Genomic DNA, 288,358 nt, shown 5'->3' with positions numbered 1-288,358 from the left:
TCAAATTCCATTTAGTCTTGAGTCTTCCCTGGTGTTCCAGTGGTTAAGACTATACTTTCAACTAGGGGGCTGCAGGTTTGATCTCTGATCTGGGAACTAAGACACCATATGCCACGTAGCCAAAAAAAAGAAATTCCAGTCTGTTTTTTTTTTTTTTTTGGCCTCGCCGCATGTGGGATCTTAATTCCCCACCTGGGGATCCACTTCCCTGGAGTGGAAATGCTGTTAACCACTGGAACACTGAAGTCTCCTCTGCTTTCTTTTTGTTTGAATTTTCTTGATATCTTTTGCCTAGTCCCTTGTCAGTTCTATCAGTTTGATTATGCTTCTTTTAAACAGTTTTTTATCTTTTAACGTGAATGTTGTCTTTTTATTTATTCTTATTTATTTGGCTGCACCAATCTTAGTTCCGCCACTCAGGATTTTTAGATGGGTCTAGTTCCCCGACCAGGGATCAAGGCTACCTGCATTGGGAGTGTGCAGTCTTAGCTGCTGAACCACCAGGGAAGTCCCTGGGTGTTGTCTTTTTAAAGTTAGTGTAATGACTGGGCTTCCCAGGTGGTGCTAGTAGTAAAGAACCCACCTGCCAATGTGGCAGGCTTAAGAGAAGAGACTTGGATTTGACCCCTGGGTTGGGAAGATACCCTGGAGAAAGAAAGTGAAATTGCTCAGTCGTGTCCAACTCTTCGAGACCTCACGGACTATAACCTATCACGTTCCTCCATCCATGGGATTTTCCAGGTAAGAATACTAGAGTGGGTTGCCATTTCTTTCTCCAGAGGATCTTCCCAAACCAGGGATCAAACTCAGGTCTCCCATATTGGAGGCAGATGCTTTACCGTCTGAGCCAGCGTGGAAGTCGCCCTGGAGAAAGCCATGGCAACCCACTCCAGTTTTCTTCCTGGGAAATCAGAGGAGCCTGGCGGGCTACGGTCCACGGAGTTGCAGAGTCGGCCTCGATGGAGTTGGCACCTTATATTCCTTCCCTCATACTTTGTATGTAATACTTATGTTTTAGTTTTCTACATACACTTTTCCATATTTCAGCCGTTACAGTCATGGTAATGTTTCATTTTCCCCTCTCTTCAACAGTTCTATTAAAACCTTCCGTTACATTTCTTAATCAGACACACATTTTTCTACTATTATTTGAAAACAAAACACAAAAGATTGCCCTATCTAGGCACACAATTTCCTCCACTGAGGAACTCTGTTTCTCCTCCACTTCTCGTTACCAATATGTTAAGATCTTTAGAAGAATTTTGCTTGCCTCCTTCGCCCCTCTATCCATGAGGTCTTAGAAACGTTTAAGTCCTCTCTTCTTATACTGTCCCTCTGGGTTTCACACTCTCAGTCCTAGACACTTAGATTTTCCTTTCAAGTTTTCCTGTTTATATTATACACGTATTGTCCACAGGCCCAGTCTATCCCCATCTATTTGCCTAGCAATGTGTATTGTTCATTCTGTTTCCTCCGCTTCTGTTTTGAAGTATTTGTGCACCATAATTTGTTGTCTTTTCTTTAATATTTTTCTAGTCAAGGTAGGGGAATGATCTTAGCGATAGTGAAGTCGCTCAGTCATGTCCGACTCTTTGCAACCCCATGGACTGTAGCCTACCAGGCTCCTCTGTCCATGGGATTTTCCAGGCAATAGTCCTGGAGTGGATTGCCATTTCCTTCTCCAGGGGATCTTCCCAACCCAGGGGTCAAACCCGGGTCTCCCGCATTGTAGACAGACACTTTACCGTCTGAGCCTCCAGGGAAGTCGGGAATGATCTTAGCTCTGAGTTATTGCACATTCTCAGATTAATTAGATCATAGCTAACTTGCTTTCTCTCTCTCTAAAGATGCTAATCTACTGCCTTCAAGCTACTAGTGTTACAGAGGTAATGCAAAGGTGCTTCTTTTGTTTTCAGCAGCTTATTCTTCTAAATGGTAGCATTAATAATATTTGTTCTTTAGAATTCAAGAATTTTACCAGGTTGTGCATGTCAGTAATCTTTTTATGTATAACCACGGGTAACTAGCCAAAAAATTCACGTGTATACTGTCTCTTCCGCTACTTCTTTGGAGCAATTTCCTAGAACTTCTGAGAGAATGGGCTTCCCAGGTGCTGCTAGTGGTAAAGAAACTGCCTGCCAGCGCAGGTTAGATGTAGGGTCCGATCCCTGGTTCTGGGAGATCCCCTGGAGAAGGGAATGGCAATCCACTCCAGTATTCTTGCCTGGAGAATCCCATGAACAGAGGAGCCAGGAGGGCTACAGCTTATAATGTTGCACAGAGTCGGACACGCCTGAAGCAACTTAGCACAGCACTGAGAGAATATTTCCTGGGTTATAGTCCTCAGTATGATGTTGAATAAAACTTAACCCACTACTTTTATGTTGCGTGTTTTTCTTTCAGTTGACACTGGCAGTGTAGAAAGCATGCAAGCTGTCTCCTCTCTTCTGAATTCACAGAGGTCTTACAACAAAGCAGATAAGAATGTGTATTTTGCAGCCAGATGCCTCGGTTCAAATACTAGCTCTGCATTTACCAGTGATGTGACCTTAGGCAAATCATTCACACTCTGTGCTTCAATTTCCTTATTTAGCCAATGGGGAAATTGTATTCTTATGGGTTTATTGTGAGAGTTATGAGTCTATTTTGTGAAGTACTACTTTTTCAAAGTCTATGTTTGTGAGAACGGTGCCTGGCAAACATATGGGCTGTTTAAAAGAAAAAAAAAAAAAAAAACAACTTGTGCTGAAATTAGATGCATATGTGGTGAACACAAATTGCTAAAACTTTGAGCTTTCTAGGTTTCCCTCCAAATTGTTCTTAATTTTGGCTGCACATTAGAATCACAGAGAATCTTTTAAAAACTCTCTTGCTATGTACCTCAGGCTGCTGCTGCTAAGTTGCATTAGTCGTGTCTCTGTATGATCCCATAGACGGCAGCCCCCCAGGCTCCGCCGTCCCTGGGATTCTCCAGGCAAGAACACTGGAGTGGGTTGCCATTTCCTTCTCCAATGCATGAAAGTGAAAAGTGAAAGTGAAAAGTGAAAGTGAAGTCGCTCAGTCGTGTCCAACTCTTAGCGACTCCATGGCTAATTAGATCAAATTTCCCCAAAGGAGATACAAAGCAATGGGAATTATCAAAACTTCCCGGGTGATTTCATTCTGTAGCCAACACTGAAAACATTGCCTTAATTCCTTCGTACACCAAAAAAAAAACTGAGTGTTTGTAGATTAAGCTTCTTTTGTATTAGTCACTGCAGATGAGTTTCCTCAAAAAGATTCTTTTGCTTTGCAGAATGCAGATATTACAGAGAGGAATAGAGTGAGGCTAAATCTCAGATTCAAGGAAATTTGGAAAAACTTGGCAGTTGTTCTCTGTGGCACTGAGAACCCAGAGTCTGAGAAGGCAAAGCTCTGTCAGGGTTCAGTCCTGTCGTCTGGGGCTCCGTCCATGCTCTTTGAATGACTCTCGCCCCTGTTCACTATGCTCCAGTCTGACAGCCACCTCTGCCTTCCTTTAACGGGCCAAGCTCTTTTCTGCTTCAAGGCTTTTCTGCTGGCTCTTTCTTATTCCAGGAATGCTCTCTACTCCCTACCCACCCACTCCCTTTTTTAAAAACAAACAAACAAAACTTGGCCATTGCCTACTATTGTTTCCTCAGAAAAATATTTCTTGACTTTCCAACACAATTAGCCCTTCGAGGTCCCACTATTGTAATCATCCACCAACATTATATTTCCTTCACAACTCCTATCACGTCCTTCACAATGTGTCATTATGTGTTCAGTCGTGGGATTATTGGCTTAATGCCTAACTCCTGGCTAGAGTATAAGATTTATGTTTATTTTGTCTGACTCCCAGTGCTTCATGCCTAATACTATATACTACAGATAGTCCCTACTTTTAGTGGTTCGGCTTATGATTTTTTGACTTTACAATGGTAAAAAGTAGAAATCATACTTCAGATTTTGAGTTTTGATTCAGTAGAAATCATACTTCAGATTTTGAGTTTTGATCTTTTCCCAGCCTAGTGATATTCACTAGGATGCTCTTTCATGTCGCCAGGCAGTAGCAGGGAGCTGGATTTCCCAGAGAGCTACGTGACTGTGAGGGTAACAACTGATACACTTACAACCATCCTGCACCCAGATAACTATTCTGCTTTCACTCTCAGTATACTTGGAGAAGGCAATGGCACCCCACTCCAGTACTCTTGCCTGGAAAGTTCCATGGACGGAGGAGCCTGGTAGGCTGCAGTCCATGGGGTCGCTAAGAGTCGGACACGACTGAGCGACTTCACTTTCACTGTTCACTTTCATGCATTGGAGAAGGAAATGGCAACCCACTCCAGTATTCTTGCCTGGAGAATCCCAGGGATGGGGGAGCCTGGTGGGCTGCCGTCTGTGGGGTCGCACAGAGTCAGACACGACTGAAGCGACTTAGCAGCATCAGTAGCAGCAGCATACTACTCAATAAATTACATGAACTATTCAATATTTTATTATAAAATAGGCTTTGTGTTATATGATTTCGCCCAACTATAGGCAATGTTAGTGTTCTGAGACCTTTTAAGCTAGGCTAGGCTAAGCTATGATATTCAGTAGGTGTATTAAATGCATTTTAACTTAGGGTATTTTCAGTTTTCAATGGGTTTATCAGGATGAACACCATCATAAATCAGAGAAGATCTGTATATCCAATAGATCATGAATAAATATTGAAGAAATGAATAAATGAAATTTAGCCCTGAAAGGGGGTTTTGATTGTCTAGTTCAAATAGGTTGTGGTTTGGATGAAGAAACTGATACTCAAGTATTACTGTGATTTGCCCAAAATCATTCAGCTAATTAATGCTAGAATTAGGACTCAGTCTCATTTTTCCCATCTCTCAGTCCAGTGAACTTTCTAGTGTAAATGATTTGCTGTACTGATATAAAACAAGAGGATCAAGAAAGTAATTTACATATATGGAATGAATGAAAGTTTATCACAGTCATTACTCAGAAAAGCAATTTTTACTGTACAATCATGTAAGGTCAGTACTAGAAACACAGGCAACTGAACCGAGCTTCAGTTTCCAACTGAAAGCAGAGGTGAATAAAGGCTTAGTTTAACTTTTTTTGAAAGTTAATGTTTAGTTCAGACTGGATTACTATTTGGAACATACCCAGTTCCTTAGAAAGTGTGCTATCAATCAATAATAAACCTACCAGTCATTAAGTTCCCCTACAAGTGATTTGCATATATGAACTCCAAATCTCTCTGCAACTTTGCAAAGTATATATGACTATTCCCTGATAAGAAAATTAGGCTTATTATTGCACAGTTTATAATCAGTTAACATAAGGATTAAAATCACATTGGTGAATTCAAGTTTCTCATCTGACAACAAGGCAAAAGCTGAACACACAAAGTCAATGACTTTTTGCTTTCCCAGAGAAGTGAGGTCACAGAGCAAACTGCTTCCCCCTAGACTGGAGAGAGACAGATGGATACAGAGAATCACAGCTATTATAACAGGGAGCAGAAGCCCAGGAGCAAAATCCAGCAGCTGGAACCAGTATGGAGCCAGTATCAGTAGAAAGACTTTTAACTATAATTGAGGAATTGCTGGAAGCTCAGTGTAGACCATCTTGAGAGTTAAAAACCACTACAGGTCCCCAGATTAGAGAGGTTCTACAATTTCCTGAATTTTACCTCCAAGAGTCATACCACAGAGAAGTCTCCCTCCAGGAGAAGAAGAAAAATAATCATTTATAATGTGCCCAGAGGGCTTCCCTCTGGGTTCCCTTGGGTCAGTGGTAAAGAATCAACCTGCCAATGCAGGAGACACAGGAAACTCAGGCTCAATTCTTGGGTCAGGAAGATCCCCTGGAGGAGAAAACAGCAACCCAATCTAGTATTCTTGCATGGAAAATTCCATGAACAGAGGAGCCTGACAGGCTACAGTCCATGGGTCACAAAAGAGTCGGACATGACTAAGCATGCATGCACGCACTCAAGGAGAGGTCATCTTAGCAACCCTGATTATAAGTGGGGAAACAAAAACCTGGTGGTGGGAGGTGAGGAGATCTTCCAGGAGCACCCACTAACCTGCCACTATGTAAAAACGGGTGAGACTCATTCAGCTCCTAGGGAGAGTGGGACAGTGAGCGTGACACAGAGACGGCTCAAAGACATGTCCTCTCAAGCCAGATGATTTTTCTCTTCTTCCACCAGGCAGAAACCCAGTAGGGACCATGGTGATCGGGATATTTAGATAGCACTTCCTACTTTTTGTAATGTCTCTTGTTTCTTCCCTCAAAGGCTCTAAAGATAGAGGTTTTGGGGGTAGGAATATGGGGTGGAAATTAAGTAAAAGAGTAAAGGAATTTGGAAAGTGGACACAGAAATTATTTTACCATATTCCTACCACTCTAGTATTTAATCTATCATGTGCAAGTACATACATGTTCTCATAGATGCCAGTCAACTTCCTGCCAGAATAGAAGCAAAAGCCTTCTAGTAAGAATGTATGGAATAACATGGAGATATCTGAAAGCACAGGAGATACCCTGAGAGTATTAATAGTCCAGATGGCCCAGATATGTGCAGCACGAGTAAGGAAATAACTGTTGATGAGTTTAAAGAGCATAGGGAGCCCTGTGATTACTATTCAGTTCAGTTGCTCAGTTGTGTCTGTTTGTGACCGCATGGATTGCAGCATGCCAGGCTTCCCTGTCCATCAGCAATTCCGGGAGCTTGCTCAAACTCATGTCCATTGAGTTGGTGGTGCCATCCAACCATCCATCCTCTGTTGTCCCCTTCAAATCAGTGTTGTTTTAAGCCATTAAGTTTGTGATCATTTTTTCATTTTTCAGCAGCCACAGAAAACGAATAGACCATGTGAGCTTTGAAAGGCAGCCGGATGCAGCACAATAGAGCTAGACTGCCTGGGTTCCAAGCCTAGCTCTGCCACTCACTAGCTGCATGACCCTGTTTACTTAGCCTCTCTGGCCTCAGGTTCTTTATCTGTAAAATGGGGCTATTAATAGCACCTAGCTCACGATGTTGCTGTGAGGATCACGTGAGTTCACCCTTCTAACCTACTTAGCACAGTCTCTAGCATTATAATATGCAGATAGTTAATGTTATCATTGGACTTCCCAGGTGGCTCAGGGTAAAGAATCTGCTAGCCAGTGTGGGAGACACGGAGACTCAGATTCAATTTGGGTTGGGAAGATGCCTTGGAGGAGGAAGTGGCAACCTACTCCACTATTCTTGCCTGGAGAATGCCATGGACAGAGGAAGAGTCAGACACAACTGGGAAAATAAGCATGCACACATGCAAATGTTATCATTGCTATTTGACACATCCAAAGTGTCATGCGAAAGCAAGTTATTTCGACTTTTTCTGAATTTTTATTTATTTATTTTCAGCTGTGCAAGGTCTCCGATGTTGCTCTCAGGCTTTCTCTAGTTTCCTCAAGCAGGGGCTCAGAGTGGTGGCTTCCCTTGTTGCAGACATGGGCTCTAGGTGCACAGGCTTCAGTAGTTGTGGCAGCCAGGCTTAGCTGCCCCGCATCATGTGGAATCTTCATGGACCTGATATCAAACCTCAGGGAAGTCACTGTTTTGACATTATTGTTATTATTCTGTGAAAAAGATAACCTCCAATGTTATATGAATTAACTAGGTTTGTGTAATTTATTTTTCAAGAGGGAAGAAAAATATATATTTTTTTATATCAAACTATATTAACCAAGGGCTTCCCAGGTAGTACAGCAGTGGCCACAGGACTGGAAAAGGTCAATTTTTATTCCAATCACAAAAAAAGGCACTTCTGAAGAATGTTCAAACTATCATACAATTGCACTCATCTCACACACTAGCAAAGTAATGCTCAAAATTCTCCAAGCCAGGCTTCAACAGTTTGTGAACCAAGAACTTCCAGATGTTCAAGCTGGATTTAGAAATGGCAGAGGAACCAGAGATCAAATTGCAAACATCCGTTGGATCATCGAAAAAGCAAGAGAATTCCAGAAAAAACATCTATTTCTGCTTTATTGACTATGCCAAAGCCTTTGACTGTGTGGATCACAACAAACTGTGGAAAATTCTTCACGAGATGGGAATACCAGACCACCTGACCTGCCTTCTGAGAAATCTGTATGCAGATCAAGAAGCAACAGTGAGAACCGGACATGGAACAACAGATTGGTTCCAAATAGGAAAAGGAGTATGTCAAGGCTGTATATTGTCACCTTGCTTATTTAACTTATATGCAGAGTACATCATGAGAAACCCTGGGCTGGATGAAACACAAGCTGGAATCAAGATTGCCAGGAGAAATATCAATAACCTCAGGTATGCAGACGACACCACCCTTATGGCAGAAAGTGAAGAGGAACTAAAGAGCCTCTTGATGAAAGTGAAAGAGGAGAGTGAAAAAGTTGACTTAAAACTCAACATTCAGAAAACTGAGATCATGGCATCTGGTCCCATCACTTCATGGCAAATAGATGGGGAAGCAGTGGAAGCAGTGACAGACTTTATTTTCTTGGACTCCAAAATCATGGCAGGTCAAAAGTCTTGAAGTCAAGGAATCGGCAGGGCTGCATTCTTGTGCAGACCACAGGGAAGAATGCGTTTCCTCACTTCACCAACTTCTAGAAGCTGCCCATATTCCTTGGCTCATGGCCCCCTTCATCCATCTGCAAAACCAGCATCTCTCTGACTCTTCTTCTGTTGTCACATCTCTTTCTTTGATCACAGCCTGGAAAAGTTTTCCATTTTAAGGGATGCCTGTGAGGAAGTTGAATTCACCTGGGTACTTCAGGCTAATCTCCCCACCTCAGAGTTCTTAACCTTAATCTGTAAGTCTCCTTTCCCAAGTCTGGTTGTCAAAGACTCCAAATACTGAGACATGGACAGCTTCTGGGGCCAATTATTCTGCCTAGAGCACATGGTTTTCCCAGAGGCTTTTTACTTATATTGACACTGGTCATAGCAAACACCCTCTTCCAACAACACAAGAGAAGACTCTACACATGGACATCACCAGATGGTCAACACCAAAATCAGATTGATTATATTCTCTGCAGCAAAAGATGGAGAAGCTGTATACAGTCAACAAAAACAAGACCAGGAGCTGACTGTGGCTCAGATCATGAATTCCTTATTACCAAATTCAAACTTAAACTGAAGAAAGCAGGGAAAACCGCTAGACCATTCAGGTATGACCTAAATCAAATCCCTTATGATTATACAGTGGAAGTGAGAAATAGATTTAAGGGCCTAGATCTGATAGATAGAGTGCCCGATGAACTATGGAATGAGGTTCATGACATTGTGCAGGAGACAGGGATCAAGACCATCCCCATGGAAAAGAAATGCAAAAAAGCAAAATGGCTGTCTGGGGAAGCCTTACAAATAGCTGTGAAAGAAGAGAAGTGAAAAACCAAGGAGAAAAGAAAGATATAAGCATCTGAATGCAGAGTTCCAAAGAATAGCAAGAAGAGATAAGAAAGCCTTCTTCAGCGATCAATGCAAAGAAATAGAGGTAAACAACAGAATGGGAAAGACTAGAGATCTCTTCAAGACAATTAGAGATATCAAGGGAACATTTCATGCAAAGATGGGCTCGATAAAGGACAGAAATGGTATGGACCTAACAGAGCAGAAGATATTAAGAAGAGATGGCAAGAATACACAGAAGAACTGTACAAAAAGGATCTTCAAGACCCGGATAATCACGATGGTGTGATCACTCATCTAGAGTCAGACAACTTGGAATGTGAAGTCAAGTGGGCCTTAGAAAGCATCACTATGAACAAAGCTAGTGAAGGTGATGGAATTCCAGTAGAGTTATTTCAAATCCTGAAAGATGATGCTGTGAAAGTGCTGCACTCAATATGCCAGCACATTTGGAAAACTCAGCAGTGGCCACAGGACTAGAAAAGGTCAGTTTTCATTCCCATCCCAAAGAAAGGCAATGCCAAAGAATGCTCAAACTATTGCACAAGTGCACTCATCTCACATGCTAGTAAAGTGATGCTCAAAATTCCAAGCCAGGCTTCAGCAATACAAGAACCATGAACTTCCTGATGTTCAGGCTGGTTTTAGAAAAGGCAGAGGAACCAGAGATCAAATTGCCAACATCCGCTGGATCATGGAAAAAGCAAGAGAGTTCCAGAAAAACATCTATTTCTGCTTTATTGACTATGCCAAAGCCTTTGACTGTGTGGATCACAAGAAACTGTGGAAAATTTTGAAAGAGATGGGAATACCAGACCACCTGACCTGCCTCTTGAGAAATCTGTATGCAGGTCAGGAAGCAACAGTTAGAACTGGACGTGGAACAACAGACTGGTTCCAAATAGGAAAAGGAGTACGTCAAGGCTGTATATTGTCACCCTGCTTATTTAACTTATATGCAGAGTACATCATGAGAAACGCTGGACTGGAAGAAGCGCAAGCTGAAATCAAGATTGCGGGGAGAAATATCAATAACCTCAGATATGCAGATGACTCCACCCCTATGGCAGAAAGTGAAGAGGAACTAAAGAGCCTCTTGATGAAAGTGAAAGAAGAGAGTGAAAAAGTTGGCTTAAAGCTCAACATTCAGAAAATGAAGATCATGGCATCCGGTCCCATCACTCCATGGGAAATAGATGGAGAAACAGTGGAAACACTGTCAGACTTTATTTCTTTGGGCTCCAAAATCACTGCAGATGGTAACTGCAGCCATGAAATTAAAAGACGCTTACTCCTTGGAAGAAAAGTTATGACCAACCTAGATAGCATATTCAAAAGCAGAGACATTACTTTGCCGACTAAGGTCCGTCTACTCAAGCCTATGGTTTTTCCAGTGGTCATGTATGGATGTGAGAGTACGACTGTGAAGAAGGCTGAGTGCTGAAGAATTGATGCTTTTGAACTGTGGTGTTGGAGAAGACTCTTGAGAGTCCCTTGGACTGCAAGGAGATCCAACCAGTCCATTCTAAAGGAGATCAGCCCTGGGATTTCTTTGGAAGGACTGATGCTAAAGCTGAAACTCCGGTACTTTGGCCACCTCATGCGAAGAGTTGACTTATGGGAAAAGACTGATGCTGGGAGGGATTGTGGGCAGGAGAAGAAGGGAACGACAGAGGATGAGATGGATGGATGGCATCACTGACTCGATGGACGTGAGTCTGAGTGAACTCCGGGAGTTGGTGATGGACAGGGAGGCCTGGCGTGCTGCAATTCACGGGGTTGCAAAGAGTCGGACACAACTAAGTGACTGAACTGAACTGAACTGAACTGAACTGACTGATTTGATATCAATGATATGTGAAACTAAACTACGCATATTAACACCACATAGAAAGACTATATTTTGCTCTAAGGTCACAGGGTTAGTATTAGGGTTCTTTACAGATTCCAAACTACCAGGGCTTCCCTGATGGCTGAGACGGTAAAGAATCTGTCAATGCAAGAGACCTGGGTTCCATCACTGGGTCGGAAAGACACCCTGGAGAAGAGAATGGCTACTCACTCCAGTATTCTTGCCTGGAGAATCCCAGAGACAGAGGAGCCTGACAGGCTACAGTCCATGGGGTCACAAAGAGTTGGACATGACTGAGTGACTAACGCCTTCACTTTCAGTCTTTCGTTTCAGTTCAGTTCAGTTTAGTAGCTCAGTCGTATCCGACTCTTTGTGACCCTATGAACTGCAGCACGCCAGGCATCCCTGTCCATCACCAACTCCCGGAGTTCACTCAAACTCATGTCCATTGAGTTGGTGATGCCATCCATCCATCTCATCCTCTGTCATCCCCTTCTCCTCCTGCCCCCAATCCCTCCCAGCATCAGGGTCTTTTCCAATGTGTCAACTGTTCGCATGAAGTGGCCAAAGTATTGGAGTTTCAGCTTTAGCATCAGTCCTTCCAAAGAACACCCAGGACTGATCTCCTTTAGAATGGACTGGTTGGATCTCCTTGTAGTCAATGGGACTCTCAAGAGTCTTCTCCAACACCACTGTTCAATAGCATCAATTCTTCTTCGCTCAGTTTTCTTCACAGTCCAACTCTCAAATCCATACATAACCACTGAAAAACCCATGGGCTTGACTAGACGGAACTTTGTTGGCAAAGTAATGTCTCTGCTTTTGAATATACTATCTAGGTTGGTCATAACTTTTCTTCCAAGGAGTAAGTGTCTTTTAATTTCATGGCTGCAGTCACCATCTGCAGTGATTTTGGAGCCCCCTAAAATAACGTCTGACACTGTTTCCACTGTTTCCCCATCTATTTTCCGTGAAGTGATGGGGCCAGATGCCATGATCTTAGTTTTCTGAATATTGAGCTTTACTCCAACTTTTTCACTCTCCTCTTTCACTTTCATCAAGAGGCTCTTTAGTTCCTCTTCACTTTCTGCCATAAGGGTGGTGTCATCTGCATATCTGAGGTTATTGATATTTCACCCAGCAATCTTGATTCCAGCTTGTGCTTCTTCCAGCCCAGCGTTTCTCATGATGTACTCTGCATATAAGTTAAATAAGCAGAGTGACAATATACAGCCTTGATGTTCTCTTTTTCCTATTTGGAACCAGTCTGTTGTTCCATGTCCGGTTCTCACTGTTGCTTCCTGACCTGCATATAGGTTTCTCAAGAGGCAGGTCAGGTGGTCTGGTATTCCCATCTCTTGAAGAATTTTCCAGTTTATTGGGATCCACACAGTCAAAGGCTTTGGCATAGTCAATAAAGCAGAAATAGATGTTTTTCTGGAACTCTCTTGCTTTTTCCATGATCCAGCGGATGTTGGCAATTTGATCTCTGGTTCCTCTGCCTTTTCTAAAACCAGCCTGAACATCAGGAAGTTCATGGTTCTTGTATTGCTGAAGCCTGGCTTGGAATTTTGAGCATCACTTTACTAGCATGTGAGATGCGGGCAATTGTGTGGTAGTTCGAGCATTCTTTGGCATTGCCTTTCTTTGGGATGGGAATGAAAACTGACCTTTTCCAGTCCTGTGGCCACTGCTGAGTTTTCCAAATGTGCTGGCATATTGAGTGCAGCACTTTCACAGCATCATCTTTCAGGATTTGAAATAGCTCAACTGGAATTTCATCACTTCTACTAGCTTTGTTCATAGTGATGCTTTCTAAGGCCCACTTGACTTCACATTCAGGAGGTCTGGTTCTAGATGAGTGATCGCACCATCATGATTATCTTGGTCATGAAGCTCTTTTTGGTACAGTTCTTCTGTGTATTCTTGCCACCTCTTCTTAATATCTTCTGGTTCTGTTAGGTCCATGGCATTTCTGTCCTTTATTGAGCCCATCTTTGCATGAAATGTTCCCTTGGTGTCTCTAATTGTCTTGAAGAGATCTCTAGTCTTTCCCATTCTGTTGTTTTCCTCTATTTCTTTGCATTGATTGCTGAAGAAGTCTTTCTTATCTCTCCATGTTATTCTTTGGAACTCTGCATTCAGATGCTTATATCTTTAGTCAGTACCAAATCTCTAGCCACAGTCCCTTCAAAATGTTATACCGTTTGCAACTCAGTACTTGGATGTGTCGTCATACCCTCTGGGAGGGAGTTCCCCACCGTCTTGACTTGACAAATTTTACTCATCTTTTAGTGTCCCACTTAATGTTTTCTGCCGGGTGTTCTCAGATCACCAAGCAGCTAGTGGCAGGGTTCTCACTTGCCTTTGTCTTACGCTTGTATCCTGGTAAAATATAATGTATGTGAACACACAGTGTTAGGATGCCAGTGACTCTAACTGCCTCGTTGTGATGGAGATGCAAGTATGACTGACATCTGGAGGCTGAATTGAAGATAACGCACACACCCTTCCACAGAGAACCTGAAACCTGCTGGAGAACTCCTGGACTCCTCAGCCGGACCAGAGTTATAAAATGCAGCCAGAGAGGAGAAAGCTTCTGTGTGGAGAGTGAACAGTTTCTTTAGAGGGAGTGGTAGCCAGGCTGTGAATCCTCAACCCAGGGAGGAACCTTCAAGTGCACCCTGAGAGAGTTTTTCCTTTAGTTCAGAGAGAGAGGGAAGGCCAGTGCCCAAGTCATACCTGAGAAAGTTAATGCCAATGTTCATCCTGAGGACTGAGCCCTGCCTGGGATTCCAGAGGGCAAGACAGTGTCCAACCCCCTGTTAGATGCTGGAGACAGGATTTCACTGAATTTGGCTAGCACTTCCAGGGGTTGTCAAAGCAACCCACGGATTTTACTCACAGAGCAGATGAAGTTCACCTGTGAAACCTTATCACGAGGTTGTCTTGAATCGTGTCCAGTAGGGTTACCCGAGAGGTAAGATGACCTCAGCAGAAGGAGGCTAGATGCCCAGAAATCGAGAAGTAATAGAGTGCGAGATTGTTAGAATAATGCCGCCGCGTTATCACAGGCCTCCATCACCTTTCCCCTTTAGTACGGCTTCCCTGGTGGCTCAGATGGTGAAGAATCCACCTGCAATGCAGGAGACCTAGGTTTGATCCCTGGGTCAGGAAGATTCCCCTGGAGAAGGGAATGGCAACCCACTCCAGTATTCTTGCCTGAGAAATCCCATGGACAGAGGAGCCTGGAAGGGTACCTTAGGAGCCTGGAGTTGCAAAGAGTTGGACATGACTGAGTGATTAACACACGTAACTCTAGTATTCCTTCCACGAAGGGTGGAGTACATTTTTCCACCCCTTGAATCTAAGTAGCCTTTTAACTTTTTGGACTGATAATTGTGGCAGAAATGACATCATGAGACTTCTAAGGCGAGGCCTTAAGAGAACTTGCAGCTCCTACTTTTGGTTTCTTGAAATGCCTGTGTCTGAAGGATGACAGACAGGTCATGTAGAGAAGCCTAGTCAAGGGGCAGCACCAAGGTGCCAGTCATACAGCAGAGCCCGTCCAGCCCCCCGCTGACCTGTCACCTGACTGCAGACACAGCTGAGCGAGCCCAGTGACGTTACTTAAAACAGAACTGCCCAGCTGAGCTCAACCCCAGTATCCAGCCACAAACTGAGCAAATGAATGGTTTTTGCTGTTATCCACTAAGTTCTGGGGTAGTTTGCTTTAACAGATAACTGATGGAACAAACCACTTGGACTACAGATGCAGCTGCTGGTGTTAAGAACTGTGAAGGAGAGGAGAAGAGCAAGCCAGTACTCGAGTCATGCCTGAGAAAGTTAGACCCCCAGGGGACTAATCCCTGCCTGGGATCCCAGAGGGCAAGAAAGTGCTTGACTCACTCTTTGACAGTGAAGCCAGAGATTGCACAGAGACTGGCTAGCACTTCCAGAGGAAGTGCTAGGAAACCTCCAAGTAGCCCACAAAAGCACCCTGCGAGGTAATACCAAATTTAACCTCCTATACGAGACTCATCCAGTAACACCAGCTTTTGCCATCTGCCATACCTCAGTTCAGTTGCTCAGTCGTGTCCGACTCTTTGCGACCCCATGAATCGCAGCACACCAGGCCTCCCTGTCCAGCACCAACTTCCGGAGTTTACTCAGACTCATGTCCATTGAGTCAGTGATGCCATCCAACCATCTCATCCTCTATCATCCCCTTCTCCCGCCTTCAATCTTTCCCAGCATCAGGGTCTTTTCAAATGAGTCTGTTCTTCACATCAGGTGGCCAAAGTATTGGAGTTTCAGCTTCAGCATCAATCCTTCCAATGAATATTCAGGACTGATTTCCTTTAGGATGGACTGGTTGGATCTCCTTGCAGTCCAAGGGACTCTCAAGAGTCTTCTCCAACACCACAGTTCAAAAGCATCAGTTCTTCGGAGCTCAGCTATCTTTATAGTCCAACTCTCACATTCATACGTGACCACAGGAAAAACCATAGCCTTGACTAGATGGACCTTTGTTGGCAAAGTAACGTCTCTATTTTTTAATATGCTGTTGAGGTTGGTCATAACTTTCCTCCCAAGGAGTAAGTGTCTTTTAATTTCATGGCTGCAGTCACCATCTGCCATGCCTAGACAACCAAAACTATCATTACAGACTTATTTCTTCCTGCCTCTATCTCCCTTCCCGCTTCTACACCAGTGTCTCAGTCTGTTCCAATGGCCGTAACAAAAGTACCAGAGACTGGGTGACCTACAAGCAACCGAAATTTACTTTTCACAGTTCTGGAGGCTAGAAGTCCAAGGTCAGGGTGGCAGCAAGGTCGGATTTTGTGAGGGCCCCCTTCTGGGTTGCAGATGGCCGTTTTCTCAAGTGTCCTCACATGGTGGAGAGGACAAGAGAGCTCTCTGGCGTATGTTTTATAAGGCACCGATCCCACTCAGGAGGATCAATGATCCAATCACCTCCCAAAGCCCCATCTCCTACCACCATCACACTGGAGGTTACGATTTCAACATCTGAGGCCATACAAACATTCAGTCAACCAGAATCAGCAAAACTTGAGTTTATCAGCAGTTTCAGTTCAGCATTTAGAACAGACACACCTGGGTTAAAAAATAAAAGCCAAACATAAAAACAAATCTTCCCCCACCAAATCCCCACTCTCAGCTTGAACCTGCTTCAGCTGGAAGCCTGCAGTGGGGAAGGGGAATGTGGTTTTCTGCTGAGAGTTCACCCATTCTCTCACCTGTTTCTAGGAATAATAAGGAATGATCACAGCTTGCTATTCACATGGCAAATGTCCATGTTTCTATATAAGGTTATGGGAAGTTTGAAGGGCCAATAGAAGACAAAAAGTGGACTGTGATTAACAAAGTCCACGTGTCACATTTATTCAACATGCTAGTTACACACATCTGTCTTCCCCACTCTTATCAGACCCGGAGGGCACAGTCCTTATCAGTCATCTTTGATTCACTAGATCCAGAACACAGTAGCTGAAGCATAAAGACATCAGGTGAACACTGGGTGACTGGATTTATGTTGCTTGAAACCCTATTTTACTTTTCAAATTCATTGCTAATAAGGCTGTTTATAAAGAGAGGGAATACCATTTAAAATAACAATGGGGAAGGGTGGTAGGGAAGAGAGGTTATTCCCAGAGATTATTTTGGTTACTCTAAGCATTTTTTCATTTGCAGAAGAAATTTATTTGATTGCAGACTTTTAGAAAAGTATTTAGGGAATTCCCTGGCTGTTCAGTGATTAGAATTTGGTGCTTTCACTGCTGAGGCCCGAGTTCAATCCCTGGCCAGGGAACTGAAATCCCACGAGAAGCACAAACAGCCAAAAACAAAAACCTCATAGATTTGCATAAGTATTTTAACAGTAGCTTTATTGGCAAATAATTAATAGATCATAAGCTTAAAAATTATTTCAGAAATAAACATAATCTATAATCATAACAGGTAACACATTAATATTTTTGTATATATCCTTCTGATCATTTTTCCTAAATAGGTTTTTCTTGGGTATAAGTACCTGACCTAAAGCAGCAAAATGACAGTGCAAATGATAAGAAAATCTGACTGATTTATATATATTAAAAGACATTCAAAACAAGTAATATCTAGAAAGTATCTCAAATTTCTAGCAGTTGTTATCTTGAAGGTGGGAGAAAGCTAGATTTGTTGAGGAGACAGTAGAGGCAAAGGATATTTTAGTTGACCTCTAGTGTTACAATTTTTTAAAAAGAAGGATAGATTCAGAGTATGAATTGCACATAAAAAAAATTCAAACATTAAAAAAAAGAGTTGCCACATGTATAAAATAAGTTTTGAAGGATGCAGTTATGATAAATGAAAGGGAATTAACATGTATTGTCAGGAAAAATAAATTCAGGAGCTTTGCCATTTTAACCCACCTCAACCCTACCCCTTCTACAATCACTTCCTGATCCATTAGTTCCAAAGCCATTAGAACTGTGTCACACGATTGAGAAACACTGGCATCACGGCAGTCCTGTAAAGTTCAGGTAACCAAACTAGTTTTTAAATTTTCTTACAGAAATATGTTCCTGATCATCAACTTTTAGTGACTCTTAAACAGGAAAGCTGATTAGGCTCAAACAACTTAATTAACATATACTGAATGCTTATTTTTTAAATGTTCAGAACCATTTGAAGTTATAGCAACAATACTCCATGGTGCAGTTGCACATTTGTGCACTCATGCTGAAAGCTCTTGCAAGTCACCTGGGATCTGCTGGCTAAGCAGTCTCCTCTCACTGTGGTGGCATCAGGAACACCAGGGGGTGGGGCTCCAGGATGCCCAGGTGCAGACAGGCAGCAGCTGTCTGCACTGCAGGCACGTGGCAACGTCTACAACATGTCACCTCACGTGACTGTTCTTTATACTAAGTCTATGCCTAATTGGGATGAGGTTGGCATTTCTGGACTCAGCATCCTACAGGTAAAGCAGCTAGAAAAAAGAAAGAGATACTGATTCCTGGGTCGGGAAGATCCCCTGGAGAAGGAAATGGCAACCCACTCCAGTATTCTTGCCTGGAGAATCCCATGGACAGAGGAGCCTGGCAGGTTACAGTCCATGGGGTCACAAGAGCTGGACATGACTTAGTGACTAAACTACCACCATCCGCACGTGGGCCAAGGCATAGATAACTTAAGTGATGAGAAAAGCTACGAATGGAATGCCTTATCAGTTCACTGTTCTCTTAATGGCTCCCTTTGATGAGTCTTCAAATAATACTCCTTGAAGTCTTCAGATCTCCTTTAGGAGCTGCCCTGAGCCAGATATACCTTGCTCTTTTCTACTGTGTGAGAGTATGGCAAGAAATAGAATGTATGCCTTTAGGCTGCCTAGGTAGGCAGCAGTACACGTATTACTTAGTAAATGCCTCCATGGAGCTCTTTCTATGAAAAGCATTTTTTACATAAACTGTTTATGGTTATAGTAAAATATCTAATACATGGAAAATTGTTTTTTAAAAAAGCACATTTTTAAAAAGTCTACAATTATCATATCCAAACATGCTCTGCAAACAGAGAGTTTCTTCCTAAATTCTGTGACAAAAACTGATCTGACCTGATCTGAGGCTCTCGGCATCTTTAGTTATCACATTTATTAGTGGTATTCATATATCCACCACAGAAATATCAGTGTATTTGGTAATGGGGGTCCTTCTAGACTCTTTGCACAGTTTTACATAAAATATTTTATATTTACCCTATCACTTGTCTAAAATCTGAAAAATTTTGATTCCAAAACACAAGTAGCCCTTGGTTTTCAAATAAAGGATTGTAAAGCATATGTCCCCAAACTGTTACCAATGTGGTGATTCCTCCAAACCCCAAAATGGTTCCAATGAGTATGTCTTCCCCAAAGAATGTCATGAGGTTAAATCTCCAGGAGAAGAGAAAAGAGGAATGTTAGAACAGCTGTAGGAACACACAAGCTGCATACAAAAAACGACAGAGAAATGATCTGGGCAGTCATGTAAGACTCCGTATTAGCAGAAGCTACCCATCCATAAAGACAGCACCCAGTACTGTTGCTAATAGCTGTCTGCATAAAAATGAAAAGCCCCATTCTTTTGAGACTTTTAGGTATGGGGTATTCTTTTTTAATTTATTTTTATTGAACTATAATGATATACAACATTAACTTCAGGTATACAACATTAATTTTAGGTGTACAGCATAATGATTTGACATTTGTATAAAGATATTCTTAATTTGGGGCTTCCCTAGTGGCTCAGTGGTAAAGAATCTGCCTGCTAATGCAGGAGACACAGGAGAAGTGGGTTCGATCCCCACGTTGGGAAGATCTTCTGGAGGAGGAAATGGCAACCCACTCCAATATTCTTGCCTGGAAAAATCCCATGGACAGAGGAGGCTGGCAGGCTACAGTCCATCCATAGGGCTGTAAAGAGTCAAGCATGACTAAGGACAGCATATTCTTATTTCATAGTTCTCAAACTGTTTAAACACTGGACTCTCCTAGGGAGTTTTCTAAAAATAACCCATGCATGGATCTCACTTTCAGACATTCTGATTTACTTAGTCTAAAGAGCAGCCTTTACAACAGTGTTTTTAAAAACTCCCTATTAAAATTGTGTTTAAAAACACAATTTTAAGGTGCAGCCAGAGCTTTAAAAAGTCCCAATACTCAGTCTGTGTCCCAGACCACATAAATCAGAATTTTTGGAGGAAGCGCAGATGTAAGTATTTCTTTAAAAAGATGCTCAGGTGATGTCAATGTATACACAAAGCAGATAGGTTGAGACCCACTGAGTTGTTTGTCTTAAGGCTTAAGTATGTCAACTGTTTTTTAAAAAAGTCTTCTTGAACCAAGTCATTTCTAGATAATCACTGAAGCAGTTACCAATAAAGAATTCTAAGCTTTCTCCACTCTGATAGTGGCTTATTCATGAATCTCTCCTCAATTTTTCTATGAGTGAACAAGGGGCAGGGGAAGAAAGATATTGAAATCACATGAGAGATATTTCAAAATACTTTTAGCACAATAATCCATGTTATATTAAACTCCTTTAGCACTTCCATCAAACTGAAGAATGTAACTGAAAGTAGCATTCACTTTGGTTGAGGCTGTAATAGAGGAGAGCATACCTTAATAGGAAATCACAGCATCTTCCAGTGAATTCTAGGACAGCGAATGAAACAATAATTGCACAAATTTTCCAGTGACTCTCACTGGTCAAGATGCTAATGTAAACCACATTCATAGACAAATTTCAAAGAAAGCTACAAAACACCTTAAAGGTATTAAATTTAAGATAACTTCTGCTCAGAGACCAACTGAAATACATAGAAAGGTGCACACTGTTTAGATCTCAGGTATCTCTTTTGCTTTTACTTAAAAATAATCTTTTTTGTGTGCATTCTAATGGTCACAGGAAAAAGACATTTACTTTTTTTTCCATCACTAACTCTGGGGAAGGAAGAATAAACGTGGAGAAGGCCTTGCAGCTCACCAGGAACCAAGCTCCACACTTTTTACAGTAGTAAGTGGCAGGTAACGGGAGAAGTCCAGGATACTACACTTACGCAGGCTTCCACACACATTCGTTTAAATACTTAAAATGGGTATGACATCTGGGTAACTGGCAGGGAGGCATTTCTCCATCACAACTCAATCATTTAAGAATGTTATCACTTTTAGTCCCTTTGCTGATTTAAATAAACAAAATTTATATCTACCATGTAGGAACTTTCAGTTCAATATATTGGGACATTATAACTTCACTGTTCAAGTTCTACTCAGCAGAAGAAAAATAGCTAAATTGAGTCGTGTCTTGCACTGGGAAGATATGAGCTGTTAGAAACACACACAGAGAGGAAGACTGTGGCATGCCGTCATAATGGACTAGAGGAGAAACTGGCACTTCTGCTTTGTCATTACAGTTATTCTTCTCAGGATAAAACTTGGAATTGCAAGCTTAGCTAAATTCATCATAGTTTTAACTTTGGTAAATGAAATAAAGTTCACTGTCTAGGCCAAAAACCCCAAGCAGCAGTTGGGAGCAAGAGGGCTACGAGGACAGAAGTAAACAGATTCACAGCATTGTTGTCGAGAATGGGTTTCCCGGCTATGTACTTCACCTCCTTCCTTGGGCTGCTGACCACCATGCCAGTGCTTTCATCCAAACCTGGAATGAAAAAGAAGTCAATGAAGTGGAAAATCCAAATGACTTGATTTAAAAAAAAACAACAGCCAAAAACCAAATTAGCTTTCCCCTCTAAAGAAGCTAAACTTGTAAAGATTCTTAGCCATTCAAAGAATGACTTTAGTGGATACCTACATGGTGAGTGACCTGGAACCCATGGTTACAAAAGGCCTCCTTGAAGAAGTGGGTCTCAGTACGCCTCAATACTGGCCTCTCAAGAATGCTGGAGTTCTTTCAGAAGGAGAAGGGAGGCCTTGAAAAGCAGAGGTGGCATGAAACTGGCAGATTGGGCTTGCCTTCCCAGGGGCTCCCCTCTAAGACCACATGGAAGGCTCCTGAAAGCAGGGGTCACCTTTGCAACCTCTACAATAGACACTAAGGCCCAGCAAGGTGCTCACACAAAGGAGGCACACAGAGATGAATCCAATCTGCCCCCCAGCCCACATTTTTTTCCCAACCCACTCAATATGATCAGAAATTTCCAAGTAAGAACTCAGTTTAGAATAAAACCTAGGCTCTGCGTAATGTGTTGTATGTATGGTTACTGACCCTTTAGTATAAATTAAAATCCGACTGCTTCCTCCCAGCATCTAGATAAGACTAATGAAGCTGAGAGAGCAGATGTTTTGTTGGTGGAACCAGATTATACGGGGGTGTGAAGAGAGACTGGGAGCACTGTATTTGGGGAACTGTCTGGAGACTTCCAGCCTCTTCACTGTATGAATCAAAGGAGAAGATGTGGTTGGTCAGAGGCTGGAGCAAAGACACACCAAAGAGAACCAGTTGGTACACTGACATGACAGACAAGCCTTAGGTGCAAAGCACAGAAAATGTTGGAGAAAACGCTTATGTATCTTGACGCAGGACTAGCAGACATGACGTCACAGTAGAAAAGTACATCATCTGTGTAGCATCAGGTTAGCAGAAGAATTATTTCTCAAATGGATTTGGAAAACCAATGGAAAGAGGGGCATAAGATTGGTCTGACTCCCAAATTCTGCTTCCCTGGGATTAAAATCCCATAAACAAATGCCATCTGTCTCCTGCATGATCATTCCCTGGATAGCTTCTACTCATTGCTCTGCAGGAATAATTCTCTTTCAGTCAGTTTATCACAAAAGAATAAGAAATTCAAAACTGTATGACCGACTTTTTGCCCTATTACTCTGGCTCCCTTAACAACCTGTGTCTTTGGGATTGTTTTTATTATCTTATCTCTCTGTTTTCCTTTTGTGTATTTCTTCCCCATTTCTTTCTCTTTTTTTTAACACATTTATTTTGTCTTTGGCTGCACTGGGTGTCACTGTTTTGCCTGGGCTCTCTCTAGCTGTGGAGAGTGAGAGCGTCCCTTTGTTGCAGCGTGCGGGCTCCTCCTGCCGCGGAGCACGGGCTCCCGCACGGCGGGTTTCAGTGTGCTGGCACACAGGCCCAGCTGCTGCATGGCACACGGAATCCTCCTAATCAGGGATCGAACCTGTGTTTCCTGCACTGATGGGCAGACTCCTATCCATCGCACCCCCACGGAAGCCCCTGTCCCTCTTCTTTCGGTTTTAAGGACACACTTATTCAGTGTCATGATCAGACTACTACCTTTAGCGATCAACCAGCAGCGTAGGTGAAAAAAACAGTCCTACATGAAGAATCTCTGTTGTGATGCTTTCCACTTTCCACAGAAAAGAAACTAAGATAACTTGTTTACAATTAGTCAAAATACAGTCCTAGAATTTTTTGTCCATAAACATGACATATCTGAGATATGTCTAAAACATATCTTCTCTGAAACGGCTAGGCACTACTACCACTTCGTGTGGCTGAGACCTCATTTCTTTAATACACCAAGAAGTTGCAATAATAAGGTTATGTTCTTACCACTAAATTGCATGGTAGCTCCTAAATATGAATCCACAATTGATCCTAGTAATCCAGCCAGACCTCCAAATGCAATAATTGGCCACTGGGGAGCAGAGATATCTAAATCGTTAACAAAAACCAACTGTGTGAGGAAGTAAGTGATGCCCACAAAGGTTCCACCAAGAAGACTGGAGGCAAGGCCCACCATCGTCACTCCTCCGTTGGTCCCTAAAGAAGAACATGATAAAATCAGCTGGTGAACAATCAGCCAACACATGCAGTCAAAAGAAGCAAAGCATCTGGTACCCGTCTAATCAAAACCAACTCAAAGAAAGGATTCACTCTGATGCAATCCAAAGACCCTCCTACTTAGAGTGGCTTTTCTCCTCAATAATTCCTGACATTTTCAGCAGTGAGTTTAGGAGAGCCAGGCTGCCTGGTTTCATTCTCAGTTCCGTCATTTCCAAGCTTGGTGACTGTGATAAAGTTATGTAACTTCTCTATGCCTTAGTTTACTTGTTTGTGAGATATAAACAATAAAAGGACCAAGTCACATGATTATTAAGAGTAAACAGTAATAATGGAGAGCAGTCAGAACACTGCTTTGCACATAGCAGGTACTCAAATATATTAATTGTTATGTTGCAGCTGCTGCTGATGATGAAGGGGACAAAAGGAAGGAAAAAGGAGAAGAAAGAGAGGAGGAGATGATGATAAAGCAGCAGTAGTAGTACTATTAACAGCAGGAGCAATAGTTGGTAACAATAATGGGGAAATGAGATACACATCAAAGCACTAACCAGGTAACAAGCTCCCAAGAGATCCTCTACCATTTCTTTCCTTTTCCCTTCCTACTGAGAAGCCTGCAGGTCAATCTCTATGTTTGCATACAATTTATCTAGGAGTTCCTAACGCTTCCTGCAAATATTACTTATTATCACCAGTTTAATAGCCTATAGTCATTTTCCAATTAAGGGGGAAAATTGAAGTTCTCTCTTTAAAAAAAAATGATTTATTTATTTGGCTGCACTGGGTTTCAGTTTTGGCATGTGAGGTCCTCACTCTTCCTTGTGGCATGCAGGATCTAATTCCTTGACCAGGAATGGAACTCAGACCTCCTACACTGGGAGCATGGAGCTTTAGCCACTGGACCACTAGGGGAGACCCCAAACTCAAATTCTTAAAAGGCTTTTAAATAAGAAACACAATAAATCAAGAGGCTTTTTTTTGGCTACACTGTGTGTCATGAGGGATCTCAGATCCTGATCATGGCTGGAACCCGGATCCCCTGCAGTGGAACCTCGGAGTCTTAACTACTGGATTGCCAGGGAAGTCCCTGTTCACTTTTTTTTTTTTTTTTAAAGAAACTTAAAGACTTACCAACTGGAACTTTCTCCCAGGTTGTTATCAGCCTTGGCGCGCTTTTACTCAGAACAGGGGCAACTTCTGAAGCCCATGTGTCTCCAGCAGAGGAGGCCAGTGCAGCCAAGAGAGACAGACACATCCAGGAAGCAGTGTGCTGTTTGGAAAAGTCTATTGGGATTTCCCCAGGGCCACTTTCTATCATGTACAGCAGGGCCAGCTCTGTGGGCACAGCGCCATTACAGAACACCTGAATCCAGTTTCTCTGCCCACCTAGGATCCAACAAGAAAAGAAAAGCACAAGGATGTTTCCTCCTCAGGAGGAAAATCATGCAGTTACCTATAACTGCTCCTAATTTACATTGTAAAATTTAAGAAAAGAAAAATGACTGTAATTTTTAAAATGACTAAAAGTGGGATGACAACGCTGCCCACATTCTATACTGTTTCAGAATAATTAATGATAGACTTTAGTACTTCTAAAATTCTGCTGTTCTTACTATCATGGTAAAGTAATAATAAACTATATCAGGCCACTACTTTAAGTAACTCTCATATAAAATTTATGTTTCATGAGTCTAAACAGGTTCTGATTAAATGCTTATGGTATGTTAAGATGAATAAAAGTTACTAATTTAAGTGACATTAAATATAATTCACTTTACCTTCCTTGTATTCTGAATCTAGACGCTTCTTTGCTTTTCCCTTCCATTTAGTAAGTTTTGAGGAAGAAAGAAAAAACATCAGCAAAGAGGTAAAAAAGCTGAAATTTGCAATGGTTAGGATAAATCCAACCACGAGCCCTGAAAGAAACACATATATACAAAATTACACTTAGTCCATACACTAATACTGTGAAAAAAAGAATGAATTTTTTCAGTTATTTTCATATTAAAACTGGAAATGTTCATTTCTAATATATTTACATTTTTACCAACTAAGACATTACCAAACAGTATGCAACGGCACCCCACTCCAGTACTCTTGCCTGGAAAATCCCATGGACGGCAGTGCCTGGTAGGCTACAGTCCATGGGGTTGCTAGGAGTCGGACACGACTGATTTCACTTTCACTTCTCATTTTCATGCACTGGAGGAGGAAATGGCAACCCATTCCAGTGTTCTTGCCTGGAGAATCCCAGGGACGGGGGAGCCTGGTGGGCTGCCGTCTACGCGGTTGCACAGAGTCGGACACGACTGAAGTGACTTAGCAGCAGCATAGGCTTTCAAGTTTCTATTTTTTACATTTCCCCTCCATACCTGGGATTTTTTTTCCACTTTACAAGAAATTCAGTAAATAGACCATCCAAGAGTGAATCTGGGAGAAAAGACGCACACAGAAAACAAATTCCAACATGACAGAAATAAGTCTCTACTTATTAATAATTATTTTAAATGTAAATGGGTTAAGTGATCAAATCAAAAAAACAGAGGCTGCAAAATGGATAAAAATACTGGTCCAACTATATGCTGACTACAAGCGACTTGCTTTAAATCTAAAAACACAATGGGCTGAAAGTGAAAGAACTAAAAAAGATAATCCATGCAAATAAGTGACCAAAAGAGAGCACGGGTGGCTACACCAATATCAGACAAAACACACAAAATGGATAAGCTCAAAACTGGATTCATACGGCATGATCTTTCTCTGTATCTATTTTTAAGCATTTCTTTTCTTCCTGGCATAACAGAATGCTTGAGGCTCATCTTAAACCTACTTTGCCCCAGCCCTGAAAGCAGCCATTTCTCTAAGGAGCTCTGTCTGGTTCATTCCAGTGGGGAATGGATATTAGAGGTCAAAATCTAGGCTCATGGTCTGTCCATGTCTACTGAGATATATTTGCTTTTTGTGGACAAAGCAAGGGAATACACACATACAAAAATACACTCATGCATATATATTCATGCATATAGATGAGTACTTCCAGCCTTGCATTTTTCGAGAATGTGATGAGCACGTTCAGGCACAGCTATCTTCTATGGCCCTATCCAGGCTACCTGCTAGTATAATTACTAACTACAACCTCTTCCACCCCTAACTGCATGGTGGACAATCTCTGCTCTCTGTAACTCTTAAATATATTCAGTTTTACTATATGAAGATTTTTATTAAATAATACAACAAAAGTCTACTAAGTAACAGAATAGATATTAAACAATTAAGTATGCTACTATGTATTTAATAAATTAAGTATTAAATAACAGAACAAGGGCCCAGATTCCTATTTCTGAAGTAATTCCTTCCATTGGTTAGCTCAATCTAGACTGATTCATCAGTCACTGAATTACTTGATTATTGGCATTTTACTTAAGTTCAGTACATTTTAATTGAGAGTGCAAGAAACAGGATAACGCTGTATAAAGTACTAATAAAGTAATAAAGTGCTCCACCTCTGGAGCTGAACATTCTGAAGTTAAAACCTCAACTGCTGCACTTACTATTGAATAACTAGATGTTATCTAACTTTAAGCTTCAGTTTCTCATTAGTGTATTGATAATAACTCCTACCTCATTGGCTTACTGTGAAAAGTTAAATGAGATAATTTTAATAATATGCTTATTATATAAGCCAGCACATAGGAGGTCCTTAATAAATGTTAATGAGGATCATTAGCAATAATATTAAATAGCAGTTACAGTGGCAAAATTTCAACAATCACCTTATTATTGCAATTATGATTATTATTGTAATAATAATAATGTTATTATGTTATCCAACTTTTAATTCTTTTCAATTGTTTTTTAATATATTACACAAGTAGTACACAAGTGGGTTTCCCTGGTGGCTCAGTGATAAAAGAATCCAGCTGCCAATGCAGGTAACATGGCTTTGATTCCTAAGTCAGGAAGATCCCCTGGAGAAAAGTGAAAGTCGCTCAGTCCTGTCCAACCCAGGCTACCCACTCCATGGCATTCTCCAGGCTAGAATACTGGAGTGGGTAGCGTTTCCCTTCTCCAGGGGATCTCCCCAACCCAGGGATCAAACCCAGGTATCCCCCATTGCAAGTGGATTCTTTACCAATTGAGCTATCAAGGAAGGCCCACCCCCACAGGAGAAGGAAATGATAACCCATTCCAGTATTCTTGCCTGGAAAATCCCACTGATAGAGGAGCCTGGCAGGCTATAGTCCACGGGATCGCAAAGAGCTGGGCACAGCTGAGCAAATGCGCACACATGCTCGCAGTACACAAGCACCGGAGAGGAAAGCTAAAACATACGGATGTATATGAAGTAACAGTCAGTGTCTTTCTCCCTCAAGAACACCATGCCCCGCCCTTCTCCAGGGGGCTGCCCTTTACTTCAGCCACCGCAAAATACCACGTGAAGCAATCAATGTTCAAGTTGAGGATAGGTTCAGAATGTGGAATAAATTGAAGGCAACATGCTTCAAAGGAATGATTTATTTGATGTAGTCTAAAAATCTTAGAATTTTTTGTATCTCCCAGTTATGTCTGAACTTTTAGATTAGTAACTGCTGTCTCCAGGACATGTCTATTCCACCTCTTCAACCCACCTCTAACATCTCTAATGGTTCCTCAGTGCTAAGGACTTAATACGTGTAACAATGGGAAGCTTTCAAAGAATGTGAAGACTCAAGGATTATGGCTATCTTCTGAGTTTAAAACATGTTAATTCTGAAACTGGCGGATGTGATCTGGGGAAGTGAGACAACACTGTCTATAAATAGCTCTGATAGTGGGAATCAGTCAGTTCAGTCGCTCAGTTGTGTCCTACTCTTTGCCATCCCATGGACTGCAGCACACCAGGCCTCCCTGTCCATCACCAATTCCTGGAGTTTACTCAAACCCATGTCCATTGAGTCTGTGATGCCATCTAACCATCTCATCCTCTGTTGTCCCTTCTCCTCTGGCTTTGAATCTTTCCCAGCATCAGGGTCTTTTCAAATGAGTCAGCTCTTTGCATCAAGTGGTCAAAGTATTGGAGTTTCAGCTTCAGCATCGGTCCTTCCAATGAATATTCAAGACTGATTTCTTTTAGGATGCACTGGTTGGATATCCTTGCAGTCCAAGGGACTCTCAAGAGTCTTCTCCAACACCACAGTTCAAAAGCATCAATTCTTTGGTGCTCAGCTTTCTTTATAGTCCAACTCTCACATCCATACATGACTACTGGAAAAACCATACCTTTGACTAGATGAAACTTTGTTGGCAAAGTAATGTCTCTGCTTTTTAATAAGCTGTCTCAGTTGGTCATAACTTTTCTTCCAAGGAGTAAGCGTCTTTTAATTTCATGGCTGCAGTCACCATCTGCAGTGATTTTGGAGCACAAAAAAAGAAAGTCTGACACTGTTTCCACTGTCTGTTTCCCCATCTATTTGCCATGAAGTGATGGGATCAGATGCCATGATCTTAGTTTTCTGAATGTTGAGCTTTAAGCCAACTTTTTCACTCTCCTCTTTCACTTTCATCAAGAGGCTCTTTAGCTCTTCTTTGCTTTCTGCCATAGGGGTGGTGTCATCTGCATATCTGAGGTTATTGAGATTTCTCCCAGCAATCTTGATCCCAGCTTGTGCTTCATCCAGCCCGGCATTTCGAATGATGTACTCTGCATATAAGTTAAATAAGCAGGGTGACAATATACAGTCTTTATGTACTCCTTTCATAATTTGGAACCAGTCTGCTGTTCCATGTCCAGTTCTAAGTGAAGCTTCTTGACCTGCATACAGATTTCTCAGGAGGTAGGTCAGGTGGTCTGGTATTCCCATCTCTTGAAGAATTTTCCACAGTTTGTTGTGATCCACACAGTCAAAAGCTTTGGCATAGTCAATAAAGCAGAAATAGATGTTTTTCTGGAACTCTCTTGCTTTTTGATGATCCAACGGATGTTGGCAATTTGATCTCTGGTTCCTCTGCCTTTTCTAAAACCAGCTTGAACAGCTGGAAGTTCTCGGTTCACAAACTGCTGAAGCCTGGCTTGGAGAATTTTGAGCATTATTTTGCTAGCGTGTGAGATGAATGCAACTGTGTGGTTGTTTGAGCATTTTTTGGCTTTGCCTTTCTTTGGGATTGGAATGAAAACTGACTTTTCTAGTCCTGTGGCCACTGCTGAGTTTTTCAAATTTGCTGACATATTGAGTGCAGCACTTTCACAGCATCATCTTTTAGGATTTGAAATAGCTCAACTGGAATGCCATCCTCTGCAATAACTGTCTGTGGTGATGCTTCCTAAGGCCCACTTGACTTCACATTCCATCATGTCTGGCTCCAGGTGAGTGATCACACCATCGTGATTATCTGGGTTGTGAAGATCTTTTTTTGTACAGTTTTTCTGTGTATTCTTGCCACTTCTTCTTAGTATCTTCTGCTTCTGTTAGGTCCATGCCATTTCTGTCCTTCACTGTGCCCATCTTTGCATGAAAAGTTACTTTGGTATCTCCAATTTTCTTGAAGAGATCTCTAGGCTGAAAGTTACCTAGAATTGCAACCAAAGGGGCCTGGGAATAATCTCTGGGAGGCAGAAAAGGGAAAGGTATGATTGGAATTTTTTAATCTAATAAACTCAAATCTAATCAATTATATCCTATATACTATTGCTTAGTGAAAGACTGAGAATCAAAAGAAGGCTGGTTAGCCCAAAATATAGAATACGAAGGCCAAGAGGACCAGAGGTTGGCAGACTTGAATACTACACCAAGGTCAGGACACTCTGAACTATGCATTTGCATTACTGACTGTTTCTCAGTAAGGTGTGTCTGCACTGTTGTGTCCGACTCTTTCTGACCCCACGGAGCACAGCCTGCCAGGCTCCTCCGTCTGTGGGATTTTTCCTGACAAGAATACTGGAGTGGGTTGCCATTTCCTCCTCCAGGGGATCTTCCTCACCCAGGGATTGAACCCATGTCTGCTAATTCTCCTGCACTGGCGGGCAGATTCTTTGCCACTGAGCCACCTGAAAAGCAACCTTCTAAATACAAGCTGACTTCTCAACTGGCCTGACCTGAATAGTGATGGTTGCATCCAGTTGGCCCAGGAGTTCTATATTTAATCAGATTAATAAAGTATCACTCTGGCTCACTGATTAGTCCCTTGTGGCAGTAGGCCACATAAACCAGTTTTCCTTGGCTCTGATCAATTCTGGGTACCTGACTGAATGAGATTTCTATTTGAAAAGACTGAAAACCATACCTGAACTATGATAACCAAAGAGGTAAGGACACTTTTGTGAGACCACGTGAAGCACAACCACTGGCCTTTTCTGACAACACCCCACTGGCTGTGCACTCCCATCACCCTTACAGCATCTTCCTGGGCTTAAATGCCTCAAACACCTCCTACTTCTCATCTGCTTCCCCTGACTAGAAATGTAAGCTCTTTGACAGTGGAATTTTTACCTATTTTCTTCACTTCTTAGTCTTCAGTGCCCAAAACAGTGTCTGGCAAACTAAATATTTATTGCAAGAATGAATTAAAAAAAGCAAAAATCAATAAACCCGAGAGTCTTGACAAGTGAAATTAAATTTAAACTTATCAAGAGATTGATGACAAATTATTTACACAGACATGTTCAAAGGAACACACTGAATAACTAGACTGGAGCAGATCACTTGCACAGCGCTTTATAGGCCCTATGTGATCCTCTCCTTATTCTAGAAGTATTCTTTCTCTCGAGGGGACGAGAGCACTCCAAATACCCAGATCCTGAGGATGTTCTGAAACTCTTCTCAGTTCAAAGCACACTAAAGACATGTTATGGCAAAACTGAATAAAATCCCTATGACTATAATAGTAATTGTGGAAGGAAAACAATACTAACATTTATAATATACATATTTTAAGTGCCAGGTCCTATGCTAATCATTTCATATGTATGACTCCTCACAATGAGTCAGTGCTATAGACATTATTATTCCTTCTCATTTTACAGGTGGGAATAGTCATTAAGATGAAGTTTAAGTGACTTGCAGTCACACGTTAGGACAGATTTCCCAAGTACGATGATATACTTTGAATCAACAGTACAGTTTTTTATTCTTAAGGGGAAAAGAAGCTCCAAACAAAAAAGATACCAACTTTCTATAGAATGAGTGATTAGGTAGAGAGTGGAGGTTTTAAAATCCATCCACATGTATTTCCTAAGCACTGCTACAACAGTGTGCAGCACCATTCAAACAGCGTGGGGAACAGAAGCGTATGGTACGGTCTGTCTGTGGGGAGTTTACTGTGTAAGACTTCACAGACTAAAGAGATATGGTGTCCCACACATTTCCTTGTTTGAGCCTCACCAAGAAGCCCATAAGGATCTATTTCAGGAAGAAAGTGAGGCTCGGAGGAGATAGGTGCCACAGCCAAGTTCACAGAGAGAGAGGTGGCAATGCCAGGATTTAAATGTTTATCTTCTAATTCTAAATCAAGCCAAGTAGGAGAGGAATAGAGGCCCAAGGGCTAGAACGCAGAAAAGGAAATGGTAGCAGGAAAGAAAAGAAAGTGGAGATCAGAAAAGTAAGAGGAAAAAAAAAAAGAAAACTAAGAGGAGAAAACAGGATAATAAACAGCATGGAAGTCAAAGGAAGACAGCACTTCAAGACCTTAATGCTTCTTCCCACAGGTCAAGAACAATGAAAACCAAGGCAAGGCTGCCCAAGAAAAAACACTTTTAGCGAAGCATAACTCTATATTATTATTATATTTAATCAGAGATTGTTCAAATTGTTTGCTAAGTGCTAATGATAGATTTCTCAATTCCTCAACAGAACTTGAAGAGTGTGTCTCAGTTTTGAAGAACGAGAATGAGCATGCTTCCCCGAGGTCCTGTGCCTAATAATGGTAATCACCCTATACATGCCGGCTATGTGTCTAGGCACTGAGCTAAAAACTTCACAGAAATTATTTCATTCTTGCTGCAACTCTAAGAATGAAATGAGGGGTAGATCAGAATTTTGTGGGTCTTGAAACTTACAAATTGGGAGCCTGCTTTTTTTTTTTAAATCTTTTACCTCTGAAAAATGTACAAAACCAGAGGACCATGGAAGCACTCTGCTAGGGCCCTTCCTGGACTTTGAAAGGCACTACTGGAAATGAGCTGCCATGGAGTTTAAGCTGTTACTTTCATGGTGTTGTCCTTCTCTAGGCTGGATATTTTTAATGCACAGGAAGCATTTATTCATCTTCTGAATCCTTAAAAAGTTGAAGTATAGTTGATTTACAATGGCATGTTAATTTCTAGGTTAGATGTTAAAAAGCCTCTTCTCTGAACAGAAAACTGAGGTACAGGGAGGTTAAGTCCCACGACTTTCCAGCCATTATTCAAACTCTTTCTTGCCTGATTCTAGTGCTTGTTCTTTCACCTATCAGACTATCTAGCCTCCATGAAGGCCCACTCTAGTTCATAAACTTTATAAAAATTCTGCTGTATGTGAACACAGAGGAGAGCACGTTTACAATACATTAGCTCTAATGATGAGCAGCCTCTTGAAGGCTGGGTAGGCAGCTTTGAGACCTGCCAGTTCTAAATATCAGCATTGTGTAGTGATCCCAGCCTATAGGACGTATTTGAGGGGAATCCTCATGTCCTGGGGCTTATACCATTGGCAGGATATAAAAATCCCAAAGTCATATCAGATCCCATCACTCCTCTGGTTTGAGACCAGGGGATTCTAGCTTGGGATAAAATCTTTTTTGTGCTTCGCAGCTCTGTATTATCTGGCCATTGCATCTTTCTTTAATGTTTACCTCTCATGACTTTTCCAGTCGAATGAGTCTTATTCTCACTCCCAAACAAACCAGGCTTGAACATGTCAGGGCCTTTCTGCTTGTTTTGTCAAGCCTGGAACATGCTTCTTGCAGTTCTCATTTCTGACATTTTTAGGTCCCAGTTCAAAACTACCTCTTTTAACACAAAGGTTAATCCTGAGCCTACTCACAGAACAATGTCCCACATTCCCCAATATTCACACTTTATTATCTTTAATTTTTCTCATAAACTTTATCATTATATGAAAAGGTTTATGTATTTTATTATCTATCTGTACTAAAGAATAGAAGTTCCATACAATCTGAAACCTTGCCCTTGTTCACAGCTATTCCCCCAGTTTCTAGCAGAGTGGCACACAGTAAATGCTTAATAAATATCTGCCAGAAGAATAAATGGCCTGTCCTCATTGCAATTCTGAAGACTTGAGAATACTCAGTTGGGTCTACTCTGCCTGAGGCTGCTAATAGTAATTTCCAAGTGCTATTCTTCCCAAAATGGGCTTAGGTGGCTCAGTGGAAAGTAATCTGCCTGCAGTGCAGGAGATGCAAGAGACCTGGGTTCAATCCCTGGATAGGGAAGATCCCCTGGAGCAGGAAATGGCAACCGGCTCTAGTACTCTTGCCTGGAGAATCCCATGGACAGAGGAGCCTGGCAGGCTACAATCCCTGGGGTCCCAAAAAGCTGGACATGACCGAGCACATTCTTCCCAATGGCTCCTCCATTTTACCTTGAGGTAAAATGCTCCAATGTGTCTGCCTGCAGAAAATTTAATCCAACTCAGCAGCTGAGTAATCAAGGTCCTCAAAAGTCTATCCCACTAATTTACTTGTTATCAACTACAAAGTTCAATTTGTATGTCACACTGAAAGAATATGTTAGCATCCGAAATTCTGGCAGAATAGGAATGGTGAACAATGCATAACTTTATCATTGTCTACACTAAGTAACATTGTGATTTATAGTCTCATATGTTCAGAATTTAGAAGCCACATGTTTAAATTACATAAGCAAGCAATTATTATACGCCAAACGTTCAAAAGAAAAACATACCTCCTAAAGCCCCACTGTGATCTAGACTTTTCTTCTTAAAGCCATTAGAGACGATCAAAACAGGAACAACAACAGAAAACAGCCAACGCCAGGGAGAAACAGGCTGAAAGTTACCTGAAAAATTATAGAAGTAGAGCATAAATTGTGTCAAGCCTACACAGGTTAGTCTTGGGTGCAAGCTTTGATAACTGCATTCTGGATTAAAATACTGTTGTAAGTAGAGAAACTGAGATGAAGCCACCAAAGTAAAATATTTACGTTGAAACTTGTTTAAGAGAGACAATCCTACTGGTGAGTGACAAAGTAAGTCCTAAGTTTTAAGACCATTTACACTATTTATAATAATGGGTATTTGATACATATTTGAAGATGTGAAATGCATTTCTGGTTCTTTCTTTGGAAAGGAGGCACGTATTCAACCTCAAGAACTGCATAGAACAAACAGGATCCAATTTTTTTTAACACAATCCAATTATTCCTCTCTCTGCCTTTCACAGAGATTTCTTAAAAAGGTAACATTCCCACAGGCTACATACACACCTCAGGATTCAAAGGTTAGCAATTGATTTTACCAAAGGTGGCATGCTTTGCTTTGTTTCAGCTAGCATAATTTTTTTCAGATAATTATCAATAAAGATTAGGAAATTTAGTATAAAAAATCCAGACTCTTGTTTCCTGTTTCAAAACCTGGATGTTCAGGCTCACATGGCAGAACTGACCACAGGGGAAGAGAAACCACCTCCTTTCAACCATTCATGGTGTTACCATTTAAAGTCCCCCCTTTAATATAAAGTGATTATAAATGTGAACTATTGCTTGTGCCCACATTTCTACCAAAACTTGGAAAATGTTATAGTAACGATAAATGGAGCATAACTTTTAAAAATTATGACTCACTTTATTGTACACCTGTAACATATAATATTGTACATCAACTAAAACAATAAATATTAAAAAAAATAAAAAAAAGGAAAATGCAAGACAAAGAGGGTGAAACATTACAAAAAAAACTGGGAAAATCCTATTTCTAGAAGTGCAAACTATTCTCATGTGCTTAACATGCAAAGAAAAGCCTTGGACAGCTTCACTTACCTGCATTAGGTGCCTGGTCCCAAGGGGTCACTTACATTTACAAATCCTGGCTTACTCTATTTAGTTCCAGTCATAGTTAACACTGCCCCAAGTAGGGGCAGTGTTACTTACTTACCTCCCTCCCCAAGCCCTCATCCCCTACTGGGAACCATCAATGAACAGCCAGAAATCTGTATCTTGGAAAACATTCACTAGATTATTCAAACATTTCTTTGCAAAACGACTAAGGTCTAAAATGGCAATCACTTATCACCATTTATAAGAGTTCACTTTCTCACTCTATTTTTTACTTTTCCTTTCAACTGAACAGTGTTCTGTTTGTATAAAGGGGCATCAAGGAATCTGTACAGAAGCATACTTGTACTCTACAGCAGCTTCAAAACCTTCAAGTTCTGAGTTCAGAGTGCCTCACATTTATGCAAATTGGCTTCAGGCTTTAAAACAATTTTGCTCTTCGGCAGTGACCAGACAGCAGACAAATCTTCCAAATCTCCAAATGTGAACACTGTCGTTTATTTTCATTTTTTTTACAGGCCACATGAAACTGATGAACTTTATAAATATTCTTATTAAAAGTATCACTGCAATTGCTTTGCAAAATTATGTTTCACTTCACTTGTTTTTCATCAAGATAGATGTAACAATTACATAAAATATAAAACATATTTTGAAACAGGTATAACTAGTATGACAAACAATATTTATTAAAAGCTTTAAAATGTTCAAGGCACTGTATATTTCCATGTTAGTAAATCCAAGTCAGGCCACAGAAGTTAAATAAACAGTTTATAACCCTTCAGAGGATACGAGTTTTGACCTTCAAAATGGGACGATTTTTTTTTTTTTTTACTTTATTTTACTTTATAATACTGTACTGGTTTTGCCATACATAGACATGACTCCACCACGGGTGTACATGCATTCCCAAACATGAACCCCCCTCCCTCTTTCACCGATTAAAGACAAATTAGAACATTCATACTCACCATAATAGGTGCTTGCAGTCATAGACATAATCCAGAAAGCTGAAGAAATGCAAATGATCAGGCTCAATATAACTATATTAGTCATCATCTTTATGTATTTTTTGTATGTATTGTCAAGATCTTGCATGAAAAATAAGGATATAAACACCTGGGGAAGAACCTATCTCGCGTTTCGGAGAAAAATAAAGTCAGCTAAGTGGCCAGCAAAACATTCGTGTAGAGGCGAACATAAATGCTAACATTTGTCACCAGTCGAGAAAACAGTACAAACCGACACTGTTTCTAGATACTGGGTTGAGCACTGCCGCGGGAGCTTAGGCGAGGAAATCAAGCCGCACCAGTGCTGGGCGCCTGCTCGAAGAGCTCGGTTACTTCACACCAGAACTTCACCGCCGCGAACGGGAAAGGGAAGAGGAGGCAGCCAACCAGAGGCCTGGGGCGGCGAGCTCCGCCTTCCCCGCCGGCCCGTGCGCCGAGGCCGGGCGCCCGCGGCGCGAAGGGGCGGGACGCGGGACTTGGATGCGGGGTGTCCCGGCGGCGAGTCCCGCCCGACCGCGCGTGGTCGCTCCGTACGGCCGGCCGCGCGGCTCCCGAGGCCTGGTCCAGCCGGCCGGGCGCAGAGCCCCGGATCTCCGCCCGCGCCTGCCCTCTGTTCTGCGCCCGAGACGCGCCTCCTGCGCGCATGCCCCGCGGTTACCGCGGGCGTGGCCTCGCTCAAGGGAGCGTTTAATGGGCGGCTCCAAGGGCAGGGAGGCCTGGAGGATCCCGCGAGCGAGTGCCGACGTTAGTGCCCTGTGCGTCTGTAGTGCTTCTTAGAATCTAGGCAACTGGAACACCATATAAAGGTCTTGAGTTTGAGGTCATCCCCAAGAGCGGAAAAGTGAAACCGCCACCATGAGAGTAAGAGGAATGAAAGCAAGTGGATTGAGATCCAGTTAAGTCCATGTCAAGCATCAAATTCGGATGAATTGGTCATGCCATACAATATTAACGGACTTTTTAGGGGAAAAGGACGTATTGGGCTGTAGAAAGGGAATTTTGACTGAGAACGTCGTTTAAAAACAACGTCGTTCTGTAAGGTTCTGGACACTGTTGACCACTAGAGATATACAGATAGCTCCACAAAGCTCATGTTATTGAACTCTCAAACAGTTACTATCTGGAACTGTGGAAAATCTGTTCCCGCACCTCTCCTATTTGAAGTCTGAATTCAGTCAGTTCACTTAAAAAGCAGAACAGCTTGTCATCATTAAAAATCTGAATCTTGTGACTTCACATTTTATTTGAAATTAATTTTTGTTTGCTGAGTCATCAGCAATTGATAATGACATTATATTCTGAACTTTTCCCGCTAATTGCTGACAGTGTAAGCAGCAGCAGCAACTTTCAGACGTAGTATCCAAATGTGTTTTAACCTGTTAAAAGAGTAATTACTTTTTGAAAACACAGTGTTACATGCAAAGACTATTTAAAACGCTTTCCTTTCGTAAGTAAGTAAAAGTCGCTCAGTCGTCTCCTACTGTTGCGACCCCATGGACTATAAAGTCCATGGAATTCTCCAGGTCAGAATACTGGAGTGGGGTAACCTTTCCCTTCTCCAGGGGATCTTCCCGACCCAGGTCTCCCGCATTGCAGGCGGATTCTTTACCAGATGAGCCATCAGGGAAGCCCAAGAGTATTGGAGTGGGTAGCCTATCCCTTCTCCAGTGGATATTCCTGACCCAGGAATCCAAGCAGTCTCCTGAATTGTAGGCGGATTATTTGCCAGCTGAGCCGCCAGGGAAGCATTTGATTAATTGCCAGGGAAGCATTTGATTAATTACCTGAAAACCACATTTGTCAAGTAGGACTAAACAGTAAGGGACTTCTTTTTTTTTTTCTTTTTTTTAGTAAGGGACTTCTTTCACTACATGCATATATACTCTTTATGCAGAGATTATGTACCCACTTTAGTCTGGGTCTGTTCAGGGCAGGTAAACAATTGGATTACTTCAGAAAGCATATTGGCCAATTGTAGCGATACTAGACTACTGGGTAGAGTTATTATTAATAAGTGACCTTGTTTTTGTCTTTGCTTAGACAAAGTTATGAACTGGTATTGCTTATTTATCCCCTTCACATCATCATGGTTGCAGGGTCTTCTTGCCTGATCCTGTTCTATGAGATTTTTATGTCCAATAGGAAACCTGTGTCTGGCCATCTTCTGACAACACTCAAGTCCAGCTGTGTCAGGCTAGTTCCTGACTGTCAGGGATGATTTTCTCTCTCACGAATATGTTAGCTAAATTTGCAGATTAAATAATAACAGTATCCATGATTGACTCTTCAAATGAATAGTGCTCTTCCATTTATTCCGGATGTCCAATTACTGCCGTTGTTCTTCATAAAATAAGTTATTCTCTCTTAGAGCTGAAACAATTGGGGGGAATTGACATAACTAAAATATTCTTTAAAAAGAAACATCATTCTACAATCTGATAATGTTTATAGACTTTGATAATCTGAAAATATTTCAACAAAGTCTTTTTCTATTTGCTTTAAAAGCCATTTCTAGCAGAATTTCTGGGTAAGCATTTTCTAAATTATGCTATTATTACATATGTGACCCTCCCCCACTCCCACCTTCCCTCCAAAATAGTCTTAGTGTTAGTTGCTCAGCTGTGTCTGACTCTTTGCCCCATGGACTGCAGCCTGCCAGGCTTCTCTGTCCATGGAATTCTCCAGGGAAGAATACTGGAATGGGTAGTCTTTCCCTTCTCTGGGGGAATCTTCTCAACCCAGGGATCAACTGGTCTCCTGCATTGCAGGCAGATTCTTTACTATCTGAGCCAGGAGGAAAGCCTTCCAAAATACCTCCAATAAAATTTAAGGTTCAGATATGAGGTTTGTTTCCTCAAAGGACTGGGAGAGTGCAGTAAAGGCTCTGAGAAGTTAAGAAACTGAACACTTTTACATAAATGTTTCCAACAGAGTTGTTTTACCACAGATTTCATTCCCTCATAAAACTTCAGTTTGATAATTGTTATTATAATCAGAGCAACAGCCTGAAAGTTCATTGTTGGACTAATAATCTTTAAATTTCACAATGTAAATACCTACTTATGTGGTTTTTGACATAAACACTTTCTGGGGTAAACATTTGATACTTAGTATCTAGTATTCTTGCCTGGGAAATCCCATGGACTTAGCAACTACACAACCACCACCAATTGTAAAAATCATCAACTGGCAAAAACCACCTAACTGATGCTAGGAAAATATCAGTGTGTTCTGTGTACAATCACTTTGAATCTAGGCCAAAGGAATGTTTTACATTTTGTGAAATCTAAATGTGCTAATGGCTAAAATATACATGTCAGATCCCTGAGGCCCAAACCATCACACACATACACATTTGACTGCAGTGCAGGAGACCTGGGTTCAATCCCTGGGAATGGCTACCCACTCCAGTATTCTTGCCTGGAGAATTCCACAGACAGAGGAACTTGGCGAGATAGTCCATGAGGTCGCAGAGAGTTGGCCAGGACTGCGCAACTAACACTTTCACTTTCACATATACATGTCAGACCCTGAAGCCTAAAACAAAACACACACACAGCCTTGAAGAAACACAGAAAATGAAAATATATGTGTAGACAATAATAATGAGATGATGACTTTATCCACGTTATGCATAAAACAGGATTTAAGGAGAGAAGTGCTTATGTTACTTTGATATGTTATAGGAAAGTGTCAGAGTGGGAGCATCAGAGCTAATACTTAAAAAGATGATAGCGAGTTTGCTAAATGACAAAGCTAAAGTACTGGCAATATATAAAGATTTAGTGGTTAAAAGCATGAAAACACACGTTCATGAGAATGGAGTATTTTGAGATAACAAGGTCTGAAATAACTAAAGAGCCTCTTGATGAAAGTGAAAGAGGAGAGTGAAAAAGCTGGCTTAAAGCTCAATATTCAAAAAACTAAGATCATGGGATCTGGTCCCATCACTTCATGGCAAATAGATAGGGAAACAACGGAAACAGTGACAGACTTTATTTTTTGGGGCTCTAAAATCACTGCAGACAGTGACTGCAGCCATGAAATTAAAAGACGCTTATTCCTTGGAAGAAAAGTTATGACCAACAAGGCATCATATTAAAAAGCAGAGACATTACTTTGCCAACAAAGGTCCTTCTAGTCAAAGCTATGGCTTTTCCAGTAGTCATCTATGGATGTGAGAGTGGACTATAAAGAAAGCTGAGCACTGAAGAATTGATGCTTTTGAACTGTGGTGCTGGAGAGACTCTTGAGTCCCTTGGACTGCAAGAGGATCCAACCAGTCCATCAAGAGGAAATCAGTCCTGAATATTCATTGGAAGGACTGATGCTGAAACTGAAAATCCAATACTTTGGCCACCTGATGCGAAGAGCTGACTCATTTGAAAAGACCCTAATGCTGGGAAAGATTGAAAGTGGGAGGAGAAGGGGACAACAGAGGATGAGGTGGTTGGATGGAATCACCGACTCAATGGATATGAGTCTGAGTAAACGCCGGGAGTTGGTGATGGACAGGGAGGCCTGGCGTGCTGCAGTCCATGGGGTGGCAAAGAGTCGGACACTACTGAGTGACTGAACTGAACTGAACTACTTAAATAACTAAACAGAAAAAGACAAGCACATATCTGCTTTCTTGAAGTTGAACCCAAAGTTTCTTTCTTTCTTTCTTTTTTTTTTTTACTTTTGGAGCACAAATTTTAAAAGCCTAGGCAGCTAAGGCTGATATGTTGTTTTAGATTCAACTTATTGTAAAAGGGCGATAGGGAGATGGTAAGGCAGGAATAAACAAATAAAATATTCTTTTCCCTACAGACTTGAGGATAGGAATCATGTTCATTATCGTTTGCTTAATGTCTTTTAGTGAATGTTTAAGATAGTGTTTTTAAAATTAAAGTACTAAATAATATTTAATACTCAGAAAAATTAATAAAATATCTTATTTCCTTGTTATTCAAATAATGCTATAGTAAGCATATCAATTGTGATCCACACAGTCAAAGGCTTTGGCATTGTTAATAAAGCAGAAATAGATGTTTTTCTGGAACTCTCTTCCTTTTTCCATGATCCAGCAGATGTTGGCAATTTGATCTCTGGTTCCTCTGCTTTTTCTAAAACCAGCTTGAACATCTGGAAGTTCACGGATCATGTATTGCTGAAGACTGGCTTGGAGAATTTTGAGCATTATTTTACTAGCGTGAGACGAGGGCAATTGTCCGGTAGTTTGAGCATTCTTTGGCATTGCCTTTCTTTGGGATTGGAATGAAAACTGACCTTTTCTAGTCCTGTGGCCACTGCTGAGTTTTCCAAATGTGCTGGCATATTGAGTGCAGCACTTTCACAGCATTATCTTTCAGGATTTGAAATAGCTCAACTGGAATTCCATCACCTCCACTAGCTTTGTTCGTAGTGATGCTTTCTAAGGCCCACTTGACTTCACATTCCAGGATGTCTGGCTCTAGGTGAGTGATCACACCATCGTGAATATCTTGGTCGTGAAGATCTTTTTTGTATAGTTCTTCTGTGTATTCTTGCCACCTCTTCTTAATATCTTCTGCTTCTCTTAGGTCCATACCATTTCTGTCCTTTATCGAGCCCATCTTTGCATGAAATGTTTCTTTTGTATCTCTAATTGTCTTGAGGAGATCTCTAGTCTTTCCCATTCTGTTGTTTACCTCTATTTCTTCGCATTGATTGCTGAGGAAGGCTTTCTTATCTCTCCTTGCTATTCTTTGGAACTCTTCATTCAAATGGGTATAGCTTTCCTTTTCTCCTTTGCTTTTCACCTCTCTTCTTTTCACAGCTATTTGTAAGGCCTTCTCAGACAGCCATTTTGCTTTTTTGCATTTCTTTTCCACGGGGATGGTCTTGATCCCTGTCTGCTGTACAATGTCACGAACCTCCATCCATAGTTCATGAGGCACTCTATCTATCAGATCTAGTCCCTTAAATCTATTTCTCACTTCCACTGTATAACCATAAGGGATTTGATTTAGGTCATACCTGAATGGTCTAGCGGTTTTCCCTACTTTCTTCAATTTAAGTCTGAATTTGGTAATAAGGAATTCATGATCTGAGCCACAGTCAGCTCCCAGTCTTGTTTTTGTTGACTGTATAGTGCTTCTGCATCTTTGGCTGCAAGGAATATAATCGATCTGATTTTGGTGTTGACCATCTGGTGATGTCCATGTGTAGGCTTCTCTTGTGTTGTTGGAAGAGGGTGTTTGCTATGACGAGTGCGTTCTCTTGGCAAAACTATTAGCCTTTGCCCTGCTTCTTTCCGTATTCCATGGCCAAATTGCCTGTTACTCCAGGTGTTTCTTGACTTCCTACTTTTGCATTCCAGTCCCCTATAATGAAAAGGACATCTTTTTTGGGTGTTAGTTCTAAAAGGTCTTGTAGGTCTTCATAGAACTGTTCAACTTCAGCTTCTTCAGTGTTACTGGTTGGGGCACAGGCTTGGATTGCTGTGATATTGAATGGTTTGCCTTGAAAACAAACAGAGATCATTCTGTCGTTTTTGAGATTGCATCCAAGTACTGCATTTCGGGCTCTTTTGTTGACCATGATGGCTACTCTATTTCTTCTAAGGGATTCCTGCCCACAGTAGTAGATACAATGGTCATCTGAGTTAAATTCACCCATTCCAGTCCATTTTAGTTTGCTGATTCCTAGAATGTCTACGTTCAGTCTTGCCATCTCTTGTTTGACCACTTCCAATTTGCCTTGAATCATGGACCTAACATTCCAGGTTCCTATGCAATATTGCTCTTTACAGCATCAGACCTTGCTTCTATCAACAGTCACATCCACAACTGAGTATTGTTTTTGCTTTGGCTCCATCCCTTCATTCTTTCTGGAGTTATTTCTCCACTGATCTCCAGTAGCATATTGGGCACCTACCGACCTGGGGAGTTCCTCTTTCAGTATCCTGTCATTTTGCCTTTTCATACTGCTCATAGGGTTCTCAAGGCAAGACTACTGAAGTGGTTTGCCCTTCCCTTCTCCAGTGAACCATATTCTGTCAGACCTCTCCACCATGACCTGTCCATCTTGGGTGGCCCCACACGGCATGACTTAGCTTCATTGAGTTAGACAAGGCTGTGGTCCGTGTGATCAGATTGGTAGTTTTCCGTGATTATGGTTTCAGTGTGTCGGCCCTCTGATGTCCTCTCACAACACCTATCATCTTACTTGGGTTTCTCTTACCTTGGACGTGGAGTATCTCTTCACGGCTGCTCCAGCAAAGCGCAGCTGCTGCTCCTTACCTTGGACGAGGGGTATCTCTCCACGGCTGCCCCTCCTGACCTCGAACGTGGAGTAGCTCCTCTCAGCCCTCCTGTGCAGTCGCAGGCACCACTACTTGGATGTGTGGGGTAGCTCCTCCTGGCTGCTGCCCCTGACCTTGGGGATGGGGTAGCTCCTATTGGCTGCTGCCCCGACCTTGGGAGATGGGTAGCTCCTCTTGGCCACACTTCTGCGGGGTCTGTCGCAGTTGCGGCGCTTCTGTGGAAAATTCTGAAAGAGATGGGAATACCCGACCACCTGACCTGCCTTTGAGAAACCTGTATGCAGGTCAGGAAGCAACAGTTACGGCTGGACATGGAACAACAAACAGACTGATTCCAAATAGGAAAAGGAGTACGTCAAGGCTGTATATTGTCACCCTGCTTATTTAACTTATATGCAGAGTACATCATGAGAAATGCTGGGCTGGAAGAAGCACAAGTTAGAATCAAGATTGCTGGGAGAAATATCAATAACCTCAGATATGCAGATGACACCACCCTTATGGCAGAAAGTGAAGAGGAACTAAAAAGCCTCTTGAGGAAAATGAAAGAGGAGAGTAAAAAGTTGGCATAAAGCTCAACATTCAGAAAGCGAAGATCATGGCATCTGGTCCCATCACTTCATGCGAAATAGATGGGGAAACAGTGGGTGACTTTATTTATGGGGGTTTGAAGCACTGCAGATGGTGACTGTAGCCATGAAATTAAAAGACGCTTACTCCTTGGAAGGAAAGTTATGACCAACCTAGATTAGCATATTCAAAAGCAGACATTACTTTGCCAACAAAGGTCCACCTAGTCAAGGCTATGGTTTTCCCAGTGGTCATGTATGGATGTGAGAGTTGGACTGTGATGAAAGGTGAGCAATGAAGAATTGATGCTTTTGAACTGTGGTGTTGGAGAAGACTCTTGAGAGTCCCTTGGACTGCAAGGTGCTCCAACCAGTCCATTCTAAAGATCAGTCCTGGGTGTCTTTGGAAGGAATGATGCTAAAGCTGAAACTCCAGTACTTTGGCCACCTCATACGAAGAGCTGACTCACTGGGAAAGACTCTGATGCTGGGAAGGATTGGGAGCAGGAGGAGAAGGGGACGACAGAGGATGAGTTGGCTGGATGGCGTCTCTGACTTGATGGACATGAGTTTGAGTGAACTCTGGGAGCTGGTGATGGACAGGGAGGCCTGGTGTGCTGCAGTTCATGGGGTTGCAAAGAGTCAGACACGACTGAGCGACTGAACTGAACTGAAGCATATCTATGGTCTTCCCTGGTTGCTGCAATGGTAAAGAATCTGCCTGCAATGCAGGAGACTTAGGTTCAATCCCTGGGTTGTGAAGATACCCTGGAGAAGGGAATGGCTACTCACTCCAGTATTCTTGACTGGAGAATTCTACAGACAGAGGAGCCTGGCAGACTCCAGTCCATGGGGTCACAAAGAGTCGGACACTACTGAGCAACTTTCACCTTCAAGTTTATCTACAATCTGTGTGTGAGCCTCAAATTATTGAGGAGAGACATAAATTTTTATAGCCCTTCATATTTCTGGTGTAGATTGTATAACCAGTATTTAAAACAGTGAAAATAAACTATAATGTGTTTAGATATAATTTGAGCCATAAAATGAAATGATAATTCCTCTTCTAGGCTTTACATATCTTTATTTTGCTTACAGTTTGCTTCAATTTAAGGAGAGGGACTTCTATTAGTATTTCAGGGGTTCAATTTAAAGGAACAATTTCCACAGAAATGTTTATGTACATATTTTAGAAATATTAGGCATGACAGTAATTTCCTTAGAAAAGCTTTTAGTATCAACATACTCAGAATACATTTTTTTTGGTGAAAACAATATGCAGCTGTTTAATATATTATAAATTCCTTAATTTTATAGTTTTCAACTGTCTAAATACTAAAAGAATCCCATAATCTGACATAAAGAGGAACCATTTTCCTTATTATACCAAAATTACAATTTACCCGTATTCTAACATTGAGAAGTGAGATTAAAAAAAAACCCAGCATTATAAAGTCTACCTAGAAGAGATCAACAATGACTTCATAGACTGTCTTTAGTGTATATCTACGTATCTATCTATATTTATACACACAATATTTTTTTAGTTTTTTGAGACACATGACCCGCCCTATTTTAATGATGTATTTAACAGAGGGTTATAATGTAGAGGTCAGAGAATAGGATTTGGAGGCTGAAGACCAGTGTTCAACCTAGAACTTTCTTGATCACTGCATTTCTACCCTTTGTGCCAGATACATTATAAATGTCTGAATAATTACATTAACAAAGATTTCTTCATCTATAAATTAGAGATAACACCGCCTACCACACAGAATATTTGTAAAGAACAAGTAAGAGAACTAATTGTTGCTATAGTGCGTTGTTAACTTGAAGACTCTGAGTTAAAACTATTTTTTAAAAAATTTGTGATAGTAGGGCTTGTTGTTTAGTAAAAATATCAAACATCAAATAAACTCCAATCTTGTCTTTGATATAATAATCACTTAGTTATGTTTTCCTTCTAACAAGATATAAACAACAAATTTGTTCAGTGTTCATTTTAAAAGGAGGAAAGTCTTACAATTCATTAAGTAAACACTATGTAATTCACAGCCATGTTCTACAAAATCTCCTTTGGTAAATCATTATAAGAAGAAATCCATTTATTTCAAAACTATTATAAAAAGATCTAAAGTTTACATGTTCTCATTAAATTCCAATTTAGTGGCATTTACCAAAGCACTTCACACACACCTCTTTCATAGCATTTATCATATTGTATTATAAATAATATTTGTTTCTCTCAAAAGACTTTGAGCTACTTAAGGGCAGAAAAATCATGTCATATTCATCTTTATATCAAATTCCTAGACTTTGGCTGGTTCTCTGTAAAGGTTAGTGCCTACCAGACACAGCATGAATGATGAACATAAAACAGGATATATGTGTACAGCAGAGGACAAAGAGCGACTATAATTTTGATGAGTTTCATGATATACAGGCTAAGTGATAAGTTTATCAACAAACTGAAAACAGGATTTTAAAAGATTCCTTTAACTTTTAAAGTAAAACTAAATTCCTTGGATTTTCTCTATGAATGCAAGTAGTTTTAAGGCAGACAGATATATGTTAACGTAACTTGATGCAGACAGAGTTTGTAGCATGTTATCAGAACAGTGACATGAAAATAACACGGGGAAAAAACAGCAAAAAATGTACTGAGTGGTAGTTTATTCAGTGCTCTCCAATAATAATGAAGTAAAGTTAATGTGCCAAAAGTTTGTTGTATTTTATAATTGTTCATTTTTGTGATTTACAAAATGTTATATTAAGATATTAAGGTACTATTGTAAGTGGGAATCAGCCTGCATTGGTGTTTTGTTTTATATTGGGGAGGGGTGGTGAACCACGTGAGAGTTTATATTTGGAAAACATAGTTTATGTTTAAATGATTATTTGCCCAACTTGTTTTGAAGTATAGAAATGGTCAGTAAGTGTTGATGATTATGTTTGAAACCATATAAAGACAGTTGAAAACATGAAAGGACAATTCCAAGAAGTGACATCCAGTATTAAAGATAACATGACTAATACGGTTTACACTATACACAAAAGGATTTTCTTAAATATTTACTTTAAGTGCCTGATGAAAACTAAAAGGGATCCTTCCTACCACTGCTTTTGTAACTCTAGTAGGCACTCCTTATTAAAAGAAAGAGTGCAAATAATGTAAAAAGACTGTTGCTAGGATTTAAGCAAATATTATAAAAATTTTTTTATCATCAAGGAGCCATGACCTTATGGGAAAGATTTACAGTAATATGTGATTATATATATTGTATTTTCATATGGTGTTGTCAGAAACTCAAGTTAGGCCTGGTTAACCTGATTGTACATTAATAAATTTTTATATGATTTGACCAAAGCTGTTTGAAGGGCTCTTACTAAATATTTATCTGGCAAAATAAGGCAAACCCTTTAATTGTTCAAGTGGAAACTATAAGAAGAGTTCTGATATTCTGTTGTAAAATAATTAGCACCTGAATAGCTTTATCACAGACACATGTATTTTTATAGAGATCTACACTTCATTTCCCTTATGCAGTATGGTTACTATACTTTACTCTTACTAAAAGAGATAAAAAGCAAACTGATATGTAAGATAAATTGATTCCATTTTAGGTTATAAGCTGTGGAGATACAATCTGGTAAGTATTTTTCCATAATTCAATTCTATTATGGGTTTAAGGAAAAAAAGAAAGCTTAAGAATTTTGGTATCAATACACGTGGAGACAGAGAGAGTATTTCTAACATGAAACTTTGTAGCATGTTTGCCTATCAATGCATCAACTTAGAAATTGAAAATGTATTTTTATGTATGAGAAAAACATGGTATACATTTATCTTTGTGTTCAATTAAAGTAAAAGCTAGATCTCATTCTCCGTGTTATTTCATAGTATATTTTCTCAGAAGGTGACTATAACCAGCTACCAGTTTTTAGTAGTCTGAGGTACTCGGATAACTCAAAGGTACTTCACATTTGAAAATACTATTTTCAAAATATTTTACAAGATATTGCAAAAGCTAATTTTGTTATGATGGAGGCCGTGATTATTTTATTTTACTGATAAGAAGATATAGAAAGTTTAAATAAAATAATTTGCCCTGTATTTCAGGGGGTTTTTCCCTATAATTTTTCCCACAGTGCCAATAACAATAATTCAATAAAAAACTGAACAGTTTTACAGTTACATGTCGGTTAATCCCTACTAGGCAAATTACTTAGAATGTACTATCCCAACTTTGGTACAGGAAAAAATTTTTTTATAATATAAATTAAAAACATTACTTGTAATAGATTGTTCTTTAAAGAGGTTAAAAAAACAAAAACACAAAACATTCTACAAACATTAAGTTTTCTAGCAAAAATTTTAAGTACATAATTCTCACAATAAGGCACTTCTATTCTCATTTAAATGTTTCATAGAAAGTTCTCCATTTTTTTGTAATCAAGTCTTCATAAATTATACAGTAATGTTGTTATTTCAAGTAAAACTTTATTAACTACTCAATTTGGGAATAATTTCTTTAAATGTTTTTACTTGTGAATAGAATGGAGTTTGAGTAACAAATCCTAAATGAACGTACTCTTGGTCTGTTTCAGATTTAGAGAACTGATAATGTTTTACCCTGTTGATCTTGTTCAAGAATCTTGAAATCTTCCAAAGCAAGACTGTTTAAGGCTGCTGGTAAAATGTATTCTGATGTGCCCTTAGGTAATACATTATTTGTTTCCAGATTCTTCACCAAGCATGCGGCTTTAATCCATCTTCGAGTCGCTCTGCGTTCTTTCTGTAGGCAAGTTTTCATTTTCCTTCTTAAGCTTGCTATCTCCTTTTCCAGTTTAATTATCCTCTTTTTTGCTTCCATAGGATTCCTGAAGGCATAACTGTGTTCAAGTAGTACTTGCTGACTACTAATGCTTGATTTTAAATTAGATGGTCCGGTTGGTGTACAACTGTTGTTTTTCTTCAAAAGATTCCTTGACTTGAGTTTCTGAGCCAAATAAAATTAGAGGGTTGAGCATAAATTATGGAATATCACAAATAAGCAAATTCTGTCCAATTTTGGGTAACAGTACTTAAACTGCTCTTTTTGGAACCAGACAATGCACTTCTCAGGTTTCTTTCAAATAACTGAATATGATTCTGTAGACTTAAAAAATTTATTTGCAATATTCTCACTAAGGCCAATATAGAATTCATTTAGACATTTATTTGTGATACTGATTTGATCTTTTTAAAGTAAATACTATTCTCTCAATTTGATTAATATTTTAGACCTGTGATCCTACTTAATAAAAACATTCCCAAGAATCAAGCTCCTGAATAGGTTTACTTATTAATTATGCACAGTTTTATCATACTATCAAGGATTTAAGATGTGGATAGAAAACTTCTGTCCAGATAAGAAATCTGAGGTCCCTTTTTCCCCTTTAATTTCTTTCATTCAGGTAGTCATCAAGTCCTATTAATTCTACCTCCTAAATATCTCATCAGGATGTTTAGGATCCTCCCATCATTCTTAATGCTACTACCCACATCAGGCCCATTTCATTCATGTCTAGCTTGAATATATTAAAAACTTTATTGATCTCTGGGCTCATTTTATCCTCATTAATCTATTTCCCCGACCAATAACACTGAAGAGCTGAATTTGAATAGCTCTATGAAGACCTACAAGACCTTTTAGAACTAACACCCAAAAAAGATGTCCTTTTCATTATAGGGGACTGGAATGCAAAAGTAGGACGTCAAGAAACACCTGGAGTAACAGGCAATTTGGCCTTGGAATACGGAAAGAAGCAGGGCAAAGGCTAATAGTTTTGCCAAGAGAACGCACTGGTTATAGCAAACACCCTCTTCCAACAACACAAGAGAAGTCTCTACACATGGACATCACCAGATGGTCAACACCAAAATCAGATCGATTATATTCTTTGCAGCCAAAGATGCAGAAGCACTATACAATCAGCAAAAACAAGACTGGGAGCTGACTGTGGCTCAGATCATGAACTCCTTATTGCCAAATTCAGACTTAAATTGAATAAAGTAGGGAAAACCGCTAGACCATTCAGGTATGACCTAAATCAAATCCCTTATGGTTATACAGTGGAAGTGAGAAATAGATTTAAGGGACTAGATCTGATAGATAGAGTGCCTCATGAACTATGGACGGAGGTTCGTGACATTGTACAGCAGACAGGGATCAAGACCATCCCCGTGGAAAAGAAATGCAAAAAAGCAAAATGGCTGTCTGAGAAGGCCTTACAAATAGCTGTGAAAAGAAGAGAGGTGAAAAGCAAAGGAGAAAAGGAAAGCTATACCCATTTGAATGAAGAGTTCCAAAGAAGAGCAAGGAGAGATAAGAAAGCCTTCCTCAGCAATCAATGCGAAGAAATAGAGGAAAACAGTAGAATGGAAAGACTAGAGAGCTCTTCAAGAAAATTAGAGATACCAAAGAAACATTTCATGCAAAGATGGGCTCGATAAAGGACAGAAATGGTATGGACCTAAGAGAAGCAGAAGATATTAAGAAGAGGTGGCAAGAATACACAGAGGAACTATACAAAAAAGATCTTCACGACCTGGATAATCACAAATATGGTGTGATCACTCACCTAGAGCCAGACATCCTGGAATGTGAAGTCAAGTGGGCCTTAGAAAGCATCACTACGAACAAAGCTAGTGGAGGTGATGGAATTCCAGTTGAGCTATTTCAAATCCTGAAAGATGATGCTGTCAAAGTGCTGCACTCAATATGCCAGCACATTTGGAAAACTCAGCAGTGGCCACAGGACTGGAAAAGGTCAGTTTTCATTTCAATCCCAAAGAAAGGCAATGCCAAAGAATGTTCAAACTACCGCACAATTGCACTCATCTCACATGCTAGTAAAGTAATGCTCAAAATTCTCCAAGCCAGGCTTCAGCAATACATGATCCATGAACTTCTAGATGTTCAAGGCGGTTTTAGAAAAGGCAGAGGAACCAGAAATCAAATTGCCAACATCTGCTGGATCATGGAAAAAGGAAGAGAGTTCCAGAAAAACATCTATTTCTGCTTTATTGACTATGCCAAAGCCTTGGACTAGGTGGATCACAATAAACTGTGGAAAATTCTAAAAGAGATGGGAATATTAGACCACCTGACCTGCCTCTTGAGAAATCTGTATGCAGGTTGGGAAGCAATAGTTAGAACTGGACATGGAACAACAGACAGGTTACAAATAGGAAAAGGAGTATGTCAAGGCTGTATATTGTCACCCTGCTCATTTAACTTATATGCAGAGTACATCATAAAAAAGGCTGGGCTGGGAGAAGCACAAGTTAGAATCAAGATTGCTGGGAGAAATATCAATAATCTCAGATATGCAGATGACACCACCCTTATGGCAGAAAGTGAAGAGGAACTAAAGAGCCTCTTGATGAAAGTGAAAGAGGAGAATGAAAAAGTTGGCTTAAAGTTCAACATTCAGAAAATGAAGATCATGGCATCTGGTCCCATCACTTCATGGCAAATACATGGGGAAACTGTGGAAACAGTGGGTGACTGGGGGGCTCTAAAGCACTGCAGATGGTGACTGCAGCCATGAAATTAAAAGATGCTTACTCCTTGGAAGGAACGTTATGACCAATCTAGACAGCATATTAAAAAGTAGAGATGTTACTTTGTCAACAAAGGTCCATTCAGTCAAGGCTATCGTTTTTCCAGTAGTCATATATGGATGTGAGAGTTAGACTATAAAGAAAGCTGAGTGTAGAAGAATTGATGCTTTTGAACTATGGTGTTGGAGAAGACTCTTGAGAGTCCCTTGGACTGCAAGGAGATCCAACCAGTCCATTGAAAGGGAGATTAGTTCTGCGTGTTCATTGGAAGGACTGATGTTGAAGCTGAAACTCCAATTCTTTGGCCACCTGATGCGAAGGGTTGACTCATTTGAAAAGACCCTGATGCTGGGAAAGACTGAGGGCAGGATGAGAAGGGGACGACAGAGAATGAGATGGATGGATGGCATCACTGACTCAATGGACATGAGTTTGAGTGAACTCTGGGAGTTGGTGATGGACAGGGAGGCCTGGTGTGCTACGGTTCATGGGGTTGCAGAGTTGGACACGACTGAGCGACTGAACAGAATCTATTTTGTGCCACTAGAATAATTTTCTAACAGATGATGTTTGAATACTGACTACATTCTTCTTTGCCTCCCTATTTTCTAAAGAACAAAAAAATCTTTACATGGCATACTATACCATTTAGGATCTCACCCCATTCTGCCATTCACCATCCTAATTTTCATTCCAAAAATATTAAAACACTTTTAGTTCCCACATTATCTCATCAATTTCATAACTTTGTGTCTTTCATTCATTCAACAAACATTTATTGAGACAACACAACAGTGAATAAGTAAGATAAATATGGTTCCTGTTGTCATGAAATCTAAAACTGGCATTCTTTCTGCCTAGAGCAATTGGCAGGAGCTCCTTTTCGATCTTTATATTCCCAGCAACTAACTTGGATTTCAACATATGTAAAGCTCAGTAAGTATCTGTTGAAAGAATAAATGATCAGTGTCAAAACCAAGGTATACTTCAAATTCAACAAACATCTGAGTGTGAACTATGTACCAGGCACTATTTGAGGTTCTGAGGATTCAGAAGTGAAATGCTTGCCATCCTGGAGCTTTTCTAATATCTGTGATGTTAATATTAATAATTAGTTTACCACAATCTCCTCTCTCTTCTCTCCCATTCAGATATTAACCATGTAGATTTGCAAATTTACCCATCAAAAATAACTCAAGAAAGCAGTGGGTTTTTTCCTCTCTCAGAGGAAAAGATATCTGTCGTTTTCAAAGCTAAATTTTTTACTTTTTTTTTGTTGTTGTTCATTCTACCCCTTAACATTTCAGTGATCCTGCCTTCGCAGCTAGCTTTTCTCTTTCTGGTCAGATCTTCCTTGAGTAGATAAAACATTGCTTTAACACATTCATACTATACCTTAAATTTCTCCTTCTTTTTAAATATCACTTACTAATACTTATTTTCCACTCATCCCCCAACTCATTAGTTTTTGTTCTCATCGTACTACTGCAGCTGCCCTGTGCAAGGTTAAGAACTCTCTCCTAAGTCCCAAACTCCAAGCTCAAACCCAGTCTAAATGCCGGAGTTCTACCAAGTTTTCTGTTACGCCTCCCTCTGACCTTATATTCTTTGGTCTGACTCTGGTATTCTTTGGATGTGCTGCCATGAAAGCACTTATCACACATTATTTGTATGTCATCCTAAAACCAGGGCAGAATGATGCTAGAGGGTTTCATTAAGATTTTTCAGTAACCAATGGGTTAGTTATTGATAATTAACAATAATGTAGAATTCCAATATGGTAAAACAGTTTGGATTGGGAAAAGAATAATAGAATCAGGAGATCTGAGCACTAATTCTAGCCTGCATCTTTACTGTAATTTTCCAGTTTCCTTGAGGTACAGTATTATATTTGAATTTCAATATATTCTGAATCATTCCATTTTACAAACAAAAAAGGATGGATTCTAAAAATGGAGTTAAAGAAAAGTAGCATTACCTACCATGGACTTTATATGGGTACAAAAATCAAAAATGGTTGGAACAGCATCCATTTTAAGTCGTCTAGTTTGTCCTGTTAGGTCAAAACAGGAAGCTTCAAAGTGCTTTGAACAAAGAAAAGTATGTTTTCCTGGCACAAAATTTTTGCGCCTAACCAGGCGAACCCATTCTTTTCTTCTTTTAGGATCCAAAGGAAACCTTAAAAAAAAAAAAAAAAAGGGCAACTCAAATTCCAACTATCACACACTCTGGTTGCACTAAATAGTCAAAAGAAATTTTGAAAAATGACAATTTTAAATGTCTTCCATTTATATAACAAATTGAAAATTTCTAATATCCAAACACTGGAACAGAAACCAATTCATGTTCATTTTTGTAAGTTCTTAAACTTAGTAAGAAACTAATTTAAGTGGATCAGTTTTTCAAGGTCTTAAAAAGAGACATCTCTTCCCAAACTAGTCCTTAACAAGGGAGAAAAAATAAGTAAAACTATCTATATCAAATTTATGTGGAACCACTGTAAGCAGGAATAGTTTCACAATGATTTGATCTGCTGTTGACATACATGCTCAAGACAAGTCAGATAATCCACAGATTGAATTTTATCAAGATAGACTCTGGTATTCCTTCCTCTGTGTTCATTATGATACTTACCACATGCTTTGTAATTTTTTGTTTTAAAAAATTTCCAGTGAAATGAATGATGATCAGTTTCTTGAGGACACGGATCATTGTATCTTTTTATCTATCTTTACCACTTAGGTATTGCCTTGCAAATAGTTGGGACTCAACAAAAATGTGCTTAGTTACTATAAATATAGAATATATAAATTAATACTATACTATACTACTTTCATGAAGTTAAACTGGATATATTTTTGAAAAATGAATTCATAAGCTATGTAGTACAGTTGAAAGCATAATTACTACAAGAAGTAAAACGCTGATGACAAGCCAGTTGGAATGTTTTTCCTGTTTATTTCAAACATAAAATACAGTGATACCATCCAGTGTACGGCCATTAAGGAAGAGAAAAATATAAGGGGCTTCTAAAAATTCTGACAGTAGCTGTGCTGTGAAGTGAAAGTTGCTTGATTGTGTCCCACTCTTTGTGACCCCATCGACTATAGAGTCCATGGCACTCTCCAGGCCAGAATACTGGAGTGGATAGCTGTTCCCTTCTCCAGTGGATCTTCCCAACCCAGGGATTGAACCCAGGTCTCCTGCACTGCAGGTGGATTCTTTACCAGCTGAGCCACCAGGGAAGCCCAAAAATACTGGTGTGGGTGGCCTATCACTTCTCCAGCACATCTTCCCAATCCAGGAATTGAACCAGGGTCTCCTGCACAGCAGCAGATTCCTTAGCAGCTGAGCTATCAGGGAAGCCCCTGTGATGACTGACTTGGAAATAGAAGAATCAAACTTTTACACTCAATAAGTTTGAACTGAACTCGTTAGTTTGACTACCTTATCCTTTAAGTATTAATTATGAACTCACTAGTGCCTAAAAAGAGCCCTTAAATTTATGTTAGAAGATCCTGTGGCTCTGAAGCCTCCAGCTGAAGATTCACTAGAACAGCTTTGGCTATATTAGATATACTAGGGTTGCTCAAATTACCAGCAGGGAGGGGCACAGAGATGAAACCTCAGGTTTACTTATACACCCTGCCATCTCATGTCCCCATTCCCCACAACCTCAAATACACCCTGATCTGAAGACAACATTTGTATGTTACTCTGCTGCTGCTAAGTCGCTTCAGTCGTGTCCGACTCTGTGTGACCCCATAGATGGAAGTCCACCAGGCTCCCCTGTCCCTGGGATTCTCCAGGCAAGAACACTGGAGTGGGTTGCCATTTCCTTCTCCAATGCGTGAAAGTGAAAAGTGAAAGTGAAGTCGTTCAGTCGTGTCTGACTGTTAGCTACCCCATGGACTGCAGCCTACCAGGCTCCTCCATCCATGGGATTTTCCAGGCAAGAGTACTGGAGTGGGTTGCCATTGCCTTCTCCAATGTCACTCTACAGTCCCTGTATTTTCATAAAGTACTTTTATTCTATTTCACTAGACACTTCTGATGGAGAATTAATCTACTCTGTTACCTCTCAGTTCTTAACAATAATGTATTCTCACTTCAAAGCTCTGTTCCAATATTTAATGATTTGAAAATTCTCCAGAGGACTGAGCTAAAAATTAAGCTAATTAATTCATAAGCACACTTCTTGTTGGGACCTCAATAAAGGCTCAGAATAAATAAGTACTATCAGTACTATTATATTACCATTTGTATAAGACTCTTCAGATATATGAAGACTGTCAGATATTATTTTTCATACCCACCTTTAGCTCTTTTTTAAATAATGAAATCAATGCCTGCAACTGGACCTTAACTTCATCAAATTCTTAAGACTCAGTTTAGGAATCCCATTTTCCTAACAAGTTTTTCATGATCAGAAGACTTGGTTAGATGTTTCTGTATCATATAGTGCTAATATAACTGTATTCTAATGGTTTACTTTTGTATCTCCACCACTAGATCACAGGTTTCTCCTGGTTAGAAGCTGTTTATTTCACTACTTTATCCTGTTAAGTAAGCATTCAATAAATTTTGAGTTAGTTTGGCATTACTAAATAATCTTCAGATTATCTGTGTTGAAATAAAATAAGAATAATCAACACTTTTATATTTTATTTTGGATAATGTTTTATAAAGTTAACTCTAATTATGTTTTTCACATGTTGTTTGGATTTTTCCCAGCAAATCCAAAGGGTGAGTGAAATAGCCTGTAAGCTGAATTTAATAATAAATCCTGTAAATATTAGTTTTAAATAAGTGAAGTAGTGTTACTAGATGGATATATTCTTGCCTACACAAAAATAGAAGCATGCTTTCAGAAGCATTAGATGTTCTGGAAAATCACTCAGTATTTTAAACAGTGCTACTTTGCTAGGGTATTTAATAAATAACTGAATGTCTCTAACATTCCAAGCACTGTCCTAGGCACTGAAGACATGGTGGTAAATAAAACTGACCTACCTTTATGATATCCCCCTTTTTTGAGGGTATACTGTAATGAGGAAGGTACAGAATCAAGCACCTTGAAGTAGCAGAAAAGAGTGGCCGAGAACAGTTTCTCTGGAGTCAAACCAGGTATCAATCCTGGATCCTTCACAGAATAGCTGGGTGACTTTAAGAATGTTGTTTAACCTTTTTAGGCCTCAGTTTTAATGGAACCTAGTGGGGTTCTAGGAATTAAACGAGACAATGTGAGTAAATGCTTAGCTCAGTGCATGTATGCGCGCGCGCGCATGCGTGCGTGTGTTAGTTGCTCAGTCCTACCCGACTCTGTGACCCCATGGACTACAGCTTTCCAGGCTCCTCTGTCCATGGGATTCTCCAGGCAAGAATACCGGAGTGGGTTGCCATTCCCTTTTCCAGGGAATCTTCCCAACCAAGGGATTGAACCCAAGCTTCTTGCACTGCGGGCAGTCTCTTTACCATCTGGGCCACCAGAGAAGCCCAGCCCAGTGCACAGTACATGGTAAATGTTCAATAAATAGTTTTTATTATTGGGTTGACCCAAAAAGTTCATTCGAGCTTTTCCATAGCATCTTATGGAAAAACCTGAAAAAACTTATGAAAAACTTTTTGGGCCAACCCAATATTATGAATGTAATTACAAGTGTAATTATATGAACTTAGAAAAGGGTTAAGTACAGGATTGCATGGAACCATAATAGGAAGAGCTAATCTCATCAGGAGGCCTTAAGAGAGTATGGGAATTAGCTAGGGAAATGGTAGTAGTGAAGAATGTTAAACAGTATCTTGGGTACAGGGAAGTGTTATAACATGACATGATGATGGAGGGCTTGCTAAGATAAACAATGATTTTGAATTTTATCCAAAATGGTATTGGTAAGTCATCAAGGGCCTAATTTAGAAGTGACTGTTAACAGAAAATATTTTAACTAGTTGTTAAACACAGACATGATTAAAAATTATGTAAGTTTGCATTTAAGTAGATTAAAAAAAGGTAATACATATTAAAAACCCACCACCTAGTTATTTTACTATTATCTGCATTTAAGGTTACTTATATGTATGAAACCTGTATGAAATAAGTGATACAGAATAGGGTAGTATTGTACATTTCTTCCCAACTCCAGGATCAGTGATGTCACGTTGGTAGCTTAAAACCAGTTATGGTTGGGAATACTTTTATCCTGCAAATTGGACGAACACTACAAATCAGGGTTTTTGCCCTTCCCCGGAGATCCTGTTGTTAAACATTTAGCAACACACCATTTACTACAAAAGAGCAGTTAGATGGACATGAATGGAAGCAGTGAACCACTTAAGTTGTTGTTTTAATACTTCAATTGAGAGGGAATGGTGAGAAGTCAAGGGAGGATAACCTCCCAGCTTCTGGGTGGCTGGTGTTTCCTTTTATGAGAAAGGAAATATGGGAAATGTAGTTTTTGGGGAAGGACAAGTTCAAGAGTACAGTTTCAGTATGCTGAATGTGAGGAACTGAAGAGATGGGGGAAATAATTGAGACACTTCATCTAAATGTCTAAAACCCATTGGAGATTTGGACTGGAAGTACTGACTTAGGAGGCATCAACAGGTAAATGTTAACCAAGACCGTAGGAACAGCTGCAATCCTTTTGATGAGAATGGGCTAGGTGATAGAGTGGTGGAGACTGAAGTTAGACCAAGGAAGTAAGATGAAAATCACAAAATTAGTGTCAAATAATTCAAAGTAGAGAGTATTTCAGGGAGGAAATGATCACATGCCATGAAAAAAGATGTAAGTGTGACAATTCATGTTAGCAAGAACAGTTTCAAAAGATTACTGGGGAGACTCAGTCTGGAATGGGCTGAGGAAGAGAGAAGAAAAATAGGGACAATAAGTGTAAGCAATGTAAGTTGTATATGGGGATAAAGAAGTCTACCAATGTCCTACGAAAGGAGTGAATTAAATGTTAGTTAGGAAATAGGAATTAATTTCATTATGAATAATGCTATTTTAAGGCCTAAACTTCTGAGGTTACACATGAATATGTTAATTTCATAGCAAGCAAATGGTCAAACATGGAAAGGAGGTATGTATGTTCGTGTACCACCACACATCTCCTAAACATTCATTGTTGGTGCTGTGACTCCACCCTCTTCCTCATCTTCCAAATCAAATTACCATATACGATAATTTCTCCTCAAACATTTCTCAAATCTGTCTACTTCTTCGCATCCCTACTCTCAGTACTACTCTAGTCTAGACCACTGAGTCTCCCTTATTTTATTACAGGGTCCTAACTTTTTCCTTTATCAATCTAGGGCTGATTGTGTCAGCATCAGAAGTACACTGTTTAGTTTCACTGAGCTGCATCAGGATTTCCTTGTGAAATAGTAGGTATGTTAACATTCTGTAATAAGCTCCTTTCTTGTCAAATTCATCTCATGATGATGATTAAGCAGCACTTTAGGTAACACTGTAATTCTCCACACTGCAGCCTGAGGGCTTTTTAGTATGGAAATCTAATGACTCCATTCTTTGTAAGCCTACTCAAGAACTCACTGGATAAAACAGAAAATCCTTATAAGTATTGTACAGGACCAGATATATGTCATCTTTTGGTCTCATTTTAAATTTCACATCCTTTGAGAAGTGTTATTTGACTTTTCAAGGCTAAATTAGGACTCCCTGAAAGTCTTCTGTGGCATTTAACCATAATTATTTATGTCGGTCTTTCTCATTCCAAGTCCAGGAATTTTCTGGATCCTTAGCACCATGTCAGGTGCTAAGAGCTTGGCACACATTCAGTTCAGTTCAGTCATTCAGTTGTGTCCGACTCTTTGCAGCCCCATGGTGCCACCATGGACTGCAGCATGCTGGGCTTCCCTGTGCGTCATCAACTCCCCAAGCTTGCTCAAACTCATGTCCATGAGTTGGTAATGCCATCTAACCATCTCATTCTCTGTCCTCCCCTTCTCCTCCTACCTTCAGTCTTTCCCAGCATCAGGGTCTTTTTCAGTGAATCTGCTTCGCATCAGGTGACCAAAGTATTGGAGCTTCAGCTTCAGCATTAGTCCTTCCAATGAATATTCAGAACTGATTTCCTTTAGGATTGATTGGTTTGATCTTGTAGTCCAAGGAACTCTCAAGAGTCTTCTCCAAAGCCCTGATGCTCCAACAGTTCAAAAGCATCAATTCTTCAGTGCTCAGCTTTCTTTATAGTCCAACTCTCACATCCATACATGACTACTGGAAAAACCATAGCTCTGACTAGACGGACCTTTGTTGGCAAAGTAATATCTCTGCTTTTTAATACATTAGATGGATCAATGAATAAAGCACTACATTTGCATGACATACATGAAAAACATAAACACCACAAGGATTTTGTTTTTTAGGTGGTAACTTTTAATAGGGAGTACATTTAGTCATAATGAGGTGGGAAGAAAGGTCAAGGATTTCATTTTCTGAATTCTAAGATCTTATTAAGTTGCAAAGTATATAAATGGGGAGCTGTTTGCACTTAACTTTTTGAATGCTTCTTTTCTTCAAGCATACGGCAGGCACTTGCAGAGAAGTCAAATGTTTACCAAGTCATTATTTCATGTAGTATTCAACGTGCTTTCCAGAGTTCTGATTTGACCGCATTCAAGACAATTGACGGCTTTTCGGCAAACGAAAGAAGAACGTAACCTGGGTTCTTTGTATACTACTTTGTTCTAGTAAGAATAGAAAGCTGATCTTTTCCATTTTCATTCACATATTTTAATTCTACTGCTCTTAATGACAATTTCTCCGCAGTTACCGTATGTGACTATCAGAAATCTTAAACGCTTCCCATGTCAATATAGCTAGTGAGAACTGACTAATTATAACGGGAACGTAGTCGTCTTTTTAGGTGATTGCTGACTTGAAAAGGAAGATCTCGCTTCCTCTTATGGCGTCATTAACATCAAGACCTGGTCGAATACATAGGAAATAAAAGAGCAGAAAATTAAGGTATCCTCCTGTCGCTTTCTAGAGAAGGACTAATCACTGCACATAACTTGAGTAAACCTTCCCCGAAGGGAGAGAAAAAGTGGACAGATTTGAGAAACACAAAAGGCAAAAATGCGTTCCTGCTACTTAATAGCTAAGTTAGAACTAGTAGAATCCTCTTGTTCTTTTCACACAAGTGATACCCAGTGTAGGAACTCCCGTTTCCGTCAGCCCCACTCCCGGCCCAGGTTACCTGTGGAAGCTGATGTTAATGTGCTTGTTGTAGGTAGTAGCACAGCCCGCCGCGGCGCAATTGGTCGGCATTTCCCTTTCCACCTCATTCGGCGCTGTCTTAAGCCTGATTTGAGGCGCGGGATGCTACGCTTCCTTCGGGCGGACCCTAGGCAAAAAAGGCTGGGGAAGGGCCCACCGAGCTGAGTTGCCAGAGATGGCTGGGAAGACGGGGTATGTGTGTGTATGCGTGTGTGCGTGTGTAGCAGGTGGGGGGTGGGAGGGGTCAACCTGCCCTTTCTCTTTATTAATATGGCGGACTTGAGCCAGCAAAGCCGACGGTCCTGGAGCTCCAGTCGCCCTCGTTTGTCTTCACCAACATGGCGGACGCAACCCGCCCTCTCCCCGGCTCCCGAAAGGGAGTGGGACTATACAGCGTCTCTTTGGCTACGGGCCACCGAGCAATTAGACGACGTGTGCCCCCCTATCCCCTCTCTTACTATGAAACTCTCTCGAGGCCAAGATTACAAACAGGCCCGCCTACCCTGCCACGCTCCCCAAACCCCCAAAGGCCAGTCAGGAATAGGTACGAGCCTCAGACTGGAAGGATAACCTCAAAGCGAGCGGCAATTAAAAAAAAACACTACAACTCCCAGGGAGCCATCGCGCTGTCCTAATTATTATCGCGTGAACTGGGACTCTTGTTTCCGGCGTGCCGCAGGAAGTGACGGCCGAACTGAGCCACTTCCAGAGCCACTTTCTCGCGAGGCGGAAGAGCTCCGATCGCGGAGGAGCAAGGGGGCGCTAGGGTAGGGAAGTGGGTTGCGACGGTCCGGCGAGAAAGAGCTGGGGTGCGGGGAAGTTGGGGAGCAGAGCCCGTTAGGTCTCCAAACAGGATAAGGCCGCACCGACCGGGTCCGTTAGAAAAGAAGGAAACCGGAGAGGAGGGCAGTAGTCGGGCGGATCCCCGGATAGAGGGCTAAGGTTGTGTGGAAAGCGCTGCCCCCGGGATGGCGACCGCAGATACTCCGGCCCTGGCTTCCAGTGGCCTCTCGCCTAAGGAAGAAGGGGAGCTTGAAGATGGGGAGATCAGCGACGACGATAATAACAGTCAGATACGGAGCCGGAGCAGCAGCAGCAGCAGTGGCGGCGGGCTGTTACCGTACCCGCGGCGAAGGCCTCTTCACCCGGCCCGGGGCGGTGGATCCGGCGGAGGCGGTGGCTCCTCCTTGTCGTCGTCCTCTTCTCAGCTGCAGCTGAGGAATTTCTCACGCTCGCGGCACGCGTCAGAGCGGGGCCACCTCAGGGGACACAGCAGCTACCGACCCAAAGAGCCGTTCCGGTCTCACCCGCCCTCCGTGAGGATGCCTTCCAGCTCACTGTCCGAAAGCAGCCCCCGGCCGTCGTTTTGGGAACGGAGCCACATCGCCTTGGACCGTTTCCGTTTTCGAGGAAGGCCTTACCGGGGTGGGAGTCGCTGGAGTCGGGGACGAGGAGGGGGTGAGCGAGGAGGCAAGCCGGGGGGCAGACCTCTGGGAGGAGGAGCGGGATCCGGATTCGGCAGCAGTCAGAGCTGGCGAGAGCCCTCTCCACCTCGGAAGAGTTGTATCCTTAACGTGGCGGTCTGCCCTGGGTGTGTCACTAAAGTTCCCTTTAGCGTCATTACTAGGTGTGAGATGAGTAACTTTTCTGAACCGTCAGAACCGCTTATTTGTCATTGTGTCAAAATACTTAACGTAGGTGGTTCGTTGGTAAACCCCGTGTGTCAAACTCGCCTTGTGTCTTAAAATTACTTGATTGGGTATATTGCTTTTTTTAACAGTAACTTGTTTTTGGATGGGGGCCAAACTAGTGGAATCTAAGTGTAAAATCAGATTTGAAATACTACATCACAAGCCCAGGTTTCATTAGCCTTTGTTTTTGTTAGTAAACTTTGTTATGTGAAGTTGCTTTAGATTGTTAGAGGGAGAAAAAAGTATTAGCCATAAAAAGTTTGAGGAATACTGTTGCTTATATCATATTGCACTGTCACATTGAAGATTATGAAGTTTCATTACACCGAATCCTACTGTTTTTATTTGTGATGATTTTTTTTTTAACCTTTCTTGATTTATTCTTATACATTGCTGCGTTTTAAAGTTGGGGGGGGAAAAAGTCCTAGTGTCACCAACTATTAATTCGGAGGTTTGAGATTCATGGATCTTTGGCACAAGCTTTACCTCCTTAACTTCTCTATTTCTTATGTTCATATTTTGGGCATTTTATAACTCTTGGTGCTGACAGTTGTGGACTAGAGAGAGAATGAAACTTACCAGCATTTTAATTTTAATACATTGGAAACCGTGGGGGTTTATGGGGAGGTGGAGCTAATGGCGAGGTTAAGGAGGAAAATAGCAAATATCTGATTCTTGTCCCCTCTAATCTTATTCTTAGTTATCTTAAACATTCCTGAGTTTATTCATCTGAAGATTTGCTATTTTAAGATGTGTTTGTAGAACTATCCTTTAAAACAATTTTTTTTTAAGTTATATGTATGTGTTTCAAGATACAGCAAAGTGATGCAGATGTATATATTATAGTAATTATATTAATTTTCTTTTTCAGATTATTTGTAGAACTATGTCTTGACATACTCCATGATAACTGCCTAAAAATAGTTTATTGAGAATACTTACTGCTGATTGTAACTTCCATGCTGTAATGAGTTTTTAATATATTCACTATATATGAAACCTACATGTAATGACATTTGTTGGGGAGACACTCAACGTTATTTTCACAGAATACTTAAGACCAAATGGTCTTTGCCAGATGTCAGGATAGAAAGAGGACCAGAAATGTAGTTTAGATAAGGAGGAGGAGCTTCTGATGCTAGTGCTCTGAAAAAACTTATGCAACCACAAGTTGGGTCAGGAGCACACAGGATTGTTTCAGGAAAAAAATCACATAGGTATTTAACTTTTAAAAAGAAAATGTTCTTTGAATATCTTAGCCCAAGATATTTTTTTTAACCAAGGATTTGTTAGTTGTCAGTTCTGAGCCTAAGAACAGAAGGGCTGTTTAATTACAGACATGTAAATTATTTAAGAATACAAAAATGAGGTTTGACAGAAGACAACAAAATTCTGTAAAACAATCATCCTTCAATAAAAAATTTTAAAAAGCATAAAAAAGGAATATAAACATGAAACTTGTGTGTTGAAGAGACAAATGTTAATTATATTCAGTGTAAAAAGTTCAAATTGAGGTATGTAAAAAGTACTATGGGAGCTTAAAGTTTTTTCTTAGTTTATTTTATGTTAGAGAAGGAGGTGATGCCATGAACTTGCCTACTTCCTGCTTTTGCCTTCTTTCTGTCCATGCATTCGATATCATTTGGCTTCTGCCATATACCTTTATTCGGAGAAGGTAACGGCAACCCACTCCAGTACTCTTGCCTGGAAAATCCCATGGATGGAGGAGCCTGGTAGGCTGCAGTTCATGGGGTCTCGAATTCGGACATGACTGAGCGACTTCACTTTCACTTTTCACTTTCATGCATTGGAGAAGGAAATGGCAACCCACTCCAGTATTCTTGCCTGGAGAATCTTAGGGACGGGGGAGCCTGGTGGGCTGCCCTCTGTGGGGTCCCACAGAGTTGGACACGACTGAAGCGACTTAGCAGCAGCAGCAGCAGCAGCATATACCTTTATTAATTGTTAACCTTAGATGTTTTTATTAATGAACAGGCATATGGTGTTGTGAAACAAGTATGGAAAGTATCCAGTCTGATTTCTATAGTAACTTATCAGAAATGAGCTGTCTTGCTGTTTTTCTTTTCACACATCCTCTACAAGGATGATTGTTTTCTCATTGTTTTCCTTGAGGTGTATCAGTAATCCATCCTAGAGGTGGAATTCTTTATAAGAATTTGTGAAGAGAAACATAGTTCCCAGCCACTTATGTAACCTGAGCAAATAAATTTTGTAATAAAAGATTTTGTTACTTTAAATTCCTTTAATACCATGGTTATACTAAGTTTAATTTTTATTTCCACTGTGTGATTGTAACATTTTTATGTTACAAGAATTGCATTACGAAAGAATAAGAGTTATTCTGTGACTTATTTCCATAATGTAGAAGTGAAGTAGCATGAATACAGGTGGGTATTTTTTTAAACTTTTTCAGTAATAATTAAAATATGCTAGATGCAGCTTTAAAGAAATAGAATAAACCATATTCTGTTGGAGGTAGTTATTTTCATTCTTGTTCATTTTTAATTTTCCTTATTAATAAGCACTTTGGCAGTTAGTCTTAGCATATGTCTCCTTTGGATGGCTGCTGCTTAAACTTTCAAATCTGGTCATAGCTAACATAAACCAGGTTTCAGTTAGAAACTCCTTGTTGATGAATTTTATATTAAATCATTTAAGTGTTGGTTTCATTCTAACTGTTCTGTATAGGTAGGACACTTCATTTAGCCTTGAAGGAGATTAATTAGTCATAGCTCAATTGATTTTCCTTTTTTTCTGTCCTTTAGTTATTTTATTTTTTGTTAGTGTATTGAATATTTTCTCTTTCTTAATGTTTCCAAAGACTCTGGTCTTATTTTTTTAGTTGCTGTGACTCCATTGAAAAAGTGAGATTTAAATGTAGATAATTACCCAAGTTTATGTACAGAGTATGTAATGGTGGGGTCGGGGAGCAAGTAATTATCTAGCTTCACATAGCGAGGGAGCTTTTGAATTGGGGTAAATTTGAAGACCAGAAAAACCTAGACAAAGCTATGCATAAATTGTGATAAACATGGAAGAGGTGAGATTGGAAGGGAATCATGAAAGCATTATATACCATTGTAAGGATTTTGAACTCTATTCTTAGTGAGATTAAAACAAGGGATAAGATTTGTGTTCTAGAAAGATTAACAATAGGATGGAAGATGGCTTGTGGGAGATAGAACCCCAAATATCACCAGGCAGAACTATGGGAGTGCATTAGAATGCTCAAAATGAAAAGAGAGACTAAGTAGGACTCACTGGAGAGCACTAGTGTTGCAGCTGTTGGGAGAGAAAGGTGTCATTAAAGACCAAAAAAAAAAAAAACCACCCCAAAACCTAGAGAAACAAAGAAAGTGAAGTTACAGAAGCCATGAGAGAGAAGTATTTACAGTGTTTAATGTTGCAAAGAAATCAGATCGAATAAGGTTTGAAAACATGATGGATAAACTCAGCCAGCAGAAGCCAGATTCCATTTGGTTGAGGAGAAAGACAGGTAATGAGAAACTAGTATTATTTCAAGAAACCTAGCTGTAAAAAGGAGATAAGAAAACCAAAGACTTGCTAGAACAATTTTGCTGCAGAACTTTTAAAGATTTTCAGTTGTAGTGACCATTTAGTTTCTAAAATACTTGGTGTTAATTCCCATTCTTAAATTGGTCATTGGAGAAGTTTAAAAATCTTTGCAGATTTTTTGTCTAGTAAGTTGTTACACAGAAGAAACTATATTTAGGGAAATGTAATGTTATGTCCTAGCCAATTTAATGATCTATTAATGCCTTATTGTGTTAAAACCAAATAAAATACTTGTCTTTTATTAATTTCTAAACTGGAGAAGTGAGGTGGAAGGTTTTACATGTGTAAATTATTTTGAATAAAAATTTTAGTTTGGAACTTTGTAGCCACTTCCAACCATGAAGTTATGTTTTATGTATCACTATGTTAAAGAAAAGAAAGACCAAAAATAACAGATTTTAGATATCCTTATCTTCAAGGAAAAATTAGGAGATAGATCTTGAATGCAACTTAAGGTTTTTTGTTTTTTTTTAGCTGGTTTCATTGTCTTAGTTGTACCTATTTTGGATGTTAGTATGCTTGATGAGTTCTAAGATTGCTATGTGTTAGGTTTTCAATATAGTGTTTCTTATTCATAACTTAGTCTTAAGTATTAACTATCAGTGTTCATTTTTTATCTCTTTTTAAAAATTTGAGATACAAGAAGAAACTAAAAGAAACGTCTTGTGATTATTTGAAGTGTAAATTATCAACATCTGTGACAAACCATTTAGTTTCTCCCCTCTTCCTTCAGAAACACATATTTAACAACCAGCTTATTATGGGCTTTCTTGACACCTGCAGAAAGATACTGTAAACTAACTAGGTGCTGTATCTGTGGATACTGTGGGTAATAAGTGACACTGGTGATCTTGTAAGTGGACTCTTCATATGAATACTTGTTAAATTTGAAATATGGGCACATAATGAACATGCTTAACACATAACAGCACATGTATTAAATGGAATTTAGTAATTTTAAAATATCAGTTCATCTTTGAAAAACACAAAAAAGGGGGACAATTCATCTATAACTTAATGTGTTTTTGTTAAATTAATGGGAAAATTTTTGGCACTGGTTTCCTTAATACGCTGTTCAGCCAAAAGTTTTGGAAGATCTCCATCAAGAAAACAGAATTATTCATCAAAAAGTGAAAACTGTGGGGAAGAAACTTTTGAAGATTTACTTTTGAAGTATAAGCAAATACAGTTGGAACTAGAGTGCATCAGTAAGGATGAAAAACTGGCTTTGAGTAGCAAAGAGGAGAATGTGCAAGAAGATCCTAAAACGTTGAACTTTGAGGACCAAACAAGCACTGATAATGTCAGTATTATAAAAGACTCAAGTAAAGAAGTAGCTCCTGAGGAGAAAACACAGGTCAAAACTTTTCAGGCATTTGAATTAAAACCACTCAGGCAAAAATTGACTTTACCAGGAGATAAGAACCGATTGAAAAAAGTTAAAGATGGAACGAAACAGCTTTCTCTGAAATCTGACACTACTGAATCTAGTCCAGGTAATGGAATTTAAAATTTCAGTTAATGATGAGATTTCCTTTGAGGGGGTAACTTGTTATTTTGGTAGTATACTTCATTGAAATGATTCTAATATTTTGTCTGAATTCTTTTTGCACTGTCTACATAGACAGTCATTTTGTTGGATGATGACAAATTCTGTTTCATTTTGGCTTTAAGTGCTGATCGAGGCTAATAATACAATTTTAACATAAGTGGTAATGGGCACTTTTGTTCCCTAACTTACAGGGGATACTTTTGCCATTTACTTTTTTTTTGATTGGAGTTTAGTTGCTTTACAGTGTTGCTTTTCTGCTGTACAGCAGAGTGAGTCCGCCATACATATATATATCCCTTCTTTGCTGTTTACTTTTAAACATAGTGTTAGTTAAGTTTATTGTAAGAATTCAGACCTCGATACCATTTCTTGTTGAAATTTTCAGCATGAATGGATGTTGAAGTTTATCAGATATTTTTTCATTATGGAGAAGAGCATCTAATTTTTCTTGTTTGTTAATGTAATGGATTATATTAACTGATTTTTATAGAGTTAAACCACTCTTATATGATTGGGATAAATCCAGCTAGTTCATGATACATTATACATCATGGATTTGGTTTGTTAATTTTTCTTTTCTCCTTTTATGTGAGTGTATATTTAGATACAGTAAAAATTTATCCATTTAACTGTGTAGTTCTTTGAGTTTTGACAGATGCAAGCAGTTGGGTAATCGTTGCCAGCCATCGCTATTCAGATATAGAACAGTTCCATTAACTCCTGCCAGTTCCCTCATGCCACCAACCCAACTTGGTAACCGCTGTTTTTCTGACCCTATACTTTTGCCATTTCCAGAATGTCATATGAATAGTCATGTAGAACATTGTTTTTTAATCCTAGCTTCTTTGATTAGTGTGTTTGAAATTGATCCATGTGGTTACATGTATCAGTAGTTCATTCGGTTTTACTGCTGAATGTCCTATTGTATGGCTTTGCTGCAGTTTTTTTATCCATTTCCCACTTGAGGGACATTTGGTTCTTTCAGTTTGGGGCAGTCATGAAACCTTCATAAATAAAGGTTTGCTAATATTTGTTTAGAAATTTTCATCTACGTTCATAGCCTGTAGCTTTGTTCCTTGTTTTTCCTTACAAGTTTTAGTATAAGGTTGGTAGTGTGTCCAACTCTTTGTGACTCTTAAGAATTGTAGCCCGCCAGGCTCCTCTGTCTATGGGATTTTTCAGTCAAGAATACTGGAGTGGGTTGCCGTTTTTTCCTCCCAGGAATCTTCGCAACCCAGGGATTGAACCTGCCCCTCTTTTATCTCCTGCATTGCAGGCTAATTCTCTACTGGGTGGGGGGAGGGGGAGCCTAGTATAAAATTATGCTGCTCATAATGAGTTAAGGAGTGGTTTTTCCTCTTTCCAATAGGTTTAAGGTTGTATTCATTCCTGGGATATTTGGTAGATCTTGCAGGTAAAATTATCTGGGGCAGGATGGAGTTTTCCTGGGGAGGTTTTAAACTACTATTTTCTATTTTCTATTTCTGGGTAAAGCAGTTTAGGTAAACTGTTTTCTGTTTCTGGGTAAAGCAGTTTAGGTAAACTGTATTTTTCTAGTAATGTGTTAATTTCCCGTGTTGAACAGTTTATACTAAGTTATTCTTAAATGTCTCACCTTTTTATTAACTTTGGCATTTATAAATTTTATCTCCCCATACCTTTTAAAATTTCCTCAAAAATAAGTTCCCTGCTTGTTAACTCACTAATTCTTAGCCTCTCTCTCTACTGTTGACATCATTTTGTGATATAAAATTCTATTAACCTCATTTTGGGCTATAAATTTTGCTTCTCTGATAGCTCAGTTGGTAAAGAATCCACCTGCAATGCAGGAGACCCCACTTCCATTCCTGGTTGGGAAGATCCCCTGGAGAAGGGAATGGCTACCCACTCCAGTATTCTGGCCTGGAGAATTCCATGGACTGTAGAGTCCATGGGGTTGCAAAGACTGAGAAACTTTCACTTGGGCTATAAAATTTCTATTTTAGTTGCATCTCAGCTTGTGATATGTACATTTTTTTCATTTGTTTCTGAGTATTTTCTAATTTTTGTAGTTCTTTGGCCTGTAGGCTATTTGGAACTATTTCTTAGCTTCCGAGCATGTAGGTTTTTTAGCAGTTTTTCTGTTATCCACTGTAAGTCAGTCACATTATCAGAGACCTATGTGGTACCAATCTTGTGAAATATTTCTAGACACTTGCATTATTGTCTAGCATGTGATCAACTTTTGTAACTTCCTGTGTCTTTGAAAGGAATGTTTAGGTTGTTAGATCAGGCTTTTATGTTCACATCTTAGAAGGAAGATGTAAAGTTTTTTGACCTGCTTCATCTATCAGTTAGTGAGAGGCTTGCTCAAATCTGCCAGTGGTGGTGGTGAATTTCTGGTTTTCAGTTTTTACTTTAAATACATTGAGGCTGGGGAATTATTATTCTTACTACTATGTAGTGACCTCTATGTCTAGTAGTAATTTTGCCTAAAAGATTATTTTGTCTCATATTAATAGCCAGCCACACCATCTTTCTCTTCATAGCAGTGTATGTTTTTTGTATGTTAGTGCCTATCCTTTTAGTCTTTCTGTATCTTCTTATTCCGGAGGTTATTTGCACATTATATGGAGCCAATTTCATTTGTAATTTAACCTGATAATCTTTGTCTTTTAACAAGAACATGTAATTTGTTCACACTTTTTCATGATTACTGATCTTTGTATTTTCTTTTTTTCTTTCTTGCCTCTTTCGTTTTTTTGTTAAAAAAATTTTTTTTTCTTTTACTGGTTTGAAAGTTAGATATTAAGTTTTTGGTTTCATTTTGATTCCTTTAAGAATTGTAACATGAATTCTTACCAATGTTTAAAGTTAGTCAAATTATTTACCCTCCTCCTGATACACAAGGACAGTTTTTGCCTACCTTTGGCCGTGTATTTAACTCTTTCTTGACTCACTCTTCTATGTCTAGAATCTCTTATGCTTAAAATATGTTTTTAAGAATTTCCATGTAGTAGTTTGTGTCTACCATATGAAAAAGTTATTTCTGTTTACCCCCCTTTAAAGACACTTTTCCCAGGTTTAGAATTCTAGATTAGTTAATTATATTATCAATATGTTGAAGATACTTTCTGGCTTCCATTGTTAACTTTGGAAAGTCATCTTAACAGTTTTGTCCATCTTAACAGTTTCTTATTTGAAGGTAATCTATCATTTTTCTTTAGTTGCTTTGAAGAACTTGTTTTTGTCTTAATACTCCACAGTTTAACTGTGATGTGTTAATTGTAATTTTTATTTTTATTCAGCTTGGCACCTGTTTTGCTTCTAGTTTTCATTGATTCTGAAAATTGTCATTATCTCTTATATTGTCCCATTCTCTTTTTTTGAACTCTATATTGTATCAGTATGTTTTATTAAATCATCTCACTTTACCTTTCATTTCTCTTAAATTTCCATCTGTAACTGTGTGATACATTCTGGAAAATTTCCTCTGATGTATCTTTCAGTCCACCTAGTTCTCAAATTCTTTATCTCTTGTCTGATTGGCCTTAGGCCCACTTATTGAATTTTAAATTTCAGTTACAGTTTTTGTTTTAGTGTTTCATTTTTATTTTGTTCTTTGGTCACTTTTTAAAAATTTTCTTCTGTTCTTCAAATTTATCTTTATGTCTTTAAACATTTTAATTATGGGCTTGTTTTGATTTTCCTCTTTGCCTACTAGTTTCTGGTATCTAGGTCTAATTTCTAATTTTTGCTATCCCTGCTGGTTCTCATTGTTTGGTACCTTCTTTTCTTGCATGTTTAATTTTTTTTTTTTAAAGTAAGGTATTCATTTTCCTCTGAATTATTTTGGTGGGGAGTTTTGGTGGCCTGTACAAAGGTGAATTTCCTAGAGAGGATTTGCTTTTGCTGCTGCCAAGGAGCTAAGTAGACTTTTGATTTGGGAGTGTGTTATATTTGACATCTTCAGGCAACTCATGTGATGTAAATTTGATTGCAAACCTGAATGGTGACTGATTCCGGTTACACATTTTTAGGGACATGTTTATTCCTTCTCAGTTTAGCACCATGATTCCAGACAGGCACTTTCGAAGATTATGTATACCCCAGTGAGACAGAGAAGACACATAGACAAATAGGGAATATAATGAGTTATGGATGAAAGCCTGCAGTAATGCAAAGGAAGGATCAAATACCTTCATTTGGATTTAGAAAGTTTGCATTGTGATGGTAATGTGTAATGGTAATGTCTTGGAGGATGTATCTTTTCCACTTGGGAATTCCCATCAGAAGGAACCAAATGAGCAGTTGAAAGCATAAAGAACTTTTAAAGGATATTGAGATTCACAGGTGCAATGTGAAATATATGTATGTTTGTTGAGTGGTTGGATATAAATTTATAAAAGTACAGGTTGAGATTGGAATGCAAAGGGCACTGAATATCTTGCTTAAGGGATTTAGATTTTCTTTAAACCTCAGGTGAGCCATCAAATATTTTTAAACAGAAAAATGATGTGATCAGACGTCTGCTTTAGAAAAGTAACAGGCAGCAGTGTAAAAGAGGGATTGGAAGAAAACCGAAAAAGCTAAAATTTATCCGAATCAAGAAATTATATTGATTCGTGTTAAAACACGTACCCCTTCTCCAGTCTTCAGCAAAACTTGCTGCTCTGCCATTAAACCTTTTGATTGCTATGGGTCAGCTTTTCCCCGCCCCATTTCTCTCTTTTTCAGGCCATTTACTCAACCTTTATCCCTATTGTCAGCCTGTGAGCTTGCCTCCTATTTCAGATGATCTCACTCAACTTCTAACTTTTCACTTCCTAATTGTAAGCTTGTATGCATGTCAATTTTCATTTCAGTTCTCTACTCTGAGGAAGTGTTGACCCTCTTTTTGTTGATGACCATTTTGTTTTAACCTGATTCCTGGCTCTGATTTCTCCCACGTTCTCTGGGATCTTACTCCAAAGGTTTTTTATTCTGTTTCCTCTTTAACCACTTTTCTCTCTTAAAGAATACTTACTATAAACACTGTGGTGTTTTCCATCCCCAGATCTGAACAATCCCTCCTCCCCATTCTGCCTTGTTCCTTAATTTCTGTCTTTTCAACCAGACTTCCAGAAAGGCCAGTCTGCGCTGACTCTTTTCATTTTACCTCTCATTCCTTCTTAGCTCAATGCAGTTTGCTTTTCTGCCCCTACCAGAGTACTGAAACTACTCAGGGCAAGGTTACTTTAACCTAGTTGCAGATTTTACTGTCCGTTTTCTTTCATTTTTTATTTCATTCTTCCATTTATTCAAAAGTTAGTTGAGCACTTTGTTCCAGCTTCTTGGGAATACATCAATGAACAAAATAGACAATCATTTATTCCTTCGTGGGCTTTCATTTTAAGAAAAGGAAACAGTAATTATGATGACTAAATAACAGTTGTAGAGAGAGGAAAAGCATAGCAGTAAGTAAGTTAGAATGGAGGCAGTGGGTACAGGCTGCAGTATTAATGAGTGATCAGGAGAGGCCTGAATTTGAAGGTGAGATTTAAACAAAGGGTTTGAAGATGGTGGGGGAATAGCCAAATGTATACCTGTGGGAAAGAGGTTTCCTAGCAAAGAGAATAGATAGCTTAGAGTATTGATTTTTTTAACTGTGGTCCTTAGACCTTCTTTACTTGGAAACTTAATAGAAATACAAATTCTCAGGCCCTACGCCAGATCTCATTGGAAAAGACCCTGCTGGGAAAGACTGAAGGCAGGAGGAGAAGGGGACAACAAAGGATGAGATGGTTGGATGGCATCATCGACTCAATGGGCATGAGTTTGAGCAAGCTCTGGGAGATAGTGAAGGACAGAGAAGCCTGATACGCTGCAGTCCATGGGGTTGCAAAGAGCTGGACACAACTGAGTGACTGAACGACAGCAACCCTAGAGGAAACTCTGGAAATGGGGCCCAGCAGTCTGTATTTACCAAACCCTCCTGCTGATTCTGATGCCTGCTAAACTTTGAGACTCACTGAACTAGAGTAATGACCCTTAGGCAGAGGGGTACTGGCACATTTGAGGAATAACAGGGAAGCCAGTGCCACTAAAGAAGAGGGAGTGAGGGGGATGAATAGTGGGAGAGAAGAGGTCAGAGATACAGGGTGGGACAGATCATGCAGTATCTTACAAGAACTTTAGTTTTTATTCTGAGTGAAACAGGAGGTGTTACAGGATTTTGAGCAAAAGATTGGCATAATTGTATTCTCAAAGGCTCACCTTGGCTGCAATTTTGAGAATATTCTATAGGGAGTAGACACATCTGTTACATTCAATGATAATTTTCTCATTAATCTTGAAATTTCAGGGTTTCAAAGATACCATACACATCAGTAATTTCTTACAACTTCCTTCTGATTTTCCTGTTTTTTTTAAATAATACTTTTCCTTTATAACTTCTTATCTGTTGATATCTTTGGTGTTCTCTTCTCCTTGGTTGTTCTCATTTGCTACAGGTTTTTTTGTTTGTTTATTTTTGGCTGTGCAGCCTTTTCTCTGGTTGTGGTGAGTAGGGGCTGACTTTCCAGTTGGAGTGTGTGGGCCTCTCATTGTGGTGGCTTCTCTTGTTGCGGAGCATGGGCTGTCGGACACGCAGGCTTCAGCAGTTGTGGCTCACAGGCTCTAGAGCACAGCTCAGTAGTTGTGACGCATGAGGAATCTCCTGGGACCAGGAGTCAAACTCGTGTCCTCTGCATTGGCAGGTGGATTTGTAACCACCGAACCACCAGGAAAGTCCAGTTATTACGGTTTCAGCTACCCCCAAATCCTGACTATCTCTTGCTCAGTTTAAAATTTCAGGTAATAATTTAAAAAATACTACATGGCTGCATAAGACCCATTTTCATTTTGGAAGTATTGAGTAAGAATTGATATAGTAATATTGTAAAGACTGATGACAGTGGTAGGACAAAAGGACCAACGACATATTTGGTCAGTTAAACCGCAACCTGCTTTATTACTCTTTGTGTGAAGCTGAATTTATGGTCTGAAGTTGATGGTCTGTGCTTGTTTTTCAGGTGGCGTTGTGCTCATTAGGTATCCGCCAGCTTAGTAGATAGTTGCTTTTACTTCCCTGACAGGGAGGTGCTGCCACCTTTTTTTTTTTAATATAAATTTATTTATTTTAATTGGAGGTTAATTACAGTATTGTATTGGTTTTGCCATATATCAACATGAATCCGCCACAGGTATGCACGTGTTCCCCATCCTGAACCCCCCTCCCTCCTCCCTCCCCATACCATCCCTCTGGGTCATCCCAGTGCACCAGCCCCAAGCATACAGTGAGAGCCTCATCAACTAATAGACTTGGCCTAACTTAATGACTTCCTGTCCTGTATGAGGAAAGTTCAGTTCTTTTTATATTTATTATGGAGAGTCTGTCTTTTTTTTTTTTTTCCTTGTTAATTTTTGTATAATAGTTATTACTCTTCTGGTATTCTTTAAAGTACGGTCAGTTTTGCTATAAGGTGACATGCATTCCTGAAAATCACTACACTGTGGAATTACACAATAAAAACCACAGGGTTTATGGGCAGATCATGTTAGGGGGAAAAACACTCAAAAACCTTGTCAGTGGCACATAAAAAAAAAGATTGGAATCTAATAAAAATGGCATTGCAAGTTTACACATTAAATGGGTAAAAATGCCTGAAATACTATAATGTCACTTTACCTTGAAAAAGACCTAAAATGTGCTTTTGGAAGCAGCCTACAAATTACAAGTGGAAGCAGCTCTACTTACAAGTTACTGTGAGTAGAGCAAGGGAGGTTATTTGAAACTGGACAGTGAATTGTAACACCAGATGGGGCTGGGTGTGACTCATCACATATGTGCACATGTACAGTGAGCTGAAGAGCTGGTAGACAGTTCAGGGCCTGTGGGGTTTCTATGTTCCTACATGGCTCCTACTAGGATCAGCTGGGTGTGGCTTTCCGCATTCTTACAGTGCTTCTTGGACGCAAACTGTACGTAAGCAAATGTGAAGTTAGTATTGTCCTCAAATTATTTTCTGATATGGCAATCATGTTGCAACAAATTCGTATTTCCAAAACAAGTAATGTCGCCGAACTGACCTAACTCAAAGTTTGGTGGCTGCCTTCCGTTTACTTTTTTAGGGTAGTTGATTAATTCTACATATTGAATAAGTTGCCTATTCTTTTACCAGTAGCTCTTAAGCAGTCAAGTTAAGATATTTGAAATACTGGCAGTGGTATTACGGAAAAAAACCTAGGCTTGGAGTTTAGACTTCGTTTGAATCCTAGCTTTGCAAACCCAGTTGTGTCATCTTGAGAGATATTTTTAGTTTTTAGCTTAATCTGTTTTAGGTTATGAAAGAGTCTCACTACTGTTACGAAGGTACTATAACTTTATTGTGTGATTTGTAGAGCTGTCATAGAGGAGATAATATCGTTGTTTAGTTGCTAAGTCATCTCTGACTCTTTGCAACCCCAGACTGTAGCCCCCCAGGCTCCTCTGTCTATGGGTTTTCCCAGGTAAGAATAGTGGAGTGGGTTGCCATTTCCTTCTCAGGGGATCTTCCCAAGCCCTGGGAAGCCGAACCTGCATCTCCTGCATTGGCAGGTGGATTCTTTAGCACTGAGCCACCAGGGGAGCCCAGATTAGATAATATATAAGTAAGATTTTGTAATAACTTTATCAGAAATACGGGTCCAAGGCTAGAATCCTGGAAAATGTGTGGATGGACTTAATTTTGTTGTCATTTAATCTACTTCTGCAAATACTTTTCTGGATAAGTAGAGAACATTTCTTCTTCTGCCGCCCCCCCCCCCCGCCCCTTTGTTTTTTTTAGTACATTTTGGCCACCAGGGAAGTCCTGAGGACATTTCTTTAATAAATCAATACTATCTCTAAATATTTGAATTCATTTCAGCTTCAAAGGTCTGAATTAATCATCACATATTCTTTTTTTATGTATTATCTATTTAGTAAGGAAGCTTTGTTTTTTGCCTGTCTACTCTAAATTCTGTTCTTATTTGAAATAATTGCTTTTAATTCAGAAGTCATTTTTTTCATAGTGCAGTTTTAATTTATATTTTAATGTGTTGAATTATTTTTGCCTTTGTAGCTTTCAGAAATGAAGCTGATATGGGAAGTTTTTTCAGATTTTCATTCTGGCAACATTCTTTCCTTTTGGTTGAGAGATTGAGAAAATGAAACCCTTTATTGAGACCTTTAAAAATAATTACTAGTATAAATGTCACATAGCATTTTATTTTAAATTGATTGTAGCCATCTTTTAAAGCATTCAAAGTATGCTGTTTTATTTTAAAGGATTAGAAGATAAGGAACAAAATTTAACCAGAAGAATTAGTGCTTCAGATATTCTATCTGAAAAGGTAAGATAATGCTTTGTGGGATTGGATATCTCTGTAAGACTGATTCTTGTTTTGCTTTACTCTGTTCTCTTGAATGGAAAGTTCTGTCTTGTTTTTCACTTTTTTTTTTTTTTTTTCAATCATTGCTGTACCTCCATTTGGATATAAGCCTTAAAGATAAAATCTGGAGAGAGATCTTGGAATATCAATATCTCCACTGGATTTAATTAACATATTTAATTGAAATGCCATATGTATCTATAGATGAACTTTCTGCTTGTTTTTTGAAACTTTTAATTTTCTTCCAGACATTTTCTTTTCTTTATTTTGAAGGATTATGCTGTGTGAGAAAGCTTTGAAGTTATACCTTGACCTGGTGTCCAGTTGTAGTTCCTCTTAATAGCTGGGTGATCTTGTGTTAGCTGCTTAGGCTTTGCTTGCCTCTGTTTTCTTTCTACAAAATGAGTTTAATGTCATCTGTTCTCTGGATTGTTGTGAGGTTCAGAAGGGTAAAGTGCAAGAGCATCAAGCGTTGTGTGACATTTAATAAGTATTCACTGGGCCAAGCCTTTTGTTTGCTGAATTAGATATCTGAGATATCTTTGGTTTCTTCTTTTAAGATTTCAGTTTCTTTCTATGAGTAAATTGAAATGATGAAAACAGCTTAGAAGTTTTAGGAAAGAGATGGTCTTGAATTTAAGGATGATAAAATAACAGATATACCCACAGGCATGCATGCATATATGTATATATGGTTTTGAATATCCTAACAATAACTCTATAAGGTAGGTTGACATTATCTCTTACAGAAGAACTAAAGTTCAGATGTGTAGATTAACTGACTTGCTTCAAGTTTTATAAGAATTAGATATCAGAGCAAGGAGTTTGAATGAGCCTCAGTACTCTTCTTACTGATCAAGTAGCTGCTTTGAGTGACAGCATCAGTGGTCTGTTTCATTCCAAAAGGACAAGTAACAAAAGATAATCAGAGACTTTTAAGTCTCTGTGGGACAGTAATGATAGTTTTATTTTAGTTAAACTCTGGATCAGCACTGGCAAATAGAATTTTCTATAATAATGGAAATGTTCTGTATCTACACTGTATGGTAGCTATGAACCACATGTGCCTATTAAGTATTTGGAATGTGACTGCTGTGGCTGCGAAACTAAAGTTTTCATTGAAATTTAGTTAAATAGCCACACATGACTTACTGGTTCCATTTTTTTGGATAGCATGACTCTAGATCTTCAGTACCAAGCAGTAGAATTTGATGTTTAAATGGCTTAGAGTAAAAAAGACTCATGATAATTTTTCAGCTCCTTTTTTTACATATATTTCCCAAGAAAGCAAAGAGTAACTATATCCTGGTTTGGGTAAACTGAACTACCGAAATATGTGATGGTAGTACAGTTAGGGGTTTATGATAGTCTGTAGAAGGTTAAACCACTGGATAAGACTCTACTGTTTTATGTTTAAGAATTAAATAATTTAATTTGATTTTAAAAGTATAATTACAGTTCACTTACTAGATAAGTGAGCCTTAACTTTTTTGAGTCTTTGCCTCTTTTTAGTTTCCCCTCCTTTTCTATTTATACACATAAGGGAGAAATATGCACAGCTTTGTGCTGAATTCAAGGAGTGGGGATGCCAAAGGACCCCTTTATTGCCCTCCCTCCAAAGTCTCATGGACTTCAGTCTATCACTTTTGCTTAGGTTGCCTGACATTTTCTGTTACATTTTAGCTAAAATGTACAGAATAGATAATTTTTAAAACTAACCTAAAAAAGATACAGTGAAAAAATAAAGGTTATTTCAACTAGAAAAAAGTTCTCAAACATTTATTCCTAACCTGTTTCCCTGTTTTAGCTTCCCTGAAGAAGTCTTAGGTGTTAAAAATATTGTCAGTACCAGATAAATATCTGTACCTTTAGAACATGGAACGCTCAAATATAAGCAAATGTTTATGTATTTTTTCCTTCAAAACTGATTTGAAGAGTTATCAAATATATTTTTAAAAGTTTGCAAATTTGAATCTTGACATTTCTCTGTACCTGTTCTGTGTAGTACTTGTAAGGCTAGTAAACACCCATGATTATGGAACCACTTTGTTCTTTGGTCATTGCCTCCCCTGGGTTAATTTTTTCTTGCATTCACTGTCGTCAGATTTCTACTCTTGTTTGGGAAGCAGTTAAATTCCAATCTCAAACTTTTTTTCATCAGTTGTACCCTCCCCTTCTAACCCTTCTCATATATACATACACCTTCTACAGATTGATTTTCAGTTTGTATTATAGGAACTGAATTAGAGTATAGGGCTATGGTAACTTATTCAGTTTCCTTATTTTATTTGTATTTACCATTTAAGTATTTGTCTTAAAATTAACTTTAAATTGTGATCTTACAGCAGCTTTGACTTGGTAATATGTCTAAAGTCAAATAGATTTTTTAAATGGCAACTATTTCTTTTGTTAAAGAAGCTTGGTGAAGATGAAGAGGAGTTATCTGAACTGCAACTTCGTCTCTTGGCTCTTCAGTCAGCCAGTAAAAAATGGCAACAGAAAGAACAGCAGGTGATGAAAGAAAGTAAAGAAAAGTTGACTAAGACGAAAACTGTACAGCAAAAAGTTAAAACCAGTACAAAAACACATTCGGCCAAAAAAGTTAGCACTACAGGTGATCATTTCTATTAAACTCTTTTAATTGATTTCCTATATCAGTATAGTTTCTAGATTTTAATTCAGAAAGTTTTGAGTTGGGGAATAAAGGACAGTCCTGTATAAATAGAACTTAATAATTAAAATAGTTATTAAAGCTTTGTTTTCTCTATCTTCTTGAAAATTCTAACTCTGATGCTGATGTTTCTATATTTTTTAAAGCTAAACAAGCATTGAGGAAGCAGCAAACAAAGGCGTGGAAGAAACTACAACAGCAAAAAGAACAGGAAAGACAGAAAGAAGAGGATCAGCGTAAGCAAGCTGAAGAAGAAGAGAGAAGGAAAAGAGAAGAAGAAATTAGAAAAATTCGAGATCTCTCAAATCAGGAAGAACAGTACAATCGATTTATGAAATTGGTTGGTGGAAAGAGGAGATCAAGGAGTAAAGTAAGAGAGTTCAAAAATACAAAATCAAAGTATTACCTAAATTTGAATATCCTTGTATTAGCTCATAAATTCAGTCAACTAGGAAAAAGTATTAAGTTCTTTTGTTTGATAGAGCTCTTTATATATAAATAATTCCTTTGGGAAGAAGGGAAGGTAGGTTATAATTGAGAATGAATTGTTTTTATAGTTATAGATGCTAGAAATAGACTAAAATTATGTTTAGAAAGACTTCTCTTTGGCTTTTGTGTCCTTTTCTATTTAGAAGAAAGAAGCATTCCTGAGTTGCAGTGAGGACTTATTCTTAAAATTATTATTCCCTTTTAGTTTCCCATTGTTTAGTAATGTAGAATTAGAAATGTATCATAATTAGTCGATATGAACTGTTTATAAGAAAGTTAAATCATCAAGCATTTGTGAACCTTATTATTTATAAGTCATTGATAATGACTGGATGAGTCATTGCCTTTTATGGCTGGTGTCAGGAAGTAAACTGGAGATTTAATATTGATCTGGTGCTATTAGTAGTGACAAATTTCAGAATTCTGAGCTTTGAGACTATACTTGCAAGGGTATTATTGATATTAAAGAATAGAGGAATATTAAAGAGTAAGAGCTGTTTAATTGTAGGTAGTCAAGGGTTAGATTTGTTTAAGTAAGGAATTTATAACTATTCATACTGTGAGCTTCCGAAAAGTACTTTGATGAAATCTTTTTATAGAAAAGTATTGTACATTATTTGTGTCCATTTGGATAGGTTTTGCTAATTTTTAAATTCTTAGAAACTGTCTCTGAGTGGAGATTGTAAGAAGTGAAAAAAAAGAAAACATCATACAAGCATATGACCAAGAGTTTCTAGTTTTCAGTTATCATTAATTTATTTGTAACTGAAATGTTAATGGATTATTCGGGCAATATTCTAAATAAAGCTTGATTATGTAAAACTTGAATTCATTTATCTGATTTCTTAATTTGCAGAGAGAGGCCATTAGTATTTCTGATCTTGGTGTCATCTTACTTTCTAGAGGAATAGCTGATTATTTAGTGGCTCAGCTCACTGGGGGATTTCATCTGTACATGTAGTACTTTCTAGCTTCATTTTCTGTCTGACAGTTATAAAATGTCAGCCACAATGTACCTATCATGTATACTGAATTTCCCAAATCAGATGTGATAGTTCTAACTGGATCATCATGATTTTTGATACTGTTCTGTGTAAAAGATAACTATTAATTGTTTTATAATTTTGAGCCTAAGAATAGGCTAAGATAGAAAATGTTGTGAAACTAAAAATAAATCTTGTATAATTAGTCTTCAGATCCTGACCTGAGACGATCCTTAGATAAGCAAGCTACTGATAGTGGAGGAGGCATTTATCAATATGATAACTATGAAGAAGTTGCTATGGATACAGATAGTGAAACCAATTCTCCAGGTATGAGCTAAAACTTAAAATATTTGTACATTCACAGTTATTAAGTAGAAAATGGTCAAGAAGCTACCCAAAACATTGAAAGAAATGTATAATGAATTTGCTGGTAGGTTGTACAACCAAAGTGTTTAAATACTTCAAAAGCAAACCTCAAACTGTAGTATTAACCTTTATTTTCTAGTATTTCTTCCTGTATAGTATTTTAATAAAAAAGGCAGTATTCTGCTGTTAACTGTTTTGATCTAAGAAGTGAGTATTGTGGGAAAGGTGAGAACACTGCTTTAAAAAACAAACGAACAAATCTTTCTTTATTTTTAAGTATCTTTATGTCTAAGGCATTCTTCATTTTAGTCAAAAAAAGAAATCTTTCTTTTGTTCAGGCTTCTTTTCTCCTTTTGCTGATGATACTTCGTAGGAATGGAGAGATGGAAAGTGATACTAGTGGTGCCTTAGGATCAGCTGATTATAACTGTTAGGGCTATACCTCAGTCAGAGTGCACAGTTTAGGATGTGGCCATCCTTGAGAGTTAGAGACTTGATTTAGTTGGTTTTCAGGAGTAATGGACTGTGAGGGACCTATCCTCTTACTAATTAAAACACATAAGAATGGGGCAGACAACAAAATGCCGTTAGCGTTCTAGAAACTAGAATACTTACTTGCAAGGTCATATGATTAGTGTTTTTCTTCCAGTGGTTGTATTGTGAGACCTAATGAAACTAGAATTCTACTTTAGTGTGTCTAGAGAGAAGGCAGAATCTATATGATTTGATAATGTTTAGCAAAAGCTCATTTTCAGGTTATAATGTTTAGGTTCACATTTAATAATCTTGTATTTTCATGTCATAATTCTTTTTGGTCAGCCTTTAATTATTTCTAAGTTCTTGAAAATGATTCATTGTAGTTCTCAAATATTGACATTATTATTACTCTATAATAATTTTATGATTTACCCTTTAGAAGAATTTTGTAAAAAAATAATATAAAAAAATATAATCAAATGGCATCATTTGGGTCACAAATCGGCTCCATGTAAGTCATGTGGTTAATACTTATATTTACTTGAAAGACAACTGGGGTAAAGAAGAAATAAAGTTCTCCCAAAGGTTACATGGTTTAGAGGTAGCAAGAGTAATCTTCAAATCTGTCAGATTTCAGTGAGTCTAAAGAAACCACTGAAGGTAAAATAAGCAGTTATTTTTATCTGCTACCAAGGAAAAAATGCTAACAATTTAACTGAGATGCATCAGTAACTATTTCAAAATTACTAAATCTGGAAAAAAATGTATACTTTAATGATTAAATGCAATAGGTAATTATTTTCATTCCTAGTTCTTTTTGCTTTCTCTTCAATTTAGATAGTCCATTTCCTCACTATTCTTCACATTAAGGGAGGAATGGAGTCACATCACTGTTTTCCTTTGGTTATGATACTTTGAGAGATTCAGGGGAATTTTTTGTTTTATTATTTCTTAAAAAGTATGTTTTTTTTCCCCAAAAGTAATAAAAGCCTTTCCTGCTTTATTCCCTTTTACAACAAGTAGGTGAAAAGTAGAACAAGATAGAAAAGTTTTCGAGGGACTAAATATCAGCTTAAGTGGATGGCTAACTTTATAGTGATATAAGACTAATTATAAATAGGCAGAGGTAGTCTCATGGAGGTTAAGTATTTTATTGGAGATTAATACAGTCTCACTTGTACTTAGATGTAGTTGTATATCTTCAAAAATATTATAAATTTAATATATTCCTGTTGAATATATGTTATTAAACTCCTATAAAAATTTTTTTAACAGCTCCTTCACCAGTGCAACCACCATTCTTCTCTGAATGTTCATTGGGGTATTTTTCTCCAGCACCATCTATTTCTTTGCCACCACCACCTCAGGTTTCTGTAAGTGAGGATTGGTATGATTTCTAAGAAAGTTTTGTTGCCTTGTGTCTTTTCTAACTTGTTTTGAAAAGCTGGCATGTAGTTAATAGTTAGGTTTGAGAGCATAAAGTCTGCTTGCCAGAATTAATAGCTATGAAATCTATGGTATATTAGTTAATGGCAGGCTATTGATCTGGTAGATTTTTTCATAGCTAATTTTTAGTCTCATGTTGCACTTTCTTTCAATATTTAGCATTTTCCTTCTTTATTTTTGCTCCTCAGAAAATGTATTCTTAAGCAGAATAAGAATTATCTATTTGGATTTTTTTAGAGGGTAATTGGGATTTAAGTGTGAGTTTGAGTGAACTCCAGGAGTTGGTGATGGACAGGGAGGCCTGGCGTGTTGCAGTTCATGGGGTCGCAAAGAGTCAGACACAACTGAGAGATTGAACTGAAGGTGCTTCTAGAAGCTTTTTTGTTTTTCATCTTTTGATTATATAGTTGTTTTTAATTTGAAAATTCAGTAAAAGAAAAGCATTGACTAGTTAAAAGTTAATTTCTTTTCAACCTACTTTTGAAAGAACTGCCAGTCCCCTGTTGAAAAAAGGAAGTGGGGGAATCACAAAGTTATTTGTAAGTTTTCTCTAGATTGAGAGAACCTGGAGCTCACACTGGTTCTCTCTTAATGGTTAGTAGGAACTTTGCTGTTTTACAGGTGCTAGGCAGACACCTGGTGTCTTCCTGGGAGGTTTAAGATGAGGGGAATATTAGAGAAGAGAGTGAGAGAGAAATATTTTTCTTCCTTCCTTGAATCGTTTTAAGTGCCAAGAGAAATATTAGAAGGTCTTTGGAGCAAAAATGTGTGCAAATGCAGGGATTTGGGTAAAATTAACTATCTTTACAGATGCTCTCTAAGAAGCCATTTCACAAGGATTTTATGAGGGTAGTGGTGGTGATTTCTCACATTTAATTCTTGATATACTCAAGACTGTTCCCATCCAGAATCCCTTTGGTTCCTAATTTTTAATTTTTACTTAAATATCTGTTTTCAGGTAGTCATCTAGAGAGAGAGATCCTGTAAAATTCGATTTCTCTATCATGAAGTTCATAAATTAAATTATAGTTGATTTTAACTTTTTGTAAAAATTACAGTTTTTCTTGGCTGAATATTGAATTTGGGTTAGTTTTGAGATTTCCAGTATACGTAGTTCACTTATTCTTACAGTAAAGTAATAACCTGATGTTTACCTTTTTCTAATTTGATATTGCTATAGCAGTAAATGCTTGGAATGAGTAAAATTTGCGTGGTAATTATTCTTCTTTTTTTAAAAAATTGACTAGTCTGTACCACCTCTGAGCCAGCCTTATGTGGAAGGCGTGTGTGTTTCTCTTGACCCTCTACCTCCTCTACCACCTTTACCACCTCTTCCACCTGAAGATCCAGAACAACCTCCAAAGCCGCCTTTTGCAGATGAGGAAGAAGAGGAGGAAATGCTGCTTCGAGAAGAGCTACTTAAATCTCTAGCGAATAAAAGAGCTTTCAAGCCAGAGGTAATTTAGGTACCTGAACCTCTAGGTGGTGCTGTTGAGCTTAGTTTTAGGTAGGACTACTCTGCTAGTTTGGGATTTATTGGGCTTTTCAGTAAAGTAGGGATAAGTTGGTTAACTAATTTACTCAATACCTTTAAAGATGACAGGAATTTTATTTAAAATGGCTTCATATCTGTCTCTTCCTTCTTTAGGAAACATCCAGTAATAGTGACCCACCATCACCTCCAGTTCTAAACAATTCACAGCCTATGCCAAGAAGCAATCTGTCCATAGTCAGTATTAATACAGTGTCTCAGCCTAGGATACAAAACCCAAAGTTTCACAGAGGACCTCGTCTTCCACGAACTGTGATCTCGGTAAAAACAAAATAATTAGTCCCTACTCTTACTTAAATATCTTGTGAGAAAGTTTATGCAGTTTTGCTGTCCTTTTCCCTGCCTCTAGTTTATTATATACAAACATACTTATTTTTATTTATTAATAGTGAAATGGGAGCAGCTTTTTCACTTGAAAACTGGTGGAGTTTATGATAATATTTTTGGGAAAGCATTATTTTCATCTGAGGGGTATTCTTTGCCCTGCCATTTCCTCAACTTTTGTTTTATATAAATCGGTCCTTTTAGATTTTTCATCTATTCTAGAGTCAGTTTTAGTAAATTATATATATATATTGTTTTATCTATCTTTGCTCATATTTTTTCAGTTAATGACTGTACTATAATGGAAGAATTTGTAATGTTTTTCACTGTTTGTTAAGGAGCTTGAAATGACAGTTTCTTTCTACTTTGTTTTCTAATGACTGAAATAAATGTGGAGAAGGAAATGACAACCCACTCCAGTAGTCTTGCCTAGAGAATCCCTTGGACAGAGGAGCCTGGTGGGCTACTGTCCATGGGGTGGCACAGAGTCGGAGACGACTGATGCGACTTAGTATGCATGCGTGCATAAAATAAATGAAGCAAAGCCAAGTTGAAATCTTGCCTCTGTTATGTAAACATATCCTCTGTATGTCCTCTATATACACATGAAAGCCATAAAGTTTTATTAGTAATAATGTGGAATTACTATTTTTTCTCTGACTTTGAAAAGTTAGTCTAGATTGTGTTATGTTTCTTTATAGAAAGTTGGTTAAAATAAAACTTAATGAAAAAGATGATGATAATAGTATCTAGAATATTTCATTTTAGTATATAGAATGTAGACTATTTTAAGTTTTTGGTATATCAGTAAAATATAGAATCTTTTATGTTTTTGTGTATCTGTAGAGTGGGACAAAGTTGGTCAAGTAATGCTATATAAACAGAAGGAACCATAGACTGTCTGCTTGAAACCTATTATTTTTATGAATTTAAATTCATAGAGATAAAGTGACTTGTTCAGTGTTGTGAAGCTAATTGTGGTAGAGCTAAGAAAAGGATAATGATACATTTGTTGTCAAGAATAACAAATATATTGGCTTTGCAGCTTCCAAAGCATAAATCAGTGGTCGTAACACTAAATGATTCCGATGATAGTGAATCTGATGGAGAGGCATCCAAGTCAACTAATAGTGTTTTTGGTGGATTGGAGTCTATGATTAAAGAAGCAAGACGAACTGCTGAGGTAATTAAGTGCAGTAATGAAAGATGGAAAGATTTATTGACAATTACTAAAATTTGCTTATTTTTCCTAAAAACTAGACTTTGGAGGTTTAGATTTTTTAATATATTGAATTTATGAAAATATTTTTTGTACTTGTATTATTGAGTTTATATAATGAAGTGTGTATAAATTTAGATAGATTTAACTATTTAAAAACCCCTTTTGTCTCCACACTAATCCTTCTTTCAAAATAGTAAAATAGTGTGGATAATTGTCCTCTGTACTAAGGAAATTTATTGGTTTGCAGTTGTGTTATATTACCAGAAAATAGTTTTACTGAACTGTGTGATCTAAGTACAGCTCTTGTCCCTATTTGTAATAGCGGCGTTTGTTTAAACATGAAATAGTTCAGTTATTTTTAAACCATAGGTCTTGACTGCTTAGTGGATTGTACAGTTAATTGGTGGTTAAAGGCCAGCATTGTTTTTTTTTTTGAAAGGAATAGAAAATAATGACGAAGGTATTTATTTCTAAATATATAATGTGTACTGGATAATCTAAAATATAGATCTAAGTTGGGGTTGTGAAAGTTTTTGATATGGTTGACTTCAAATGTTTTTTAGCAAGCTTCGAAACCAAAAGTACCTCCAAAATCTGAAAAAGAGAATGATCCCATGCGAACACCTGAAGCTCTGCCTGAAGAAAAGAAGATTGAGTATCGATTATTAAAGGAAGAGATTGCCAAGTAAGCAGCATTTTATGTAGTTTGCTTTAAAGGTGTGTGCTGTTTGCAACACTTAATCTGGATAGAGTTTATTGGCATTGGGAAATGCAAATGATGTTTTTATCCAAGATGAAGAATTAATGTTTTTATAAGTTGCACAGAAGGGGGAGCCAGATGATTATCTATAAACTTGAATGCAGTCAGTAATGCACTGAGATACAGACAGCCTAGAAATAGATAAATGCCAACTAACTACACCATCAGCTTTGCGTGCATATTGGTCATCATTGTTATTAGTCAGTGTTAGTCACTTAATATTTTTACATTATTTTATGAAAAGGAATACACCTTTAAAAAATAATTTCAGTTTTTCAGGGAATAATTTATCAACCTTTATTGATTATTTTAGTCGTGAGAAACAGCGTTTGATTAAATCAGATCAACTGAAGACAAGCTCATCATCCCCAGCAAACTCTGATGTAGAAATTGACGGGATTGGCAGGATAGCATTGGTTACTAAGCAGGTTACAGATGCAGAAGCAAAGCTTAAAAAACATAGGTAAGTCTCATTATCTGGTTATACTGCATGTATCAAAATGTTCTATATCAGAAGGATGTATTTTTGTGCTGTGTGTCAGTAATAAGTACACTATATGATTACTCATCCTTTCATACTTGGTAGACCTAGAGAGGCTATCATTTTGTGGAATTGTCCATTTACAGTACATAAAGTAATAGTATTAATATTTAAACAAAAATACCAAGACTTCAAAAGAGTTTTCTTCAGATTTATGTATGGCCTATTCATTGCTAAAATGAAACTCTTTGTTTTGGAATTTTCTTTAAAACCTCTGGCATGTTTTTAGAAATACCTTTACTAGAAGCATATTTTTATTGTTAAAGGTAGACTTAATTGTTTGGAATAAGTCATTACTTAGTGTGTTCAGTAAGACACATAGTCAAATATTGTGTTATTATAAAAACCATGGTATGCAATAACCTTAAGACGTATCCAGAGTGTTATATGCAGTAATACTAAGACGTATTAAGGCTCATAAATGAAATACTGTGGTGACCATAAATCTTTAAGGAAATGGTATGGTGTGTATATTTTAAAGGAAATTAAAATAAATTCATTTAGATTCTGTTTCTTTAATAACTTTCATAACAAATGAAAAGATTTTAAAAAATTCTTTCTATTCCCCATCCTCTTTATTACTTATCACATATCCTCTGTCTTTATGATTCATTCTAGATGTCAGTTGTTGTGACTGTTTGAAATATGGTATCTTTCTGGGAAAGATGCTTTTTTTTTTTAGCATAATATTCAATAGTTGAAAAGATGGAAATCTGTATCCATAAATTGGTCTTTCTGTCCTGATTTATACTTCTTATGTTCACACTTGTAAGTTAATTAAATGTGCTTATTTATGTTTATTAGATGTTTATTTGTGTGTTTATTAGGAACATTATAAATGAAACCAAGGTGAGGATTTTCTGTCTTAAGTCCTGGTTTTTCAGGAGTTATTTAGGGCTATGTTGAAATTTACTGTTGATAGCTTTTCAGCTATAATTCACATTACTCAGACTTGTAAATTCTCTGGTGGTCCAGTGGTTAGAACTCTGTGCTTTCATTCCTGAGGGCCCAGGTTCAATATCTGCTGTGGATGTGGAACTAAGATCCCACAAACCAAATGGTGGAACCAGGAAAAGATTAACCCTTAGTTGCTTTCATAAAATATAGCAGTGTGTATCTGAATACTTTTGTGATTGATGAATATGAAAATATTTATCCTTTTAAATATTTAACCTCTCTGTATCATGAACATAATTTTAAAAATGAGGTATTACTTTGTAAGTTTTTTATTCTGATGATGTTAGTCCACTAGTTTAGAAAAACATTAATAATTTTGTTATTTCCCAATTAGGATTCTCTTGATGAAAGATGAATCTGTTTTAAAGAATCTAGTACAGCAAGAAGCTAAGAAGAAAGAATCTGTTCGAAATGCTGAAACAAAAATTACAAAACTTACAGAGCAGCTTCAGGCAACAGAGAAAATTCTCAGTGTCAACAGAATGTTTCTGAAGAAGCTTCAGGAACAGGTAGTGTTCTTTTTTAATTCAAATATTGTAGTTTCATGTTTACTACACATTTTTATGGGCCAAATTTTTAATAAACCCATAGACCAAAGCCATCAAAATATATAAACTATATATTGTTCTTCATTGAGACATAATGTTAGCACATTTTAATTTTCAGTTGAATATCCTAGAGCTATTATGTTTAAGAAGGTATTGCCTCTCCTAAGATTTACATTTTCAGAATTACCCTTTATTTCAGATTCACAGAGTTCAACAACGCATTACAATTAAGAAAGCTTTGACTCTGAAGTATGGAGAAGAACTTGCTAGGGCAAAGGCAGTGGCTAGTAAAGAAATAGGAAAACGTAAACTGGAACAAGATCGCCTTGGAGTAAGTTGTTGGTAGAAATATTTTATGTTTGAAAAGGAGGAGGTTTTAATAATTCTTTTGGGGGTAAGAGATGCATGAAAAATTCAAGGTTTTTCCCTGCATATTCAAAGAGAATAAGATTAAAGGTTTGTTTTTAAATGACATCCACACTTTTGGAAGCTTATTTTTTTATTTTTATTTTTTGTGTTTTATACACCACAAATTAACTAGCAAATCTGTTGGAGGCTTTTGTTAAACTGTTTTATTCTTGTTATTGACTTAGTTTTATAATGTTGGCATTGTTGGGATAGCACAATTATCTTAACAAAAATTGTTTATAAAATCATAGCAATATGAAGTATTGATATCATTTTCCCCCCAGCCAAACAAAGTGATGAGACTGGACAATTCTCCAATATCAAGTCCAAGAAGGCATTCAGCAGAACTAATTGCTATGGAAAAAAGACGGTTACAAAAGCTAGAATATGAATATGCCCTGAAAATTCAGAAACTAAAAGAAGCCAGGGCCCTAAAAGCAAAGGAACAACAAAATATTGCTCCACTTGTGGAAGAAGAACCTGAATTTTCTTTACCTCAACCCTCACTTCATGACCTGACTCAAGATAAATTAAGTCTGGACACTGAAGAAAATGATGTTGATGATGAGATTCTGTCTGGTTCAAACAGAGAAAGAAGAAGATCTTTCTTAGAATCTAATTCTTTTACTAAACCTAACCTTAAGCACACCGATACACCTAACAAAGAATGTATAAACAAACCTACTAAGAATACAGTAGAAAAACCAGAACTTTTTCTAGGGTTAAAAATTGGTGAATTGCAGAAATTATATTCAAAAGCTGACAGCTTAAAACAACTGATTTTAAAAACCACCACAGGCATTTCAGACAAGGTTTTGCATGGTCAGGTAACCGAACATTTCATATTCTTTATGAAATCTAGAATTCACCCTAGCCTTATTTGCCTTTTGAAATTGCTGTTTTCTTTTGCAGGAGATTTCTGTGGATGTGGATTTTGTGACAGCACAGAGTAAAACAACAGAAGTGAAGCCATGTCCATTTAGACCCTACCATAGTCCCCTTCTAGTTTTTAAATCTTACAGGTATAGAAAAAAGATTCAGTAAGCTTGAGTTTCAGGATTGCTCCTTGTTCTTAATAATATCTTAATCTTTAATGTTTGATGACAGCGAAAAAAATTGAATCACAGTCACTCAAAAAACAAGCTCGTCATTTTAGGAGATAAAAAGATTTAGGTGCTTTGTTGTAGGACTTGAACCAAACAGGAATTAAGAGTTAACTCACACTTGGGTTTATTAATTCTTATCAAATACTAATTTCTGGCTACTGATGGAATTGTGGAGAATTCTGAATTACTATCTGTTAAGGATTTTAGGAAAAGTAACTGAGAGAGATTCTTATGTGAATTTTTAATTTTGCTTTTTAATTATACTGTTACTTTAAGGAAGACATTAGCTAGCTTTCATAAAATTGATTTGACATTTTCAGATGATTAACTTTGGCAGGTTGTTTTTTTTTTTTGAGACTCTTTAGAAGTTGTTTAACTGTTAAATTGATGTAGTTTTATTAGAATCTGTGAAACTGTTAAATTGGTATGATATAATCATAAAATTGCAAAGCACCTACCAGGTAGTATAGATTTTTTTCTTTGTTTTTTTTTTGGTGGCTGGTAATATGTAGAAGAAATACCAATGTTATATAGCATTTTATTATGTGGTTAACAAAAAACAAAACACTACTTTAAAAACACTAGGATATTTTTGTTCTTTGTTTTCTATTTCAGGTATTTTATGTCCTGAGTGTAGAAGTAGTGTGTCCTTTTGACTTGACATTCTGGTTGTTTTCTAGAGTTAATTTTAGTATTAAGTAATTAAATAAATAGTAAACTCAAAGCATAGACACTTCAATTGAGAACGAAAAAAATGAAAAAGTTTAAAATTTGCTGAGGACTGTTTATGGAGCATCATAATGTGCCTCTTTTCTTAGATTTAGTCCATACTATCGAACCAAGGAAAAACTTCCCCTAAGCTCAGTATCATATAGTAATATGATCGAACCGGATCAGTGTTTCTGCCGTTTTGATTTAACAGGAACATGTAATGATGATGATTGTCAGTGGTGAGTAGTTTTTATTTGTGAATATTTTATAATTTAAAAACCAGTCTTGGTCATTTAGCTTTGATATATATGCATGATTATCTTTTCTGTGTTGTTATTTTATTTTAGGCAGCATACACAAGACTATACACTTAGCCGAAAACAGCTATTCCAGGATGTTCTGTCATATAATCTGTCTTTGATTGGTTGTTCAGAAGGAAGCACTGATGAAGAAATTGCTGCTGCAGCAGGTTTTAAAGACCTCTTGTTTCCCAAGTGAAAATTGAAATTAGGCAATTTAAATGTTTTATATTCAGTTGTTGATATCTTTAAACAGCTATAAAAATTCAGTATAGTTATCTGTGACACCTTATCTAGATCTGCTCTGTCCAGTACAGTAGTCACTGAAACAAAAATTCACTTTCTCAGTCACTCTAACCACATTTCAAGTGCTTAGTAGCCACTCTTGAGCTTAGTCTCGTGGTCAGTGGCTTACCAGTAAGACTGCAGATGTGGCACACTTCCATTAGTGTAGGAAATTCTTCACAGAGCTCATCTAACTATTTCAGTTTAAAAAGAGTATGTTAACATGGTGGTTAGAACTTTTACTGATGATTTTAAAAGTCTCTATTTTTATTCCTTTTAGAAATAGAGGGGATTGGAAGTTGAGATGACTGTAGGTTCAAATTCTACAATGAAGTAAAAAAGAAGTTTTTACAGTTTGACATTCTAGAAAGCGTAGATTACTGCCAGACATTGTGTGTAAATGTTGTTAAGCTTTTCCCCAGATGTAGTGCCAAATAAGTCTTTTGGAAGTAAGGAAATTGATATTTGTTAAATTCAGTATAATAACAATTCTTAGTGATTGTAACAAAACAATCTGTTTAATCATTCCTAATTAAGGACCTTAATTTTCACTTGTTTAGGTTGCTTACTTTTTTTTCAACCCAAATTGGGGTGCGTGATATGGTAGGGTTTGCTGTATTAGTTGAGATAATGTAGACCTTGCCCTTTAGAAGTCATAGATGTTTTTGACTAGTACCTTTAATTTTTAAACTGTTCTTTTCTTCATACTCTTTAATTAGCCTCATCTCCGTAATCTGTGTTTTTTATACTTTTTATGACGATAACATTGCTCTAATTTCAGAAAAATATGTTGAGAAACTTTTTGGAATAAACAAAGATCGAATGTCAATGGACCAGATGGCTGTTCTCCTTGTGAGCAATATCAATGAAAGTAAAGGCCATAGTGAGTATATATATCTTTCTCTCACACCAAAGGACCTTATAGTTTATGAGAACAAATTTTTGGCATTATATAAAAAATATATTTATCGTTTCTGAGTAACATGATGGAATAAATTTAGCTCTTTTTGAGCACTGTTTAGTTATTTTTCAGAACTGTAAAAGACCAGTTCTGTTAACTAACAGTTTTCTATCTACTTTAGCACCTCCATTTACAACCTACAAAGATAAAAGAAAGTGGAAGCCAAAGTTCTGGAGAAAACCTATTTCAGAGAACAATTTCAGTAGTGATGAGGAACAATCTACAGGACCAATTAAGTATGGTAAGAAGTAGTTTAAGATCCAGAATCATGAAATTGTGGTGTCATTTCTTTGTCTAACACTTTGCTAATCTTTTGGTATAATCTGTGGATGCACGCTCAATTGTTCAGCTGTGTCTGGCTCTTTGTGACCCCATGGACTATAGCCTGCCAGGCTCTTCTGTCCATGGAATTCTCCAGGCAAGAATACTAGAGTGGGATGCCATTTCCTCCTCCAGGGGATCTTTCTGACTCAGGGATCGAACCTGTGTTTCCTGCATCTCCTGCATTGGCAGGCGGGTTCTTTACCACTAGCTTCACCTGGGAAGCCCCTTGGTATAATCTACTAGCTTTTAAAAGTTTTTCATTTTTAAAAAGCAGTGATGCTGGTTGGTGTTTAAGGCAATTAGTTCTTCCTTATGCAAGACTACCCCTCATGTTGCAAGAATGTTGTTCCATGACCCATGTTCAGTAAGTGCAAGGATCACCCTTTGGTAAATGTGAAGGCTTTAAATATTGCTAAACCTACTTGAGTGGGGAGACTGCTCCCATTTGAGAACTACTGCCTGGCCTGTGTCCTTCTTGAGAACAGGCATCCTATTTTGTTTAATCTTTGAGTCTGTGTTTTCTGACATACAGTAGGCTCACAGAATGAATTAATTAAATGAGTGAACAAAGTAATGTATGAATGAGTGCTTTACTGTCAAGCACATCTTACATTATAATGTCAGGTTTTCATAATTACGTACTATTTGTAGATTAGAAGATGTGCTCCTTAGATCTGTGGATTAGAGAAATTATGAGGCTAACTTACTTTTCCTTATAGCTTTCCAGCCAGAGAACCGAATAAATGTTCCAGCTCTGGATACAGTTGTCACTCCGGATGATGTCAGATACTTTACCAATGAGACTGATGACATTGCGAATTTAGAAGCAAGTGTGCTAGAAAATCCTTCTCATGTACAACTTTGGCTCAAGCTTGCATACAAGTACTTGAACCAAAATGAGGGGTAGGTCTCCTTCTAATCTTTGTGTAAGCTGTTGCACTTTTATATTTTTATGTTTGAGGTTTATTTCATCTCTGGTAATCAGGTTTCCCTCCTAGTATCAGTGGAGCCTTTGTTTTTTGACAAAGCGAAAAGTCCTTAATTGTGTAAAAGCTGTTAGAAAAAGTTTAAGATTATATCTTGAGTTATGTGCATGGCTCAGTGTATGGGTAATAATTTAGCTACAATCTTTAACTTAAGTAGGCCACTTCAAAGTAGTATCAGTTAAAACAGTAAATTCTGAGCAGTCCAAGAATTAATCATTGCATTTTTTAATATGTCAGGTAGTCATGGTCTCTTAATAAAATTTTGATAAAGTCACAGTGTAACAGGTTAAATTTTATGTTAATTATCATTTAGAGATTTAAAGGTTGTCTAAGAACCTCTAAATTCTGGTGGACTGAGTTTCTGTGTCAGTGTTACATTATGTGTATTCACATAAGATAAATATTAATTTATCTCAAAAATGACAACTTCTATTACACAATTATGTTTTCTGACTCCTACTTATTGATAGGGTTGCAGAAATAATCTTTTATGACCAGGAGTAATATTTATTGCTATAATTTTGGAATTATAATAGGTTTTTTTTTTTTTTTAAGGCTGCTTTATCTAAAAACTTTTTTAAGGTAGCACTACAAAATGCTAGTACATCACACATACCTGAATATGGTGCTTTTTAACTTGCTTTATGTGTCATTTTCATGTTAATGGGATAAGTTAAAGTGTTTCCTCTTCTGACTCATTTACTGAATGAAGGCCCAAAAACTGTACATTGTTTTATGAACAGGATCATGGGAGACAATTTTCTTCTCCAAGAGACAGCAAGCCCTTGACTGTTGAAAAGAACTATTATATTGAAAGCCTTGATTATTTTGTGCTGGTAGTAGCTGGCCTTGAGAATTGTTTCCCATTCCCAGGCCACTGTAAATCATGAGATATTGCTGAATATGGACAGAAAGCACATTTGAAGTTGATGATCTAGTGGTTTTACAACACCATATTTTTATCTGGTAAATGCACATTGAACATGCACTTAAAAAGGAATTGTTGGCTTTATGGGAAAATCAGGACATTTTTTGGACAAATGTGATATAAAATTTTAATCTACTTCTCTTTAACATAGATAATTCTAGCTTCTTGGTAGGTTCTAATAGAAAATGGAATTTAAAAGTTGACTTATTAGACTACAGTGATTTAAAAAGTATTTTCAGGCATTAAAAAAGATGCTCCTCCTTTTCTTTCAAATATGTAGGCTGTGTTCAGAGTCTTTGGATTCTGCTTTAAATGTTCTGGCTCGAGCTTTGGAAAACAACAAAGACAATCCAGAAATTTGGTGCCATTATCTCAGATTGTTCTCAAAAAGAGGAACCAAGGAGGAGGTGCAGGAAATGTGTGAAACAGCTGTTGAATATGCACCTGATTATCAAAGTTTTTGGACGGTGAGTAAGAAACAATAAAGTGGTGTGTGTGTGTGCATTATCAAATAATTCTTCAGGCCATCTTAAATACTGATGTATAACTTCATAGATTATATGTTTTGTCTGGATACAGATATAATAATAAGCTTACTTTCACTGTCCAGTAACCTTAAAACCACTTCTCTGGGTCCAGATTAATTTAAACTAAAAAAGAAAACAGTTTTTAGTGAAGAGGTGTTTTTATGTTGTTGTTGTTTAGTTTATTGGTAATGAAAAAAGATAAACATTTTAAAGCATTTCACACTTACCTATTCATAAGCAATTTTATTTTGGACAAATTAAGTGAATTTTTGCTAAGTATCTGAAAATAATTTAAAAAAACTTTTTATGCTTGTGTAACATTTTCATGAAGGCCAGAAAACATTTTGGTCTTTTTATTATGTTCTCATTACTTATGAAAGTAATTTGTAAATCATACTAATATTGAACCTTGCCAAATTAAAAAGATTTGGTGACAAAGTTTTTCCTCATTCTCTGAGAAAATGGGATGTTGCCTACCTATGTTTAAAATTGTAATTAATCTGCTTGTAAATATTCATTGATATGTGAAGTTTTACTAGCTGAACTCAGGAATTATTAGACCCAGATAAGCTTTCATATAAGCCTATGGCTGTCAGATCTGTCATTTACTTGCTAACTGGAGTTCAGAACAGACAGACTTGGATGACATGACACCTTTAGTGAATGAACACGCCACTTTCTTATTCCCCCAACTCACTGAACGGATTCAGACAGTAAGAAATGCTTGAGTTTAACCTGAAGCTTTATATCAAAATTAATGCTATTGATCAACTCATGTTACAGTGTGTAATGTTTTTCCTGAAGTTGTTTGGTCTTTAAAGGACTTCCTAATTCTTGCAGTTATTTTGTCACATATTTCTTATATGAATGTTATTCTTGAAATTTTTATACAGTCACACACCTGAGCAGTGCAAATTGTATGTGGTCATAAACACATGAGCTTTTGAAGATCCATTGTTGTCTTGCTGCCATCTATCTATTGATTTCAATCAAAGGTGAAATGGCTTCAATGATAATTCTAACTGTATATCTCTGTTGTTATAGTTGTCATCTGATTCCACTATCCAACTTAGTACTGGAAGATGTGTTTATACATATTTTTAATTATCCTTTTTGCAGAAATTGAATTTTTAATGTATGACATTTTCTTAGTGAAATGTGAAAAATCTTGAGTATTAGATATTCTTATGAAGTAGGACTAATCATATGAAATCCCTTTGGACAGTTTCTGCACCTGGAAAGCACCTTTGAAGAAAAAGATTACGTATGTGAGAGAATGGTGGAGTTTCTCATGGGAGCAGCCAAGAGGGAAGCATCAGATACTCTGTCCTTTCAACTTTTAGAGGCTCTTTTGTTTAGAGTTCAGCTGCACATATTTACTGGAAGATGCCAAAGTGCACTTGCAATTTTACAGGTAAGCATTTATTACAGCATTTAATGACATTCTAAATCTTTGCCACTTTTTAGTAAATTGTGTGAATTTGGGCAAGTTTGTGACTGTTTCCTCCTTTGCTTATTTAGTAGGGATAAAATCTTTAGAACACTCTTTAGAATATTAATGAGGTTTAAATGAAGATAATACTTGTTGAGTACCCACCAGAATAAACTTCAATATTCTGGGGATTCACACCATTAAGGGGATTAGTCCATAGTGAAAACCTTCCATATGGGTGTGGTGGGCTTTTTTGTTTGTTATTTTTATTCTTACTAGATTCTGAATGTTAAGACACTTTAACTATATAGATAAATTTAACCTTTTCATTAATTATGTCATAAACCTTAGTATAGTGAAAATTATGCTAATCTGTTACTGATCTCTAAAGAGTTTTTTTATTTAAAAAATTAGTGACTGTCAAAAATTGGACTTAGCTGTTCGAGAATCATGCCAAAGAAATAAAACACTTCTAATCTTCTTTGCCTTTGCAGTTGAATCTTATTAGGAATATTTTAAAAAACACCTTCAGATTATTTTTCCATTTTACCTAGAATGCATTGAAATTGGCTAATGATGGAATAGTCGCTGAATACCTTAAAACAAGTGATCGATGTTTGGCATGGCTGGCCTACATACATCTTATTGAATTCAATATTCTTCCTTCAAAATTTTATGATCCATCTAATGCCAATCCTTCAAGAATTGTTAACATAGAACCATTTGTAATGCCGTGGCAAGCAGTTCAAGATGTAAAGACTAATCCTGACATGTTGTTTGCAGTATTTGAAGGTAGGTATAAACGTTTATAAATTATTTAGAACATCAGCTTATTGCTTACTATGATTCTTCATAATAAAGTGAAACAAATTTATGTATTGGAAATTGTAGTTTATTTTTTTTAAAGATTTATTTATCTTTATTTTTGGCTGTGGTGGGTCTTTGTTGCTGCACACAGGCTTTTCTCTAGTTGCAGTGAGTGGGGCTACTCTTTCTTGAGGTGTGTGGGCTTCAGTAGTGGTGGCACCTAGGCTTAGTTGCTCTTGCTGCACATGGCATCTTCCTGAAACAGGGATCAAATTGGTGTCCCTTGCATTGCAAGGCAGATTCTTAACCACTTGACTACCAGCGAAGCCCCTGTAGTTTTATTATATAAATGCTTTAAAGATTAAATCAGATAAAGTGAGCATGGTCATGGGTGAAAACCAGGAACTGTACTGCATTACATAGGTTTTCTGACTACGGCAAAGGGTTTCAGCTAAGCATGTAAATAATACAGCATGTTTACGTAGGTTTAATGAGTTGATTGAGTCACAGAACCAAGTAAATTTTGTAAAGCAATCTATCAATGTGAAAGTTAAAAGATAATACCTTATTTTTTCAAGTAGTTAGTATTTTCTCCCTCAGTCAGTTGAGTTTGATTCCTCTCTTTACTAACCAAGGTATCTGCTTTGAAATATAAAGTCTGTTCCCTTCTAATAAGAAGTATATAGCCTAGTCAGAAGATAAAATCTATACATATAACATCAGTAAACATAAGAGAAGTATAACTGTCTCAGCATATAGTCTAAATTCTGTGCTTAGAGAAGAGGCTGGGATCTGTGATTTAGAGAATTACATGGTGCAGGCCATAAACCTAAAGGGAAGAGGTTACTGCAGGTTGGCACGATCAAGTATGTCTCCATAGAACAGTTAGGACTTGGAGCTGCACTTTGAAGCTGGATTATGATGTGACTGACACAGTGAACCTCAATCTCAAAGCTGGGACTCTTGTTTTATTTCTGTTTCTCAAGGGCCTGTAATGTCTGGCTGAGTGCTTAGTAAATGTTCATTGAATAAACTAGGGAAGAAAAAAGTAAAAGAAGGGCATTCCTATTAGGGGAAGTAAGTAAACAAAAAGCAACAAGTAGATAAGAATTGGTGCAATGTATTTAAAGAGAAATTAGAAGATGGAAGAGTCCTTATCAAAATGAGTTGTGATGTTTAGTTGCTAAGTCGTGTCTGACTCTTTTGCAATCCCATGGACTTCAGCCTGCCAGGGTCCCTCTGTCCATGGTATTTCCCAGGCAAGAATACTGGAGTGGCTTGCCATTTCCTTCTCCAATCAAAGGGAGACTTTTGTGATAAAGAATAGTAGGAATTAAACTAGATATGTGGAATGATACTAGGTTTTCAAAAAGTTTATGTGGTAGGTTTGATGGCAATAGAGAATCTTTAAGAAAGAAAGAATGTGCTGGAGAGAAATTATACCAAAGGTAGTAAAACCAACCAGAAGCCAATCGCCATAACTGAGGCATTAAAGAAAGTAACCTGGGAAAGAGTATTTATTGGAGATATCTAAGAGACAGATTAAATATCAGGGAAGAAGAGAAAAAATAGTCAAAGATGATTTCAGGGTTTTGAGTTCAGGAAAAGGAAAGTATGCTAATAGAAAATTGGTGAATTGGAAAGACTGCCAGTAAGAGTGTGAATGATAATTGGTGTGACTGATAATTGGTCACCCAAGTAGAAATACTTGTTGCTAGAAGGAGACAAGGAAGTATACCTTAAATGGACAGTTAATGGAGACAAATGGATTTGAAAGTTATCAACATAGAAATTATTGTATTAGTATTTTGCAGTTTTTAATGTGCTCCCACAGTAAGTTATTTAATAGTTGAATGAGACCAAGAAAAAATAAAAACAATCTCTTACAAGCAGAAGCAAGCAGAAATTAAGAAGAAGAACATTATCATATGCTAATATAAAGATAGATTTGTTTAGATAGGATACTTAAAAGCTAACTTCACAAGTGCTATTTCAGAGTGGCTTTCACTTAGCAAATCTGAGTAGTTTAGCTTAGCAAATCTTCTAAGTTTAACCTAGCAAATCTGAGAAGTCATATCACTATTGGGCAGGAAGGAAATGGTGACAGTGGTGCAGAGTGAAACAATGGAGGACTATTCTCTAAGAAGCAGATCAAGTAAAGGACTCTTTATAAATGGAAAAGTGTTCTGAAAGAAGAATTGTATAAATCTTAATTATGTTGACTTGGTTCATAGTGCTTTTCAGGTCTACTGTATCCTTCCATTTGCCTTTATATTTATTCTGTTAGTTTTTAAGAGTTTGATATTGAAGCTCCAACTAAAAATCTTAATAACTTAAAAAATTATAGTATATAGAACTATATGTAACTCTGTTCTGTATTTTCCAGTTGTCCTGTAAATGTGTTACCATACTTTCATAATTTACAAAAAGAAAAGAAGTTTCAAAAAAAGATAGGGAAAGTGTTAACCATGACAGAAAACCGGGGAAAAAGAAAATCAAGTTTAGGGGGATATATTTAAATGACTGTAGATTAGCAGAACAAGTCCTCTTGAAGCAGGTGAGAGAAAGATGAAAAGATAATTGATTCTTTAATTTTCTTGGTACAGTTTTTTTGGAATCTAGTATAAATGCAAAGATATATATTTAGATGCAAGAGCTAATGGATGTTTTATTCTTAACAGGAAAGTGAGGATAAGAGAACAGTTTTAGGAGTTTGGAGATAATCTGAAATATCTCCTTTAGGTGAAAGCCTTGAGCTTAATAAAGGTGAATAAGATATGGTCAAACAAAAGAATAAAAATTCATTTTGTATTTGATTCATGTTTTTGGGTAGATGCTGTGAAAGCTTGCACAGATGAGAGCCTTACTGTTGAGGAAAGAGTAGAGACCTGTGTCCCACTTTACACAAACATGATTGTTCTGCACCAGCTTCTTGAGAGGTAAAACTTAATTGACAAGCAGTTAACCTCATATTAAAAATCAATTTTTCATGTGTTAAGATGTGTGTTTTTCTTGTGAAGGTATGAGGCTGCAGTGGAGCTTTGTAAATGTTTATTGGAATCATGTCCCATGAACTGCCAGTTGTTGGAATCCCTTGCTGCTTTGTATTTGAAAATGAATCAGCATGACAAAGCCAGGGCAGTGTGGCTTACTGCATTTGAAAAAAATCCTCAGAATGCAGAAGTTTTTTATCATACATGCAAATTCTTCATCTTACAGGTAAAAAAAAAAGAAAAAAATTCTTTGTTTTTCATAATTCTTAAATATGATGTTTTTGTTTCACATTCATTTGTCCTTTAAGATGTTTCAGGCATCAGGCTCTCCGGCATGTTTTACTGATTGTCTGCCCTTTGCAAACTGTATTAGGTATTCCTTCTCTTTCTTCCAGAATACTGCATCCATAGTTCAGCCATTGTATCACATTGTGAATTTGCTTATGGCTACTTTATATTCTATACTAAGAATTCCTAGAGGGAAAAGAACTCCCCTACTCCTCACCTAGCACAGAGCCAAACATGTAATAGAGCTTAGTGGCTAATTGGTGAAATTGGTGAATGAAATTTGCTTGTGGTATATTGGATGTTAAGCTGTTTATTGGTTAATTCAGTTTGAAGATCAAAATACAAAAATCATCTCTACCTCCACCTACTCATAAAACCTAATCTACTCATTATTTTAGGGGTGATGTTGATGGTGGGGCTTTTCCTCCCTTGAAAGATTTTAATTAGACATTGTAAGCCTAATGTATATCTCTCCTCCCTCTTTTAAAAATAGAATCGAGGAGATAATCTTCTTCCATTTTTGCGGAAGTTTATTGCATCCTTCTTTAAACCTGGGTTTGAGAAGTATAGTAACTTGGATCTGTTTCGGTAAGTTTGTAGAAGACTGAGAAATGGTGTAGCTTAGTGGAAAGACTACCAGGTTTTGGTGGATTGATTATATTTTAGGTTAGATTTTTTTTTTAAGATACTTGAATACCCTCTTATAGATCTGTTATAAGAGCAATAAAATTTAGTAAAAATGGACACAAAATGTAAAATGCTTTATACTCTGTATTAAGAACACTTATAAAGGAAGTTTTGTATTAACACTATGGTGATCCATTCTGCTTTTAATTATTGTCATTGTTAACTTTAGCACTTAATACTATATCAACAGACTATCCTGAGATAATCTCAGTGATTTATGGAAAAATAAATTTCAAATTATTGGATTGGTGACTTAAAGTGAATCTAAATAATATGCCTTTTGAAAAAAAAATTCTGAAGAGGACTGCTTCAACTGCTTCAACTTCTGAAAGGTTGTTGAGTTAGAACCTTCAGCGAATTTTCTTTTCAACCATCACTCTCTCAGTAGCTTATCGAGAATTCTGTATTTACTGCCTTTATTTGCTTCCCTATGAGTTCTTGTTCTAACAACAATAAGAGGCCACAGCACATCATAAGGAGTGCGTTTTTTGGAGGCTTTTAAAAAGTTCTCTTTTATTCTTCCTCCTTATCTCTCAGTAGGGATCAGCAGACTTTTTTTCTTAAGGTCCAGATACTAAATATTTTAGACTTGCAAGCCATATGGCCTGTCACTGCTAGTCAGCCTTGCTTTCATAACAGGAAAGCAGCTGTAGACAGTATATAAATGAATGAGCATCGCTGTGTTCCAATCAAAGTTTATTTATGACAATGGATTCGTTTGCTGAGCGTAAGTGAAATAGCATTGAAAGGAAAATATTGTGATACAGCTTTGTTATTTTACGTTAGGAAGAGCTGGGAAGGAAGGTCTAAGCTGAATGTCTCCTAGAAAGGATTCTTATAGAAACTACTGAGCAGAGGCAAAGTCTTGGATTTATATGTGCAAGTCTGATGCCTACATGCAGTTTTCTTTTCTTAGGCACCGCTCCCTGCATCCTACCCCTCAGTATCGTAATGTTATATACAAACATATTTTAAAAAATAACCCACATTTTGTTAAGTCAGTGGTTTATCTGCTGTAGATTTTGAAATTTGACAAAAAAGTTTGGGGTCACTATTCTTTACCAGACCTGAGGCTTTTCTTCTGTCCTCTGATGGTTGCCAGTTTATTGACATCACGATTTTAGTGCTTTTCCTAAAGGTCTTTCTGCTTTTCTATACTTAGATTAACATCTTACAGTTAATTACAAAAGAATAATTTGAAAGGCAAATTAAAGATGAGAAATTAAGAGATTGTTCGGCTTCCACATGCTGACTTTCTCCCTATTGGAGTTAGATTGCTGTAACATCTCAGAGCACAGGTTAAATTCAAGGCTGAACAAGACTTTTTAAAACTTGACAATTCTGATTTTCCTTTTGGTGTGATGGTAATTATTTCAGCTTTGAAGAAAATGCTGCCAGTTTGTGCTGTGGTCAAAAATGTTGAGATCTTCTTGATGTCAGCCTAATAAAGTAGAAATTTAGTCTGGGTCAATAAAAATTTGAAAGTGGGCTACCTCCAGATAATCTTCTCATTGTTTACTAAGTCATTTTGCTTAATTAATTTGTTATTGTAAAGGCATAATTCACAGTTCACCAAGAATTATGAGGAAAAAATGTCCTGTGCTTAGTATATATAGACAATTTGAAGTCCTTCTTTACACAGTGCATTTCCGTTAACTGAGGAAATCGTTTTTGAATCAAATATTAAGAGAATGGCAGTAAGTTGGAGAGTGTTCAGCATTGCCATACTTACTGCTGCTTGCTAAGTCGCGTCAGTTGTGTCTGACTCTGTGCGACCCCATCCCTGGGATTCTCCAGGCAAGAACACTGGAGTGGGTTGCCATTTCCTTCTCCAATGCATGAAAGTGAAAAGTGAAAGTGAAGTCTCTCAGTCGTGTCCGACCCTCAGTGACCCCATGGACTGCAGCCTACCAGGCTCCTCCATCCATGGGATTTTCCAGGCAAGAGTACTGGCGTGGGGTGCCATTGCCTTCTCCAGCCATTCTTACTAGTATTGATAAAACAAATTTTTTTTGGCCACACCACTCAGTATGTGGGAACTTAGCCCCGGACCAGGGATTGAACCCATGCCCTCTGCATTGGAAGCTCAGAGTCTTAACCACTGAACCACCAGGGTAGTCCCTGATACAGATATTTTTAATTATTATAAAAGAGCCAAAGCTTATTAATAGTTGTCAGTGCTCTTAATAGGTTCAAAATATTCTTATTTCATGAGTAGAAATTGTAAAGTACTTAGAACTGTAATATTAGGGAGTCTCGTTTCTCTTTCTGTGTAACATTTAGTATAAATTTTATGCTGTAAAATTTTGCGTGTCAAATTTAGTATAAAAACAGAGCTAGAAGCAGTAATTTTCATGTGTTTCAAATCAGTTTGAAGATTAGTAGATAACCATAAAAATTAACTTGGGGGTTTCATTCACCTTACTGAAGTTAGTAAGGATAATCTTACATAGATGAGAGTTGAGGTTATCTTCTCTTACTTATCTCAGTTTTGAGGAAAGCTGATACTCTTAGAAGTTAAGTGATTAGCTCATGGTGATACAGTTAACTATGGCCAAGCTGGGATGATAACTTCTAGATTTACCATTTCTTCCCTGTCTTATGCCTCTCCACTCAAATCTTCCCCACCCCAGGCCCCATACAGCCTCTCTAATACATTAAAACATAGTCCCTTGAAATAATTTTTTAAATCCAGTTGGTTGTCCTTGTTGAAATCAGTGTATTTCCTTTAAAAACATTGTTCCTGAAGATGCTGGTAGTGTTATACACATAGATTCGAATATATTGGAAATCTGAATTAGCAAAATCAAAAAAATAGTTTTTAGTATCCTTTAGTATTGTGGCTTTTTAAGAGCAGACTTTATTTTTCAGTATTTCTCAGTCTTACTTGATCATAGACCTCTTTTTGACAAGTGTCTTATGGGCCAATATGTTACAGTATACACTTTATATGTCTAAAATTAAGTATAGTGGTATTTGTCTGTATGTATGTTATTTGAGGGAGAAACAGTTTTCAGATAGCAAGTTTTGTAACTCAGAGAATTTTTTCTTTACAAGAATGTACAGATTTTGTGGGTAGTCTCATTTGTTCTCTGTTTTTAATTAGATTTCATTAGATGATTATGGTGGTTTGTTTAATTTGAGCTAAAGATTTTTAAAAATTTGTTTTAGAAGAGTTATTTAAGTAAGTGGTGGTGGTGGTGTAGTCACTGAGTCGTGTTCAACTCTTATGACCTCATGGACTGTAGCCTACCAGACTCTGTCCATGGGATTTCCCAGGCAAGAATACTGGGCCGGGTTGCCATTTCCTTCTCCAGAGAGGTTCTTCCCGACCCAGGAATTGAATTTGGGTCTCATGCATTGCAGGGAGATTCTTTACCAACTGAGCTACAGGGAATCCCATTTAAGTAGGTAGAAGATAATAAATATATGATGCTAGAGATGTGACCAAAATGATATGGTATACACCCCAAAATAAAGTCTCATTACCTTATAAAAATATTTCAAGGAAATTTTAGTTGAAACGGAGGACTTTTAAAAAAGTATTAATAATCCATATATACATAGGCATAATTTTAAAGAGTATGATTTTTTCCCCTCAGGTATCTCCTGAATATCCCAGGACCACTTGACATTCCAGCCTGTTTATGTAAAGGAAATTTTGATGATGAAATGTTTAACCACCAAGTTCCTTATTTGTGGCTGATATACTGGTGAGACATCTACTGTGGAGAGAGATGTTGCATATGAGGCTTGCACTTGTTATTTACTACTGAACTACACTAAATTAAAATTAACCTGTTGTTAAAATCATTGAAGCAGAATTGAAGGGATGCTAAGGTTTATTCATTATTAAAGAAGATCAAAAGAAGGATTCCATTGTAATAATATCTGTAGTGTTTATACTTTGTCATTCCTTTATCTAATTGAATTGAGCTCTAGACATACAATGTTTTCCTTCATTTTTTAAACAGCCTTTGTCATCCTCTTCAATCAAGTATTAAAGAGACAGTGGAGGCATATGAGGCAGCATTAGGGGTGGCCATGAGATCTGATATAGAGCAGAAGATTTGGATGGAGTAAGTTTAGTTCCTCTTAATAAGAATGGGATTTGAAATAAGGGAAATTGGTTGGGTTTCTTCTTAGAGAATTTCTGGCTTAATTATTCTAAATTATAATATTTTTCTTTTGGCAGTTATCTTGTCTTTGCCAATAATAGAGCTGCTGGATCCAGAAACAAAGTCCAAGAATTCAAATTTTTTACTGATTTAGTGAATAGATGTTTGGTTACAGTCCCTGCCCGATACCCCATTCCTTTTAGCAGTGCTGATTACTGGTCCAACTATGAATTTCATAATAGGGTAAGAGCTTAAAACTTTTTTTCTTTAGATATTTGTACAAAAGAAGGGAACTTAAATGACAGCAAAACTCCTGTTTAATATCAGGAGAGCTTTTCTTAGGACCGCTTTGCTAGCATTTACTATTATTCTTGACCTTGTTTTCTGTTTATCTTTTCAAAGTCTCAAAACAGAGCCCTTTCAAGTTCAGTTAAGATAAATGTGCATATTAATTATGTTCTACTTAAGCAAATTTAACATTGAAGCACAAGTGAAGGGATATTAAGGTTTAATACATATTAAAAAAGAGAGATCAAAAGAAGTAACTGTAATAATATCAGTAATATTTTTCTTGAGTAACTGGAAATTTTACTGAATGAAAAATTCTGTAACTTTAAAATGAATAATAATGTCCTTACGTGTTATAGCTGCTCTTTGTATCAGTATTTTGTCAAGAAAATATAGGCATACATGGGACATAAGAAAGCTGAAATCAGATGACGTTTGGAATTTTTAAAGTAGAATCTGAATATTCATATATTTATAAGGTCATCATCTTACAGGCAGTGAAGCAAAGTGTTCTTTTAAAATTGTTTTATTTTCAGAGACCCCTATTATTCAGTGCAGTGTAAATTTAAATCTACTCCTGCCTAAAGCTCAGTGTAGACTAAAACATCTCTGTGTTTTATTTTTTTGGTGGGTTGGTTTTGTTGCTAATCAGGATAACCAGTTACTATGCTTTGTACTTCTATGCCGTTCTTTATCCCAGGATCTCAAACCACTTTATGGGCATTAAGTCATTTATACACGGGCATTCCATGAGCAAGATGTGGCAGGCATTATTAGCCCTATGACTTGCCCAGCTATCCAGAAAGTAAAGGTAGACTCAGGAATGAAAACCCAGACTCCAGGCTGCCAGTCAGTGTTCTCAGTCCATGGCTGTCATCACTGGACCATAGCTCCTAATTCATACTTGGAAAGTCACTGATATAGTTAATGATAGGAGCTGTAACTCACAGCATCATGCAGTACTGTAATTTATACATTCATGTCTTAAAGACCATTTTAGTTTTCTCATTGAAACACATAGGTAATTGGATTTCACATTTTGTTGCGTTCCTTTCCCCCCTCAACCTTTACAGGTTATTTTCTTTTATTTGAGCTGTGTTCCAAAGACCCAGCATTCCAAAACCTTGGAACGGTTTTGCTCAATTATGCCAACTAATTCTGGACTTGCACTGAGGTAAGGAAAAATAAAATTCTCAGTTCAATTGTATCGGCTCTTCATATAAAATGATTCTTGAAAACTTACTAAGAATAGTCTCTACTTTCACTATTTCCTCATTTTACTTTAATTTCAGAGCTGTTAAGCAATACGTAGTTTTTCACGTAAAAGTGATTGTAAAAATCTAGTCACTTCAGAAAACTGCAGATTGTAAGGGGACAAGAGAGAAAGAGAAAAGCAGCCATCCATATATATTTTAGTTACTATGACTTCATTTAGGTCAGTCATTCTCAAATATTAGCATGCATCAGAATCTCCTGGGATACTCATTTAAAATGCAGTTTCTTGAGTTATAGCTCTCTAATGATATTGGAGAAACACTCATCCACGGATTTCATACATTCAGTTAGATTTTTTTTTAGAGCATTTGTTTGTAGTTTTTCTGCTCTGATAGAATAAAATCCATTTTAACTGTGAAGAATTGTGCTTTTTGATTCAAAAAGGTACTCTGCATACTATTGCTCTGGCTTCTACTTGTGCCATCATTTCCACTGCATCAGTTGTGTCTTATGCTTCTAAGCTTGTTTTACGGATTATAAGGTGCCTAAGGACTTCTCAGGTGGCTCAGTGGTAAAGAATCCGTCTGCCGATGCAGGAGACACAGGAGAAGCGGGTTCTATCCCTGGGTTGGGAAGTTCCCCTGGAGGAGGAAATGGCAACTCACTCCAGTATTCTTGCCTGGAAAATCCCATGGACAGAGGAGCCTGGCAGGCTGCATTCCATGGGATCACAGAGTTGGGCACGACTTAGCGACTGAACACACACTCACACAAGGTGCCTAAAGTAGTTATCAGATATTCCTTTATGTTTACATTCCACTTAGCATGTATGTGGAAAAATGGTGTAAGAGATTGAAAAAAATTCAAAAGCCTAAGACTATGACAAAAATAACAACACTACAGTGTTTTATAATAAAAATTCTCAGTAAGCATGCTAATCTACCAAAGTTAATTACAGAAGTTTGTATTATAAATCATCACTTTTGGTAAAACATGTGAAATAGAAAATGTAGTGGTATTTGACTAGTTTCTGTAATGGGTGGGTGTTTTGGAATATAGGTAGTTTAATTGTTGGTTTTGTTGGTAAAGCTCTTACTTTCGATCATTCTTATTTCCTTATAGTCATTCCTGTCCTATTTTTTTCAGAATAGAGAACTTAATAATTAGTCAATGTACTTATTACATTTTAGCTCAAGGAAATTAAGTATACTCTGTTTATTAAAGAAAGAAATATACTAAGAAATCGTATTAATATATCAGTTCATTATTTTAGAAGACTTGGGGCTTAAAGGAGGGGCATGTAGAGTGTTAATTTGGAGAGGTGCTTTGGTATCCTGTAGGAATACTGTTGGAGAATGCAATGGCAACCCACTCCAGTACTCTCGCCTGGAAAATCCCATGGATGGAGGAGCCTGGTGGGCTGTAGTTCATGGGGTCGCGAAGAGTCAGACATGACTGAGCGACTTCACTTTCCCTTTTCACTTTCCTAAATTGGAGAAGGAAATGGCAACTCACTCCAGTGTTCAGGCCTGGAGAATCCCAGGGACGGGGGAGCCTGGTGGGCTGCCGTCTACGGGGTTGCACAGAGTTGGACACGACTGAAGCAACTTAGCAGCAGTAGCAGCAGGAATACTGTTAGTTTGTTGAAGATGGTATGGACCTTGACTGGACCTTTTGCTAGTTTGCATGTTTCTTTCACAGGGTAATTTTAATAAGAGGCTTCCTACAAATACTTGCTGAATAGCCTTGATGGAAGTTAATGGATCAAAAATTATAATTAATCAAACATTCTGCTCATAGAGCACATTTGAGTTCCTCATACTTGCAATGCTTTTGTTCATTTCCCTGAATGTACTTTACAGGCTACTTCAACATGAATGGGAAGAAAGCAATGTTCAGATTCTGAAACTTCAAGCCAAGATGTTTACATATAATATCCCAACATGCCTGGCCACCTGGAAAATGTAATGCAACAATCTTGTACATGTTCTTATAGCAAATGCTTTTATTTATAAGGTTTGCTCCAGACAGGTAAAAATCTGAAATGACATCTATTTCTCCACGCAGAGAGATCTCTAATTTAGATTAATTTTCCTTGAAGGAGAATATGTGGATAACAATACTGTAATCAAACAGATCTGTTATACACATTTTAAGAGTGTCTCTTTAAAAATGCAGGGTTTCCCCTTTTACAATTGGATGTCTTCTTTCTTTTGTAGGTGTTAGTGCTAATTATTATTTTTTTACTAGCGATTATGAGTATTTTTCATGAACCTTAATTTATGTTCAGAACACTGGTCTGCTTTATTATTGTAAAGTTGATAAAAATTGTTGAATTTTTCTTTTCACTATAGGTTACCCTCCTTGGAAGTTTAGCCTGTTACTTTCAGGAAGTTTTGTTCTCAGATTCCCACAGTCAGTATTCTGCGAGTGGTAGTATTTCATTTTGTTCGAAGATATATAAATTTTTTTTTCCTTTTCTATATTCCTTTTTTTTTTCTTAGAGCCATTGCTGCTGAGATTGTTCTAAAGGGACAAAGAGAGGTAAGCCATGATTATCAGATGGGTTGCTTTTTTTTTTTTTTTAAGTAGTTATTCTGCCCTTTTTGTGGACTTCTCAATTTAAAAGGATTAAAGTATAAAAGTTAACATCCTAAGAACTCTACATGTTTGGAAACTCCAAAACCCAATATAACCATTTTGTCTTGAATGTTATTATATTATGAAGTACCATTCAGATGGTTAGGATTATGAAGGGGTTTTTCACCACATTTCCTGATGGAATTGTATATATATCTATCTTATAGGTCCACCGTTTATATCAGAGAGCCTTACAGAAGTTACCTCTTTGTGCATCACTGTGGAAAGATGTAATGCTTTTTATCTTTTATTTCATCTTGAAGTTTTCCTATAAATTTTCTGCATGTGCCATATCCATTGATGTGGTAATGCTTAAAATCTAGCTAAGTCTTACTTCTATGCTTCCCTGTCTTTTACAGCAACTCTTGTTTGAAGCATCAGAAGGAGGTAAAACTGATAACCTGAGAAAACTAGTTTCCAAGTGCCAAGAGATTGGAGTCAGCCTAAATGAGCTCTTAAATTTAAACAGTTACAAAACAGAAAGCAAGAATCACTGAACACTGGGTGCAGTCAGTTCTAAGTCCTTTTAATAATTGCCAAAATTATTTGAATGATCCTTCAAGATTAGGCTGATCCCTGGCTAAGGTCTGTGTAAGGCAGACAAGCATTACTGATCATATCAAGTCCCGTACAATATCCTATCCTCAAAACCGGAAGCAATGAACATGACCCTCTTCGGTTGGATAAATGAACTTCCTGTTTGGCCTGCTTCTGGGCCCTGCCAGATTCTCATAACATCATGTACGTAAGTATAGTTCCTCAAAGTGACTGACATTTATTTTCATTTTGCTTTGTTTTTGTTTTTATTTTTTACTTTTCCCCCTTCCTTTATGTTGTGCTATTCCTGATTCACTTGACACTCTCTGATGCCTGAGAGATTCTTGTTTGGGATTTAATTTCCAGGGCTGTGTTTACAGTAAAAAGCCGGCAGTCCCTTTTAGTTTTTCCTCTTTAAACCTTTTGAGATTCTTCATTTCAGGATCTAAAACTTAAGCAGTCCATCTTAAGGAAAGTGTAACTGCCATGGCCACAAGTCTGCTAGTTGCACTTGAATGCTCTAACAGGGTGGTTTATTGCCCTTTCTACGTTCTGGACTCCTTGCCGAGACTGTTTAACTTGAAGATTAAAGAAACTATTGCAAATGCCAGTGCATCAGAACCTAAGAGTGGTCAAATATTATGTGCAATTTTTTTGTAAAGAAATTTTAATTTATAATAAAGTTTAACAGTTTAAAGAACAGTTAATATTCGAACTGCTTTGTATGGCAATACTACTTTGTAGTATTAAAATTGTTTATAAAATATTTTTAATATAAGTTAACTTTTTGAAAAATGTTGCTGTCTTTATTCACTTTTCACACTCCGGTGGGAAAGGGTAGAAGTAGGAGATACGGATATTCACTGTGACTATATCAGTACCTTCTTATCCTGAACATGCTTTCCCATAAAAACATTCCAGTGTCTTTTCAAATTCATGAGAAGGGTGGGTCCTTTTCTGTTTTGAGAACAGTGAACATATAGGCTTGCACTACTGTTACATTCCTTGTTCTTAAGCCTGTAGTATTTAGAAAGTTTTTCCAACTATAGTGTGAATGACTTACTTAATGACTGCTATCTTATGTTGAATATCAATATGACTCCATGCAAAGGAGACTTTTGTTTTGTCATCAGTCTATAGTGGATTGTTTACACTTGATGAAAAATTGTAAATGACACACACATACTGCCACAAATGTGGTCTTACAGCTACAAGTGCAATCTAATTATTGAAGGCAGAGCAGCAGCCCCATGAAATACTAGGGAAATTGTACATCTGTACATTTTTATAATGCTTAGTTAAAATAAAGCCATGTTTGAGGCTCTACTAATGTGCCAACCAGACAGTGCAGATTTGTTCTGTTTGGTGAGGTCAGGAACAGAACCCATTTGGCCAGTATGTTTCATTAAACCAATGGTTTAATGGTTTTTGTCTAAAACCAAAGAAACTTGAGTGGAAGATAGTATCTCTGAGGGGTGTTCCTCCAATGTATGCAATTAACTGTTTAACCTTGAAAGTTTTTCCTGCCTGATTATTTGAAAAGCAGTTTGGTGCTTGGAAAAATACTGATTTTTTTCCTCCATATTTCCCCCATATTTTTGGCATTAATTGAATATCTCAGTGATTTTAGAGACAGTGCTAAAGTTTTGAACTTTGGTTCAAAACCTGTCATTTGCTGCATTAACAATTCCATCAGCAGTGACTTTTGCCTCTTTTTTTTTTCCTTCAAAAAGAATACTTTGCGTTGGTGCATGCAGCTGTAACATCCAGCCATGCAGACTGTCTATTGTACCAACTCCAGAGGTCCCAGTTCACATGTGCACATTATGCAGGCTATGACTCAGCATGAGGTCTTAGCATGTGTTAAGCAGCTGTTTAATTTTTAATCATTTGTCATATGGCTACGTAAAATCATGAAGCTATTTTATAGAAATTATACTGCCTTAAAGATAATACCATGTTTTTTCTCTACCGTTTTATAAACTCACTTTAACCGTCCCCCCAAAATAGTAAACATTGCTTACAGGTGTGGTGTATGTTCCTGTCATCCTTCCATATTCATTTATTGTTTGATGAAGTGTTTTCAACAAGTAATAATTAGAATATTAAAACTTAGGGTTAAAGTTGCTAGAGTTATTGTAGTAACATGAATATAATATTTAACATACTGTATGACTGGAGTTTTTTCTTGGGCAAAGAATATTATACAGGGTGAAGAGATTAGTCATTGAGAACTGCAGTTCCTTACACTCTCCCACACCTGTCACGGGGGAAAAAACAACAAGAGGGATTTTTTTAGGGTATGGGGTTTTATCTCTGATAAAGGAAGTGGTGTGGCAGATTGCAATGTATTTTTATGTGTTTTTCTTCATTTTAGAGAACAGCCTAATATTTCTATTTACCTTTTAACGGAAAGTGGACCTTGTAACATTGTCACTGGATTATCTAAGGCGGTTTGCTTTCAATTAAAGGGCATATAAACGTACATCATAAAGCAGGCAAGAATCTCCAGGTGCAACATCTAAGAGCTAAAGGCTGCAGACAGCAGAAGGAGATTAAGACTGACAACAAATGTAGAGGGGCTTTATTGAAGGTTGTGGTTCAAATATTTATTTTTCAAGGTTGTTGAAAAAGCAGGAGCTGGTACCCTCGCTTGAGGCTGTTGTGCACTCACAGATGAGTTATAACTGCCTTCAGTCACTTGCTTTCATATCTCTGTTAACATTAGTGCAAGGGAAGAATGGGGAATACAACTTACGTGATCTTGCAGTTATTGCCTGCCCATATATCATTGCCCCTTAGTACAAATTAACAGTAATTATACAGAGCATTTTGGAACAAGAGCTTTTCAAGAGAAGGTAGGCTTCTAAGGGACATTTTTTGTATTCTTCTTTTGTCCTTCAGAGTTTAACAATTGGGTTTCTGTCTTTCCAAGCTGTGGTACTTCTTAATGTGGGTGGTATTGCTGAGCTGAAAAGGGAGGACTTTTTAATTTTTTAAAAAATTTTAGGACTGTATTCCATATACCACCAAACAAAACCCATTTGCTTTCTGAGGTGTCCTTCAGATGTGTGCTCGCTGTTCAGGGGCCAGTGAACAGCCACCTGAGCTTGTGTGGCCCCGCCCTGTGTTTCATCCCCATCTTCTGCCAGCACTCACATAGCCTTCCTCAGTAACACAGTGATAGGATACTTCCTGAATACTGCTTGCTTGAGGTATGTGCAATAATTGTGAAAAGAGTTTTTCATTTTTTTCTCTGACATATTTGAGGTAGATAATAGAAAGTGGTGTCTGTCTTTTGTAGATGGTACAATGGCTATTGAATTTGTCTCCACTTTCCTTTAGTGATCTTCACAAGAGGGACCCAACAGCATGTTTTCAGAGGACCCACAGTGAAGAGTCAGGCATTTTTTCATTCCAGAATCAATTTGAGCGCTGTGCTAGACACTTACAATACAAGGAGAAATGAAGAGCTCCTTGAGTCTTAACAGAGCAGAAGAGTATATGCCAAGAAAGCATTTCCAAAAAGCCTCCAAATTTGGGGAAGGAGATTAGGAAAATGTTCCCAGATGGAAGTGGATTATTGGCTAAGTCACAAAATAGGAGGAGGAAAAGTTGAGGCCAGTAATGCTATTTTCAAAAAGTATGTACTACTATATACCTGAGTATTAGAAGACAGTTTGCAGTGTTTAGAAAGCTGTTTTTAAAACTTCCTAAAAAACCCCTCTGGCTTTGTGCTGATTCATGCACAGTTGACAGATTGTTAGACACAATGCAGGTAAGACGTGAAACTCAATAACAACCATGTCGATCTAGAAGAGAGACCTCTTGAGACATGCTGTGCTTCTAAATCCTGATGAGCAAGACTGAGTGAGAGTCAGCCATATCAAGCTCAATTTAAACAGCCTTGACATAGATTGGCATTGCAGCTGCTTCAGCTGGTTTTTTTTTTTTTTTTCATTTTTTCCCCTAACTTTGGGTAATATGTGAAAGAAACAAATTCTACATTGAACATTTATTAGTATTACAACTTGTAGAGCCCTGTTTCATTCCTACTCAAGGCTATACGATATATTTTGTGACTCTGTTATGAATCATTTGTATAGAAAAACTACCCGGAGATGGTCCAGCCTTCGATGCTTTAAATTGATTTTTCCAAATGACATATTTTAACCCAATAACAGAAATAATTCAGTTGATAGGAACTCAGTAATGCCAGGAGAAAATTAATATAGTTGGGGAGCAAAAAATTTTGCATGATCTTAAAAGGAATAGGTGCTTCTTGGTTTCAACAAAAAAGCAGATCTGAAATATTTGAGGCCAATTCGACTGGTCTTAAGTGATGTGCCTACAGTGAGTGCTGGTGGGTCTCAGTGCTTTCCTCTAGTTTAAAGACACAACTGTGTGTAGGAGACAATAGAATGTTAACTTGAGTCAATCGTGTCACAAATACCATGTAGAATAATGAGTATTTTGCTTCTATGTAAGACTCTTCAGTAAATTTTGGAGCCCACCCAAAGATAGAAACAAATATGACTCTTAAAGGCCATCTTCAATAAAGTAAAAGCCTAACTCCAAACATGAAGGCTATTTGCACAACTGTTGTAAAAGAGAATATACTCCATTTGCCCTTTACTGGGTAATTTGAAAGCTTCAAGATTGATCATCATTTCAGCCAAAATCAAAGGTGGGTTTACAATATTGTTTGGTCTACCAAGCAAATTAAATCTTGCAAATGTTCTTACCTAGTGATGTAAGCCTTATGAAATGGAATGATAGCCAACAGCCTAAGGGAGCTGAACCAATTAGAAAGGGTGATAGAAGAGTTGGTGAGCTGTCTGCATTAATGGAGATAATCAGGGCATCTACAGCCAAGGCCAAAACAAACACTCAGCTTGGCACAACTTAACGTCCAAATTAGACCGCCTGTGGATGTATTTGGCACTTCATGCTGATTGAAATGGAGCTACAGAAAGATAGTTTTAGGAGATAGAGAAGTGTGAACCAATGTAATGAAGAAAGCACGTATCTAAAAGATATGGATGTTAGATTTAGCTCCACCACTAAGTAGCTATGCAGTCATGACAGGCCATTTCACTGCTCCTTGTCTTTTCCTACATATACAACATAGGGAAATACATGTACTTACCTCAGGGGTGTTGAGAGATCATATAGTAGAAATTATCTTAAAAATACTACTTTCCAAAATTTTGAGGGCAAAGGGCTGCTATAAGAATTTACTTCTTTTGGACATAATTTTATTACCATCAGTTGGAGTGCATAACAGTTAATTGTTGACTTTAATTGAAAAGCACAAGAGATCACTGCCATCTAAATTCAGTGGCTCATTATGGCCTAAAATAACAGATAAGTATCCATGAGAAATAAGTCAGAGGGGTAAACATGAAGATTCTAATTCTGAGGATTCTCAGGACATTGGGTGGGTTTGTTCTTTGATGTAATGGAGGATAAAGACCACTCCTTAACTTAGTACTTGTTGTTCACTTGATGTGTCTAGACCGAGCAATCATTGGTAGTTTTTAAGTGCAAAGAGTAGTCAGTAATCCAAACATTTTCCACACTTTTATTGGAATTGCTTATGAAGGGTGTGGCACTATTGACCAACTTATGCTTCCAGGCAGGAGGAGTAAAATGACCTAATCAGGCAAGAGAACTTGCATAAAGTTTGGGTGATCCACAGCCTGAAGACAACCCTCCAGGAATATGCTTTTAAGAGAATTGCCTTGTTTTCTTTTTAACTATGATTTTACTTTTTACTGTAATAAGGCCAAATCTGGCAGGAGCTCAGGTCTCAGTGGTGGAAAGAGATAAAAATTACAGAGCACAGACAGGATGTAATTGGTAACATTGGCTTTTGGTGATTGATTAATGCAGTAGTGAGTAAAAGTGTGATCTGGTGAGGGGCAGAGGAAGGAGAGTCTGAGTACAAATCGTCAAGAGTAAAACCCGGAACTTCCAGTATGTTGTAAACAAGATCCCTGTGGTAGAACGGGCAGATGAAAATACCATCGGCTTAGATAACTAACAAGGACCTACTGTATAACTTAAGAGAACTATACTTAATATTTTTTAGTAACTTAAAAGAATCTGAAAATATGTGTACATGTTTAATTGAATCATTGCTATACACCTGAAACTAACACAACATTGTATATCAACTTAAAAAATTACATAACTTTAAAAAAGTTAAAAATTTATAGACTTTAAAAAGGAGAAGAAAGAAAATAGCAGTGGCTTAAACAAGATAGAAGTTTCCTAAGTAAAGACCCTGGTAGGTGGATTGGGGCTGACCGATGTGGCACTGCATGTCTTATTACCCTCCTCTGTGATCTTTCCTAAGAGAGTTACTGCATGTGGTTCTGCTGGTCATGTCCTGTACCTGGTGGAAAGACTTAAATAGGGGCTGAAATTAAGCCAATGACCAGCTAGCTTATCAAGCATCCCAGGGCACTGGTTGAGTCTGTCTGGAGAAAGAAGGGCCTTTTTCTAATTCACGCACAAGGACCCCCTGGACACCTAGTTCTGTAGGGAGAAGGGGCCTTTTTCTGAATCGCACAGTTTGGTGGTCCTATTGATTCAAGATGGCCTTTCCAGTCCCAGGTCTTCTGTTCACATTCCAGTTATCAGGAAAGAACAAGGAGAAAGACAAATTTCCTCTATTTTTAAAAAATTTTGTTAATTGGAGGAAAGTTGCTTTACAATGTTGTTTGTTTCTGCCATACAATGTAATTCAGATATAATGATACATTTCCTGCCTCCCTCCGGAGCTTGCCCTGCCCCGACCCTTCTAGGTCATCGCAGAGCACCAGGCTGGGCTCCTGGTGTTATATATCAGCTTCTCACAAGCTGTCCGCTCTACTCATGGTAGTGTGTTTATGTTGATGCTGCTTTATTCATCCCACTCTCCTTACCCCCACAAACCACCTCTCTCAAGAGTACTTCCTAGAAGCTGAATATAACCATATCTGCTTTTGTTCCATTCTTCAGACATTAGGCCACTGTGAGGGGTATGTAATCTTTATTTAGGTGGCCATGTGGACAGCAAAAATTCAAGGATGAAGGACAGAATACATATTTGGGGGCAGCTAAACATCTCAGCCACACCACAGTCAAATAGAGTAAACAGACTACAATAAGGTTTGTGGCTTTAACCTAGTTCTGATCTGTAAAACTCTTTAATGGTGAACCACTAAAAGCCCTTCCAGTTTTATAATCCTACTCTGTAAATCTTTTGTTGGAAATAGGAAAACCACATTTCCCAGGTCTAGCCTGTATCAGACACTATTCTCAGTACTTGAGGTTTATTAAATTCTTACATCAGCCCTATGAGATGTTAAAATCCCCATTTTATAAATGTTAAACTGAGTCACAAGAGGTTAAGTAACTACTGAGACACAAAGGTAGTAAATGACAAACCCAGAAAGTTGACTTCTGAGTGATGCCCTTAATCAGAAACCTAGAACCTTTAAAGTGACTTTAGTTGGTTCACCCAGAAGCAGTTCTGGGGCATTTGAGGGAATATAGAGAAGGGGGCTCTTTATTGCTGTTGTCACTGGACTAGTAGAATGTAAGCCTGGAACCACCTCACCACGGTTCTGTGAGAGCTCACTGGGAGTGGGGCCAGAGGAAACGAGCTCAGAGTGGGAAGGAGATACATCCTGGTGCTCATGCGATCCACTGTCTGAAATCCCTGGATGTTTCAGGTATTTAAACTTTTTTATTCTCATAAACTACCTCCACCTGCCCCATACACTTTTTTTTTTTTTTAATTGGAGCTGAGATTCAGTATAGTTGTCTTCTGACAGCGCAATAGGTTAACCACGTTCAGTTAAACATTTGTGGATCTATGCCTGAAGAACATAAGTTGCAACACTGATTAAGACACTAAAGACTGAAAATGGAGTAGGTCCTCAGAGCTACCTACTAGACAGACTTAAGTAGTAACTTTATGTTGAATTTGAGAGGTATAGGAAAAAGGACAGAGTTGCATATGTAGATATGTGTCGGTGGGGGTGGCTGAAAAAAAGACAAACTTCAGAGACAATGATAGCAATAATGCCTCTTTAATTTGGCTTCAAGGTCTGGTTACATAAGCTTGGGAAAGTTCACTTCACTCCTCTAAGTCAACATTTCTTTCATAATAGGAGATTAAAACTAGCATTTATTTATCTTGCTTGGGGTTCTGAGGCTAATATGGTCATATAGTGTAAGGGCTTAGACCAGTGCCTGGTACACTAAATACTCAATAGCATTAGCCTCCTACAGCAGACATGAGATTATAGAAGCAGTTTGAGGGAAGAAACCACAGAAATGTGGGCTAGGGCAGCATTTCAGTACAACAAGAGAAGGCCTGTGGTTGCTGTGGTGGGGAGGGGTTCTCATTACTTGATAAAATACCCAAGAATAAATAAGACCTGAAGAACAAGTCGGGACAAAGAGAGTGGAGTAATCAAGTAAGTTAGTTATGTGTATATATATATATATATCAATCTATTTTAGACCTATGTTTATTTGACAAACTTCCAATGAAGGTTTGGAAACAAAATGGTGCTAATGGATGAGAATAGCACTTGCAAAGAGATGAAACTATGGCTTTTTAAAAAGATGGAAATTCCCTACTGTGGGGAATGTACTAAAGAGATTATGGTGATCTAGGCCATTCTCTTCAGTGTGATTCTACCACATCAGGAACATCAGAAGCTTCTTAGACTCTCAGAATCTCAGTCCCCACTCCAGACCTACTGAACTGGAATCTGTGTTTTAATCAGATCCCTGAATTATTTGATGCACATTAAAATTTGGGAAGCACTAGTCACCCTGCTTATTTAACTTATATGCAGAGTATATCATGAGAAACGCTGGACTGGAAGAAGCACAAGCTGGAATCAAGATTGCTGGGAGAAATATCAATAACCTCAGATATGCAGATGACACCACCCTTACGGCAGAAAGTGAAGAGGAACTAAAAAGCCTCTTGATGAAAGTGAAAGAGGAGAGTGAAAAAGTTGGCTTAAAGCTCAACATTCAGAAAACGAAGATCATGGCATCTGGTCCTATCACTTCATAGCAAATAGACAGGGAAACAGTGTCAGACTTCATTTTTGGGGGCTCCAAAATCACTGCAGATGGTGACTGCAGCCATGAAATTAAAAGACATTTACTCCTTGGAAGGAAAGTTATGACCAACCTAGATAGCATATTGAAAGCAGAGATATTACTTTGCCAACAAAGGTCCGTCTAGTCAAGGCTATGGTTTTTCCTGTGGTCATGTATGGATGTGAGAGTTGGACTGTGAAGAAAGCTGAGCGCCGAAGAATTGATGCTTTTGAACTGTGGTGTTGGAGAAGACTCTTGAGAGTCCCTTGGACTGCAACGAGATCCAACCAGTCCATTCTGAAGGAGATCAGTCCTGGGTGTTCATTGGAAGGACTGATGCTGAAGCTGAAACTCCAATACTTTAGCCAACTCATGTGAAGAGTTGACTCATTGGAAAAGACTCTGATGCTGGGAGGTTTTGGGGGCAGGAGGAGAAGGGGACGACAGAGGATAAGATGGCTGGATGGCATCACCGACTCGATGGACGTGAGTTTGAATGAACTCCGGGAGTTGGTGATGAACAAGGAGGCCTGGTGTGCTGTGATTCATGGGGTCGCAAAGAGTTGGACACAACTGAGTGACTGAACTGAACTGAACTGAGTCTTAAGGCTAGAGAAAAATGCATGGATCTCATTGTTTGAAATTCAAAAGAGTGCAAGAATGTGGTCCCAAATCACTGAACATCTATTTAAACGGGAATACAGTGCTACATGCCACATAATTTTCTTCAGGCTCTGTTTCATGATGTTTATGTCTACCGGGTTTTGGAAATGTAGCACTAACCATTGATCTATATCCACATCAGTGTCCTTTACACTAAAACTGATGCTAAGGATTCTGGCTCTTCAAGTTTTAAATATTTAGGTTGTTGTGAAATTTAAGTGCTAACTCCTTGTTTATTCACAGGAGAGTTGGGTTAGTTATGTATCATTGTATAACACACTACCCCAAAACTAAGCAACCTAAAGCCACAGGCTATTCTATCACAGTCTCTGTGGGTCAGGAATCCAGGAGTGGGTTAAATAGGTATTTTCAAAATGTCTTATGAGATTGTATCAAGCTAATTAAAAATATATATTATTTATTTATTTTCATTTTTTGGCTACTTAGGATCTTAGTTGAGGCATGTGAGATCTTTCACTGTGGCATGTGAATGTCTCTCTAGTTTGGCGCTCATGAGCTGCAGAGCATATTGGCTCTGTAGTCTGTGGCACATGAGCTTAGTTGCCTTCATAGCACATGGGATCTTAGCTCCCAGAATAGGGGTGAAACCCAAGTCCCCTGCATTGGAAAGTGGATTCTTAACCACTGGACTACCAGGGAAGTCCCAGTATCAAGCTGTTGACTGGGGCTGCAGTAAGTCATCTGAGGCTTAATATGGACTGAAGGCTCTACCTTCAAGCTTGCTCACATAGTTGTTTGCAGGCCTGGTTCCTCACCATAGACTGCATGGGTGGCTTCATGGAGTGGCAGCTGGTTTTACCAGAGTGAATGAGACAGAGAGGGGGCACTAAGGATGGAAGCTGCAGTCTTTTATAACCTAACAATGGAAATGACATACCATCACTTCTGCCATATGTTGGTCACACAGACCAACCTTGATACAATGTGACACAAGGATGTGAATATCAGCAGGTGGAGATCACTGACAGACCATCTTAGAGCTGGCTACTCTGGTGTACCTTGTAGAGCTGGGAGTGTCTTTGGTCTCTGTGGTAAGAAGGGAACTGAAACAACCAATGATTTGCAGATCTTGTGTGTGCGTGTGTAGTTGCTCAGGCTTGTCCAACTCTGTGACTCTGTGGACTGTGGCCCATCAGGATCTTCTGCCCATGGGATTCTCTAGGCAAGAAAACTGAATGGGTTGCCATGTCCTCCTCCAGGAGATTTTCCTGACCCAGGTCTCTTATGTCTCCTGAATTGGCAGGTGGGTTCTTTACCACTAGCACCCCCTGGAAAGCCCATCCAGTTGAATTGCCTTTACATTCCAAACAATTGGATGCAGAACATTCTCAGCCATCCTTTAATTCATAATTGCATCAAAAGTAGGGAAGGTCTTTAGACAGATTCATCAAGAAAAACAGAGAGAAGAACCAAATCAACAAAAATGAAAAAGGAAAGGTTACAACAGACAATGCAGAGATACAAAGGATTATAAGAGACTATTATGAACAACTATGTGTCAATAAAATGGATAACCTGGAAGAAATGGACAGCTTCTTAGAAAACTTCAATCTTCCAAGACTGAACCAGGAAGAAATAGAAATTATGAACAAGCCAATTACAAGCACTGAAATTGAAGCTGTGATCAAAAATCTCCCAAAAAACCAAAGCCTGGGACCAGATGGTTTCACAGGAGAATTCTATCAAACATTTAGAGAAGAGCTAATGCCTATCGTAAAACTCTTTCAAAAAATTGCAGAGGAAGGAACACTTCCAAACTCATTCTACAAGGCCACCATCACCCTGACATCAAAACCAGACAAAGACAACACAAAAAAAGAAAACTGAAGGCCAGTATCACTGATGAACATAGATGCAAAAATCCTCAACAAATTTTAGGAAACAGAATTCAGCAACACATCTAAAAGCTCATACACCATGATCAAGTTGTGTTTATTCCAGGGATGCAAGGATTCTTCAATATATGGAAATCAATCAATGTGATACACCATATTAACAAATTGAAAGATAAAAACCATTTGATCATCTCAATAGATGCAGAAAATGCCTTTGACAAAATTCATCACCTATTTATGATTAAAATTCTTCAAACAATGGGCATACAAGGAACCTTCCTCAACATTGCAAAGGCCATATATGATAAACCTACAGCAAACATTATTCTCAATGGTGAAAAATGAAAACATTCTCTCTAAGATCAGGAATAAGGGTGTCCACTTTCACTGCTATTATTCAATATAGTTTTAGAAGTCCTAGCTGCAGCAATCAGAGAAGAAAAAGAAATAAAAGGAATCCAGATCACAAAAGAAGTAAAACTCTCACTGTTTGCAGATAACACGATCCTGTACATACAAAACCCTAATGATAGTATCAGAAAATTACTAGAGCTAATCAGTGAATTTAGCAAAGTTGCAGGATACAAAATCAATACCCAAAAAATCTCTTGCATGTCTATATATCAACAATGAAAAATCAGAAAGAGAAATTAAGGAATCAATCACATTCACCATTGCAACAAAAAGAATTAAATATCTAGGAATAAACTTAACCTTACATAAGGAGACAAAAGAACTGTACACAGAAAATTATAAGACACTAATGAAAGAAATCAAAGATGACATAAACAGATGGAGAGCGCTCCTGGATAGGAAGAATCAATATTGTGAAAATAACTACTACCAAATGCAATCTACAGATTCAGTGTGATCCCTATCAAATTACCAATGGCATTTTTCACAGAACTAGAACAAAAATTTTCACATGGAAACACAAAAGACCCTGAATAGCCAAAGCAGTCTTGAGAAAGAAGAATGGAGCTGGAGGAATTTTAAAAAGCTATAGTCATTAAGACAGTATGGTACTGGCACAAAAACAGAAATATAGACCAATGGAACAATATAGAAAGCCCAGAAGTAAACCCATGTACCTACAGTAATCTTATTTTTTTTTTACAAAGGAGGCAAGAACATACAATGGGGCAAAGAGAGCCTCTTCAATAAATGGTGCTTGGAAAACTGGATAGCTACATTTAAAAGAATGAAATTAGAACACTTCCTAACACCATACACAAAGATAAACTCAAAATGGATGAAAGACCTAAATGTAAGACCAGAAACTATAAAATTCTTAGAGGAAAACATAGGCAGAACACTTGATGACATAAATCATAGCAAGATCTTCTATGACCCACCTCCTAGAATAATGGAAATAAAAACAAAAGTAAAGAAGTGGGACCTGATTAAACTTAAAAGCTTTTGCACAGCAAATGGAACTATAAGCAAGGTGAAAAGACAACCCTCAGAATGGGAAAAAATAATAGCAAATGAAACAACTGTCAAAGGATTAATTTTCAAAATATACAACCAGCTCATACAACTCAACACCAGAAAAACAAACACCCGATCAGAAAGTGGAAAAAGACCTAAACAGACATTTCTCCAAAGAAGACATACAGATGGCTAACAGACACATGAAAAGATGCTCAACATCACTCATTATTAGAAAAATACAAATCAAAACTACAATGAGATATCACCTCACACTGGTCAGAATCAGTTCAGTTCAGTTCAGTCACTCAGTCGTGTCTGACTCTTTGCGACCCCGTGAATCGAAGCACGCCAAGCCTCCCTGTCCATCACCAACTCCAGGAGTTCACTCAGACTCGCGTCCATTGAGTCAGTGATGCCATCCAGCCATCTCATCCTCTGTCGTCCCCTTCTTCTCCTGCCCCCAATCCCTCCCAGCATCAAAGTCTTTTCCAATGAGTCAATTCTTCGCATGAGGTGGCCAAAGTGCTGGAGTTTCAGCTTTAGCATCATTCCTTCCAAAGAAATCCCAGGGTTGATCTCCTTGCAGTCCAAGGGACTTTCAAGAGTCTTCTCCAACACCACAGTTCAAATGCATCAATTCTTTGGTGCTCAGCCTTCTTCACAGTCCAACTCTCACATCCATACATGACTACTGGAAAAACCATAGCCTTGACTAGATGGACCTTAGTCAGCAAAGTAATGTCTCTGCTTTTGAATATGCTATCTATGTTGGTCATAACTTTTCTTCCAAGGAGAAAGCGTCTTTTAATTTCATGGCTGCAGTCACCATCTGCAGTGATTTTGGAGCCCAAAAAACTAAAGTGTGGGACTGTTTCCACTGTTTCTCCATCTATTTCCCATGAAGTGATGGGATCGGATGCCATGATCTTTGTTTTCTGAATGTTGAGCTTTAAGCCAACTTTTTCACTCTCCTCTTTCACTTTCATCAAGAGGCTTGTTCTTCTTCACTTTCTGCCATCAGGGTGGTGTCACCTGCATATCTGAGGTTATTGATATTTCTCCCGGCAATCTTGATTCTAGCTTGTGCTTCCTCCAGCCTAGCGTTTCTCATGATGTACTCTGCATATAAGTTAAGTAAGCAGGGTGACAATATACAGCCTTGACATAGTCCTTTTCCTATTTGGAACCAGTCTGTTGTTCCATGTCCAGTTCTAACTGTTGCTTCTTGACCTGCATACAGATTTCTCAAGAGGCAGGTCAGGTGGTCTGGTATTCCCATCTCTTGAAGAATTTTCCACAGTTTATTGTGATCCACATAGTCTAAGGCTTTGGCATAGTCAATAAAGCAGAAATAGATGCTTTTCTGGAACTCTGTTCCTTTTTCCATGATCCAGCAGATGTTGGCAATTTGATCTCTGGTTCCTCTGCCTTTTCTAAAACCAGCTTGAACATCTGGAAGTTCACGGTTCACATATTGCTGAAGCCTGGCTTGGAGAATTTTGAGCATTACTTTACTAGCATGTGAGATGAGTGCAATTGTGCAGTAGTTTGAGCATTCTTTGCCATTGCCTTTCTTTGGGATTGGAATGAAAACTGACCTTTTCCAGTCCTTTGGCCACTGCTGAGTTTTCCAAATTTGTTGGCATATTGAGTGCAGCACTTTCACAGCATCATCTTTCAGGATTTGAAATAGCTCAACTGGAATTCCATCACCTCCACTAGCTTTGTTTGTAGTGATGCTTTCTAAGGCCCACTTGATTTCACATTCCAGGATGTCTGGCTCTAGATGAGTGATCACACCATCGTGATTATCTGGGTCATGAAGATCTTTTTTTGTATAGTTCTTCTGTGTATTCTTGCCATCTCTTCTTAATATCTTCTGCTTCTGTTAGGTCAATACCATTTCTGTCCTTTATCGAGCCCATCTTTGCATGAAATGTTGCCTTGCTATCTCTAATTTTCTTGAAGAGATCTCTAGTCTTTCCCGTTCTGTTGTTTTCCTCTATTTCTTTGCATTGATCACTAAAGAAGGCTTTCTTATCTCTTCTTGCTATTCTTTGGAACTCTGCATTCAGATGCTTATATCTTCACTTTTGAATGGCCATCATCAAAAAGTCTACAAACAAGAAATGCTGGGGAGGGTGTGGAGAAAAGGGAACACTCTTGCACTGTTGGTGGGAATGTAAATTGATACAGCCACTACGGAAGACAGTATGGAGATTTCTTAAAAATCTAGGAATGAAACAACCATATGACCCAGCAATCCCACTCCTAGGCATATACCCTGAGGAAACCAAAATTGAAAAAGACACATGTATCCCATTGTTCACTTTGGCACTATTTACAATAGCTAGAACATGGAAGCAACCTAGATGTCCATGGACAGATGAATGGATAAAGAAGTTGTGGTACATATACACAATGGAATATTACTCAGCCATAAAAAGGAATGCATTTGAGTCAGTTCTGGTGAGGCGGATGAACCTAGAACCTATTATACACAGTGAAGTGAGTCAGAAATAAAAAGATAAATATTATATTCTAACACATATATGTGGAATCTAGATGAATGGTACTGAAGAACTTATTTACAGGGCAGCAATGGAGAAACAGACATAGAGAATAGACTTATGGCCATGGGGAGAGGGGAGGAGAGGGTGAGATGTATGGAGAGAGTAATATGGAAACTTACATTGCCATATGTAAAATAGATAGCCAACGGGAATTTGCTGTATGGCTCAGGAAACTCAAACAGGGGCTCTGTATCAATCTAGAGGGGTGGGATGGAGTGGGAGATGGGAGGGATGTTCAAAAGGGAGGGGATATATGTATACCTCTGGCTGATTCATGTTGAGGTTCGACGAAAACAGCAAAATTCTGTAAGGCAATTATCCTTCAAAAGAAAAATAAAAAATTAAAAAAGAAAAAGTAGGGAAGGGTGTTTTACTTGAAAAAGTCAACTGACTCCTTTAAACAGCCCATACTTGCCAGTCTACTAAGCTTCCTACATCAAAGGTTGGCCACAATGAATAATGAATACAGCCAAATGTTGGGGAAACTTTGCAACTCCTCTAATAAACAGACCTTCAGAGAAAAAAGCTTCTGTCACTTTGGTACCACTTCCCTTTGAAATGAGACGTCATCCTTCTGCTTCATGTGACACCATGTGCTTCAGCTCTGTGCATCTTTATGCAACCTCTTGCTCTGAACCAGGCATGATGAGCCCAACCCATTTTACACCCCGTTGTCTATATAAACTATTAAAATGGAAAAATGTATAGAAGTGTTACTGTTGTCCATCTACATGGAATTTTGACTGTTGACAGATACCTCCAGTTCATACATAAAAAATATTAAGGGACTTCCCTTGTGGTCCAGTGGTTAAGAGTCGGAGGTTTCACTACAGGGAGCATGGGTTCATCCAGGGATCTAAGATCCTACATGCCATGCAGTGTGGCTGGAAAAAAGTTTTTAATTTCTTCCTCATTACAAACATATTCAGAGGAAAACCTCTGAATATTCCAGAGATTGTAGCTGGCAAAATCAACTACACAATCTTTTTCTAATTACTGCAACAAAGCAGCATATCAAGAACTCATTTTTCCATTTGAAAATAAAGTTATGTTAATCAGAAACAATGACATTTAGTATACTTTTGATCAAAGACTCCTCTATATCCCAGAGGGCCGAATCTGCTGTTGTTAAGACAAAAGACTTGGGTAGAAAGTATAAGCATTTTTTTTTTTTCCTTTTATTTCTTGTAGACTAGTTTTCTGTCATTGTTTCCAATAAACCTCTTGGTGGTCAGCAAGTTTTGAACAAAATGTCAAGTAAGATGTTTTTTTCTACTGTGGAATGAAGATTAAAAATCTGAGGAGCGAGTCAGATAAGTATCAGTTATACATGAACTGCAAATCCCTCCAACAAAAATAAAACCTTTCCTGTAACTTGTATACCTCCATGCCCCTTTACTCTTAATTTTTACATTTAATTGGAAAATGAAATTTGTTGGCAGTACACTGTGGGTGTTTTATTAGCCCTATTTTATAGACGAGAACTCTGAAGAAGTAAGGAAGTCTGCTCAAGCCCAGATGACTAGTAAGTGTTAGGGCGGGGATTTGAACGCAGACCACCTGGCTTCAGAATCTCAATGCTTAATCACTGTATTATATTTGTCTTCAAAGTAACCACTCAGTGCATGTTTACTGAATGATTGAATTAATCTAAATGTGTGCTACACAAATTCTTTGTAGACAAATGTAAACAAAGGATGGAGATGTTTAGAGAGTTTAATAGATATTTCTCCTTGTCAATATGTTAGCCAGCATTTTCACTCATTTTTCTTTAATTTGAAATAAATTTTCTCCTCCACAACTCCCCTTTTCTTTACACTCAGGATAGCTACTTTATCTATTGTTTCCTGGTGTCCTTTGCTCTAGGAGTGACAGCTCAATTCCCCCTTAAGACCTAGGTCCCATGGACAGTAAAGTGCAGTCATTCTAAGCTTGAGCCTGCATTAGAGTCAGCTGCAAGGCCAGTTAAAACACATTGCTGGGCTAACCCCAGTTTCTGATTCAGTAGATCTGAAAGGAGGTCTAACTCAGTAGGTAAAGAATCCGCCTGCAATGTAGGAACACCAGAGACACGGGTTTGATCTCTGGGATGGGAAGATCCCCTGGCGAAGGAAATGGTAACCTACTCCAGTATACTTGTCTGAAAATTCCCATGGACAGAAGAGCCTGGCAGGCTACAGTCCAAAGGGTTGCAAAGAGTCGGACATGACTGAGTGACTGAGCACACACAAGTTCCTGGGGACCACAGTTTGAAAATTACAAGGAAATGTCCCTGAGACCCAGCTTCACTATTCATCAGGCAAGTGGTCAAACCTTTGTTTAATCAAACCTTGTGCTACAGCGTCCTCATCTACAAAACAGAGATGATAACAGGATTGACCTCATAAACTTGTCTCCTAATTAAATCAAGTATTGTACAGAAAAAAGCACCTAACACTGCCAGGCATGATCAAGCCTCCAGTAAAGGTTATTATCATGAGCTGGCTTTTCCAGACATGCAACCACTTAATGTATCTAACAGCAAAATAATAGCTATTAGCGATACAAACATATTCATCAGTCTTCATACTTTCTTCTCAGCAGTGAGAGCTCCATTACTGTTGCTATTCTGGCTTCTCTGCCCACTCACTCACTTCTCGCAGGGGAGTAAGAGTGATAGAGACTATTGATGAGTTTGGGAGAGACATCTGGTCTCCCTGAGTAACCCCTCTTCATCTTCTTTTTAAAATTTGGACCTAGGCTGTCCACAGAAACCAACAGTTCTATTACTCCACAGGGTAACTGTAGAAAGCCTGGCCTTCATGTAGAAAGACTGTGGTCATCCAATGTAGACCTTGTCTGGGAAAGAAAATACAGCTAACTTTGGAAAACTCATTTGCCAAGATATTTAAACTACATTCTGCCCCATTGAGTTTATTATTAAAAAATGTGACAGATTGATCCGTATCTACCTTATTTTTTTCTTGTCACTTCTTTAGAACTCAGGCCAAGAGAAAGGATGCTATTTATTGGAACATTTGAAATCCAATATGAGGTAGAGCCTTCAGCTATGTAGTATTTTGACTTTGGCAGATTACTAAGGTTGACAGAGGTTTGTATCCACAGATGAGTGTATGTCTTTACTCACTCTGCACTGGTCTTAATCAAGTCTGGGGCATTTGAAAGCTGAAAAAAGACTGGGTCTTTGGAGAATATGGCATCAGAGATCCTTTTGGAGATCAAATCTCTTTCCCCAAGTGAATCCAGAAAGATACCTCTAGGAGCTGTTGATGCTTTAGGGGAGTAACTTGTGAAGGTGGGACTAAAATTGCCCAAATACACAGCTGAGAGTCACCTCTAAAGGGACAGCAACGCTTCCAAGTGACCACAGCCCTACTGGTTAAGCCTAGCAGACTAAGTTAAAAGAATGCAGCACAGTGAGGCTGCTGCTGCTGCTGCTGCTGAGTCGCTTCAGTCATGTCCAACTCTGTGTGACCCCATAGACTGCAGCCCACTAGGCTTCGCCATCCTTGGGATTCTCCAGGTAAGAACACTGGAGTGGGTTGCCATTTCCTTCTCCAATGCATGAAGGTGAAAAGTGAAAGTGAAGTTGCTCAGTCATCTCCGACTCTTAGCGACCCCATGGATTGCAGCCCACCAGGCTCCTCTGTGCATGGGATTTTCCAGGCAAGAGTACTGGAGCGGGGTGCCATTGCCTTTTCTGCACAGTGAGGTTGAGGGGTGTTATATTCCCTTCCTGATTCATCCTTCCATGTGGAAGGAGCTCTTTAGAGTAACAGTCCTGGCAGTGTTGCACTCTATCACTGACTTGTCCTGTAGGGAGGATAAGGTGACATAGTTTATTAGAATGTTGGGGAAGAACTTAGTCTTTTTCTTCCCTCTGTTAGTGCCCTTAAGACATTTACATCTAGTTCTGTTCTTCTGTGCTGTATTTCACAAAAACACACTCCTATGTGTGTGGTGGTCCATGGTGGTTCAATGTTCTCTGTGACCCAGTGGATGAGTTTGCTTAATTCTCTGGTTAAATATTAGGAATCTTACTTGCCTGCAGACGAACGTTCTGTTGTCTTTTATCAGCTTTTCAGTAATAAGGGGGATGTTTGACTTCCAGCTGCCTTACTGTTCGTCCTGGTTTTTCAACAAATTCAGAATGAAGGCTAGGAAAGGAGATTCTATTTATTGGGCTTTCCCAAACAATAGTTAAACACTTATTGAGCACTTATGAAGTATTAAGCACTTTGCACATTAAAACTCAACTACACACTAATAATTTCTCAAGGTAAGTTATGAGATGGATGCCATTATTTTATTCATTTTATAGATGAGCAAATGTCTGTTTAGAGGAACTCAGTGATATGCCTGTGCTACATTAAAAATACACCCACCCAGAATTAAGTAATATGCCAACCAGCTGATAAATGGTGGCGCTGGCACTCAAGCATAAGACGATGTGACCTAGAACCCGGCCATTCTCTTTGTCCAAATTTCCTATTTGAGAGAAAAAAGGGAGTTAAAAATGTAGTCTCAGATTTTAGGTAAAACAATTATATTGTACATCTCACTCAGCAGTGAAAACCTGAAAGCTTTCCTTTAAGATTAGGAACAAAGACATCTGCATTCACCACTGTAACCTGGCAGTAGAAGTCCTAGCCTGAGCAATTAGACAACAGAAAGAAAGAGAAGACATCCAGATTGGAAGGGAAGACGTCATTATTTGTGGAGGGCATGGTTTCATATGTAGAAAATTCTAAAGACTTTGCCAAAAAAATCAACCAACCAAACAAAAAAATCTGTTAGAGCTAATAATTGCTTTCGGTAAAGTTGCAGAGTACAAAATCAATATACAAAATCTGTTGCATTTCTATACACTTTACAATGAACTATCACAAAGAAAAACTAATAACAAGCCTACTTACAATGACATCAAAGATAATAAAATACCTAGAAATAAATTTAACCAGGGAGATGAAAGACCTGTATACTGAAAACTACGAGACACTAATGAAAGAAACTGAAGAACACACAAATAATGGAAATATATTCCATGCTTACAAATAGGAAAATTTAATATTGTTAAAATGTACATATTACCATACCATATCAGAGTTTCAATAGCATTTTTCACTGAAATAGAACATAATGCTAAAATTTATAGAAAACCGCAAAAGACCCCAAAATAACCAAAGCAATCTTGAGAAAGAAGAACAAAGCTGGAAGTATCACACTCCCTGGTTTCAAACTGCATTACATAGCTATTGTAATCAAAACAGTGTGATGCTAGCATAGAAATAGACACATAGATACAATGAACAGAGAGCCCAGAAATAAAACCATGCATATATAAACAGCTAATTTATGATAAAGAAGCCAAGACTAAACAGTAGGAAAGAGCCATCTCTTCAGTAAGTGGTGTTGGGACATCCACGTGCAAACGTTTGGCAGAAACCAACACAATACTATAAAGCAATTATCCTTCAATTAAAAATAAATTTAGAAAAAAGAAACTAATCTTACACTATTATACAAAAATTAACTCAAAGTGGATTAAACACTTGAATATACGACCTGAAACCATAAAATTCCTAGAGGAAAACACAGGTGCTGAACTCCTTGACATCAATCTTGGCAATGAGCTTTTGGGCCTGACTCCAAAAGCAAAGGCAATAAAAACAAAAATAAACAGTTGGAATGATAGCTAAGATGCTTCTGGACAGCAAAGGAAATTATCAACAAAACGAAAAGGCAACCTACTGAATGGGAGAAAATATTTGCAAATTACATATCTGCTAACGTGTTACTATTCAAAATATACTACTAATAGCAAAACAACAACAACAAACCCCAAGAAATCTGACTTTTTAAAATGGGCAGAGGATCTGAATAGACAGTATACAAATAAGGCATACAGATGGCCAACAGGCACATAAAAAGTTGCTCAACATCATCAATCATCAGGGAGATACAAATTAAAACTACAATAAGAAATGACCTCACAACTTAAAAAAAATTTATTTATTTATTTGGCTGTGCCAGTTCTTCGTTGTGGCATGTGAGAGCTTTCGTTGTGGCAAGTAAGATCTAGTTCCCTGACCAGGGATCGGACTGGGCCCCACTTTGGGAGCTCAGAGTCTAAGCCACTGGACCACCCAGTAAGTCCCTCACCTCATATCTTTACAATAAGCAAGAAATAAGTGTTGGTGAGGATGTGGACAAAAGGGAACCCTTCACCCCACTCCAGTACTCTTGCCTGGAGAATCCCATGGACGGAGGAGCCTGAAAGGTTGCAGTCCATGGGGTCGCTGAGGGTGGGACACGACTGAGCGACTTCACTTTCACTTTTCACTTTCATGCATTGGAGAAGGAAATGGCAACCCACTCCAGTGTTCTTGCCTGGAGAATCCCAGGGACGGAGCTTGGTGGACTGCTGTCTATGGGGTCGCACAGGGTCGGAGACAACTGAAGTGACTTAGCAGCAGCAGCAGGTGCTGATAATGTATCTACATAGTTAAACTGTAAAATAAGATTTCCAAATGCTGAAGAGCAAGAATGGGGCTTGTGTCGTCACAAGGAGCCCCCTTTATTACTCTCTTGTTGGTCAGTGGGCCCCTGAGCTAAATGTGATGAAACAACAAAAATAAAAAGACATTGTATTTTTTCAGATGTTAGAGATTTTCTGGTTCTAAGTGAACAAGGTGTAACTAATTTTATTACCTTTTACTACCTGGCCTTTTCTCCTTTGGCCAAAACAAAAAGATGTTTCCTATTTTCTGTAAGAATGATTTTCTCCAGTAACAGCTGTGAGAAAAAATTATGTGCAATAACAGCCACCTAATATATTTTTATGTAAAAATGTCATTCAAAACAGTTTGTAAGAAGTGATATAAGCTTTATTGACATAAGTCTTTGAACACTAAAGCAAAAGTAACTTCTAAGATCTTAGCTTAATTCTATTTTTTTGACTGCACTGCACTGCATGTGGTCCCAGACCAGCTATTGAACCCTTATCCCCTGCAGTGGGAAGCGTACAGTCTTAAATGCTGGGTCCCCAGGGAAGCCCCAAGATCTTAGTTAAAATGTGCCTTTCTGAAGAGATTTTCCTTGAGCTCTGCATCCAGAGTAACTTGCCACTCTAGTCATGCTATTTAGCTTCATTCCTTTCATTCATATTCCTATCATATATTTCCTTGTTTATATTTGCTTATTTTCTATCTTTCCTCCACTGAAATACAAACTCTAGACCATGTTTTATTACCTCTGTGCCTAGAACACTGCACATAGTAAGCACATGGTACTTGTTGACTGAATAAACCCTTTTTGAAAACGTAAAAATGTTAACCATTTACTCTAGGCTAGCCCACCAATTTGTGTTCTTTTGTTTTTATTGTTATTCAGCCTGTCAACAGTTTATTATATCTTTTCTCTTCACTGTAGTGTTAGTTGATCAGTCATGTCCAACTCTTTTGCAACCCCGTGGACTGTAGCCTGCCAGACTCCTCTGTCCATGGAATTCTCCAGGCAACAATACTGGAGTGGGTTGCCATTTCCTTCTCCAGGGGATCTTACTGACCAAGGGTCCAAACCTGCGTCTCCTGTATTGTATGCATGCTTCTTTACCATCTGAACCATCAGGGAAGTAGAGTTATTTATTTGTGGATGTGATTCCAGTCATTCTGACTTACTGGATTATAGTGGAGAGCATTTTTCAGACACTTAACAGAGCAGTGTTTGGTGTGAGGTGTGTTATAACTAGGTTTTACTAATAAAGTATTAGAGCTCGTGGATTTTTGAAGAACTAAATCAGAGTAGGGTTTTTTCCCCTTTTAAAAAACCATACCACTGACTTCTGTTTTCTGAGTGAAAGAGAAAGGGGTGGACTGCCAGGATGCTTCTAACCCTGGGCCCCCAAAAGCAAGTATGTTGAGAAGATAGACTGTGATCCATTGCTCTAGACTTTTGTATCTGCTGCCTGGACTAGGAGGAGCGAGATTATGTTATGGCCCTTTTGTCAGTTGCGCTTCCCTGGTGGCTCAGATGGTAAAGAATTTGCATGCAAGACAGGAGACACTGGTTCTATCCCTGGGTTGGGAAGATCCCCTGGAGAAAGGAATGGCAACCGACCCCAGTCTTCTTGCCTGGAGAATTACATGGACAGAGGAACCTGGCAGGCTAAAGTCCATAGAGGTGCAAAGAGTTGAACATGACTGAGTGACTAACACTACTACACTACTTGTCTCAGTTGAAGAGAAATTAAGTGTAGAGTGCAAGGTTGGGTTGAAGCATCCATCACCCATGTCTGACAGATGGGTGGGAAACTCAGTGCCAGGTATGCTGGAGGGGCTCAGTTGATACAGGCTCATTTTCTTTTTTTAAACACTTGCACACATAATTTATTGATATGGACTCATCTTAGCAATACTGCTGAAGCTCCAGCTACTACTTGATGGTTTCATTTTGCAACTTGTACAAGCAGAGCAGGACTTATCACTGAAGCTGGGAGTGTCTGGCACTAGGTGTTTAGAAAAATAATTTCATTTCTTATATTTTGGGGGATAGGAACAAAAGGGGAATAGTGTATTTCTTTGTGCCCTGAGAATCATATGTTTTCTTTTGGCTTTGACATGGTCATAAAATGTTTTCTTTAAAGGAAGAATTTATAGAAAAGCCATGTTCATGTTGAATGATTTTAGGGTTGATTTGTTTTTTATACATTTCTTTCTAATTGTGTTTTTGTTTTTACATTGCAAAAGAAGTAGATTCTGGCTATAAAGTCCAAACTGTCACTGGGGACAATGAAATTCACCAAGTCATTTGTTGTGACAAAATAGCTTACCAGTCATATTTAAAGCAATCCAGGAGTTTGTAAAGATATTTTGACTTGTTCTTGTGAAAGATTTACTTCTTAAAACAAGTCCAGAATAGTTAAGATACTCAGATAGCAAATGTACTCTTACATATCAAAAGTCAAAAACATTTAGGAGATTATGTATTTAGGAGTCCATGTATGGACTCAATAAAACACTTGAAAATATTTTGTCTTATAGTCACACATTTTATTACAAATTTATTTTGTATAGAAAAGCAAGTTTGAAATCTATTTACAAGAACTATATACATTTACATATATTATATACAGTTAATGAAGGGGCAGAGAAACATAATATATATGAAAGAATATGCCACTGTACATGGTTTATTATCTGGTTCTTAGTGTTACTAAATCTTTATTGTAGTAATAAATACAGTTCTATATTTACACATCTTATAAAACATCTCATAAATGTATTTTTTTCAATTCCAAGTTAAAACATCTGATCAAAATAAGCACGCTTATATAAAAATAAATCTACCTAATAGTCTTTTGGTTTGGATTTATTGAAGCTAATGTAGTATAACAGAAATTATGAATTAATCATTTGATCTTTAGTATTTAATAATTTTGCCTCTTATAATACCTAACACATATTAAACATGGAATAAGCAGAGAAGTCATGTTTTTGACATCAAATGGATTGACCCAAAGACAACATAGCTAAAACCAAGCCAAATAAACAGGAGAATATGTTACCAAGTTTTTGGTGAGCCAAAACTGGTTTCAGACACTGTTGCCAAAGCTACTAGAGATACATGTGAGAAGCTATGTCAGTGTATTTAATGTTGTGTCTGCATTTGATTATTACCTTATGATACACATCAGTGTGAATCAAGTGATAAAACCTCCTGTGAAAAATGTGCACTCAAACAAGGTAAAAAAAAAGCCCAGGTTGCTTTCCATCTTTTCTAAATATATCCATTGCCGGCAATGGACCTTTCTTCTCATCTCTGGGCACCAAGGAGTTAAAATGAATTAGAGAAATCAAACCTTGTCTGTACCTGATTGCTTTCATGGTAATTTAAGAATTTAAGTTCATTTTCCTTTCAAAATATTTGTAAGCAATTTTATTCCACTGAGGGTAGAATCATCTAGTGCTGATTCATAAAATCTAGCATCTCTAAAACTGATGTGAACATGAATGAATGAGTAGTACCTCATGTTATCCATTCACGGGGGGATTGATGACCTGGAAGGATCCTTTCTGGGAAAAGTGAAGCAGTACAAACATCTCCACGCGGTCATTAAGATGAAATCGTATTGGTCACAACCATTACTTAGTAATGTAGGCTATTTAAAATTCTTATTCTCCTGATATCTCCAAGCATATTTTAAGGGATTTTCTGGTTTAAAACCTCTTTTGTAAACAAGTGAGTTGAAAAAGAATTCAATTGAAATCATGGAGAATTTTTTGGATATTTCAATCTGCTTTTTAAATATATACGTATTTTAGGCTTACCAGAAAAGTAGGACTATCTACCATAGCTGAACAAATTATATAAGCAGCATTTATACTCATTTTTCACTCTCTAGTATCAACGATTATCAGCTTTTTGACACAGAGACTTTCTTAAAAAATCGAATTTCAACTCAGTTCTTTTTGGTTCCTGCTCTGATGTACTCAACCTCATATTTTTGGGTTTTCAATTTTTGACAACTTTTTCTCTGATATTAATTAGAGACACGGGACAAATGCCACAGATGAAAGATGACAGCTTTCGGTCATCGGATAAGCTGGTGCTGACCCGGAACCGGAAGGCAGATCGTAGGCTATGCTGGCACTGGTGAAGGTCACCAAGGCTTGGGTTGAGTCACAGGACTGTTTCTCCACATCGTCAGAGTTAATAGACATCAGGCTTGTGTGTTTCGATCTTGTCCAAAAGTGGGTTTGCTTTCCCAGGCTCCCCAGATCCTCCTTAAAATGGGGATTGAAGAGGATGTAGAGAAGGGGATTGAGGCAGGCAGGAAGGGGGACGATCACCAGGAGGATAAACTTAATGACTTCCGGGCTGATGAAGGTGAGGTTCAGTAAAGAGGAGAAGGACAAGAAAGCCATGGGACAGTGCAGGATGCAGTTGGTGAAGAGCAGCAGGGCCACGTGTTTCACCATGGAGCAGTCCCACATGCTCTCCAGGTCTCCCTTTTCCAAGTGACAGTAGAGCCTGGTGTAGGCGACGGTCATCACGAGGAAGCAAAGCGAATTCAGCAAGACGAGGGCCACCATGTAGCCCGTAGCACGCGGCTCCCCGAAGGGCAGCGGCAGGCAGAGCGGGGAGGCGCTGTACTCGCCGCCCCCCAGCAGGGGCACGGCGGCCACGGTCCCCGCCAGCAGCGCGCAGAGCGCTAGGGTCGCTCTCAGGCTGGGGAAGGGAGTTTGCGTTTCGAATTTTGCTGAGCATTTCACCGACCACCCACGCTCCAGGGCTGCCAGGGTGAGCAGGAAAACTGAAGATTCCGAAGCAAAAATGGACAAAAAGCCGACGACCCGGCAGCCGACCGCCTGCTCCCACCACGCACCGTGTTGCGCAAAGCTGCCGAAAGTGAAGGCGTCCACGCCCGCCAGCACTGCACTGGACACCCCCATGAGCATGTTGACCGCGGCTATTAATCCGATTAACAGTTTTATGGAGGATATGTACACTGCGGCTCTGAACACTGTGGAGGTCACCAAGGCGTTACACGTCAGTGCCAAAACCGCTATGGTCCACACTCCAATTCGGATCAGCCAGCTACCGAACAGGTATTCACAAAGTTTGAAAGGGCCTAGAAGTCCAAAGAAGAGACAAATGGGTGTCAAATGAGGGTTCATGACTTTTGCCACACTCCCCTTTTGGTTTCTCTTATCGGGACACCAAGAGATACAGGCCAGTAACAGCCCTGGGAATACACTGTTCTCTTGTGACACACTCCACTTTATTAAGTGGAAAAAAAAAAAAAAGTGAAAGTGTTAGTGGCTGAGTTGAGTCTGACCCCATGGACTATAGCCGACCAGGCTCCTCTGTCTGGGGAATTCTTCAGGCAAGAATACTGGAGTGGGTAGCCATTCTTCCTTCCAGGGGATCTTCCTGACCCAGGGATCGAAACAGGGTCTCCTGCATTGCAGGCAGATTCTTTGCCTTCTGAGCCACCAGGGAATCCCCTTCACTAAATCACTATTTAATGTAAAGATGAGTATACCAGGTGCCCAGGTTTTCAACCTATACCCAGAGAAATGGAGCCAGAGAGTTTTTACATTATTGGATTCTGGCTCCCCAAATATAGCGGTGTGGGGGCCAGGTAACAAACCAGACCTCCTGGACTTTTTATTATTAATATATCTTTCCAGAATGTTTCAAAAACGTTCTGTAAATAGGGAAGCAGAATCCTAGGGATACACTCTGTGATTTTAGAAGAGGAAGTGTGAGTCATATGCATTTCATGAGAATGTCATCTAGGTTTAGACTGACATTTGCTGTTTAGGAGCAAGGAACCATCAAACTGTTGAAAGTAAAATATCAACCCTCCTCTGCTGTCTTCCTCCTCCCCACCACTGGATTATCCTATTTCAGAGAAAGGGACTAACAATGAAGTAATTAACATACATAGATATTTTTACTTATCTCTAAAACTATTATTATTTGCTTTAACCAGATAGGTTCTCTTTAGAGGGAACCTAAGAAATCACTGTCAAAAATCAGTGATTACATGAAGCAAGACTGTTGCATACCAGTTCAGGCTAAAGAGCTAATATTATCTTAAAAATTACATATACCTCTAACTACATGATTTGTTCTCTGATTTCCATTAATCTGAATCAAAAGTCTCCTATAAAAATCCTATTTATGACTGGAGACCAACTCCAGGGAATGAATATTTGTATTTTAAATGTCTGCATGAGATGGGATATTGATGAGCTGCTAAGATGGCACAGATTTTGCCTTGAGGTGTAGCTGAATGTCACTGACAGCTTCAGTGTTAAGGGTGGGTACCGCTCCTGAGGCTGCTGGGACGCCTTTGTCACCTGGGGAAGGTGAGCACCGCACTGGATGAAGGGCTCTCAGGTCTTCCTCAAAGTCAAGTAGGAAATCTTCAAGATCACGCTCATCTGCAGGAATGAGAAATTCTGGAATGATTAGTTCTCTCTTTAGAGGGACCAACTCCCAGGGAGGAGAGGCCTGGATTGCTCTGGAGAAATGAAGTGTCACAGAGGAAACTGAAGGGCAAACATCCCACTTCTCCCTGGGCTTTCTCTCAAGTCTATGATGTAGTTGCTTTGAGATGTTCCACTCAAGCTGCTGTTTGACAACTATCCCAGCAGAACTGGGGATGAGAAATGGTAATCAACCCCGGGTTCCTTGTCATAATGTTGGCGCTCTCTCATTCTGTTCTTGTTCCCTGAAGCTCACTACGGCCCCAAATCGCTCCGACCAAAATTAGAGAGAGAGCGTGGGTCTCTCCATTCAGTGGAAGAACTGCTTTATCCAATGTTCTAACGCTTAGATGGCTACAGTGCAGATGTTCTGGACTGTGTTCTCTGAACACAAGAGGGAGAATTAGTAAGTTTCCATCTTTTGGGGATATTCTGCTAAACAGAGGACAAATCACATAACTGCTCGGTGCTTGGGTTAGCTACCTGTGAAACAGGAGTTTTTTTTTTAATCTAACACGCTTTCCCCAAAACACTGATTTAATTGGTCTGGTGTGGGGTTCGGGCAGGAGAGTTTTTAAAAAGCTTTTGTGTGATTTCAGCAGACAGCCCAGGATTGGGAATCACAGTCTCTGAAAATAAACTCCATGAAGAACGTCCTCTCTCTTGTTCACTGTGTGCCTCTAGGACCTAGGACAGTGCCTGGCACATTTCAGACATTCGAATTGGTTTTTTTTTTTTTTTTTGAGGGGGAGGAGGGGTTGGTGAATAAATATACTAGAAATTAGGGTGAACGAGGCAGGGAAAGCAAAAAGGAAAGCAACAAAGAACAAGAGCAAGACACACGCTATAGCCTGAATCAAAAAAGCCAAGGGCTAGAATACCTGCTCCTTAATCGGATACGTGTGCTGGAAGCCAAGTCAACGAAATGTGCAGACAGAACAAAGCATACTTGCTTGGGAATCAACAAATCATTAACACCCAGAGGAAGAAAAGCCAGTCTGTTTGGACTCTGTGCAAACTTGCAAGGTTGGCAAGAAAAGGAAAGCACCCGCTTGTTACCACAGGTGTGGTTTGAGGTGCATTGTTGTCTATTTAAGTCGGGTCTTACTTCAAGGAAAGCCAAGTGCTTTACAGACATTATCTCATTTCACTTTCCTGACAGATAGCCTTGTGGGGGGTAGGAGATGAAAATGTTTTAGGATTAATTGGGTAAGAAGTTGGATTCCTAAGCTCTTCTGCTGAAATATGGAGGCACCTAAAATGTCTAAATCCTCCACTCTACTCGGGTTTAAGAATAAAAATACTTATCTTCTGGAGTAAAAAGCTCAGAAGCATGTTTGAAAAAGGTATCCACAGGGATGAGACCCTCTTAAAAGTTTATGAAAGTACTGAGAATCAGTGTTAATATTTACCCCAGAGGATACTGTATGCTAAAAGGGATCTAAGGATAAGCATGAAGAATTCACTGACACAAAAGATGACATTTCAGACTGAGTCCTAAAGGAGTTTTCTCTTTCTCTGAGACTCTTTAAAAAATAGGATTGCTTCTCAGCTTGTTGGGGTGATTATATGGAGGTTTGTCTGGAGTTCAGATGATCTGTTTGATGACTTTTCAGGCCCCTTTCTGACACAGTTTTGTCAGTGACATAGCTGATCTTACCTTGAACTTGAAATATTCCAGCATCTTTTTTATGAAGGTCTTCTGCACTGCCGTTGTCACCTTTATTCCACTGATTAGAAATTTTATAGACATTCTCACACACTCCAAATGCACAGCACTGATATGCATAAGGCATTTCTATAACCCTTTGAATGAACAAAACCAAACAAAAACACACACTTAAAGAAACAGATTGCTAAATATAGTGCTCTTCTTTCACTTAATACTTCTGCCTGTGGGTTTTAGCCTTAATAAATAATCTAAATTATTAAGTATGTGCATAAAGATGTTGGTTACAGTGCTATTCATAATAACAATGGAGTTAGAAATTATTGTCATGAAATATTGATAGTTACTGAGGTTCAATGGATATATTATTTTTTCTACTTTTGTGCTTGAAAATTTCCATAATAAAAACATAAAAAAAAGGATTGCTGGGGAAATTGTAGCACTGTTAAGTAGTATTTATAGTATCATATAGTGTTAAGTGACAAAAATGTGATACAAGTTTGTATACGTACTGTGGTCTAACAATTAAAAATACATTGGAAACCAAATCTGGAAGGAAATAGCAAAATGTTTTTAGAAGTATTTATAGACTTTTTTCCTTTTTTTAATTTCTAAACTCTGTTTTGGGGTTTTAAAATTATATGAAAAGTACTGTGGTTTAATATATATATATATATAGAATATACATGTATATTCTATATATATATTATATATATTCCCTCGGTGGCTCAGTCATAAAGAATATAAAATTTTTCAAGGGACTTCTTTATTGATAATGTGTGACAGATTTTAAAGAGCATTACTTCTTCAAACAAATATTAATTTAATACATTTTATGAGAACATATACATAAGCAAGATGAATTTTAAAATGTCAACAGGAGTACAACTATGTTATAATGTTATTTAATTACATGTTCTAGTTTCTATCTCATGGATCAATGGTTTTCAAACTCTTCCTATGAACTCTATGTTCCAGGAGGCATCTTTGAGAAACAAAGGAAATGTGGTCAGGAAGACACATTCTCCTACTCCAAGGTTTGTCCTAACAATGCCCCAGGGGTGGGGGACATGAAGGCATGAAATGCAATTCAAAAGAGTCCCATAAATTTTGAAAACCACTATAACATGTCTATTATTTCACATGACCACAAATGTATCTTATTAGCTTTAATGACAAACTCACTTGAGTTCTGGAAAGTTTTCAGATGATATCAAGCTCTGTAAAGCATGATTTCCTGTTAATTTTAAGTGAGTTAAACCATGTAACCCAGTTACAGGAATAGATGACAGGCGGTTGGATGAGAGGTCCCTGCAAAACATCAAACAACAACTGGCTTTTAGTCTGTGTTAGCATATAACGATTACATTAAAAAAGTAACCTCAAGATTATTAAACTGCTCCATTAAACTGCTCCAAACTGCTTAACCTCTAAGCAGAGTCCTTACTCTTAATGGTAAAAGGAACCATTTTGGTTTTAGCTCCTGACAGCTTTTCTATCTGCAATCAGAACTGCAGAAAGAAAAATGTTTTAATCATATCCAAATTGTAATTTCTGCATTCAGCTTGATTTTGCCAGATGTGACGTGCTGTATGTCCGACACTTTTGCGATGCTATGGACTGTAGCCTGCCAGGCTCCCCTGACCATGGGATTCTCCAGGCAAGGATCCTGGAGTGGGTGGCCATGCCTCATTTTTGTTGGAGGGGTGGGGGTGGGGGTGGGGTTGGGGGGGGACATCTAAAATCCAGTGGAAGGTGCTACATCTAATTTGAAAACTTTGTTTGGGTTTTATTTTCTTCCTCCTCTCTTTAACTTCTGTCTGACCCAATTCCTTCTTTCTCTCTGAGACAGGGGAGTGGAGGAGAGGAAGAAGCAAGGAGTGGAAAGGGAGGAGAAAAACGGACAAGAAGATTTTCTGTTAGTCAATATGGCCAACTGTAAAATGAAAGTCCTTTAGAAATGAACTGATGTCTTATTCCATTCCACCTGATAGCTTGCAAAAATGGAAAATTTTCACTTCAATAACCAGAACCAGCTGTCACCCAGATCTTCAATCATAAGGATCCACATGGCTTTGGAGGGGCAGGGAGCAGGATTGCTCCTTTCTGGTTTGATCCAACTCTAGTGTGGAGGACACTGAGGACTCAGCATTCTGTGCCCAGGCTTTTCCAGCAAAACCAACATTCATTTTTAATTAACCAGATAGTGCCCAGTTATCAAAAGACATGCCATAAACAAGTCATGAAATACTCACAGCTTTCTTAGAGATGGCAAGGTGGAAAATGCATTAGGGTGAATAATGGCAATCTTGTTCCAAGCTAAATTCCTATTTAAAAAAAAAAAGGCAAGTGAGAAGATTATATAAAAGAAGACCTTGTGAAGTTTTACCATATATATTCATTCTTCTAACAAAATTTAACTTCCATTCAGGACACAGTCAATTAACTTTATCAAATCATCCTTCAGATGCAGGTATGGATAGTATAAAATGATTAAAGAGAGAATTTTAAAGCAACCTTGTTTATTAAATCAATCCAGGAAAATCACTCAGGTGGATATTTTAGTTTTTATTCTTTTCTTGATAAAAAGTTGACTTTAATATGGTTGTAAAATTTTATTAAGGCATTTCTAAGATGAGTGGGGGTTGGGGAGTTGGGAGAGACAGGAACTTCTGAAGCTCTTCTGATGGGCAAGTAAATTTTAAGTTATAAAATGTCCCCTGATATGTAATGAAACCCAAAAAGAATTTGTGTATACTGTACATGCATGTCAGACCTTAAGAGAAACAGAGATACTTTCAAAAACATTCCCAGTAAAGAGAATAGACATTTAAATTCTTAACTGGGAAATGAAGAAAAAAAAGGGCTAGTATATGTTAGAAGTAAAATTCTTTGATAACAAAGTCTATAATTTATTGAGAAATTCACTGGCCCCTCTCCTCTACACCTATGTGTAATAACATGTAGGTAATTTACAAGAATAAGAACTTCCACATTTTTAAAAAAGAGCAAGGGACTTAAAATTTGTATTTTTAAAATTCATGACTCAAAAGGGGAGCTAAAGCGTAGACATTTGAGGAAACTGAAAATGACCACTGTCAACTTTTTCTAATGCAAAGTAATTTATTCATGGTGCTGGGCCCCTAAGTTACCTAGGATAAATGGTATTCACAGAACATTTACATTCTTGTTTGAAAGTACTCCCAAGCTGGGGGAAACTGGAAAGCTTTTTTTTTAAATTGGAGGATAATGGGTTTACAATATTGCATTAGCTTCTGCCATATAGCAACATGGATCAGCCTCAGGTAAGCATATGTTCCCTTCCTCTTGAACCCGCCTCCCACCTCCCACCCTACCCCACACCTCTAAGTTGTCATAGAGCCCTGCTTTACACTCCCTACATCATACAGTAAATTCCCACTGGCTACCTATTTTACATATGGTAATGTATATGTTTCAATGTTACTCTTTCAAATTGTCCCCCATCTTCTTCCCCCACTGTGTCCATAAGTCTGTTCTCTATGTCTGCATCTCCATTGCTGCCTTGCAGATAGGTACATCAGACCTGTCTTTTTAGATTCCATATATGTGAATCAATATATAATATTTGCTTTTCTTCCTGACTTACTTCATTCTGTAAGCAACCTTGCTTCCCCGGTGGCTCAGAGGTTAAAGCGTCTGCCTGGAATGCGGGAGACCCGGGTTCGATCCCTGGGTCAGGAAGATCCCCTGGAGAAGGAAATGGCAACCCACTCCAGTACTCTTGCCTGGAGAATCCTGTGGAGGGAGGAGACTGGTAGGCTACTATTCCATGGGGTCGCAGAGAGTCGGACACGACTGAGTGACTTCACTTTCACTTTCATTCTGTATAATAGGCTCTAGGTTCATCCACCTCATTCAGTTCAGTCCAGTCACTCAGTTGTGTCTGACTCTTTGCAACCCCATGGACTGCAGCACGCCAGGCCTCCCTGTCCATCACCAACTCTCGGAGCTTGCTCAAACTGATGCCCATTGAGTTGGTGATGCCATCCAACCATCTCATCCTCTGTCATCCCCTTCTCATCCTGGTTCAACCTTTCCCAGCATCAGGGTCTTTTCCAATGAGTTGGCTCTTCACGTCAGGTGGCCAAAGTAACAGAGCTTCAGCTTCAGCATCAGTCCTTCCAATGAATATTCAGGACTGATTTCCTTTAGGATGGACTGGTTGAATCTCCTTGCAGTCCAAGGGACTCTCAAGAGTCTTTGCCAACACCACAGTTCAAAAGCATCAATTCTTCAGTGCTCAGCTTTCTTTATAATCCAACTATCACATCCATACATGACTACTGGAAAAAACATAGCCTTGACTAGATGGACCTTTGCTGGCAAAGTAATGTCTCTTCTTTTTACTATGCTGTCTAGGTTGGTCATAGCTTTTCTTCCAAGGAGCAAACATCTTTTAATCTCATGGCTGCAGTCACCATCTGCAGTGATTTTAGAGCCCCCCAAAATAAAGTCTCTCAGTTTCCATTGTTTCCCTGTCTATTTGCCATGAAGTGATGGGACCAGATGCCATGATCTCAGTTTTTGAATGTTGAGTTTTAAGCCAACTTTTTTACTCTCCTCTTTCACTTTCATCAAGAGGTTCTTTAGTTCTTCTTTGCTTTCTGCCATAAGGGTGGTGTCATCTGCCTATCTGAGGTTACTGATATTTCTTCCGGCAGTCTTGATTCCAGCTTGTGCTTCCTCCAGCCCAGCATTTCTCATGATGTACTCTGCATAGAAGTTAAATAAGCAGGGTGACAATATACAGCCTTGACGAACTCCTTTTCCTATTTGGAACCAGTCTGTTGTTCCATGTCCAGTTCTAACTGTTGCTTCTTGACCTACATACAGATTTCTCGGAGGCATGTCAGGTAGTCTGGTATTCCCATCTCTTTAAGAATTTTCCACAGTTTGCTGTGATTCACAGTCAATGAAGCAGAAGTAGATGTTTTTTCTGGAACTCTCTTGCTTTTTCGATGATCCAACAGATGTTGGCAGTTTGATCTCTGGTTCCTCTGCCTTTTCTAAATCCAGCTTGAGCATCTGAAAGTTCATGGTTTACACACTGAAGGCTGCCTTGGAGAATTTTGAGCATTACTTTGCTAGTGTGTGAGATGAGTTTTGTGCGGTAGTTTGAGCATTCTTTGGCATTGCCTTTCTTTGGGATTGGAATGAAAACTGACCTTTTCCAGTCCTGTGGCCACTGCTGAGTTTTCCAAATGTGCTGGCATATTGAGTGCAGCACTTATATGCTCAGAGGACAGTAATTCCATTCCTAGTCATGAACCTGTGCAGCCAACAGGTTGCACAGGAGGTTTCCTGTTGGGAATCCTCCCAACAGGCCCAGGGGAGCCAGTTCTCCTCTCCTGCCCTGGTCTCTCAGGGCGCACCTTCAAGGCTCCCTGAGGTTCTCTCTTGGATTCCCAGTGCAAGTCCCTGGAGGAGAGCAGTCAGGGGCTTGCGGTCTGCTCCTCGGCTTTGGAATCTTGGCACAGCTGTGCACTATCTCAACCACAGCACCCCCTGTCTGTGCCTCAGGGCTTCCTGGGTTTTGCAAACACCCTTCATTCCTTCCTGTCTCTTCCGCCCCCGTCTCCGTCATGCTGCCGGTTTCAACACGCCTGTCCCTTGCTTGCCAATACCTGTGTAGGTGTCCCTCCGTTTGGGCCATCGGGGTGTTTGAGTCTGTGAGAACTGACTCTGATTCCTGTAAGAACTCTCACTTATATAACCCTAGAAGCATATGTACTGGTTCTAATCATGATGACAGCGACACTGACGCACGTTTACTATGTGCCAGGTATGGTCACCAGCTTCTTTACACATAAAATCTCACAACCCTCAACACAACTCGATGAAGTAAGTATTATCATTAGCCCCATTTTACTGGTGAGAAATAAAACACAGAGTATTAACTGACTTGCTTCAAGTCACAGAGTACTCAGCAACTGAGATTCAAATCTAAGCAAACTGGCTCCAGAGTCCCCAGTATGTGGCACAGAACTTGTTTGGAATACTTAAACTATTGGGTTGGCCAAAATGTTTGTTCGGGTTTTTCTGTCAGTTCAGTTCAGTAGCTCAGTCGTGTCCGACTCTGCGAGCCCATGGACTGCAGCACGCCAGGCCTCCCTGTCCATCACCAACTCCCAGAGTTCACTCAAACTCACGTCCATTGAGTCAGTGATGCCATCTAGCCATCTCATCCTCTGTCATTCCCTTCTCCTCCTGCCCCCAATCTCTCACAGCGTCAGGGTCTTTTCCAATGAATCAACTCTTTGCATGAGGTGGCCAAAGTATTGGAGTTTCAGCTTTAGCATCAGTCCTTCCAATGAACACCCAGGACTGATCTCCTTTAGAATGGACTGGTTGGATCTCCTTGTAGTCCAAGGGACTCTCAAGAGTCTTCTCCAACACCACAGTTCAAAAGCATCAATTCTTCGGTGTTCAGCTTTATAGTCCAGCTCTCGCATCCATATATGACTACTGGAAAAACTAAAGGTTTGTCTAGACAGACCTTTGTTGGCAAAGTAATATTTCTGCTTTTTAACATGTTGTCTAGGTTGGTCATAGCTTTTCTTCCAAGGAGCAAACATCTTTTAATCTCATGGCTGCAGTCACCATCTGCAGTGATTTTGGAGCCACCCAAAAATAAATCTCACTGTTTTCCATTGTTTCCCTGTCTATTTGCCATGAAGTGATGGCACTGGATGCCATGATCTTAGTTTTTGAATGTTGAGTTTTAAGCCAACTTTTTCACTGTCCTCTTTCACTTTCATCAAGAGGTTCTTTAGTTCTTCCTTGCTTTCTGCCATAGGGTTGCAGATGGCTCTGCATATCTGAGATTATTGCTATTTCTTCTGGCAATCTTGATTTCATCTTGTGCTTCATCCAGCCCAGCATTTCTCATGATGTACTCTGCATATAAATAAGCATGGTGACAGTACACAGTCTTGATATACTCTTTTCCCTATTTGGAACCAGTCTGTTGTTCCATGTCCAGTTCTAACTGTTGCTTCTTGACCTACATACAGATTTCTCAGGAGGCAGGTAAAGGGGTCTGGTAATCCCATCTCTTTAAGAATTTTCCACAATTTGTTGTGATCCACACGGTCAAAGCCTAGTCAATAAAGCAGAATTTTTTCTGGAACTCTCTCGCTTTTTTGATGATCCAACAGATGTTGGCAATTTGATCTCTGGTTCCTCTGCCTTTTCTAAATCGAGCTTGAACTGGAAGTTCACAGTTCATGTACTGTTGAAGCCTGGCTTGCAGAATTTTGAGCATAACTTTGCTAATATGTGAGATGAGTGCAATTGCACAGTAGTTTGAGCATTCTTTGGCATTGCCTTTCTTTGGGATTGGAATGAAAACTGACATTTTCCAGTCCTGTGGCCACTGCTGAGTTTTCCAAATTTGCTGGCATATTGAGTGCAGCACTTTCACAGCGTTACCTTTTAGGATTTGAAAATAGCTGAACTGAAATTCAGTCACCTCCACTAGCTTTGTCTGTAGTGATGCTTCCTAAGGCCCATTTGACTTCACATTCCAGGATGTCTGGCTCTAGGTAAGTGATCACCTAGATGGTCTCTTAAATGTTAAGAAAAGCTTTAGCAAAGAAAAGGTTTATGTCCTGCAGTTTAAACATTACATACTGCCATCATTCATCAAAATGACATTGAAATCCAGTTTCAGGATGGAAAAGTTCAATCTTTTTTTAACTGTCTCACACACATAAAAAATCTATTATTAAGTTTTTTTTAAAAAAAACTTATAGTTAATATGTGGTCTTTTCAATCATAGAATGGAATCTAATATTTACAAATCTTAGTCATCTGAGCAACAGAAGCATTTTCCAGGACAGTTGTGCTCAAACCCTTGTGTACTTGTTAAAATGTAGATTCCCAGGCCCCACTCCAGAGGGTCTAACTCATGAGGCAGGTGAGAGCCTGGACTCTGAATTTTTTTACAGTCACCTCCAGGTGATTCTTATGCACTCAGAGAGACTTGCACTGAAAAACTGACCAGGAAAGAAAAACAGGCAGGAAGAACTGTGTGGTCACCCTGTTTTTTTCATGCCAAATGATCTCTGCCAGTTCCTGGATGAGAATAGAATCACATTTTGCAGGCTATTTAATAGCTTGGCCTCCTTCCTCTTTATCTAAGTCTCACGTCTGCTGACCGCCAAAGAGCTGACTGCAAATTTACTACTTTGGAACTTGTTCCTGGAAATGATCATGAGAAAAATATTTGCCTTCTTATGGCAGATACACATACAAAGGCCCAACAGTACATGCATACATTGAAAAGGAACTGTTAGAGGAAGACCCAAAAGAGATAAAAACTGCTCTATGATGGGGAAAGTACTGGGAGGCGGTACTCACAGAGATCGGAGGCTGAACAACTGCTGGAAAGTGTCAGCTTGAACTTCATAGATTTCATTATGCCGCAGGTCTCTGAAATGACAGGTTCCAGAGATTGACTTCAGAGTCATCGGTTTCAAAGATAAGTCTTCAGAGAAATTTTACAAGTGATTACCTTCCCTCAATCAAGGAACACGTGAACTACGACTGCCAAGTGACTACTGAAAAAAAATTTTCTTTTTGTTTTAAAAAGAACAGGACAATTTATACACTTAAATAAGTATTGCCTCTCTTTCAAACAAATACTTATTATTCCTTTGGGTGAGCATGCTCAGTTGCTTCAGTCGTGTCTGACTCTGTGAGACTCTATGGACTGCAGCCCACCAGGCTCCTCTGTCCATGGAATTCTCCAGGCAAGAATACTGGAGTGGCTTGCCATGTCCTCATCCAGGGCATCTTGCAGACCAGGGCTCAAACCCGAGTGTCCTGTATTACAGGTGGATTCTTTACTGCTGAGCCTCGAGCTACATTCCCAATGGAGCATCGTTCAAACACTTTGAGGATGCCTCTCCAGGTTCTGCCTTCTGAGCCTTATATTTCTTGAGGGTTTTCAGGAGTGTCAAATGTTTATCTTCCAAAGATGGCTTTTCCCCCCTCCCTTAATTGCCCAAAGGCATTCAGAGAAAAATTAAGTGGCAAAGGATAGATGGTTAATATTTTTTGATCAAAAACAAAGGATGACTCAAAAAGGCTGATGTCTAATGCAGGAGGCAATTTTAAGAGAGGAATTCTAAAATATTTTATGCAGAAGTAGCATCAGTAGCTCCTGAAATAAGACAAATATGGAATCTCCTCTGAAGGTGATTATCGTGAAGCAAACATACCAATAAACTCAAGTTCCCCAGTTTTCAAAATTAATGCCATACATATGAGTTTCACTTGTGTTCAGGAAAAAAAAAAAGATAATAATGCCACTCATTGAAGGTATAAGTTTAGAAAAAATCCAGAGCTTAAACAAACCCAATTCAATACTATACCAGGTTAGGGAGAAAAAAAACTATAATAAGTGCTTTACTTATAGTGTAATGTATGGTAAAATAATATTATCTATGTTTCCCAACTTTACAGCCATCCTATGCAGTCATGTGTATAAGAAGGGCAAGCTTCACATGTCTCCCCAGTGAACCACAGGGTAAGCAAACCAATGACCCCTGGAAATGTGAGTTTTGGCTCTCGGTTTTCACTTGGTGACTTAGAGACTCTTACAGACATACATTTTCTGAAGCTTTTTGCAGACTGAAAAACTGGGTAAATCTTCTAGCAGGTTGTAAGAAAGGTCTCTGAAAAACAGAAGGTACAAAAGGGAAAACTCTGTTACATGTTAGTCGTCAGGAAATATGCTTTTCTCTCCCTTTCCCTTCACGATGATCCAGCTCCCAAAGGCAGACTCTGAACGTTTCCCCAGCCCTGACATGGAGCAGGTAGTCATAGGCATTATTGGATTAAGCAGTAGATTCAGATGTCAACTGAAATGTAACTGTTATACTTCTTTAATTGTTTTAAATAATTTACTTAATGAATTTATTTATATTTTGTTAGTGATGATCTACAATGTTCTAGCTATTATCTTACAGAAACGAGTACAAATTAAGTTAAATAATTGTGCCTCTGTTTGTAAGAGCTGCTATATCTCTACAGCTAAGAGAATCACTGTTGGTTCTTTTCTAATCAACAGAAAAAAAAAATCCCTTCAACAATTCAAAACACAGCACTAACTTTGAAATCAATCATTACAAGAGGTGGGCGGGGGGGTGGGAATCTAAGAAAGTCTTCAGCCAAAACTCAACAAATTACAGAATAACAAAAACATCTGGACATATTTATAGTATAATAGAGCTAATCGAAAACAAGCCATGGTAATTTGCAGAAAGCTTAAAAAAAGAAAGCTAGTAGATAAAGTAACAGATAGATATTAAAAAAATCTTGTCTCATGTTTTAAAAGTTATCTGCTAATCAGCTAACTTATTTTCATGCCTGATTCTAAATCTTAAAACCAGATCACCACTTATGCAACTTAAAAAATCCATACTGTTTTCTGAGAGTATTTTAAATTATTTTATTCTTATAATTGATTACTTTTGTTATATTTATTGAATACATGGAATTTAAATAGAAGTACAGTTCAACTTACTACACATGAATAATTCAGATAAAGCTGTGTGGAAACACAAATTTGTAGTTTACACTAGAGATTTAAAAGACGAAACCAAACCAGTGAAAAAAATACTCTGCATCTATACACAAATAACACTTGATTAACAATGTTGTGTGTATTTTTGAAAAGTAGTGAATGTGATAAAGTGGACACATATAAAAGCGGATAATAATTTGGTTTGCTCACCTCCACAGACTGCAAGGGGACCAAGCCTTCCTGTGTAACTCTCAGTAGGGGTATATGAAACTTTCTTCTACATAAAGACACAGTGTCACCTCCTACCTACCTTCTACCTAATGATTTTCATGGCTAACATTGATCAAGCACTTCTTATATATAGACACCATGTTTACAGCTTGACCTGAATTATTTTGTTTAATCCTAGTGGTCACCTTAGGAGGGAAATATTGTGTTGATTCCCATACAAAGCAAAATGACTTGACTAAGAGCACCAGCTAGTCAATGGGGAAAGCCATGCATAGCCAAGTCATTCCCAACGGAGGGAAAAATCACTCATGTACAGTGACACTGCCTCATTCAGCAGGTACTCAGTGGATGATCCAGCCACAGGAAGGGAGCACTCAGACCTATACTTCCAGAACATAAAGCAGACTGGAGTAAAGGTCAAAACCTGTGGCTGTGCTCTCAACTTTAATTCTACTTGGTTGATGTGCTGAATCCAGCATTAATGCCTTTTTCAATTCTCTCCTTAAATGAAAAGATACGGGTTTTTATAAAGAACAAATTAATACTATAGACTGACATATTTTGAAAATAGTAAGATAGGGACTTCCTTGGTTGTTCAGTGGTTAAGACTCCACACTTCCAATAAAGGGGGCTTGAGTTCTATCCTTGGCCAGGAAATCCCACATGCCACATGGCCAAAAAAAGAAAAAATGAAAAGAGCAAACAAACAAACAAAAACCAAAATAACCCAAAAAACAAAAAAGAAAGTAGCAAGACACTACCATTCATACAATCGCATTCTTTCAGGCCTTTCAGGGTTTCCACTTAAGGAAAGAATAATGTTGTAAAGGAAGTGAGAAAGATGACGGTAAGTGCTAACACCTGGGCACGTTGGGGAAGTGCTAACACCTGGGCATGCTGACTGTGCTCCAGGTGCTGGTATAAGTGTTGGGCTTGTAGTAACTTACTGAATCCTCATGATGATCCCCTGAAGGAAGTAGATTTTACAGATCTTTTATAGATTGGGAAATGGAGCCCATCTATTATAGACTGGGAAATGGAGCCCTGGAAGGAATAAATAACTCGCTCAAGATACTATGATCGCAGACAGAGAGGCCACATTTGAACCAGAAAAATAGACCCCAGAGCCTTTGTTCTTAATCAGCTTGCCAGTCAGCCTCAGTGTAGGCAGCTCTAGACTCAGGTGCTTTACCATTCTGTGTGACCTTGTAGAGACAGATGCAATTTAAATACTGCCTCGCTACTTATCAGTTATAATGGGTGAAATCCTGGTCCTGTTACTCAGCCAGCTTCCTCAAAACTGAGCATGTGTCCAGGCTGTCTTAGGCATGGCGGGCAGAATTCCAACATGGCTGCTGAGATTTCCACCTACTGGTGTCTAGACGCTTTCTCCCAGTTATTCGGTCCCTGAAAAATGTTCCCATTCTTCCACTTAACATTGTAGAGCTGCTTGTCATTTGCTACTGGACAAAGCTTGTGCTAGAATCACAGCTGCCACAGAAGTCTCCTTTCTGAGAACAGAGCCCTGTGAGGGACCCAGGGTGCTTTCATGACATCCCCGCAGTGCTGGAGGAGGTGATAACAGGGCATAGAAGGAGGAGGCTGAAAAATGGAAGGTCAAAACCAGGCTCTCCCAATTCCTATAAACTACGTTTTGTAAAATGTGGAAAGGGCAGAGAACAAAAGTCCCAAGGCAACAGAAATAACACACGCAAGTTGTTTACCTGTTAGATGAAACATTAGAACATGGCACCCACAACTATACTGGAAGAATGTTTGGTTGCCTTTGTCAAGGTTTGCGTGGGTCTGATAATTTTATTTTGGCATCCATATTGGGTTTCTGATCCATGATTTTTTTTTTTTCCTGCTTTGCAGAGGATTTAGAGGGAGGTGGGAATGAAGTTATATTGCCTTGTTCATATCCATTTTCTGAAAGGAAATGTGCGCCAGTTGAAACGCTAATGGGAGACTGTTTGGGACTTGGAAACCAGGGGTCCACTGCCATTATTGTTGTTGTTGTTGTTTAGTTGCTAAGTTGTACCTGACACTTTGTGACCCCATGGACTGTAGCCCGCCAGTCTCTGTCCATGGGATTTCCCAGGCAAGAATACTGGAGAGGGTTGCCATTTCCTTCTCCAGGGGATCTTCCTGACATGGGGATCAAAGCTGTGACTCCTGCACTGGCTTTTTTTTTTTAAACCGCTGAGCCACCTGGAACATTCCACTGCCATTATTACTAGGGTCATATCCAAGAGCCACTTCCCTGGACCAAGGTAGGCAAAGGAGGCCTGACCTCCTGAAGACCTTCAAGGAAAGAACTTTCTCCGCTTTTAAAGGATTACTGAAATAATGCCTGTCATTTCAGTCCTGTTTACATAATATTATTGCCTTACTGATACGCACAGCACTTGGAGATTAGGTAACTGATCACAGACAGTTTGAGGAAGAGATGAGATCTGGGCTCCAGTTAAAGTCCTGTTGAAACACAAACCAGACATCATTCTTGTATTCAGACATCATACAGGGACATATTTTGATTCATTGATGTTAAGACTGGTCAGGCTTGAAGGGCAGTGGAGATTCAGGGCAAAGTCAAGAGCCTACTCAAGTACTTACAGACTTTCCAGGCTCGCAGTTCCAGTTAAATCAGGAAATTCAGTTATTTGTGAGGCACCATTCAAAGTCCTAGAAGGAGGATTACCTGAGTATTACTGGCAGAAAATTCTAGACAGGGCCATTTTTATGGCCATTTCAAAACACTTGAAATGTTCATTTGGTCTTCACAGCAACCTTGCAAAGGGAAAATAATCGGTAAGAGAAATAAACACTTACAGTGTTCTTAGTTCAGGTAAATGTTGAAAAGCAGCTCTCCCAACAAGCTGGATGGGGTTGTCATAGAAATGTCTGGAAAAATCCAAACACCAAAGTCTTATTATAAAACTTGCATGACAAATGAATATTCCTTCCAAATTTCAACAAATAAAATTACGTTATTTATGTAATTTTGATTATTTGACTTCAGGTAAACTTCAAAACTATTTCACTCACATTATGAGGCTTTTGGTAGGAAATCCATACTGTTGAAAATTTCTGACAAGGCAGATATGAATGTTAGCTGCTATGGAGAAAAGCAAGTGAACTGGCTGTTTTTTAGTCACTAAGTCGTGTCTGACTCTTTTGCCACCCTATGGACTACAGCCCACCACTCACCACTGTCACGGAATTCTCTAGGCAAGAATATGGAGTGGGTTGCCATTCCTTCCTCCAAGGGGATCTTCCTGACCCAGGGAATGAACCCGGGTCTCCTGCATTACAGGTGAAATCTTACCAAGAGCCACTTGGGAAGCCTGAACTGACTGTGTAATACTTAAGACTCTTCCTCTACCTCCAATATCTAGAATATCCATCGAGTGGCAAAATGTTATTCAAGGTGCTGGTGGTTATATCATTAGCTGAAGGAAGATGAAATTCTCTATATTTACATGAGGGTCAATATCCTCTGGTCAAATCTTACAGCATACAAAAGGATTCTTCAAATATATTTGAGAGGAAATTTGCTACTTTGGGTTTTGTAACATTAGATTTTAAAAATTTCATTATTGCTCTAAAAGTTAACACATTAATAGAACTGAAAAAATATTTTGTTTTATGAATGTTTTCAATGTAATGATATTTGAACTGCCTGGTAGTTGGGAATTGAAGAGAACTTGGGGGGATGGTCAGGAGGGTTGGCTTGAGCCGTGCGGAAAGCTGAGAATATCGGCAAAATGAGTAGGTGTCTAAGTTAAATAGACAACCCTGACTGTGTTTCATAGCAAGAGAATGACAACACGGATGCTGTGCTTCCAGGGGGATCACTCTGCTAGTGGTAGGGGCGGGAGGCGAGTCTTAGACTGGTTAAAATCTAGAGGATTTAGAGGGGGGAAATGAAGTGGCAGAGGGGATGGAAAGAAGTTATGGTAGTCCCAGTGTACCATAACTTCTTTCCATCCCCTCTGCCACTTCATTACCATAACTTCTTTCCATCCCCTCTGCCACTTCATTTCCCCCCTCTAAATCCTCTAGATTTTGACCAGTCTAAGACTCATCTCCCTGCCTCACGTGTATACCTGTGGCAGATACATGTTGATGTATGGCAAAACCAATACAATATAGTAAAGTAATTAACCTCCAATTAATATAAATAAATTTATATTAAAAAAAAGAAGTTATGAATAGGATGGGGTCTACAGAGGTAGAAATTAGCCTGGGTAACCAATGCAACAAGAAAAACAAAGAAATTGAGTCAGGGTGGGGAGTGTGGGCGGGAGTGGCAGTGGCAAGGGCTAGAAACAGAGGTAGAAGCAAGGAGAAAAGTGTTTCCTGGAGAAAACATTCACGGCCATCATGTAGTGGATGGGAGTGCTAATCAATATTGGGGACTGTTAGTCCTCTTCATGGGTCATTACCATATCAAAAGAGTGATTAAGAAAACCAGTCCTGTGGCTTCAAGAAACAAAAGGGGCAAAGAAAGGCAATACAATCTGCCAACTTTCAGTATGTAAATACTCTCTAATGAGAACTAATGTTTGTTGGCAATAAACTTTAACCCCCTTAGTTTGCCAACAGACTGTCAGAACATTTCAGAAATGATGAATGGTATGTTTTTTTCTCAGTTGTCAGGGCTAATTGGGATTCCAGCTCATTTGTGACAAATGCTACCCGGTTCCAGAAAGCCTCTCTGTCAAGTTGGCACAGGACAACGGCTATCTGCCAAGAAGTGCCCCTACAGTCCTCTTCAGAAGTTATCCTTACTCCCCCTCCTCCATATTTCAGACCTCTCCCCATGACCTCAGGCCAATACTATGCCCCAAACCTGCCAGTTGTCTTTTAATTAAGAGCCAGACTAATACTTACATATTTTCACCTTCCTCTATATACCTACACATGATTAATTTTCTGTTTGTGCTAAATATGAAACACAAAATTAATCATATTTTGAAGCTGTAACTCTATCTTATGCCATTATGGCATATAAATCCTCACATACACATTTCTAGGACACAGGCACCTTTCTAGAATTACACCCTAGTTTGTATAAAAGTAACTCAGTGTTTGGACTTAAACATGAATGTGTATAGTGACTTAGTATAAAACAGTAGTTCCCTCATCTCCCCCTCCTTCTTGCAGTAAGGGCCCTCCATTGTATGTAATAATATGTATATATATCTGTTTATATTTTAGCTTACTGAGGTCTAATTGACACACGCATGTATTATTGTGCATACTCAGTTGTGTTTGACTCTTTGTGGCCCCATGGACCGTAGCCCACCAGGCTCCTCTGTCCATGGGATTTTTCAGGCAAGAATGCTGGAGTGGGTTGCCATTTCCTTTTCCAGGGGACGTTCCCAACCCAGAGATCGAACCCAAGTCTCCTGCATCTCCTGCATTGGCAGGTGGGTTTTTTTTTCTTCCCACTGAGCCACCTGAGAAGCCCTAACTGAAACATAATATTGTATATTTAAAATTTACATGGTGGCAACTGGTTGTATGTATGCATTGTGAGGGCTTCCCAGTTGGCACAGTGGTAAAGAATCTGCCTGCCAATGCAGGAGATGCAGGTTCAGTCGCTGGATGAGGAAGATCCCCTGGAGTAGGAAATGGCAACCCACTCCAGTATTTGAAAATTCCATGGGTAGAGGAGCCTGGTGCGCTACAGTCCAAGGGTCCCAAAGAGTCAGACACAACTGAGTATGCATACACACATACATTGTGAACGAATTCCCCCCATGTAGTTATTTATCATACACTTATCTTTTTTGGTGAGAACATTTAATGTAATAATCTATTTTTCTAGTATACTTGGGTTCAAGTTCTGAATGACTAGGTGACCTTGACACTGACATTTTAAAAATCAGATTTTTTTAAAGAGATAAGCAAAAAAGCATTTCATAAGATGATTGTGAAGTGAGATGAAGCATTTGAAGATACCAAACATAAGGCAACGAATATTTTAGGTCCTAGAAAAAGAATCTTTAATATAACTTCAGCATTCAGCTAAAGTCTAGCGAAACATCTCCACATATACTTCTCTGTATGGATTTTTACAGTGACTGAGACAAAACTTGGGCAAATATAGAACATTTATTGTATTATGCTGAAAAGGACAATGCATGCTATATTGCAGGACAGAAAAATCGAAAAGAACTACGACCACTTACATTGTAATAAGAGAAGGGTTGCCTGCAAAGGCCTTCTCCGGTATCGACTTGATATTGTTGCTATGAAATCCTCTAGAAAGAGAGAAAAGACAGTTTATAGAAAATAACCGGTGGGGTAAAATCATTTCATAGTCCCTTCCCCAAACCTGTGGCAATAATCAGCATTTTTAGTAACCAGACGATAAGGTTCAATTCCTCCATGCGTTTTGAAACCTTCACGCCCTCACTCTCTAGGAGAAAAGGAAATCACAAGCTGTCATCTTGAATGAGGAATAAGGAATCTGAAAATAATAACTGTGCTTTATGGAAACTTTTAACCTAGTGTTATAAAAAGAAACCATCTATCCATTACTATTCAACAGAGCATCGTGGTCTAACGACTTGAGACAGAGGAAACCATCTTTGGAGAAACGATTATGATCACTCCTCCTGACCCCATTTGCAGCCAGGAGAAGAGAAAATTGACTTCAGCTGCAGTTAAGTGGAGATTTAGGTAATCTCCTTATGAGGACAAAATTTCCTGAGCTGAAGAAAGGTGCCCCAGCTCAGTGAGTCTGTAATAACAAATTGATTCTCATCTATCGCTGTGATGTCATCTGACTGGCAGAGGGGCAGAGTCAGTGGTCTTGGTCTATGTGGGTCTGTGGCTGAAGGAGGTGAGTGGCAGTTTTGGGGCTGCCTGAGCCAGACAGTGATGACTTCTTGAGTAAGCGCCACATGGGTGTCCTGCAGCAGAACCCCACAGAGGCTTTTTCTTATAAACAAGCCCTGCTGTCTACCTCCTTTAGCTGTGTGTCTTATTTCTGTCTGCCGAGAGAAGAGGCTCTGTGTTTATTTTTCTTTCCAAGTGTTAGAACATTACAAAGGTTATTTATGTATTTAGGTATTAAGAAAAGTAATTAAATTATAAATATAAAAAGATGATATATGCAACCTAATAGCTGAAAGGTAGCTTTATCATAGTAAAATGGTGGGGTTCTTTAAAAATCAAATAATATTTATGAAGCATTAAAGGAATATGGAATAATGCATAGGAAGGCATCTAACATTATACTAAGCCTGTACACTGTATTTATCTAGTCCTAGACTCATGCAACCTAGAGAAGTTTGTTGCTGGATATGCTCAGCAAATTAGTGAATTCCAATATAGTTCTCTACATACCTATAGAGCACATAGAAATGTTGGAAAAATACGACTTAGGAAAAGATAATGGCTTAGAGAAATACATACTTTTTTCCTCATAAACACAGAGAAATCCATCATAAATTTTAAAAGATTATCTGCTATTTTTGGTGATAGAATCAAATTAAAATACATTTTAGATGTAGTTAACCATTATTTAGATGACCTTTCAAATTCTTCTTAGTCATATTATATACAGTAGTCAAACACATTTTCAAATACATTCACAAAGAATAGTTCTGCCACTAAATTTGTCCTACTTACAGTTCTTTAAGGTTGGAGAGTGTCCTGACTGCAGTGGGGAATTCATCAAGATTATTATAATTTAAGTCTCTGAAAATAAGTAAATAGCATGTTCAGGTTTTCCTTTAAAAATTCATGTACATGACATTTACAAGGAACGTTAACATGATCTTCCAATGGACCAGTATCACTGATAGCAATTCCGTGTCTTTAAGGAGAGAGACTTTGTTGGCTTGCTGAACACCATCATTCCACAAGTATCTGCACTGAAATGATCGTTAGACTGATTGTGAGAACTTTCAAAGAGTCAAGGCTCAATGGCCCTGGGCATTAAAAAAAGGGAAGGAGTTTAGGATGGGCGTGTATACACTGCTATATTTTAAAAGGATGACCAACAAGGACCTACTGTGGATAGCACGTGGAACTCTACTGACGGTCGTATGGCAGTCTGGATGGGAGGGGAGAGCTTGAGGGAGGATGGATACATGTACATGTGTGGCTGAGTCCCTTCTCTGTTCACCCGAAACTATCACAACATTGTTAATTGGCTATACCCTAATACAAAATAAGCACTTTTTTTTTTAAAGGACATGTACAGCATCGTGAATGTCCAAGTGTCTAGAACACGTGGCCAGGCGTCTGTGGCTGGCCGATGCCGTTCTTCACCTGAACCTGGCTCACCAAGCTGCCAACGAGTGTGTGCCCTCCTCGACCACCTCTGCTTTCCTGGCCCTGCCTTAACCCTCTGACTTTGGCCCGTCACTTTTCAGAGGCTCTCCTGAGAGGACCTCTAGGAAGGAGGCTTTATTCCTGACTCAGGTGCAGTAACCGGCCTTTCTCCCAGCCTGAAGTCCAGGGTGACGGCCTGCTTCTGCAGGCGCTGATATGGTACAGGGTGCTCTGAAGAAGGACATCAGGTCTAGAATATCCACATGGTCACAAATGAGGATTCGTTTTCCTGGTCTGTGAGGCAAAGCTCTATCATCCTTCATGCACGGACAGGGAATGACCAGACAATCAATCCCAAGTCATTCGTCTCTCTGTTATGACACAAATGGCTTTTCAATCCCATTACTCACAAGTGCTTTATAGACTTACTCCACGTCTGAGCTACATCTCCATATGAAAAAGTAATTGCCTCCCGATCTCTGGGAAAGGCAGATTTCCCAGATGATGCAGAAAAACCTTTTGGTCAGGCAATCAGATGTGGTTAGATCTTCCTCTGTGGGGAAGAATTGCTATTTAATTTTAAGAGAGAGATAATTTGACCGAGTTAAACATGAATCAAGATTCCTACTTGTCTGGCACAAACCATCCTTAAGCTATACAACAGGCAGGAAACTTGTGTCTTTTGTGGACATAAATTTTCTTCCTGTTTGTAAGTCTCTCCAGATGCCCTGTTTTGATTAAATGAGGATTGGATCCTTATAAATTACCCAGATTTCTAGTGGAAAGGAAGATGTTGGGAATAAATTGGTTATTTTACCTATCCTCTGGAGCCCTGGGCAAAGTGAGGGAAGAGGGGACATTGAGACTTATATGAATTTGCCCTGAATGAATGAATTGCCTGAATTTGCAATCCTGAGTCCTCATGTCAAACATGGGGAAAAAAAAAAGAAAGACTATTTATGTAAATAACCTATCAAAGCCCATCTTTGTTTTCTGTTCCTATTGAGCTGAAAAGGACTGGAAGGTGCTTTCCATTGCTAAGATCCCCAGTCCAGCCCTTGTGTAATTAAAGGAGAATTTCTAATTTTTCCAAGCAGCTGATAGGAACAGCTGGTCTGTGCCATTAAAGTGACTTCAAAGTCCTGCCCTAGACGCATTCACCTTTGGCATCTCCACATGAGGATGGTTCCTCCCTTCTCAGAGGAAATGCAGTGACTTAGTAACCCTGGAAGGACAGCCATTAGGCCCTTCAGGAAATGAGTGAACCCAGGTCTGGTTAGATGCTGTGCTGATCAGGTACATATCGCTAAGTTCCATATGCAAATGAACAGCGGGCTCCAAGGCCACAGGAGAGGTGTTCTTTGGTTACAGCCTTCTGCTGTCCAGGTCAGAGCTGGTTTTGTAGCTTCATTGATTCTGTGTGGCTTATTTTGTGTGCATGCTAAGTCACCTCAATCATGACTGACTCTGTGACCCTACAGACTGTAGCCCACCAAACTCCTCTGCCCATAGGATTTCCCAGGCAAGAATACTGGAGTGGGTTGCCATTTCTTTCTCCAGAGGATCTTCCTGACCCAGGAATCGAATTCTAGTCTCCTGCATTGGCTGGCAGTTTCTTTATCACTGAACCACCTGGGAAGTCCCAGACATGGATTTTGGAGTCAAATTAGAGAAGGAAGCAAGCCTCAGTTTTGCTGCTAACTGACTATGTCATGTTGATAAATAACTTTCAGTTCAGTTCAGTCGCTCAGTCGTGTCCGACTCTTTGAGACCCCATGAATTGCAGCACGCCAGGCTTCCCTGTCCATCACCAACTCCCCGAGTTCACTCAGATTCACGTCCATTGAGTCCGTGATGCCATCCAGCCATCTCATCCTCTGTCGGCCCCTTCTCCTCCTGCCCCCAATCCCTCCCAGCATCAGAGTCTTTTCCAATGTGTCAACTCTTTGCATGAGGTGGCCAAAGTACTGGAGTTTCAGCTTGAGCATCATTCCTTCCAAAGAAATCCCAGGGTTGATCTCCTTCAGAATGGACTGGTTGGATCTCCTTGCAGTCCAAGGGACTTTCAAGAGTCTTCTCCAACACCATAGTTCAAAAGCATCAATTCTTCAGCGCTCAGCCTTCTTCACAGTCCAACTCTCACATCTATACATGACCACAGGAAAAACCATAGCCTTGACTAGACGGACCTTTGTTGACAAAGTAATGTCTCTGCTTTTGAATATGCTGTCTAGGTTGCTCGTAACTTTCTTCCAAGGAGTAGGTGTCTTTTAATTTCATGGCTGCAGTCACCATCTGCAGTGATTTTGGAGCCCCCCAAAATAAAGTCTGACACTGTTTCCACTGTTTCCCCATCTATTTTCCATGAAGTGATGGGACTGGATGCCATGATCTTCGTTTTCTGAACGTTGAGCTTTAAGCCAACTTTTCCACTCTCCTCTTTCACTTTCATCAAGAGGCTTTTTAGTTCCTCTTCACTTTCTGCCATAAGGGTGGTGTCATCTGCATATCTGAGGTTATTGATATTTCTCCTGGCAATCTTGATTCCAGCTTGTGTTTCTTCTAGTCCAGCATTTCTCATGATGTACTCTGCATATAAGTTAAATAAGCAGGGTGATAATATACAGCCTTGACGCACTCCTTTTCCTATTTGGAACCAGTCTATTGGACCCTAAAAATGGTTATCTTTTTTTTTCTTTCTCTTTGTCACTCTCTTTTTTGGCTGTACCACTCAGAATGAGGAACTTCCCTGACCAGGGATTGAACTTGAGCCCCCCACAATGGAAGTGTGGAGTCTTAACCACTGGTCCCTTAGGGAAGTCCTGGGGCCTTAAAAGGGGTCATAGTACCTGTTCTCATAGGATGGTTGTAGGACTGATTTGAAACCATGTGTGCTGAGTGCTCAGTACAATATTTGGTTAGCGATACACTCAATAAAGGGTAGGTGTTATTACATTTTAGACTTTTGAATTGCTTCTGCAGGAACCTCCACCGTTTGCTGATGAGATGCCTGTTCCTCTCTGATTGGACAGCGTCTGACAATTTCTTGTCTGCATGCTCTCATTCAGTGGGGAGGGCCTAACTCCTGAATGGTGAGCCTGAGTGACAATACTGAACTGATCCCTGACAGAGAGTACACATTCCTGAGCAAACAGTCCCTGCTCAGTAGAGGACATCTCGTTTAGCTTCTAATGATTCCAACTAATTTATCACTCTCGTTAGATTAAAATAAAATCTCAGTTTTATTGTTTGGCTCTATAGAGTGTGTATAGGGGCGTAAGATAAAGCCACTGTAAATATCTGTTTAAAGCTCAGGCAATTAACCAAACCAAATAGCAATTCTGACTTTAAGGCTATTTTGATTCCTTCCAAATAGTCATGAAAACACTGAGAAAAGGGCAACAAATAAAAGGTCAACTCACAAAGTCTCTAGGCTGTGGAGCCCATCAAAGCATTTCTTTCCCAGGGAGTGGATTCTATTGTTATGGAGATGTCTGCAGGAGAACATTACAGACAGTCAGGAGGTCGCATTGCACATGGAAAGTGAGGCAAAACGTTTTGATTGCTGAAATCCAAAAACACTTACTCTAGAGAATGCATTAATTATATGTAAGAGATGCTTTAACATTTCTGTTCGCTTGCTTTAAAGGCTTTATGCCCCATTCACTCTTACCAGAGATGACTATATACCACAGAGTTTAACAGTCAGTTTTACCTTTTGGGTTTGAGATATCATGGAGTGAATAATAATTGTGGGATTAGCAACAAGGCTGGTAAAAGTAAATTCAGGTTGCTCAGTGTGGTTTGGAATACAGAATGTTAAACAGAGATTCTGACCAACATCGACAAATGGAGGGTGGAGAGGAGGTGGTCTGAGGTGTGCGCAGTTTCCACCAAAGCTGATAGCTTATCATCGCTGCTTTGCCAGGGTGGGGCCACAGGTTAATAGGAAACAACAATTTCAGCCACAGAGAATGGGGATCAGATTTTTTGACTGCCCAAGGAGACTAGTTATCTTGTTGTAGTATAAATGTGTCTGATTATCATCTTTGGCTCAATGATAAGTCGGGTTACGTCAGGGCCAGTGAGAACAGCTGTGTGCATAACTGAAAACTGGACCAAGTCCCAGGGGGATTTTTGGGAAATGGTCTTAAGGGGGCTGGGGGGAGAGAAGAGCTGAATCTCTGTAAATTCATTCCCTCTAGTGCAAGGAAACATTAAAGCACCTACCCAGCTTCTGGTGGAACAGAAGTGTCATCTTTGTATATGAACTACTTCAGGATAGAAATTTGTTAATGTCACCCCACATGTCTGATCCTTTCAGACAAAGGTTGCTATTCTAATAAATATATGCTGGTATCATGTGAGATCTATGTGGCACTTATTGAGGATCTTTTACAGGCAACACATGACGGGAACCTCAAAAGATGGATGAGATGCTGGCCAGCCCTCAAAGGAGTACACACCGCAGGGCAAGAGACGGCCCTATCAACAAGCAAAGTGCAATGACTGAAGCTCGCGGTGGGCTGGGGGCAGGAATGCAGCTAAGGCAGAAACAGTGCAGCAGGCGCTTTCCTCGAAGCAAGCTAATTCTCGAGCCTTTCAAGCAGCTCCTGTTGTCCTCTGTCAGCATTGACTGTATTATACACGTGGGGCATATTGCTGCCCTCTTGAACCGTTTATTTTTCCTACTATTACTTGAGATCGTTTTAGTTTACTTAAAATAGTGAAATCTAGACCTCAAAGGGAAAAAGCTTTACAAATGCATAACTTGTTGTTAAGGGTTTGTCCCTTGCTTCTGTTACCTTGGAAGGGGTTCAAGAGGTACTTATTAAATAATAAGAAGGGCATATTTCAATTTGACATGCATTACAAATTAGTATCAGAAATAAGGGATTTTTATTACCTTTGGTCATGGGATTAACTATACAGTGTGGTGATTACTCATGTAATATACAATAGTTTCCCTGAGAGGTCATATTTTGTTATTTCTGAATGCCTAGCAGTGCTTAGCAGTTACCAGGTGCTCAATAAATGTTTAATTCTTTTGCACGATTAGAACATTTCTGAGTTATTTTAGGGGGTTTTCCTCACTTAAAATGTCCCTCTTCAAAGTCTGAAGGGCTATCATTCTAAGGTCAAGGTCCCACAGAGAATTACAAGATCTTAGTGAATTTAGAAACTGTTGGGGGAGGTGGGGAATCAATAAAACTTACAGAACCACCAAGCTGGAGAGGTTTCCAAAGGCATAGTCTGGTATGTGGTGTATTTTGTTCAGGGCCAAGGTCATGGCCTGCAGTGCTGATAAGCTTCTGAAAGCCTGGACCGGGATCTCTGTCAGCGCGTTGTCATCCAGCCACAGGTGCCTCAGGGAATGCAGGCCGTTGAAGCAGCTGGGGGGCACGGAGCTGATGCGGTTGGCATCCAGACGCCTGGGGAAGAAAGCGAGAAAGAGTGGAAAGCAGAGAGCAGAGCACAGGCAGAAGACAGGCTCTGCAGGAGAAAGTCCACACGCCCGATCAACAAGAGTGAGGCGGGGCTGGGGCCGCAGGAGCCCGACATCTGGGGCGTCTGCCTCCTGGTAGCCTCTGCTCCGGGTGCGAGCAGGACCGCTGCTGTGAGATCCCACATGGCTGTGAGTCTCTTCCAGGTTTGGGAGGACTATGATTTCCGGCAAGGAGGTGGCCTCCCCTGGGCTGTAGTGTTTCAGCTTTAGCTTTCCTCTTTGACACCAGGAGAAAAGAAAACCCCTCTGCTCCTTCCCACATCAACCAAGTCAGACAAATGCTGTTGCCTTCCTGGACTATTTTGAAGACACAAAACATACTTATTTTGGTTCACTGAGCTGTGGGAAAAGATTATTTCAGCATTTGAAAAGGACTGAGTAATTTTTACAAGGCTAGGTCAGGGAGATTCCCTGGAGGAGGGCATGGCAACCCACTGCAGTATTCTTGCCTGGAGAATCCCATGGACAGAGGAATCTGGCGGGATGCAGTCTATGGGGTCGCAGAGTCGCATACGACTCAAGTGACTTAGCACGCATTCATGAGTAACTTTAACAAGACTGTTAGAGATATGCTTCAGGGAGGGGGAGGTGCCCCTCGCCCCGTAGTACTCTGCTGCAAAGCCTAAAACAAGCAGGCTTTCTTGTTCATCCTAACCAATGGCATTGAGCAGATGTTTACTTTCCTTGACATTTTAAATGAATAGTAAAATTAATAGCGTTCCCAGTTTTTGCTTGCTTTTTCTACACATCACTTTTTTTTTTTAATGGGGAAATCCATCTAAAAATAGGTCTAGTTAATAAGCTGCTGCAGCTTCAGAGCCAGTAGAGGGAGTGCAATACATTTATTTTACCCTAATCCAGCCTAGAAGTGGCTGTAACAGCAGTGCCTTAACTTTTCTTATTGAAGTGACCAGACAGACACAGATTGAAGTTTTCTGTAAAGTGCATGAAACACAGGACCCTTGACATTCAGTTATGCATCCACCAGCCCTCACTTTTTTTTTTTCCAATCTGTTCTTAAGACTCACACATTTATTTGCATTTTCAAAGCTAGGATTTAAAAAAGAAGAGTTGCATTTTAAGCAGTGCTTGTATTAGGAAGGATTAGAACATCACGAGTGGATTTTGAAAAATGTTTTAGGAAGCATTTAAGACTAAACAGATGCAGGAAGCACTCGAGGATCACGAAATAATCCCCTGCAGACCAAATTTAAACAGCTTAGAAGCAGCATTCTCTGTGGTAGGGAGCGCCTCTCCACGAAAAGTGGCTTCCCCACTTTCGGTCACACATGTCATCCCACTCCTGTTCTGGCCCCTGCTTCTCCTGACTGAAGGGAGAAGGCATGCCCTCCAGGCCCCAACCCAAGCTTTTAAATTTAATTTTTTAATTGGAGGAAAATTGCTTTCCAGTGTTGTGTTGGTTCCTGCCATACCACAATGCAAATCAGCTGTAATTATACCTAGAGTAACTCCTTCTTGAGCCTCCCTCCCCTCCCCCCCCCACCCCTCTAGGTCAAGTTTTGATGCTGAAATAAGGTCACTTGGAACAAACAAGTCTGATGCCACAGTCCACTCACAATCAAATTTCCAGGAGAATAGCTATCACTGCAGGTAGCAGACTCGCACTTCCAGATATCTCGAGGTGCTGTCTACAAACAGAACAGGAAACGTTCAGGCAAACCCAACATGGTCCCTTTCCCTCAGTCCAGCAACAACATGCTCGGCCCATGTTTAAATAAGGTTCACTTTCATCAGAGCATGAGGAGGTGCTTGTTTTTGTTTGACTAGGAGTAAAGCACATATGTAAACTCTCCTTAATGACTGCACTGATTAAAGCATGAAGACGTTATTTAAATACTATGAATTTCCGAGTTTTTGTTGACATATTGTCTGATGATTGCCAGTGGCTTATGCGGTGAAACTACAAGTGGCTTCTAAGTCCTGAAAAGGACTGACCTTCAAGTTCATTGCAAAGGGGGAGCATGTACAGAAAAGGCTCTCTCTGCATTGAGTCATGGGCTTGTCTTTTTCAATATTTAAGTTACTACTAAAGTTTCTGCAGGATCTCAAGTGATTCTGGCATCAGTTCCCAAAGTTAAAAAGCCCATTTCTCTGGATAAATGTCTTTTACAAATCACTTCTCCCCCCAGTAAAAAGGATGTAATCTGGTTTTCACACCATAATCTTAGAGCAATGTACTATTTGAAACGAAATGAGTAGGACCGGGCAATTGTCCACATTCCAAATTCTAACACACCCAGATCTGTTACTTGGCATCCTGAGTGTGGCACTAAACGTTTCTCTGTCTCAGCAGTTTCTTCATCTAAGAAGCTCCCCATAAATATACTCCTTCTCATTGTAGTGTTTTGAAGTCCATGTCCATCTGGCTGCAGTGGTCCAAATCTATTTCAGAGAGTGGTATATTATTCATGCTCAGAGGTAGTAACCGATTTAATCTTAACAGAAGATCTCAAGACAAATCTGAGTGTGGAATTCATTATTCAGCCACTTGTACAGGTGGTTCTTACAGAACAAGGTTAAGACTGTGGACAAAGCAGGGCAGGGCACAAGTTGTGCCTATTCAGTGAGTAAACAAAGAGCTCATACTATGTCAACCTGGTCTTTAGAGGCAGCTGGACATTGTCCATTCACATACTTGAAACATGCAATACTGAAGTGCTAGAGTTTAAGGAAAACACCACCACGCGGTACATGAAAACACATGTAGAAATGTCAGGAGCAGCAAAAACAACTATGTATGTAACTCCACTTTTTAAGGCTTTCTTTGTCATCATTCCTATTTCCTGCAAGTCACAAGGGATGTGTGTGTATGAGTGTTCAGTCATCTCAGAATCTGAAAAAGTGAAGAAATTTGGGATGAGAAATTTTGAGTCCAAGTCAAATAACAGCTATATGACCATGACCAAGGCAACAGACCTCAGCTTTCACATCCATAAACTGGGGGTAGCCGCTCTATCTAACGGATGGCTTTACGATCAAAGAAAATAATACAACGAGACTTTGTAAACCATAAAGCCCCCTTAATGACTTTACATTATTATTGCTTGAAGTGGGTTAACAGTTGGTGTCTTTGTGCTTTGACATAGAAACCAGTCAGAAAAAAAGTAGAAACTCACATTTTCCCTTAGTCAAACATTGGCTACTTGAGTGTCACCTGTCAGTAAATTTCATTTCTGAGACATGCAGACAACTCTTTCATCCCTTGTAACAGAAGCAATGAAGTGGTGTCTGCAAACAGACTTAACAGAGGTCATGTAATTATCACTACGTGTGTGTCTGTGTGTGTGTCAGTATCACAAAGGGCAAATAGTTTTGTTCCTGTTACATTACTGAATAGTACGTCTTCACTCTGAAGGCAAAGGAGAAGTGATGACATATGGCAGATGGCACATTGCCAGAGAAAGTTTCTAGCAATGATCTTGGCATTGAAATATCCATTGATAATATGGCAAAAGCAGCATAAAGCCTGCAAGCAGGTGTAGCAAAATAAAACACTTTAACATGGCCCCATCTTCTTTCCGACAAACAAACCTCTTAATTATGATCTTGAAATGCAGTATGAGATGTATGGAGAGAGTAACATGGAAACTTACATCACCATATGTGAAATAGATAGCCACTGGGAATTTGCTGAGGGGTGGGTTGGGGCGGGAGATGGGAGCGAGGTTCAAAAGGGAGGGGAATATGTATACCTATGCCTGCATCATGTTGAGGTTTGACAGAAAAGAGCAAAATTCTGTAAAACAATTATCCTTCAATTAAAAACTAAATAAAACAAACAGAAAAGAAAAGTAATGACTATATGGGAAATGACACGCATTGTATGCACCATTTGTTATAACTTACAGAAAATGATAGATAAAATAACACTTCACTCTACTTCTTAAAGTCGCATGGAACCACCTACATAAGGAATGTATGGGAAACTGGAAAGTGCACTGAATTAGGAGAAATAAGGCACAGATTTAACTCAAGATTGTCACTTATTAATTCTGAGATCAGGGAGCATCCTGATTAATTTCTCTGAGGGTCAATTTTCATATCTGTAAAGCAGTATCATAACAGGTCACAAAATTATTATGGGAATTAAATGACAAAAATGTATGTGGAAGGACTTTGTAAGAGGTAAATCACTTTACAAATGATAGGCTTTTTATGTGAGAAAAAGTTTCGCATTTAGGAAATGGCATCATTCCCTGCTTTCCCGAAGTTTCTTTTATTTTTTTTTTTTCTGAAGGCCTTAATCATTTGTAATGTCAAATATCTCTATAGTAGATTGCCTTTTTTTTTTTTTTGGTCATGTGAACCGGCAGGATGGCTGATTTTCCACTCACTGTACATCCTTAAAGTGCATGTTTTGATTGGTGTTATAGGAAGGCTTCCCTCACAGAGAAACGGAGATACACAGATCTTTTGTGTTCCTCTAGCAAAGGTCCAAAAAGGCCTCAAAGGCTAAAGTGGCTGAGGAAAAAGAAGATTATCATCTGATGCCAGAACACAATTTTTATTAAGTATGAGCTTTTGCAATGTCACTTAGAGGACCAAAACCGATGAGAAATGGATCTGTTCTGACTTTGGGTGTATGTTGAAACAACTCCTTCTCCGGGGAAGGACTGGAGGGCGGGGGCTCCACAGATGCCTACAGGGGTTTTATTGGACTAACTGCTGGGCCCAGGGGCCTGTTTCTCACGGCCCTCGGTCATGTCTTCTCATCACTGGCACCTGCTCAGGACCATCCACTTCAGCCTGATGGGCTTCAGAAACTTTGAATATCCAAGGTAAGCATTTGGAGTCGGGATAACTTCAGTCCCAGGAAGTTTCTGGGTTACTTCCCTGTGAGAAATGTCTTGCCAACACCTCCACCCCCCTCAAGCATTCTTTAAGATCTGTGTAAAAATATTCCTCTGGGGTGGGTGTGTCGTGCTGCCTGCAGAAGACTAGACACACTAATAATGGGTGTGTTGTGGGAAGGTCACGCTGGTAGCTGAGTGCAGGAGGAGCTGGGGGACAGGAAGTGACCAAGGTGGTTGTAGTCATCGGGGTGAGAAAGGATGCGTGCTAGAAAGAAGTGTGTAAAGGTGGAGGAAGGCCTGGGATGAAGGACATTAACTAAATAAGTAACCTGGCCAAACAGGGTGACTTGGTAGATATGACCAGAAAGGAAGGCACAGAAGCTATGGTGGCTCAGTGTTCCGGGCAGCTGGGCAGACGGAACTGTGCAGGGGTGAGTGTTAGCCAGTGTTAAATAAATGAAAGACAAAACAGATCTGCATGTTCACTGTGAACACAGTTCTGCAATATCAATGTAGCCTATGTGAGGTAATGGGCAAGAAAAAAAATCAATTTTTAATGTCAGGAAAAAGGAAAAAAAAAAAGTTATTTTCTTACCTGCTCTCTGAAGTTCTTCTCTATAGGTTCCATGCAAAAAAGCTTGCTTTTGCAATTTTTCTCTTTTAAAAGGAACATGATGTTAATCTGTTCCACACTCTTGAAAGGAATTTTTGCTTTATAGATGGCATTATGGTAGAGATTAGTGAGTTGATGAGGTCACTCCAGCTACTGTTTCTCTAGAAAATAGACCTTTACATGTATCTTGTATATGCTACCTTGTCCGGTGTATAACACAAACTTATATCTTTGAGAATATCTTTGATAAGACATTAACTACAAGGAAGAAAGCGTTAGTCAAAAGATAAGCCATTGATCTTGGCTAATTCTCATCTGAGATAACTGTAATATTGTCAATTATTAACATGGATGACTCGAGGGGAAAAAGGGCAAAGGTGTGAAGAATGGTGCAGCTGCAGTTTTAATACAGCTTATGGGGACTCTTCCAATAAACAGAACTATGAAGCATAGCATTTGACATAGCTGTTTTATAGTTGGACGAGCATTTCTCTTCTTTTAAATAAATGATCAACTCTCTTGTACATTTTGTGAGGAGACCACTTTGAACAATTCCTGGGAGTCAAACTAGCACAGTGATTTAGTTCATTTATAACATTTTAAGAAATGGGAGCAGTTTCAATGATTATCTTACTTTTGCTACTAAATGAAAAGCGTGTATTTCTAAGCTTGTATATGATACAATTTGACTAAATCCCTCAAGTCTTTGTTATGGTGAAATTTTACTGCTTAGAAATTGGTCATTGGAATCGAATTTGCCAGATCATTTTGATAATAATACTATCAAGATAGAATTTTATCCACATGAACTCTTATAGATTGTATTGATTTATATGAATCTTCGTAATCAAATGAGTCACTTTTTGTTATTGTTTTTTTAACATTTATGAAGTTATGACAGTGTGGAATTCAACTTTCTAGTGAAATTTACCATCTATAACCTAGGAAGATACTAAGCATATGAATTCATATGAACACCATGATTGCTTACATGGGGATTTCTGCTTCTATCTTTCTATTGTCCATCTTATTTACTGATAAACTTAATGTAAACCAGGAAGAAAAATTATTGCTTTAGACTTACCTCTGAAAAGGTAAAAAGGTTTTTTCCATCTCTGCAACTTGGGGAGAGAGAAGGTGTACAGGTTTATGGAGGTATAATAATTTAGAGACGAGTCAGCTGACTCGTCTCTAAAGTGAATGAGACAAGTGATCTCACACCAGGTGAAGTGTCTAACAGAATCAAGCTTCTGTCTCTCTGGTATCATTGGGAAGTACAAGATTCCAATGAGAAACATGTTTTAAAGTCAATTTACATGAAGCTGCTCAGTTTCTCCGGGGAAGGCGATGGCACCCCACTCCAGTACTCTTGCAGCAGCAGCTCAGTTTCTCAGAGGTTACCACTGCTGTGAATTTTTTAACAGGAAGATGACCCAGAACGAAAGTACCATGAGTATTAATTTCTTTCGTTTCATTTTTCTCCATAGAAAACCAAGACCTCCTTTTTGTCAGGCACATCATTAGTCTCCCAGCTATCAGCAGAGTCTGAAATCTGGGGGTCATCTTCACATCTCCCACTGCTTTCCAGACAATCATTCTCCAAGGTTTCTCCCTTTATCTTCATCTCCAAGACTGTTCACTTCCACTGCCTAGTAAAGTGTCTTATCTCTTCACACCTGCGTTATGCAATAGCTTCTAGCTGGTCCTTTTGCCTTTGATCGCTTATCTCTTTGATTATTCCTGAAGGCTGCTGCCAGATGGGTCTCCCTAAAATGGGGCTCTTCCCCGTTTTAGGAACCCACAGCTCTTCCACATTGCCAATCCTTTGAAATCCCAGTTTTTTGTTCTGATATTCAGAGCGTATCCACCTTATCTAGCCCAAGTTTTTTCTTATTTCTGTGTCCCATTCAAGCCCTTCCTCAGCTCCGTGCTTATTTATTTTTGGCTGTGCTGGCTCTCATTGCTCTGCGGGCTTCCCTTTGGTTGAGGAGAGCGGTGCCTTCTCCCATTGTGGAGCATGGGCTCCAGGGCATGTGGGCTGCGGTCGTTTCAGCACGTGAGCTCAGTGGTTGCGGTTCTGGGCTCAAGAGCGCAGGCTCGGCAGTTGTGGAACACGGGTTAGTTGCTCTGCAGTACGTGGGATCCTCCTGGACCAGGGACTGAACTCACGTCTCCTGCGTTGGCAGGTGGATTCTTCACCACTGAGCCACCAGGGAAGCTCCCCACAGTGCTTCTGAGCTTTGTCTTCAGAAACAACTTCTACTCCTGCCTATCCAAATCTCCCCAACCTGAGAATTTTATTACTCTTCTCTGAACCCTTCTCTTGAAGTAGGGAGTTCTTGCAGTGGGGTTAAAACAACGGAAACGCTAAATCTTGTAGATCAACTTCTAAACCCTTCAAGGAAACAGTGGAGTGTACAGCTCGGGAAGGGCAGCAGGAAAACCAGAGTACAGAGGTATGAGTTGGGAGCCAGGGAGACCAGTGAGTGCAGGCCACAGCCAAAGTGGGGAATCAGCTGAGCCTGAGCAGCTGTTTAGAACATCACTTAGAGTTTGAGGTGTTGGATCAGTTCAGCAAATATTTCATGGGGACTTCCTTTGCAGGTACAGTATGTGGTGCTGGAGATCTGGCAATAAAGCGGGCAGACATGTTGTAGTCTTTATGGAGCATACTTTCTAAAGAGTAGTCAATCAAATCACTACAATAAAGGTAACAGGAAATGTATGGTAGAAGGACCTAACTTAAATTTCACTTTTCTTTGAGAGCCAGGTCTGGATTTCAAACTGCCTATGTGACATCTCCGAGTTGTTCCTCTTCAGATAAGACATCTGGTCTTGAAAATGTTCGAGACCAAACTCATTTCCTCAAATATAGTCCTCTACTAGCATTTCTTATCTCAGTGATAAGCTTCATTAAGCACGTGATTACAGAAATCAGAAAGTTAGGAAACATCTTCTACCTCTCTTTCTCCTTCATTCTTCATAGTCAATTCATTAGCAAATACTGGTAATGTTATCTAAAGTTTTCTCAAATCCACTTCCCTTTTTTCATCGTTACTGCCCCCATCCTGACAAACTTCTCCTTTCTCTCTTAGACTATTTCATTAACACAGATCCAATCATGCCCTTTCTGGCTCAAAATCTTCCAGTGGATTCTCATTGCTTTTATAATAAAGTCTAAAATCCACGACATGTCCCAGGGTGCTTTCAAGGGGTCTGGACCCCACCTGCCTCACCAGGCTCTGGTTGCACTTCTGCCTTGCTGTTTCAGCTTCAGCCATGCTCATCTTGTCTCTGATTCTCAATGGACCAGTTCCCCTCTCCCCACACCTGCACTACAAAGTTTTGCACACGTTGTTCCCTTTGCTGGAAAGTTCTTCCCTCTCGTCTTTGTCTAATCAACTTTTCCCTTTGCAGTGAGGACAAGTTTCCCTTTCTCACCTATGGTTTCCTTCATCAGGAAAGTGGAGACAAGTTCCACCTCCCAGGTAGTGAGGGAACGGACAACCAAATGCTCAGGAAAATACTGAAAAAGCTCTGACTGGCCCACACATGAATCAATATTGTTCTCTTTCCGTCATCAATTTATGGATTTCTTTCCTGAACCTCCACAGCCACATGCCTAAGCGACTATGTGTTCCCATCAGGCTCCTTTCCCTCTTGTTAGCACATTTTATCATGTGCTCATTCTCTGCAGGGGATTTTCTTAGGAAGACAGGACAGAATAGTGATAAAATAGTAAGACTTTCGAGGTAGAAAGGCCAGAGGTCTTACCCCATACTCCCCTGTAGCCTGACTCCGTTAAAAGACAAATGACCTGCGGGAGGCTCAGTAACACCTCTGAGCTTTCTCCTCCCTCATCACTAAGGAAGGGGTGACTTCAGATCCTGTCTCATGAGGTTGATTTTAGGGTGAAGTGAGATGATGCAGGTAAGAACTTGAATAAATATGAACAGCTTTTGAGCATTTCTGGTTCTATCTTTGTCTTGTTCCTAAACTTTACTGCTTCTTATGTGCCTTTTCACAATTCATCCAGCCCCCATTATTCCAGAAAAGGGGACACTCCGCCCCATTCACAGTGTGCCTTCCCAGAGTCGGCATCCTTTTAGCTTCTCGCTAGTCCATCCTACTTTTCAAAGCTAAACTTTATGTGACACCACGAGATGAAAGAGCTGATTTTACTTCTCATTCCATAACATCTATGTTCTCTTTTAGTTATTTACCTGTCTGATATGATTGTCAAATCTGTGCCTTATAGAACTGGTAGATAACCTGTAATAGCAGTTATCATAGTATTTCACACCTCGGGTCTTGCTTAAAGTGCTTACATTTTGCTTTTGTTTTTCATCTGATTCTGAGGCTCCAAATTGAGCTCCCTCTTTCTGTGGAAAAGGGCTTTGCCTTTGAAAATAATTTTCTCCTAATGTTTATTTTTCTTGACTTCATGGCATGTGGGATCCTAGTTCCCCCAACCAGGGCTTGAACCTGCACCCTTGCCTTGAAAGCGTGAGGTCTTAATCACTGTACCACCAGGGCAGTCCCCTCTCCCAATGTTTAAACGGGAGGAGGGGGACAAGGCAAAACCCCTTCTCCTCAGAACAATTCACTGGGTGCTGGTTTGCATGTGGTGTGTGAAATGAACTCCAGATAGCTCAACAGTCGAAAGTCTCAGTCTCCAGAACTTCCCAGTGCTCCTCCATCCCAAGACAGACCTAATGTGCTGGCCTTGTGAAAAATGAAACCAAGACCATGGGGGATTTTAATTATGTAAGCTTAAAATTTCTTTCTGGACACTATTTTAGTGGAAGGAATAATGTCACTAATACTAAAACCATTGCTTTTTTTTTTTTTTTTAACCCTTTTGATCTTTTAATCTTATCCCCTTGGTTACCTCCCTTTGCTTTCTTTTCATCTGTTTACACCCCGCTGTCTTCTGTTACTTCCTTTATCCTCAGGCTGAAACCCAAGAGGCTCCTGGCTGTTGACGGGGGATCTGCTGCTGCTTCTAGGCTTGCCTTCCTTTCTGCTCAGCACTGTGAGCCCTGCCTCTTCTTCCTCACCTCCTCCTCTTGCCGCTGACTCTCTTTTTGGATTCTTAGTAGCAAAACCCTACTCTGAAGAGTCAAGGGGAAGTTACTGATGTTTCACAGGGTTCGAGGAGGAGGGTGTCTACAGCCCTTAAGGCACGGTCACAGTGAGATGCTCAGGCAGCTCATATTCCAGCAAGAGTTAGATACTCTTCTCAGGTCTTAAAATAATGTCTGTACTCTAAAGATGATTATCAGCTAATTGGAGAGTAGAGACAATATTAAAGACATGTTTAATTGTCCTTTCATTTTCTATTTACCAGCACATGATTTTTACAATTGTGCATTTTCCACAATTAGTTTCGCTATTGCAGAGTTAGCATGAAAATCAACATATATTAAATAGTATAGTACTTAATACTATTTAATATTAGCTGGACAGACATGAATATGTCATTGTCTTTGATCACCCTGAACTTCCACTAATGACAGGGAGATGCTCGAATATCATTAATGGCTGTCAGCCAATGAAGCAATGATTTTCTGTTTTTTCAGTGATCTCTTTCTTAACAATATATGTGAGGACATGGAAGGGTTAAGTTTTGAGATTCCATCAAATCACTGTAATCTGATCCTAGTCCTCCAGTAACTATAATGCCAAAGGTTTCTTGGTGAAATCCAGTTCACTGTGAATTCTGATTACATTTCCTATTCCTTTCCAAAAAACAGAAAGGAAATTAAGTTATATTTGATTACATTACAAAAAAGTCCAACTGGTGTCTGGGCAGTTACTGCCATGTCAGAAAGCTAGTGTACAAGGTATGTATTATACAGAGGCAGGCTCCGGGCTGCTGGGCTCGGGTACACGGACTTGCCCTCTTACTCTTTAGCTGAACAGTTTGTAAGCATCAGGAGAGCTCAAAGAACACAAACGTACCTATGTGTTCTCATTGTGAACAAGGCAAACTATTTGTTGTTTATATGGAACCAGTGAAAATCACATCCCTTGAAACATGAGTACAATTTGTTTCTTCCTCGCAGTAGGTTACCAGTTTCCACGTATATCAAGTTTCTTAAGTTCACTCAGTGAAGCCAAGTCTACATGGGAGGTGCTGATACTGCTGTTCTATGGGTACATTTGAGAGCAGGGTAATACGCATGTGGCCTCCTCACTTCATCTACCCCAGACTGTCAGTAGGACTAAATAGGGAGATTGAGCTATCTCAAATAAGCACAAACAAGCCAACTTTGTGAATGAAAGGCTCTTGACTTTCATTTCACATTAGTTCATGCGGGCGTGCATGCTAAGTCGCTTCAGTGGTGTCTGACTCCTTGTGACCCCATGGACTGTAGCCCTCCAGGCTCCTCTGGGAGGAGCCATGGGATTCTCCAGGCAAGAGTACTGGAGGGGGTTGCCATGCCCTCCTCCAGGGGAATCTTTGTGACCTGAAGATTGGTGTCTCTTATGTCTCCTGCACTGGCCAGTGGGTTCTTTACCACTAGCGCCACCTGGAAAGCCCTATATTAGTTCCTGTGTGCTATGTGTGTAACTGCGTGTGTGCGAGTGCTAAGTTGCTTTAGTCACATCCGATTCTGTGCAAACCTATGGACTGCAGCTCTTCAGATTCCTCTGTCCATGGGATTCTCCAGGCAAGAATACTGGAGTGGGTTGCCATACCCTTCTCCATGGGATCTTCCTGATCCAGGGACCAAACCCATGTCTCTTATGTCTACCTGAATTGGCAGGTGGGTTCTTTACTGGAATGCAAAATATGGGCTTTGTTATTATTTCAGATTTGAAAAGAGTTCAGGAGGATATTTGCAAATCATCTCAGGACACTCATTTTCCCCAATACTCACTTAAGAACCACTTGACTAATATCATTAAACCGGTTAGAAATCACTAATGTTTGGGTCTCCTACAGAGGTTCTGATTTTAATTGGTCTGGGGTGAGCCCTAGGCTCTCAGACTCTCCAGATAATTCTTCACTGCAGCTAAAATCAACAATTCACTTCAGAAGTTTCAAAGCCAGGAATGCACAGGGGTGATGCATTCCCAGCCCCTGGGAAGTGCAGAGTGCTTCTTCGAGAGTGAATGAATAACAAGGAAAATAATAAAGTGGAGAAAAATAGAGTGAATTCAAGAGAGAGGAAAAAGGAACTATTAGAAAAAGGGTGAGCAGGACTTCCCTGGTGGTCCTGTGGCTAAGACTCCATGCTCCAGTGCAGAGGTGCTGGGTTCAATCTCTGGTCAGGGAACTAGATCCCACATGCTGCAACAAAGAGTTCGACTGCCACAGTGAAGATCGGGGCCAAATAAATAAATAGTTTTTAAAATGTGTAAGTGGAGGTCTAAGGGTTGACGGTAGTCCAAGAAAAGCTAGACAGGTAGCTGAATGGAAGCCTGCCAGGTGTCATGGATGAGCTAATGTAGCATGGAGGCTGACGTATGCATGGCAGACGAATGGCCAGTGGACAAGGAATGCGTGTTTGTAATGACCATTTGATGTGAACCGTTTCTATTTTCTCTTGCTTGAAAGAAGCAGGAGAAATATTATTAAAACACCAACAAAATTCTGTAAAGCAATTATCCTTCAATTAAAAAATAAATAAATTTAAAAAACAACAACAACAAAAGAACATCTTGCCTCTGGGGTAATAGTAAAACTTTAAAACAGCTAATAGTAGCCCAAATCTCCAAAGTGGGTAAGGGACGCCTTTGGTTGGTTCAGTATTGTGTCTGTGTGGCTGGTGGTTAAAGTTCATAACGCTCTTCTGTCCAATCTTAATGCTTGTATCAAAGTATTACAAAAACTGTGAGACAAGTGTCATAACAGCACACACTGCCAACATCCAACACCTCCATGGTCTGTTGTGTGCTGGGCAAGGGGACCCGGGACAAACAGCACATAACCGGCGGTACAATCCAGCGTGCACTGGGGACCAACCAGCCATCTCCATGCCTCAGTTTGGATGTGCCAGCATCCCACTAGAAAGTTAACCCTCGACTTTTTCGCAGGGAACACATACTTACAAGGTTTCAAACGCCATTGTTTTTGTGAACTGGACACCAAGTGCAAGAGACACCTGGTGAACAGTAAATGGCTAGATGGTAAGAAACTAAATCTGAACACCTTGATCAGAGAGGCACCGCGCAGTTCGAGTGAACAAAAGATTCATGGTTCTCACTTTCTCAAAGAGTTCACTTCGGTGTGTATTCTGTTTGTGGTCTTCTTTCAGCTGATGGTGGCTTTTGGTTACAAACCCTTATCCTCCCATCTTCTGCCTGCCTCACAGCTGTTTAAAGTTCCTGTTGGCCTCTGCTATGATCTCGCTTTTCAATTCACCACTAGACCCTGCGCCCTGACACAGACAACCAGCTCCAGCGCTCTGCTGCTCTGGCTGCTTCTTTCCTTCAGGAAGAGGCTTGTGCAACAAAAGAGGGGGTGATACAGTGATGTCACCACAGAGCTCCTGAAAACTCCACAAAGGGGCTCTTGTGGGCTTGTTTATCTCTAGGCTGGTGAAAACCTAGGAAGTCACTTTGTTCGACTGGAATCAAAAGCTTAAAATGGTCTCCAGCACAGATTTACTTTCATTAAAAAAAAAAGAGATCAAAGGAACAGAGTGTCATCTTATGTTCCTCCTTCTCTTGAGTCACCTTGGTAAAAGGCATTAAGCAAGCTATGTATAATTATTAACCAATGGATTCTTTACCATGATGTTCAACTCAAGTCTGCAATATTCGTCTTTTTTTAATACATTTATTTCCCTCATCCTTCTAGACCAGAAATCAGTATTCTGTTTGAGAGATGAGGACCTTCAGTGTAAGTAAGATGAAAGCATATATTATACATGTGGATACTGGAAATCATGCAATATGTTGTAAACACATACATTCTGATGAGGTGGACATTGACTGATCAGGTACTCATGGTACAGTGTTGTCAAACAGTCACTGTAAACAATTGCTTATAACTCAAGCTCCAAAACATCTAGCTGGTAAGAAAGTTCTATCCGTGAGGAATAACCAATTTTTGTTCATTCAGAGGCTTTAAATCAGAGGAGGGTGGAAACTCCTGATGGGAAACTTGTGGATTCACACTAAGGACCACCAGCACCACTGTGGTGTGGGTTACTGTGCCTGTGTGTGGTGTGTGAATCTGGGGTGTGTGTGGTTTTGTGTGGGACTCTCTGAGTTAGTCTGTCTCCCTGTGTGGGGTGGTGAGTACGCTCTGGTTTGGAGACCTGCCTGGTATGATCTTAAGACATACCATTAGATCTTAGCTTCCTGAATTGAGGCCCCCTGATGCACATATAGAACTTAAAAAATTAAGGATGGAGATTCAAGAGTGAGGGGACAAAAGTACACCTGTGGTTAGATGTGTGACAGAAATCAAACCAATGCTGTAAAGCAATCAATCAATTAAAAATAAACTTAAAAAAATTAAGCCTTTATTTGACTCAGCAAAATTGCATTACAGGGCAGCTCTGATAATCTAAACACAGAATAAATTGATGATGCCAAGCAGTCTAGATTTTGACTCTCATTTTTCTAAATAAAAGGAGAACGTATCATTCCTGATTTGAATTCAGAAACTAAAATATTGTATGGGGAGGGAATACCAACATATGTGAGTGTGTTCAGTCACTCAGTCGTGTCTGACTCTTTGCCATCCAACGGACTGAGCCCACTAGGCTCCTCTGTCCATGGGGTTTTCCAGGCAAGAATACTGGAGTGGGTTGGCATTTCTTCCTGCAGGAGATCTTCCTGACCCAGGGATCAAACCTGCGTCTCTTGTGTCTCCTGCATTGGCAAGAGGATTCTTTACCACTGAACCACCTGGGAAGCCCTGATATCAACATATACAACAGGCTTTTCATATCAGGTCTTCTGATTAAGTCTCTGCCCTGAAACCCCAAACTCCAACACGGGTGTTTTCCATATATATTGTTTAATGAGGGTGCAAAGAACAATTTCGTTGTTGCTCTAATGGAAAGCCTCACTTGCAGCTTATTTAAGCACAGCCCCCAGCCAATTTACTAAATGGCCAATTGGACATTTCAGTGCTCCTTCCCAAACTGACCCAGAGAACATGCTGGAATTTCAGCTATACTTACAGGGACTGAAGGCTTCGCAGGTTCTGTAGCGCCTCTGTGGGCACCTGTCTTAGGTGATTGTTCTGTAGCATACTGCACATCAAAACAAATGGAGAAAATCATTAATGACAGCTAGTAATAATTAACAAAATCTGGCATAACAATGTCAGGTACTGTTCTAGGTGTCAGGGAAACAGCAGAGCACCAGACAAAACCTTGGCCTGTGGGAGCTTAAAGTCCTATGTGGAGAGATAGGTAATTCAAAATTAACAAACGAGTATATTACTTGAGGCAAGTGACAGGTGCCACACACAGAGAACAAAACATGGATTTGGGCATCATCCTTGTGCACAGGCCATGCTAATCTTCTCTGTATTGGGCCAATCTTAGTATACGTGCTGCCAAAGCGAGCACCATGGATTTGGCATAGATGGTGACAAGGGGGTGAAGGTTTAATTTGAAAGGTGGCAAGAGAAGATCTCTCTGAGGAGGTGATTTTTCAGGAGATACCAGAATGCCGTCAGGGAGCAAAACATTTGAACATCTGGGAAGTTACTGAGGAAGCGAGAAGAGCAAGTGCAAAGGCCCTGAGGCTGGAGCTTGCTTGACTTGTTAAAGGAGTAGCAAGGACCAGTGTGACCGGGAGGGATAAGTGAGCACGAGAGACTGGGCCAGCTAAGGCTGTCTCGGGAAGAAGTCACAGTGAGAACTCTCCTTGAAGGGTTTACATGAGTGGAAATGATGTGATCTTATTCATGTTTCTAATGGATCACCATGGTGACAAATAGATTAGACAAGATAGAAGTAAGGATAATAGTGTGCTTTGTTGCTCAGTTGTGTCTGACTCTTTGTGACCCTCTGGTCTGTAGCCTGCCAGGCTCCTCTGACCATGGGGATTCTCCAGGCAGGAGTACTGGAGTGGGTTGCCATGCCCTCCTCCAGGGGATCGTCCCAACCCAGGGACTGAACTTAGGTCTCCCTCGTTGCTGGCAGATTCTTTACCATCTGAGTCACCAGGGAAGGCTAAGAATACTGGTGTGAGTAGCCTATCCCTTCTTCAGGGGAATGTCCCAACCCAGGAATCAAACTGGTTCTCCTGCACTGAAGGTGGATTCTTTACCAGCTGAGCTACCAGGGAAGGATAACAGTAGGAGACTATTAAAGATATTCTCCTTCTTACATGTCATATTTTGATATAAATTAAATGTTTTGTAAACTATTGTACTTCTGAACTATTGTAATAGTTCTTTCCAGAACACGGGGACTACAGAATGGAAACACCTGGCAACAAGGAAGTGAAATGTATCACTGCTAGTGGGAAACAGCATGGAAAGAATTTTCATTAGATGTCATACCCTGCTAGCTTATTCATAAACCTTTATGACACTAATTTTGCAGGCACTCTGACTCCAAAGCCTGATATACTTTCCACTGGCTCTTGCAGCATTCTCTTGAGGAGTAAATGTATACATTCTCGGGTTGTACGCCTTATACAGTATGATTAAGAGCCTGGGTTCTTGGATCTGACTACCTCTTCCCTGCCAGTAGCCCCATGGCCTCAGGGAAATCATTCAATCTCTCCACATCTCAGTGATCAGTAATAATACCCACCCCCAGGGCTTATTGTGATGATCTAATAAGTGAAAGTACATAGAACAATACCTGCTGCCTGGTAAACATTCAATAAAGTTGGCCCTTTTTGTGTGAATTGTTAAACCTCTTCTCCAAACTAATGATACAGTGAGGCTGTACTGGATGTAACGTTTTAATTAATGAGAAAATTGACCAATAAAAAAACTTCTATGCCTGTGGTTCTCAAATTTAGGGGTCATCAGAATTCATTGAAGACTTGTTGGAACAGTTTGCTGGGCCCCCACCCTCACAGTTCCTAGTTCAGTAGGTTTGGGTACGGGCCAGGGAATTTTCATTTCCAACAAACTCCCAGATGACGTTGGTGCTGCGAGGCAAAGGCACCGCACACAAAGAACCACCCTATACTCTGCTAAGTATTTCTAAGAATATGTTCACCTGAACTTGAGGCTGTCTTGAGCTTGGAGATGAGGTCTAGTTCTGAGTCTTGGCAAACAAACCATTTAACTTTCTTGATTCTTGGTGGTTTTTTAAAAAAATCTGTACAATGGGAATAGAATGATATCATCTGATTGAAAAGGTGTTTGAAGGTTAAAATATGAGGGCATTTATTATACTTTCATATATGCTAGGGCTTTCCTGGTAGCTTGCATGGTAAAGAATCTGCCTGTAGTCCAGGAGACCCAGGTTCACTCCCTGGGTCAGGAAGACCCCCTGCAGAAGGGAATGGCAACCCACTCCAGTAACCTTGCCTGGAATATTCCATGGACAGAGGAACTTGGTGGGCTACAGTCCATGAGATCACAGAGTCAGACACAACTGAGCAACTAACACTCACTTTTTCATATATGCAAATGTAAGCTCATATCGAATAAGAGGTGAAAAATATTTGCTGTGCTTAGTCATTCAGTCGTGTCACACTCTTTGAGACCCCATGGACTATAGCCTGCCAGGCTCCTCTGTCCATGGGAATTCTCCAGGCAAGAATACTGGAGTGGGTTGTCATGCCCTCCTCCAGGGGATCTTCCCAACCCAGGGATCGAACCCAGGTCTCCTGCATTGCAGGCGGATTCTTTACCATCTGAGCCATTTGGAGATCATAAAATTTATGCTTTTCTCACTGGGACTGAGATTCAGTTATCTAAGAAATATAATTCTGTCACTTGTAATCTAGTAGTTTTAAACAAGTAATTTCATTATTTGAATCTTGCATTCAATTAACATTTCATAAATCAAAAGTCTCAAAATATATTGGTTCTTTAAGAACAAGGTCAAGATTTAGAGAGACCTCACACTAATTACTGATTAGAGAATTGGGAAAATTGTAGCTCAAATGCTGTACTTTGCATAATTCACCTAAATATTAAAAGTTTACATTTCTATATTATTTTATACCTTTCCAAGCAGTTTTAATATATGATATAATTTTAACTTGACAAAAATATTTTCTAAATGCCTCATTAATTGTGTGCTAAATTTAAATGATAAGATGCAGATAATGGAATTAAATGATGTATAAGCTTTGTAGGTAAAATGTTACTGGCTCAAAGTATGTATTGAATTGTCCTCCTATGCTTTGCTAACCAAATACTGAAACTTTTATACTGTTGTCTTTCTAAAATATTGGAAAATTGGAGTAGAGGGTAAGAGATATTTAAATAGCTTTTTTCACTGAATAGTTGCAAACTTTCTTGGTAGTTTTATATATTTGACTTCAGAAAATGGAACTTAAACACACTTTACTAATGATGACTTTTAAAGCTACCCTGAGCTACCTCCCTGCAATTTAATTTTCTACCATATCTATCAGTAAAACACCAAAAATACAATTTTAAAAAATCACTTAAGTTCTGATCTCTCCCTAAATAAATAACTTTTGTTTAATTACTTTCAAATGACAAAACAAAAATAAATTATCTTCATTATAGACTTACAAGTCTCCAGTGAGCTAATTAGAAAATTCTGTTTTTGTTTAAGATATTCCAGTGGGAGACAAAACAAAGGGTTTATAGCACTATGGAGCACAATTAAAACAGAGTGCATTCACAACACAGCTGCTGATTTCTTTTATAAATAATCCGTTATTCAGTGCAGTCAGTATAAGCAGAATTTACCATGAACTGAGTGAGGGCTTAAGGTACTTACGACTTCATTTTTATCATTCACATATGGGTAAGAAAAGAAAATGAAACACTTTCTCTAGAGACAAAGGATGACCTCATATTTTCTTAATTTCTTTCCCCTAGGAGTTTTAAAATATTCACAATTACATTATAGCGTCCCCAAACTACTTTAACAATAAATTATCTTGTTTTTGGCCAACAGCACTAAATAAGATCAGGTACAGGTACAGAGATGTAAGAGAGATGAAATTATATGTTGAAAGGGTACTCTGTAATACTGGCTTGATCCTTAGGTATTCTCTCTGCCTACTTGCCCCGTGTTTAGATATCAAGTAGTTTCCAGGCTCTTTTTTTGGAAAGAGAGAACTCTGGGTAGTCGTGACACTCCGTTGGCTAGTTTTATCCATTCCGTCCATGTGGCTTTGGTTCTGGTGCTGGTGGCAAAAGAGGACAAGCCATTGCTTGACTGAAGGGCTTACACAAGAGAATGAGCCTTTGTTGAAGGGAGCCTGGTTCAGAATTCCACGTGACTGGGTATTTTGCAATACCAAACCAATAATTAATTTTTATGAAGACCTATATTTACAGGAATAGTCATCTTAAATTTTAATGATCTTCCAGAGCTCACAATAACAAGATTTCTGATATAAAACAGCTCTCACCAAGAAGGGTTGTTGGAGTCTTCATTTCCCATCTTCTAGGAGAAAGAAATGGCAACCCACTCCAGTGTTCTTGCCTGGAGAACCCCAGGGACAGGGGAGCCTGGTGGGCTGCCATCTGTGGGGTCGCACAGAGTCAGACACGACTGAAGTGACTTAGCAGCAGCAGCAGCAGCAGCAGGACTGAATTACTACTATCTTTCTCCTCCTTTTACCAGCTGCCCTTCTTTTTACCTTCCTTATATTGGTCAGGGCCCGAGATGAATATTACTTGTACATTACCTTTCTCACCATGCCTCAGTATAAACAATTATTTCTTTCTTCCAATGACTTTTGGACTTTATAACTGCTTTGCTCAGCATTTTACCTCTAGCACTGTGGTTTGCAACCTTATTGGACCCAATTTTCCCATTAAAACCAAATATTTTGTAATGCTTCATCTGTTATGTTAAGATAAAGTTCATAAAAATAGAGCTATCTACACACATCATTTTAAAGGAAAAGAATCAACATAATATACTGCTTTAACTGCATTATAAAGGAGAAATAGAAGTAATTTATAATAAGGGGATATATGTATCATTGTATATGTGATGCTCAGATGTGATTATCTTAGAAGGTCTTTCTACGAAAGAGTCAGATGCTTGCCTTGGTTTTTAATGAAGATGGTTGGATATGAGAAAAATACATGATCAGAAGTTATTCCGTCCAAGAACAGGGAAATGAGAGTAGAGGTCTAAATGGATACTAGACTAAAATCTACAGTTAAGACGTAACAGAATATGCTTACTTTATATTTTATGGGAAAGAAGGAAATAACTTTTATTAAAATAAAGATAACATGCCAAGACATATTACATTCTCACAAATGAGCATGGAGATTCTCACAAATGAATGCTTCTTATTGACAAGGGTGATATCAAAATAATCCTCCCTCTTTTACAAGATAGGACTGAAATACCACAGAGAACACCCAGCCTATCTCAAAGTTCCATCACATGCTGAGGTGAGCATCTGTTTTTTAGTATTTCAAGAGGCCCTCGAGGGCAAATCCCACCACAGACAACAGGGAATTGAGGCTAAATTGGAAAAAAGAAACAGTCATGATACTGCCTTCATAGAAGCTGGGTGGTAGACCCTCCTGGATAGTGGAAGAGTAAGATTAAATATGCAACAGGCCACCCCAAAATAAACCATTATATAGTCATCAAGCATACATTTTGTATGCTTGTGCTCCCAACATTTTAAAAGGCCATAATGTGAAATATTTATAAAGCAAACTTTGTTAATGAAATTCAATGAGAACCCTGTGTTTCACATTTCTCTGCAAATTTACTGATATTTTTAAGAAGATGTTTTACAACTTCACGGTTATACATCTTTAATTTGTTTTGTGATTTCTGAGGTAATTCTATTGCACTAATATCATTTTCAAACACATATGTGGGTAGAAATCACAGGATGTACAAACTGTGTTAATTATTCAATGATTTTTGAGAGACTATATTTATTTCATTTCATTTTTCAAGTACAGATTATTACACGTATGCAGAACTTTTGGTAAAACCTCTCAGTATTGTTATATATGACAGCTTTTTCTGTCACTGTTATTTATGTGATTTATTTCTGCCTCGAGGGCCTTTCTCCAGTTGTGGAGTGGGGGCTGCTCTTCAGTCACAGCATGTGGGCTCAGTAGGGCACAGACTCAGTAGTTCTGGCACACAGGCTTCGCTGCTCTGTGCTTGGGGGATCCTCCCAGACCAGGGATTGAACCCGTGTCTCCTCCGCTGGCAGGCAGATTGTTTACCACTGAGCCACCAGAAAGCCTGTGGGAGTGTTACTGATTGATGTCTGGTGTGGAGGGACAGTCAGAAGTCAAAAGGAATGCAGAGGGATTCTTTATGCTGGGCTGAGTGGCACATCGCAGGACAACTGACTACAAACGAGTCATCTGGAAAACTGAAGATGCCTCCCCAGATTTCCAAAACATTCTGTGGCAGGTGTGATGACCGTGGTGGAGAACCACTGCTCTAACACTAAACGTTGGGTTGGCCAAAACGTTTGTTTGGGTTTCTTCATTACATCGTATGGGAAAATCCAAATGAATTTTTTGGCCAATCCAATCCTTTCCAAATATCTAACAGCTGAATTTGCTTGTTGTCTTTAAGTTAGTAAAACAGAGGGAAGAGTGAATAGAATTCCTGGTACGGGTCTTGCTCCTTTTGAATCACCCTCACGTTGACAGTGGTCCAGCTGTAGTGCAGTCAGAAGCGCCAGTCCTTTGCTTGCATCTCTTTTCTGACTTCTCATCTTGCTCAGAACATAATACTGTCCAAGCTTTTCTGACGTGACATACAGGATCCCTGTGACCAGGACCCTTTCTCTTCTTCATTTCCTTTCCACTTTGTCCTGAATGCTCAAGCACCACTTGCTTAGGGCTGGCTGTCCTCAGTTCCTCCTGCCTGTGTCTCTGTGCATATTACCCCTCAATCATCCACCTAATGCGCTTGGTTAGTCCCTAGTTGTGGTTCAAGGTCTGGGTCCCAGGTCATCTCTTTGGAGAAACATCTCTTTGAGGAAATAGAATCTGAACCATCAAACTAGATAGAGTCCTTTCCTCACAGTTCCATAGAACCAGAGTGATCTGTTTGTCTTGGTCACACTATCTTGATCCCACAATCTATCACGAGATTGTAAGCTCTTTGAGGGCATGGCCATACTTACTGATCTTTGTATTTCCAGCAATAATTTGTTCAATGACACTTTGAGTGATACATGTGTGAGCATGTACACACACCCACACCCACACCCACACACTCTAGTTCAGTGTATCCAATATGTATTCTGTTAAGTGATTAAAATAATTGTTTCCAATATAATTTAACAAGTCATCAAAATACTTAGTGGTACCTAGCTCAATATAGGAAAAACAACTTAGTTGTTTTATCTAAACTTGATGTATCTAATGCATTTTGAATGGTTCCAAATATTTTGGTGGATTCATGGAAATATAGGCACATTAGAATCAGTGCTACAGCCCTAAATTTTACCTTATGATGAATTAACATAAGGATTTGGTTGTATGACGACTTAAAAATCTTCCTACATAATAGTAAAAATAATTCAAGGGTAGGGAGACCAAACCCAATCACCTAAGTAGATCAAGACTAAATAACAGTTCTGCTTTTAAATTTAACTTTTAACAAAATATTAAGTGTAAATAAAATTGCTTTTTAAAATAGCCTGCGTATCCCTCAGGTCAGTGAAATGCAGTTTCCATTAACCAGAAATATATCAAATGCTTCTTTAGCATTCATAACATTTATCTAAAAGAAAGGAAATAGATGCTTGGGGCTGGTGCACTGGGATGACTCAGAGGGATGGTACGGGGAGGGAGGTGGGAGGGGGGTTCAGGATGGGGAATACGTGTATACCTGTGGCAGATACATGTTGATATATGGCAAAACCAATACAATATTGTAAAGTAATTAACCTCCAATTAAAATAAATAAATTAAAAAAAATAAAAGAAAAGAAAGGAAATAAAATCAGCTTATTTTCTCTGAAATAAAACTTTCTTGGTAGAGCTTTCAACTTGTGTTATCTATTTCCTCTAAAACGTTCCCTTTTTTCCTACACAGAATAAACTGAAAAATTAAACAATGGGTACTAGAAGAAGAAGGTACCAATAATAAAGAGTTTTCTGATAGAAAATTAGGAAGTTGGACATTAGACAGTAAGAAAGCCCATTTCTTACAAGTCTTAATGAATTAACATTTTTCAATTAAAAAGCTACTCATTTTTACTATGCATTTACTATACCTTACTACTGGATTTTTCTACATGTATTCACAAGTGGAAGATAAACTTGATTTTTTAGCTGATCTTTATTCAGTGATTATAAGGAAACAAATTCTGCAAATGGTTTGAGGCTGTAATCTCATTATGTCAGCATCAGTTCAGTTCAGTTCAGCCGCTCAGTCATGTCCGACTCTTTGCGACCCCATGAATCGCAGCACACTAGGCCTCCCTGTCCATCACCAACTCCTGGAGTTTACTCAAACTCATATCCATTGAGTTGGTGATGCCATCCAGCCATCTCATCCTCTGTCGTCCCCTTCTCCTCCTGCCCCCAATCCCTCCCAGCATCAGAGTCTTTTCCAGTGAGTCAGCTCTTCGCATGAAATGGCCAAAGTACTGGAGTTTCAGCTTTAGCATCGTTTCTTCCAAAGAAATCCCAGGGGTGATTTCCTTTAGAATGGACTGGTTGGATCTCCTTGCAGTCCAAGGGACTCTCAAGAGTCTTCAACACCACAGTTCAAATGCATCAATTCTTCAGTGCTCAGCTTTCTCCACAGTCCAGCTCTCACATCCATACATGACCACTGAAAAAACCATAGCCTTGACTAGACAGACCTTTGTTGGCAAAGTAATGTTTCTGCTTTTGAATATGCTATCTAGGTTGGTCATAACTTTCCTCCCAAGGAGTAAGTGTCTTTTAATTTCATGGCTGCAGTCATTTTGCAGTGATTTTGGAGCCCCCCAAAATAAAGTCAGACACTGTTTCCACTGTTTCCCCATCTATTTCCCATGGAGCGATGGGACCAGATGCCATGATCTTTGTTTTCTGAATGTTGGGCTTTAAGCCAACATTTTCACTCTCCTCTTTCACTTTCATCAAGATCTTCACTTTCTGCCATCAGGGTGGTATCATCTGCATATCTGAGGTTACTGATATTTCTCCCAGCAATCTTGATTCCAGCTTGTGTTTCTTCCAGCCCAGCGTTTTTCATGATGTACTCTGCATAGAATTTAAATAAGCAGGGTGACAATATACAGTCTTGAGGTACTTCTTTTCCTATTTGGAACCAGTCTGTTTTTTCATGTCCAGTTCTAACTGTTGCTTCCTGACCTGCATATAGGTTTCTCAATAGGCAGGTCAGGTGGTCTGGTATTCTCATCTCTTTCAGAATTTTCCATAGTTTATTGTGATCCACACATTCAAAGGCTTTGGCATAGTCAGTAAAGCAGAAATAGACGTTTTTCTGGAACTCTCTTGCTTTTTTGATGATCCAGCAGATGTTGGCAATTTGATCTCTGGTTTCTCTGCCTTTTCTAAAACCAGCTTGAACATCTGGAAGTTCATGGTTCATGTATTGCTGAAGCCTGCCTTGGAGAATTTTGAGCATTACTTTAGTAGCGTGTGAGATGAGTGCAATTGTGTGGTAGTTTGAGCATTCTTTGGCATTGCCTTTCTTTGGGATTAGAAGCATAATAATAATTTATTCACTTGAATCAGAATGACTCAAGAAACTCACCCCAACTTCATAGCACAAAAAAGAAAGGGAAATACTCTTTCACAAGTTGGAGCTGATAAGCTGGTTATTTAGGGGCAAATACATTTTTGATATTAAGGTAAGAAAAGGAGAGATGAGGTTTTTTGACACATGAACCCAGCCAGATACATGGTTCTATGATACCAATGAAGACAGAGTAGAATTTAGATAAATTATCCCATAGCTCTAAATGGTTTATTAGAGGAACTCAGTCCTTACAAATTAATTAGCATCCACTTGACACTATTGTCAGAATTATAACAAACAATACTCGGTTTACTTACAGAACTTTAAGACTGTAAAGGCCAGCAAATGCTCCCTTGGGAATGTACGTCAGAGCGTTTCCAGCAAGACGTCTGTGGGTTTCAAGCAGAGAGGATAGAGAGTAAGTATGGTTCTCTTCTTATGGAATTCATTTAGCTGTTAAAAATGCAATACGATTATGTTTAGACCATAAATGCCAAAAGCAACTGTAGAGAACCTTGTTTTGTCATGTTTTGCAAAAAATGTCTGTAAATCTCTCATCAAAAAGCAGGCAAAAGAAGAAATATAATAAATTACCTATTTTACAATAAATCATCTAATCGCTTATACTATGTATATGCTACACTATACTATGTATACTATTATACTATGTATAAGCCATGTATAAACCTCTCTATCCATTCGTCTGTCAGTGGACAGTCAGGTTGCTTCTATGTCTCGGCTATTGTAAATACTGCTGCTGTGAACATAGGGATGCATGTATCTTTTTGAATTATGTTTTTTTGGGATATACACCCAGAAGTGGAATTGCAGGATCATATGGTAGCTCTATTTTTAGTTTTTTAGGGAACTTCCATACTATTCAAAACAGAAACAGACTTACAGACATAGAAAACAAACATGGTTACCAAAAGGTAAAGGTTGGGGGGAGGAATAAATTAGCACTACTACATATAAAATAAATAACCCACAAGAATCTACTGTATGCCACAGGGAACTCTATCACTATTCTGTAATAACCTATACGGGAAAAGAATCTGAAGAATAGATATATGTATATGCATAACTGACCCACTGCTGTAACCTGAAACTTACACAACGTTGTAAATCAACTATACCCCAAAATAAAATAAAAATTGAAAAAAATTCACCTTAAAATTTTTTTAATACAAAAGCTAGACAAGGGAGTAGAGAGGGAACCACAGGCAGTGGTTGTCAGGGAGATGGGCCATCATTACAGGTCAGACAGTCAATGGCTGGGCAGACCTTCTGCTGAGAGGACATTTCAGCAGAGGGCTGAGCCATGCAGGGACCTATGTGAAGGGAACAGGAGGACAAAACACCAAGGAGGGAATGTGCCTGGTGTGGTCTGGAACCTGCCAGAAGGCCGGAGTGACCAGAGTGGAACAACCAAGGGAAGGGAGACAGCAGGTGAGGCTGGAGGGCAGTCCAGGGGCCCACCATGCAGGGCTCTGGAGGCCACAGCAGGGACTCTGACCAGCGAACAGACGTGATCAGCTTTGTGTTTTAAAAGGGTCCTTCTGATGGGACCCTCTCGAAGGGGGAATAGACTCTGGGGACAAAGGACACGATTTGTAAGACTGAGCCTCCCCAGGTGGTGCTTATGGTAGAGAACCCACCAGTCAATGCAAGAGACTTGAGACTTGGGTTTGATTCCTGGGTCAGGAAGATCCCTAGGAGGAGGGGAATCCCACAAGGCAAACCACTCCAGTATTCTTGCCTGGAGAATCCCGTGGACTGAGGAGCCTGGTAAGCTACAGTCCATAGCGTTGTAAAGAGCTGGACATGACTGAAGCTATTTAGCATGCATGCATGCGCTATAAAAGAGTGCTTATTGAATTAACTGACTCAGAGTGGTTGATGCTCACAGGTGGCTTAACTGATCAGACTAAAATTAGCCAGGAACTGTTATTTCAGCCAAAATGTCCTTAACTATCCTGTCCACGGTCATGACTTGAATAGTACATTTTTTGAGTTCTAGAACAGAGCCTGAAACTGGGGGCTTATCAACTCTTACTGCTGCTCTGTGACCAAGTTCTTAGCCTGATGGTTTCTGAGTCATTTGATTTTGGAAATGAAAAGGAGAAAATAAAATTGTTCTATTTATTTATTTCATTAGTTTAAATTATTGTTAGGGTAAATACCTTTCTGTTACATTTCCTGAAATATAGCTCACTTCACATGAATTGTTTTTCTTTTCTGGGCAAGGACTTTCAGAACCTCAGACCGTATTCTGAACTAATCTGTGGAACCAATGACCTCTGTTATTGGGGGAGTCTCTCTTAAAACAAATGAATTTATGATAGGCTATTAGCTATTTGCTATGCTGGTAGGAGACATATCTCATTGTCAAAAACCACAACTTAAGAAATCATTGCATTCTTCCTCTCATTTCTTTATCATGTGGAATGGTTTTAGCAATTTAAAAATGAAATACATATAAACTATAGGAGATCTTTTTTATATAAATGAATACAAAAATAGTGAGAACTATACCAAATCTTTCCTGTGAAGATTTGAACTGACATATTTTTGGGCAACTATGTTCCAGTCATAGAGACCCACATACCATTTGGTTGGAAGGTTTAATTTTTCCCTCTGTTTCTAAAATTATTTCATAGAAATGTCTCTTTCATGTCTGTTTCTATAATAGGATACAACTTAACAGGAAAAAACCTTTATATCACTTTATATGATACAAAAATGTTTTTGTCCTTAAAGATACTTCTCCATAAAGAAGATTCACATTATCCTATCACTGTTAGTTTCACTGACTTAACTGCCACAAAAAGGGAAAATCAATACATTACAGTAGACACATCCATCTTCAAATATTTATTTAAAGCAGATGTTTTGAAGCAGATGTTTGGGTGCTGTAACAACCAACTAAACTAGTTTTGAGAATGTATGTTTCTTTGACCCCATATAGTAATTTGAGTCCCTGAAGGAATCTGTTTGTTTCTGGTAGCTTCATTTTGTAAAAGGGTGGGACAAGAGCAATGCAGTCAGACGTGGGCTGTGATTTCTCCCCTCTGGATGCTGGTCTGGAGGGAAGAGGTGTGTGTACACACTTGGGGGAGCACCGAGAGGGGAGGGGTGCCCGAGCCCACTCTCTGATTGGGACTCTCACGACAATGACTGTGCAGGGAACACGGTCCAACATAGGGCCCCTCGGCTGGGTAGTATTTTCTGAGGTAAGTGAATATGACGATCCTTATGATTTAAAAGAAGACATTTCAGACTACTTAACAATTTCATTTTGGCTTTTAAGAATTACTGCTTCATTTTCCAACTTTTACAAAGTACATGAGATCTAGCAGGCATACATTCTATACATGCTGAATTAATTTGTTTCAGAACTTTGGTGAGGGCTAACATCAGGCTTGATGGTAATAGTTCCCCGCCCACCCCCTTCCCCACTTCCCCATTCTTAAGATCTGCCTATTTCCAGTTTTCTGGAAATAGTTTTACTATTTTCCTTCTTTGTGATTTCCAGTATAGTTTCAGTGACTCTGTTCTTATTTCTGAATTTCTTTTCACTCTTCTGAGTTGTAATTCACCCAAATAATTATAGTTCAGCTATCACTTACACATAAAATTTCTGAGGTGTCAAAATATTCCCACTTGAAAAAAATATCCTAAAACAAAGTTAATGACTTTGGGTTCCTGTATATAGAAGCCAAGAGTCTGGGTCACTGAAGAGTTAGACACAAATAGGATGAAAGCCAGTCCAGTGTAATCTCATAACCTTGCCTCTGCTGGCAGAAATGCACCATCGCTGTAACTAAGTCCACCATGGTAAGTTTTCTTTTATAAGATGCCTGTGCTAGTTTGAAAGGCCCAGATACATGTTTCAATGCCATTCTCCGTCCACCCCCCCCCAAAAAAAAAAGAAAAAAGAAAGGCCCAGATACTTAGAATTTAACCCTCTGGCAATCATCTGTGGTAACATTTGCTGAAGCTACTCAGAAAACTTGAAAACAAGGATTATGACAATCTACCAACTGCTTTTCTTCCCATTGGAGAAAAAAGTATCTTAATATGCCTCAAGAAATTGCCACTTAAAAAACCTTCTCTCCCCCAATAAATTAAGCATATCTAATTGGTCAAATCCAGGCACAAATCATCCCTTCGTTAACTACGCATTTATGAACGGTCCATTTTGTTTTCATTATTGTGTGTATGCTCAGTTGTGTCTGACTGTTTGTGACCCTGTGGACTGTAGCCCACCAGGCTCCTCTGTGCTTGGGATTTTCCAGGTAAGAATGCTAGAGTGGGTTTCCATTTTTTCCTCCAAGGGATCTTCCAGACCCAGGGGTCGATACTGTGTCTTCTGGGTCTTGTGCATGGCAGGCAGATTCTTTACCGCTGCACTAGCTGGGAAGCTCCAGTTTTCATTATTACATGAGATTAAAAAAATCAGATTTCAAGGTTTAAGGGCTGAGGCCACTGGCCTGATACATGGACTCTTCAGGTCAGCAGGGATATCCATTTGTAGGTATATGGCCCTATAGTTTCTTTAGCCAGAGCGTGGTGTGTGTTCAGTTATGTCCAACTCTTTGTGACCCGAGGCCCACCAAGCTTCTCTGTCCTTGGAATTCCCCAGGCAAAAATACTGGAGTGGATTGCCATTTCCTTCTCCAGGGGATCTTCCCAACCCAGGGACTGAAACTGCATCTTTTGTGTCTCCTGCATTGTGTCTCCAGATTGTGTCTCCTGCAGTGTGTCTTTACCACTAGCACCATCTGGCAAGCCCCCAGAGTATGTGTGTGTGTGCGCTGACTCTTTGCAACCCCATGGACTGTAGCCTGCCAGGCTCCTCTGTCCACTGAAGCTCAGATTTCAACTCTGTGAAGTATTCCTTAATTACCTCAGCCAACTTTCCTGTAGGTTATATTCTGTACAACACTATCTATAAAGATTCATTTATGTAGTCTACCTGACTTGACTCTTAAGCTCAAGAATCTTATCGCCTGTCTAGAGCAGGGAGCTGAATCAATAAGTTACTGATGGATTGATCATTTGATCTTGTTTCCAAAGACAGTTGGCTACAGTGCTAGAGTTGCTTCAGGTCTGGTATAACTATTGCAAGATGGCTGGCTAGCCATTACATTACCAGATCAAAAATAGCTGAAGAATATTCCTTCTTCATCATGCATCAGATTTGGACTCAGCACTGTATTTGAGCACTTTCATATGCCACATACAGTCCTTTAGGGCACACAAACAGTACAGACCTTTTGTAAAACTATTTATGAGTTCTAGGCACAATGTAAAGTGTGTTATATACATTGTGCTAATTATTAAAAATCACATTAAACAGGTGATAAGATTATTCCCATTTTACAAGGTAACTGAGGCTATGAGAGGTTATTTGCTCACCCTTACACAGAAAAGTTCACACAACTTGGCTCAACCATTGCATTTTGGCTCTGACATTTGAGGTTTTAAACATGACTTTGGTTCAAAGTAGGTTGGTCTGGAGCTTGGGTTAACCAGGAGCAACCAGTCTAAAACAAGAGAAGCACAAGGACACGACGGGTGCATGACTTGAGGCACTGGCTGTGGAAAACTGACGTTCACCGTTTCTCATTCAAAGCTCTCCCGTTGCCCTCTGGACCCCAGTCTGCACTCTTTCTGCTCTCACGACTATGACTGGCTGTTTCCCTCTCTTCTTGCAAACCCCTCTTTCTTTTAAATTGAAGTATAGTTGATTTACAGTGTTGTGTTAATTTCAGGTGTCTAGCAAAGTGATTCAGTTATACATATGTGTGTGTGTGTGTGTGTGTGTGTGTGTGTGTGTGTGTATATATTTGTGGTGGTTTAGTCGCTGTCGTGTCCGACTCTTGCAACCCCATGGACTATAGCCTGCCAGGCTCCTCTGTCAATGGGATTCTCCAGGCAAGAATATTAGAGTGGGTTGCCATTTCCTTCTCCTATATATACATATATATACACACACACACATATATATGATGTATATATATGATATATATGATGTATATACATGATGTATATATACATACATATATATGATGTATATATGATACACATATATACACATATACATACACATATATACATATATACAAATATATGTATGTATATATGTGTGTGTGTGTATAGATATATGTATATATATATATATATGTATCAGTTCAGTTCAGTTCAGGTCAGTCGCTCAGTCATGTTCGACTCTTTGCGACCCCATGAACTGCAGGACGCCAGGCCTCCCTGTCCATCACCAACTCCCAGAGTTCACCCAAACTCATGTGCATCGAGTCGGTGATGCCATCCAGTCATCTCACCCTCTGCCGTCCCCTTCTCCTCCTGCCCCCAATCCCTCACAGCATCAGGGTCTTTCCCAATGAGTCAACTCTTCACATGAGGTGGCCAAAGTACTGGAGTTTCAGCTTCAGCATCAGTCCTTCCAATAAACACCCAGGACTGGTCTCCTTTAGGATGGATTGGTTGGATCTCCTTGCAGTCCAAGGGACTCTCAAGATTCTTCTTCAACACCACAGTTCAAAAGCATCAATTCTTCAGTGCTCAGCTTTCTTCACAGTCCAGCTCTCACATCCATACATGACCACTGGAAAAACCATAGCCTTGACTAGATGGACCTTTGTTGGCAAAGTAATATCTCTGCTTTTGAATATACTATCTAGGTTGGTCATAATGTCCCTTCCAAGGAGTAAGTGTCTTTTAATTTCATGGCTGCAGTCACCATCTGCAGTGATTTTGGAGCCCCCCAAAATGTCTGAGACTGTTTCCAATGTTTCCCCATCTATTTCCCATGAAGTGATGGGACCAGATGCCATGATCTTTGTTTTCTGAATGTTGAGCTTTAAGCCATCTTTTTCACTCTCCTCTTTCACTTTCATCAAGAGGCTTTTTAGTTACTCTTCACTTTCTGCCATAAGGGTGGTGTCATCTGCATATCTGAAGTTACTGATATTTCTACCGGCAATCTTAATTCCAGCTTGTGTTTCTTCCAGCCCAGCATTTTTCATGATGTACTCTGCATAGAAGTTAAATAAGCAGGGTGACAATATACAGCCTTGACGTACTCCTTTTCCTATTTGGAACCAGTCTGTTGTTCCATGTCCAGTTCTAACTGTTGCTTCCTGACCTGCATACAGATTTCTCAAGAGGCAGGTCAAGTGGTCTGGTATTCTCATCTCTTTCAGAATTTTCCACAGTTTATTGTGATCCACACAGTCAAAGGCTTTGGCATAGTCAATAAAGCAGAAGTAGATGTTTTTCTGGAACTCTCATATAGATGTAGATATAGATATAGATATAGATATAGATATAGATATAGATATAGATAGGCTTCCCAGATGGCACTAGGGATAAAGAACCTAAGAACCTGCCTGCCAATGTAGGAGGTATGAGAGACCGGGGTTCGGTCCATGGGTCTAGAAGATACCCTGGAGAAGGATATGGCAACCCACTCTAGTATTCTTGCCTGGAGAATCCTATGGACAGAAGAACCTGGTGGGCTATGCTCCATAGGGTCACAAAGAGTCAGACGTGACTGAAGCAACATAGCATGCATGCATATGTGTATATATGTAGTCTTTTCAGTTTTTTCCCTTCTAGATTATTACAAAACATGAACTATAGTTCCCTGTGCTATACAGGAAGACCTTGTTGTTTATCTATTTTTATATATGGTAGGATGTATCTCCTATAAACCAAGACTCCTAATTTTTATCCCTTTCTCCCCTTCTTCCCTATGGTTACCATAAGTTTGCCTTCTGTGTCTGTGAGTCTATTTCTGTTTTGCATATAAGTCCATTTGCATCACTTTTTTAAGATTACACAAGTAAATGATGCAATATCATATTTGTCTTTCTCTGTGTTAGCCGCTCTTTTAATGCTCATCCTCCGAACATAGAAGTTCTTCAAGTTTCTGTCCTTGCACCTTGTCTTTTTTCCTGCTGCATTACATGGAATTGCAAAGAGTGAGACACCACTTAGTGACTGAATGACAGCAGCAACAGTAGCACTCACAGTTGGCCATTGCCTTCAGTTCAGTTCAGTTCAGTTTCTCAGTCGTGTGCGACTCTTTGCGACCCCATGAATCGCAGCATGCCAGGCCTCCCTGTCCATCACCAACTCCCGGAGTTCACTCAGACTCATGTCCATTGAGTCAGTGATGTCATCCAGCCACCTCATCCTCGGTCGTCCCCTTCTCCTCCTGCCCCCAATCCCTCCCAGCATCAGAGTCTTTTCCAATGAGTCAACTCTTCACATGAGGTGGCCAGAGTACTGGAGCTTCAGCTTTAGCATCATTCCTTCCAAAGAAATCCCAGGGCTGATTTCCTTTAGAATGGACTGGTTGGATCTCCTTGCAGTCCCAGGGACTCTCAAGAGTCTTCTCCAACACCACAGTTCAAAAGCATCAATTCTTTGGCGTTCAGCCTTCTTCACAGCCCAACTCCCATTGTCTTAGGAGTCATCAAATTTTCAGATCCCCAGGATCTAACTCAGGTTTAGTGGATCAGCGTTTCTGGAGGAAAATGCCTCAGAAATCTGCATTTTAAGAAGCAGCCCGGATTATTTTAATATGGGTGGAGACCCGCACTGGGAAGCAAAGCCTCTACCCTCTATCTCAAGGTCCTCATCTGCCCCAGCACCTTCCATGATCACTTCTTTATGAACAACTCTCCAGTCATCTCTGGAACAGACTCAGCATGCTCCAGACTCACACTCCAGCTTCGTTAGTGACATTTCCGTGTGGATGCTCTGCTAGTACCTTGCACTTATATACCCAGACCAGGCAACCTCTCACCTCCAAAGTATCAGTTTTTCCCTTTGAATTCCCCGTTCCATTGACAGTGCCTCATCAGTCTCCTAGTACCTAATGTTATAACCTTACTCAGAGTTATTTCTCACCTTAAGACCTCGTTTCAGTCCCTACATCCAGTGATGAGTGCCTGACTCTTCCTTTGTTGTAAAGCTTCAGCATATCCCAGTGGGTCTTAGCTCCCAAGACAGCTTTAAAAAACTGATGTCAGTGTCTCCATTGAGACCCATTAATCTGTGGGATGGTGCCCTGGTAATCAGTAGTTTTAAAAATGCTCTGGGTGTTTCTAATGTCTATGCAACGTGAGAAACTCTGAAATTGTCCTCACAGTTTTAGATTGATAAGATCACCTAGAGACCTTCATGGTCTCCATCCTGGGAGACATGATTCACTTGTTGATTATTGGGAGAGCCAGGAGGGGTGATTAGTTACCAATTTGAACAGGAATCCAGGGGAGACAGTAAGAACCTAACGTAGGTGGCGACGAAACAGAGTGAACAAATGAGAAAGACAACGTGGAATTAAGAGCTTTAGGACTTGGAAACTGACTGATACAGGAGGTGAGAAAGAATGACAGGTGCAAGAGCAGTGATAGACACACTGATCACAACTTTGGATGATAAGAATGCTGATGGCGAGGAGGAAAGGCAGAACAAAAGCTGGTTGTGGAGGGGGATGTGTGTCTGTGCATGAATGAATCTGGTTCTACATTTGCTGAGTTTTAAGGTATTGGTGGGGTAGGTGGAAGTGTCACTTGGGAAGTGGAGGATTCTCAAAGTGTGGTCCCTAGCTTCACAGTATCGGTATCACCTGGGAATTTGGTTTAAATGCAAATTCTTGACATCTTCCCCTTCGCTGAAGACACTGCGGTGGGGCCCAGCGATGGGTGTTCTCACCAGCACTGTAGGCAATTCTGACGTCACCACTCGCCTAGGGTAGCAGTGCTTAAACTTCATCATACTTCAGAATCACCTAGTGAGCCTGTTAAAGGCAAGGTCCTGAGCTCTGAGTTTCTGGTTCACTAGGCTGGGGTGGGGCACAAGGTCCTGAGCTCAGAGTTTCCGGTTCTCTAGGTTGGGGCGGGGCACAAGGTCCAGAGCGCAGAGTTTCCGGTTCACTAGGCTGGGGCGGGGCACAAGGTCCTCAGCTCAGAGTTTCCGGTTCTCTAGGTTGGGGTGGGGCACACAGGTTGGGGTTTGCATTTCTCACAAGCTCACATGTGGTGCCAGTGCTGCTGGTATGGGGACCACACTTTGAGAACCACTCAAAGACAAAAGAGATCTGAACTAGAAACATGGATTTGGGCCTCATCTACATAAGGGAGGTAGTCCAAATCTTGGGTTTCTTTCTCAGACAACTGCAGCTGTCTCCAAATGAGTTTTCAGCCTTCTAAGAGGCTTCTCTGTTTCTGTAATTCCTCAATGTATTTTGCATACAGAAATCAGAGAAACTGTTATTAATCTCAAATCCTATCTGCATACAATCCTTCACAGGCTTCCCATTGCTCTTATGTGAATTCTATACACAGCCTGATTGGTCCTGCATGATCTGGCCTCTGTCTTCCTCCTCAACCTCATCCTGTCACCTCCCCTCCGTCTCCTTCTGTTCTGGCCACACTGATCTTTCAGATCCACGAACACGTCACAGTCTTTCCTACCTCAGGGCCTGTGTTCACGCTATTCTCCTACTAGAAGCATTCTATCGTAGGTCCTCAGACCACTGACTCACCTGAACCCTCCTGATCTCAGTTCAGACGTCACTTTCTTTGAGACCCTTTCCTTCTTCGTCATCTCTTGTTATTTATTTCTACTTAATGACCGTGTTTGTGTTCTTTATCTCTCCTGTCACAATCAGCAAGTGTCCTATGTGCTTGTTTCCTTGCTTATCGTCTATCTCCCCCTCTAGATTGTAAACTCCCCTGGGTGAGGACTTGTCGACTACATGAAATGTAGCAAACCATATGCACTCTTAGGTTCCCATTGGCTCAATAAATACATGTTGTATGAATGAAGAAAACAGACAATGGAGGCAACACAAATAAGTGCAGAAATCTAGGCAATGTCTATATTTCACAGGCATTGTGGGTGGAGGAGAAAAGAAGGCTAAGGAAAAAAAGAAAAGGAAGCAGAGAGGTAGGGCACTTTAAGAACAGTGCCCTAGAACTAAAGAACACCCAATGGTGAACAATACAATAATTGAAGTTAAAAATACACTAGAAGGAATCAATAATAGCAGAATAACCGAGGCAGAAGATCAAATGAGTGAGCTGGAAGATAGAATGGTGGAAATAACTGCCAAGAAGTAGAATAAAAACAAAAGAATGAAAAGAACTGAGGACAGTCTCAGAGGCCTCTGGGACATTAGATGCACTAATCTTCAAATTATAGGGGTCCCAGAAGAACAGAAAGAGAAAGAGCCCCCCCAAAATATTTGAAGACATTATAGGTGAAAACTTCCCTAAAATGGGAAGGGAACAGTGTCCTAATTGCCATAACAATGGTCTACATACATACACACACATATATATTTACACATGGACAGATATCTAAATGTCTATACCCATCTATATGAATAGACATTTGGAAGAGAATAAAATAATGCTAGACAAAAAAAGAGATTCAAAGAAGCAGCGCTTGCTTTTTTTTTTCATTAGTTATATTTTCAGTTCAGTTCAGTTCAGTTCAGTTCAGTCGCTCAGTCGTGTCCGACTCTTTGCGACCCCATGAATTGCAGCATGCCAGGCCTCCCTGTCCATCACCAACTCCCGGAGTTCACTCAGACTCGTGTCCATTGAGTCAGTGATGTCATCCAGCCACCTCATCCTCGGTCGTCCCCTTCTCCTCCTGCCCCCAATCCCTCCCGGCATCAGAGTCTTTTCCAATGAGTCAACTCTTCACATGAGGTGGCCAGAGTACTGGAGCTTCAGCTTTAGCATCATTCCTTCCAAAGAAATCCCAGGGTTGATCTCCTTCAGAATGGACTGGTTGGATCTCCTTGCAGTCCAAGGGACTCTCAAGAGTCTTCTCCAACACCACAGTTCAAAAGCATCAATTCTTCAGCACTCAGCCTTCTTCACAGTCCAACTCTCACATCCATACATGACCACAGGAAAAACCATAGCCTTGACTAGACGGACCTTAGTCGGCAAAGTAACATCTCTGCTTTTGAATATACTGTCTAGGTTGGTCATAACTTTTCTTCTAAGGAGTAAGCGTCTTTTAATTTCATGGCTGCAGTCACCATCTACAGTGATTTTGGAGCCCCAAAAAATAAAGTCTGACACTGTTTCCACTGTTCCCCATCTATTTCCCATGAAGTGATGGGACCGGATGCCATGATCTTCGTTTTCTGAATGTTGAATTTTAAGCCAACTTTTTCACTCTCCTCTTTCATTTTCATCAAGAGGCCTTTTAGCTCCTCTTCACTTTCTGCCATCAGGGTGGTGTCATCTGCATATCTGAGGTTATTGATATTTCTCCTGGCAATCTTGATTCCAGCTTGTGTTTCTTCCAGTCCAGCGTTTCTCATGATGTACTCCGCATATAAGTTAAGTAAGCAGGGTGACAATATATAGCCTTGTCGTACTCCTTTTCCTATTTTAAATCTTAAATTTTTAAAATATAATTGTTAAAGATAAAGGTAAAAGGGCAGCATTTGTAATCAATTTCTATGAAGAGGAGAGATGGAACACTCTGATAAGGCTACGGGTCAGGAAGATTATTTTTGGGCAAGGCAGTGTTTTCACTTTACTAACACAATTCAATAGGTGAATTAGAGTTTACCCCTATTCTCTCATCAACCATTCATTTGATCCTCAAATATCTCAAAAGGCAGGCAGGATAGCTCTCACTATTTTCAGCAATGTGATGATAACAAGTAGAAATAACAAGCATAGATTGTGCTTTCAGGAAGTTTGGTGGTATTTCTCATTACTAATTTCATCTGAAATAATGGATATCTACTATTTATATGGAGATTCTTCAAGGCCAACCATAATATGATCAAACAGTTCCAGGGAACAATAGGAACTTAAAAACAAGCATCCCTAGAGTATCTCAGGTTTCTTTCCTAAACTGAGTATTTGTTTCCAATAGCATTCAAATCTGGGAAGATTTAAATAGCACTTGGAAACAAAGGCCTTTAACTTAGACTGTTTAAAATGGTAACAATTCATTTTTCCTTCTGGTTTAATCAAGCTACTTATCTAAGTTTAAAGGAACATGTAGCTGTCAGCATTAGGCACAATCTGTTAGTTTCTAAAATCTGAACCACACTCTGATGGACCAAATGCAGGATCTATTATTTGTCCAAAAAGCAAACATGAAGTCCTTAGTAGAACTGAAGAAACAGAACTGGGAGAGAGACATTGGAGAGAAATGCAATTATTGCTCAGGATGTTCAAATTTGGCAAAAAACTATCTGTTTTGATTGCCTACATCCATTAAACCTCATAGTTAGAAAGGGTTTCCTTCACAAATCCTGAATCCCTGGGATTACTGCAAAAACAAGCTCATGAAATAGGAAAGAAAGAAGGGAGAATTTTCTTAAAAGTGTTTTCATTCAGGAACATAACTCAATATGTAAGTTATAGTTTACCAAAGTTTCTTCATCATCATTTCATTTGGTCCTCAGAATCTCAAAATACAGGCAAAGGCTGCACTCACTGTCCTCTCCTGAGGCCCAGGAGGTCAGGTGGGTTGTCAGTTAGTAAGGGGCAAAGTCAGGGCAGGAGTATGGGGCTTGCTTCTGCCTCTCGGTGCTATCTTCTCCTCTCATCACAGCATAGGGTGGCCACAACACAGAACTTTTTTTTTTTTTTTTAAGAAAAAGGCTCTCTCTCTTCCTTGTGCTATCATGTTGCAATAGCAAGGCATTTGGCCTTGAATGTCTAGTGAACCTTGCAGATTCATAAAACATAAATAATGACTAATAAACAAGACTTGAATGTACCAACACATGAGCCGGTGATACAGGTAGTAAGTATTCCAGAATGTCAGGAGGAAGGGAAGGAGACCACTAGTCGTGATGACTTTAACTCCTCTTAAATGTTTGCTCCACATAGTCACTTTCCCCAGAGTTACAACACTTTAAAAATACGTTAGTGATACCTCTGGGGTTTTATTGATTCTTAGAGGATTTTAAAATATGGCACCAGTGGTAGAGGAGAGATAAATCATGACTGTCTACACAGTTTATAACATTGATGGATTATATCAGGGAGATAATAATTAGGTGGTTAGAGCTAAGGGCAAGGATGGTAACTTGGCTATCAATAGTGATTTTTTAAAATAATTTGAGTTTTGTGGTGGGAATTTTATTCATATATTCTTATTTTATTTATTTATTATATTATTGGGGCTTCCCTGATAGCTCAAATGGTAAAGAATCTACCTGCAATGCAGGAGACCTGGGTTTGATCCCTGGGTTGGGAAGATCCTGGAGAAGGAAACAGCAATCCACTCCAGTATTCTTGCCTGAAAATCCCATAGACAGTGGAGCCTGGTGGGTGACAATCCATGGAGTCACAAAGAATCGGATACAACTGAGTGACTAACACTTTCATTATATTATTAATATAATATTCTCAATTATTAATTTAGAATATTAATAGCAGTTTTTGAATGAATGGGTAAAGAATAAAGCGTAGAGATAAACTGAGTAAACAGAATGAAAGAATACTTTCAGAACAGTTTAACATTTCAACAGTTTGTCACAACAAAAGACACACACACACAACCACAATGACAGATACCTAAATGTCTATGTCTAGCTGTGTGGATGGTAATTTATTAGTTCAAGAAGAATACCATATAAAACATGCTGCTTAAATATATGTATGCATATGTAAAAACAATAAGTAAGGTTTTGTTCCTGTTGAGTAATGTGAAATTGGTGAAATTCTGCTCCTGAAATACTTTTTTCAAAGCCAGTATTTGAGGATATTGAATGAATAACCTGAATATCCAATCTCTCCCTGCTGGAGAGATAGATCTTACTTGCTTTCTGTCTTGTTCTTTCTTTTTCATTCCCTCACATATACCCATACACAAACAGATGAACACACCTATCATTATGAAACTCAGTTTAACAACAGTTTGAAGTGTTCAGGTGTTTAAACCACTGTACTAAGTACTATCAGGGAAAAGAAATGCACAGATGAATCACCCACAATTCCAAAGTCTCCTGCTTTCCTAGTATGGCTTTGAAAGCGAGTTTGCATTTTAGTTCTGATACTTACATACTCCATTATTTAGGGTAACTTCCTGTTTTCTCTGTACTTTAAAAAAAATCTTGAACTGAGAACAATAATGATATCTACTTTCACAGGGTTGTTAAGAGGGCTCAGCGGAATGACATGTGTAAAACATTTTGATCAGTGCCTGTCACAGAGCAAGCTATTATTGTTGTCATTATGTTATTATATAAAAGATTTTACACTCCACAAGAGAATATAGACTTAACCAGAGCTAAGCCTAACAGAAATAATCAGCACGTAACAAAAGCATAATCAAAATGCTCTGCTCCATGGGGGTGCGTGTGCGTGTGCGTGTGTGTGCGCATGTGTGTGTGTGTGTGTGTGTGTAAACCCACAGAACCCTCAATTTAGCCTTGGGAAGAAAGGAATAAACTAAGCAGAGTTAATCATTTTTCCAGGTTCTGTAAATATTATCCCTTTTTGCTACTAAATCAATAATGATACCTTCAAAACATCATTTAACCGGAGCATGGAATTATATATGGGAAACTGATCTTGCTTTTAAATTCAGCAAGTTGGCCAGGTCAGCAAAGGGAATTTCAGAACAGGAGAAAATGGAATGAATAGTCTTTGAAGGAGTTCCTCTACTTCTGAAATTCTATGATTCCATAATCAAGATACTTGATGGAGTTTCCAGAGATATAAAAAAAGACAATTCAGAAAAACAGCCCTTTCCTATTGTAGTTCCTTCTCCCTTTTACCATACCCCCCCATTTTTTTCTCAACTATCTTTTGAAGAACTGGTCTTAGATGAGAAATAACATTTACTACATTAAGAAAGGGGGCTTCCCTGGTGGCTCAGCAGTAAAGAATCTGCCTGCAATGCAGGAGACGTGGATTGGATCCCCAAGTCAGGAAGATCCCCTGGAGGAGGACACGGCAACCCACTCCAGTATCTTGCCTGGAGAATCCCATGGACAGAGGAGCCTGGTGGGCGACAGTCCATAGGGTCGCAAAGAGTTGGACACAACAGAAGCAACTGAGTATGTAGCATGCGTGAAGAAAGAGGAGTTATTCTGAATAAGTTGGGTCATCAAGGGAAGAACTCTATTAAATCCTCGAAGAAGTGGATTATTTACTGATTTGGCTTGTGGTCTAAAGTTGAGCTGTGTGTTGGGGGAGAATGGAAGTCTTTCGCCATTACATATTATAAAGAAATTAAAGAGAAAAGCACTGGGAATGCATATTTTAGAAATATGGGGATAAATAAGACTAAGTATCGCATGTAAACTATGGTGATGGAGAGTGGATGAAAAGAATGTAAATAAGAAAAAAACACTGATGTTTGAAATTTACTAAAAAAATCTAAAAATATTGGTTAATGTCAACTAAATCTGTTACTTTTTTCTATGGTGGTGAACAAGCAGCTCCTTTTACACGTTTTGCTTTCTCATGAGTTCATTCATTCATCAAAAATGTATTGATTATTTGTTACATACCCGCAAACGAAGAGTAGGACAGATATGGTCCCTGTCCTGATGAGGGTTAATTTTTTAGTAACAGAAATGGCCAGAGAGAAAATAGAAGAGGAAAAAGAAGAGCCTGGACAAGCCAAGGTGAAAATCCATTTTCTGAATAATAAAAACTTGCTGTATAATCTAATAATTTAAGCGTCCTCACCATACCCCTTGATAACAATCAGGGCACATTCAGCTGATTCCAGTAGTAAAACAATAGCATTTGTGAAAAAGGTAATGCCATCAAAAATAAATATAGATCCAGCTCTCAAGGGGAGAAATCTGAGAATACTATCCTCTTGGAAAAATATGATCGATGTACTGTAATCTAGTTGTGATGGATGGTTCTTCAACCTCCCAAGGTAGATGGTGTGGTGCATCAACAATTTAAATTACTCCTCAAATTGGACCCTGACTAGGAATTATAAAGGAGGTATTTTCAAAAGAGGTCACTGTCTAAACAATTCCTTTAATCAACAGTCAGAGGATTTATTTAGCTGATGGTGCCAAACTTTCTTCATGAAGACTACAATGGTACATCCCCCCTAGTTCCCGCCCCTCAAAAGGGCAAGAGGATCAAAAGAATTTTTAAATGCAGATTTCGGTTTACAGAGTTCTTTTTCATCTTCTGGAAAGTGATTACCAGACTTAATCAAGATTCCTCTGTGTATCATTAGCTAATTTTAACTCTCTCCTTTTTTTTTTTTACGATGAGTTTGGGAAAGACCACTTTTAAGTCCTCTGTGAATTTCATGTTTTTCTGTTCAACCTTCAGGGAAGCTAAATTTAAAAGTAGAAAAATAGTAATTAAAAGTGATTAGAACAAGAAGTTTTGGTGCTATGAGTTGAGGACTCAATTCTCCCTGTCATAAGCTGAACCAAGAGGCAGTTTTTGGTTTTGATTATAGCTTCACTTGCTATTTTAATAAACATGAACCAGTATTCAAACTTCTAATATCCTGCTGCTTAACCATTTCCAAAGAGCCATCCAGCTCTTTTAAACAGCCTTTGTTTTAAAATTTTAATTTGTTTGGCTCAGTCTCACCTTAGAAAGTTGTAGCCTTATGGTAAACTCTTTTATAAGTTGATTTCCAGAATCCTAAGTGATTCTCTCTTTTCCCCTCCCAACTAAGTGTTTCCTCATGGGCCAAAACCGTTGGTGCTGACAGCTTTCTTGCTTTGTTTTATCTGGTTCCCAGAGTAAATATGAGAGACAAATGTGAGAACGTGTCCAGCACTGACTGGACGCACCACGACTCTGGTGATACTCACAGCTCCTCCAGGAAGCGCAGACTGTGGAGAGGACTCGGGGGCAGCTGACTGATGTTGTTCATACTGAGGTCCCTGAGGGAAAAAGAGGCAGCATGTGAGGAGCCGAGTTTGCCACCACAAGGAAATCCAGCTGTTCAGTTCACACATTTTCAAGCAAGACAGCCAAAGGAACTCATTCTTCTGCTTGATAAATGAATTGTTCTTTTGCATCTTAAATATATTCCTTTCCTCCCACGTCCCCTCAACATCATGGGCCCTCAAATCAGAGATCCTAGGAGGAGCTTATATGGAATTCAACACGATTTAGACCATTCGTGGGCATGGTTGTAATTCTTCACATTTAAAATGACCTGAGGAGCACAGAAGAGGAACAGACATAACGCAATGCTAGATGTAAGTCAATGTTGGGTACTGCTTTAAATTTTGTGACAAAGAAAAATGTCTTCACCATGCAACGGTGAAAGTCCTGTTTCTCTGGGACTATAAGCACCTTTTAAAAACAAATGTTTTGAATCAAAGAAACTTAAAACAAAACAAGACAAAAAGCCTATTCCCTCCTTCGAACGTGTTCCTTTTGCAGGTTCTCGGATTGCATTAAATAAGTGAAATGAACCATAAAACAAGGGTGTAATGCGATCCTGCTCTGTAGCACACTTCCTGCTGGGTCTGCACAGTAGTTCCTGGCACAGGAAACAAGAAGCCACTTTGGGCGGAACTCAATCAATTTTTGTTTTAAGTGAAACTCCATGTAATTAGATTTTATTCCATTTTTACTTTTCTATTTCTTTACTGTCTTTCACACAATCCTACAGCATCGCTGGCATATGCCATCTGCATCTCAGAGGCCAAAAGATCAGCTGCTAGACAGAGTCTACTCAGGACAAGCTAAGACCACAAAACAGTCAGCTGAAGGTAGACTTAATCAATGACTTGCTCTAAGGAACAGATTTCGGACTCAGTGGGAGAAGGTGAGGGTGGGACGATTTGACAGAGTCTCACTGAAACATATACATTACCATATATAAAATTGATAGGCAGTGGCAGTTTGATGTAGGATGCAGGGCACCCAAAGCTGGTGGTCTGTGACAGCCTGGGGATAGAGTGGGGAGAGAGGTGGTGGGCGTTCAGGATGGAGGGGACACATGTATACCTATGGCCGATTCATACTGATGAGTGGCAAAAACCATCACAATATGGTAGAGTGATTATCCTCCAATTAAAAATAAATAAATAAACTGAATTTTAAAAAATGACTCATTCAAACCTGAAGACTCAGAACTAACACCATTATCGTCTCAGAGCAAGTATACAGACATAAAGTTTATCTTGAGATAAAATAAAGAGCTTCTTTTTATTATTTAAAAATGTGTTTAACTGATATATAACATTATATTCATTTTAGTATACAACATCATGATATATTCATATATTGTGAAATGATTACCACAATAAGTTAGTGGACATTCATCACCACAGTTACAAAAATTTTTTCTTGTGGTGAGAATTTCTCTTAGCAACTTTCAAATATACAAGTATATTTGTTATACAAGTATTATAACCGTAGCCACTATGCTGTACATTATATCCCCAGGACTTCTTTCTCTCATAACGGGAAATTTGTATCTTTTGACCACCTATGCCAATTTTACCCAGGAGCTTTTAAAAGAATCTGAATTATTTTTGTTATTGAAGAGATCACATCCATTGCACCTAACCAGCAGGTTTTAGTATTGATAGCTTGATGCCTTTATCAAATATTAACTTTTAATCAGAGATGTCAAGAATTAAAGGATCTGACTCTGTGCCTTTAAAAAATCATGAGCATGTATGGGGAATGTAAAATATTTTGCTAAATGTTTCAGAATATGGCAAAACCCCCAGAATTATTAATTTTAATATGTTAATAACAATGCAGTAGCCGAGTAAGATGCTATATTCTCAAGCAAAACTGAACAATGCTAAAAATATAGACTAAAAATTTATGTTGCCCCTATATTCAGAATCTGAATATTTTTCCTGACATTGTTTAGATAAGAGAGGCAAATAACTGATTAGCAATTTTAGTTCCCAGTGCAGCTATTTCTCTGAAGTAGGAAGGTGTCTGAGTTCACTGAACAGGCATGTATTAACCTAACCAATACAGTTTCTGAATTGCTTACAATGATTCTATAATCTCTGCAAAGAGTTGCTAGTTCTCAGGGCTATTCACTTACTTTTAACTGACATCTCACTTATTTCCTAAAAGGATTGGGTGATTTGCTTTCCGAGCATGTTTATTTGTAACTTAGATCCAACCAGTTTCCAGAAGCTGGTGTGGATGGCAGTGACATTCCTCTCCTTTCGTATTTCCTTGTGTGATGTGCAGATCGGTTAGGGACAAACGTCGAGCTTGTCTATGTGCAGAAAGCTCTAACTAGAACAAGGAAATTTACACATGAAGGAGATTCATAAGCACTCCATATTATTTTACTGTTTATTACCCTATTTCAGGCGCCTGAAAGTGAAGCTTGTATCGGTGTGCATTCTCAGGGCTCCTCCCAGAGCATCTTTTGTGGCGGAGCGGCAGCGTGCAGGCGTAGTTGGAGTACCGTGTCTCGGGTTTGCATCCTGCTTTCCCTGTGCCACTAGCTGCACGGTCTTGAGGAAATGAACCTCCCTGAGTAGGCTTCCTCGTATTTAACCCAGGGTGCCCCTACATTGCTTCCCAGCTGTTTCAGTGGTAAAGAATACCCCTGGCAACGCCGGAGACGCGGTTTCGATCCCTCAGTCGGGAAGATTCCCTGGAAGAGGAAATGGAAACCCACTCCAGTTTTCTTGCCTGGAAAATTCCACGGACAAGAGGAGCCCAGCGGGCTGCGGTCCATGATGTCGTAAAAGAGACAGACACGAGTGAGTACGCACTCAAGTCCCTACATTAATGGTTGCATACCCAAGGATAGCTGTTTCCAGTCAGAAGGGAGAGTGGCTTAATTTGCTTCTTGGAAAGGCGAGTACCCCTCCCTCCCAACAGGAGCTAATCACTTCTCCCTGTTACCTGACACTGTGGTTCAGAAAAGGAGCTCATAACAGTCGGCCCTCCATATCTGTGGGTTTGGCAGGGGCAAATTCAGAGGGCCGACGGTTTTCATTGGACCAAACCCTTTAAGAGACGTGAGCATCCTCAGATTTTGGTATCTGCAGGTGCTGCTAGGACCAATCCTCTGAGCATACTGAGCAACCACTGGATTGCTAAAACAGCTCTTTACCACGTGCTTTCCAATACAGGCTGTTTTCCTCTAAAGAGCCGCTAATAATGCAGATAAACCTATAGTAGAAAAAATAATAATGACGATTCAGAGTAAAATGAAATAGGTCTTTAAAACATACATTCAAAGCAGGTAGGGTAAAAATGAACTTGTCAGCATTCACCTTTTCTGTGTGCACCTTTTGCCTTGATGTTCAAATGTAATACTGGTCTAACTGAGTGCTTCCCAAGCTATCCATGGTAAAAGACCAACTTAGAAAAGTTCTGGTTTACTGTGGACTTGTATCTTTAGGAAATATTATAAAATTAATTACCAGAGAAGTCAAAAACACAAAGATAAACAAAATATAAGCCTCAATATTTTGTTATGTGACTTGACAGAGATTATTCAATTACTGTGAACATTTCTAAACTTTTACTCTCAAATCCTTATCTGTTGCAGATTGGTAAAAAATAATCCTGTTCTGGGTTAGGGTCTTAGACCTCTCGTTTTGGTGAGCAATGTCTGTGCTTTCCTTCAGGTCAAGAAGGGCAAGGCTTAAATGACTTTTAGCCTGTTCAAGTTAGAGTAAAACATAATAGAATGAGAATGTTTGGCTACTAGAGAGGGCTGGCGCTCACCAGGGCGTGGACACCTGTTTGTAACAGAAGAAAATGAAGTTCACAGAGGTGATGGGTCTCCAAGTCACAGTGCAGAACTCAGTGGGAAAGCCCCTGGGTTGAAGATTAGATCGATACTTGCCCTAGGATTTTTGCTTTTCCTTTCTTCCTACAAACTTTCCACTCTATACAGAAATATCCTCTCTCTTACTCTTAAATTATTTTCAAACTCTTCCTTTAATTTTTCTGCAGTATCTAGTTTTTCTGACTCACACGAAACACATACAACCATAGCAGAATGAAGAGTTCTTAAAAAAGCTTATATCTGTGCCCTCTGTCTGTGTTTCTACCTGTCTCATTTTTAAACTATCATTAAAAAGCCCCTATTTTATAGCACATTTGGCCCACAGTTTAGTTTCCTAAAATCAGTGAAGCAATGTAATGCATTTCTTTACTTTTTTTCATCTTTTGCCAAGATGTTGGAATGAATTTTGAAGAACTGATCACTAGGTAAAAAGATTTCATTAGAAATGGAGGATTCATTGCCACAAGATGATCTAATATGTTAAACTATTCTGCCCTGTCTCTGACCCAGGTCTTGTCTATGCTGTGTTAATGACCATATCTAGAAATCTAGAACAGGATTTGCAGAGTTCCATGAAAGTTGGTGACTGTATATTGGAATCATCACAGGAGCTTTAAAAAATATGGATGCCTGGATCCCATCCCCTGAGTTTCTGAGTCAGCTGGTCCAGTATGGGCACTGGAATTTTAAAAAGCTTCTCATGTTATTTGAATATTCAGTCAAGAATGTGAACATTGCTTAAATAGATGGGGAAACAGTGGAAACAGTGTCAGACTTTATTTTTGGGGGCTCCAAAATCACTGCAAATGGTGACTGCAGCCATGAAATTAAAAGACGCTTACTCCTTGGAAGAAAAGTTATGACCAACTTAGATAGCATATTCAAAAGCAGAGACATTACTTTGCCGACTAAGGTCCGTCTAGACAAGGCTATGGTTTTTCCTGTGGTCATGTATGGATGTGAGAGCTGGACTGTGAAGAAGGCTGAGCGCTGAAGAATTGATGCGTTTGAACTGTGGTGTTGGAGAAGACTCTTGAGAGTCCCTTGGACTGCAAGGAGATCCAACCAGTCCATTCTGAAGGAGATCAGCCCTGGGATTCCTTTGGAAGGAATGATGCTAGAGCTGAAGCTCCAGTACTTTGGCCACCTCATGCGAAGAGTTGACTCATTGGAAAAGACTCTGATGCTGGGAAGGATTGGGGGCAGGAGGAGAAGGGGACGACAGAGGATGAGATGGCTGGATGGCATCACTGACTCGATGGACGTGAGTCTGAGTAAACTCCAGGCATTGGTGATGGACAGGGAGGCCTGGTGTACTGTGATTCATGGGGTTGCAAAGAGTCGGACATGACTGAGTGACTGAACTGAACTCTTTCTAAATTTCTAGATGGGTGTTCTCAGTTTTACAACTTACTCAAAATTTAATAGGCTTACTGAAGGTACTGTTTCCTCTGGGTAGAGAGTTCCACCTAAGCAGATGGTATCTTTCTCTTGAAAATGTGCTTGTTGCTTGCAACTTTATTATTTTTTCTTCATTTGACAAAATATTAATTGAGCACTGGGGTTTCCCAGGTAGCACAGTGGTAAAGAATTTGTCTGCTGATGTAGGAGATGCAAGAGATAGATTTGATCCCTGGGTCAAGAAGACCCCCTGGAGTAGGAAATGGCAACCCACTCCAGTATTCTTGCCTTGAAAATGCCATGGACAGAGGAATCTGCTGGGCTACAGTCCATGGGGTTGCAAAGAGTTGGACACAACTGAGTGACTAAGCATGTGCACACAATTGAGCATTCGCTGTGGTCAGGTCTGGGAACACAGTGGAGAATAAAGGCGAGTCTTTCCCCTTTTCTGCTGTCTCTAAGTTTGTTGTTGTTCAGTAACCAGGTTGTGTACAACTCTCTGTGACCCCATGAACTGCAGCATTCCAGGCTTCCCTGTCCTTCACTCTCTCCCTGAGTCTGCTCAAACTCATTTCCACTGAGTCAGTAATGCCATCCAGCCATGGTATCCTCTGTTTTCCCTTCACTTGCCCTCACCCAGCATCAGGATCTTTTCCAGTGAGTCGGCTCTTTGCATCAGAGCTGACTATTGCTCTATGCTCCAATACTTTGGAGCTTCAGCTTCAGTCCTTCCAATGAATATTCAGGGTTGATTTCCATGAGGACTGACCGGTTTGATCTCCTCACAGTCTAAGGGACTCTCAAGAGTCCTCGCCAACACCACAATTCAAAAACATCAATTCTTCATCACTCAGCCTGCTTTATGGTCCAACTCTCACATCCGTACATGACTTCTGGAAAAGCCATAGCTTTGACTATATGGACCTTTCTTGGTAAAATGATGTCTCTGCTTTTTAATACACTGTCTAGGTTTATCACATTTTTTCTTCCAAGAAGCAAATGTCTTTTAATTTCATGGCTGCAGTCACCGTCTGCAGTGATTTTGGAGCCCAAGAAAAGAAAATCTTTCACTGTTTCCACTTTTTGCCATGAAGTGTTGGGACCGGATGCCATGGTCTTGGTTTTCTGAATGTAGCTTTAAGCCAGTTTTTTCGCTTTCCTCTTTCACCTTCATCAAGGGGCTCTTTAGTTCTTCTTCACTCTCTGCCATTAAAAATGGTATCATCTGCATATCTGAGGTAAGATGCTGAAGGTACTCAGTGTTAATTCTGCTACAAAGCTTCCTCTGGATCTAGCCTCTCAGCTCTATCTTTGTCAGGTCCCTGTTCTGGAGATAACTGTTCTGTTCTCCTATGTACTGTGTCTCCTTATTCTAGGTCATCTACACCAGGGCCAGAGAGGTCACCCTGAAAATCCATCCGAGCATGTCACTCCATTCAGCCACTGCTAGCCAATGAGAAAGGCACCCCCTGGGATGATCTGGAGAAGTGTTTCCCCTCCAGGAGGGGAGGGTGGTAAATTAAAGAAAAGATCATTTTCCTCCTGCTCAAGCAGCCACAGAGTGGGCTAAGTGGTTTGGCAAAGAGAGCTTGGCTTGGAGTTCAGCCCACCTTGGACAGTCCCTGTGCTGGGCATGACCTGCACAACCATAGCCAGCTTAGACAGCCCTGTCTGAGAATTTGGACTGACTCCAGGCTTCTTAGAGGAGCCAGTGTCCCAGCTTTCTTAGGCCTAAAGCACGTTTCTACCTTGATCTCATGCTACTTTATGTAACATGTGTTCCAGTTACACTAAAATTCTCTCTGTTCCTCTTTGCCTCTGTCTTTACACATGTGATTCTCTTTCTTTCAAATGCATTATCCTATTTCCAAATAACTACTCTTGTCTTAACAGATGCCTGTGTTTCAGACATAACCTCTTCTTTTTCCAGCTTAGTTGTTCTCTATTTCAACCTCTAGTCCTTTGATACTTCCAAGATCAAAGCCTTGTCTTAACCTAAGATCACACTTCGATCTCCTGGATCACTATCTCACCATCACTCTCAACTGTCTTTTGTTTCACACTCCTGGCAAAGCCCCAGCTCTGGGAGAACACCATAATTCCCCTTCTCTGCTACTATCTCAGTGCACTGAGTGCTACTACAAAAGGAAGGCTCACAAACGTGCAGATGAGTTACTATAAAGTCATGGGTTTTGTGGGCTCTCAACGCTGCTGCACAGTCCTGATATGTGCTATGGCTCAATTTACTCCTGTGGGGACTGCTGCCAACCTTCCCCACTGGCCTCAAACCTCTTAATCAACAACCACTCCCATCATGGGCACTGTCCCTCTGACTTTGTGGAATTTACTGGGATTCTTTGGACCCAACATGAAATCAGCCAATTTTTGGTTCTCTTTTGCCCCCTGCTTATGATACCCACACCTTTCTCTTGCTCATGGATGAGCACCCTCCACCCTCCACCCTCAGGATGCTACAGCACATTATTTCATGAACAGTTCCTTCTATTTCCTGCATTTTCAGCTTCTTTCTCTTCCCTTCCAATGTATAAACATAGTCAAGTCTTTTCTATGACTAAAACAAACAAGCAAATCCAGATCTTTGGCTCTCCTTCTTCCTCTACCTGCTACCCAATATTGCTCATTCCTTTAGGGCTGTTTCTTGTCTCTAATTGTAGCCTCTGCCTCCTATTCCCTTTCTAGCTCACCACACTCAGGCTTCCACCCTTGCACTCCAGTGAAACTGCTCCCACCATAGAAACAACGCCCTCCAGGTTGTCAAATCTAACGAGCACGTGATCGCCTGGACCTCTCCCCTGCACCAGACTCTCTTTCTGGAAGCTCTGTACTCTACAGCTTCCAAGGCATCGTTCTCTCAGGATTCTGTCCCTACTTTCCCAGCTTGCTGCTTCATAGACTCTTTGTGGCACTGTCTTCTATTTTCCCCTTCAGTGGCAGGGTTCCCTGGAACTCTACCCTGGGCCTAGTGCTCTGCAATCCCTACCCTTTCTTCTTGCTGACTGGTATTTACTCTCATCAGTCCTGAATATTCATTGGTAGGACTGATGCTGAAGCTGAAACTCCAATACTTTGGCCACCTGATGCTAAGAGCTGACTCATTGGAAAATACCCTGATGCTGGGAAAGATTGAGGGCAGCAGAAGAAGGGGACAACAGAGGATGAGATGGTTGAATGGTATCACCGACTCAATGGACATGGGTTTGGGTGAACTCCAGGAGTTGGTGATGGACAGGGAGGCCTGACGTGCTGCAGTTCATGGGGTTGCAAAGAGTTGGACACCTTGAGTGACTGAACTGAACTGAACTGAACTGAACTTACTCTCATGTGTTTAAGTATTACTTAGATGCCCACAACCCTTCCAAGCCATATTCTTCCTCTTCATCTCTCTTCTTCAGAATCATATATCTAATTTCCTTCTGGATATTCCATTTAATAATGGAATGCACCATGTCTAAAACGGAAATAACTATTTTCTATTCCGAACTCGTTTTCCTCCTGTGGGGCCAGTTTCTAGTTACTACCATCACCATATTCCTGTCAAAAAGTCCAAATATTAGATACTATTCAAGCCTTGCCATTTTCTTAATCCTCTCTGCCTATTCCTTTTTCTCTTTTCCAACTCTGCCCTTAGTACCTCAGACCCAGTCATCTGAAACTGTCTCCTAACTCCATAGGAGCCTGCTTCTAGAAGATTCCTATTTCTTACCCTCCAAGTGACAACTAGAGTGAGCTTTCCAGGAATGCAGAATTAGCCACCCTTCTTAAAAGTTTTCAATTTCCCTCTCACCTTCCAAATGATATCCACTTTTGTAGCACACCTACCCTTTGCCACTTGGGCATATTGATTATAATTTATCCTTCAAGACTCCAGTTGCGTAGATGTCATCTCCTCCAGGAGATCTGCCTCAGCTCTGAGATCAGGGTAAGTGATCTGCTCTCTGTCATCCTATATCACCCTCACACATTTAACGACATCTTGGTGAAATGCTGTGATGTGTTATCTTCTGCAGCTAGGCTGTATTCCTCACGATCAGCGGCCATTATTTTCATCACAGTGCTTCTAATGTCTGGCCCAGTCTTTCTATGTAGGAAGCACTCAGTGAATGTTGAATTGAACCCTCTTCTATTTCATCTGTCCTATGAGTGGGCAGATGATCTCCCCCATCTATTAAAATCAAGTGTCTCATCAAAGGACTACAGATCTCCTAAGTGTGAGCTATGTAATCCTTCTGGTATAAAACACTTTTGGAAACAAAACCTACTTTGTGTTGTGCCCATCTTCCATGATGATTTTTGCTCATAATTAGGGCTGTGGTTTCCCTTTTCAGTTGGTCCTCTCTGTCTTCTGTCCTAGGGATTCCTCAGAGACGCTCACCCACTGAAGGCCCCCTTCTACTCTCACACTCAAGCACCTTTATGCTGATGTCTCTCTTCCCCTCCTCTTTCTCTCCTTCTGTTCTTCTGCCCAGCCCCTCCTCATATTTTTCCTCCTCCTTCCTCTTCCCCTCTTCTTCTTCCTTCAACTTTTCCTTTTCTCCTGAAAAATATCTTTCTTATCATTTCCATGGATTCGTTGTAGGATGCATGACTACAGCAGGTACCTAGTCCATCATCTTAAAATCCAGCCATACTGTCTCTATTTGAGACCTGATACATGAACCAGTGAACAGAGAGGTCATTCCTTGTAGTGTGACTATTAAACAAAGAAGAAAACTACAACACATGGTTCTTTAATCTCTGCCACACTTGAAGACAAATATTTTCTTCTTTAGCAGAACCACACAATTCCTATTTCTTCTAATGACAATCATATGAAATTTGTTTTGGGAGAGCCAATAACATTTACCTTTTTGCCAGACACCTTTGTGAACTAAGAATCCAGGCTGGAACCATTTTGGCATTTTTAAATTGATCACTTTTTAAATAGGTTTCTAGAGATAAGCCCTCCTATGAACTTCAAAGAGAAAAGTGCAGGCTTGAGTAGCATTTTATGATGGCATGAATAATGTTATGTCCAGATACTTTTCCATATTATTGTCTTTAACTTAAGAACAATGTATCTTTGAAAAATACTTTTTACTGAATTATAACATATATGAGGAAAGGAATAAATCCTAATTGTCCAGCCCACTGAATTTTCACAATGGAAACACACCCTTGTAAACTAGCTCAAATCAAGAACTAATACACTGCCACCACCTCAGAGGCTCACCTTTCCTTCTACCCACTACTCCCCCCAAAAGTAACCAATCTGCTAACTTCTAATACTTTATATTAGTTTTCTTGATTTTATGTTTCTACAAATGGAATTACAGAGTGCATAGTATTTTTTTAAAGACTTTATGTTTTACAGCATTTTTAGGCTCACAGCATAATTGAAAGTATAGAGATCCCCTATATCTTGTCCCTTCTGCTGACAGATGCATAGCCTCCCCCATCATCAACATTCCCCAGCAAAGTGGTAAAGTTGTTACAGCTGACGGACCTATGCTACGCCATAGTCACCCGAAGTCTGCAGCTGACATTAGGGCTCATTCTTGGTGCTTTACAGTCTATGGGTTTGACACGCAGCCACCATTATAATATCATGCGGAGTGTTTTCACTGCCCTAAAAATCCTGTGTGCTCTGTCTAGTCATCCCCGCATCCCGCAACAACTACAGATCTTCTTACTGTCTTCATAAGGTTTGCATTTTCCAGAATGTCAGGGTTAGAATCACAGGTATGTAGCCTTTTCAGATTGACTTCTTTTCACTAAGTATTACAGAACATAGCTTTTTGTGTTTTTTTTTTTCCTCTAGTGTCTTTTACTCACTTATGAAATTTATTCATGTGTTGCATGTAGCAATAGTAAACTCCTTCTCAGTGCAATATAGTGTCTCATTTTATGGTTATACTACAGTTCATCTACTGGACTATTGACAAACACTTGGTTTTTCCAGTGGTCATGTATGGATGTGAGAGTTGGACTCTGAAGAAAGCTGAGTGCCGAAGAATTGATGCTTTAAACTGTGGTGCTGGAGAAGACTCTTGCGAGTCCCTTGGACTGCAAGGAGATCCAATCAGTCCATCATAAAGGAGATCAGTCCTGGATGTTCATTGGAAAGACTGATGCTAAAGCTGAAACTCCAGTGCAGTGGCCACCTCATGTGAAGAGTTGACTCATTGGAAAAAACCCTGATGCTGAAAGGGATTGGGGGCAGGAGGAGAAGGGGATGGCAGAGGATGAAATGGCTGGATGGCATCACCAACTCGATGCACATGAGTTTGAGTGAACTCTGGGAGTTGGTGATGGACAGGGAGGCCTGGCGTGCTGTGATTCATGGGGTAGTAAAGAGTCAGACATGACTGAGCGACTGAACTGAACTGGGCTCTTTTTAGCCTGTGGCTATTATGAATGATGTTGCTATAAAAATTCTTGAATATGCCTTTAGTTGAACAGATATGCAAGTGCATATCTGTTCAGTATATATCTAGGAGTGAAATATCTGGGTCTTGGTATATATGTATGTTCAACTTTAATAAACCCTGCCAAATTGTTTCCTAAATTGGCTATCTTGATTCATACTCCGCCAGTAGTGTATGAGAATTCCAGTTGTTTCATATCCAATTGTTTCCATTTGTTATTGCCAAAATTGGTATTATTTTGCTTTAAATCTTAGTCATTTTGGCTAAATGTATATATGATGGTATTTCATTGTGGTTTTAATTATCATTTCCTTCATGTTTAAGAGAGTTGAGTATCTTTTCCTGTGACTCCTGACCATCAAGATACTCTTTTTCTGTGAGGTACCAGAAAAATATCTTTTTTGATGACATTCAAAGTAAAATTAAAACTCAGTTGTTGTAACAAGTGAGACTATGCATTGATGTGTAAGGAAAAACCGCTAATCATTTCCTTACTCCTCTTCTAATAGTATCATTCTTCTGAGGCCTCAAAGTCATTCTCTGAGATAGTTGATGGTGTAATACTTAGGAGCATCTATTTTGGAGCTATTCTGCCTTAGTCCTGGCTTTGCTGTTTTTGAACTTAGTAACCCAGAGCAAGTTATCTAATATCTCTGTGCCTCAGTTACCTAATCTGTGAAATAATCTGGACCTAATAAAAGTATCTGCTTTATGGAATTTCTGTGAGAGATCATTGAGCTAATATGTGTAAAGTACTTAGAACAATATCTGACATGTTACAAGTACTATATATTTGCTATCATTATTATTATCACATAGAATCCCTTTTATGTTTTTACAAATGAAAACTCTTACCTGTCCAGATGTATTAAGAATTGAGAAATGTTAGCTTATTGGTATTTATGATTATCTTGAAAGAAATCTCTTTAAAGTTACTGTTTAGAGATAGTAAGCTTATGTTCTAGTGGTCCCTTTGCTTTATTAGCATTAATTCTTAATAGAAGCTTTGAAAAGATGGAGCCTCAGAGCTCTGTCAATAATAAGAGAACAGATACAGGTTTTTGGGTGGATCACTTACTTAAAAACCTCATGAACTCAGAAAATGCCTCCAAATAGAGAACTAAACAAACACAGAACAAAATAAAAACAAATGAACAGAGAAAAAATTACCAACAGCAAATAAAATCTTTTTAACAATCAGAATCAGAAGCCCACAAAGCCAGTGAACGTTTATATACTTTTCTCAAAGGGAAAGGTACCAGTCAGAAAGAAAATATTCTTTATTTGGACAATCTTGGTCTTTGTTTGTTGGTTTGGTTTGGTTTTGAAATCCACAGTAGCAAATTACCTGGGGGAAGAAGAATCTATGAGACCTGGCCATGATATGGAAAAGCAGATTTAAGAGATAAAATTACATCATCATCATCAATCACATTGATCTTTGTTCATTTAATGTAATAGTTCTAGATATTCCAAAAGCTTTCAACCAATTTGGAACGAAATTTTCCCCTTAAGTTAGTGAAGAGCTTTATATGTTCTAAAGGATGGTACAAAAGCAACAGAAAAGTTTAAGAATCGAGGAATACACTAAAGTTCTATCTCTTCTACTTCTCTCTATTCTCTGTGAACAATTCTAGCCTTGAACTTGCACCTGCACTACAGATGTTTGTTTCTAACAGGTTTATATTTGAACTTCTCCATGTGGTTAATTGGTCAGTCACCCAGAACAATGTATTGACTCCTTGTTTTCTCTCTTTTTCCCAACTAGCTTTTCCCATTGTATTTTCTTATCTTTGGCTTTCCTAAGCTAACACTGGCACTAAGTGGCAGAGCTGGGGTCTGAACCTGGTCCACCAGACTTCAGAGCGTGTGGGATCAGCCCTGTGCAGCGACACCGGGCACTAGAATCCAAGTTCCAGCTTCTGTTCTTGGCTGTCCCAGCTTGAGTCTCTGTGGTTCAGTCCTGACCCCCTGGATTAGGTTTGTGTGCTGTGTAGGGGCTTCCCAGGTCGCAGAGGGGTAAAAGATCTGCCTGCCAATGCAAGACATGCAGGAGACTCGGGTTCAATCCTGAGTCAGGAAGGTCCCCTGGAGGAGGAAATGGCAACCCACTGCAGTATTTTTGCCTGGAAAATTCCACGGACAGAGTAGGCTGGCAGGCTATAGTCCTTGGGTTGCAGAGTCCCTCTAAACCCTTCACACAGTCTATATTCCAGTCACACCAGGTTGCCTTTTATTCTCCCAAGATGTCCTGAAGTTTTGCCCTCTAGATTGACACAAGATATATCTCCAGTGAACTTTCTGGTCAAGGGAAGGGATTTGGAGGAAACTTGTCCTGTGATTTCCTATGCCCAGGCTTTGCAGTAGTCATGAAGACCAAAGAACGTGCAAGTCAAGTGCTGGGCACAGGCCCTGTGCAGAGGAACCTGCCATCACCCCCTCCTAGCCACGCCAGCCCAGCGGTATCCTCCCCATCTTTCGTTCCTAAGTGTTCCTCCTCTTCCTGCTTCTACTCCCAGCCCTGCTATAGACGCTCCACACGGTGGCAAAATGGAACTTTGCAAACCAGAAATAGAGAATTCCCTGGGACAGCCTGAAGTTCCCCAGTGCATTCCAGTTTGCTTGTAGGTTAAATCCAAACCCCTTAGCATGGCTGAAAGGCCCCGGGTGGCCTGGCCCCTGCCTCCCCATCCTGATTCACCTCATTCATGCACTTAGCTTATGCCTGTCATGGGGCAGCTCCCCCTAGACCCCAAGCACTCCCCCTCCACAGATCTCTTCCATGTGTTCAGGCCTGTGACACTCAACTACACCTCACCCTCCCTTCCAAAGGTTGCTCCTCTTCATTTTGAAGCATCACTTCAGATAAGCCTTCTTCCAATCTAGAATAGGTCCTTTCCTGTTTCTGCTTGTTCTTTTCCCACCTCCTTCTACTCCCCTCCCTCCAGAACCACGGGCGCCACTGGCCACCTCCCACCACAATTCTTTTCACTGAAGAATAGTTGGTGGTCATGTCTTCATTTATTTTCCTGTCCTCCTTTCCTGAATGCCATGGGGGCAGAGGGCTGCTAAATCTCCAGCTTTTTGCATTTCTTTTCCATGGGGATGGTCTTGATCCCTGTCTCCTGTACAATGTCACGAACCTCTGTCCATAGTTCATCAGGCACTCTGTCGATCAGATCTAGTCCCTTAAATCTATTTCCCACTTCCACTGTATAATGTTAAGGGATTTGATTTAGGTCATACCTGATGGTCTAATGGTTTCCCCTACTTTCTTCAACTGACTGAATTTGACATACATTCTACTAGTTTGCTATTGAATAGTATGTGAGCCTGCATAGACACATCCCCTTCTCTCTAAACTGAAGGCTTTCTCCCATTAAATGAAACAATCTTTACTGTTCTTACCTCAGCTATATGGAGAATGAGAATGCAATGTTTATAAAATGTATTCTGAGATCCTTTGAAGTGCCTACCATATACTTAATCAACTCCTGTCATTTTTGCAATGCTTTAAAGCACTTAAAACTCACGACAAAGTAGTAAAAACAGAAATGTAACTCTCCAAGAAGCCAGAATGCTGCAAGGTTTGAATTGAATTAAATTACCCAAGAGTTTGATTTAAACATTCCTTTTCTTTAAACCAAAATAATCCTGTACACTGGCTTGCATTTGAAAGATGAGAGACAAAAATTTCCCCATGTGACAGTGGCACTTTTTAGTTATGCTTTGGGAATAATTTCCTAGTCTTCATTTCAATCCGAGGCTGATACACCAACTCTAAAGAGAAACTATTCAATTTCAGATAAACTCCTTCCATTCAGTTTAAGCAAGATTCCAGTAGAGGGGGCAAAGTCAACAGTTAGAGAAGAGAGACTTAAAACTCAGGTATTCATTCAACAGGGAAAAGACCAAGGACTGAATTAACCTGAGAAATACGTAAGACCTAATTTTACCTACCAATAACTTGGCTTATCCATTTACTTTCTAAAGTATTGCTGTCATAAAAGCAATTGTCTGCCTTTCCTTAACAGCTGCTACAGAACATTCATTGATATGCTTCCAAGCTTCTCAAGAGCCAATAAGTCACTGATGAACTTTTAAAAACAACCAAAGTTGTAATCATTCATTGTTATTGGTTAATAAGTTGCAAAGCTTGAGAAAATGTAAAAATAAGTGTAACAGAGTCTTTTAGATCAAGCCTGACTACATATACAATCAGAAATCCAAATGTTAGTGTAAGCCCTATCAAATGTGCAACTATGAACTGAAAAAATGGAAGAGAAAAGAATGGGGAAATCCTACAAAGGTAAAATCCATGCTTGAATCTTTACATCTTGTGAAGGGACCTGAGCCAGATACGGGAACACAAGGAGCGCATACTGGTGATGAAGCCGGAAGAGCAATGCAGGTAAGAAAGCGGACCACCTGCGAGGGAGCGCGTTCACAAACCTGACTGCAAGCGGGACGGAAGTAGATGCTGATGCTCCTGGAGACTTGCCGTCAGCTGTCACACTGCCAGTGTCGGCTGCCCTGGAGTTGGGGCATCCACAGCCTACGTGCCTGTGCATGGCAGGCTTACTTACAGGTCCCTGGCAGTTCATCGTCATGACAGGAGGCCGTTATTAAAAATAAGAATCCCCAGCACCACTTGTGGAATCAATGATCAGTAACACAAGAAGGATTTTATGAATTAATACAATAGTGTGTAGTTTTAAATGTGTGCTCACGAATATGAAACTTTTTATTCTTTTACTTTAAATTATAATTACATTTAAATATTATTTTAAATCAAAATGATTACACACACATATATGTTTATGCCTGTATACATACACACACACACACACACATATAAAACAACTACACGCCTTATAAAGAAAAAACCAAATACAAACACAAAACCTAAGCCCGCAGGCCCCTATTGCCCTTTCTGTTCCTGAGTCCCACTTCTCAGAAGCAACCATTTGCACCTCAGAGTCTCAAGTCTCTCAAGATCACTCTCTTTAAAGTGCAGTTTTCCAGTCTTCTGCCAGAGTTACTCCTTGAGGCAGGAGTTTGCATGGTGATGTTGCAGTTGTCTGACTGTCTAAGCTAAGACGCTGAACAGCTTATTATTAAAAATTTCAGTGAATCTCTCTATTTTCAATAACTTTTGACCTTAAAAGGAACCCTCTTCCAGGGACTTGCCTGCTGGTCCAGTGGTTAAAAACCCACCTGCCCATGCAGGGGACACAGGCTCACTCCCTTGCCCAGGAAGACGGCCCCTGCTGTGGAGCGAATAAGGGCGAGCTGCACCTGCCGAGTCCACACGCTGCAACTGCGGAAGCTGCGTGTCTGAGCCCGGGCTCTGCAATCAGAGAAGCGGCGATTTGAAGAGCCCCTGAACCACAAGCCGGCAACAGCTCTGGCTCACAGCAACAAAGAGCCAGCGCAGCCAAAAACACAAACAAAACAAGAACCTTTTCTAGGAGTTTACACAAGAATTGACTTGCTTCTTGACTTAGTCCATGCAATTTCTCTGCTAATTCACTTCACACATTTGTTAACACATCCTTCCCATTATGATTTTCTCTCCTGTTCTCTTTATTTTTGTAGGTTAATGCTTTTTAAATTACTTTTCTGCCACTTGAAATAAACATGGATTTAATCTGCTTTGTGTTTTTGATTTTTTTTTCCCTTAAGCTGAAGCCACATACCAATTATTCAAATATCACTTTATTCAGGTATAATATTTCACTCTTAGAATCCATAACAGCCTGATTTTAAAAATAGTCATGATATATTCTTTTCATGATGTTTCTCCTAGTCATACGGAGGAACTTTGGTCCCCTAATTTTCTTCACGGATTTTCTTCCCAAATCATTCTAGAAGTTCCAGCCTTGGCTGGGATGACTCATCTGCATGCCAGGAGCTAGTTCTTTGACCATAGTGTGGTATCTACTGTTTACCCCTTCTTCTGCCCTGGCTTGCCATGGTGATATGTGAAAATGCTATCAATGATCACTCAACTGTGCCCCAGATGCTCAACCCAAGTATTTTCCACTTGAGACTAAGAAGTATCTAGGGCTCTATTGGTATCACTGGCCCATGCCACCACCATTGGCAGTGCCACTGCTCTTGACCCAAACTTTTGCAGGTGGGCACAACTCCTTTTACGTTCATCCGTCAAGGGTCTTGTTTCCTCCCTGTGAATAAGCTCTTCCTCAGTTATGCCTGAATCCCAGAGTAGAGACAACTTGGGTGCAAGTTAAGTAACTTACCCAGAGCGATCTTACTTACAAGTCTGTATGCCTCCAAAACACAAGTCTTTTATTTCTACATGTCCATAAAGCTGTCAACACATTTTCAGTTAGTTGGGAGGGCTTCTGGAGGAAGATGAGATTTCAGTAGCTTTTTTTTTAGTGTCAAAAGAAAGATAGTAAGGTAAGGTGGGCATTCAGAGGGAATGGCTGGAGTTCCAACAGGTGGGTTTGTGTATCTCCATTGTGTAGGATCTGATTTGGGTGGCTGGACAGTGTTCTATTTTTCTCTCATTAATAAGTGAGCCCCATCTGACCATCTACTCAAAGAGAACAACCTTCCTACACAGAGCAATCTTATGTTTTAATTGTTGACATATTGGTGATTTTTCTATCCTATTAGCTCTTCCAAGCTAACTCTCAAGGTCCCAACGTAGGAGTAAAATGACCAAGGAGGATGTGAGATATACAGAATAAAAGCTTTTGTTTTAAAGTAAAATTACAATGTTAAAAGCTACATAGGCCTATGAATCTAACATAAACCTCCCCATAAAATCTCTCCCAGGCCTTAGCTGGTTGGGAATTTATCTCCTTTCACCAAACTCTCTAAGAACTTTCTTGTTACTTATATTAAACAGTTGCTGCTGCTGCTGCTGCTAAGTTGCTTCAGTTGTGTCTGACTCTGTGCGACCCCATAGACGGCAGCCCACCAGGCTCCCCTAGCCCTGGAATTCTCCAGGCAAGAACACTGGAGTTGGTAGCCATTTCCTTCTCCAATGCATGAAAGTGAAAAGTGAAAGTGAAGTCGTTCAGTCGTGTCTGACTCTTAGCGACCCCATGGACTGTAGCCCACTAGGCTCCTCCATCCATGGGATTTTCCAGGCCAATGACATTAAACAGTTAATCATGTTTTTATTATCACAGTTCTCAGAGGCATCCAATGTTTAAACTGCGTCTTAGAGAGATGTGTTGGCTGAGATGAAGGGAGGGGTGAAGAACTTTCTAGGTGAGGACAGCATGCACAAAAGCATCTGGGCATAAGAGAACAGGCTGCTCTCCAGAAACTACAAATAGGCTGGCATAGTTGAGTGGAGTGCTTGCAATGCAACATGACCCAACACAAGACCTATAAAGCTTCAAGGGCCAGGACCAGATCAAGCTGGCCTCATATGTCATGTTGAGAGGCTCAGAGTATCCTGGAGGCTCTGAGAGCCACTGCAGGATTTTAAGCAGAGAAATGACATCATCTTTGGATTTAGTAATTCTCTTGGGTGGTATTTCTTTTTCCTTTATTTAAAGACTTTTAAAGGCAGTGATGTTTTGTTTTTGGAGATCGTGTAGTATATTTTAGTTTATTTTCACTATTTTTTGATAGCACACATTACTGTGTAATTTTTTGGTGCATATTCCATATTAATTTCAAATTAGACACACTGACAAGCTTCATTAGAACAATTCTTCACACGTTCTTGCTTTTGTGGCCAAGCAATCTTCCTAGATGTATTTTTTAAAAAGCCTTACATGTCTCCTAGCTTTAGACAGGCTGTAAGAATCTTCCTGAACTTACGTGCAATTCCAATTAGTCATAGATTAAAACATTAATGTGGACAGATTAAAGCAGAAGCCCTCATGCTTTATTTCCTAATATCATTTGTCTTTGCTTTGAAAATCATACCAATGGAATCTTCTGCATCTGTACACCCCAAATGCAACTTAATCTCCCTTGGCCAACATTAAAGCTTTAAAGTAACTCTATGCTATGATGTATTTTCCTCCTTTTCCAAAGTCAAGCCTTATATAATTCACTTTTTATCAGCCTCATTCTTTAGATGCCCAGTTGCCACATTGTTTCTAGTTTTAACATCATCTAAAAGGAAACCTGAAAGTTTAAAGTTAAGTAAATTGATTTTTCCACACACTGTCATGCGGAACTGAACATAGGCAAGACATAATCTAGACTGCATTAACCTATGTTGCTTTGTAGTATTTTTATTAATCCACTGTTTCAAAAGATCTTGGAAGTAAACCACTCATTTACAATCCTAAAATGAAAAATGAGCAATTTCTCTCCAGTTTGGATCCATTTTAGAATACATAGTCTATTTAGATATGGGTTTCCCACATAAATTGAATATCATCCTTTACATTGCCTAACTTCTAAAATGTTGAAATTTCAGATATAAATCTTAAATTTATAAAAATTCTATAAAGCATTCTTAAGAAGAATTAAATTTTTTCTTGATATTTATGGTTGCTATCATAACAGCAGTCCTTGGGCTGGAATATCTTTTGACTATTGAGTGATGTCTGTAGGATTCCTTCTCTGTACACCAAATGATAGAAGATAGATTTGCTTTATTTGCAGGATCTAATAGTTTTTTTAAAGTGTGTGTGGGGGGGTGGGGGTTGCATTTTAAAGTCTTCATTGAATTTGTTACAATATTGTTTCTGTTTTCTGTTTTTGCTTTTTAGCCCTGAGGCATGTGGGAATTTGGCTCACCAACCAGGGTCTGAACCTGCATTGAAAGGAAAAGTCTTACGCAGTGGTCTGCCAGGGAAGTCCCTGGGGGTCTAATTTGGGAGTATACTTGCTGATATTGACTGGACTATCAGTTGATAAATCTTGCAGTTACCATTGAAAAACAAAAGACGTCTTGGTGTTTAGCTTTTATGTAATTGCCATTTATATTTAACATGCATTCAGAAGCTAAATAATCGAGCTTATCAAGTTTATACGTAAAAACAACAAATAAGATATGAAAGAGAGTCAAAGGCTCCTTTTTAAAAGAGGCTTTAGTGCATGGGATTTGTACAGTAATATTTGACACGCAAGAGTCACATTACATTTCTTAGCTCTGTTATAAGTGGCTGAAGTTGGGCCTTATTCATCAGGTTGGTATGACACTGACTCTTGGAGATGAACACAAAGTGCATCACTTCAGGGTCTGAAGTTACATGACTGTTTTATAATTACTTTGTTTCACACAATAACACCAGTAATTTTAAAAAACTGAGTAATTATACTTTGAAAGTCGAGGGTGACTTCCATTATCATCCCTGATTTACTCTTCTTTTTAAATCAAATCTTAAAAACAGTTTAAAATGAATTTTAAATGTTTCTTAAAATAAAAAACAGTGTAAATTAGAGGAAAACTTGCTGACTTTTCAGTCTCTTTCTAAAAACTCAGCTTGTCACATTAATTCACTCAAAGTTCATTCATATATCAATCAACAAATTGATAATGAACATTTTTAAAAGTATTGAATAAATGTTTATTTATAAATACTTTAGTATAATTTCTCCCTAAGTCATAATTCATTCACTCATACATTCATTTATTGACTCAACCAACATTTATTGAGAACCTTTTATATACCAGGACCATGAAAAGTGTGGGAATGTATTAAGACATCAGTTCAGTTCAGTTCAGTAGCTCAGTCGTGTCTGACTCTTTGCGACCTCATGAATAGCAGCACGCGAGGCCTCCCTGTCCATCACCAGCTCCAGGAGTTCACTCATACTCACGTCCATTGAGTCCGTGATGCCATCCAGCCATTTCACCCTCTGTCGTCCCCTTCTTCTCCTGCCCCCAATCCCTCCCAGCATCAGAGTCTTTTCCAATGAGTCAACTCTTCGCATGAGGTGGCCAAAGTACTGGAGTTTCAGCTTTAGCATCAGTCCTTCCAAAGAAATCCCAGGGCTGATCTCCTTCAGAATGGACTGGTTGGATCTCCTTGCAGACCAAGGGACTTTCAAGAGTCTTCTCCAACACCACAGTTCAAAAGCATCAATTCTTCAGCGCTCAGGTTTCTTCACAGTCCAACTCTCACATCCATACATGACCACAGGGAAAAACTATAGCCTTGACTAGATGGACCTTAGTCGGCAAAGTAATGTCTCTGCTTTTGAATATGCTATCTAGGTTGGTCATAACTTTCCTTCCAAGGAGTAAGTGTCTTTTAATATCATGGCTGCAGTCACCATCTGCAGTGATTTTGGAGCCCAAAAAATAAAGTCTGACACTGTTTCTACTGTTTCCCCATCTATTTCCCATGAAGTGATGGGACCAGATGCCATGATCTTCGTTTTCTGAATGTTGAGCTTTAAACCAACTTTTTCACTCTCCTCTTTCACTTTCATCAAGAGGCCTTTTAGTTCCTCTTCACTTTCTGCCATAAGGGTGGTGTCATCTGCATATCTGAGGTTATTGATATTTCTCCCAGCAATCTTGATTCCAGCTTGTGCTTCTTCCAGCTCAGAGTTTCTCATGATGTACTCTGTATATAAGTTAAATAAGCAGGGTGACAATATACAGCCTTGATGTACTCCTTTTCCTATTTGGACCCAGTGTGTTGTTCCATGTCCAATTCTAACTGTTGCTTCCTGACCAGCATATAGGTTTCTCAAGAGGCAGGTCAGGTGGTCTGGTATTCCCATCTCTTTCAGAATTTTCCACAGTTTATTGTGATCCACACAGTAAAGGCTTTGGCATAGTCAAAACACTGACATAGACACTGTTAAAATTTTTCTGCCTAGATTGTTAATCTCTTTGAAAGGAGAGATTTAGTGAGAAAACGAAAATGTGATTATGTTCAGGTATGAATTATTTATTATATAGTATATTTCATCTGAAGTCTCGACCAATGGATTCACTGAATACTGAACAAGAGAGGGAATTTGACCTGAAGTCATAAAGTTTGCACCCAGATGTTCCAACTGAATTCTGCTATCCACTTAGGATTAGTTTTGCATCATCATTTTGATCATAGGATGTGCTTCATACACATGCATGCTGCGGTATGCATATGCCATGTTTAACACATTTTTTGCTACTGACTACGATGATTGAAATCAGATGCTATAAGCACTGGTTTAGCCAGTATTCTTAATAATGTCATAATGCCGGTGTTGAGAGACAAGCGTCTCGCCTGTGTGGTACAGACCCCCCAGGCCTACCTTTCTCAGGTTATATTTGTTTAGCAGCATTCTTGAGACAAAAGCTCTGCCTATTTCCATTTCAAAAGAATATTTCATATTGTAAAATCTCAGACAAGTCAGGAATGCTTGTTGTGGCAGTTTGATGTGGGAGATGTGTTTAAAAAAGGAGAGCATTGTGGAACCTGTCATATCCATTCAGGCAGTTCTGTCTGTAGACAATTACCCTACTTGTGATGTATATATATGTGGGCACACTTGTACATGGGAGAGCCTGGTGACCTGGGGGTCAGATGCCTTCCACTCTGCTCCTTACAAGCAAGTTACCCTCAGCCATAAAAAAGAATGAAATAATGTCACTGCAGCAATATGGAAGCACAGAGATGGTCATACTGAGTGAAGTAAGTCAGACAGAGAAAGATAAATATCATACGGAATCACTTATATATGGAATCTAAAAAAGGGGTATAAATGAACTTGTCTACAAAACGGAAATAGACTTGTAGCTGTAGAAAACAAAGGCTGTAGCCCACCAGGCTCCTCTGTCCATGGGATTTTCCAGGCAAGAGTACTGGAGTGGGTTGCCATTCCCTTCTCCAGGGGATCTTCCCAACCCAGGGATCGAACCTAGGTCTCCCACATTGCAGGCAGACGCTTTACCATCTGAGCCACCAGGGAAGTAATCCACAGTATAGGGGTTATCATATGGCAACTTCCTAACCACTCAGAAAAAATCTAAATAAAAATAATTCAGTGAAATGCCAGCAGCAAAGACGTTTTGTTGGTTTTCATCTATGAACTCTTGAAAGGCAGTAATTGCACCTGTCTGGGCTCCTACCCATGGCACAATGTCTAGCACACTGTTAGAACTCAATAGAATGAGATAAGTTTTTATCCAGCACTGCACCTGGGAAGACTGGCAGGCTGCCACCAACTAGATGGCCGGTGTACTCGAGTGATGCCTGTGCCTTTTATGTAGAAGTAGGAAGTCATGAATTACAGCACCTAGACAGACTGCTATGAGGATTATCAGTTGAATAGAACCATTTTTTTGTTTGTATTTTTTAATGAAGACAAAATATACTGGTATAATCCTTTATGAATCAAGGGGACAGAATTGAAGGAGCAAAGAGGATTATAAATTTATGTTACTTCTGTATCATCAACTCTGAAAGGGCTTAACATTCCTTCATTTCATTCTAGCAATGTTTTTCTTTTATTAAATGGAGTTTTTAAAATTGCAGGTGTTCTTACTAAGCTTGCAGTAATTCTTCTTGCTGCTAAAATCTTAGGTGGTGTGGAATTGAGGGTATCATGCAGAGAAAAATCATGTTGTGTTGACACCTTTCAACAGGAAGACAATGAAGAAATGGAAAGTAAATGTAGCAGATTAAGCTTTTAAATCATTTGTTTGGTTTGGGGGATAAAAATGAAGTAATACAAAGGATGTTCTGCATCTATGCTTTTTCATGATGATACTATTTTTGCATTTGGGTTACCTGCCAAAAAAAAAAGAAGTAGATTCTACATGTGATTAACAGTTTCCTCTGTCTGCCCTGGCCATTTATGGGTTGTATCTAAGGAAGATCTGGGAAATTATAAGGAATTGAAAAGTTAAAAGGCTTTCTTGGTTATCTAAGGTCTGGTTGTCATTTTCAGATTTTCCAAATTTAAGCTGTAACTAAGGTTCTTTGGGGAGCTATTATTTAGTGAAGCTGGCAATATTTCCTCCTTGGAAATACAGAGAATACAACTAATTTTAACATTGCAGTGAATCTTGAGTGATAATGAGGGTTACCAAAATAGTTATTTGAGGCAGGGTCTGAATACTTGGAGGATGAGGAAAGCATAAAGAAAAATAATGTAGATCAGATTTTTTTTTTTTAGCAAAAATAGTCACCATTTATGATGTGCCAGACTGCCCCTATGTTATCTTATTTACTCCTGATATTAAACCAGGGAGCTTTGATGATTCTGTTCCATAAGTAAATGAATAAAAGTAGTTAAATAATTTTCTGAAGTCACAAGCCTAATAGTGGAGAGAGAAATTGAAAATAGGTCTGTCTGATTCCAAAGCCTATGCCTTCCCCAGGACTTCAAGAAGATTTTTCAGATATGAATTTTGTCTTAATGATATCAGCTGTGATGACAATCTTCAGTTGCTTTCAGAAGGCTGAAGTTTCAGTTAACAAAAAAGTTACTGTAAAAGGTGGTAAAGGTAACTATATTTGAGAGAGGATAGTTCAAGATTTCACTGGTGTGGCAGTGCCTTTTGGAATGAATTTGCTTGAAGAAGTGGTGGCACAATAAATACCAGGGGACTCAGTACAAAAGATACTGTACATTTCCCATTTGCCATCAGTTTCAACATCTGCATCAGGAATGGCTGGTTGTCATCTCAATTGTGGCTCTGATTATCATGATATTTCCTGGGGTAATCAAAGTGGTTGTGTTTGTTTGACAGTTAATGGTGCTGTTTCTTAAGTAGAGTGTTATCTGCAAGTGAGGTCAGTATAATAAGTAACATCAAAAAATATTTGGAACGATGATAGAAATCAAAGCTGATATTTTCCACTGGACCTGAAAAAATAGAATAATTGACACCAGTTTGGCAGGTTACGTGAAAATGATGTGCACATAAATTTTAGTTGCCATACTTCTGAATACTTGTGCCTATAAACTATTTTGTTCACATCATTTTCATGACAATACTGTAAGTTCTAGAGATGAACCTCAAGTGAAATCCCTAATTAGGTGTACTTTGCATGCTAAGTTGCTTCAGTTGTATCTGACTCTTTGCAACCCTATGGACTCTAGCCTGCCAGGCTCCTCTGTCCATGAGATTTCCTGGGCAAGAATACAGGAGCGGGTTGCCATCACTCCTCTAGGGGATCTTCCCGACCCAGGGATCGAACCTGCATCTCTATCTTCTGCATTGGCAGAAGGGTTCTTTAACACTTGCACCACCTGGGAAGCCCCAGGTGTACTTTAACCTCATAAAAATCCAATGAAGTATTTTGTTCAAACGTGTATAGCACCACTGCATCCAACGATCTCACAGAGCCTTATCTGAATTCTTATTAATTCTCACTGTATTTCTTTAAAATTGGGATAAATACTTTTTAAAATATTATATAAACCAAGGAACATTATGTAATAGTAATGTGTGATAAGCAGATTATTTTTCACTAGGTGTTATTCATTTTTAAAAATGATAATCAAATATTGTTCATGCTTTAGCCTTCATTTATTTTGTTTCTCTGTTTGCTCACCAGAAGCTGTGCTGTAAATGATGAACTGATAAGTGAGGCAGTACCCAAGACAGGTACACACAATTTGAGCAAGACCACCGGTGCACATGGAAAAAGAATTGTCTGTTTTAAATAGTAACAGTTGTAAAGTTGTCAATCTAAGGCTTTTATTTGAACTGATTGCGCTAGATAAAAAATAACAAGCTGTGACAAATAGAAAGGCATGATTTCAGTATTCACTAAAGAATGTCTCTACTCAAAGCTTTGTGGCAAAAAGTGTCTTGTTTGGGGCACAATTGCAGAGTTGAAATAACAGTGCATGAATACCCTGGAGAAATGACTATGTACCCAAGGTGAATGCCGAAGCCTCCTGTCTTGAATGAGCCTTTTAATCAAGGCATTATGTAGGCTCTGAAAAAGTTTTCAGTGCTCCTACCTAAAGATTAATGGGAAAAACTGAAACTGAGTTGGTCTATTTGCAGAAACAATTTTAAAGATTTACTGATGGTTGACAAATGCCTTTTAAGCCTTCAAAGTCAGCCATATGCTTTCGGAAAGGATTTAAAGGAAATCCTCCCATTATAGGAGGATCTCTTTGGTAGGCTCTGGTTTTTAGGTGTGTGGATGTGTTGAGTTTTCTCTTTCCTGCCTTTTTTCCCCTACATCTTTGCTGAATTGCTACAACATATGGCCCAGAACAAGAAGACAGTAAGCCTTCTGCTAACATATTCCTCTGTCAGTAAGTACCTATATTTCTTTTGTCAGTGAGAATTAGACAAACTTTACTAGGGAATTGTGCACATAGCGTATCTTTCTCAGTTACCTTTTTATTAACATAGGGCTGTGCATAGCACCCTAGTAGTGAAAGTTTAATGCAACATTGTGTGTGTACACAATTAAAGGTTTTGAAAGATGTTTAGATATTTTTTTTGTATTTATGTTAATACATAGATTGTTTTAGACTTCTGAAATGTCACAGACACATACATGTTATCAATCAGACTTTCATGAATAGGCTTATCATTGTTTTTCCATATTCATTCTTCTATGCATCTTGCCATTGTATTCAGCCTGAAGAGTTACACATTTCCAAAAAGATTATATTCAAAATGTTTCCCTAACAGTGTAAAAATTTGCATACAGTTTTAAAATACTGCCCAGTCACAGTGTGGATGAGAAGTGGCCCTGCGGTGCACTTGGTTGCCCTTCTTGTGCTCACGGCAGTGAGATCTGAGGGCGGCTGCACAGTCCTCCCATCTTGCTCACGGATCCCCAGCGATCCGGGTGAGCCGCTCCCTGCTGGCCGCCACCTGGTGGGCTCCGTGGCCCTGTCCTGCCCCGGGCACCCAAGGGTTAGAGGCAGCATTCTCTGGCCTTGCCTGCCCATTTCCCCGGGTCGCCAACAGTGATCTGACAGAAAGCGACACTGACACAAAGAAATCGAAAGGGACAGGAGATGGGATGAGATCAAAGCAGAGAAACTGAGAAAACCCAGTGAAGTGGAAGCTGAAAGGCTAAACATAGGAAGGCTCCCCTCAGTGGGCACACCCGCCTCCCCAGCCCGGTAAGAAATGCTGCCAGCTAACTGCCTCAGTAATAGTCAAAGGCCCAGGGCCCTGAAGAACACTACCACACAATTGCACTCATCTCACACTCTAGTAAAGTAATGCTCAAAATTCTCCAAGCCAGGCTTCAGCAATATGTAAACCATGAAATTTCAGATGTTCAAGCTGGTTTTAGAAAAGGCAGAGACACCAGAGATCAAATTGCCAACATCTGTTGGATCATCAAAAAAGGAAGAGAGTTCCAGAAAAACATCTATTTCTGCTTTACTGACTATGCCAAAGCCTTTGACTGTGTGGATCACAATGAACTGTGGAAAATTCTGAAAGAGATGAGAAACCTCTATGCAGGTCAGCAAGCAACAGTTAGAACCGGACATGGAACAACAGACTGGTTCCAAATAGGAAAAGGAGTACGTCAAGGCTGTATATTGTCACCCTGCTTATTTAACTTATATGCAGAGTACATCATGAGAAATGCTGGGCTGGAGGAAGCACAAGCTGGAATCAAGATTGCTGGGAGAAATATCAATAATGTCAGATATGCAGATGATACCATCCTTATGGCAGAAAGTGAAGAAGAACTAAAGAGCCTCTTGATGAAAGTGAAAGAGGAGAGTGAAAAAGATGGCTTAAAGCTCAACATTCAGAAAACTAAGATCATGGCATCTGGTCCCATCACTTCATGGGAAACAGATAGGGAAACAGTGTCAGACTTTATTTTTGGGGGCTCCAAAATCACTGCAGATGGTGACTGCAGCCATGAAATTAAAAGATGCTTACTCCATGAAAGAAAAGTTATGACCAACCTAGACAGCATATTAAAAAACAGAGACATTACTTTGTCAACAAAAGTCCGTTTAGTCAAGGCTATGGTTTTTCCAGTGGTCATGTATGGATGTGAGAGCTGGACTATAAAGAAAGCTGAGTGCCAAAGAATTGATGCTTTTGAACTGTGGTGTTGGAGAAGACTCTTGAGAGTCCCTTGGACCCTCCAAGGAGATCCAACCAGTCCATCCTAAACGAGATCAGTCCTGGGTGTTTATTGGAAGGACTGATGCTGAAGCTGAAACTCCACTACTTTTACTTTATACTGTGAATTACAGAGATTGCTTGTTTTCTCATGTTCAGTTAATCAGTTTATATTACCTGAAAAGGGGTTCTGAGGTAAGTTCCTAATCGAGGAACTGAGAAACATACTTTTGCTGTTACCTGGCAGAAGGCTTACCCAGTGGACAAGGAGAATATAAATGTAGGAAGAGAGGAAGTTTATGCTGCTAATTGGGAGTTAAAGCTAGTCTGGTAGTATTTTGAGGCTCTTGTAATTGTGTGGGGAATCCTAGGAGACAGAGCTTTGTTTAAAAGACAGAGAAAAGCCAAAGAGCATAAACATTATTTGGGACAGTAGAAATGTGTGTGTGTGTATACACACACACACACACACACACACACACACACACACACACACACACACATATATATATATATGGGCTTCCTGAGTAGCTCAGCTGGTAAAGAATTGGAGACCCTGCATATATATATATAAAGTGAAAGTCACTCAGTCGTGTCTGGCTCTTTGCAACCCCATGGACTTAGTCCACGGAATTCTCCAGGCCAGAGTGCTGGAATGGGTAACCTTTCCCTTCTCTAGGAGATCTTCCCAACTCAGGGATTGAACCTGAGTTCAATCTTGCATTACAGGTGGATTCTTTACCAACTGAGCTATGAGGAAAGCATATAAGTGATACATATATGTGATTGAGACAGAAAAGGAACTGGCTGAAAAGTTAAAGGAGTCTATGCAAGAGAAGAGAAAGAAAATAAAGAAGGAAGAGAAGGAGAATTAAAGTCTAAAATAATTTCCAAGATCCTATTGAGGGCTGGCTATTCTCAGAGGAGCACTGCCTCACTGTGGTAAGTCAACTCGGATTACTTTGCTGAGAAATATGGCAGCCTGACCTATTCCCTCACTCTTCTAGACAAAATCTTTCTTGACCAGTTGTAGCGATATTAAGGTGTGCAGCTCAGATGGCCCCCTCCGGACTGAGTTGCTCCTCCAGACAGCTAGAGCTCCCGCTGAGTCACCCTGCTGAGGAATTAAAGTGATCCTCCTTGCCCAAGGTCACAGTCTAGGGGTGAGGAAGGGTTGGAAGGAAGAAACCTACATCTAATAACTGATTGGTGTGAGGTATGAAGGCACACTTCTGAAGGGCCTCCTACCCCAGTGTCAGAGCTCCTGGAGGCTTGGCTAAGGGCTTGCTTACAGCCTCATCTGAGTTCAGCTTCTTCCTCTGCCCAGTCCTGCCTCCATCACTTCCCTTTTTCCCTACAGGGATGGTCCTGAGGGTATGCCCCAGGAAACTTTCTGTACTCCCATCTCCAGCTCTGAGCCTGCTTGCCAGCAAGTCTTTTCTTTTCTGACTTATACTCTTGTTCTGAACATAAAAACTGTATGCCAATTTTTAATGCTCAGAGAATTTCAAATTAAATATCACTACTAGAATAAATAAAAACAATTATGATATTGAATGTACTTCAACAATGGACATACCCTCAAGCTGCCTGGCCTGTTGAAATTCACTTTAATGTGGGCTTAGGGTGGTTTCTTGTTTGTCTACTTGAGGGCTATAATTGCAACTTATGGAATATAATTCTGATTTTTCTTAATTTGGTTGTTCATTTTTTCATCTCTTTCATTCCATTTTCTGCATCAGTCTGGAGCCCTACTTCTCCTCTATTTATGTTAACCCCTCTGGATAGTCATCATCTTCCTAACGCATTTATTAAGTATACTGGATGGTACATATTTCTGAATATGTCAGATGCCCCTAGGTAGACTGTAAACTTTGAATACTTCACTTGCAGTTCAACGTTTATTCTGTATATTGCTTCTGGTTCTGTAATAACCACTCTGTGTGGGAATACATAGATTCACTCCTCCATGTCTCCCATCTTCTTTTCTTCCTCTCAGTCAACAAGGCCTATTGACACTCCCTGTGTGGCAGGCACTGAGTTAGGCTCACAGGATATTACACAATTCCTGTCTTTCTAGAAGCTGACATTGAGATATATTTGTCATGAAACCAGACATTAATCATAATGCAAGTAATATTTAACTACAATTGTAACTGTGAAGCAAAATAAAATATAAAACCATGATAATAATATTTTTTAAACTAATATTTAAACTCACTATATAATAATATATTCTGGCAGAGGCATCTATATCATTTTAGCCAAAGATTTACACTTCAAAGAGCCATCAAGTCACCTCCAATACAGTGCTTTGCTTTTACCTATGGCAACAAAGGCCTCCAAACACTTTTGGCTTAAAAGCCAGACAAGGTCAAAAACTTTTATATGGTCACATTGTATTGGAGATTACACACACACACATAGACGCACATGCATGCACACATACATATGTATTACATACACAAAATATAATCCATATAGGCTAAAATGTATTGGAATAGCCTACAGAGAAATAATAAGAAATGCAACACAGTAATCCTTTCAAGTTGAGTAATCAATTAACTTGTGTTAATGTTTCTTTCAGTACTCTGTGAAAGAGTTTTGAATTAGAGATTCGAAGAGAGAGACTTAAAAATCATCGTCATCATCATAACTGACATTTATTGATCGTTCTCCATAAGTTAGGTGCTATTCTGAGTACTTTGTTGACTCCATCTAGTTTGTTTTCTTCTAGAGTGATTATCATCATTGTATACAGATGTAGAAACTGAGGTTTTGAGAGATAAAGTAATTTGCTCAAAGTCACATATTTAAGTGACAAAGCTAAGATCCTAACCTTAGTTTTTTTCTCTATTTTTTTAGCTGAAGTATAGTTGATTTACAATGTTGTGTATATATATATATATATATATATATATATATATATATATATATATATATATATATATATATATATATTCTTTTCAGATCCTTTTCCTTTATAGGTTATCGTAAGACATTGAATATGGCTCCCTGTGGTATACAGTAGCTCCTTGTTATATATCTATTTTATATATAGTAGTGTGTATCTGTTAATCCCAAACTACTAATTTATCCCTAACCTAAATGTTTTGGGGTTTCCCTGGTGGGTTAGACAGTAGAGAATCTGCCTGCAATGAGGGAGACCTGGATTCAATTCCTGGGTCAGGAAGATCCCCTGGAGAAGGGAATGGCTACCCACTCTAGTATTCCTGCCTGGAAAATCCCATGGACAGAGGAGCCTGGCGGGCTTCAGTCCATGGGGTCGACTAACACTTTCACTTAAATGTTTCTGATGCTGAAGTCCGGGTAAAGCTCTTGACTAAGGCTAAGAGAATATGAAGTCAGAACTACATGAGGTTGTTGCCTAGTGTTTCTGTAGCCATGCACTGCACAGTTCCTGGAGGTGTGTGGTCCAGAGATCCTGATAGCATGAGGTCCTGCTCAAAAAAGATGCCCAGGTTCATTTTTCAGATCTACTAAACCACAGTCGTGGGGTGGCACCAGAAATGTGGACTTAAAAAAAAAAATCCATGAGTGATTCTGATTTTTGCCCCAGTTATGAATTGTTGAACTAGAGTATAAATGCATTCAAATATTTATGGAGTTTTATCTGCTCTATTATTCAGTGGCTTAATTAAGTATGCTACTGCCATAACTCTGTGACCAGATTTTTAATAAAATATCACCACAGTTGCTGTCTTTTTAAGCACAGTTTTGCTTCTTTGCTCATTTTATACTAAGTTGTAAATGCATTATCCTAGTGCATGACATTGAAGATTAAAAATTCAAGCCCCTTACAGCATACTGGCCTCCACATACAACCTCAGCTACATTGGCTTAAGTTTGCCCTGAAGAGTGGTTGACAGATGAGAAGTTTAAAGTTGTCTGGGTCATTTTAGTGAAGTGTTTTGAAGTCTTGGATAAAGATGTTGGGTTTGAGGCACTGGGCAATGTTAAGGCAAAGGTGCGTAAGGAGTGGCACAGACAAAGCTGGCAAGAGGAAGACAGAATTGGCCCAAGTGCAAAGGTGGACAACGGGACAGGGGAAATTGTGAAGAGAAAACTGCTGTGGTCCAAGCAGGACTTAACACGAATGCAGTCATGTGCTGTGCTGTGCTTAGTCGCTTCAGTCATGTCCGACTCTTTGCAACCCCTGGACTGTAGCCCTCCAGGCTCCTCTATCCATGGAATTCTCCAGGCAAGAATACTAGAGTGGATTGCCATGCCCTCCTCCAGGGGATCTTCCCAACCCAGGAACTGAACCCAGGTCTCCTGCCTTGCAGATTCTTTACTCTCTGAGGCACCAGGGAAGCCCATGATAGGAGTGGGTAGCCTATCCCTTCTCCAGGGGGCCTTTCCGACCCAGGAATTGAACTGAACTGGGTCTCCTGCATTGCAGGCAGATTCTTTACTAGCTGAGCTATGAGGGAAGACAATGCATTAAAAATGCATCATAAAAGAGAATGACTGGCATCCGTCATGTGGGACAGTTATTCCCGGCCATGGAATTGGAGGCAGTGCTTGCGAGGGCCTGGAAGAAGGGTTTTCACAGTGGAGATGAAGAAACAGCCAATCCAACCAGAAAGACTGGTGGGAGCAGAGGTATGGAGGCAGGCAAACAAGGAGCAAGTAGCAAACAACGGGGTCCGGTCCAACCCGCCTGAAGACAAGGAACAACGGAAAAGTATGGAAAAATAAAGCCACACCCATTAAAGGCAAAATCAGAGAATGTAGAACTAAGAGGAGCTTCACATTAATCTAATCTTTCAGTTTGCTAATGAAGACACTGGAGACAAAAAGATATTAAATGATATTAAAAAGATATTAAATGAGGGCCAGAAGGAGGCCAGTCTGAGTCCAGGGGACCGTCTCCCTCTGCTTGGTCCTGAAGCATTCCTGCAGGTTCCTGCTGTTGGAGCCCACGTGGGCCTGACCGAGCTGCCTGTGGAGACGTCGTGTGCAAGGTGATGGAATCGGAGCTTTCCAGTCTCTGGATGTTGCTAGAGCTTTCTGAACAGGGAAGTTTAGGACGACAAATTTGGCAGTAGCTCATGTATGAGATGAGAGGAAAGTAAGGAGAACAATTAGGAAGCTGTCTGTGTGTGGGCCAGACAGAGATAATAGGCTTTATTAGCCCCATTTTACAGATAAGGAAACTGAGCTTTGGACTGTGGCCAAGCCCAGGCCTGGCAGATTCCAAAATGCATGCATTTGGAGGTTGAAACTGTGGAGAACTTACCCTGCTGGGGGATGGCTGACAGACTCCACTCCAGCAGAGCAGATAGGAAGATTGAAGGCTGAGAAAAGATGAGCTGGATTTGGCAGGAGGAGGTCTGTGGTGGTGTCTCAGAAGGTGATTTCAGTTGAACGGTGGGGGTGACAGGCTGACTTCAAAAGGAATGAAACAGTGAGTGGGCTGTAATGAAATGGTGGCAGTGAATATAGCCTCCTCATTCAAGAATTCTGCCAGTAAGAGGAAGCAGAAAGAAGCGAGAACAGTTTGAGGAAACAGCAGAACAAAGGGAGGAACCCCTCATTCCACCCATAGAAAAGATATATTATAAAACATGTATAGGGGCCAGGTACTGTGCTAGGCGGTGGGGAACATGATGATAAATAGACCGAATAGGGAGAAATAGAGGATACCCTCATCATAACTACCTTAAAGTGGAAATCCTCTTATCAGATAATGTGCCTGGTTACCAAATTTAATATAGTATGGAAGAAAACCAACCTTTTTGATTTCAAACTTCCAGAAGAAAATGACCTGATATTGTTTCTATCTTTGTGTTCTTCCAAAGCACATTGCATGGCGCACTCTCAAAAATGTCTGCTCGATAAACAACCCATGCATGGGTCCCAGGAGATAAGACGGAAATCCAAGATGGGGGTAACTTTGGAAGAGAGGCAGGACACGTCCCTTCTGAGACCTGAAGGGGGGAGGTGGAGCGGGGCGGCGGCGGGGGTGGGGGTGGGGGTGCTCATAGGTCACCAGAAGTCTGGAGGTCTAGATAAAGCTAAACTGCGGATTGCAGCTGCAGCGCTCATGGCCACAAAAGGTGTCTGAGTTGTGATTATGGCCCCCAGATGAGAACTGATAAGGAGTAGTTCCTGGGGGCAGATCTGTCATCCTGCTTTCAGCAGAGACAACAATGGACTCAGAAGTGGGAGGGGTTAAGTTTCAAGACACAGCAGAGCTGAGAGCATCATTGAGAAACCATACATTCATTTATTCTTATTTTGGAGAGTGGGAAAAAATGTGGAGAAGCAAGAAAATCATCCCTCTTTAACAACTGGAAACGGAAGCAGAGTCCAAGGCAGACTGGCATGGAAGCCACTGGGTAAGGGAGGAGGAAGGTGTGGAGCCGGATGACTCCTGAGAAAAGAAGCTGATATGGAGAAAGCGCCCCCTTCCCCCGCCTCCCCCCATTTGATTCCACTTCTACTTTTCCACAGGTTTGTGGACCTTCAATGCCTGTGAACTGAACATGGTTGGGCATTAATTTGCAAGTCAAGCATTCCGTGCTGTACATGAAGTTAACCCAGGCTGATATTTGCACTAAAATGGACATTGGATGGATTCTCTCTTATTTGTTGTTCAGTCGCTCAATCATGTCCAACTCTTTTTGACCCCAGGAATACAGCACACCAGACTTCCCTGTTCTTCACTATCTCCTGGAGTTTGCTCAAACTCATGTCCATTGCATTGATGATGCCATCCAACCATCTCATCCTGTGTTGTCCCCTTCTTCTCCTGCCCTCAAGCTTTCTCAGCATCAGGGATTTTTTTTCAGTGAGTTGGCTCTTTGCATTAGGTGGCCAAAGGATTAGAGCATCAGCTTCAGCATCAGTCCTTCCAATGAACATTCAGGGTTGATGTCCTTTAGGACTAACTGGTTTGATCTCCTTGCTGTCCAAGGGACTCTCAACAGTCTGCTCCAACACCACAGTTGGAAAGCATCAATTCTTCAGTGCTCAACCTTTTTTATGGTCCAACTCTCACAATTACACATGACTACTGGAAAAACCATAGCTTTGACTATATGGACCTTTGTCAGCAAAATAATGTCTCTGCTTTTTAATACCCCGCCTAGTTTTATCATAGCTTTCTTTCTAAGGAGCAAGTGTCTTTTAACTTCATGGCTGCAGTCACCATCTGCGGTGATTCTGGGGCCCAGGAAAATAAAGTCTGTTACTGTTTCCATTGTTTCCCCATCTATTTGCCATGAAGTGATGGGACCAAATGCCATGATCTTCATTTTCTGAATGTTGAGTTTTAAGCCAGCATTTTCACTCTCCTCTTTCATCTTCATCAAGAGGTTAAGTTCCTCTTTGCTTTCTGTCATTAGGGAGTTATCACCTGCATATCCAAGGTTATTGACATTTCTCCTGGCAATCTTGACTCCAGCCTGTGCTTCATTTCATGTACTCCACCAGAGCACTTTCATAATCTTAATAAGATCTACTTAAATAAGCATTTTCCTAACGTCTGTCTCCTCTGTAAAGGCAGAGATTGTGTTCATCTTGGGCACTGTGATACTCATTTTAGCACAGAATAAGCAATGGGAAATAGATGGGGAAACAGTGGAAACAGTGTCAGACTTTATTTTTGGGGGCTCCAAAATCACTGCAGATGGTGACTGCAGCCATGAAATTAAAAGACGCTTACTCCTTGGAAGAAAAGTTATGACCAACCTAGATAGCATATTCAAAAGCAGAGACATTACTTTGCCGACTAAGTTCCGTCTAGTCAAGGCTATGGTTTTTCCTGTGGTCATGTATGGATGTGAGAGTTGGACTATGAAGAAGGCTGAGCGCCGAAGAATTGATGCTTTTGAACTGTGGTGTTGGAGAAGACTCTTGAGAGTCCCTTGGACTGCAAGGAGATCCAACCAATCCATTCTGGAGGAGATCAGCCCTGGGATTTCTTTGGAAGGAATGATGCTAGAGCTGAAACTCCAGTACTTTGGCCACCTCAGGCGAAGAGTTGACTCATTGGAAAAGACTCTGATGCTGGGAGGGATTGGGGGCAGGAGGAGAAGGGGATGACAGAGGATGAGATGGCTGGATGGCATCACGGACTCGATGGACGCGAGTCTGAGTGAACTCCGGGAGTTGGTGATGGACAGGGAGGCCTGGTATGCTGCAATTCATGGGGTCGCAAAGAGTCGGACACGACTGAGCGACTGAACTGAACTGAGACATTATTTTGTGAGTGAATGAATGAATATGGAGGAACATGTGTGTGTGCTAAATTGCTTAAGTCGAGTCCAGCTCTTTGCAACCCGATGGACCATAGCCTGCCAGGCTCCTCTGTCCGTGGGATTCTCCAGGCGCAACACTGGAGTGCGTTGCCGTGCCCTCCTCTGGGGGATCTTCCTGATCTGGGGGCTGGTTCTTACCATTAGCGCCACCTGAGAAGCCCTGTGGAGGGAACATGAGACAGACACTATTAAGATCTCCTCCACACCGTAGATTGACTTCTTAGTCCTAACAGTTACCCTCTTTTCTAGATCTTGTGATATTTAGCCACAAAGTAAAAACAGACTTGTTTGCATTTTTAAGCAATGCTATTATTAAGAACTTTTATGACAGTGATAGAGAGTTAACATGTTTGCTGACTGTAGCTGTCCAAACTAAGGGGAAGACATGGGAAAGTAAATCAAATGATTTTGAGTAATTTAGAATAGTGCTCTTGTTTTTCAGTTTCCTTTGGAATTGTTCTATAACAATTGTTTCTATATAACTTTGAAACTTGGTGAGCTCCAACCTCACCTAGAGATCCTTTGAAAAAGATCTACTTATTTTATAAGACACAGTGAGCCTGACATGAAATGCATACTGTGGTATCTAAGAACCCTAGCAAAGGAGATTAGTAACCAAAAAAGCAATTAAGTTTACAGTAAGGTTACAGATACCGTATCTAGTACAACAGCTTGGAAAAGGAAGTAATGCAAAGGTCACATCAACAAGAGAAAAAGTAACACTAAGTAGTGGATTTTTTTAAAGAAACTAAATCCTATATTCCAAAATCTTTCCTTCTCATCTAATAACTACACATGTTTGGGTGTTTAGAAAAAAACAGGAGAGGAGGACGCGGCGTTACTGAAGCTGGTAACTGGCACAAAAACCAGTGAACCAGCCTGTGAAATTTAAGCATCTAGGGAGTCAGGTTCCCAAGTAGCTTTATCAGTTTGATCTCAGATCTCACTCTAGTATATCCAGGATTGTAGGATCCCAAGTAGGTTGTATCTGCATGCTTTAGAGGAGCAGAGCTTTACAGTTCAAATAAACACATCCAACTACTCCAACCACTTAAACAACTTAAATACAGAGCTTTTGGAAAAAATCAACAGTGTTTTCAGGATGAGGCAATAATCCTACCTTTTCACATGAAGGTAAAGGTCTCTTCACAAAAGGACAGGGCTATATGACAGATACCAATTATAAAACACCCTTTGTAATTCTGTTTAGTTACATAGCACTGTAGGCCCCAGGATTTACAATGGTTGTGCAGTCCATGAAACTATCTTTAGCCAGAGTTCTTCTTCTGTGTCAGTATTCTATTTTGAACTAACAATGCTCTCAGATGAACCGAAAAGATGTATTTAGCTCCCACCATTACAATTTCTGATCCTCTTTACTTTAGCTCTTTTGAAATAACATGAAAGCTTTGGCTTGCTAATTACTTTCATCTAGCCCATAGAAAAATTAGTTTATCTTCCTGATCAAAGCAAATTAGGCAGATCATGGCTGATTAGAATGCAACAGTAAAATCGCCATACTTTCTCTTCCATCCCCTTTCTCTCAGAAATAGGGCCTGTGTCAAATATGTAGGTATTTCCCACGGCCAGGCCGGGCTCTGTTACCAACAGGGACTGCAGCTTGGACAATGGTTCTTACACAGACACTAAAGTTCTTTAGTTCAGTCATTGTGTTTGAAAAGAACTAGTCACCCCTTAGCTAGCATTTGATGAAACATCTAGATTTACATATTTCCTTAATTGCATTTTTGAATGTGAGTGAGATTTATCTGACCAGAGTTAAATGCCTCCTTTATTCCCCTTCCTACTCAAGCCAAAATTCAACTCCATGCTCTTAAAAAAAAGTGAGGTGGGGGTGTGTGCATAGGGAATCTTACTCAGTTCTGATCTGAATGAATTTTAGGGTTTCCATGAAGTAGGACGAAGGAGTTACATGACCAAAGACAGGAAAGGGAAACTTTTACCTCTCAAAGTGGAGATGTCAATTTCTAAAAGTTTGGCTCTTTTCAAAAACCTGTTTTGATTTTTCATAATGAATGTGATCCCTTGTTGCCAAATTCCTCCAGTCAGTAGCTAAAAAGCGCCAAAATTATCATTTGTAATTTCTCACTAAAATTCCTATACGATCATAAAAACTTGAAAGTTGGATTTTATTTTCTTTGTTTATTTACTATAAATTAACAGTAAATCTTGTATTTAGCTCCATTTAAATCTCCCTCTGCAGCTGCCCATTTGAAAATTAAAATGGTTGCCTTCTCTCACTTCAGTGGGCACAATACAAAACATCCATTGAGCTTTCTCTTTATTGCAGCTGCCGATGCCCAGCCGACTTTTAGCAAACCAACCAAGCGGAATCACGACGCAGCTGCAACACTTGATGGTATTTCTGCTGGTTCTCCTTTGAGACTGAAGGTGTTAATTAGGAATCAAAGAACACAACCCTGCCAGCTTTCTTTCACAAACCATACCCTGGTCACTGCAGTTTTCAGAAGAAAATAAATCTAATAAAGGGATAAAAATGTTGTTTGTCACACCAGTAAAGTGTACTTAAGACCCTTTGATCAAAAGCTTTTTATGTAGTCTTGTCAGATGGGCTGGAAATATTTTATTTTTCCCTTTTCTCTCTTTTCTTCATGCAGACCTCTCTGAATTTTGAATTTAAGACTGTCTGGAAGAAAAAAAAAACAATAAGTGTGGTTGTATGGAGGATTCTTTATAGGTGATAACTGGTCTCAGAGAGTAGAATCATTTTGCTTCTTAGAAAATTATTCATAGTCAACAGTCCATCATGTTACAGCTTCTCACAACACTGGGCCTTCTATTAGTGTATTTACGATATTCTAATTACAGGTTCTCATGCTCACACTTTACATATGCATCTATCAATACCCTGTTTAGTGTAATGATTATTAGGTGAATCTCAGTGTTTTAGAAGATCTTTTTTTACATCATAGAATTGAGTATTTTCATAAGCATATAAACCATATAGCTATACCCATACATATGCATGCAAACACATAGAACGTTAGTTCATCAAATAGTTTGTCATTTTGTATAGTTTTTCTATGCATCCTGAATATCATGCATTCACATGTAACAGCGTGAAGTCATTACCTTTAATCTTCAGTCAAAGTTAAAAGCTTAAAGTAAGTTTATGAAGTTAGCACTGCTGGGAATTAGTCAAGCCTGCTAGCTCTCTCAGCACGAGGTTTTGCTGTAGATGCACAAATCATGCCAAAATCCATTAATCCTGCTTGAGAGAGGCAGAAAGAAGGTCTGCTTGTTGATTTAATGTTAATGAAATGAATAGGCTCCTGAGGCTACCTACAGAGGCCCTCTAAACTGTAAAACAAATAAAGTCATTTTAAGTAACACTCACTGCGGGAGAGTAAACAATGTTCCCAGATTTGTTGCACAAAATGGGTTTGACTGTGGGTGTGTAGAAACCTCCCATTTTCTACAAGACTGGTACACCTGCCCTAGGACAATACCCTCACATGTCAAGCTGATGGATTCATAGAATGATCGAACTAGGAGCAAGCTCTGAGCATGTGCACATTTCTCTTGCTTTACAGATGTGAAAACTGAGGCAGGGAGCTTCTGCCTCTTATGGAGATTCGATGGCTCATGAGTGGGCTAGCTAGACCTAGACCAGGGGTCCTCAAAATTGACTGCCTGTTGCATTTGCCTTGAGTGAGTAAAATTGACTCAGTCGTGTCCAACTCTTGAGACCGACCTCATGGACTATACTGTACATGGACTGAACTGTACAGGCTCCCCCGTCCATGGGATTCTCCAGTCAAGAATACTGGAGTGGGTTGCCACTTCCTTCACCAGGGGACCTTCCCGACCTAGGAATCGAACCCTCGTCTCCTGCATTGCAGGCAGATTCTTTATGGACTGAGCTATGAGGGAAGCCCAGATTTACTGCAAAAAATGGCTTTGACTGTGGGTGTGTAGAAACCTCCCATTTGCCTTGGGGAGTGAAAAATCATTCCGATGCCTAGCTTCTTCCCTCAGAGATTCTGACTGAGCTTATCTTGGTGTGTGATCTGGGCCTGGAGATAGTTCCCACGAGGTCTCATATGAAGCTGAGCTGTTGACAAGCTTGGGAACCATGGATCTAGACTAATAATCTAGAGCACCGCTCCTCTGCAGGCTTCAGGGGTTTTTTCCCTTAATTTATTTTTAATTGAAGGATAATTGCAATATCGTGTTGGTTTCTGCCATATATCATGGATAAGCCATAGATATACATATGTCCCCTCCCTCTAGAACCTCCCTCCCAGCCCCCAACCCACCCAACCCCTCTAGATTGTCACAGAGCCTGGTTTGGGTTCCCTGAGTCATATAGCACACTCCCGTTGTCTCTCTATTTGGCACGTTAGCGTGTGTGTTTCTGAGCTGCTCTCTCCATGTGTCCTCCTCCCCCCCCCCCCCCCCCGCCCCCCCGTGTCCGTACGTCTGTCTCCTGTCTGTGTCTTCACTGCTGCCCTGCAATAGGCTCATCAGTACCATCTTTCAAGATTCCATCTGTACGCATGAATATGTGATATTTGTTTTCCTCTTTCTGACTTACTTCCCTCTGTATAATAGGCTTTAGGTTCATCTACCTCATTAACACGGACTCAAATGAGTTCCTTTTTTTATGGCGGAGTAATATTCCTCTGTATATATGTACCATGGCTTCTTTATCCGTTCATGTGCTGATGGATATCTAAGTTGCTTCCATGTCCTAGCTATTTTAAATAGTGCTGCAATGAACATTGGGGTACATGTGTTTTTTTCCAATTATGGTCGGCTTTCTTTGGTTTTGCTGCACTGTGATGTTATGATTTCCCAGCTCCTAGCAGTGTGTCAGTTGCCTTCTAGATAGAGTAGATACATGTATTTTGAGATTTGGAGGTTGTTTTCAAAATGAGTGTCCATTGTATAAATGAATAAATGAGCCCGTGTATATGTGTGTGTATAGACCCTTGAAGGACCGAATGCTACCCTTTGGCTGAGTCAACCTCACAGCAGAGACAGTAGCCAGGGTCTCTGCAACACTGGGCAGCCCGTCCTCTGGTCTCACTTTCCTTGTGATCCTGCAATTCACCTTTGAGTCTCTCTTGCATGTGCATGTTCGGGAGTTCAATTGTGTCCGATTCTTTGTGATCCCATGGACTGTAGCCCACCAGGCTGCTTTGTCCATGCGATTTTCCTGGCAATAATCCTGGAGTGGGTTGCCATTTCCTTCTCCAGGAGATCTTCCTGACGCAGGGATCAAACCTGTGTCTCTTGTGGCTGCTGCACTGCAGGCAGATTCTTTACCACTGAATCATTTGGGAACCTCACCACTTTAAAAACTCTTTTCTTATTTGCCACAGTTTCCTCTGGACTGTCACTTTCTTCTTATTCCCCCTCCACCTAAAGAACTTTGCTTTACCTAAGATAGAGACCCTTCTGACATTTCATTTGAAATTGTTCAAGTTTTGCTGCCTTCTAATCCCCCTTGGTTTAGTGATTATTCGAACTGCTTAATGAAGCTGGGCTGATGGATCCCACTTCTCCAATCTGTGCTGCTGGATAACACGTAAGGTCTGTCTGAAATTCCCTCTTGTTTTGGCTTTGGGGCTGCAAAATACATCAGTTTCTCACTTTAGTGATTCAGTAGACACTCGAGAATTCCAGAATCATCTTTTCACATATTGTAAGAGAGAAAAGTATTCCTACAGGGGAGATTTCCCTTTTTCTTTTCAGACCTGCTCTCTTAATTTCACTGGTCAGGGGTAAAGCAGCTTGCTTCTTCTGCAGAGGGGTACCAAGCATCTGGAGAGATGGAGACATGGGCTCATCCAGCAAAGTTAAAGACTCTCTGGTCCAGTAACCTCCCACCCATCGCCCATCTCCTCTCCCTGCTGAGGATCACTGGGCCTAATTCCAGAGGCCTCCTGCTTAAATACAAGCTTGGTGGTGCTCTGACCCCCTATTTAACCTTGAGTCCCTGCCTCACTCCCAGATTCACATCACTGATATCCAAGAGTCCCCAAGAAATAATTTTAGTCTCATTGTTATCACTGACTGCAAAGATCCTTCCTGCAATTAATTGCACTGAACCAATTGCTTCTTCACCAAAGACAACTACTGAAATTCCTCATGAAAGTTCAACTCTTTTGAAGATAATTTCAGGTAGACAAGCATATTCCTTAAATCAGCTTTTATCTCCTTCAGCTCAGTTCAGTTCATTTCAGTCGCTCAGTCCTGTCTGACTCTTTGCGACCCCATGAATCGCAGCACACCAGGCCTCCCTGTCCATCACCAACTCCCAGAGTTCACTCAGACTCACGTCCATCGAGTCCGTGATGCCATCCAGCCATCTCATCCTCTGTCGTCCCCTTCTCCTCCTGCCCCAAATCCCTCCCAGCATCAGAGTCTTTTCCAATGAGTCAACCCTTGGCATGAAGTGGCCAAAGTACTGGAGCTTCAGCTTTAGCATCATTCCTTCCAAAGAAATCCCAGGGTTGGTCTCCTTCAGAATGGACTTATTTTTTCAGTTGTTAATATTAAAAAAACTCCACGTCCGTTGTGTTGACAATTTGTTTTTTCCCTGAGTGCGTCTTTGGCTCTGAGAAGAGGCTGGGCTCCCCCTCTCCTCCAAGTCCCCTGCATCCATCATTTCTCCCCTTCTGCCACAGCAAGACCACTGCTGGGATGCGAGCTTCTGAATGTCCAAGAAGTTATCAAACTCCATTTCCCCCACACACTCAGGGAAAATTGTGAGGATGGGTGACAAGAAGGAAGAGGATAAAAGCAACTCAAACCCAGGACCACGGATTGCCATCCATGACATCGTGTTGGAGGACTGCACCCCTCACACTGGGCCACGTGCTCACAGTCTGTGACGAAGCCTGCACTCAACGGCCCACGCGGAGGCTCGTGCAGGGTCTACAACACTCACACACCCGTGAAAATAGGGACGCCATGCAATACACGGAATCTTTTATCTATTTGATACAAAAAATCGGAGCTGAAAGTTAGTATCTTTTTACTTGGGGACTTTCCTGGTGGTCCAGTGGCTAAGACTGAAAGCTCCCAGTGCGGGGGCCGGATTCAATCCATGGTCGGAGAACTAGATCTCACATGCTGCCAACTGAAGATCGCAAATACTGCTTAAGACTCGGCACAGCCAAATAAATAGATACATACATACATAGAAGTCTTTTACCTGAACAGGTAGTGGGTGATGTCTTACTCATTTCAAGCTTCCCCTACTCTTGTATCTAGTAGGCACCTTGCTCTTCTCTTTGTTTTTAACATTAAAAAATATTGTTTAATGAAAACTGAAGTTACACTTGTAACATTTTAGGCCCATGGACAGCTATTTTTTTGGGGGTGGATAATAATAAGAGGTGACACTGCATATTTGAAAAACATGGGTTTAGTGTTATACCAACTGTACCACTGTGACCAACAAAACCAACAGCACTGATGTTTTATGCACACGCCACATGGGAGGTACTATGGAAAATTTTTACATATGTTAGTTTACCAGCTGTCACAACAATTCAGTGAGGTAAATGCCATTATTGTTGCCATTTTACAGATGAGAAAACTGAGATCCGGAGTAAGCTGCTAAGGTTATTCAAGATGAGGCTGTGAGCTTTGTCAAAAGATGTTCTCATTTCTAAAATAGGGGTATTCATAACTTTTATGAGACTCATATGAAAACATTGGCGGTTAAGAGTGTTAAAAAGCACTGCAAAAAACATTTTATTCATTCAGCTGCGCCAGGTCTTAGTTGCAGCACTTGGGACCCTCCATCTTCGCTGTAGCAGGCGGAATCTTTAGCTGCGACATGTGGGGTCCTGACCGGGGACTGAACCCAGGCTCCCTGCACTGGGGACTTGGAGTCCCAGCCACTGGGTCACCCGGGAAGTCTCCCCTAAAGAGCCCGTTCTGATTTTTTTTTTTTTTCTGTCTTGGGAATTTACAAACAATGCAGTCTGCCAAGTTTAGAGGGAAGGATTTCCTGGTCACCACATTATAAGATTATACCGGAGATTCTATCAGCTTATCTCCCTGTTACACATTTGGCGGCACTTTAGGCATGGATGACAGACAAGCCTTATGCAGTGTTTAAGGGAATAGGGCGGGTCCCCTAGAGAGAGAAAACTGGGCTGACTCTCCCTCAAGTGCACCGCAGCCGCAGCTGCTTCTGAAGCTGACTAGGCACAGGCGTGCAGGGGCAAAGGTTTTTGTGTTATTCAGGTATGGTGTTGCCCCTAGAATTCAAGATGACTGCTAGCAAAAGACAGCTTGTCATTCACGGTGGCCAGGCTTCCCCCCTTGGCTCAGGGGCAAAGAATCCATCTGTAGTGTAGGAGACACAGATGTGTGTTCGATCCCTGAGTCGGGAAGATCCCCTCTAGGAGGACATGGCAACCCACTCCAATTCTTGCCTGGTTAATCCCATGGACAGAGGAGCCTAGCGGGCTGCAGTCCATAGCATCGCAAAGAGTCAGACACGATGGAAGGAACTTAGCATGCACGTTGCCAAGAGCAGGCGGACATATCGGGTCAGGACCACATGGGTGACAGAAGGAGAGGGAAGAAAGCAGGGGCTAGAGCCTTTGTTCTGGTTCCCATGGGAAGAGTGAGCAGGATAAGCAGACTTGAAATCAGCTAGTTCGAATAATATCAGTCAGGCTCAAGGTGCAGCTGTGGCCCCGAGTTATCTGGTACCTGGCCCGGGGGGATTAGCACAGGAAATATTGACCTAGAGGGTAAAATCCCTGCAAGAGCCTGATAATGAAGGTGGTGGGGTGTGGGCTTGTGTTGCTTGGTTTGCACACGAAAGGCACACTTACAGGGGAGTTGCTGCTGCTATCACCAGGATTAGATAGCCCTTCTGTCCCTCCTGGGTATGCAAGGGCCCAAGATAACAAGCCATCATAAAATACAGAAAATGAAAGCCATGGTTGGTACACAGAGAGTCTGTGTTCTAATCCAGGGAGACTCCTTTCTTCTTTGTTCTAAGAGAATCAAGGGGTATATGGAGTCCAGTAGTGAGAACAGATCGAGCACGGTAATCACGAGAGATGTGTGCTGGGACAGGGCTGGGCTCAGCATGATGCGGAAGCCCCAGAGACTGGCGGGTCACGGAAAACTGGAGGAGGTGACGCTTGAATTAAATACGGGAAGACTCACAGAAGCTGTGAAGATGAAGAAGAAGAAAGGCATTCCAAGCAGAGGCAGACACATCTGAGAAGCTGGAGGCCTGAAACAGGGAAACAACAGGATGTAGTTGGATATGGCTGGAGACCAGAGGACATGGGGCTGAAGAGGGGAGGGCTGGCAACAGGCTGTCGGTGGGGGATGAGGCGCGACATGGTGATTCTGTAGGTTAAACTAAGGAGTTAAACTTTACTGTGAAAGCCACGGGAAACCACTAAAGGACTGAATGGAAGGGGGACATGAACAGACTTGCCTCCTGGACAAACTCATGGGGTGGCAGGGAGTGCGTGTGTGTTGTGGGGCTCTATGCAAACCAGCACAGGACACTGCAACAGTTATCCACACAAAAAAATCAGGAGAACCTGAATTTGGGGCTAGAGGAGAAAGGGAACAGGCAGGACAAATATGAAGGCAACCTGAATTTGGTCAAATTAAAATCCCAAGTGAAATTTAAATGACAATAAAGACATGTTTACTGACCATGAATTGAAACTTGGGACATTGTTTATTCCTCAAATTAAACCTGTTTGTTTCTCTCTGCCATACAGATTTTTAGGTGAGAGAGAACTTTAACTGTGTCTGCAATGCAACAAAATTTTATTGGGTTAAGATTCCAGCACACACCTAGAAATGAACATATATCATGCCTAAACAACAGGATTCTTGGCAACATCTAGAGAACTAATGGAGTATTTAGAATTCACCTGGGTATCTGACGTTGGTGCAAAAACGTGAAAAAAAGAATTATTCAACTGAAGTTTCTGGGAGACTTGGGTTCCAATCCCGTCTTTACCAGCTATGTGATTTGGGGCATGCTGTTTATCTCTTATGAACGTGAATTTCATCATCTGTGAAAACGAAGGTGTTGGATTAGGGCAACTCTAAGGTCCTGTGGTTTTTCCAGTAGTCGTGTATGGATGTGAGAGTTGGACTGTGAAGAGAGCTGAGCGCTGAAGAACTAATGCTTTTGAACTGTGGTGTTGGAGAAGACTCTTGCGAGTCCCTTGGACTGCAAGGAGATCCAACCAGTCCATTCTAAAGAAGATCAGTCCTGGCTGTTCTTTGGAAGGAATGATGCTAAAGCTGAAACTCTAGTACTTTGGCCACCTCATGCGAAGAGTTGACTCATTGGAAAAGACTGATGCTGGGAGGGATTGGGGGCAGGAGGAGAAGGGGATGACAGAGGATGAGATGGCTGGATGGCATCACCAACTGGATGGATGTGAGTCTGAGTGAACTCCGGGAGTTGGTAATGGACAGGGAGGCCTGGCGTGCTGCAATTCATGGGTTGCAAAGAGTCAGACACGACTGAGCGACTGAACTGAACTGAAGGTCTTTTTATTCTAAAGCCTATGGTTAGATATAGCTTTTGACTCCTCAAAAACCTCTGCAATCCATCCAAGTGATTTTAATTCTGTTTATTTGGGCAATTAGGGTAACACTCTAGCAATCATGATTAAATTTCAGTTTTGCCCTATGTAATGTGACCTTAGGTATACAGCTTAGTAATTCTGGTAATTTGTGGATAAAAGATTAATCCTTTTAATTCTTTACAGTAGAACTTACTCTAAATGTAGTTAGCTCAACCTCTGAATTAATTTTACCGTACTTAATATAAATCTCCCCAAATCAGCCTTTCTTTTCCCTTTACACAATTAACTGTGTTCTGAGGAGTTCCTCCTGCTAAGGCAAAGGGGGCTTCAAATTACTATGTAATAGTTATTCGGGACCAGACTGTATCCATCTGACACTTCTCACTGTTACAAGACCTTGGGGCAGTGGACTTTATGCTCAAGGTCAGCAGCTTCAGGGTGGAAGATGGATCCTGTCAGTTAATCATGTTGCTAAAACTTCTGAGATCTTCAAATGAGATTGGCTTACACCCTGGGAGAATCTGGTTCAACTGGGATTTCCTTTTGTTACTCGAGCTTGAAGACTCAGTGAAAAAAAGATCTTGAACTTCCTCCTGGACTCCACTGCACAGAGCCCCAGAGAACAACAGCTGCTGGGGTGTGGGGGTTTCAGTGAGTTCAGGTCTCCCACCAAAGCAACAGTAATGTGGCTTCCTCAATTTAAAATCAAAGACCCCAATTTTGGTGCACTTAGGGTTGATAACTTTAATCCCCAAGATTCTTCTTCCTAAACTTCCCTTCATCTTGTAGATTGCAGTCCTGGTGGGGAAGAGTGTCTGCATTAAGGGAGATGTGCCCTTCAGTCCTCCTCTGATACTATCTGATAGAGAGGGATGGAGAAGCATCAAGAGAAACCCGAGGGAAGGGTACCATCCAAGGCTGAATGTCTGTTTGGGGCTTGCTGTCTCTCTCTTCTGTCTGGGTTGCTTCTTCGAGTGGCTGATTTCCCCACTTATTCTTTCCATCTCTCTTGCTATTTTTTTCTAGGTTTTACTCTATTGGGCAATTAACACCACTAATTATAGAGTACATCCATGGCCAAATGCAGGCAGGTCTAAGGGTCCCTTCAGGACAGGAAATAAGAGAAAATAAAGAGGGAGATTTCTTCTTTCAGTCTTTACTAGAACACTCCAAACTCATCCTGTAGAGTCATTCAACAGTCACAGAGAAATAAATGCTTATGGTGAAAACCTTAATTTATACACATAACAGATGATTAAGGACTGTAGCTCCTTCCATGGAAATTTTTATTTGGTTTTTATAGCTAAATAATCTTTTATGTATGTAAAAAGTGAAAGGTTATTTTTATGCTGATAGATTTAAAGACCAATGGATTATGTAAGAGTTCCTTCAAGTAAGTGCCTCACAAGAAAATTTATAACCTAAAACCTTTAAGCGCCATGTGGTGTTTTGTGTGTCAAACCAATAAACTCATTAAAATAACACTGGGTAAACCCAAACACAACACAATGAAAGTTCTAACACAGCCCACATTAACCAACCAACTTTAAAATAATATCTTTGTTATGTGCTAAGGTTAAAAATTCAGCAAATTCTTTATATTTTTTCCACTTGAGATCATGTGTGGTTTTGTACTTTCCTGAGAAGTACACTTTTGTGGCTTTTTTGATCAAAGGAAGGTTATTTTTGCAGAGCCATCTTTTGCAGAGGTCCCTGTTCTACTTAATCAAGGTTTCAAAAAAAAAAAAAAAGGAGCACAAGAATATTTACTATTTTTTTTTTAGAGAAACAAAAATTCTTAGATTCTCTTCTTAATGCGGACTTTCGAAAGGAAAGCATGCATGTAAGGTTAGTCATCATTTGGTGTGTATGTGTGTGAGAGAGAGAGACAGAGAGAGGGCAGAAGAGGAGGTGGAGGAGAAAATAAAGGAATTTGGCTGCAAAATTGAGTAACAGTTTGAAACACTTGGCTTCCAGTAGTGAAAGATGAGCAACGCTGGGGAAAAGGCTGGACTAACAAGGGACCACTTGAGGAAAGCTTAATCTCAGCTGGCAGGCTGATGAGCAAGGTCAGCTCGGTGCACGCGTTCTTAGCTGGAGCTGGGCTCCCATTGCCAGGACAATTGTCTTCTGCATTTCAGCTTCTGAAGTGAACTGAAGGTGCCTTCACAGGCAGCTCCTCTTCTCTCCCCTGAAAAGGGCTGGCCCTCCACTGCCATGCCATGTCAATGTGTATCATTTCCACCCATTCCACCGAGCAAGTGGCACAAAGGAAACTGTTTCTTATCGGAGTGTTGCTCTGTGTGTGTGTGTGTGTGTGTGTGTGTGTGTGTGTGTGTGTGTGTGTAACATGCATGTGAGATGGCTTTCTTTCTCCTTGACCATCACAGTCTCTGTTAGAAGGTGAGGTCAAACTCCTGTAGCAAGGAAGGACAAAATGAATGTGGAAAAATGTGCATATGTTAAAAATGAGACACTTGACAATTAGGGATTGCTGAATAAATTTTTACATATACATGCTTTTTCATATTATTTTCCATTATGGTTTATTACAAGATACTGAATATAGCTTCCATGCTATTCAGTAGGGTCTTGTTGCTTACCTATCTTATAGGTAGTATATAAGTAATTTGTATCTGCTATAATTTTAAAATTGTTATTGTTCATAGAAAACTGACGTCAAGCATACTGTTGTAAGAGTTTTTAAAGACTGTATCTCAAAGTAACCTAAAATTTCTAAACATCAGTTCTTACTTGAGTAGGTGTTCTTTATGCTGAATATGCTTTATAATTAATTGGTCAACTATTGGTTTTTCATATCGACTTTGTAATATAATAAATGATTAACACATAGGTTTATAGCAGCAAATGAACTGAAGGACTGAAGAAACTAAATGGATAGTTCAGTTCTTCTTTGTTTGAAGGAAGGGACTTTTCTCTGCCTTATCCAGATTTCTAATTTACACAGAAGTCTGTCTCACTGGCTTAATTGTTAAACCATGCAGAGCTTACATAGTGATCTTACAAGTGAGCTTACAAGTAGATAAAACCTTGAAATAATTCTCTATTCTGAACCAAATAAATAATGTCTCAATTCATCTTATCTTATCAGTTTTGAAGGTAAACACAAACTTAAATAAAATTGGCCTATTAAGAAAGTTCATGTCTCTTTTTAAAAAAATAATTTTTATTGGAGTACAGTTGCTTTGCAATATTGTGTTAGCTCCTACTGCACAGCAAAGTGAATCAGCTCTATGGATATACCTCTCTCATATCTCTCAGAATTGAGAAATAGTTTCAAAGAAGTTAGCTACTTTATTTGATGCATAGATCTGGTCACAGAGAAAAAGAGTTTCATTTTCAACTTGGAAGTTATTAGTCAGTTGATCACTCTTTATAATACTTGGGCACCACCACAATTTATCTTTGACTTGGAGACCAGAGAAATAGTTTCTGTGGCTATAGGAAAAGGTAGCTACTAAACTTAACATATTGGCTCTAAGCTATATAATATTATTCTCATCTTATCAAAAACCGAAGACTATATTTCCTAGGATTCCTTGAAGAAATATTTCTCATATATGGGCTTCATAAGTTATGTTCCTAAGAAGAAAAATGTGCTGAAATATTTCAGCACTAATTACAATTACTGTGAGGCATAACTAAACATTAGAAGGATGGTTTCCTTGTTTTCTGATAAACTAGCCCTAAAGATAATTTCAAAGAGGCCCTAAAACATGTTGAGCCTTGGAAATAGTTTTGCAATAAGCTAACAGGCCACTCGAGACAGGTATGAGAATAGTACCTGTGTCAAAAGGTTGTTGAGGGGCATGGGATTGAGTAAAGTAGTCCCATAATGGGGGGCACTCAGAAAGAATAATATAAATGTCAGCTGTCATATTATAATAATAAAGTAATTTAGACATGTAAATTCTGGTCTGTCTGTTAAACAACTCATAGCATCATTTAAGATAAGTAGAATTTAACTATATTTCCAAGGGGGCTGAGCTGCAATTGTGGGATACCAGCAGATTTGTGTTGTTCTGTTACTTGCAGACAATTGTCATCTTTCTCTGAGCCCTTTTAGCCATTAGGATTTCAGCAGCTGGTTACGCCAATTCTATTCAATTCAACATTATGAGTATTTACTGCTGCTGCTAAGTCACTTCAGACGTGTCCGACTCTGTGCGACCCCATGGACTGCAGCCTACCAGGCTCCTCCGTCCATAGGATTTTCCAGGCAAGAGTACTGGAGTGGGGTACCATTGCCTTCTCCTCAAGTATTTACTGAACATCCCTTAATTGCCAGGTACTGGTCTGAGCAGCTGGGAAATAAAGTGAAAAATTTCCTAGCCTGGAGGAGCTCACAGTCTAGGGAGGAAGATAAACCCTGAAGGAAAGAGAGCACATCATTACCTCCTGGAGAATTAATCCATCTGATTTTAAGGAAGATGGTTTCATGGCGAATGGATGGTTCTTTTGCATACGTTCAAAGTAAATTCCAGCTTCCTGACCCATATTAAACATTGAGATTTAAATATTGAATAGATAAAACCTTGAACTAATTCTCCATTCTGAATCAAATAAATAATGTGTCAATTCATCTTATCAAATAAATGACGTGTCAATTCATCTTAAATATTGAGAATGAGGATATGAGAAAGGACTCCTGCTTCCAAAGGATCTTAAAAATATTTAGTTAACCCAGTGTGTGGTTAATGGATGCTAGCCAGACTTACTATGGCTATCATATCATGATTTGATACAAATTTGAATCATTACATTGTACACCTGACACTAATATTACAGATCAATTATATCTCAATTAAAATTAAATATTTTTTAATTAAAAAATTTAACCTTCTAATTCGAACACCCTGTTAACCATCTTTTAGTATTACTGCTAGATAATATTATTCCATTTTTTTGAAATCAAATGATTAACATTCTTTTACCTACTATTTTCAAATAAGATATTTCCACTGGACTCAGTGCAAAAAAAAAAAAAAATCAACTTGAAGAAGTGGGAAAAAATGCCAGAGATTTCAGAAATGAACCTGCTTCCTACTGTCATCTATGGAGAAACAAAATAATTTTGTATTATGAAGATATTTATGAAACATTCCACCTTATAGCCTACGCAGTGTCTCCTTTTTCCATAGCTAACAAATTCCATGGGTGAAACTGAACATATAGTTGATATCTATGATGACTGAATAAAACTGTGGATTGAAGCTGATAGAATCTGGGAATCAAAGAGTTGTAGTAGGTTGGAATTCATGGGTAATTTAACAAATGAAATTCTAAGATACTAAAAAATAGCAATAGGACTAAATTACCAGCTTGTTATTTTTGATAAGTAATCAAATGCCAGTAATCAAATGACTCTAATGCCAGTCTGATTCATCTTTCTACTACAAAATGAGACTGTATAAAGTGAAACATTGCGACAGGAGTGAGGACGTTGAATCTCCTAGGAAGGAATTTGCCTTCTCATGAAGAATTCAATATATCAGAAATATCCACTTGTGGGGTGTTCACAAGGAAATGTTCTGTTTAGCATTATTCTAAATTTATATAAATAAGTGAATAAAACCAAGAGAATTACTTGACAAAATTGTTCGATGCAGTGCTCACTACTGTTTTTCATTTCTAACTTTGATATAAGATTTGGTTTAATGGGAAACATACTTAAATTTATAGCTAAAATGACTTCCATGTATAAATTCAATAGAAGAAATATAAAAATGTTTTATTAAAGTAAGTAGATATTAGGTGCCAGTTGTAAAACTGTAAATATTCTATAATGTCTTTAATTTATGACAGCTAATTGTTTACTTGGATATTATGTCTATACCTTTGACAGTTATATACTTTGGGAATTAAAAACTATCAAACGGTTCAAAACTTGACTTTGAGAAATTACAGACTAGTTTTGTGTTTCTAAGCTTTTTCAAGCACATCCAAGTAGGAATGGTTTCATTATTAAAATATACTTTTATGTAATTACAAAGGTTAGTTTTTGATTCGTCTTCTATTAATAACTCATTTGTGATCGCCACTTTTGTTGCTGATCAGAACTCCACCTTTACTTTGAAGAAAATATTTAAAGAGAGAAAGGATTGAAGATCTGAGTGAAAATTATGCTAATTATATGTAAAAATTCAGTGTTGTCACACAAACTTTGCCATGTATGTGCTGAACATAGTAAAATTTTTTTTTTGTAAATCTATACCATTAAGATTGCTTGAATTAGAAACACTATCTCAAAAAAAAAAAAAATCACTCAGACTAACTCAGTCAACTAGTTTCAATAATTATCCCCCATAATAAAAACACTACTAGGAAAACCCAGACATCCTGGAGAAAAAGAAAGAATATTACAATGCAGAAAAGTCACTGATAACATTATATTTTTAATGAATTTTGCAAGTATGTTGTAGAGCACACTATAGTTTGCAACTGACCTAAATTTTAAGACTGTTGTAACAATTAAGGCTTTTGCAACCATCTCTAAAGTACAAAAATTTCCTTCATTTACAATAGTTTTCTTTGCTTGAAGGGAAGTAGAAACATATTAAACAATTTTCATGGAAGATTCTGAAAAGTTTCTTTAAATTTGAAAGTGTATCTTACATGCTTTGAATACATGTATGATACCAGGGCCATCGCTAATTGGTTATAACCGAGGTTTTTGATTGGTTTTTATTAAAAACTAGTTTTACCAATTGTGTGTAAAATTAAATTTTGTTAGGAAGCTACATATAGAAAAGTAACCAAATTGATAAAATTAAAAAAAAATTCTTTCTCCTGATAACTTTGTTTCATGTGACATGTATTTGCCTGTGGCTGAAATGTTCATGTTTTTAAGCAATTGCAGGAAAAAACTCAGTTTTCATTTAAAAATAAAATGTTCAAGAAAAGTACATTTACTACATTAGGAAGTTCATTAGGATTTAGTTTTCTATTTGAATACTACACTAACTGGATGAAAGATACATCAAAGTAGTACACGAGCTTATTTCTAAGACCCCCGTTAGCAAAAATGTCCAATTTGATGCATTGAAACAACTTATCTATAAGATTAGATACTAGAACTACTTCATTTCTGACAGATTACTACTGGTAGGTTGAGATGTATTAAACACTGGAAACAGTTATTGTCTGTTTTTATGTCTTAATCTTGGTGTGTTCCTTATTTTCTGCTAGGTGAACATAATTAGTGGAAGAGAGAATAAGAGAGAGAGGTTAAGGTTGAAAATTTCCAGTGCTTCTACCATGCATGTTCAGTGGCCCAATTACAGATTCACTGGAGAATGCAGTTCAGTAAGAAAAGAGAGTTAATATTAATGTTTGGACTGGCTTAACGTTTAGCTTTTCTAGGGAAGAAAGATTATAAAACTGTACAGAAATAACTCTAACCTCCTATAAAGAGGTTTAGGAAACTTTCCTCACCTATGGGTTGGACTAGCCAGTTATCAGATTGTGGCAAATCTATTTGCCAAATGTGTACAGCTGCAACTTGCCATCATCAAGCTGTTTGAAGAAAATGGAATGCTTGTTCTCTTCTGGGTGGGGAGGAAGATTAAGAGATAACATTTTGACTCAAAGAAATGGTGCTAACTTAGTACAAACAATAAGAGATAGTAGTATGGCCTCTCACTCACATTAGTCTTTGCACACAGTAACTTTCCCATCAGAGCTTCATTACCACTGGGCCCTCCGTGGAGCCGGGCTATAACTTCATGTTTCTTTTCAAGAGCAAAAAGAAGTCATCTCTTAAAATAATATGACCAGTAAAATACAAGCTTATTTATTCAGATGTGAATAAATAAAGATTTCTCTTTCAGGGTGTGAGTGCACAAGCGAAGGAGAAATGGTCACTTAATGCTAGGTGTAACCAAAAGAGGGCACCGTCTGCACTTCATGTCAGCAGAGTTCCTGAGGTTGTCAAAACAAACCCCTCAAGCCCCAAACCCCTCAAGCCACTAAGCCAGAGCATCCAGTGGCCTCTGGCATTATGTCTTAGATATGGAGACCAGATTCTAAAATTGCTTATTATGGACAACATCAGTCTGGTTATTTACTTCAGGGTTGATTTCTACATTTAGCCCTCACATTCCCTGAAAAGTTAACCATTAGATACAAGTATTTGGCATTCAGTGTGACACTTTTTTTTCACAGACATGTTGGGTTTTAATAATATATAAAACACTGAGAAATTTCACTTTAGGCCAGATATAGGCTGTCATCAACAGCACAGAGAAAGCTGACAATTACCTTCCTAATGGTATCTTAACTCTGAGGGAGTATCTATAATGATAGCCAGATAGGAAACAGTGGCAGTCAGATCTGCCCAGCACACGGAGGAAGCAGTTAAATGCATTTGAGGTATGAGGGAAATGACTGGAAGTGGTATTTTATGCCAACTTTTAATAACAGAAGCCTAATAAATGAGAGGAAAAGAAAAAGTCCCGACATTTATTTTCTGTATGCTTAAGGAGTTTTCTAACAACTGTATGGTTTACATAGAGTTTGAGGGGATTGCACACCTCCCTCGTATATAACTAGTTTCTTCAGGATGACGGGCAAGAGCAGTTCTAGGCTCTTGAATGCAACTGCCAACCACTAACAGAAATGCACCACGCAGAAGAATATGTGATTCCTGAAACACTAAACTTAGCAGTTAAATCCAGAGACTGGAGGTAAGTAGTACAGACTGCTTTGTAGTACAGAGAGCTGTTTAGGAGGAGGAAATGTGAATTCTTAAGAGAATGATCACTTAGGGGAGTGGATTTCCATTGCTGTAAAAATATCACTGCATCACGCAATAAGTGCCACTGAAGGGAAACCTTGTGGGGAAATAGATTAATTCTATAATCTTTTCAGATAAGGAAAGCAGCCAAAATAGTTTTATGGTAGGTGAGGAGGGGAACTGCCACCTTCTAATACTAAAATCTAGCAGGATAATCCCTCCCTTTCAACACAAAATCAAAGCAAGCAAAAAAGAATTTTTTTTTCCTCACTCTGTCTCTAGAAAAAGAATCACTATCTAGTGTAAAGCGTTGTGCAAGCCTCTTCATGTTTCTTCCCTCCAGAAGACAACCAAACAGAGGAAAGACCGAGTTCACAAACATTCCAGTTTGCTCCTGCCAAGGTACATCAGAGAAGCCGAAACTGGGACTGCCAGGGTTTCGGGTGGGTTTACCGGCGTGCCTGGAGTTAAAACCCAGACGTGTAACCTTGCGGTCACGAGTGCCTCTTTTCCCGAGTGGTCCCAACCCCTAGTCTCTCTGCCCGAAGGAAGCGAGCCTCAGATGGGGAGATGGACATTTGTCGCCTCGGTTCACAAGAATCGGGGTCCCCTTGGGTCATCTCATCCACCCAGCCACCTGTTACCCTCCAGGCCTGGATTTTCCGGAGACAAAATTAAGAAACGAGCCGCTGCCTCGTCTCCGCAACTGGGGCTTTGGAGGCTGTGATGGGGGACGGGGTGGGGGGGGTGGCGGTGGGGGTGGGAGACGGGTTGTAGGATCCCCGAGGGATGACAGAGAGCTTCAAGTCTCCACTTGGGTGTGGGCGCCGCTGTTTACCCGCTCCGCCGCCTTAAACCCACTTCCCTTTCCTCCCTCGGAGGAGGAGATGGTTAAAGATTACGAAGTAGCCGCGGGCACTTCAAAGGGCGGCTCGGGCAGCCAAAGGTAAAGATAACGTTCTGGCAGCTCTAATCGGGGTTTGTGGTTGCCACATTTTAATCACTTCATTTAAAAAAGGGGGGTGGAAGGGGTAGAAAGAACAGAACGAAACAGAAAAAGGTTGCATCACGCGACAGCGCAAAGGATGAAGAGTAAGTTCCTTTTGAGCTGGACAAGTTGCAGTTCTCCTTTGGGGAAACTTTTTCCAGCCCATCTCTTCGCGGAACGTGACAGGACAAGGAGGCGGAGGTTGGGGCAGGGACAAATTGGGCAGCCTGCCCTTGGGTTCCAGGTTCAGGGGCACAGATGTTCACATCGCAGACAAATGCCTGCAGTCGGAGGAATTCGCGCGGCGACCTGCCTAGATGTGGACCGCAAAGCTGCAGCGCACCAGCGCTTTCCCCAGGGTTGCACTTGGAGCCGCCGTTTCTCTGCAGGGCCCAGAAAGTGTCGGCGCGCTACCCCAAGACACGTGCGTTTCCCAGGGGCCCAAACACGCCTGACCAAGCCGCCCTTGGCAACCTCGTCCGCCCCCTCCACAGCACGCGGGAGCCGAAGAGCCCCAAAGACGGGTGGAGGGCCCGCCTGCCTCCCTCCCTCTGCTCGCTTCCCGAAGCAGAGCCGGGGCGCACTTACAGGTAGGAAGTGAAGACACTGAGGTTGGAGGGCAGCTCCGAAAGCCCCAGATCTGAGCAGTCCACCCTGAGCAGCATCCTGCCGTCCGGCTCGCACTGACAGTGCGCGGGGCACCCCCGCAGCAGCGTGCCGGGCCTGGGCGAGCCGCCCCCGGCCGCCAGCTGCAGCAGGACCGGCAAGGACAGGAGAACGCCGACCGAGGAGGTGTCCATGGTGCCCGGGCAGCGGGACCTCGGCGGCGAGAGGGGAGGGTCGGCCGGGCTGCAGACCGTGGCGCGCCAGGCGCAGCTCGGCGGGCTTCTGCGGCTCCGCGGGCGCGGGCAGCGCGGGGCCGCCAAGGAGAAGCGCCCCGGGGCCCTGCCGGGTCCCTGCCGACGCGCGGGGTCCAGGAGCGGCCCTGGCTGCAGCCGCTGCAGGGGCCGTGAGTGCTGCTGCTGCCGGCGGCCTGCTCGGTGCGGAGCAGCATCGCCGCTCGCACGCTCCTGTTTTAAAGCGCTCCAGCCCGAATCGCGCGCCCGGTGACGTCAGCGCAGCCGGGCCGCCTGGCGGCCCCCGCCCGGCCCCGCGCCCTCCTCCGACCCCCTCCCTCCCTCCCTCCCCGGCTCCGCGGCGGGAGGCGGCTGGCGGCGCGAGGTGCAGCGGAGTACTCAGCGCTCCGGCTCTGCCTCCCCGGCGCGGATCCCGGCGCTCCGCACCTCGTGAGGGACCCGGGACCCCGTTCCCTCCCGACCCCGGCTGCCTCCATTCTCTCTGGCGTGCGGGCCGCCCGGAGCCGAGAGCCGAAAGGGACCTGGTTCAGACGGGTACAGACGGACGCGCAGGGGCCGAAGGATGCTGCACGCTTCCCCAAAGCCCACTTCCGAGAATGAACGGGCTACATGGAGTACCTAAGGGGGAAAAAGAAAAAAAAAATCCAATCCAGAAAAATAGTCACACTAACGGGGTAAGGAGGCAAGCGACTCCAGGCAAAAGATGGGTGACCTTTTTGATCCTTAACTCAAGCCGCCCGATCTGGCTCGCCTTTTGCCCTAAAATCGAAACGCTGGGCTAATCGCTAAATAAATATAGCTCGTGAGCAAGCACTCCAATGTTGTCTAACCCATGGGGTTAGATGTGCAAGTGACTTTAAAAAAAAATGATTTAGGATCCTCTGGAAGTCACCTTTAGTGACGCAATGCGGGACAGATGTTTGCTTTTGTTCGGCTGCCTTTTCATCCTAAAATGTCCCAGGGTTTTCTAAATAAGTGCAGTCCCACCCAGATGTGAGAACCATTGTCAGTGCAAATTGCGACCTCTCATACTCTTCAAAAGCGACCTGCAGTGAACCTGCAGGAGCAAGGAGGACAAGGACGCAGGGCTTTCCTGGGAGAAGGCCTCGGTGCAGAACCCATCGACGTCTGCAGACCCCAGTGAGTGGCTGAAAATGTTACGGCCCAAGCCTGCCACTTCAACTCACAAAAATGCAGTTTTCACTCTGGGCACAATGCCTGCTGGTTTCATGAAGAGGGATAACGCTTATGGCTTTGAAGGCCTCTCAGCCTTCTTCCACTTAGTTCATCCTGCTGAGTTTCCCATATAAACTTCTGAATTTTACAGCTGGAAAGATTTTTGTCGTTGTGTGTATTTACTCTACTTTGTTTAAGAAGTGGTCTGCAAACCTGGCTGACGTCCTGTGGAACTTTAAAAAATATCTAGATTCCTGGACCTAAGTCAGTATTCTGAACATGCTTTTTTCTATCATGAATCTCATCATTAGCGAGTTCTTGAGTCCTTGGATTGGATGGAAGGAGAGAGTGGCTAAGCTTTGTATATACCCTGTTCTCTTCATTTTGCAAATAAAGACATTGCAGCCCAGAGATTTGGGAACATTTGACAATGGCTGCTGAAAACTGTGAGTGAACCCTGGTTTCTGGATATCAGTGCAGGGCCTACTTCTTTCTCGGTCCTTCACTTGTCTCTTTGCACATCATGACCACTACTGTACCTCTGCTTATTTTTTTTTAATTTTAATTTTATATTGGAGTATAACTGATTATACAATGCTATGATAGATCTTCTTTATCCAGTCCGCCTTTGCTAATTTTTTTATTCCTGCTTCTCCTAGCCATTCCTTCCACATTTATAGAACGCCTACCGATTACTCATTTTCTTTCCCTTTAAAAAAACTTAGCCCCAGATTACTTATTTTGTAAGAAAGCAATTCAAGACTTACTTTTCCTGTAAAACCTTCTGTAGCCATAGTCTATATTAGTCATCAAGCAACAAATCTTTGTAGAACAGCTACAGTTGTGATACAACAGTGGCCCAGTTACCTCTCTTCCGTGGAGCTTGCAGTCTAAGGAAGATCACAGACTCTGCACAGAAATTCTAGGAATCTCATTGAAAGTGTATCTTCTAAATATCACACAACTGAGCCCTAAAATTTTCTTGAATGCACATGTGTTTTGCTTTCCCAACTTTATTGTGATAGCTTTGGAGACAGGGACTAGGGCGCTTGTCTTTATGTGGAGGACTCCTACAATGAACTCACTGTATCAATGGAATCAGTGGAAACTTAACCGACTTTTACTGACTAACTGATTTATCAATGTAGGCATCCAAATATGATCGTGTCCACCATCTTACTAAGGGTTTTTGTCAATAGTTTCTATGACTTCAGGGTTCCAAAAAGAGTATAGCACTTTGGTCATCGAATGAATCAGGTAGAACTAGATTTGAATCTAGATTCTGACAGTATGACCGGAAGCACAGAATGAGCCTGTATAAGTCTCTGTAAAGAAGGATTCCAATTCCAAAGAAAGGCAATGCCAAAGAATGCTCAAACTACTGCACAATTGCACTCATCTCACATGCTAGTAAAGTAATGCTCAAAATTCTCCAAGCCAGGCTTCAGCAGTACGTGAACCGTGAACTCCCTGATGTTCAAGCTGGTTTTAGAAAAGGAAGAGGAACCAGAGATCAAATTGCCAACATCTGCTGGATCATGGAAAAAGCAAGAGAGTTCCAGAAAAACATCTATTTCTGCTTTATTGACTATGCCAAAGCCTTTGACTGTGTGGATCACAATAAACTGTGGAAAATTCTTAAAGAGATGGGAGTGCCAGACCACCTGACCTGCCTCTTGAGAAATCTATATGCAGGTCAGGAAGCAACAGTTAGAACTGGACATGAAAAAACAGACTGGTTCCAAATAGGAAAAGAAGTACCTCAAGACTGTATATTGTCACCCTGCTTATTTAACTTCTATGCAGAGTACATCATGCGAAATGCTGGACTGGAAGAAACACAAGCTGGAATCAAGATTGCTGGGAGAAATATCAATAACCTCAGATATGCTGATGACACCACCCTTATGGAAGAAAGTGAAGAGGAACTAAAAAGCCTCTTGATGAAAGTGAAAGAGGAGAGTGAAAAAGTTGGCTTAAAGCTCAACATTCAGAAAATGAAGATCATGGCATCTGGTCCCATCACTTCATGCCAAATAGATGGGGAAACAGTGGAAACAGTGTCAGACTTTATTTTTGGGGGCCTCCAAAATCACTGCAGATGGTGATTGTAGCCATGAAATTAAAAGACGCTTACTCCTTGGAAGAAAAGTTATGAGCAACCTAGATAGCATATTCAAAAGCAGAGACATTACTTTGCTGACTAAGGTCCGTCTAGTCAAGGCTATGGTTTTTCCTGTGGTCATGTATAGATGTGAGAGTTGGACTGTGAAGAAGGCTGAGCGCTGAAGAATTGATGCTTTTGAACTGTGGTGTTGGAGAAGACTCTTGTGAGTCCCTTGGACTGCAAGGAGATCCAACCATTCCATTCTAAAGGAGATCAGTCCTGGGTATTCTTTGGAAGGACTGATGCTAAAGCTAAAACTCCAGTACTTTGGCCACCTCATGCGAAGAGTTGACTCATTGGAAAAGACTCTGATGCTGGGAGGGATTGGGCGCAGGAGGAGAAGGGGACGACAGAGGATGAGATGGCTGGATGGCATCATTGACTCGATGGACGTGAGTCTGAGTGAACTCCGGGAGTTGGTGATGGACAGGGAGGCCTGGTGTGCTGCGATTCATGGGATCGCAAAGAGTTGGACATGACTGAGCGATTGAACTGAACTGAAAGAAGGATTGTTATTCACCTACGGAGTTCTAAACATGGAAATGTCTGAAACTTGGCCTAGAGCAAATTTCCCACCTGTGTCTGTGCCTTTCCTCTTCTGTTCAGGGATTGAAGCTTGTTAACAAATTTATGTAAAGCAGAGGGATTTCTGACTCAGTTACAAAGGGGAAAGACAGCTATTCTGGAAGAAGCCAGGTGTAATGAACATTTTTTTTTCTTTTTTGCCACCTGCCCAACATTTCTCCTCTTTCTTTTTTGGTTAATGCATGCCACACTTTTCCTTTGGGAAACACTTCCCAAACCTTAGGTGACTCTGGTAGAACTGTCGATCATGTGTCCCAGTTTCCTGCCCCTGGGGTAAGTATATGACCCCAGCAGAGCAGTCTGAATCCATCTGAGGGCTTGTCATGAACCCTGGGATGAGAGGGTCTTTTCTGGCTTCATGAGTTCGGACAAGGAAGCCTGGAGCTCAAGGGAGCCGTCATTTTGCCTTGTGGAGAGAGCTGACCACAAAGTGAACATCAGCTTTAGCGAGGAGAAAAGCAAAATCCTAAGGTCCTCTTTTCAATGTCTGATTTTAAAGCTGTTACTACACCATCACCTCCCAATTGGATGAACCAGTCAATTTTATTTTGTCTTGTTGGTTAAGGCAACGAGTAAGGATTTTTCTGTGATCACTTGCAATCAGAGATGCTTAGTAAAAATGTAAAAGTCCAGGAAACATGAATACTTGAGTGTGATCTGATGAAATTCAAGGTCTTGCAGACCTTAAAACATATGAGTTGAAAATAAGAATAGTTCTTTTAATGGTAATTTTGTTGTCTGAATGCACATGTTAATTACTTTACCTTATCTCATAAAATGAAAATACAGCAAAGCAGATTCCTGTGTACTACAAAGAAAAAAGAAAGTTCTTGTAAGGCCTCTGAGTAGTAGTTTCTAGTAGTGGACAGGAATACTGGAATGGGTTGCCATGCCCTTCTCCAAGGGATCTTCCCTACCCAGGGATCAAACTCAAGCTCCTATCTCTTACGTCTCCTGCAGTGGCGGGTGGATTCTTTACTACTAGCGCCACCTGGGAAGCCCCTGTACCCTTTCCCAAATCCCTTGGAAATCCTAAACATACAGAGACTTAAGCTGCATAGAATCTTAGACTTGTTTTATTGAGAAAAAAATTCACATATTTTGGTAAAGAAAACAACTAAAGTCTTTTTGAACTATCACTGGAACCAGTTGGAGCAGAGAATGGTGTGTTTTTATGTGAACAGTAGGAACAAGTATATATTCAACTTTTCCACCTTAATGTATATGTATATATTTCTAGTTTCTCTCAACAACCAGTTACATGCATACATACTGGTGATACATCAGAGGAAAACAACTCCACTCCTTACATGTAATAATGTTAGTAGGGTGAAGTAGGTCAATTTGGTGTTTTGTCTGGGTGAGATGTTTGTATTATTCATGATTTTGGAAGGTATCTGACTGTTAATGAGTTGGTGTGTAATGGGAATATCTCAAGCCAGGACTGTAATCCCTTTGTAGTTCTTAGACTAAGTTCCTAAAATCAATTCTGGTAAAGTACAGTCTGGTACGTGTTTCTGGGCTTGCTAAACAGATGATTTCCTAATTCTTTAATCTTTGATAAAAGTCCACAACTAAAAACATTCATGTACACCACATGAATTACTAATAAGCTTAGTTGAAGCATGCCAGGATAATTTAAGCTAACAGGTAAGTCAATATTTCTTTTACAAGTATAGTGAAATTGTGTTTACACAACTGGTGGGCTATTATGGACTTATTTAACTTGTTTGAAAGAGTATAGAGTCCATTATTTGTCCTGCTCATTTTACATTCATGATATAATCAGGCTTATGCTGAATTTCTTCACTTCCTTTTACCAACAAAGTCTAATTAATTGAGAAAGGAGGGGGATTTAAGAATAAAGATCTATTTTCCTTCAGAATTATTTATTTAGCAAGAAAGCATTCATTCAGCTAATTCATTACTTTGAAGCAGCCTATTATATAATATCAATCGGATCTGTCTTTGATATTACCCAACATAAAGGAAACCTTTAAATATATCCACATGTTCACAACATGCTAAAAGAAAGGACAGTGGTACATGGTATTATAATTCTGTAGCTCATTTTGATTTCCTTGTTTTATTTCGAGTGTGATAGTGAACATAGTCTGCTGGTGGGCCACCTACTTTCTGGGAACATGTGTCCAAACTCACATGTAAACCAGGAGGAGGTTTTCTTTTCAAACTAAGAATAAGATTAATGAGGAAAAATAATAAAACACAATTAAATGATTTTCTTGTTTATTCCTATGCTTTTCAAATTCTGCTGAATATCCCCTTAGTATACGGAGAAGGCAATGGCACCCCACTCCAGTACTCTTGCCTGGAAAATCCCATGGGCAGAGGAGCCTGGTAGGCTGCAGTCCATGGGGTTGCTAAGTTGGACATGACTGAGCGACTTCACTTTCACCTTTCACTTTCATGCATTGGAGAAGAAAATGTCAACCCATTCCAGTGTTCTTGCCTGGAAAATCCCAGGGACGGGGGAGCCTGGTGGGCTGCCATCTGTGGGGTCGCACAGAGTCGGACATGACTGAAGTGACTTAGCAATAGCAATCCCGTTAGTATACAGACAGACTTTTCCTTATACCCATTGTGATGACTCTTTTTATGATTTCTTTAGAACTACACTTTTAGAATTTTTAACCATTTATCATGTCCACATGCTCAGAGCCCACACCATGCTTCCAACTGATGAGATCCTGGCAGGTTTCCATTGGCAGAGATGCCTCTCCCAAGGCCTCATGCTACAGTATATTCAGATCTCTGTTCTCTCAACTGCAATTCTGAAACCCAGTGAGCTCTGCAAAAGGAAAGGTTTTTTGAAATAAATTTCGTAGCACAGTGTGAATGGAATGGATGAATTTGTTTATATTTTCCCGCCCATTTCATGTTATCATTTGCTCAGTTTGCTGCAGAAATGTTGATGTGGTTGATTGTAGGCTGCTTCCTCAGACTTCAATGGGTTTTTATATAATACATGAAGCCATTGGTCTAAATATTTTAGACAATGTATGGGCTATTATTCTCAATTTTAAAATCACCCCATATTCTGCATTTACAGCATCTGTGACCTTGAGATTTTTGGCAAAGGGATTATATACCTATAAATCATCAATAAGCTTTGTAATAGTCATCTCATAAATGATTTTTAGAAGAAAGACAGAAAAAAGGAGCATTGGATGAGGCAAAGGTAGGAAGTTCCATTGCAAATAAAACACAAAGCAAAGTGGTCAGCTCAGGTGAGTGATCACTTGTTACTGGACACGTCCCCCTCTGCAGAGTACAGGGCACAGCTTCCTGTTTCTTCCTCTGGGAAGAATGTATCTGTAGAGTAGCTGGTAGAGACCATTCTGTATATTAGGAGCGAGCTCTCTCTCTCTCAAACACTAGAGGATTAATAATGATTGGGAAACACATTTCAGGAAAGAAAAACCAGAGGTGTTGAACAGATAGTAATAGTAAAAAGTAAGAAGGAATTGTTCAGCTCACTTAGAAGAACAACTTTATGGGTTTTATTTCATGGACATGTCAAATTTACAAAGGAAAGTAAATAAATTCAGAGCACACTATTTCCCCAAATGCTTTATTTTGATAAGTCTGGTGCATTTTAATTGAGTACACATAGTAGCATTTCACTGCAGTTACAGTCTCATAAAGCAGGGCAAATTATATTGCACAAACTCTGTGGCTCAAGTCAATGAGTCATAATAAAACATTGCCCAGATTGCTGCAATTAAAATTTACAGAAACTTTTTGTTGAGTGCTGTTAGGTTTGTGGATTAATAAAAGAGCCTGTTTATTTTAATTTTTCTTTAACAAGGACTAAGATTTTGATTGTAAGTTTCATTGACTTTTCTCCTTTTGCATAGATTTTAGATTGTACTTGAAAGAAAAAAATCTCATTGCAGCTTTAAAAATATATTAATATACTAAATACATTTTCTAAGAGGTGATCCCTGTCTTTTTCTTGCCATCCCTCGCTCTCCTTTGTTCACATTCTTTCTGTTTTTTCCTACTCCCATCTTCTCTAACTTCACATCAGGGTCTCTGGGAGTGGGTGGAATGGTGTGAAGGTCATTGGCTGGGTCACCAGTGAGAAGGGCCACAGGACATGGCAGCACAGCATAAGTTTTGAGTCCTCACAGGCCAGGGTTCAGATCTCTGCTTTGTCATTTACAAGCTGTGGGATTTGGAGCAACTTCACCTGTGAGCCTAGTTTCTTCATCTGCAAGATGAGGACAGTTGTACCATGTCTGCAGAGTTTGCTAGCAAATGAGACCTGATGTATTACAGGGCCTTCCATGCAGTGAACACTTAATATATGGTAATAATAAGGAGATTTCCATTCTTTTCTTGAAGTTTTCTTTGAGAAAATTTGTTCAACTCTGTGGAGCTAGGAGGATTGAAACAGGCAAATAGACTTTTCACTTTTTTCTTTTGCTAATGACCTGGTACTCTGAACATTTACTGTGGTTTCACGGGAAAGTAGAGAGTTTCATAAAGTTTTGAGATTACCTTGGTTAAGGACATTTGCTTGTAAAATAGTCTGAGTTACATTTATTAGGCCTCAGTTTCTACTTTTAATAAATCTTCAATTCCCAGTTTTAATTGTAGCTGTTGTTCATTTGCTAAGTAGTGCCCAACTCTTTGCGACCCCATGAACTGCAGCACACCAGGCTTCCCTGTCCTTCACTATCTCCCACGGTTTGCTCAAACTCATGTCCATTGAGTTGGTGGTGCTATCTAACCATCTTAACCTCTGCCATCCCCTTCTCCTCTTGCCCTCAATCCTTCCCAGCATCAGGGTCTTTTCCAATGGGTTGGCTCTTCTCATCAGGTGGTCAAAGTATTGGAGCTTCAGCTTCAGCATCAGTCCTTCCAATGAATATTCAGGGCTAATTTTCTTTAGTATTGACTGGTTTGATCTTCTTGTAGTCCAAGGAACTCTCAAGAGTCTTCTCCAGCACCCCAGTTCAAAGGCATCAGTTCTTCAGCACTTGGCCTTCCTTATGGTGCAACTCTCACATTGGTACATGACTACTGGAAAATTATTAGTTTTAATTAGAATGTATTTATCTGCAGACATCTACTGCACATTCAATAGATGCCAAGCATTGGAAACATGGGGATAAATGCATATGGTGCCTGCTTTCAAGTAATTCACCACTGAGTTGAGAAGACAGACATGGAAAACAGATAAGTAAAATGCAGGATAATAGCAGGGATAAAAAAAAATGCTGTTAGGGTAATAAGGAGGGAGGAACTAACTCTGCCTCACAGAAAGACTTCATAGGAAAGGTGATGTCTGAAGCAAGTTCTTGAAAGTTCAACAGGAGTTTGTTAGGGAAGAAGAGTGAAAGGCCATCCCTGGGAGTTTGATGAGGACAAAAGGTAATTCTTAGATGGTGATTAGCCTGGCTCTAGTTTAGGGTGAAGATGTGTAGGCTTGGGAAACTGGCAGAAAGAGATGCTGGAAAGACACACTAAGAGAGAGATTGTGGAAGAGGTGTGATGTGCCATCTTATTATGCTTGGGCTTGATCCTGGGTACAACAGGGGACCAGGGTGTCTTTAGCCAGGGGAATGATGCTGTCTCATTTTATCTTTGGAAAGAGAGGAACTTTAAAGTCAGCACAGAGCACTGTGGGAGCAGGAGTCGGAAGCTACAACTGATTTGAGTATATGCAGATTTGAGCAAGAGGCGACAAATGCCACAATCAGCGTGGAGCACTGGATGTGGCAAAGTAGTAGCTGTCAGGTTCCGGAGATATTTCAGGGGCAGAATCGGCAGAACTTGGTGTCTGTGGTACCTAGAGGAACTGGAATTCTTGTAATGTCTTTGTTGCTTTTAGCCTTGGAGACTAGGTAGAAGATAATTATTTACCAAAAAATATTTTTTACCGTTTTTGAGTCTTTATTTGTGCCAAGTGCTGTGCTAAATTACTTAAATGCATCTCATAAAATTTATTCCTCTCAACAACTAATAAGGTAAATATAGGGATCCTCTTTTAAACAAATAAGGAAAGTGAGGTTCAGAGAAATTAAATAACTTTCCAAAATCTCTTTGCAAGTAACTGACAAAGTTGACATTGTATCTATGGCCTGCTGCTGCTGCTAAGTCGCTTCAGTCGTGTCCGACTCTGTGCGACCCCATAGACGGCAGCCCACCAGGCTCTGCCTTACCTGGGCCTATTGGACTCCAAAACTACACTTTTAAGCCCTGGAAGAGGATCAGGTTTTGAAAAGAAGATAACAAATTTAATTTGGGGGCATGTCAGGTTTGCAGTTGAGAAAAATTTTCAAAAGGGTGTTGACTATAACATGAACTTTTGCAGATTCAAATCTTTCTTGATGTAGAGTCTTTGATTTGAGCCAGACATAAATTCATTCTTGATCACAGGCTTAATGCAGAGGCCTCTGTGTTTGTGTTGCGCTCTTTCATTGATAGATCAGATGCTAGGCTCAAAAAACCCCAGACTTAGGAGCTGTGATAATATCCTAATCAATTGTGATGGCAAACATTTTGGCAAGTGATTTCAAAGGTTCTCTATTCTACTTGAACCTTTCCCCGTCACATCATGGCTGCAATTCGATGCATTTTGAAGACAGAGATGCCTTTTCCCCCTTCTGTGAATAATATTACCTAGGTAATTTTTAAAAATTTCCTTTTGTAAACTGTCATTTTTCTTGATCCTTTTTGTATCATCAGGCCTAAAGCATTCTATGGGCTTTTCTGGTGGCCCAGTGGTAGAGAATCTGCCTGCAATGCAGGAGACACAAGAGACACGGGTTCAATCCCTGGGTCTGGAGGATCCCCTGGAGGAGAGAATGGCAACCTACTCCAGTATTCTTACTGGGAAAATCCTGTGGACAGAGGAGCTTGGTGGGCTACAGTCCATAAGGCTGCAAAGTCAGACACAACTGAAGCAACTGAGCAAGAACAAGACATTTTATAAATGTTTCTCTGCTGGGTCAGTTACAAGAGAAATACAAAATAGCTGTAGAAATATTGAAAACAAACAATTATAGAACAAAATTAAAACCTGTCTCTTGAAGACAAGAGCTGTTAACATTTTATCTATTTCATTTCAGTGTTCTAACTGCATATATACTTTTTACCAAATTGTGGTAGTTTTCCACTTAAAATGGGAAAATATTATCCTCCATTAATACTATTTGTTAACACTAGCTTTTTTTTTGGCTTCATGATAGTTAATTCTCTCCCTCCCACAGGAGAGGAAATTGATACTCAACTTGAAAAACTTCCCTAAGTATGACCCTGTTCAATATACACTTCGTGATCTCTCAATTTGGCAAGGAGACTTCAAGATTTAGACAAAGAACTGTAATAGAATGCAGTCTATGGGAAGTCTGTTAGAAGTTCAGAGGTGATAGGAGTTTGGAGGCAGGAGGGATATGACCGGCTATTCATAGAATCAGGGAAGGCTTTATGGAGCAGCCTGCATCTGAGATGGATCTTAGAGGAAGGGTAGTAATTTGACATTGGAGAAAGACATTCTAAAGCAGGGAACAGTATAAACAAAGGGATGAGGGCAGAAAATCTTAGCACCTATTTGGGAAATTATGATTAATTCAGTTTGTTTTACTTTTGGGCTTTAGGAAGTTCTTTGTGCAAAGCTATAAAACTGAAAGTTAGAAGAGAACTGAAGTTCAGATGCTTTGTAGATGGATGGGTAAGAAAGGAATTATGCCTTAGGAAGCTAATTTTGGCTTCAGGGCCTGGGGCCAATTGAAGGGACAAAGTGGCAGAAAGACTACCAATTCAGTGTATACTTACTGGGCTCTATTACAGGCTGGGTATTCCAGCTAGAAGAATACAACAGACCAAGTATCCAAGCTGATTGGTTGGGAGAAAGGTGGTGCTATTAGAAAAATGAGCAGATTTGGGAAAGAAGAGTTCAGATTTGTGTCTTTTGAGTTTGGGTGGCCCAGGGTATTCAGGTTGGTGCTTCAGCGAGGGGAGGGCTGGATAATTCTCATATTATATTTGAGAATTCTAGTTGATGGGATAGTCACGGCTGATACTGATATTGAAAGGCAATGGATATCAGTATGGTAATTGGGAAAATTATGGAGGAAGTAATGGTAGATAAATATCTCAAATTTACTGACTATCCATCAGGCAATGTTCTAAGCATTTTACAAGCTTTATCTCATTTAATCCTCGGAACAACCCTGTGAGATAGATGCTGTTTGCTTCTCCACTTTGTAGATATTCCATATTACTTGGAGATGTGGGTTAAGTTCCAGATGACTGCAATAAAGTAAGTCACACAAATTTTTTGGTTTCCCAGTATATAAAAATTATGTTTATATCATACTATAGTCTATGAAGTATGCAATAACATTATATCTAAAAAGCTGATGTACATACCTTAATTAAAAAATACTGTATTGCTAAAAGATGGTAACCATCATCTGAATCTTCAGTGATTCATAATCTTTTTGCTGGTGGAGGATCTTGTCTCATTGTTGATGGCTTCTAGCTGATCAGGATGGTTTTGCTGAAGGTTGGCATGGCTGTGGAAATTTCTTAAAATAAGACAACAGTGAAGTTTGAAGCATCAATTGTCTCTTCCTTTCACGAACAATGTCACTGTAGCTTGTATTGTTGTTTGCTTATAGCATTTACCCACAAGTAAAGCTTCTTTCAAAAACCGGGATAAATCCTCTCAGATCCTGCTGTTGCTTTGCCAACTAGACTTATGTAATATTCTAAATCCTGTGTTGTTTAACAATCAAGTTCACCTTCTCAAATGGCCATGGTTGATACACCCAAAACAACCACAACAGTAACATCAGAGATCTCTAATTAAACATCACCATAACAAATATAACAATAATGAAAATGTTTGAAATATTGCAAAGATTACCAAAATGTGACACAGAGACATGAAGTGAGCAAATGCTGTAGGAAAAACAGTGCTGATAGACTGGCTTGACATAGAGTTGCCACAAACTTTCATTTTTAAGAAAAAAAAAAAAAGCAATATCTGCAAAGTGTAATGAAATGAGATATGCCTGTGTAGATGGGGAGGCTGGGTCTCAAGATCACACAGCTGGCGAATGTTCGATCTGGGATTGACTTGTAGCAAGCTGACCCTGAGCCTGTGTAGTCAAGCTCTCCTTCACCCCTGGCCTGGGAAGATTCCACGTGTTGTGGAGCAACTAAGCACCACCACTAGTGAAGCCTGCATGTCCCAGAGACTGTGCTCTGCAACAAGCTAAGTCGTCGCAGTGAGGAGCCTGCGCGCGCCGCAGCTGGAGAGAAGCCGCCATTTGCTGCAACTGGAGAAAGCCTGCACACAGCAACGAAGACCCAGGGCATCAAAAAATAAATAAGTCTTATAAAAAAAAAAAGAAAGAGGGCATTGAAAGAAAGCCCAGAGAGGCTGCTACCAGGAGACTGTGTAGCACAGAGTCAAACACTGTAGGCACACGTGTTGACATCATTGTGGGTATGAAGCAGATGTCAGGGAAACACTGAGGCTGCATCTCTGTGATTGGAAGCATTGTTTGGTTCAGTGGCTTAGCCAGAAAGACTATTCAGGAGAAATATGGTTATTGAGCAATTGCTGCCTGGTTGGTTAATCATGGTTTGTGCCTACATTTACATATTCTTAGTTTTCAACACTAAGGCTAATCACTTATCAAGGGGAATTTGACATAACCTCACTGTCTAATAATTTTGAATAGCTTGGGGAATAACTCATTTGCAGGAGAGAACAGTCTGACTCGTATGCTTTTTGTTGAAAAGAAATATGTTTACTAATTTAGAGTATGGACAAAAAAGAAAGCTACAACTGGAATTGGGTTTAACAAAATTGCATTGAATTAAGCACATGCCTGAAGGAAGGTTACAGATGACTTATAATTATTATTTCAGTGGTTTTATGTGTAAATTTGCAATTCCAAAACCACCTTCCTTAAGGCTCTCCTCTTAATCTAGTTCAATAAGAATTTATTGACTATTATTATAGATTTAAGCTGTGCCAGGCACCAAGAGTGCTATAAAAGGGATATTTACTTATTTATTGAATAAACATTTACTGAGAAGTTACTGGGTCTGGCACTGTATTTGGTGCTGAGGTTAGAGTGGTGAGTAATGTGGAAACGATCCCTGACCTCCTGGAGCTTATGGTCTAGTGGGAATGACAGACATTGATTAAAAACAGACACACCGCAAATAAAAATTTGTTTACAAACTGACCTGAGAGCCATGAATGATCTTTTCGGGAAACATGATTTACCAATGAGAGAATAAGATAAAATGACAAGCAAAAATTAGCAACCTTGTCTAGAATGATTTTTATGCTGTTAATTTATTTAGTAATCTCTTTTTTCATAGACAGATGAAGTAAACACTATTCCAAACACTAATAACATTATTATTCTCATTTAGGAGGATGGTTTTACTTTCATTCACCTTTCTCCTTTAGGCATTTTTTTAATCTCTATTTTTCCTTTGCTTGTAAAGCTGTACAATTGTGGTAGCTTTTTGGCTGAAGGTTCATTCATGCTAGTGGCAAACAAAAACAGTGGAAGAGGGGGTCATATTAGTAAGGTCTTTAGCACCTCAATTTCGGGGGTGCTTTGAATGTTGTAAAACTGTGTGTGTCATGGAGACAGGTGGGTATGCGAAGTAGCTGAACTTCCTCAGATACTTACTGACGAAGACTTCAGTTGAAGTCTCTTAGAAGCAAGACCAATGTTTTCTACAATGTTAAAAAATGTCTTGAGTGGCTGCTTCATTGCCAAGTCCCTGTGGACAGTCAATTGTTGATCGACATTAATGTTGACTTCTAATGTTGGCTGGTGCTCTGTATTTGTCTACATAAGAAATGTCAGAAGGAATTGTGCTTTTCCATGAAACTCAAACCTGTGAGAATCTGCTTTTCATTTTATTTCCAAATGCTTTTCAACCTTCACACTGAGCTTGTGTTCATAGCCCAGAACAGAACATGTGGCAAAAATCTGGCAAATCTTTTTCAGAGGAAGAGGTGTCTTAGTTACAAAGAAAGAAAAAGTGAATATCATGGACTTTGGAAATGGAGAAAAACTAAGAGAAGAGATCATTTTGAAAAGAAAAAAAAAAAGAACCTAGCTTATTCTGATGTATAAATGGAAAATATAATATGATTTCTAAAATTAACTTGTCTTTTCTTAGAAACTATCAAGATAGGCAACTTTTTTCACTAAGTCATTTAAAATGTAGAAGTTTTTGTTTATTTTGCATAATGTGGGTAAGACAAAGAAATTTTTAAAAAGTTATAGAAAGTCTGTGGTGGAAAAGTATTAAAAAAGAGTAGTTCTTTAAGTGGTAAATTTAGAATAGTAAAGGAAAACATTTACTATAGTAATAATATTTAGCTACTGTCTCTGACTAGTAGACCATCTGTCCTTTTGTCAATTGATTGGCTATTGCTCTAAGATGACTTTTTTTTTTTTTTTACTTTACAATACTGTATTGGTTTTGCCATACATCAACATGAATCTGCACGGGTGTACATGAGTTCCCAATCCTGAACCCCCCTCCTTCCTCCCTCCCCATACCATCTTTCTGGGTCATCCCAGTGCACCAGCCCCAAGCATCCTGTATCCTGCATCAAACCTAGACTGGCAACTCGTTTCTTACATGATATTATACATGTTTCAATGCCATTCTCCCAAATCATCCCACCTTCTCCCTCTCCCACAGAGTCCAAAAGTCTCTTCTATATATCTGTGTCTCTTTTGCTGTCTCGCATTCAGAGTTATCGTTACCATCTTTCTACATTACATATATATGTCTTAGTATACTGTATTGGTGTTTTTCTTTCTGGCTTACTTCACTCTGTATAATTGGCTCCAGTTTCATCCACCTCATTAGAACTGATTCAAATGTATTCTTTTTAATGGCTGAGTAATACTTCATTGTGTATATGTACCACAGCTTTCTTATCCATTCATCTGCTGATGGACATCTAGGTTGCTTCCATGTCCTGGCTATTATAAACAGTGATGCAATGAGCATTGGGGTACATGTGTCTCTTTCGATTCTGGTTTCCTCAGTGTGTATGCCCAGCAGTGGGATTGCTGGGTCATAAGGCAGTTCTATTTCCAGTTTTTAAAGGAATCTCCATACTGTTCTCCATAGTGGCTGTACTAGTTTGCATTCCCACCAACAGTGTAAGAGGGTTCCCTTTTCTCCACACCCTCTCCAGCATTTATTGCTTGTAGACTTTTGGATCACAGCCATTCTGACTGGGGTAAAATGGTACCTCATTGTGGTCTTGATTTGCATTTCTCTGATAATGAGTGATGTTGAGCATCTTTTCATGTGTTTGTTAGCCATCTGTATGTCTTCTTTGGAGAAATGTCTATTTAGTTCTTTGGCCGATTTTTTGATTGGGTCGTTTATCTTTCTGGAATTGAGCTGCATGAGTTGCTTGTATATTTTTGAGATTAGTTGTTTGTCAGTTGTTTCATTTGCTATTATTTTCTCCCATTCTAAAGGCTGTCTTTTCACCTTGCTTATAGTTTTCTTTGTTGTGCAGAAGCTTTTAATTTCAATTAGTTCCCATTTGTTTATTTTTGCTTTTATTTCCAGTATTCTGGGAGGTGGGTCATAGAGGATCCTGCTGTGATTTATGTCGGAGAGTGTTTTGCCTATGTTTTCCTCTAGGAGTTTTATAGTTTCTGGTCTTACATTTAGATCTTTAATCCATTTTGAGTTCATTTTTGTGTATGGTGTTAGAAAGTGTTCTAGTTTCATTCATTTACCAGTTTTCCCAGCACCACTTGTTAAAGAGATTGTCTTTAATCCATTGTATATTCTTGCCTCCTTTGTCAAAGATAAGGTGTCCATAGGTGTGTGGATTTATCTCTGGGCTTTCTATTTTGTTCCATTGATCTATATTTCTGTCTTTGTGCCAGTACCTAACTGTCTTGATGACTGTGGCTTTGTAGTAGAGCCTGAAGTCAGGCAGGTTGATTCTTCCAGTTCCATTCTTCTTTCTCAAGATTGCTTTGGATATTCGAGGTTGTTTTGTATTTTCATACAAATTATGAAATTATTTGTTCTAGTTCTGTGAAAAATACTGCTGGTAGCTTGATAAGGATTGCATTGAATCTGTAGATTGCTTTGGGTAGTTTACTCGTTTTCACTATATTGATTCTTCCGATCCATGAACATGGTATATTTCTCCATCTATTAGTGTCCTCTTTGATTTCTTTCACCAGTGTTTTATAGTTTTCTATATATAGGTCTTTAGTTTCTTTAGGTAGATATATTCCTAAGTATTTTATTTGTTTTGTTGCAATGGTGAATGGAATTGTTTCCTTAATTTCTTTTTCTACTTTCTCATTATTAGTGTATAGGAATGCAAGGGATTTCTGTGTGTTGATTTTATATCCTGAAACTTTACTATATTCATTAATTAGCTCTAGTAATTTTCTGGTGGAGTCTTTAGAGTTTTCTGTGTAGAGGATCATGTCATCTGCAAACAGTGAGAGTTTTACTTCTTCTTTTCCAATTTGGATTCATTTATTTCTTTTTCTGCTCTGATTGCTGTGGCCAAAACTTCCAGAACTATGTTGAATAGTAGTGGTGAAAGTGGGCACCCTTGTCTTGTTCCTGAGTTTAGGGGAAATGCTTTCAATTTTTCACCATTGAGGATAATGTTTGCTGTGGGTTTGTCATATATAGCTTTTATTATGTTGAGGTATGTTCTTTCTATTCCTGATTTCTGGAGAGTTTTTATCATAAATCGATGTTGAATTTTGTCAAAGGCTTTCTCTGCATCTATTGAGATAATCATATGGCTTTTATTTTTCAATTTGTTAATGTGGTGAACTACATTGATTGATTAGTGGATATTGAAGAATCCTTGCATCCCTGGGATAAAGCCCACTTGGTCATAGGTGTTAGCTCTTCTCTAAATTTTTGGTAGAATTAATCTGTGAAGCCGTCTGGACCTGGGCTTTTGTTTGCTGGAAGATTTCTGATTACAGTTTCAATTCCATGCTTGTGTTGGGTCTGTTAAGATTTTCTATTCTTCCTGGTCCAGTTTTGGAAAGCTGTACCCTTCTAAGAATTTGTCCATTTCTTCCACCTTGTCCAGTTTATTGGCATATAATTGCTGATAGTAGTCTCTTATGATCCTTTGTATTTCTGTGTTGTCTGTTGTGATCTCTCCATTTTCATTTCTAATTTTATTATTTTGATTTTTCTCCCTTTGTTTCTTGATGAGTCTGGCTAATGGTTTGTCAATTTTATTTATCCTTTCAAAGAACCAGCTTTTGGCTTTGTTGATTTTTGCTATGGTCTCTTTTGTTTCTTTTGCATTTATTTCTGTCCTAATTTTTAAGATTTCTTTCCTTCTGCTAACCCTGGGGTTATCCATTTCTTCCTTTTCTAGTTGCTTTAGGTGTAGAGTTAGGTTATTTATTTGACTTTTTTCTTGTTTCTTGAGGTATGCCTGTATTGCTATGAACCTTCCCCTTAGCACTGCATTTGCAGTGTCCCACAGATTTTGGGTTGCTGTGTTTTCATTTTCATTCATTTTTATGCAAATTTTGATTTCTTTTTTGATTTCTTCTGTGATTTGTTGGTTATTCAGCAGCGTGTTTTTCAACCTCCATTTGCTGGAATTTTTAATAGTTTTTTTTTTCTGTAATTGAGATCTAATCTTACTGCATTATGGTCAGAAAAGATGCTTGGAATGATTTTAATTTTTTTGAACTTACCAAGGCTAGATTTATGGCCCAGGATGTGATTTATCCTGGAGAAGGTTCTGTGTACACTTGAGAAAAAGGTGAAATTCATTGTTTTGGGGTGAAATGTCCTAGAGATATCAATTAGGTCTAACTGGTCTATTGTATCATTTAAAGTTTGTGTTTCTTTGTTAATTTTCTGTTTAGTTGATCTATCCATAGGTGTGAGTGGGGTATTAAAGTCTCCCACTATTATTGTGTTATTGTTAATTTCCCCTTTCATACTTGTTAGCATTTGTCTTAATATTGTGGTGCTCCTATGTTGGGTGCATATATATTTATAATTGTTATATCTTCTTCTTGGATTGATCCTTTGATCATTATGTCATGTCCTTCTTTGTCTCTTTTCACAGCCTTTGTTTAAAAGTCTATTTTATCTGATATGAGTATTGCTACTCCTGCTTTCTTTTGGTCTCTATTTGCATGGAATATCTTTTTTCCAGCCCTTCACTTTCAGTCCATATGTGTCCTTTTGAGGTGGGTCTCTTGTAGACAACGTATATAGGGGTCTTGTTTTTGTATTCATTCAGCCAGTCTTTGTCTTTTGGTTGGGGCATTCAACCCATTTACGTTTAAGGTAATTATTGATAAGTATGATCCTGTTGCCATTTACTTTATTATTTTGGGTTCAGGATTATACACCCTTTTTGTGTTTCCTGTCTAGAGAATATCCTTTAGCATTTGTTGAAGAGCTGGTTTGGTGGTGCTGAAATCTCTCAGCTTTTGCTTGTTTGTGAAGCTTTTGATTTGTCCTTCATATTTGAATGAGATCCTTGCTGGGTACAGTAATCTGGGCTGTAGGTTATTTTCTCTCATCATTTTAAGTATGTCTTGCCATTCCCTCCTGGCCTGAAGAGTTTCTATTGAAAGATTAGCTGTTATCCTTATGGGAATCCCCTTGTGTGTTATTTGTTGTTTTTCCCTTGCTGCTTTTAATATTTGTTCTTTGTGTTTGATCTTTGTTAATTTGATTAATATGTGTCTTGGGGTGTTTCACCTTGGGTTTGTCCTATTTGGGACTCTCTGGGTTTCTTGGACTTGGGTGATTATTTCCTTCCCCATTTTAGGGAAGTTTTCAACTATTAGCTCCTCAAGTATTTTCTCATGGTCTTTCTTTTTGTCTTCTTCTTCTGAGATCCTGTAATTTGAATGTTGGAGCATTTCATATTGTCCTGGAGGTCTCTGAGATTGTCCTCATTTCTTTTAATTCATTTTTCTTTTTTCCTCTCTGATTCATTTATTTCTACCATTCTATCTTCTATTTCACTAATCCTGTCTTCTGCCTCCAGAAGTAGTTATTCTACTATTTGTTGCCTCCAGAGTGTTTCTGATCTCATTTATTGCATTATTCATTATATATTGACTCTTTTTTATTTCTTCTAGGTCCTTGTTAAACCTTCCTTGCATCTTCTCAATCCTTGTCTCCAGGCTGTTTATCTGTGATTCCATTTTGATTTCAAGATTTTGGATCATTTTCACTATCATTATTCAGAATTCTTTATCAGGTAGATTCCCTATCTCTTCCTCTTTTGTTTGGTTTGGTGGGCATTTCTCCTGTTCCTTTACCTGCTGAGTATTCCTCTGTCTCTTCCTCTTGTTTATATTGCTGTGTTTGGGGTGGTCTTTCTGTATTCTGGCAGTTTGTGGAGTTCTCTTTATTGTGGAGTTTCCTCTCTGTGGGTGGGGTTGTATCAGTGGCTTGTCAAGGTTTCTTGGTTAGGGAAGCTTGTGTCCGTGTTCTGGTGGGTGGAGCTGGATTCCTTCTCTCTGGAGTGCAATGAAGTGTCCAGTAATGAGTTATGAGATGTCAATGGTTTTGGAGTAACTTTGAGCTGTCTGTATATTGAAACTCAGGGCTGTGTTCCTGTGTTTCTGGAGAATTTGTGTGGTATGTCTTGCTCTGGAACTTGTTGGCCCTTGGGTGGTGCTTGGTTTCAGTGTAGGTATGGAGTCATTTGATGAGCTCCTATTAATGTTCCCTGGAGTCAGGAGTTCTCTGATGTTCTCA

At 39.6% G+C, this 288,358-nt stretch overlaps 4 protein-coding genes and 1 non-coding gene across 7 annotated transcripts; 1 reads left to right on the top strand and 4 right to left on the bottom strand.

The window, feature by feature from the left end:
* Window positions 1–17,221: 17,221 nt before the first annotated feature.
* TMEM19 (transmembrane protein 19) lies at window positions 17,222–36,895 on the bottom strand. Its single transcript, XM_068970153.1, has 6 exons — window positions 36,584–36,895; window positions 34,506–34,619; window positions 25,408–25,545; window positions 24,761–25,015; window positions 23,399–23,608; window positions 17,222–21,511 (listed from the first exon to the last, which is right to left on the bottom strand). The coding sequence occupies exons 1-6, from the start codon at window positions 36,708–36,710 to the stop codon at window positions 21,348–21,350; spliced, it is 1,008 nt and encodes a 335-aa protein (XP_068826254.1). The 5' UTR covers window positions 36,711–36,895; the 3' UTR covers window positions 17,222–21,347.
* Window positions 36,896–49,080: 12,185 nt separating this feature from the next.
* Window positions 49,081–61,895, bottom strand: THAP2 (THAP domain containing 2). The gene is made up of 4 exons (XM_068972052.1): window positions 61,835–61,895; window positions 61,313–61,473; window positions 54,071–54,266; window positions 49,081–49,479 (listed from the first exon to the last, which is right to left on the bottom strand). The coding sequence occupies exons 2-4, from the start codon at window positions 61,381–61,383 to the stop codon at window positions 49,090–49,092; spliced, it is 657 nt and encodes a 218-aa protein (XP_068828153.1). The 5' UTR covers window positions 61,384–61,473; window positions 61,835–61,895; the 3' UTR covers window positions 49,081–49,089.
* Window positions 61,896–62,190: 295 nt separating this feature from the next.
* ZFC3H1 (zinc finger C3H1-type containing) lies at window positions 62,191–112,160 on the top strand. The gene is made up of 35 exons (XM_068970315.1): window positions 62,191–62,895; window positions 67,700–68,116; window positions 77,480–77,544; window positions 79,999–80,197; window positions 80,401–80,624; window positions 81,933–82,056; window positions 83,848–83,945; window positions 85,266–85,475; window positions 85,667–85,831; window positions 86,940–87,077; window positions 87,680–87,801; window positions 88,190–88,339; window positions 89,709–89,883; window positions 90,122–90,253; window positions 90,615–91,157; window positions 91,243–91,352; window positions 92,255–92,386; window positions 92,495–92,616; window positions 93,513–93,614; window positions 93,814–93,933; window positions 94,736–94,919; window positions 96,211–96,397; window positions 97,683–97,871; window positions 98,444–98,681; window positions 101,530–101,635; window positions 101,717–101,915; window positions 102,471–102,565; window positions 106,267–106,377; window positions 106,639–106,743; window positions 106,860–107,025; window positions 108,144–108,244; window positions 110,148–110,249; window positions 110,790–110,829; window positions 111,093–111,155; window positions 111,285–112,160. Exons 1-35 carry the CDS (start codon window positions 62,301–62,303, stop codon window positions 111,420–111,422), a joined length of 5,967 nt encoding a protein of 1,988 aa, XP_068826416.1. The 5' UTR covers window positions 62,191–62,300; the 3' UTR covers window positions 111,423–112,160.
* A 25,489-nt stretch (window positions 112,161–137,649) lies between these two features.
* Window positions 137,650–267,582, bottom strand: LGR5 (leucine rich repeat containing G protein-coupled receptor 5). Of its 3 annotated transcripts, XM_068971660.1 has the most exons (18): window positions 267,371–267,582; window positions 209,445–209,516; window positions 191,923–191,994; window positions 181,953–182,024; window positions 166,088–166,303; window positions 164,294–164,365; window positions 160,224–160,292; window positions 158,777–158,848; window positions 155,409–155,480; window positions 155,193–155,261; window positions 154,980–155,051; window positions 151,429–151,494; window positions 150,176–150,247; window positions 144,028–144,099; window positions 142,958–143,083; window positions 141,764–141,909; window positions 139,975–140,058; window positions 137,650–138,737 (listed from the first exon to the last, which is right to left on the bottom strand). In XM_068971660.1, exons 1-18 carry the CDS (start codon window positions 267,580–267,582, stop codon window positions 137,650–137,652), a joined length of 2,724 nt encoding a protein of 907 aa, XP_068827761.1. The 3 variants fall into 3 exon arrangements, with proteins under 3 accessions (XP_068827761.1, XP_068827762.1, XP_068827763.1); XM_068971661.1 differs by lacking the exon at window positions 158,777–158,848; XM_068971662.1 differs by lacking the exon at window positions 166,088–166,303.
* Window positions 182,239–182,345, bottom strand: LOC138079376 (U6 spliceosomal RNA). The gene has a single exon (XR_011144857.1). It is a non-coding gene; the product is annotated as a U6 spliceosomal RNA (small nuclear RNA).
* Window positions 267,583–288,358: the final 20,776 nt, after the last annotated feature.

The sequence above is a fragment of the Capricornis sumatraensis genome, chromosome 4 (assembly GCF_032405125.1).
Source record: "Capricornis sumatraensis isolate serow.1 chromosome 4, serow.2, whole genome shotgun sequence".
Lineage (NCBI taxonomy): Eukaryota > Metazoa > Chordata > Mammalia > Artiodactyla > Bovidae > Capricornis > Capricornis sumatraensis.
The sequence above is the reverse complement of the archived record's forward strand: the minus strand, read 5'-3'. Positions and strand labels throughout refer to the sequence as shown.

Bases quoted from the DNA above. Each gene is read 5' to 3' on its own strand.
- TMEM19 (XM_068970153.1), bottom strand. From the start codon at position 36,710: ATGCAAGATCTTGACAATACATACAAAAAATACATAAAGATGATGACT. The intron at 34,620-36,583 runs GTGAGTATGAAT...ATAATTTTTCAG, and splicing joins GACTGCAAGCACCTATTATG to GTAACTTTCAGCCTGTTTCT. The intron at 25,546-34,505 runs GTATGTTTTTCT...TGTTTCTTTCAG, and splicing joins TCACAGTGGGGCTTTAGGAG to GGCTCGTGGTTGGATTTATC.
- THAP2 (XM_068972052.1), bottom strand. From the start codon at position 61,383: ATGCCGACCAATTGCGCCGCGGCGGGCTGTGCTACTACCTACAACAAG. The intron at 54,267-61,312 runs GTAACCTGGGCC...TTTTTTTTTAAG, and splicing joins ATTAACATCAGCTTCCACAG to GTTTCCTTTGGATCCTAAAA. The intron at 49,480-54,070 runs GTAGGTAATGCT...TATTTGGCTCAG, and splicing joins GTACCCATATAAAGTCCATG to AAACTCAAGTCAAGGAATCT.
- ZFC3H1 (XM_068970315.1), top strand. From the start codon at position 62,301: ATGGCGACCGCAGATACTCCGGCCCTGGCTTCCAGTGGCCTCTCGCCT. The intron at 83,946-85,265 runs GTAAGTGAGGAT...AAAATTGACTAG, and splicing joins CACCACCACCTCAGGTTTCT to TCTGTACCACCTCTGAGCCA. The intron at 97,872-98,443 runs GTAAGCATTTAT...CATTTTACCTAG, and splicing joins GTGCACTTGCAATTTTACAG to AATGCATTGAAATTGGCTAA.
- LGR5 (XM_068971660.1), bottom strand. From the start codon at position 267,582: ATGGACACCTCCTCGGTCGGCGTTCTCCTGTCCTTGCCGGTCCTGCTG. The intron at 158,849-160,223 runs GTAAGTAGGACA...CTCTCTTTCTAG, and splicing joins CTCTCCAACCTTAAAGAACT to AGGATTTCATAGCAACAATA. The intron at 155,262-155,408 runs GTAAGTGTTTAT...TCCTCCTTCTAG, and splicing joins TTACCTGAACTAAGAACACT to GACTTTGAATGGTGCCTCAC.